Source organism: Ranitomeya imitator, chromosome 5 (genome assembly GCF_032444005.1).
Source record: "Ranitomeya imitator isolate aRanImi1 chromosome 5, aRanImi1.pri, whole genome shotgun sequence".
Classification (NCBI taxonomy): domain Eukaryota; kingdom Metazoa; phylum Chordata; class Amphibia; order Anura; family Dendrobatidae; genus Ranitomeya; species Ranitomeya imitator.
The window spans coordinates 100,845,736-101,089,528 of NC_091286.1; the positions used below are offsets into that span (position 1 = coordinate 100,845,736).

Sequence of the window (243,793 nt, forward strand, 5' to 3'; positions counted from 1 at the left end):
GGCGACAGCATGGAAGACGTGGTGAAAGCCTTAGTACAGTCCACTGCCGTACAGCAGCAGGCCACTGCTGCACAGCACGAAGCTAATCGCTTGATGGCCGCACAGCTGAAGGAGTTACTGGACATGACGGTTGCAGACCGCCAACTTCTCCAACAGGTGGCGCAGCGCCTGGTGAGCATGCCTGACGCTGACCCGGAAGCAGAGTCCAGAAGGATCCATGTGAGTCGATACTGGCAAAAGCTGACTGCAGAAGATGACGTCGAGGCATACCTGACAACGTTTGAGCGGACGGCATTGAGAGAGAAGTGGCCGAAGGCACGATGGGCCGATTTGATTGCCCCGTTTCTCTCCGGCGAGGCCCAAAAAGCTTACCATGATTTGGACCCGGAGGTCGCTCAGGACTTTGAGAAGCTGAAAGCTGAGATCCTAGCCCGGCTGGGTGAGACAACGGCTGTCCGTGCACAGAGGGTACATCAGTGGACATACCAGCAAGATAAACCGGCGCGGTCTCAGATGTTCAACCTGATCTACTTGACAAAGAAATGGCTGCAACAAGTGGTACTGACAATACCCGAAATAATCCAGCGAGTTGTCCTGGACAAGTACCTGAGAGTACTACCCCCAGCGCTGAAAAGGTGGGTAAGCCAAGGAAATCCCACGACAGCGGATCAACTTGTGGAGTTGGTCGAGCGTTATTCAGTGGCAGAAGGACTTCCCGACGACACCGCCAACCCCCGGTCTGTGCCTCCTCCTCGTGGAACTGGTAAGACTGTTCCAGGGACCACGGGTGAAGGAAAATCGCTTAAAACTGTGGGGGAGGAGTCCGGGACTGCTCGCAATCCGAGACCAAGAGTATTGGACGGTGGTCTCAGTAGGGGACCTGTTAGGTGTTTCCGCTGCCATGAGAAGGGTCATGTTTCTGCGAACTGTCCTGTTACCGCTGAACCCATGCAGTGCGACGTTATAGACTCTAGAAAACGCATGTCTTTGGTTACACAGCTAGTGAGTGTGAATGCGGGTCAAAATGATTCAGTGAAACACCTGTGTGAATTATCTGTTGATGGGAAAAATGTTGTGGCATTACTAGACTCTGGAAGTGTGGTGACTCTGGTGAAAGCTAGTCTGGTGGCACTTCCGTCTGGTCCGTCTGACAAGTTTTCTGTGACGTGTGTGCATGGTGACACCCGCTCGTACTTAACAGCGGTCATATGGATTTCTACTCCCTATGGGTCAGTGCAGCACAAAGTGGGACTCGTCCCCGCATTGTTACAGGATGTAATCCTGGGCAGGGATTTTCCCTATTTCTGGCAGTTGTGGGAGAATCAGTTGCTCCTTCACGGTAGCTGTACCCGTGAATCTTCTCCCATGCCATCTGGAGGTCCCGAGTCCCTAGAGGAGACCCCACAGGAAGATGTTGCTGGGGAGATTGGTGAATCTAACCTTCAGTACCCCTTCTCCGTCATGGCGGGGGAAACAGAGGAAACTGAGGAACCTCAGCGAGCGGCGGAGGCAGACAGCCATCCGGCACCCTGCCTGCCAGATTTGGGAGTCCAGGTGGATGACTTCCACAGCGAGCAAATGAAAGATCCTACCCTAACTCCGGCTAGGAAAAATGTAAAAATGATAGATGGGGTACCCGTAGAACCTGACAGTAGGCTAGCGTACCCGTATATGGTTCTTGAAAATGATTTGCTCTACCAGGTAGAAAAAAAAGGGGAAGACACAGTGCAACGGTTAGTGGTACCCAAACCTTATCGGCGGAAGGTACTGGATTTGGCCCACGCACATATAATGGGGGGACATCTGGGGGTACAGAAAACCACAGAAAGGATATTGCATTGTTTTGTGTGGCCTGGAATACATTGTGATGTGCGTAACTATTGTGAGTCCTGTCCAGAGTGCCAAATCGCGGCCCCTAAATCTCAGTTCCGTAGCCCTTTGGTACCCCTTCCTATCATCGGGGTCCCTTTTGAGAGAATTGGGATGGATTTGGTTGGGCCCCTTCCCCGATCCGCACGTGGGCACCAACATATCCTCGTCATCATGGACTATGCCACTCGTTACCCGGAAGCCGTCCCTTTGCGTAACACAGCTACCAAGACGATCGCCAAGGAATTGGTACAAGTGTTTAGTCGGGTGGGAATTCCAAAACAGATACTCACCGACCAGGGGACTCCCTTTATGTCGAGGGTAATGAAGGAGCTCTGCAGGCTCTTACAAATAGACCCGTTGCGTACGTCTGTCTATCACCCTCAAACAGATGGCCTGGTTGAGCGCTTCAACAAAACCTTAAAACAGATGCTCCGGAAGGTGATAGACAAAGATGGGAAGAACTGGGATTACTTGTTACCCTATTTGCTGTTTGCCATTAGGGAAGTTCCCCAGTCTTCCACAGGGTTTTTGCCTTTTGAACAGTTGTACGCCCATCGTCCCCGGGGACTGCTGGACGTCGCAAAAGAAACCTGGGAAGGTCAAGTCACTCCCTTTAAAACGGTGATTGACCATGTAACACAAATGCAGTATCGTATTGCCGCTGTCATGCCCATTGTTAGGGACCATATGTTACAGGCCCAGAGAGCCCAGAGGCAAAGTTATGATAGAGGCGCTAAGGTCCGTACATTTGCACCCGGCGATAGGGTGTTGGTCCTAATCCCTACGGTGGATAGTAAATTCCTGACGAAATGGCAGGGCCCATTTGAGGTCCGAGAAAGAGTTGGTGAAGTGAACTATAAAGTGTACCAGCCGGGTAAGAGAAAACCGGAACAGATTTATCATGTGAATCTGATAAAATCCTGGAAAGACCGCTCTGCCCTAACGGCGGATCTGCCCCGTCCGGTTTGTTCACCTACTGTACCAGAGGTGCAGGTTGCTGAGACTCTCTCAGAACGACAAAAATCTGAGGTTAAGCAATTTTTGTTACAGAACCGACAGTTTTTCTCCGAAAAACCTGGCCGGACTAAGTTGGTGAAACATGAGATTGTCACAGAGCCTGGCGTCACTGTTCATGTGAAGCCCTACCGGATTCCGGAAGCCCGCCGTGAAGCCGTCTCCTGGGAAGTGATGGCAATGTTGGACTTAGGAGTGATTGAGGAGTCACACAGCGCCTGGTCCAGTCCAATTGTGTTGATACCTAAACCGGATGGCTCCATCCGGTTTTGTAATGACTTTAGGAAACTGAATGCAGTTTCTAAATTTGATGCGTACCCTATGCCCCGGGTCGATGAGTTGATCGACCGGCTTGGTAAAGCCCGATACATTACGACCCTGGATTTAACAAAGGGGTACTGGCAGATTCCTCTGGCCGAGGCGGCCAGAGAGAAGACGGCCTTTGCTACACCGGAAGGTCTGTTCCAGTATGTTTATATGCCGTTTGGACTTCACGGAGCTCCCGCAACGTTCCAGAGATTGATGGATCGAGTCTTGAGGCCTCACAGACAGTACGCTTCTGCCTACCTGGATGACATCGTAATTTACAGCATGGACTGGGAAACTCATCTCCAGAAGGTACAAGCGGTGATTGATGACCTGCGAGATGCAGGTTTAATGGCAAACCCCAAGAAATGCCACATCGGGCTTGAAGAAGCCCGATACTTGGGCTACGTGATTGGCCGAGGAGTGGTTAAACCCCAGATCGACAAAATACAGGCAATTCAGGGCTGGCCACAACCAGTGAACAAGAAACAAGTGCAGGCTTTCCTGGGGATTGCCAGCTATTATCGCCGGTTCATACCCAATTTTGCAGCCATGGCTACTCCCTTGACGGATCTTACCAAGGGGAAGGGTTCCGTCATGGTAAAATGGACCACAGCTGCTGAAGAGGCCTTCCACAGCCTGAAACGGGCTTTGTGCTCTCAGCCCGTACTAGTGACTCCTGATTTCAGCAGCGAGTTTGTGGTACAAACTGATGCCTCTGATACTGGTGTCGGAGCTGTACTTTCCCAGGTGAGGGACGGAGTCGAACACCCGGTCCTCTACCTCAGTCGGAAACTGAATGTACATGAGCAGAGGTATGCGGTGGTTGAAAAAGAGTGCCTAGCCATTAAGTGGGCTCTCGACTCCCTCAAGTATTACCTAGCCGGTAGGAAGTTTAGGCTGGTCACAGACCATGCCCCTCTCAAGTGGATGCACCTCCACAAAGACCGTAATAGTCGGGTAACCCGGTGGTTCCTTGCCCTGCAGGCTTACTCTTTTATGGTGGAGCACCGACCTGGGGTGCAGATGGGGAACGCCGATGCCCTATCCCGAGTGCACTGTTTCAAAAGTGTTCTTGCTCGACCGGAGTGGTCTGAGCAAGGGGGGGGATATGTAAGACTCATGCTGGTGTGGTAGTTGGAGGCAGATATATATCGCCCAGGTGTTTGTCCTATGTGAATTAGGCCACTCAGTATCTTCAGGGTGCCAATGGGTTAATGATTGCAGGAATAAAAGATGACCAGCTGGGTGTTTCCAGTGTCTGCCTGGGGCACACAGATTGCCTGCCTGTGTGGGACAAACGTGAGTGAAGAGCTCTGCTCAAGATCTGTGTGATGTTAGCTGGGTGGGAGAAGCCCCCCCAGTTGTTGAGATAGCAACGTATTTGTTTAGTTAGTGCCGGACAGGCTAGGATTTATTTTTATGTTTTGTTTTTTGCGTTGCTTTCACGTTAATAAATCTGACCTGAGGTCAGCCTGCTCAGAAACCTGCTATACGCCTCAGATTCAATGCACAAACCACGTGTCCTTTGACCCCAGCAAAGGCGATCCCAGAGTGTTTTGTCACATTGGTTATAACTCTGGAACACTTTAACGGATCCTGCTTATTTTGAGAATGTTTTTTCATTACATATTGTACTTCATGTTAGTGGTAAAATTTATTCAATATGACTTGCATTTATTTATGAAAAAAATGGAAATATGGCAAACATTTTGAACATTTTGCAATTTTCCAAATTTGAATTTTTATGCCCTTAAATAAGAGAGTCATGTCACATAAAATACTTAATAAATAACATTTCCTATATGTCTACATTACATCAGCACAATTTTGGAAGCAAAACTTTTTTTGTTAGGAAGTTATAAAGGTTAAAAGTTGACCAGCGATTTCTCATTTTTCCAACAAAATTTACAAAACCATTTTTTTAGGGACCACCTCACATTTGAAGCGACTTTGAGGGGTCAATATAACAGAAAATACCCAAAAGTGACACCTTTCTAAAAACTGCACCCCTCAAGGTGTTCAAATCACATTCAAGAAGTTTATTAACCCTTCAGGTGCTTCACGAGAACTAAAGCAATACAGATGGAAAAAATGAACATTTTACTTTTTTCTCAAAAAAATTGACATTGGAACCAATTTTTTTATTTTCACAAGGGTATCAGGAGAAAATGAGCCACATAAATTTTGTGCAATTTCTCCTGAGCATGCTGATACCCCTTATATGGGGAAAAGCCACTGTTTGGGTGCATGGCAGGGCTCAGAAGGGAGGGAGCACCATTTGACTTTTTGAACACATAATTGGCTGGAATCAATGTTGGCACCATGTCATGTTTGGAGACCCCCTGATGTACCTAAACAGTGGAAATTCTCCAATTCTAACTCCAACATACCCCTAACCCTAATCCCAACCCTAACCATAACCCTTACCACAAACCTAACCCCATCACACCGTTAACCCTAATCTCAACCCTAACCATAACCCTAACCGCAAACCTAACCCCAACACACGCCTAACCCTAACCGCAAACCTAACTCCAACACACCCCTAACCCTAATCCCAACCCTAACCATAATTCCAACCATAAAAACAACCCTAACCATAACCCTAGTCCTAACCCTAATCCTAACTTTACCCCACCTCACTTTAGTCCAACTCACTTTAGTATAACTCACTTTAGACCAACTCTAACCCTATTGGAAAAATGGAAATAAATATATATTTTTTATTTCATTATTTTTACCTAACTAAGGGGTGCGATAAAAGGGTTTTTTATTTACTATTTTTTTAAATATGTAAATGAACAAATAGGAAACATTTCCTATTGTTGCCGGGTGCCGGCAGCCCTCAGAGGGTGCACTGCGCAAGACCCTGGTAATGTTGAGTACCCGGGGTGATGAAGGACCTCTCACCTCACCTTCTAAAACCCCATAAAGAAAGCCGTCAACTCCAAATAAAAACCATAAGTCAATTTCTTTAGAAATTAAAGGCCACAGCAAGCCATTTTATTTAACATAATACAAAATACATTACAATAAACATTAACATTTTTAAGACTAGGAGGAGTCCTTGGAGCTCCCAGGAATCTGGTGATTAAACACTGCACAGCGTGAACGCACATCAAACCAGAATTACTCCCAGCCGCTACCACACTGGCTCAGGAGCACCAAAAACCCAGCTGGTTCACTGTTCACGCTAAAAATTCAAGGGGAACCGACCACCTGCCGGAACCCCCTTCCCCAATTCACCAGATCCAACAAACGAGTTGAATTCCAAAGACAGAGGAGCCATAATCCAATGGATCCCCCAGCCCAATTTCCACCAACTCCAAAGACTCCACCCAGCCACCACCATGAGGATCTTTGAATACCTCAAAGTCCCGAGATCCCACCACAATGGAAAGCTATGACCTTCTCCACACCCTCTTGCAAACCAAGAGCCCAGAAATCCATGCCGACCCCATTTAAGTGAACACCATCGGCCAACCAAAAAACACCATCACCCTTCTCTAACTCAAAATGCCGAACAGCAACCCCACCGTTCCTAACCACAAAAGCCACCACCGCCCTGTTAACTTTTATCCTGGCCTTGTCAAGTTTTTCCAACGACCACATATTCCTCCAACGTTTCCACGGCACAATATCCGACCAGACCACAGATAACCCGGGATACAAAAGCCACAAACGTAACAAGTCCTGCTTTATATCCCTGATCAGTTCCCTAAAAGGACGCACTCCCAGATCGTTACCCCCAACATGTAGCACCAAAATATCAGGCGCCCTACCCAAAATGACAGCATTATGTACAGTGGGGCAAAAAAGTATTTAGTCAGTCAGCAATAGTGCAAGTTCCACCACTTAAAAAGATGAGAGGCGTCTGTAATTTACATCATAGGTAGACCTCAACTATGGGAGACAAACTGAGAATAAAAATCCAGAAAATCACATTGTCTGTTTTTTTATCATTTTATTTGCATATTATGGTGGAAAATAAGTATTTGGTCAGAAACAAAATTTCATCTCAATACTTTGTAATATATCCTTTGTTGGCAATGACAGAGGTCAAACGTTTTCTGTAAGTCTTCACAAGGTTGCCACACACTGTTGTTGGTATGTTGACCCATTCCTCCATGCAGATCTCCTCTAGAGCAGTGATGTTTTTGGCTTTTCGATTGGCAACACGGACTTTCAACTCCCTCCAAAGGTTTTCTATAGGGTTGAGATCTGGAGACTGGCTAGGCCACTCCTTGAAATGCTTCTTACGAAACCACTCCTTCGTTGCCCTGGCGGTGTGCTTTGGATCATTGTCATGTTGAAAGACACAGCCACGTTTCATCTTCAATGCCCTTGCTGATGGAAGGAGGTTTGCACTCAAAATCTCACGATACATGGCCCCATTCATTCTTTCATGTACCCGGATCAGTCGTCCTGGCCCCTTTGCAGAGAAACAGCCCCAAAGCATGATGTTTCCACCACCATGCTTTACAGTAGGTATGGTGTTTGATGCATGCAACTCAGTATTCTTTTTCCTCCAAACATGACAAGTTGTGTTTCTACCAAACAGTTCCAGTTTGGTTTCATCAGACCATAGGACATTCTCCCAAAACTCCTCTGGATCATCCAAATGCTCTCTAGCAAACTTCAGACGGGCCGGACATGTACTGGCTTAAGCAGTGGGACACGTCTGGCACTGCAGGATCTGAGTCCATGGTGGCGTGGTGTGTTACTTATGGTAGGCCTTGTTACATTGGTCCCAGCTCTCTGCAGTTCATTCACTAGGTCCCCCCGCGTGGTTCTGGGATTTTTGCTCACCGTTCTTGTGATCATTCTGACCCCACGGGGTGGGATTTTGCGTGGAGCCCCAGATCGAGGGAGATTATCAGTGGTCTTGTATGTCTTCCATTTTCTAATTATTGCTCCCACTGTTGATTTCTTCACTCCAAGCTGGTTGGCTATTGCAGATTCAGTCTTCCCAGCCTGGTGCAGGGCTACAATTTTGTTTCTGGTGTCCTTTGACAGCTCTTTGGTCTTCACCATAGTGGAGTTTGGAGTCAGACTGTTTGAGGGTGTGCACAGGTGTTTTTTTATACTGATAACAAGTTTAAACAGGTGCCATTACTACAGGTAATGAGTGGAGGAAAGAGGAGACTCTTAAAGAAGAAGTTACAGGTCTGTGAGAGCCAGAAATCTTGATTGTTTGTTTCTGACCAAATACTTATTTTCCTCCGGTCAAATCCCAGCTGTCTACCCTCCGACCGTACATCCGCTCGCAGTGCTCCCCAGTGTACATAGGAATGGCTGAAAATCCACACCAAAAGCGGCAAAGGACCTGCAAAATACAAACACAAGTCACTCACAAAACAGCCTTGTCAATTTTTTTTTTTTTTAAACAGGTTGACAATGCCAAGGCTCAACCAACCACCTCCTATGTCCTCACATAACTGCGATACCTATCAGATCTCCATATCCAAATACGCTTGATGGAGTCAACCCCCAAACCACCAGCAGCCGCCGCGGTCGCCGCCCCAATCCGAAACGAGTGAGGAGCAAAAGGCTCCTCATCCAAACCCAAAACTCTAAGTGCCTTCCTGAAAACCATATTAAACTGATATCTGGAAAGGAAGGAACCATCCTCGTGGCAGAGCAGAGGACCTAACCTACGAGGCATAAGTTCCCAAAAACGCACCAAACAATCAACCGGACAAATTCCCGACCCGGCGACCGCACCCAACACAATCCTCTTACCCCGCCCTTCAGGGTCCGTCTTAGAACGGCGTAAGCAAAACTCCACCTGCCCCCCAGACAACAACACATCCTGCGCCAGAATGCCCCCCATCAGTTCCCCGATTCTCATCTCCACAAAAAATGCAAGCGAAAAAGCCAACCTGAAAAGACGACATTCAAAATCGGACCCGCAACATGAAAACAACACCTCCCCCAAAGTTTCCAGCAAGGAAAAGGACACCGGACGCCTTGAATCCAATCGACCCTTCCCTCTACGAAAACCCTTAACCGCCTGTCTCACTAAAAAGGCCTTGGACAAATCCTGCTGCCCCCGCAATTTAAAGCCGAAAGCCAGCGCAGCCAAAGTGTGAGACACTTTCGCACAAGACCAACCCTCGGAAGCCCCACGACTTAACCAAGATAACAAAGCCCCTATCTGCTCGTCTGTGCCACCAACACCAGGGCAAGCCGCCAATTCCCCCTCCCAAGACGCCCAAACCGCCTGATAGGCCTCCCACGTTTTTGGAGCCAACGACGACTTGATCAATTCTTCTGCGTATCTGATGCCACAAGTTCCGCAGGGCATTCCAAACCGATGGCCTCTGCTTCCAGAGCCAACGAACAAAAACGCTTGAACTGAAATCGAGAAAGAGAGTCGGCAATGGAGTTACGAATACCAGGCACATGAGATGCCATTACATGAGAGTTAAGGGCCAAACACAATAACACCAACTGACGAAGCACCCGAACCACAGGCGGTGATGATGCCGTGAGACCGTTTACTGCGCAAACCACCCCCATGTTATCACAGTTGAAACGAACACGTCTGTTATGAAATTCCTGTTGCCACAAATGAGCTGACACCAAAATAGGAAAAAGTTCCAACAACGCGATATTTCGAACCAGACCCGACGCAACCCACTCTACTGGCCAGGGCGCCGCACACCAGTGCCCTCTGAAATACGCTCCAAAGCCAACACCACCAGCTGCATCTGTAAACAACTCTAACGAATCGTTATCCACAACTTCATCCATTAGCAAAGAACGACAGTTATATGTCTCCAAAAACGTACTCCACACTGCCAAATCCCATGAACACCAGCCGTTGCCCCCGCCAGTTTCCTGGAAAACACTCTCCCCATGGGCATAACCCAACATGCAAAATTAAGCTTACCAAGCAAAGATTGAAGATCCCGCAACGTCACATTCTTCAAATGCTGCATCCGTGACAAGTCCCTGCACAGCCCCTCAATCTTATCAACAGGCAATCTGAACTCCCACCTAACTGTGTCTATAGCAATGCCCAAAAAACTCAAACACGTACTCGGGCCTTCCATCTTCCCGGGAGCCAGGGGAACACCAAAGCGATCAGCCACCCACTCCACAGCCTTCAATAGCCTCCAACACCGATCCAACCCCGCTGGGCTGATACACAAAAAATCATCCAGATAGTGAATAACCGAATCGCAATCCGAAACATCCTTCACTACCCATTCCAGAAAAGAACTAAACGTTTCAAACAATGCGCACGATATGGAACAACCCATGGGCAAACATCTATCCACAAAGAAACCCCTATCCCGGAAACAACCCAAAAGCTTAAGACTATCTGGATGAACCGGCAATAACCTAAACGTTGCCTCAATGTCCGTTTTTGCCAACAGGGCACCTTTCCCGGACCTACGAACCCATGCAATCGCCTCATCAAACGACGCATATACCACCGAACAAAGCTCCGGCGCAATACCATCATTAACGGACAACCCACGAGGGTACGACAGGTGGTGAATCAAACGGAATTTTCCACCTCCTTCTTGGGAACTACCCCCAAAGGAGAAACAACCAAATCCTTAAACGGAGGAGACCCAAAGGGGCCGGACATTCGACCCAAAGCCACCTCCTTATGCAACTTCTCTGAAACCATAGCCTTGTAAGCTACCGCGGACCACAAATTTTTAAGAGCCCGCGGGACCTCAAACGGAGGAGAAGGGATAACAAAACCATCCTGAAAACCTTGAAACAGCAGCTCTGCAGCCTCCCTAGCAGGATATCTACTTAGATAAGTGGCCATCCTTGCCAGATTCACCGGAGTCTCCCCCATGGGTATTACCGGCCCCTAACTTTGACTTAGCTTTCTTAAAGCATTTTGAGTCTCCGTGACTGGAAGCACTGCAGTGGGAACAAAGATGTTTGAATTTACAGTTGACCCCGAACTTACACTGACCATCGTTGTACTGCCAACATAAACCCGATTTGTTCCCCCCTGATTGACCCAATTGTCCTGCCGAACTGGACTGACTATTGTGACCGGAACTTCCGGACGCCCCTGGAAAGGAGTGACCAAACTTATACTGTGCTATAACCCGCAGCCACAGCCCAATGTCCTTTTGGTCCCATATCAGAGCCGGGCGGATGGCTTTTCTCTGCCGAAATTGCTCGTCATATCTTAGCCAGGCCTGCCCTCCATATACTCTATGAGCCTCCCCAATAGAATCCATGTAGCAGAAAAGGCCCGAACAATTTTCTGGCGCTCTCTCCTCAATCACACTTGCTAATAAAGCAAAGGCCTGAAGCCAGTTAATGAAAGTCTGCGGTATCAACCGCCACCTACGCTTCTCTTCCTCCTCTTTTTTGCTGTCTTCCTTCTTCCCCTTGTCCAAATTAAATTTTTCCAGAGGGAGAAGCGAAAAAATTTCCACATATTCATCTTTTAAAATTTTTTCCTTAACCTCTTTTTTAAGATGTGCCCCCAGTGGGCCTTCAAAATAGACGTAGACCTCCCCATGAGCCCTATCATCCAAATTAATCCTACACTCTTTTTCCTCCTCAGTCTGCACCGAGACAGAGACAGGTACCACGCTCGGCACCACCACCTCCCTTAAGCCAACCGCCCCTACATGTGGACCTACCCACGCCGCCAAATGCCGCTGCTCCTCCATTCCCCTCTCAAGCCGCAATAGCAGATCCCTGACATTTGCTAGCACCGCACCAACACCGATCCTATCAACCCCCCCGGACCCCCGCTGCACCCACAGGAAACAAATCTCCCTGCCACCCCCCACCAGCAGGAGAAGAAGAGAGTTGTGAAGACAGTAATGACAAAGACGCATACTCACCAGGCTGCGAGGGAGCTGTGATCCCTCCAGCCAGAATGCCGGGCTCCTGACGCCACTGTCCAGATGGATCCATGCCCTGACTGTCTGTGGAAGCCTGCTGCTGGGACCCAGGGCTTGTAGTCGAGCGAAACCCATGCAACTCCGCATCGCTCGTGGCTAAAGATGGACCATGTTGGTGACTCTGGGAGGGCTGTCGCGCCTGAGATCTTGCTGCAGCGACGACTAGGCCCCCATCATTCAGGGGACCCCTGAAACGTGGCCGCATCCACCCGCACAGGTGAGCACCCTGCAGTAGCAAAAAGAGCAGGCCCCGCACTAGACTGACCGGGACCGCCCGGCCCTGATAGCGCCACGCTGGAACCGCCCGGCCCTGATCGCGCCACGCTGCTTCAACCACTGGAAGATGCTGCAGAGGCAGGCCGCGCGGCAGGAACATCACCGCCGCGGCCCCCCGAACTAGGAATGGTAGATGGATGCCTGGCGCGCGCTGGCTCCACCCCACGAGCACTACGGAGTGAAGGCCTAGCAGCCGCCGCCGAACCCCGCCGGGCTATAGGATTCCTCCCAGGCCGGGGCCTGCGGGCAGCGTAACTCACCGGCGCCCGGCCTGGAGGGTCCGTGGAGGGGCTCCTGCGCCTACGGGGGGCTCTGGGAGCTGAATCAGGAGACAAGCGCTCCGGCAGCCCAGTCCGCCTGGACCACCGCACCGGCGATGCCGCAGCCGCTGGCACCGAGGCCGTGCTCCCGCCGATAATAGCTGCCACCTGCTGCTCCAACCAGCCCTGGGGCTGCAACGCCGCTGCAGCCCGCAAGCTCTCTAGAACTCTATCCACGGCCGCCATTGTGTATCCACACACGCTGTCTAGAGAGCGGGAAGTGATTAGGCCACTCCCATCCCCCTCTCCAAACTTGTTTCTCTTTGAAAAGCCAACCTCCTCGCCTCCTCCACCCAAACCCCTCCCTCCATACCATCGTCATGCTGGCCTCCACTTACGACGCTGGGGGGAGGGGCGTCTCAGCTCCGGCCGGTACTTGCGTCTGCCATTTTCTCCCAGAAGAAGATGCTGGCAGCCCGTGGGACTTCACGGGGGTCTGCAGGGACAACGGAGGTTCCGGGGGGTCCTATTTCTCTTTCCTCTGATGTGTGATCACATCAGAGGAGAGAGAAATTAAATGAAAAATCTGACTTTTTTTTGTGGTCACCATTAATAACGGCATTAGCAACACTGTTTTTGGTAAAAACTGACCCGAATCATGTTCTCTGGGATCTCAGCTACCCCCGGTAGCCAAGACCCCAGAGAAATTCCGACTCTGTGAGGCGTTATACACTTATTCCTCAGCGCCGTTAAAAAGCGACACTGTGGTTTAAGTACCCTTTTCTGCTGCCGTTAAAAGGTGTCATTAAGGGGTTAAACACCACTTTTCTCTCTCCTGTTAACGTTTGTTTAATCCCTTAGTGACCAAGCCACTTTGTAGGTTAATGACCAGGCCTCATTTTTTAAATCTGACCACTGTCTTTTTATGAGGTAATAACTTTGGAACGCTTCAACGGATTCCACTAATTCTGAGAATGTTTTTTTCATGACATATTGTACATATTGAAAGTGGAAAAATTTCTTCCATATGACTTGCGATTATTTGTGAAAAAAAATGGAAACTGGCAAAAATTATGAAAATTTTGCAATTTTCAAACTGTGAATTCTTATGCCCTTAAATCAGAGATATGTCACACAAAATAGTTAATAAATAACATTTCCCACATGTCTACTTTACATCAGCACAATTTTTGAAACAAAATTTTTTTTCTTAGGAAGTTATAAGGATTAAAATTTGACCAGCGATTTCTCATTTTTCTAACAAAATTTACAAAACCTTTTTTTTAGGGACCACATCCCATTTGAAATTACTTTAATGGGTCTATATGACAGAAAATACCTAAAATTGATACCATTCTAAAATCTGCACCCTTCAAGCTGTTCAAAACCACATTCAAGAAGTTTATTAACCCTTCAGATGCTTCACAGGAACTGTTGTAATGTGAATGTAAAAAATTAACATTTTACTTTTTCCCACAAAAATGTTACATTAGCCACAAATTTTGTATTTTCAGAATTCCTGAATATGCCGATACCCCATATGTGGTAGAAAACTACTATTTGAGGTCTAGCCACAGATTTTTAATGATGTTCAGATCAGGGGCCATTATAAAACCTTCAGCTTGCGCCTTTTGAGGTAGTCTGTTGTGGATTTTGAAGTGCTAGAAGCCATTCCTCTTTTCAACTTCAGCTTTTCGAACTGAGATAAGGACAACTTGAAGAAGCTTTGCTCTCATCTTTCATACTTATCCTGTTTTGTGGGCCTCCACCAATTTTATTTTCAGAGTGCTGGGCAGCTCCTTAGAAGAACCCATGGCTGCTGTTTTTTGGCACAAGGTTAGAGAAGGCTGGGTTTTTATAAAACTGGGAAATTTGCATCAACTGGCCTTTCCTAACAATGATAGTGAACAAGCCACAACCCTAACAGGCTAATTATGGTCTGAAACCTTGGTCAAAGTTATCTGGGCACACAAATCTCCAAGGGTGCAAAAATTTTGCATTTGCCTTGGCCCACTGACCCAATTGCAATATATATACAGTGTATATATATATATATATATATATATATATATATTTTCATCTTCAACTTGCTTAACTGTTCACAATAACAGTAATTTTGACCCGGGATGCCCAAACTTTTACATGCCACTGTACATGCGTGTGTGCAGTGTGTGTGTATAACATGCAGTGTTTGTGTCACATACTATGTATAAATCATTTATAAATCTCAGCTGCACATATAAGAGATCATTAGGTGTAAACATGTCGGCAATCACTTAACAAACAAGCAAAATGCTGCTCACTCATCAGGGGAATGGATTGCTTATGGCGGAAAAAAAATCTTTATTCTCAGAGGCACATTGGCTGGTGTAACCTGCAGATGTGCCGCTGATAACAAAAGTTGAGCACATTTTTGAAAATTCGGTTCTGATTACGATTGGCAGGGAATATTGATTTACAATATTCGCCGAACACAGCCAAACGTCATTGGAGTCAATGGGAGTAGAAATGAGCGAATATGTTCGAAACGATCTTCAAACATAAATTCAACACAAATAGGTTACCAATAAGGCATGAATATGGCAAATTCAGATTCGGTGATCATTTCCGAACAAATTCTCTCATCTCTACTGATAACATGAAACTGTATGTGGACAGAATGGTCTACTAGTGATCGTTCTGGGTCCATCATTTCTCTTCAACCTGTGTAAAGAGGCCAGTAAACAAGTGCCAAATGACTTCAATATTGTCGATTGTACTCGTTTAACAATCTAAACTCAACACACTAGATGCATCCTAAATGAAAGAGTGTGATGGTGCAATATGTTAGCATGAAACTTTTTCCTAGGGCTCCACTTTGTTTAAAACGGCTCTGGAATCAGTGGCCTAATGAAGGCCCCTGTCACTACCATCTTGGTATTCCTGTGAAGCCAAGGCTCATCTCAGCAAACAAATCAAGCTTTTATACAGCACCATAAACAGAAAACTAGTTATATGTCTTAAAAAATGACAACACAAACTAAATTTTTATTTTAAAGTTTGGAAATGATTTAAGTCACAAAAATAATTAAAAAAAACCTCTTATCATATTGACCTGGAAAATCATTTTTACTGCACAATGAGTGCTGTAAAAATGAATGCCAAATAAAACAATGACTCTATTGGATTGAGGTTTTTTTCACCTTTTCACTGTGCTTGGAAGTTTTTTCGCACGTTTCAGTACCTTATATGGTAAAGTGAAAGATGTTTTCAAAAACTACAAATCGTCCTGAAAAAAAAAACGCTCATGTGACTATGTTGACGAAACAATAAAAAAAGTTAAAGCTCTTAGAAAAAGAAAAGGGAAAGATTAAGACATAAATATGATGATTGGCTCCATCCTTATATGTTTAAATATAGATAATAGGATGTGTTAACTGAAGAACCAGAGGTCGTTATGGAAATGAGACCGCTAAAGTCAAACCACCATAGGCTATCTACAAAGTTTGCAACTAATTGTCAGGTCAGCTATTACATTTCATGAACTTTAGTTAAGAAATAACATTTGATTTCTGAGTAGGACCTGTAAACTCCGTGAATATTGGTTGTAATGCTTGAGGGCTTACAATGAATAGTTAGTGTGAATGCTTTTGCCTCGAGGCTAAAGGTTCTATTCAATGCAAAGATCAGCTTAATTCTACATCTGACTTAATAACTGGTAAGTTACTCGTCAAGAATGTAATCATCTGGGAAGCTATCCTGCTTATGTGGACACGCTAGGAGCATCTATTCTGTATAGACAAATGTAACTATCAAAATATAAAAATATAGCTAATAGAGTAACGTGTAAAAATGGACCGCACAAAATAATAAAAAAATGGTGTGTCATATATATGATGTACAAATGCTAACCATTACAGTATTTGACAATGTAGCTATCAAACAAGTTTTCACTAATGTTTATTTAATAATTGCAATTTTATCAAGCTAATTAATAATATAGTGGAGTCACAAAGTCAGAAATCAGCATTATCCAGAATATATTGTTTTTAACCCATTTTTACCTCCACCTTGATAGTTTTTGTTGCTTTTGGCATGCATGTACATTAGCTGTTAAAGGGGTAGACCGGTACTTTATTTTGATGGCCTATCCTTAGGATAGGTCCACAATTTCAAATCAGTGGTAGTGCGAAACCTAGTACTCTCCCCTATCAGCTGCTCTTGGTGCCGGCGGTAGCCAGAAGTGATCAGTTTCCTGCTGACTTCAACTCAAAAATATTTCATGGATCCGTACATTTCTCAACCAAGAATCTGAAAAACTCTATTCCATGCCCTCATCATCTTCCGCCTTGACTACTGCAACCTCCTGCTCTGTGGCCTCCCCACTAATGCTCTCGCAGCCCTCCAATCCTTTCTAAACTCTGCTGCCTGATTAATCCACCTGCCCCCCCCCCCCCCCGCTATTCCCCAGCCTCTCCCCTCTGTCAATCCCTGCACTGGCACCCCATGACCCAAAGACTCCAGTTCAAAACCCTAATCATAACATACAAAGCCATCCACAGCCTGTGTCCTCCATATATCTGTGACCTCGTCTCCCGGTACTTACCTGCACGCAACCACCGCTCCTCACAAGATCTCCTTCTCTACTCCCCTCTTACCTCCCATATCAGACTCTCGCCTACCATTGAAACCATCAAAAAGAACCTGAAGACCTACCTCTTCTGACCAGCCTACAACCTGCAGTAACCAACAATCCACCAAACCGCTACACGACCAGCACTACCCTCACTTACTCACCCATACCTTGTAGATTGTGAGCCCTCGCGGGCAGGGTCTTCTCTCCTCCTGTACCAGTCGTGACTTGTATTGTTTAAGATTATTGTACTTGTTTTACTATATATACCCTTTCTCACATGTAAAGTGCCATGGAATAAATGGCGCTATAATATTTAATAGTAATAATAATAGTTTCAGAGTGGAACAACACAGCTCTATGAACTGTGCAGTGGCTGAAGCAGGGTGCTGCAGATCCACTCCGATTCAAATGTAAAAGTGTGGATGTCCAGTTCCCGACCACTGACACTATACAGTTGAGAGAGTTGTGTAGTTGGGCTCAGCAATTGATAACATCAGGCATCGAGAACAGCAGATCAACGAGGGTGCTGCTGGGTGTCCAGTCACACCAATGTGGTTTTGATTACCTATCCTTAGGATAAACCATCAATATAAAGAACCCGAAATTGTCTGATCGCTTATATTACAGTGAAGATTTTAGTCTTCTATGAAACTCAGCATGTGGCTGAACCTCAAAAGAGTACCAATATGGCGGTGACAGTGGCCTTTAGCAGGTTCCCAGCTGCTATAACAGCTCATTTATGCTCTGTGATTTTGTTACAAGGTGTTGATGGGAGCCATTGTAGGTGAGTACTCACTCCACTTAGACGGTATTTAAATGGTTAACTAAAGCGATTGGAGCTCAGTTTCAGCTGCTGTTGTTGGACATAGTTGCCAGCTATATACTGTAGTATAGTAGTGAGCTTTTACTGCATGTGGAGAAAGTTCAGCTTCTGAGACCTCTCTATACCGGCACCTCAGCAATAATTACCCTACATGTCATTCTGCAATAAGGGATTAAATTCAATTAAAAGCCATAGACAACATGCCTCCTACAAGTTGTTATTGAATGAGCCAAAGGCACTGATAGCACTATATACAACATGGATTCTTATAAGTGCCAGTGTACATAACATATCGCCCAGCCATGCAATAGAGGCCCTTATAGTGCTAAAGCTTACCAATCAGAAGAGTCCTTCCAGGTCATCCATTTGAACCTCATATTAATGTTTCTCAAACTCAAAATATCAGCGCTAATAGAATATAAAACAAATGATTAATATCGCTCTTAAAACGGTCCATATAAACAAAAGGAAGAGGAAAGCATGTATAGTATCCTAACAGGAACTGCAGGGTCACATGACTGGAAATTACATGGGCACTGATTGAGTTACTAGCAAAAAGGACCTGCACAATGCACGAGAAAACATCGCGGCAGGAGCTTCCGAGGTTATGTGACTGGAAAGTCAGCATAAAGTAAATGCAACAGGAACAGAATAGCCAGTCTCAGGAGCACAGAAGGAGAACCCAGACACCAGTTAGGAGTTAGGGTAAAACCACAATGCGTTTCCACAACGGGTTTCAGCAGCGTGCCGTTGAAACGAGTTGTGGTTTTACCCTAACTGGTGTCTGGGTTCTCCTTCTGCATTCTCTTTCTGAGTCCTTTAAAATCTGCCTTTCTGAAATCTAACCTTGAAGTCTGAGTCTTCACAGGTCTTCCTCCTCTAGTTATCCAAAATTCTTAAATAGCATGGTCACTACCTCCTAGGGTCTCAGCCACTCTTACCTCCTCAACTATTTCCTCCCTGTTTATAAGGATTAGATTCAAGGTAGCAGATCCTCTTGTTTTCTCCTCTACCTTTTGGAAGATAAAGTCGTCAGCAAGAGAGGATAAGAATTTGCTTGACCTGTTAGTTTTGCCTGAGAGAGATTCCCCACAAATGTCTGGATAGTTGAAATCTCCCATGACCACAATGTCATATTTTTTGGAGAACTTGGCCATTTGATGCATAAAGAGTTCATCCATATCTTCAGCTTGCACAGGCGGCCTGTAGTAAATGCCTACAAAGGTGTCCTTTCCGTTGTTCTCTCCTTGTATTCTTACCCAAACAGTTTCCACAGAACTCCCAGTCTCTGAAGCTTCAATCTCTGTGCAGATATACACTTTTCTAACATAAAATGCGACACCTCCTCCTCGTTTTTCAAGTCTGCTTCTTGCAAATAAGTTGTATCCTTCTAGCCTTGTATTTCAATCATGTGTATCGTCCCATCAAGTTTAAGTGATTCCAGTGACATCATATTTTTTCTCCTGTGTTGTTATTATTATTATTATTATTATTATTTATTTATTTACAGGTGGCCATGTGGTCATTACAGACTGTAAGCTTATTTGAAGAGGTGGGTTTTCAGGTTTCTTTTGAAGGATCCAAATGTGGTGGATAACCAGACGTGTTGGGGCACAGAATTCCAGAGGATGGGGGATATTCGGGAGAAGTCTTGGAGGCGATTGGGTGAGGATGTTAGTAGTTCCAATTATCCTTGTTTGTTGCCCATGCTTTGTGCATTTGTATAGAAACATTTTAGCTTGTGATTGGTTTCACTTCCTCCAATATTTTTATTATTTAATTTTTTTTGCCTTTGTTCTTCCTTTCTACTTCTAATAGCAGAGTTCGCAGTAGTATTTGTCAGGTGTAAGGCTTTTTCTGGCCTTTTGCGTCACTTCCCACATTGTCCTAGTTTAAAGCTCTCCTAATGAGTGTAGCAAGGCGACTTCCAAATACATGTTTTCCATTACACTTGGATGTCATCCAAGTGTAATGCGATGTACGGGCACAGAGACAATCGAGTAGTTGGATAAATTAAGTTCTTCATCTTCTCCACACCTGTGCTATGATTCTTTCATGCGAGAGAATCGCATCATACTCAGATGAAAGTCGGATCTGACAGAGTTGAAGCCGAGAGTCATTTTCAGAATCGATCCGATTCTCTCACAGAAGAGAATCTACGTTAGTGTGAGTGTACCTTTAACCCCTTAAACCCCAAAGGTGGTTTGCATGTTAATGACCGGGCCAATTTTTACAATTCAGACCACTGTCCCTTTATGAGGTTATAACTCTAGAACGCTTCAACAGATCCTGATAATTCTGACATAGTTTTCTCATGACATATTGTACTTCATGATAGTGGTAAAATTTCTATGATATTACCTGTGTTTATTTATGGAAAAAACGGAAATTTGGTGAAAATTCTGCATTGCAAAAAAACAGTTCTGCCCTTGCAAGTGACGTCACATGAAAGGGTGTTTCTTCAGAGACATCAGACAGACCACACATCCCAGGATGGAGAACATTATACTAGGAAGAGGCCCAGGATGGGGCACAATGTTATAGCATGAGGCCTGGGATGGGGGCATTATTATAGGAAGGGTCTAGGATGAGGAACATTATTACTGGAAGGAACCAGAATGGGAGAATATTACTGGAAGTATGGGAGGACCATTATTACAGGGAGGCATCAAGGATGGGGGACGTTATTAAATAAAGTGCCCAGGACGTGGACATTATTACATGATGGGGAATATTACATTAGGAAACTAGGAAAGGGCCCAGGATGGGGGACATTATACTAGGAAGGGGCTCATGATGAGGGTCATTGTTTTATCTTGGGGCCCAGGATGGGAGGTATTATTACTGAAAGGGCCCTTAACAGGGGACATTATTACTGAAAGGGGCCAGAATGGGAAAATTATTGCTGGATGGGGAACATTATTCCTGGAAGTAGCCAAGGATGGCGGATGTTACTACAGGAACGGGACAAGTAGGGGCCAAGGTCCAAAATTTGTACCAGGGCCCATCGAACTCTATTTACGCCACTGGACATGAACACTTGGCCACATTTCTAGTCACAGCACCTTAAGCAACAGGTACACAAGAAGGTCTATTGAACCTTTGTCAAATATTCCAGTCCTAGAACTGGAAGAGTGAGGGAGAGAGAGTGATGTGAAGAGCTGAAAAATATTTTGACACTATATGGGCAACAGAAATCAATGAATGTTTAGGATGAGAATACTCATTTAAGAAGACATTTGATTTCATACTATGTGTGTTGAGCTGTTCTGTAAGAGGGTTTTTTTCTCTATTTATTTTTGCTTTGTATTGTTTTTATTCTCATGGCGCAGATGATGCAGCAAGTGTCACCCAGACTGGATGCATTTTTAATACCCTTTCATGGGATATTGAGCTTCTTATTTGGAAACATTGTCAGCTTTCTGGACTTCAGTCAGATTACATGTCCAGTGAAGCTTGCAAACAGCAGACATTTCATTTAAATGACAGATTTTATTTACTTTGGATAACCTTGCCTGACTTGAAAACTGCAGCAACTTCAGATGTGACAAATCCAAGAAAGTCTAAGTACAACTCCAATATAATTTAATTTTGCAGAATCTCTTTATTACTATATTATGCATTAGACTTGAGTAAAAAAAAAATCACAGGACGCTGGAACAGAAGCCATGTCAATAGTCTATAACTGCCGGAACAGAGCCCTGGAAACTTCCTTTAAACTTCCAGCATCCCTAACTCCTCTTCCGATCATTAGCCCGCCACAATGTCATCATTATACAGGGTGGGCCATTTCTATGGATACACCTAAATAAAATGGGAATGGTTGGTGATATCAACTTTCTGTTTGTGGCACATTAGTAAATGGGAGGGGGGAAAACTTTTCAAGATATATAGTGACCATGGTGGCCATTTTGAAGTCGGCCATTTTGGATCCAACTTTATTTTTTTCAGTGGGAAGAGGGTCATGTGACACATCAAACTTATTGAGAATTTCACAAGAAAAACAATGGTGTGCTTGGTTTTAATGTAACTTTATTCTTTCATGAGTTATTTACAAGTTTATGACCACTTATAAAATGTGTTCAAAGTGCTGCACATTGAGTTGGATTGTCAATGCAACCCTCATCCCACTCTTGACACACTGATAGCAACACTGCAGAAGAAATGCTAGCACAGGCTTCCAGTATCCTTTGTTTCAGATGCCGCACATCTCGCATTTTCACAGCATAGACAATTGCCTTAAGGTACCTTCACACTAAACGATATCGCTAGCGATCCGTGACGTTGCAGCATCCTCGCTAGCGATATCGTTCAGTTTGACATGCAGCAGCGATCAGAATCCTGCTGTGATGTCGTTGGTCGGGGCTAGAAGGCCAGAACTTTCTTTGGTCGCTGGCTCTCCCGCTGACATCGCTGAATCGGTGTGTGTGACACCGATTCAGCGATGTCTTCGCTGGTAACCAGGGTAAACATGGGGTTACTAAGCGCAGGGCCGCGCTTAGTAACCCGATGTTTACCCTGGATAGCATCCTAAAAGTAAAAAAAAACAAACGCTTCATACTTACCTTCTGCTGCCTGTCCTCGGCGCTGTGCTTTCCTGCACTCACTGTGAGCACAGCAGCCGGAAAGCAGAGCGGTGACGTCACCGCTCTGCTCTCCGGCCGCTGTGCTCACAGCCAGTACAGAGAAGCAGAGCGCCGGGGACAGACAGCAGAAGGTAAGTATGAAGCGTTTTTTTTTTTTTACTTTTAGGATGGTATCCAGGGTAAACATCGGGTTACTAAGCGCAGCCCTGCGCTTAGTAACCCGATGTTTACCCTGGTTACCAGCATCATTGGTCGCTGGAGAGCTGTCTGTGTGACAGCTCTCCAGCGACCAAACAGCGACGCTGCAGCGATCCGGATCGTTGTCTGGATCGCTGCAGCGTCGTTTAGTGTGAAGGTACCTTTACAATACGAGATGTGCAGAATCTGAAGCAACGGATACTGGAAGCCTGTGCTAGCATTTCTTCTGCAGTGTTGCTATCAGTGTGTCAAGAGTGGGACAAAAGCTGCGGAGCCAGCGAAACGCGCGTCGAGGTATCAGTGTGACCGCTATCCTCTGCTGACATGGCCGCAGGTACTGGATTCACTCTATCATAATATGCCTTTCTGGTGGCTATTTACCTTCATTTATATGGACTTGGCCCATTTAGATAATTTGCTATCATGCTAACTTCATTTATACTTACCTTTATTTATATGGGCCAACAATCCATTTAGTTATTATATTGGCATGCTTCATCAGGTCGTTGTAGTATAAGCGGCTATATAAGTCCACCAATTATAGACTACTATGATATAATACTTTTTTCATCTATGTGGATTCACGGTATTAGGATAGGTCACTCTCTGTCTTTTGTCTTTGTTGCTCATTTTTAGCTGTGTCCATGTGCAGCAGTGGGTTTGCCACTGCTGCTTACTATATTTACAGATATTTGTATTTAATATAGTTATAATCTATGTATTGATATATATGGAATATCCCTGTTTAATGTACTAATAAAGAGTTATATTTTTTTATATAATTTGGATCGTGTTGTGACTTCACTATCTCAGTTGGTTACATATTGTGTTATGTGAAGAGGATCAGAGTTAGTTGTTATAGAGGAATCTTTTTGGTGGACTGTCCCCACCCACTCCAACCCATTTTCATGCCGACCACCACCGGGGGTCAGCTTTGCTTCTGCCTTTTCTTGACACTGGTATTGTCGATGTTTACGGTGGGATCCCACCCATAACCTTAAACCACCAGTACCAAATTAAATACCCAATAACCTCCTCAACCACCAGTCCCAAAATTAAAACAATGACACCATAATTTTGGATAGTTTTGGCCACAGCAGCCTTTATTTATATAACATATAAATATTAACAATAATAAATATAAAACACTGCGAGGCTCCTTGAACCTCCCAAAATCTGGAGATTAACAAAACATACACGGTAGATATAATAAACAGACCACAAATTACTCCCAGCCATTACCCCACTTGCTCGGGAGCACCATAACCCCAAGGAGTTCCATCGTCCACTAAAACTCTGGGGATCTGACAATCCATTGCCGCTATTCCCCCCCGAAATCACCAGACCATAACCATATTGTATTATTAATTGAGGAATCCATAACCCCATGGACCCCCCAGATCAATTTAGCACCAACTTCAAGGACCCTCCCAACCACCACAATGAAGGCCTTTGACCACCTGAGACTCCCTGCGATTAAAAGCAATGGCCCTTTTGATTCCTTACTGCAAACCAAGCACCCAAAGATCAGTGCCTACATCATTTAAATGCACACCATCCGCCAACCAAAATAAATGTCCCCTTTCTCCAAAGTGATGAACCGCACAGCCCCCATTTCTACAAACAAAACTGGACACTGCCCTGTTAACTTTTATTCTGGTCTTATTAAGCATTTCAACAGACCTCGAAATACACCAACATTTCCGCGGAACAATTTCTGACCAAACTGTGGTCATCCCTGCAAATGACACCCATAACTGAAGCAAGTCATGCTTATTGTCCTTCACTAATTCCCTAAAAGGGCGAACCCCCAGATCATTACCCCCAACATGCAAGACCAAAATATCAGGGGGCCTATAAAGCTGAGCGCTGCTATGCACCTCCTGCAAAACCCCGTTCCAACCCATCCCCCTGAAACCAAGCCACCTGATCACATCCGTGTTCCTGGAAAAACCAAGCTGTCTACCCTCATGTCTCACATCTGCACACAGCGCTCCCCAAAGGACGTACGAATTCCCAGGATCCAAATCAACAAAGAATTGGAACCTACAACAAAAACACAGATGTTTTACAACAACATCCCATTACAATAATCATTCAACAAAAAATCAACCTTAGTCATGTAATTCTACCCCCACTCCTTGAGTTCTGATGTAACTCCAACAGCACCTGGAATCCCACCTTCCAATCCACTGCACTACCTCTGGATCCAGTCCACACACTGCTGCTTCCGTCGCCGCCCCAATCCGAAAAGAATGAGATGAAAAACGGGAAGCATCCAGACCCAATATAACCAAACCCTTCCTAAACAGTGAAATAAGTTGGTACTTTGACAGAAAGGAACCATCTGCATGACAGCAATGACCCCTCCGGACATGACTGAAAGCCATTAAAAACTGCAAGCGGCACACCGAACACATCATGGATTCCGGCATCACTCCTAGCAATACCTGCTTAACTTTCCCCTTCGTGATCTGTTTTCGACCGCATAATCCAGAATTCCAACCCCTTTGTTGTTGCCACCATATTCTTAACTAGAAGCCCTCCCCCTCTTCTTTTACTGGGAGACACAATTTCCCCCACCCTTAACCCCTTTACCCCCAAGGGTGGTTTGCACGTTAATGACCAGGCCAATTTTTACAATTCTGACCACTGTCCCTTTATGAGGTTATAACTCTGGAACGCTTCAACGGATCCCAGTGAATCTGACATTGTTTTCTCGTGACATATTGTACTTCATGACAATGGTAAAAATTCTTTGATAGTACCTGTGTTTATTTGTGAAAAAAACGGAAATTTGGCGAAAATTATGAAAATTTCGCAATTTTCCAACTTTGAATTTTTATGCAATTAAATCACATCTTGTACAATTTGTCCTGAGTACGCTGATACCCCATATGTGGGGGTAAACCACTGTTTGGGCGGATGGGAGAGCTCAGAAAGGAAGGAGCGCCGTTTGACTTTTCAATGCAAAATTGACAGGAATTGAGATGAGACGCCATGTTGCGTTTGCAGAGCCCCTAATGTACCTAAATAGTAGAAACCCCTCACAAGTGACACCATTTTGGAAAGTAGACCACCTAAAGAACTTATCTAGATGTGTGGTGAGCGCTTTGACCCACCAAGGGCTTCACAGAAGTTTATAATGGAGAGCCGTAAAAATAATACAAAAAATTTTTCCCCACAAAAATTATTTTTTAGCCCCCAGTTTTGTATTTTCCCGAGGGTAACAGGAGAAATTGGACCCCAAAATTTGTTGTCCAATTTGTCCTGAGTGCGCTGATACCCCATATGTGGGGGGAAACCACTGTTTGGGCGCATGGGAGGGCTCGGAAGGGAAGGAGTGCCATTTGAATGCAGACTTAGATGGAATGGTCTGCAGGTGTCACATTATGTTTGCAGAGCCCCTAATGTACCTAAACAGTAGAAACCCCCACAAGTGACACCATTTTGGAAAGTAGACCCCCTAAGGAACTTATCTAGATATGTGGTGAGCGCTTTGACCCACCAAGGGCTTCACAGAAGTTTATAATGGAGAGCCGTAAAAATAAAACAAAATATTTTTCCCACAAAAATTATTTTTTAGCCCCCAGTTTTGTATTTTCCCGAGGGTAACAGGAGAAATTGGACCCCAAAATTTGTTGTCCAATTTGTCCTGAGTGCGCTTATACCCCATATGTGGGGGGGAACCACTGATTGGGTGCATGGGAGGGCTCGGAAGGGAAGGAGCTCCATTTGGAATGCAGACTTAGATGGAATGGTCTGCAGGTGTCACATTGCATTTGCAGAGCCCCTAATGTACCTAAACAGTAGAAACCCCCCACAAGTGACACCATTTTGGAAACTAGACCCCCTAAGGAACTCATCTAGATGTGTTGTGAGAGCATTGAACCCCCAAGTGTTTCACTACAGTTTGTAACGCAGAGCCGTGAAAATTAAAAAAAAAAATCTTTCCCCCAAAAATTATTTTTTAGCCCCCAGTTTTGTATTTTCCCGAGGGTAAGAGGAGAAATTCGACCCCAAAAGTTGTTGTCCAATTTGTCCTGAGTACGCTGATACCCCATATGTTGGGGGGAACCACCGTTTGGGCGCATGGGAGGGCTCGGAAGGGAAGGAGTGCCATTTGGAATGCAGACTTAGATGGAATGGTCTGCAGGCGTCACATTGCGTTTGCAGAACCCCTAATGTACCTAAACAGTAGAAACCCCCCACAAGTGACCCCATATTGGAAACTAGACCCCCCAGGGAACTTATCTAGATGTGTTGTGAGAACTTTGAACCCCCAAGTGTTTCACTACAGTTTATAACGCAGAGCCGTAAAAATAAAAAATCTTTTTTTTCCCACAAAAATTATTTTTTAGCCCCCAGTTTTGTATTTTCCCAAGGGTAACAGGAGAAATTGGACCCCAACAGTTGTTGTCCTATTTGTCCTGAGTACGCTGATACCCGATATGTTGGGGTAAACCCCTGTTTGGGCACACGGGCGAGCTCGGAAGGGAAGAAGCACTGTTTTACTTTTTCAACGCAGAGTTGGCTGGAATTGAGATCGGATGCCATGTCGCTTTTGGAGAGCCCCTGATGTGCCTAAACAGTGGAAACCCCACAATTATAACTGAAACCCTAATCCAAACACTCCCCTAACCCTAATTCCAACGGTAACCCTAACCACACCTCTAACCCTGCCACACCCCTAACCCTAATCCCAACCCTATTCCCAACTGTAAATGTAATCTAAACCCTAACTGTAACTTTAGCCCCAACCCAAACTGTAGCCCTAACCCTAGCCCTAACCCTAGCCCTAACCCTAGCCCTAACCCTAACCCTAGCCCTAACCCTAGCCCTAACCCTAGCCCTTACCCTAGCCCTAACCCTAACCCTAGCCCTAACCCTAGCCCTAACCCTAACCCTAGCCCTAACCCTAGCCCTAACCCTAACCCTAGCCCTAACCTTAGCCCTAACCTTAGCCCTAACCCTAGCCCTAACCCTAGCCCTAACGGGAAAATGGAAATAAATACATTTTTTTAATTTTTCCCTAACTAAGGGGGTGATGAAGGGGGGTTTGATTTACTTTTATAGTGGGTTTTTTAGCGGATTTTTATGATTGGCAGCCGTCACACACTGAAAGACGCTTTTTATTGCAAAAAATATTTTTTGCGTTACCACATTTTGAGAGCTATAATTTTTCCATATTTTGGTCCACAGAGTCATGTGAGGTCTTGTTTTTTGCAGGACGAGTTGACGTTTTTATTGGTAACATTTTCGGGCACGTGACATTTTTTGATCGCTTTTTATTCCGATTTTTGTGAGGCAGAATGACCAAAAACCAGCTATTCATGAATTTCTTTTGGGGGAGGCGTTTATACCGTTCCGCGTTTGGTAAAATTGATAAAGCAGTTTTATTCTTCGGGTCAGTACGATTACAGCGACACCTCATTTATATAATTTTTTTATGTTTTGGCGCTTTTATACGATAAAAACTATTTTATAGAAAAAATAATTATTTTGGCATTCTCAGGACTATAACTTTTTAATTTTTTTGCTGATGATGCTGTATGGCAGCTCGTTTTTTGCGGGACTAGATGACGCTTTTATCGGTACCATGGTTATTTATATCTGTCCTTTTGATCGCGTGTTATTCCACTTTTTGCTCGGCGGTATGATAATAAAGCGTTGTTTTTTGCCTCGTTTCTTTTTTTTTTTTCTTACGGTGTTTACTGAAGGGGTTAACTAGTGGGCCAGTTTTATAGGTCGGGCCGTTACGGACGCGGCGATACTAAATATATGTACTTTTATTGTTTTTTTTTATTTATTTAGATAAAGAAATGTATTTATGGGAATAATATTTTTTTTTTTTTCATTATTTAGGAATATTTATTTTTTTTTACACATTTGGAAAACATTTTTTTTAACTTTTTTACTTTGTGCCAGGGAAGGACATCACAGATCGATGATCTGACAGTTTGCACAGCACTCTGTCAGATCACCGATCTGATAGCAGTGCAGGCTGCTTCACAGTGCCTGCTCTGAGCAGGCTCTGTGAAGCCACCTCCCTCCCTGCAGGACCCGGATCCGCGGCCATCTTGGATCAGGGTGTGGAGCAGGCAGGGAGGGAGGTAAGACCCTCACAGCAACGCGATCACATCGCGCTGCTGCGGGGGGCTCAGGGAAGCCCGCAGGGAGCCCCCTCCCTGCGCGATGCTTCCCTGCACCGCCGGCACATCGCGATCATCTTTGATCGCGGTGTGCCAGGGGTTAATGTGCCGGGGGCGGTCCGTGACCGCTCCTGGCACATAGTGCCGGATGTCAGCTGCGATAGGCAGCTGACACCCGGCCGCGATCAGCCGCGCTCCCCCCGTGAGCGCCGCCGATCGCGCTGGACGTACTATCCCGTCCGTGGTCATAGGGGCCCACCCCACTTCGACGGGATAGTACGTCCGATGTCAGAAAGGGGTTAATGCTCCAAAGAAAGCAAGCAAAATGGCTAAAGGGAAAAGACAAGCCTCAAAATCTGAACTGCAGATATCGCCCAAACCCCCCCAAACTTTTCAAGCACGCTAAAAGAAACTGGACGCCTATTATCCCCTCGACTATGTCCTCTCCTAAACCCTTTTAATGCCAGTTTCACCTAAAACACTTTTGCCACATCCCTCTGACCCCGTAACTTGAAACCAAGCCAGAGCCGTGCTAATCCGCAAGACCTTCGCTGATGACCAACTTTCTGCAGCCCCTTGACCAAATCACAGCAGCAAAGCTCATACCTGATCTTAAGCATTACTCCGACCATCACATGATGCCATATAGTATTTAATCACTGCACTCGTACAAATTGAGTAATTTTGCTTCAATTGAAAAATTTAATATAGGAGGCAGGTGAACTGACAGGCAAATTAACGTTTCGGCCAGTTAATGACGTTGATCACAATGCCGCCCTTGGAAAAATTTCTCTAGGTTAGAACACGAAATGTCAATATGCATGGTTGGAGTAAGAGTGAATAGACAAAATCTTCCGTAAGTGGTAAAGTTGTGCAGACACGAATGTGTCTTGGGAACAGCTGGATAGCGTTGCAGCAGAAGCCGACACCAATGGCTATTTAGCGAATGATGGCATACCTCGCACTCTGACACACATGTACCAGCATCTCCCACTCGTCCACCAACTCTGGCTCCTGCAGCTGCATCTCTCATACGTTCATGGGTATCACTGCACCTGTGTCCACAACTGCGCTATCGCCATCGGATTCGGCTCCCTAACCTACATTACAGCACCGACTTGTTTTGTCTGAATTTGTTTTCATTATAAACATAAGGATGAATGACCTCGAGGAGATCAAAACATCCAACACCACGGAGACACCATCACGTGTTTCTCAACGCAGTGATCCAGAACACTGCTCCCATCCCTTATGGGAAATATGCAAATGCATGTAGAAAAGCCGCGGAGACACCATCACGTGTTTCTCAACACAAGCAATAAATAGCCAGGTCTTTCACCGGGAAGGAACAACCACGGGAAGGGCAGCATCCAAAAAGGAAAACCACCTATGCCAAAACATGGTATCCATCCACAGACAGCTGTTTCGGGGTATTTGCCCCTCATCAGTGTGGAGTAGGAAATTGGCTATTAGGAGCAGTGCCTAGTAAAAGGACTATAAACATAAGGATGAATGACTTCTGGAAGATCAAAACATCCAAAACCGCGGAGACACCATCACGTGTTTCTCAATGCAGTGATCCAGAACACTGCTCCCATCCCACTGGATCTGACTGAACGCTGAACCCCTGACCTGAAACTACAGACCCCACTACCTGACTACCTCCATCACTGGAGACATCAACATTGGAGGAAATGGACAAGACATAGAATAAAACGCACCAAGCTGCGAGGGAGCTGTGATTCCCCCAGCAAGAATTCCATCAGCTGCGCTGATTCTGCCCAATGGACGGACCCTCAGGTGACTGAGGTCCGAATCCTGAGGATCCCATGGATGTCGATGTCATGGCCCCGGGAGGCTGCACAGTGCTGGAAGGGACCGATCCATAGAACCCACTTGGACCAGCAGGCTGCAGCAGACAGGATGATCCCCCAGCCACCAACCCACTGCTCGATACACCCACCAGAAACTGAGGCTGCGCGGCAGATGATGGGGGTCCTGATGCTGCAGAGGGCACTCCAGGGGTTAATAACAGGTTCAATAGCCCTGACTGCAGGGGAATATCACCCTCCGGTTGGATGTCCTGGCACATCCTGTTGTCAGAGAAGGAGGAAGAAGTGGGCCGCCTGACTGGATGTCATATGGTCTGATGAAACCAAAGAACTGTTTGGTAGAAACAAAACTTGTCATGTTTGGAGGAGACAGAATGCTGTTTTGCATCCAAAGAACTCCATAACTACTGTGAAGCATGGGGATGGCAGCATCATGCTTTGGGGCTGTTTCTCTGCAAGGGTCACACGGCGACTGATCCGTGTACATGAAAGAATGAATGGGGCCATGTAATGTCATATTTTTAGTGCAAACCTCCTTCCATTAGCAAGGGCATTGAAGATGAAACATGGATGGGTCTTTCAGCAGGCTAATGATCCCAAGCACACCGCCAGGGCAACAAAGCAGTGGCTATTTAGGAAGCATATGAAGGTCCTGGAGTGGCCTAGCCAGTCTCCAGATCTCAACCCCATAGAAAACCTTTGGAGGGAGTTGAAAGTCTGTGTTGCCCAGTGACAGGCCAAAACATCACTGCTCTAGAGGACATATGCATGGAGGAATGGGCCAATATACCACAAAAGTGTGTGCCAACCTTGTGAAGACTTACAGAAAACGTTTGACCTCTGTCATTGCCAACAACGGATATACAGGGTCGGCCATTTATATGGATACATTAAATAAAAAGGGAATGGTTGGTGATATCAACTTCCTGTTTATGGCACATTAGTATATGGGAGGGGGAAAACTTTTCAAGATGGGTGGTGATCATGGTGGCCATTTTGGATCCAATTTATTATTTAAATGGGAAGAGGGTCATGTGACACATCAAACTTACTGAGAATTTCACCAGAAAATCAATGGTGTGCTTGGTTTTAACGTAACTTTATTCCTTCATGAGTTATTTTCAAGTTTCTCTTTGCTTACAGCCATTGACATGTCACAGAGGTTAACACAAATGCGGAGCAGATAGAAATTGTGTTGATGTCTGGTGAACGCAGTACCCAGATCATTGCAGCAGATTTGAATGCAAGACACCCTATGAGATCACCCATCTATCATGCTACAATTAGCACACTGCTTGCCAAATTTCGTGAAATAGGTTCAGTGTTGGATTTGCCAAAATGTGGACACAGGAAAACTGTCAATAATGAAGAAACATCAGTGGCTGTCCTAGCATCATTCAGCAAGAGCCCACAGCGTAGTACTCGCTGCATGTCACTGGAGAGTGGCATCAGTCGAACATCCCTTCGGCGGATATTAACTACTCACAAATGTCACCCTTACAAAATCCAGCTGCTGCAGCATCTCAACGAGGATGACCCAGATCGACGTACTGAATTTGCACAATGGGAAAAACAAAAATTGGAACAGGACCCTCAGTTTACACAGAACATTATGTTCAGTGATGAGGCAAACTTTTTTGTGAATGGTGAAGTTAACAAACAAAACCACGGCTATTGGTCTGACACTAACCCACAGTGGATAGATCCCTCCAAGACTGTTAGGACACAAAAACCTGTGCTAGCATTTCTTCTGCAGTGTTGCTATCAGTGTGTCAAGAGTAGGAGAAGAGGGTTGCATTGACAATCCAACACAAAGGGCAGCATTTGAACACATTTTATAAGTGGTCATAAACTTGTAAATAACTTATGAAAGAATAAAGTTACGTTAAAACCAAGCACACTATTGTTTTTCTTGTGAAATTCTCAATAAGTTTTATGTTTTTCCCATTGGAAAAAATATAGTTGGATGCAAAATGGCCGACTTCAAAATGGCCGCCATGGTCACCACCCATCTTGAAAAGTTTTCCCCTCCCATATACTAATGTGCCACAAACAGGAAGTTGATATCATAAACCATTCCCATTTTATTTAGGTGAATCCATATAACTGGCCCAACCTGTATAACAAAATATTGAGATTAACTTTTGTTAATGACCAAACACTTATTTTCACCATAATTTGAAAAATAAATCTTGCCAAATCAGACAAGGGGATTTTCTGGATTTGTTTTCTCAATTTTGACTCTCGTAGTTGTGGTCTATCTATGATGTCAATTACAGGCCTCTCTCATCTTTTTAAGTGGTAGAACTTGCACAATTGGTGGCTGACTAAATATTTTTTTCCCTACTGTATATTAGTAATGTTAATGGAGAGAAGAAAATTTACCTTCATTCTATACTATTAAAACTGCATGTCAGATCTATTTTCAGTGCTCCAGACCCAGACCGTACCAGACACCTTTGCTTACTGTATTCTTTCTCCAAATATGACCTGAAGAAAAGATCGGTACTCTGCAGAAAAACGTCACATACGGCTGGCAAATTTTATTCAGCAATGAATCCAAGGTGCCCATCGTTCATCGCTATTCTTTCTTTTTGAAGGCGAGTTTATATTACCCGGCATTCTTGTTTCGAGGAAACCCCTCATTTAACCGTTGAGACATAACTGGCTGATAGATTGGAGATAAGGGGGGTTTTCACTACGAATAGTATAACTCAGCATTATACCTTGTACAGGGTTTAAGATCATCTGTGAAATAGAATTAACTAAGAAGCTCTTACAAGTTATAGGATCCAATGTCTTACATCAAGGTTGAGCTGTTCTGTTTGAGGGTGGTGAATAAATCTTTTTGTTAATACTTACCGGTAGCTGAAAAAAGAAGCATTTGCGTTTGTGATGAAAGAGATTTTGTTAATATTACATTACGGATTGTTCAAGGTCAGATCTAAGCAGATAAAAAGGCCAATTTTCCCATTGGTTGGATAAAGTAAATGCAGATAAGAAAAAAACTGCACCAATATTGTATTATACCAAAAATCTATTCTGATAACTGAAATATTTGCAAATTGATTATATTTGTATTAGTGGATAATCGTATTAATAAAATTTTACATAAAATTAAGAGAACTAATCCAGTAAAGGTGCATACAGAGTGTTAAAGAATTGGAACACTCACCCGATCCTTTTGATACTTTATTCCATGGTTAGGATAACATCAAAGCATCATTAAAGTGCAATGTGCAAGTGGCAGGGGAGTTTTGCAGGTGAAAAAGCCTGACTGACAATGGTCGTTTTGAGCTTTCTTACCGCTTCTACGGGTCCATGCTGCTCAGGGGTGTTACAACACTCCCTTTTAACAAGGATTAGGCAGTGGATAACCTTAATAGTGCTAATGATATACATCATAGAATACAAAAAGAAATAAATGAAATAGACTTCTAATGAAAGTTTGAAGATTCTGACTTAAAGATAGATGTGCCGTTCTTCCCTTCCTTTCATTAGTTATTATGCCATAGTATAATGGTCCTGAGCAGGACACGTCAACCATTGGCTATCTCTCCTATAGATTCCTAAATATTTATGGGTTGTCATATATTCTTATTGGCTGGCCTGTACAACAGCACAAATTACTCCTGCTTCCTGTATACATCAGATCTGAGCAGTAGGAATGAACTACTGTGCATTTGTGAGTATGGAACATATTTGGTGGACATTCTGATTTGGTGAATGTTCAAATAAAAACAGCATGAAGAATCGTACGAGAACGTTACTATCTAAATATAGAAGTGGGTTTTTTTTAATTATTCTAATCGAAAATTTGGACAAGTTTAATTCAAAACAAGTACCAAAACTTGCTATTTTTTCTGCATTTTCTACAACATTCTCATCACTTTAAAAAAAAAAAAAAGGATGGTCTCATTGAAAGGGACGTAGTGTAGCGCTGGAGTAGATTTGCTTTTCTGCCACATAGACAGGCAAAAGATGCAACAACTATATTAACAGGCTTATGTCTTGTATTTTACTCCAGTGCTCTTTCCTTAAAAGTGTTGTTCCAAATTTGGAAGCTATTCCAGGATAAGGGATGTTTCCAATCCCTGCGTCCAACCTCTGTGTTCCTCACCGATCCTAAGAACTGGAGATGGTGAACAGAGCGATGGTGAATCATTTACACCTCCATTCCCGCTATCTTCCGATGATCCTGAAAGCAGGTTGCGGGATGCAGTGACAGACAGAAGGCAGAGCAAGAGTTAACAACTTTACTTTAATAGAGGGATACTCCACACAGGGAGGCAAACAGTTAAATGGGGAAATAAACAGTTAAATGGTAGAATGGCAAAAGGATATGCAGTGTTGAAGAACAGTGGATTCAGTAACGGCAGTTCGTTTAAGTTAACTTATCCTGTCAGTCGTTTCTCAGGCCGTGGGTGTTGCTGAACGGACGATGGCGCCAACAATGGCTGGCATGATGCTGGTCTGATGAGGTCCTGGGGGAAATGATGATTCGGCTTCTGGCAGCAGCGGTTGGTCTCCAGTACCTTCCGCTGAGCCCCTAGTCCATGAATTGATGTAGCCGAGATTGGGCAGGCCACAGCGCTATCCGGGTCCAACATAGCCAGGCAAATGCATATTGGCATGTCCGAGCGCTAACGTCTGTCCCGCACCCGGTTTCTCTTAGGTTGCGCGTGCGCTGTACTCTCGGGCTCGCAGTGTATATCACCTCGTTTTCTAGTCACCATTGGGCACACTGCATGTCTCTCTCTCCTGTCTCCGCTAATGGCAGCGGGGGTAAGTGGACGCAGAGCGGTGCTCCAGGGATGATACACTCTTCTCTCCCTGCCTGTTCCCGCCAAAACTAACTGCTTCCGCATGCGCTGTGGCTGTTGCAGCTTAGCCACACACCCAACTTCTGGGTGCAAATGTTTGTCCGGTCCCTTATACTATGCTTTCCGCCGGACAACAGAGGAGACAGCCCCCACAGTTCCGGACCTGACACAGAACAGGTACCCACGATCCAGTCTTCCTCCTTACACTCCCATAGAGGATTAATACAGCAGATGAGTGCATGATTGATCACTTCTCCATTTACATGAGGCCTCATAGAAGCCAAGTTATGTGGATCCATGGGGTTCCCATCAGTCAGACTCCAGTGATTGGAAAGTTAGCCCCAATCCCATGGATAGTGGATAATGTCCAAACTTGATGCAACCCCTTAAGACTGAAGTAGGACACACCTGAATTGAAAGTAAATAATGAAAATAGTGTATATTGCTATACTTTGCTGACCTGGGAGCTCAGAGGATACAGAGGTAAGGTTTAATGGGTAGATCTATGGACTAGACGAAGGTAACGGGGTTCTGTGTTAACATGACAGTTGTTTTCTGGATGTTTTACCATGTATTTATTATGTCATACATACTGTACATTCTTCAATTATAAAGAAATGTTAACCTTTATATTCAATTCTGCATTAAAAGCATTGTGAGCACAAGGGCATGGCTTATGTGTTAATATTGTACTTTACTAAAGCTTTTTAGATGAAAATAAATAGTCAAACCGGAAAGAGAGCAAATAAAGGATCACTAGGAACAAATAATAAGTCATCTGCGAGGTACACGGAAAAATGCATAGCTGGGCTCTACATATTCTCTCGCCAAGTCACCTCCTAGGCAACATGAGATTTTCATTCGAGCTGATTTTCTGATTAAAATCTCTTTTCATTTTGCTTGTCCAGATCATAATGCTAACTAATTCCCTTTGGCATAGAAGCTAAACAATAGTTATGCAATAAGCCAGCACTTTCTGCAATGGGACGGTATAAAATAATATGAGCAGACAAAAAAAATTGTATCTTGTATTAATCGTATGGAGATTTCAGCTTTTCCTGCCAGAATTTTACGATTTGCAGGTTTACCCCTTGTTTAGACAAGTTATATGATTTACATAAGCTCGATGTATCTTGTCCTTTAAAACACTAGAACTACTGGAGGGGTCATTTTGACCCTTTTGCTATTTCTTTTTCCTATAATTTCTAAAATTTTAACAAATGAATTCTGAGCTTTTGTGACTTTTATTTATTCATGGTAGTGTATATTTTAGGACACAAAAATGAATTGAAACTTTTTCAGGGGCCCAGATTTTACAATTCATACCTAGAAGTACTGAAGGGGTCAATTTGACCCCATACATAAAAGTAGTAGTAGGCAAGTCTCCTAATAGCAAATACATATGAGAATACTCTGATGAAGAATGGTGACATCACTCTTACAGTTTACAAAGGTAAGCCAAATAAGAATGTCATTTTGCTCAGTAGTCTTCACCCAGATGTAGCAGTTGGAAACGACAAGAAAAAAAAATGGAAACGGTACAATTTTACAATAAAACAAAGGTTGGAGTGGACACAGTAGACCAGATGGCTCGAAAGTACCGTACACCACAAAATCTGGAAACCGCCGATGGCCTGTTCCGGTGTTTTGTAATGTACTTGATTTAGCAGCTACTGTATAAACGCAACTATACTCTATAAAACAGCAACTGGGAGTAAAATTAGCAAACGGGAGATCATTCTTCAGCTTTATGCTATGACCATGTAAAAGGAAAATGCATGCTGTACTTGATCTTAACACTGTTCCTACTAAGTTAAAATAAATGTTCTTTAATTTGTTGGCAACAAAAAAGTTATTTTTACTCCAGAGTCAGTACTTTTGAATGGGGGTCAAAATGACCCCTAATGGTAGTTATAGGTATTATGAAACCTGCGGTAGTTCTAGTGAATGTGTATGCAGTCCATAAAGATAACCCCTTTTCCATTAGCTCACCCCTTTCCATTAGATGACCATCACTGCTTACTGTTGGGAAAGAGCCTGATGAAGGCATTAAAACTGCCCCTTCTGTATAATGTCTTGGGCATTTCTTAGAGCAACATCTATATATATAATTGTCTAAGGTCCATTTCCGTCTGTTTGTAACGGAAATCCCGCGTCGCTGATTGGTCGCGCCCAGCCGGCCGCGACCAATCAGCGGCAGGCTTTACTATTGATGCTGCCTATGCACCATCTATAGTAAAAAGATATGTTAAAAATAATTTTAAAATCATGCTATTCTCACCTTCCGGCAGCCCCCGAAGCCTTCCCCATCCTCGCAATGCTCTTGGCAGCTCCGTTCCCTGTAATGCTTTGCGAAATGACCCCAGATGACGTAGGATCACGCGAGACAGCTACGTCATCACTGGTTATTGCCGCAAAGCATCACTGAGAACGGACCTGGCGAGAGCATCGCTAACTCCTGGGCTGGATCCGGGGGCAGCCGGAAGGTGAGTATATAACATGGCTACCACCGTGCCAAATATACCCCACGGCAGAAATTGTTATTTAATTCTGGCACTCAGACTAATAAGGGTGAAATTCAAACTAGATTTATTTCAACCTTTAACTGTCATTGGGGTACCATGCGCCAAATTGTGGCCAAACACTGGCCTGTTCTTCAAACTGACCCCATTTTAAAGGAGGAGATTTCAACTAAACCTCTTATTACAGCAAGAAGGAGCAAAAATTTAAAGGATCAATTAGTGAGAAGCCACTATGTGGCTCCACATAAGAGCTTCTTCGGTAACTCAAAACAAAGATGGGGTTGTTTCCCGTGTGGGAACTGTATGGCATGCAATCTATCCAACATTATAAGGGCTAAAACTTTTAACAACGCTGCTGGGACTCATGAATATAATATTGTTCACTATATATCCTGCACCACCTCATATGTTGTATACCTTGCACAGTGCCCGTGTTCTAAAACCTATATTGGTCTGACATCTAGGGAGCTGCGTGTTAGGGTGAGAGAGCATGTGAGGGATATCTCAGCTGCTAAGATGGTAGACGATACATCGACATTGAAAACACTACCTAAACATTTTTTATCGCACCATAACTCTGACCCCCGAGGCCTCAAAGTTAGGGGCATTGACAGGATTTACGGGGGTATAAGAGGGGGTGATTTAAAGCAGCTGTTAGCACAATCTGAGACTAGGTGGATTGTTGAACTCGGCACTATGTTCCCTGGGGGGCTGAATGAGAAACTAAGTTTTGCTCCATTTTTATAATTATCTGCTTTTTAATTTCTTTGTTGTTATGTCTCTTTATTCATAATTTCTTTTCCTTGTATGTTTTTATTTTTTAGCAATAATGATGGAAAATTGCCTAATTAATGCCTTGGTCAGAGGCTCTTATCATCCCACAATCCTATGACATCTTACTTGGCCTTATGTCTCTCAGTGGAATAATCTGCAGGCAATACCATTAATTTCTACAGCCCGGAAATATTATGGACTTTGACTGGGAAGCGGGGAGAGATTGGAGGAGAATATACCTGAGAACTCATTTGTATTATTATGTGATGACATTTCTATATTGATGTTCTCCTTTTTGGGTCTCTCTTTGTTTCTCTATCTTTTATATAATAATATGTATTGGATGTAATTTCTTTAATTGATAAGATATATATATACATATAAATAACTTTTGTTATTACATTTTCTGGTGCTGGAGCTTGCCTACTTCTGTTGACATGTTATGCCACTTACCATTGGGGTTTGGGGTGAAAGCGCTGGCCTCATTTCGCTGCAGTCCTTGTAATAGCAAAATCTGTCCGCAACAAGATGGCGACGCGCATGCGCACTGCGCCCGGGACCCACCATTTTGTTGAAGGCCTCTGTATTGTCGGTATTGCGGATATGATGTCATGGAGGAGTTCCTCCCCGCATGCCGACAATGAGTGCCGGAAACTGATGCACCTGGAGCCCGGGGGTGGCGGTGCCATACGCGATGCAGGATTGGCAGTGGTGTTAAGTATTGGGCTTTATATAAACCGGGTATATGGGAGACATGACATGCACATTTTCGTTTCCCCTTGATAAAGCACATACGCGAAACGCGCGTCGGGGTGTTCTCTGAGGCTGAGGACAGGCAGACCTTATGGGTATGTGTCGGTTTTTGTATTAACCCTTTATGCACTAGCACTTTCTGTACAGGATGGGTTACTCTTCATGTATATTACCATTAAGTCATTATACTATGTTATTTATACCCACTCTATCCCAGAGCCTTGTTTTCCTCACCCTCTGTTTCTGTGCATTTTACTCGGGTATTTGATATCCTTCCTCTTACTGTTTACTGGTCTAAATTACGCTTTTTTAGCATTTTGTATACTTAATAAAGTTTGTTATCCTTTTATACTGCCCTCTGAGTGGTGTGTTTTGATACTTGGTATCTTTTTGGGTGAATGTTAGCTTTTCACACCCCGCCTATGTCTCCTGTGGGATTTCCTTCTTTGGTGGAGGAACCCTTTTGATGAGCATTATTATGTTTATGGATATTTTTGTTTATTTAACTGTTGTTGTGTTTTTCACAGCTGTTGATCCTAAACATATGGATTATAGAGCCCGTGATCAGACGTGGCTCCATAAATTAAATGAGGTATTTAAGGATGACCCGAGTTTGGTTTTAAATGGCAGAGATACGCAGGAGCAAACAGCTTCTCTCAAAGATCTCCTTCACAGACGCACTAAGGTGTGGTGGAACCGTGCGTTCTTGGAACGCTATATGTCCAAAAATCTGATTCCACGTGGTCTGCGGGTGCAGATATTCCCATCTTTTGTGGTTAATGACGAGGTATTAAAAGATAAATGGGAAAAAGTTGCTGATGGCTGCTCTAGAGGCTTTATGGAAATTCTCATGCAGATTGATGATGCTAAACTAAAGGAGATTGAAAAAGATATTGAAGAGGTCCAAAATGATCTAAAAAAAGAATTATCAGGGGCTGCATTGGACGAATTCAATAAAGATCTTGAATTATGCTTTCAAAAATGGGAGAAAGAAATCGTGAATGCAAAATCCTGTAAATTTCAGCGTGATAATTTGGACTTTCAGAATAAGACTGTATACAGATGGAGGAGAACTAGGAACATTGGAAGACCGAATAGGTCAAGATCGGGGTCAATGTCATCCTTTACATCTATAGATGAACCACGACCCGGTGTCAGTGCTCCATCTGCTGAGAGCTTCCCTGCGTCATCCAATACTAGAAATCCCAGGAGGAACAACAAATTCAATAAGGGAAAAACTACCCCTCCACAGCATTATAATAAGAAAACCCGCAGTGCCCGTTATAATTTGGAGGTAATCAATCTTTTTTCCCACACCCTGTCCCAAGCACAACAGGAGGTCTTGAGTTTTGGTTTATCCTTCTCCCCCACTAATAATTTTCATCTCTTCACAGCAATAAAAGATCTCCACCTATTTTGCCGCAAGCTTGTCCTGAGGAGGCTACACCATCGGCCAAGTGGGGATGTCGGCGTCTGCGGTGACACTGAGCAGGAGGCTTGGAGGTATTAGAGGGTCTACTAAATGAGCAGGAATGTGACAATGCGGTTGGGTTTCTTGGTAATGTTGTGCCAAGATCTAGGACCTTTCCCCCTTTGTCCTTCTGTCCACAAATTGATATTTTTGCACGTCTGGTGACTGAGGACTTTAAAAAGATACCAACGAAAATAAGGCGGGATAATCTTAGCCCTAATCACAGACGTGCGATAAAACAACTTAAATCATTAGATGATGTGGTTATCAAATCGGCGGACAAGGGGGGAAATGTCATGATCTGGCCAACAGACAAATATGAAAAGGAGGCGTTTAGACAACTAAAAGATAAAAAATTATTATTCTTTGCTCCCTCAAAACCCTTTAACTGCATTCTCGCACCTGCTTGATACCATTCTGATCCAGGCATGGGAAAAAGGGCTTATCCCTAAAAAAATCCTGGATGGTTTAATGACAAAATTCCCTAAGGTCCCCACCTTCTACCTCCTTCCTAAAATTCATAAGGACCCTATCGATCCACCAGGGCATCCCATAGTCTCTGGCATGGGAGGGCTATGCGACCCTGTGTGTAAATTTATTAACTATTACCTGAAACCCTTGGTCGAAACGTTGCCCTCCTATGTCAGGGACTCTGCGGACGTCCTGGTGAGGGTTGATGGCCTTTGTCTGGATTCAGATATGCTCCTTGTCACCGCGGACGTCGAATCCCTTTACACGTGTATTGACCATCATCATGGTCTCATGGCCGTACGGTATTTCCTGGAGATGAGCAGTCTGGGCGGACCCTTTGTTGATCTTCTGTTGGATTTATTGCAATTTGTTTTGTACCATAATTTCTTTACTTTCAGGTACCGGTTTTACCTGCAGAAACGTGGCACTGCCATGGGGGCAGCGTGTGCGCCCGCCTACGCTAACCTCTTTCTCGGTTATTGGGAGAGGGAGGTTTTCCGTGGGGAGGGGGCATGCGCCGCCGACCATGTGCAGTGCTGGTTTCGTTACATTGATGACCTTTTGATTATCTGGCAGGGCCCGGTCCCTGAGCTTGAGAAATTCATGTCAACCTTGAACAACTATGAGTATAATATCAGACTCTCATATAAATGGCATAAGCGTAAGATTGATTTCTTAGATATTGCTCTATCAGTTGACGACCTGGGGTCCGTCCACACTGACATCTTCAGGAAAGATACCTCTGTTAATTCTTTTCTCCATGCCTCCTCGGGACATACCTATTCGACAATTAAAGCTATCCCCATCGGTCAGTTTCTTAGAGCTAAACGAACCTGCTCCACAGTGGAGAAGTTTGAAGAGCAGGCCAAAGACTTGAAACATCGCTTTCTAGAAAGAGGATATAGTCATAAAAATATCAAACATGGCTACCACCATGCCAAATATACCCCACGGCAGAAATTGTTATTTAATTCTGGCACTCAGACTAATAAGGGTGAAATTCAAACTAGATTTATTTCAACCTTTAACTGTCATTGGGGTACCATGCGCCAGATTCTGGCCAAACACTGGCCTGTTCTTCAAACTGACCCCATTTTAAAGGAGGAGATTTCAACTAAACCTCTTATTACAGCAAGAAGGAGCAAAAATTTAAAGGATCAATTAGTGAGAAGCCTCTATGTGGCTCCACATAAGAGCTTCTTCGGTAACTCAAAACAAAGATGGGGTTGTTTCCCGTGTGGGAACTGTATGGCATGCAATCTATCCAACATTATAAGGGCTAAAACTTTTAACAACGCTGCTGGGACTCATGAATATAATATTGTTCACTATATATCCTGCACCACCTCATATGTTGTATACCTTGCACAGTGCCCGTGTTCTAAAACCTATATTGGTCTGACATCTAGGGAGCTGCGTGTTAGGGTGAGAGAGCATGTGAGGGATATCTCAGCTGCTAAGATGGTAGAAGATACATCGACATTGAAAACACTACCTAAACATTTTTTATCGCACCATAACTCTGACCCCCGAGGCCTCAAAGTTAGGGGCATTGACAGGATTTACGGGGGTATAAGAGGGGGTGATTTAAAGCAGCTGTTAGCACAATCTGAGACTAGGTGGATTGTTGAACTCGGCACTATGTTCCCTCGGGGGCTGAATGAGAAACTAAGTTTTGCTCCATTTTTATAATTCTCTGCTTTTTAATTTCTTTGTTGTTATGTCTCTTTATTCATAATTTCTTTTCCTTGTATGTTTTTATTTTTTAGCAATAATGATGGAAAATTGCCTAATTAATGCCTTGGTCAGAGGCTCTTATCATCCCACAATCCTATGACATCTTACTTGGCCTTATGTCTCTCAGTGGAATAATCTGCAGGCAATACCATTAATTTCTACAGCCCGGAAATATTATGGACTTTGACTGGGAAGCGGGGAGAGATTGGAGGAGAATATACCTGAGAACTCATTTGTATTATTATGTGATGACATTTCTATATTGATGTTCTCCTTTTTGGGTCTCTCTTTGTTTCTCTATCTTTTATATAATAATATGTATTGGATGTAATTTCTTTAATTGATGAGATATATATATACATATAAATAACTTTTGTTATTACATTTTCCGGTGCTGGAGCTTGCCTACTTCTGTTGACATGTTATGCCACTTACCATTGGGGTTTGGGGTGAAAGCGCTGGCCTCATTTCGCTGCAGTCCTTGTAATAGCAAAATCTGTCCGCAATAAGATGGCGACGCGCATGCGCACTGCGCCCGGGACCCACCATTTTGTTGAAGGCCTCTGTATTGTCGGTATTGCGGATATGATGTCATGGAGGAGTTCCTCCCCGCATGCTGACAATGAGTGCCGGAAACTGATGCACCTGGAGCCCGGGGGTGGCGGTGCCATACGCGATGCAGGATTGCCGGTGGTGTTAAGTATTGGGCTTTATACAGGGCCGGCTCCAGGTTTTTGAGGGCCCCGGGCGAAAGAGTCTCAGTGGGCCCCCCCCCCCTTTTAACACATACCACGATTCATGATGCACAGATACAGCAGAGAAATATAGCACAACCACGTAACATATAAAACAGCCCACGTAGTATGTAACACAGCCCACGTAGCATATAACACAGACCACGTAGTATATAACAGCCACGTACAGTGGTGTAACTACAAAGTTCTGGACCCCGGTGCAAATTTTCAAATGGGCCCCCCCCCCCCCCATGCCAAAATATTTTCCACCCAAATTCACATTTTCCCTGAGATTTTTGCCATGTATGCCAAATGACAAACAGCTCTGCTACATCTATAACTTCATGCGATATCAAGATGACTTTGGTCAGTTAATAAATGATAGTAACCTTGGCTGTGTCTGTATCTCACTGGGGTATAAAGAAAAAACTCATACATATGAGATTTCCAATGCACAGACTTGTACTAAAAGGACATACTCAGCTCTGCTATGTCAGCCATAGTTTGAGGTTTCCAATAAGCAGACTTGTACTAAGGACAAACTCAGCTCTGCTGTCTGTAATATAGATGATATACAATGCACAGACTTGTACTAAAGGACAAACTCAGCTCTGCTATGTCAGTAAGACATGATTATTTCCAATTGCCGTCTTGCACCAAAGGACTAGCTGAGCTCTTCTACATGGCCAGGCTAATACTCACATGTAGGGCTGCAGCTGGGTCCCATCTGTTGCTGCACCCCTCGGTGAAGCCGCCAGCAGCAGCCCACACATGGGCACTAGAGCTGGGAGCAGAAGCCGCTCTGGAGGAGATGGAGCCGCCATTCCTACTTCTCCCAGGGTTGCAGATTTTTGGGGGAAAGGGTTTGCAGTCAGCTCAAAGCCACATTATCTGCCACAGGTCAGGGCAGTGTCAGACATTGGGGTCTCTGCCTTCATTGTAGGCTGGGAAGTTACAAGTTCGCACTCTGAGCCCCTGCAGCTACTTCTATTTATTGCATTAGCTCCACAGAATTAGGGGGGTGTTAATTTTTTTTTAGAGAGCCTTCCCTGAAGGTGGTGGTGTGGATTTTGGAGATGGACAAGTTCTCCAGCTTCTCATTCCAATAAGCCCAGTAGACACCCCCTCCTTCCTGTTCCCTCCACCAGGAGCCTGTGAGCAGGCAGGGTGGGATTCTCCTCACAGGTCGCCTCCCTCTGGTCAAATTACTAAGGTTCTCTCTGGACTGTTTCATTTAGGGAAACGGAATGTCCCTGAAAGGAGGCTTGTGTCTGACATCTGACTCGTCCTGCCCCCCTACACAGACTGTACTGGCTTCTTGCCCCTCTGTCTCTGTCCTCTGTGGTGATTGCCAACTTACCAGCTGAATACAGGTGGACACAGCAGTGAAGGATGTGCAGAGTTCTACCTGATATGATGCTGCAGCGTCTCATTTCCGGTCCTGTGCATTGTGGGGGTGTACTAGTCGGCTCCGGAGCATGCGCACTGCACATTCTGAAGCTGGTGAGTACACCCAATACTCCCCCACAATGCACAGGACCGGAAATGACACGGACGCAGGAGTCGGCTGCTTCTTTGATGGACTGAGCGGGCCCCGTCGCAGCTGCGACCTGAGTAATTACGCCCCTGAGTGTAGTATAGTACCGTACAGTTAATACCTTAAATGGGCCCCCCGTCTCGCCAGGGCCCCGGCATTTGCTCGGGTGCGCCGGGTGCTGACGCCGGCCCTGGCTTTATATAAACCGGGTATATGGGAGACATGACATGCACATTTTCGTTTCCCCTTGATAAAGCACATACGCGAAACGCGCGTCGGGGCGTTCTCTGAGGCTGAGGACAGGCAGACCTTATGGGTATGTGTCGGTTTTTGTATTAACCCTTTATGCACTAGCACTTTCTGTACAGGATGGGTTACTCTTCATGTATATTACCATTAAGTCATTATACTATGTTATTTATACCCACTCTATCCCAGAGCCTTGTTTTCCTCACCCTCTGTTTCTGTGCATTTTACTCGGGTATTTGATATCCTTCCTCTTACTGTTTACTGGTCTAAATTACGCTTTTTTAGCATTTTGTATACTTAATAAAGTTTGTTATCCTTTTATACTGCCCTCTGAGTGGTGTGTTTTGATACTTGGTATCTTTTTGGGTGAATGTTAGCTTTTCACACCCCGCCTATGTCTCCTGTGGGATTTCCTTCTTTGGTGGAGGAACCATTTTGATGAGCATTATTATGTTTATGGATATTTTTGTTTATATAGCTGGGCTCTACATATTCTCTCGCCAAGTCACCTCCTAGGCAACATGAGATTTTCATTCGAGCTGATTTTCTGATTAAAATCTCTTTTCATTTTGCTTGTGCAGATCATAATGCTGACTAATTCCCTTTGGCATAGAAGCTAAACAATAGTTATGCAATAAGCCAGCACTTTCTGCAATGGGACGGTATAAAATAATATGAGCAGACAAAAAAAATTGTATCTTGTATTAATCGTATGGAGATTTCAGCTTTTCCTGCCAGAATTTTACGATTTGCAGGTTTACCCCCTGTTTAGACAAGTTATATGATTTACATAAGCTCGATGTATCTTGTCCTTTAAAACACTAGAACTACTGGAGGGGTCATTTTGACCCTTTTGCTATTTCTTTTTCCTATAATTTCTAAAATTTTAACAAATGAATTCTGAGCTTTTGTGACTTTTATTTATTCATGGTAGTGTATATTTTAGGACACAAAAATGAATTGAAACTTTTTCAGGGGCCCAGATTTTACAATTCATACCTAGAAGTACTGAAGGGGTCAATTTGACCCCATACATAAAAGTAGTAGTAGTCAAGTCTCCTAATAGCAAATACATATGAGAATACTCTGATGAAGAATGGTGACATCACTCTTACAGTTTACCAAGGTAAGCCAAATAAGAATGTCATTTTGCTCAGTAGTCTTCACCCAGATGTAGCAGTTGGAAACGACAAGAAAAAAAAATGGAAACGGTACAATTTTACAATAAAACAAAGGTTGGAGTGGACACAGTAGACCAGATGGCTCGAAAGTACCGTACACCACAAAATCTGGAAACCGCCGATGGCCTGTTCCGGTGTTTTGTAATGTACTTGATTTAGCAGCTACTGTATAAACGCAACTATACTCTATAAAACAGCAACTGGGAGTAAAATTAGCAAACGGGAGATCATTCTTCAGCTTTATGCTATGACCATGTAAAAGGAAAATGCATGCTGTACTTGATCTTAACACTGTTCCTACTAAGTTAAAATAAATGTTCTTTAATTTGTTGGCAACAAAAAAGTTATTTTTACTCCAGAGTCAGTACTTTTGAATGGGGGTCAAAATGACCCCTAATGGTAGTTATAGGTATTATGAAACCTGCGGTAGTTCTAGTGAATGTGTATGCAGTCCATAAAGATAACCCCTTTTCCATTAGCTCACCCCTTTCCATTAGATGACCATCACTGCTTACTGTTGGGAAAGAGCCTGATGAAGGCATTAAAACTGCCCCTTCTGTATAATGTCTTGGGCATTTCTTAGAGCAACATCTATATATATAATTGTCTAAGGTCCATTTCCGTCTGTTTGTAACGGAAATCCCGCGTCGCTGATTGGTCGCGCCCGGCCGGCCGCGACGAATCAACGGCAGGCTTTACTATTGATGCTGCCTATGCACCATCAAAAGTAAAAAGATATGTTAAAAATAATTTTAAAATCATGCTATTCTCACCTTCCGGCAGCCCCCGAAGCCTTCCCCATCCTCGCAATGCTCTTGGCAGCTCCGTTCCCTGTAATGCTTTGCGAAATGACCCCAGATGACGTAGGATCACGCGAGACAGCTACGTCATCACTTGTTATTGCCGCAAAGCATCACTGAGAACGGACCTGGCGAGAGCATCGCTAACTCCTGGGCTGGATCCGGGGGCAGCCGGAAGGTGAGTATATAACTATTTTTTATTTTAATTATTTTAACAGGGATATGGTGCCCACACTGCTATATACTACGTGGGCTGTGCTATATACTATGTGGGCTGTGTTACATACTCCGTGGCTGTGATATATACTATGTGGCTGCAATATACTACGTGGCTGTGCTATATACTATGTAGGCTGTGCCTGTGCTATATACTACATGGCTGTGCTATATACTACATGGACTGAACTATATACCACGTGGATTGTGCTATATACTATGTGCACTGTGCTATATACTACGTGGGCTGTGTTATATACTATGTGGACTGTACTATATACTACGTTTATTGTGCTATATACTACGTGGCTGTGTTATATACTACGTGGACTTTATTATATACTACGTTGACTGTACTATATACTACGTGGATTGTGCTATATACTACGTGGACTGTGCTATATGCTATGTGGGCTGTGTTAGATGCTACATGTCTGTGCTATATGCTATGTGGGCTGTGTTATATGCCATGTGGCTGTGCTATATACTACGTGGGGTGTTATATTCTATGTGGCTGTGCTATATGCTATGTGGCTGTGCTATATGCTATGTGGCTGTGCTATATACTACGTGGGCTGTTATATGCTACGTGGGCTGTTATATGCTACGTGGCTGTGCTATATGCCATGTGGCTGTGCTATATACTATGTGGCTGCGCTATATACTACGTGGCTGTGTTATATACTATGTGGGCTGTTATATGCTACGTGGCTGCGCTATATGCTATGTGGCTGTGTTATATACTACGTGGCTGTGATATGCTACGTGGCTGTGCTATATGCTACATGGGCTATGCTATATGCTACGAAGGCTGTTATATGCTACGTTTTACATTTCCTGAACAAGTTCTGTCATACATATTCTAGAATACCCGATGCGTTAGAATCGGGCCACCATCTAGTCATTCATAAATAGCAAGTTTTACAATAACTGTCAGACTATAAACTGTTTGCCTGCAGCCTGAGCCTATGGCGGCAGGAGAAAGACTATAAAAAAGCTCTGTGTGGGCAGGGCTGCACTAACTTCTAGGCTACTGTGTCAGCCAATCACAGCACTCCATTAGTGAAATATGCAAATTAGCTGGGCTTTCTATAACAGGAGGGTGTTCAGCAAGGATGGCTCATTATATTAGCAGGGGCTGTTCAATTCTCTTGTGATGATTAGAAAAAAGTCTCTCTAATATCAAAGATTCTAATTTTATGAACTATGAACACAACCAAGGTACAGTAATATCTTGGAGGTAATAGGTAGTCTGCACAATAAAAAAAATTATGCAAAAAAATTTTAATCGCCTTGGATCCACCACATGCATCTACAGAATGAAGGTTAATGGACTTGTGCCAATAATCCTTTATGAATCAAATGTTTTTCTTCTCCCCAAGTACTGATCTAATCTGTGTTAGGTCACTGTATTGCACATTAATTCCGTACCTTTGTTTTTTCAATCCTATATTTCTTTCACGAGTAATCTCTTTTTCATTTTTTATTGTTTAACATTAACAATACACAATATAGCAACAGGCCTTAACTGCATATCACAAGCACTACAATAGTGACTTTATGCTCATCATTGAGAAAATCACTGTACTAAAACCAACTTTCCCACCATACGGTGAGCATATAGTAGTAAATACCAGTCCTAAAGGGGTCAGTGTTGACCATATGCATATATACTGTACAGGTAAATCTATTGACTTCCAGGTGACGTTTCTAATTGGAATTATTCACTTTACTTTTTCTTCTCCATTCAGCCCAAACCACTTTGACAACTTCTTCCATCCATCATTTGTCTTTCTAAAATTTAACACACATTAGTTTTTGAATAATCCTTTTTACAGAACCCTGCCCAGTTTTCCACTCCTCTATACAATCCACTGGGTCCTTTATGGTTTGTGATTAAAATACCATTCTTAATGAATTGAGACCATATTGCTATATCCATGCATAATGTCCTAGCCAGTAATAATATTCTCCCGATACCCCGCATAGTAATAGTACCCATTTTGTGTCCTTCTTAGTGCCTTCAAATAGTAATAGTGTCCTCTTTCGGCTTTCCCAATATAACAATGCCCCTAATCAGGAGTGTACATAGAAATCAGGGGGCCCTATAGAAGAAGGCCCAAAAGGAAAAAAGGTAATATTCGGTACGGTCATAGAAAAGCATAGCACACAACTTTGCAGCCCTTAGAAAGTAATTTTGCCCCTAACGATGACTCTTACTGTTCCCACATGCTATGTTACTTAATGGGTCCGCAGGGTGGCTCAGTGGTTAGCACTGTCACCAAGGACAACATCTCTAAGTAGTTTGTATGATCACTTTCTGTGGGTTTTCCACTTAGTTTTATGGTTTCTTCACACACTCCAAAGACATACTGTAGGAAATTTAGATGGTGAGCCGTGATGGAGACAGCGCTTATGATGTCTGTAAAGTGCTGCAAAATTTGATGACTCTACATAAGCATAATAATAATGGGGCCATGAAAGATAGGTATGATGCCAACAAATGGTACCCTCCAAACACACAGTATGATGGCACTCCAATTAGTATGATGACCCTCACAAAATACTCATTGATTTAAAAAAAAATACTCGTGTCTTCCTATTCCCCTACTGCTCTGGTCTCTGCAGTGCGTGGTCTGCAGTGCTCATCAATGTAATGACGTCATCGCACCCGCTGCACTGAGATGTCAGACGCGCAGAGAGAATGATGGAGGGGAGAGCGTCAGCATCCCAAGATGTGGACACAGTTGTTAGCTGGGCACGTGGTCTGCCGCTATTAGCTTTACACCACTGCCACCAATGTGCTTTCATATCGTAATAATAATACGTTTATACACTCTCAGTACATCATGGGGAGCACGTAGCAGTTTTTCCCACGCACCAAGCAACAACCCAAGCCGCCCCCATTTACCATTTCTTTCTACTCTGGCAAGAGGAGATGTCAGAGGACTGCTGGCATGACATTCAGCAACTGCCAGGGACTGCAAGGTGTAGATCCAAATCCAGAACATTTTGGGACTGGAGATGAGCAGATCGATTCATATACGGTAATTCAGGTCCAGCTTCCAGGTCAGTGGAACCTGGCTGCTAAACGGGAGGCCCATCAATCTTTTACCTTCCTGTGTCCCAGACATGGCTTTTGATTAGCCAGTGCTGGCGGGACGTCATCTGGGCATCCTGCTCATCTCTAGTTGGGACCTGTGGATTTATTTTTTGCTCATTCATTGACAGTCATAGCAGCAGGAACTGTTCATTTTTATGTAAGCTCCACTACATGAAATCTAGCTTTTTTTGTATCTGTAAAGCAATGTTCACACATTGCAAAAACACTGTGCCTTTTGCTTTCTGCAGGATCCGCACCAAACTACACAATTACAATCTTCTCTGATTATTGTATTTTTGCTCCATTTTTTATGCCTTTTCTCTCTAATTTGATGCATGCTCGGTGCAAATGTGAAGCCGCAATTTTAATGTGTTTTTTATAATGCAGAAAACCTGTTTTTTACACGTGTTTCTTTAGGCTCCACAAAGAAGCCGCTAGAGAAAACATGCACCAAAATGGCAAAAATCAGCAGTGGCTTTAGGTGCACCGAGAGCGGATTTTTCATAAAATCACCACTTTGCTTGGACAATTAAACAGCAGAATTTCTGGAAGAAAAAGCAGCAGAAACAAAAAGCAACATTTACGCTACATCTGAACAAGGCCTAAATGTCCAAGCAAACTGGATGCGATTTCGTAAAACTCCACCCTCGGGGCTTCTGCAGCGCCCCAGGGTCCTGGTCGTTGCTGTAATATCGTTCTCCTCTAGGGGGGAGTGGTGTTACGTTTGGAGGCAATAAAGGAGATCTTTTTACCAGGTAACACCAACACACAACACATTTCACACTCCAGTCCACCAGGGGGAGCTATGCTCCTATTTATTAGGGCACTCTTCACAATTAGGTAAAACTGGTGGTCTGGATAGGAAGTTAGACAGATGCTGGCTGGGCTTCACCCAGTTAGTTGCTATCTGAGCTTCGCTCAGGTAGTTGGTCCCTGACATGGGTGGGATCCTGTCAGAGGTCTAGACAGAAGGCCACATAGCTGCGCCTGCCCCACGTGCTGCAGCTTCCAGAAAGAGACACGAACAGCGAACTGTATTGTAGAGAGCGAGAAGAAGTCATAGCAAAAGGAGAGGAAACCAGAAGGAGTTCTGCCCTACACAGGCTGCCTCCTTCTGAGGCGCAGGATCCCGGTAGCCAGAACACCGAGGGAGCAACAGTCCTTTATGCCTTGCTCCAGAGACCGTCAGGACAGCTAATTTCATGTTACTGATCCGCCCTATACCCAGGAGGCAAGGTGGCACCCACAAGAGGCTGGGGCATGATAGAGTCCCTGTAAAAAGCCTCACACCACTGGTCATACGGGTTTGTCCTATCCATCCGGGGGACAGAAAGAGACACAATATCTAGAACACCAACAACAGTTGTGAGGGCCATATGAGAGGCTTAGCAGTAAGGTACTACAACACCCAGGCGCTAGAGGAAGGCTACTGATTTCCACCTGGATAAGGGGACTCTAGATTTGCCTCCGAACTGTCCGGACTCTGCCCGCCCTGTGATCTGGTGCTCTGGATTGTGGATGCTGAAGCCTTCAGTAAAAAGGTAAAGAGACTGCAACCTTGTGTCCTCGTTCTTCACTGCGCCTTTCAGCATCCACCATCTTACACACTGCGAAGCCCTGGGGACACACTTCACCTTCACTTCAGCTGCCATAACATCACCCCAGCGGACCCCTAAGCAGCATCGGTCACCCTGACCGAATACCACAGGTGGCGTCACAAACATATCCCTTTAAAGACCTTTCACCCTTTTATAATGGACGTTCCACGGGCCACGGACCGGGTCAGCCCCCGTGACATCCCCCTGAGAACCGAAGGACCCGGTACCGAGTACCCCACTGCCCGCGGGGGCGATCCACATCTAACAACGCTGCTGAACTGTGCAGTTTTGGTGATTTTTTTTTTCTCTTTAGGCTTCTATGTAGCTAAAAAAAACATAAAAATGTGGAGTAGTTGCATTTAATTTCAGAATAAAAGCTTTTATTAAAAAAGCTTTAGAAACGCGGCTTCACATCTGCAGGAAAAACACATAAAATATGGGTGAAAATGCATAAAAGAAATGTAGCAAACACGCAATATTCACAAAAGATTGTTATTGTGTCTTGTGGTGGTGACACCTGCACAAAACATGCAGAAAAAAACAGTACAAATAAGGCTGAATTTACACTATGTTTGAACATGGCCTCGGCAATACATTGAATTACATTTTTTTAATAGAGAAAAAATCAATTACACCATATTTTTACTCCATTTACCGATCACATTAAATAGTCTTATTGCTGTGTTGTGTTGGTCATAGTGTTTAGAGGGGCCCAAACATGTCCATGTTATTTGCTGTGTTTGCTGTTATTTATGTAATATAGTATATTAATTGTTGTGCAAATATTAGCAGGTATAATTTCTAAAATTGTGTTCAGAATTAGTTTAAGAGAGCATGTAATTATTAATTAGTGGTATTATACAAGCCTGTGAGAATAAGTTCTTACTGTTTTAGATCACATAATTGTGTAGGGTTTTGGACTTTGAGTGAACGTCCATACAGATTGGTCCGATGTTGGACCTCAAAGCACGGACTTGGCGGCAGGTCTCCCGACCAGAGCATGACAGCTTCATGTTATTCTTGTATGGACGGCTAGATGAGCCCTTATATTGTAACGCATGTGCACATCATATGTATAGCCACCAGGTGGAAGCATTAGGGCTCATACTCACCTGCGAGAAACTCGGATGAGTCTCGCATTTCAATGCCCGGCACTGCACCCGGCACTTAGGAGCGAAGCGTGCGGCCGCATGACAATACAGTGCCGGGCATTGACGTGCGAGACTCATCCGAGTTTCTCGCAGGTGAGTATGAGCCCTTACTGGCATGGCAGAGTGTTGCTGTGTTGGGATCACTGTGAGCGACTATATTCGTGGGCCCTGTGACTGATACTTTATTGGGGGCACTCAGGTTCTTCACCTGTCTACTTTTTCTGAAACCACTTGCCACACTAATATACCCACAAGCGTCAGAAGAAAAGAGGCTGAGAGGAGAACGCCCCTGGCCACTGTGTGCACACAGTCGCACATATGTCAGACAGTGCTCACTCTAAAAAGCATGCAAAGTCAATCAGAAGTGGAAGAAGGGCCCCAATAGGCAAGTGAGGAGTCACAATGGCACACCAAATTTTTGGCCAGGCCAATGGTCCACCAAAGCCTCTCATTTACATATATTCTATGTAGGAGATCGGAGCACAGGAAATTAAACGCTGCAATGCTGTGCGCCTTCCAGGCCTGACCAAAACCCTACGGAACTGATACAAAGGAGAGAAGTTGCAGGAGGGACAGAATTAGCCAGTGCTCTGAGTCAGATGACAGAGACAAAGCCAGCCTTGGATACAAAAGGCCAGTGCACCAAAACAAGATTGTTTTTGGCGCCAAGCAAAGTGACAGTGATTCCTGCTCCAGTTCCTGCAGCCAAGACAGTTGGCTGCACCTGTGTGTACCAGCAAGGCCCAGATTCAGATGACGACAGAAAGCACCGAAGACAAGAGCTATGCCAGTCAAGGTCCAGACTTGACCCATCAATGGTCAAGCACTGAAGACCCAGACGACAACTGTCAAGGCCCCCAACCCAGGCAATGCCAGTCAACAGCCGAGGACCATATCTATTGATATGGACCAATAAGACACTTGTCGGCAGTCAAGTACCTAAGAAACTCTGAAGATACCTGACCCTGGGCCAGTGATCTGAGGAGAAGTGGAACATGGGCCGTCACTTTCAGCAGAGACTTAGAGTACTGGGCATGGGCAGAGGGAGGGCTACAGGCCAGATGGGGTCCAGCTGATGCTAGAGCTCCCCAGAGAAAGCTGATAGACTTTGTAAGGAAAACGTGCAGCTAGGGAGACAGAGCAGCGGCTCATGTCAGGGTCCAAAAAGTCACAGATGTTCTTAGAGACTGTTCCTGCCAAGGTCAGCATTTGTCCCCCTCATAACTAGATCTAGATTGGACTGTAGATCCCGAGTTTATCCTGATATTCCCCATTGTACATTTACCAATATATTCCTGTTCATATAATTGTTTTATACTAGATAAGAAATGTGGATTAAATCCGCACTGCCGTAATAAAGAGGTTCCAGTTGATAGTAGAATTAAAAAGGTGGTATATTCAACGCGTTTCAAGGCTCCGACGGCCCCTTCTTCAGGAAACCACATACAACGTACAGAGACAATGTGCTTACAATGTTTAACTATATGCCGGGTTTTAAAAAACGGCACCAAACAATCAAATGATGTATAATGTCAAATTTCATAGGAGACAGACAGTTAACAAATCTTTATCAGCAAAGAAATTATCATATAATAGGGTTTATCATATATGTTAACCCCTTTCTGACCTCGGACGGGATAGTACGTCCGAGGTCAGAACCCCCGCTTTAATGCGGGCTCCGGCGGTGAGCCCACATCAAAGTCAGGACATGTCAGCTGTTTTGAATATGCCCGCAATAGCGACGGGTGGAATCACGACCCACCCGCTGCTATTAGCTAGTTAAATGCCGCTGTCAAACGCAGACAGCGGCATTTAACCGGCGCTTCCGGCCATCGGGCCGGAAATGAGCGCATCTCTGACCCCCGTCACATGATTGGGGGTCAATGATGCTTCTGCATAGTAACCTTAGAGGTCGGCGCTCATAGCAAGCCTGCATTTCAGCTACCGTACATAGCAGCGATCTGATGATCGCTGCTATGTAGCTGAGCCGATCGAGTTGTGCCAGCCTCTAGCATCCCATGGAGGCTATTGAAGCATGGCAAAAGTTTTTAAAAAAATAAACAAAAAATGTGAAAAAAATTAAAAAAAGTATAAAAGTTTAAAGCACCCCCCTTTCGCCCCATTCAAAATAAAACAATAGAAAAAAAATCAAACCTACACATATTTGGCATCGCCGCGTTCAGAATCGCCCGATCTATCAATAAAAAAAGCCTTAACCTGATCGCTAAACAGCGTACCGAGAAAAAAAATTGAAATGCCAGAATTACGTTTCTTTGGTCACCGCGACATTACATTAAAATGCAATAACGGGCGATCAAAAGCGTTGCATGGGGCACATTTTCTATGGAGCATATTATGGGGCCATAATCAAACTTTATGCAGCATTATATAGGGCACATTTTCTATGAAGCATCTTATGGGGCCATAATGAACCTTTATGCAGCATTATGTGGGGCACATATTCTGTGGAGCATCTTATGGGGTGATAATCAACCTTTACACAGCATTATATGGGGCACATATTCTATGGAGCATCTTATGAGGCCACAATCAAACTTTATGCAGCATTATATTGGGCACATTTTCTATGGAGCATCTTATGGGGCCACAATCAAACTTTATGTAGCATTGTATGGGACATAATATTATAGGGAGCATCTTATGGGGCCATTATTAGCCTTTATGCAGCATTATAGGGGGCAAATGTTTCTATGGAGCATCTTATGGGGCCATAATCAACCTTTATGCAGAATTGTATGGGGCAAATGTTTCTATGGAGCATGATATAGGGGCATATTTTTGTATGAAGCATCTTATGGGGCCCCTCATAAACTTTATGAAGCATTATATGGGGCATATTTTATTATGGAGCATCTTATGGGGCCCATCATGAACTTTATGGAACATTATATATCGGAAAACCACTGAAATCTACAGAGATATATCCAAAGGGCAAAATGCCACATTGATAGACTACTGATAAATATCTCAGGACACTCCAAATTACTATAAATCCTACACACGACCAAAAACAGGAGTAAATGTCCTACTAAATTTAGTCAAATATAAATATTTTATTAATACATCCAAAATCAACAAAATATATAGAACAGACATGAAAGGTAAAAACAACAACTCATGAGGGGAAAGAACAACACAACTGAAGTAACAGACCAGGTAAATGAGCATACCTAACGGGAATGTCGTCCATATTCAAAAACACCCCTTGCCAAAAATACAAGTCTCACAAAATAGGGCTGGGCACTTGTGAAAATACCATAACCTCCATATGCAAATGTAAAGAGCTAATCGCCAGTCCTCTATGGAACCTGGTGGAGAAGAGATATTAAGTGGACCCCTTAGCAGGATGCTACAACTTACCCATTGTAATGTCTGTCAGTGTGCGCTCCACAGCAGCCCCATCTGGGGCGTATTTTGTATGGAGAATCTTATTGGGCCCATCATGAACTTTATGGAGCATTATATGGGGCTCCTGATTCAATATGGATATTCAAAAACACTTAACCTACTGATGTCTCAACTGATTTTACTTTTATTGGTATCTATTTTTATTTTTTAAATTTACCAGTAGCTGCTGCATTTCCCACCCTAGGCTTTAACTCGAGTCATTAAGTTTTCCCAGCTTTTTGTGGCAAAATTAGGAGTCTCGGCTTATACTCGAGTATATACGGTACTTACAAATGTGCCCAATATCACGGTAATAAGCCACACAGAATATTAGTCTTAATATCATACTAAAGATAAATCAATTACCGTAATCAGGTCCAAAGGGAAAATTATTTCTTTAAAAGCCGTTGTGCAATATCGGGTATGTATAGAAATTAATGCATTATTGTGCCTTTCAATAGTTGAGGATTAATGATGAGCTAATATACTCGTTACTTGAGATTTCCCGAGCAGGCTCGGGGGTCCTCCAAGTATTTTTTAGTGCTCTGAGTTTTAGTTTTTAGAGCCGCAGCTGAATGATTTACATCTGTTAGCCAGCATAAGTACATTGTGGGGATTTCCTAGCAACCAGGCAACCCCCACATGTACTTATGCTGGCTAACAGATGTAAATCATTCAGCTGCGGTGATGAAAACTAAAACTCAGAGCACTAAAAAATACTTGGAGGACCCCCGAGCCTGCTCGGGAAATCTCGAGTAACGAGTATATTCACTCATCATCACTAGGGTTGAGCGAAACGGATCGTTCATTTTCAAAAGTCGCCGACTTTTGGCAAAGTCGGGTTTCATGAAACCCGACCCGATCCCTGTGTGGGGTCGGCCATGCGGTACGCGACTTTCGCGCCAAAGTCGCGTTTCGTATGACGCGCTTGGCGCCATTTTTTTCAGCCAATGAAGGGGCGTGGGCAGAGTGATGATGATGAGAGAGAGAGAGAGAGAGAGAGAGAGAGAGGAAAAAAAAAAAAAAATCCCATTGGCTTTGCATTGGGTTTCGTGTTTCGGTCGATCCTCGACTTTTCGCCATAATCGGCCGAATTCACTCAACTCGACTTTTGAGATAGTCGGGTTTCGCGAAACCCGGCTCGACCCTAAAAAAGTCAAGGTCGCTCAACCCTAATCATCACTATTGAGGATCCGAAACTACATTTCACACCTATAATGACTTAGAATTATTTTTTTAAAAACAAGATCCTTCAATCTAAAGACAAAAATCAAAGGGAGCATTTCTGTCTGCAGACACGGAGAAAGGAGACCGAGACATCACCCAGAGGAGGAGCCCTAGGAGCAGCACAAGTTTGTATCTAGGGGAGACAAAGAGTGTCGTGGAGAAAATATTTCCCCAACGTGTGTACTTAGCCTTAATGTTCTTATTAAAGATAAATATATTGATATGTAAAAAATATATATGTAGATCTATTAATATCTAATATATAAAGCTGAATGTGTGTGTGTATGTATGTGTGTATGTCCGGGATTGGCATCTGCACCGTCGCAACTACAGCCACAAAATTTTGCACAGTCACACGTCTGGACCCCGAGAGCGTCATAGGCTATGTTGTGAGGTGAAATTTTAACCCTGCGCATTCCAGTTCACCAAATAATTTTGCCCCTATCTACATAATGGGGAAAAAGTGAAAGGAAAAGTGTTGGAGGCAAATTGACAGCTGCCAGATGCGAACAAGGGGGACTTAAAGAGTGAGAGTGATGGCGCCAAAGAGTATATACCGTACAGCAGCTAAGGTGGGGCCCTGACATGGGATACTCGCCACACACGGGGATATGAACACACACACAAAATGCACCACACACTACCACGTGCTTGAACACATATACCACCCTCAACACGCATTTCACCACACATACAACAACCTCGCTACATACAGTAAAAGTCGAAACACAAAAGTTGCCACTCAAAACTCGCCATGCGCAAAATTCGCTACATGCAAAGCTCGCCACATGCAAAACTAGACTCACGCAAAACTCGCTACACGTGCAAAACTCACCTCATGGAAAACTTGCCACACGCAAAACTTGCACATGTGGAAAAATTGCCACATGCACAAAAGTTGCAACACATGCAAAAGTTGCCTCACACAAACCTTGCACATACTCAAAACGCACCACACATAAAACTCGCCAAGCGCAAAACTCGCCATTCGCAAAACTTGCTGCACACAACTTGCTACACTAACCTGTCACATGCAACTCGACTTATGAACTGGTGATTCAGAAACAAAATGGACCTGGTGGTTAAGAGCACACAAAGTGACCTGATAGTTACTAATAACATAGGACGTGCTCTGAGACGTGGGAACTCTGCTGACCGCAATCCCTAATCCTATCACACCACACTAGAGGTAGCCGTGGAGCGCTCCTGACCAGACCTAGGCGCCTCGGGCACAGCCTGAGAAACTAGCTAGCCCTGAAGACAGAAAAATAAGCCTACCTTGCCTCAGAGAAATTCCCCAAAGGAAAAGGCAGCCCCCCACACATAATGACTGTGAGTAAAGATGAAAATACAAACACAGAGATGAAATAGGTTTTAGCAAAGTGAGGCCCGACTTACTGAATAGACCGAGGATAGTAAAGATAGCTTTGCGGTCAGCACAAAAACCTACAAACAACCACGCAGAGGGCGCAAAAAGACCCTCCGTACCGACTAACGGCACGGAGGTGCTCCCTCTGCGTCCCAGAGATCCAGCAAGCAAGAAAAACCAATATAGCAAGCTGGACAGAAAAAATAGCAACAAAAGTAACACAAGCAGAACTTAGCTTATGCAGGGCAGACAGGCCACAAGACGATCCAGGAGAGAGCAAGACCAATACTGGAACATTGACTGGAGGCCAGGAACAAAGAACTAGGTGGAGTTAAATAGAGCAGCACCTAACGACTTAACCTCGTCACCTGAGGAAGGAAACTCAGAAGCCGCAGCCCCACTCACCTCCACCAGAGGAAGCTCATAGACAGAACCAGCCGAAGTACCACTCATGACCACAGGAGGGAGCCTGACCACAGAATTCACAACACTCGACACACAAAAAGTTGCTACACGCACGTCGCTACACAAAAGTCATCTCACAAAAGTCGCTACATGCATGTCGCCACACGCAACTCAACACACACAACTTGACACATGAAACTCGCCCTAAAACACACACAAGTCTGGTATTATCCTTCAAAAATAAAAATCTGATTAATAAGCAGACAAACTACAAGAGCAACAAATGTACCATATAGGAAATACGGCAGCTGTCAGTCACATGACCTGTCTATTATGTGTATATGTGAGCTAATATATACTGCCAGGGGGAGGGCTTTCTGTTGGCTGCCAATTTAGCTTACAAATACTGAGGTAAAAATACTGACCAAATAACGTGTGAACGAGGTCTAATACAGGAGAAGATGACACACAGGTATATACTATATACAGAAGGAGATGACACACACATATATACTATATACAGGAGGAGATGACATACAGGTATATACTATATACAGGGGAGATGACACACAGGTATATAGTATATACTATATACAGGAGCAGATGACACACAGGTATATACAGGAGGAGATGACATACAGGTATATACTATATATATAGGAGATGACAAACATGTATATACTATATACAGGAGGAGATGACATACAGGTATATACTATATACACGAGGAGATGACACACAGGTATATCTATATACAGGAGGAAATGACATACAGGTATATACTATATAAAAGAGGAGATGACACATAGGTATACACAGGTGGAAATGACATACAGCAGGTATATACCCGGGGAAGCTCACAACGCGAAATGCGCGTTGGGGCTATCTAGCTGACGCCTCCAGAGGGAGATCACATCATGGGTAAGCATTATTAGCGGCAGCATTATCTGCTTTAATGGCACTTTATGGGTTAGTGCATTGTTAGTGGGGGCAGCAGCGGCTTGATGGAGTCATACAGATGTACCCTTTTTTGCTATTGAGCTAATGGTTGATATAGTATCTTGTACTCCAGTATATCTCTGCCCCACTAAGTGGAGCACTTGCTTCACGTGCCACACTGTTTTTGCACCTTTACGCAATTATGTATGTGTCTCCTTGTGGACGTGTCTTTTAGTCATCTACCGTACCCTCATCACCAGTATTAATTGTCATTTTACTATTTTTGGAGTTATGTCAATAAAATTTGTACGTTTTATAATGAAACGGTTTATGTTTTATTATCAATGGGGCAGCATGCTCTCAGTTGATTCCTAGGACCTTAGGTATATACTATATATTGGAGGAGATGACATACAGGTATATACTATATACAGAAGAGATGACATATAGGTATATACTATATACAGGAGGAGATGACACATAGGTATATACAATATACAGAAGGAGATGACATACAGCAGGTATATTCTATATACAGGAGTACAGGAGGAGATGACATACAGGTTTATACTATATACAGGAGATGACATACAGGTGTATGCTATATATAAGGGAGATGACAAACATTTTTATACTGAGGGGAAAATGGGAGGTGTGAGGTCAAAATGAGAGGTGTGAGTTGAAAATGAAAAGGTGTGAGTGCAAAATGAGAGGAGTGAGGTAAAATAGTGGAGTGATCGGAAAATGACAAGTGTTAGAGGGGAATGAGAGGAGTGAGGGGGAAAATAAGAGGCGTGAGGGGAAAAATGAGAGAAGTGAGGTGCTATAATTAACCACGGATATTTACTATGCCCAGGCAACGCAGGGATCTTCAGCTAGTAGGTATATAAAATATAAATGTATAAAAAATATTCATAGTTATCACAAAGAGACCGCCCAGTTTGAAATAAGAAGATCTAAAAATATAGGTATAGAAAATATATATGAATATACATAATTAACAAAAACATTTTTACAAAGGGACTGAATAGTTCAGATAAAAACTTCAGTGATTTAATTCAGACCTTGCGGTTTTAGACTTCCGAGTTTCTATATCCAGTTACCTCTTTTCTATTTAATTTTGTGGTTCTGTTAGGCCGGGTTCACATTGCGTTAAACAGCAGCCCATTCAACATACGCTAAATGGGCTGCTGTCAACGCAAGTGCCAGTATATGCAGAGCGCTAGCGCAGATAGAGCATCTGCTAGCTCTATCTGCGCTAGCAGTGACGGACCCGGAAACGCTGCAGCCCACATCTCGGGGTCCGTCACTCAATGACGACACATGGCTAGCGCACGCCCATTGTGGGCGTGCGCTAGCGATGCGTCCGACATTGCATTCAATGGCGGCGTTACCGGACTACGTTACACCGCGTTATGCCGCGGTGTAACGTAGTCAGTCTAACGGGCACCATGAACGCAATGTGAACCCAGCCTTAGGAACATTTACTGATCAATAGAACTGATTTTTAAAGAATTAAAGCTCTTATTATGTACGAGGGTATAGTGTCTGGATAATCCATGAGTGAGGAGGTCTTTCTTAATATTGTGTCGATGTGAGTTTAATCGTAGATGAAGTGGTTGAGTAATTCTTCCAACATACTCTTTACCACACGGCAATTCAATAACATAAATCACCTATTCAGAGTTGCAGTTCAGAAAATAAGGGATCATGAATTTTTCTTTAGTGGAAAATGAAGTAATGCTGTCTGCTCTATGGTTTATGTTTTGGCAGCATAGACAGTTTCTTGAACCGCATTTATAAATCCCTTTGATTAAATCAATAACATGGTTATCAGTTGGATTAGTGCAGGGCTTCAAACGACTGGAGGCTATTATTTTTGCCATTGTTTTGCCATTCTGTGTGTACCAGTAACAGGTCCAGTCCTAGTATGGTTGCTATAGGTGCTAAGTCCCATACAATAATTTATAGCCATTTAAACTGCATTATGGGGGTGGGAGACTCCCTTTAAGTCAGCACTAATGCCTCCTGTAAGTGGGTTTTCCCACTTTCAAAAAACATGGCCCCTAATTTTTTCATACTTATAAAATAACAAATACAGCAGCTACTCACCTTGCCTTGATCGAGCTCCAACTCTGTCACTGCTCCGGTCTCTATGTATTGGCTGTAGTAGTGACGTCATGACTATATCACCGCTGCAGTCAATCATTGAGATCGTAGGCTTGTGCCGTCTATATCACCAGAGTATATATAAATGTATTTGGGGCCATATTTTGATACTGGAAACCACCTTTAAGGAAACATTTTTTATTATTCAGACATTTTCATTCAATAGAATCTTTTATTAAAAACCCAGGAGATTGTAATCATACAGAGTCATCTTATCCTTCGATAACCCGTAAAGCAGGTATAGATAAAAGGTTGATATTTCTAAGGAAGAAGTAGCTGTCGAGATCTTTGATATATCACAATCAAATGAATGCAGTGAAATGTCAAGATCTCAAATTAGGCTCTCCGACATTTCATTGCATACAGACTATTATCTCTTCTCAGCACAAAATACATCTGGGACAGGGTTTAATCATATTCATGTATTCAACAGATAATCTGTAATTAATTTTTTCATTTTAGATAATTTCTGATCAGGATGTAGAGTAATAAAAAAAATCTTGCTGGAAAGAAATTTGGTATAAAAGTAAATTGTATACTTAATAAGGGAAAATATTATAAAAAGTGTGAATAGCAGACTTAAAGGGCCACTGTCACCCCCCCTCCAGCCGTTATAAACTAAAAGAGCCACCTTGTGCAGCAGTAATGCTGCATTCTAACAAGGTGGCTCTTTTAGTTTTGTGTCCAGGTATTACTAAAATAAAGCGCTTTGAAACTTTGCAAAAATACCTATTTTTGTCCAGGGAGGCGGGTCCTCAATCCCCAGCTTGAACGGTACTCTGCCGTCACTCACATCTTCAGGGGCTCTCGGCGCTGCCCCCTCCGCGCTGTTTTCTCTTCAAATCCGGCGCCTGCGCTGTGTAAATCTTTGTGGGGCAGGCGCAGTAAGCTCTGGCGGTCTGACGTCCCAGCCAGGCTTGCAGACTGCGCCTGTGCTGGCAGTGCGGCCACCCACCTCGGTAATCCCTGCCCCGCACTGTGTTATGCATTATGCACAGTGTGGGGCTAGGATTCCTGGGCATGCGCACTGCGTGTGTCAGACTGTCACCCAGGTCCCCCGCCTTACAGCCTCTGTCTATTCAGCTGATCGTGCCTCCTCCTCCTCATAGCAATCGCCGGGACGATCAGCTGAATAGACAGAGGCTGTGAGGCGGGGGACCTGGGTGACAGTCTGACACACGCAGTGCGCATGCCCAGGAATCCTAGCCCCGCACTGTGCGTAATGCATAACACAGTGCGGGGCAGGGATTACCGAGGTGGGTGGCCACACTGCCAGCAAAGGCGCAGTCTCCAAGCCTGGCTGGGACGTCAGACCGCCAGAGCTTACTGCACCTGCCCCACAAAGATTTACACAGCGCAGGCGCCGGATTTGAAGAGAAAACAGCGCGGAGGAGGCGGCGCCGAAATCCCCTGAAGATGTGAGTGACGGCAGAGTACCGTTCAAGCTGGGGATTGAGGACCCGCCTCCCTGGACAAAGAGAGGTATTTTTGCAAAGTTTCAAAGGGCTTTATTTTAGTAATACCTGAACACAAAACTAAAAGAGCCACCTTGTTAGAATGCAGCATTACTGCTGCACAAGGTGGCTCTTTTAGTTTATAACGGCTGGAGGGGGTGACAGTGGCCCTTTAAAGGGTTTATCCACTTTCTGTGGTACAATTTTATTTTTAGTTAAATGCATATATTTGGGGCTAGAAATATTTTTTGCTGCTGGGTTTCATTAAAAAACGTTGCACCATTTGGCATTTACAGGCTCTTTGCCTCTGCACATTCAACTTTGATGTGGTCTCTGGTCATACATCAGCTGAGAGGAGGTCAGAAAAAGACATAAAAACATTATACATTCCCTATTAGATCATCATAGAGGTTTGACTAACAGATTCTCTGTTCACTCATTCTGGAGCCAGCAATAGACAGTGCAACACACATAGACTATAGAAGGCAAACATTGCAAAATGTTTAATGAAATTAAATTCGTAAAAAAAATTTTAGCCACAATGTACATGTATTTCCTTATAAAAGATGCTCCTCAGAGGTGTACATCTTCTTTAAACACATTTTTAATGATAGTTTGTCAAGATAACCCAGTTAGTAGTTAACATAGACAGGTAAGAAAGAGCACATTTGTTCTGCAACTTTTTGCCATAGTTGCCAAACAGGAAATTTTTACAACATAATTCAGGAATGGTGAATTGTTGAGCAAGTAGAAGCCAACCTCAAAAGAAAATATTTTTTTTCACCCCCGTACCATAGTGACAACACAGAATATATGAAACTAGCCAACATGACAATATTCATTAGATGAAACTGACTCTCAGAGACTAATGATACTGTTGTACCATGTGAGTTCGTCAGAAGTATCTCTCCCTGTATTCACATGATGACGCTAATAAAACCCACTCAAAATTCTGACGTTTATTGTCAGATCCATTACATGCAATTTTTTTCTCCAAAACAAGTTGATCATTCTGTTAATAGAGATGAGCAGATATTTTGAAATTAGAATTTGGCGATTTTGCAGAATTTTTCCCCAAAAATTTGTTTTGCAGTGAATAAATTAGAGCATATCTCAATACTAGAAAGTTTGCAATTGGTCAGAAAATACATGTATCAAAGGGAAGGGAGAAAGAAACCCGGCTGACCATAAGAGCTGACGCTCTACAGTCTACAGAGAGAAAGAGGACCCCAATGAAAATAAGATCTCACACTCTACATGAGAGAGAGAAAAAGAGGACCACACTGACCATATGAGCTTATACTCTATAGAAAAGAAAAAGAGAGAGGACCACGCTGGCCATAAGAGCTTATACTTTATAGAAAAGAAAAAGAGAGAGGACCACGCTGACCATAAGAGCTTATACTCTATAGAAAAAGAGAGAGGACCACGCTGGCCATAAGAGCTTATACTTTATAGAAAGACGACTCTGTTGACCATAAGAACTTACACTCTATAGGAGAGAGAGGACTCTGCTGACCATAAGCGCTTACACTCTATAGAATAGAGAAAGAGAGAGGACCACGCTGACCATTAGAGCTTATACTCTATAGGAGAGAGAGGACCATGCTGTAAATAAGAGCTTATACTTTATAGGAAAAAGAGGACTGCGCTGACCATAAAAGCTTATACTCTATAGGAGAGAGAGGACCCCACTGACCATACAGCTCACACTCTATAGAAAAGAGAGAGATGACCACGCTGACCATAAGAGCTTTCTCTTTACAGGCGATAAAGGACCCCACTGATCATAAGAGCTTGCTCTCTATAGGAGAGAGGTAGATAGGGAGGATCCCACTGACATAAAAGCTTACATTCTACAGGAGAGAGACAGTAAGTGAGGACTCTGTTGACCTGTTACTGGTGACCCCTTGTATTTGCCCGGAAATAAGATATGACGGAGAGGAGTGAGTGAGAACCCAGCTGACCATAAGATAATTATACTCTACAGACGAGAGGGACTCACCCAGTGTCTCTGAAGATGGAAACGACTCTGTCTTATAAATTGTGCTCCTCTGGAAACCGTTAATCTGTGATGTCCCAGGTACTGGTCACCACTGTACAATGTATGATAATCTGTAAGATGTCATAGCTGCTGGTGAATATGGGGAGGTCTGTGCAGCAATGCAAAATAACCTTAGTCTGCTCTCTTATACTTCACTATTGTGGAAAATGGTGGCAGGCAAGGGTTTTTTTGCAAACCGTGACTTGAATCTCAAAATGTTCCAGTTCACATTAAATCATGGATTTCAGGAAATTCGACTCAGACTCAATTCAATATGGTTCAATCCGCTCAACTCCACCTGTAACAAATTAGACATTGCTGTAATATCTAGTTTCTAAACTCTTCAATTACACAGCAGGAGGTTCTAGATTCTTGGTCAGGATGGCCAAGGAAGAAGATATAACATATGTGTAACTCTGGTGGTTTTGGACCCACTGTGCAATGGGCCCAAGTTTACCCTGGAGGGGCGTGACTAAGTTTTCTACCAGATCTTCACTAGAGCTTCTGATAGTGAGGATAGGTTGGGCCACCAATAGACACCAGGCACCACTCCAGGGCAGTGTTATGAAAGGTAATTCAGTACCACAATGGACATAGAGGTCAGCGCACATACAGTGACCTGGCAATAACCCAAAAAACAAGAACGAGCTCTGAGACGTGGGAACTCTGTTGACCGCAATCCCTAATCCTCTCCAACCACACTAAAGGCAGCCGTGGATTGCGCCTAACGCTGCCTATGCAACTCGGCATGGCCTGAGAAACTAGCTAGCCTGAAGATAGAAAATAAGACTACCTTGCCTCAGAGAAATACCCCAAAGGAAAAGGCAGCCCCCACATATAATGACTGTGAGTTAAGATGAAAAGACAAACGTAGAGATGAAATAGATTTAGCAAAGTGAGGCCCAACTTACTGAACAGACCGAGGATAGGAAAGGTAACTTTGCGGTCAACACAAAACCCTACAAAAACCACGCAAAGGGGGCAAAAAGACCCTCCGTACCGAACTAACGGCACGGAGGTACACCCTCTGCGTCCCAGAGCTTCCAGCAAGCAGAAAAAAACAAATTGACAAGCTGGAGAGAAAAAAACAGCAAACAAATAGCAAAGAGGAACTAGCTATGCAGAGCAGCAGGCCACAGGAACGATCCAGGAGGAAACAGGTCCAATACTAGAACATTGACTGGAAGCCAGGATCAAAGCACTAGGTGGAGTTAAATAGAGAAGCACCTAACGACTTCACCACATCACCTGAGGAAGGAAACTCAGAAGCCGCAGTACCACTTTCCTCCACCAATGGAAGCTCACAGAGAGAACCAGCCGAAGTACCACTTGTGACCACAGGAGGGAGCTCTGCCACAGAATTCACAACAGGGCAGTTCCTGGGACTGCAGCAGCTGACCATTGGGTCACAGCAGGTATATGAGGTACAGAGGGGAAGACAGAAACATAGTCAGACAGTCGGAGGTTGGGGCAGGCAGCACAGGTTCAGGATAAGTAGGTCAGGATCAGAGAGAACAGACAGGACAAGAAGAGAAGCCGGGTCAGTAACAGGAGGGATAACAACAAAATACCTTGACAGGAACTATACTAAATGCAAACAGTAACTGGAACCTAAGCTCAGACAAAGATGTGGAGCAGAGTACTGCCTGATATAGCTGCTGATAGATGATTGGCTGGAGAATCCAAACCCTGCAGGACACAGCAGGGTTAAATTGCTGCCTGATCTGGCTGTGCCCTCCTATAGCCATGTGGAAACAGCACACAGATGCAGCAATGGGAGTGCTGTAAGAGACAAACTCAGTGAGTCGGCCTGACACCAGGAGAAGCAGCGTGGTGACCACACTGAGGAGACATGCGAGTTACCGTTGTGACAATATGGATTTCAATAGTAGAAGAATACATGTCTATCAGGCGCTGGCAGCTTGTCTTAACACAATGTGTAAATCACGATTCTTTTCTTGCAACATACAGAATTAGAACATTACAAAATTAGAATATCATCAATAAGTTAACTTATTTCTGTACTTCAATACAAAAAGTGAAACTCATATATTATATACAGTCATTACAGAGTGATCTATTTCAAGTGTTTAATCCTGTTAATGTTGATGATTATGGCTTACAGCCAAAGAAAACCCAAAAGTCATTATCTCAGTAAATTAGAATACTTTATAACACCAGCTTGAAAAATTATTTTAAAATCCAAAATGTTGGCCTACTGAAATGTATATTCAGTAAATGCACCCAACACTTTGTCGGGCATCCTTTGGCATCAATTCCTGCAGCAATGTGGAGTGGCATGGAAGCGATCAGCCTGAGGCACTGCTGAGGTGTTATGGAAGCCCAGGTTGCTTTCATAGCAGCCTTCAGCTCGTCTGCATTTTTGAGTCAGGCGTCTCTTATCTTCCTATTTACAATACCGGTTAAGCTCATGCGAGTTTGCTGGCCAATCAAGCACAGTGATACTGTTAATTATAAACCAGGTATCGGTACTTTTGGCAGTGTGGTTAGGTGCCAGGTCCTGCTGGAGAATGAAATTTCGATCTTCAAAAAGCTTGTAGGCAGAGGGAAGCATGAAGTGCTCTAAAATTTCATGGTAGACGTCTGCGCTGACTTTGGTCTTGATAAAACACAGTGGACCTACACCAGCAGATGATATAGCTCCTCAAACCATCACTGATTGTGGAAACTGTGGGGTATTGTAAAGACGAAGATGAGAGATACCACACCCATCAATGCAGAGGAGCTGAAGGCTGCTATCAAAGCAACCTGGGCTTCGATAACACCTCAGCTGTGCCTCGGGCTGATCGACCTCCTTGCTACACTGCATTGATTCAGTAATTGATGCAAAAGAAACCCCCATCAAGTATTGAGTGCATTTACTGAACATATATTTCAATAGGCCAACATTTTGGATTTTAAAATAATTTTTCAAGCTGGGGTTATAAAATATTCTAATTTACTGAGATAATGACTTGGTTTTCATTGGCTGTAAGCCATAATCATCAACATTAACAGAAATAAACACTTGAAATAGATCACTCTATTTGTAATGACTGTATATAATATATGAGTTTCACTTTTTGTATTGAAGAACTGAAATAAATTAACTTTTTGATGATATTCTAATTTTGGGAGATGCACCTGTAATTGTTAGTTGCAAAAGTAAAATAAAAGAATTCAAGAAACTATACAGTATTAACAGTGTTAAAACAAGCGCATTTCAAATCTGAACCAAAGTCTTCATCAGTTAAAAAATACATGGGTATAGTGAATCTCAACTGGCGTTTACAAAGGAAAAAGCAGGAAAACCACAGGACAAAGGTTCAGTGAGCCAGCTACAGAGGTCGAAAAATGCACACTGATAGGGTATTTCAGGTGGAGTTCTAATGTGGCCTACACTAGAGGTGCTAGCTTGATTGTCGCTAATCTGTTCCATTAGATGTGATAATTTTTGTGGCCAATTGATGCCACTGCGGAACTGTCTATTGGCTCTATTGACTATAATAATTTCCATGGCCACTGGATGTCACTGTGGGGCTCTATAAATGTTATTGGCTGCAATGTGTTTTCTATAACACTAATTATTACATGACTAATAGTAAAAAACATGAGAAAAAACAGAAATGGTTCTTGACATGATATTTATTTTACTCGCTTATATATCACCATTAACACCATTAATTTGCAGAGCGCTTTAAAGACGTCATCATCACTGTCCACACTTGTTACAGCTGTTGACCCCAGGACCTCAGCAATGCAAAGCAAGTGTTATCATGTGTTATAAAGATGTGGAAAATTTGGGGATATTTTCTGCTCTGACGATTATTGAAGACATCAGTTCTAAAGAATTTATTAGTGATGGGCGAGCACTAAAATGCTCGGGTGCTCATTGCTCTGGTCGAGCAGATTGGAATACTCGGGTACTCGGCCAGAGCAGCGAGCCCAATGTAAGTCTATGGGAGACCTGAATATTTTTACCATGATCCCCCCGGGGGTCCTTTTAAGGTCTAAAAATGTCTGGAAATGATGGAAACACTGCTCAAATGACACATGAACATAATGGGGATCGCCCTGGAATCATTCCTGACTCCTAGTTCACAGCCTTAAAGGGAACCTGTCACCCCGTTTTTTGAGATTGAGATATAAATACTTTTAAATAGGGCCTGCGCTGTGCGTTACTATAGTGTATGTAGTGTACCCTGATTCCCCACCTATGCTGAGAAATACATTACCAAAGTCGCCGTTTTCGCCTGTCAATCAGGCTGGTCAGGTCGGGTGGGCGTGTTCACAGCGCTGTTTCTTCCTCAGCTTTACGTTGGTGGCAAACTCGGCTTTGGGAAAATGGCCGCCGCGATCTCTTGTGCGCACGCGCGGCATCCCGCGGCCATTTTCCTGAAGCCCCGTGCAGCAGAGCACTACATCTGCGCACGCGCGGCCCCAGGAAGATGGCCGCCCCCACCGATCACAGGGGGTGATAGCGCAGATCGCGCGCTCCTTGTTCACGTGCCCACAGTGGATTAGTCACCTCAACGTGCGGACACCACTACGCCACCAACGTAAAGCTGAGGAAGAAACAGCGCTGTGAACACGCCCACCCGACCTGACCAGCCTGATTGACAGGCGAAAACGGCGACTTTGGTAATGTATTGCGCAGCGTAGGTGGGGAATCAGGGTACACTACATACACTATAGTAACGCACAGCGCAGGCCCTATTTAACAGTATTTATATCTCAATCTCAAAAAACGGGGTGACAGGTTCCCTTTAATCATTTTTTTCCAAGATTCATGCCATTTTTTCCCGATGCTACAAAAAACACATGAAAACGAAACCAAAACGGGTTTTGCTTGGAAATATGTCAAGGCACATCCTTTGCAGGTTAATGACTTGCCTGTAAGGCCAAATAATTAATCCCAGACCGAAAATTTCCTCTCCCACTTAGGCTTAGTTCAGACCCTGCGTTTTTGAAGCCTTTTTCAACTTTAACATTGCTTTCAACCACTACAAATGCATTCACTAGGAAATGTCATTGTAACATTTAACACCCATAGCTGGCCATGTGGTGTGTGACACATAAACAGACCCATCTTGTTTCATTTATGAAGGAGGGACTCTTAAAGTCACAGAGCCTACTTTTACTGGTGCATCAGGCGGCATTAATCTTTTTAAAGGGCCATTATGAAACAGTGGGTCTTCTAAGCTGTTGTAGCCTGTGCTGTCACGACGCACCACAATACCCCTGTCATAAGATGTCCAGGGGTGACTCCTGAAAAAGTGTTGCATTGCATTCAAGGCCTGCCCTGCTACCAATTCATATGCACCCCAATAAGCCTTTGAACCCACATACTGGGTGGGCCCAGGAAAATCCACTTCACAATATGTATTTTGTGCTCCATACTCCTTTGTTTTATACATTGGCGGCAAGGCCAGCCCTGCTGCATAGTCAGTCATATGCACCCCATTAGGCCTTTGAACCCACATACTGGATGGGCCCATGAAACTCCATTTCACAATATGCATTTTGTACTCCCGTACTCCTTGGTTTTACACATTGGCGGCAAGGCCAGTCCTACTGCATAGTCAGTCATATGCATCCCACTAGGCCTTGGAGCCCACATACTGGCTGAACCCAGGAAAATCCACTTCACAATATGCATTTTGTGCTCCATACTCCTTTGTTTTATACATTGGCGGCAAGGCTAGCCCTGCTTTATACTCAAGTCATATGCACCCCATTAGGCCTTGGAACCCACATACTGGATGGGCCCAGGAAAATCCACTTCACAATATGCATTTTGCACTCCCGTACTCCTTGGTTTTACACATTGGCGGCAAGGCCAGCCCTGCTGCATAGTCAGTCATATGCACCCCATTAGGCCTTGGAACCCACATGCTGGATGTGCCCATGAAAATCCACTTCACAATATGCATTTTGTACTCCCGTTCTCCTTGGTTTTACACATTGGCGGCAAGGCCAGCCCTGCTGCATAGTCAGTCATATGCACCCCATTAGGCCTTGGAACCCACATACTGGATGGGCCCAGGAAAATTCACTTGTATTTTTTAATGTTACGATGCTTCCCTCTTTGCACAATTATTTACAGGAGAATTTTGCAATTTTATTTGACATGTTTTTAACACAAAGGTTCAGATCTAGTGGCAGGTACAGAGCAGATTGCAGGAGACAGAGTTAAGGAGTCGCCCCAATGTAAAGTCATGCCCAATTCCCCAATGTGTTGTCCTTTTTTAAAAAAGTAAAAGAGTGTCATCACAGCCCCCTTGGCCAAAATGCACCATACAGAGCACATTCACCCTGGTGATCTAGTGGCAGGTACAGGACAGATTGCAGGAGACTGCGTTAAGAAGTAGGCCCAATGTAATGTCATGCCCAATTCCCAAATGTGCTGTCCTTTTTTAAAAAAATGAAAGAGTGCCATCACAGCACCCTTGGCCAAAATGCAACGTACAGACTACGTTCACCCTGGTGATATAGTGGTTCTGGATGAAGAGGATGAGGTTTAGGAGGAGGATAAGAACAAACAGACCAAATCTGGAAGCATATACCCATGTGTGGTTGTGAAGAGGTGCATGAGAATACACCTCCCCAAAAGAGAGAATGTATTTGAGGTTATGTTTTGCTGTTTTCACTTGGTGGTGTACAGAAGTCAATCCCACTCTAGGCCTTGTTCATTTTTATAAGAGCCTGTCAGCATTTTCAGTTGACAGGCGGATGCGCTTATCTGTTATAATTCCTCCAGTGGCACTAAAAACCCTCTCTGACAGAACACTAGCAGCAGGGCAGGCCAGGACCTCCAAGGCGTAGAGAGCCAGTTCATGCCACATGTCCAGCTTGGATACCCAATAATTAAAAAGCACAGAGGAATCACGGAGGATGTTTGGGAAGATGGTGAGGGAGTACCTTGCAGATCATACAAACATTGCACTTCGTGTGACAGCACCCCTTGCCTCTGTGCCACCACGATGGGAAGGTCTGAGAAAACTGTCCCAGAACTTGGCCATTGTTCCCCTGCCTGACCTGGATTATACTTCTGTCTCTCTCTCTCGCTTGGACTCACCTTGTTTTTACTTTCACCTTGCCCACGGCCTCGTCCTCTGGATGCACCATCAGCATCACATCCACTTCCCCGTCCCTTGCCCCTTGCCTTGCCCATTTTAAATGGACTACTGCACTATTTCAAATGCTCAACACAAATGTCTTTATTAGTAGCGAAATAATATGTGATCAGTATGCCTGCAAATCTACGATTTTTCAAACCCAAACACCAGGCAGGCCTCAGCCCGACCTAACAAACTGTATTCAATTTTTGATTTTTTTTAAGTTAATTTATGCGAAATAGCGCTGTATAGAATGTGAGTAACACACAGCCAAAAAAGTAAGTACACCGGCCTCAATGCCAAAACTTGGAGCACAGATATATGACGGCTGTAACAGAAATACCACACTGGCAAATCTGTGGCCTTTCAATTTTTTTTTTAGCTAAATAGCGCTGTATAAAATGTGAGTGAGTATCACACAGCTAAAAAATAAGTACACGGCCTCCAATGACCTAACTTGGAGCACAGAGATATATGACGGATGTAACGGAAATACAACACTGGCAAATCTGTGGCCTTTCAATTTTTTGTTAGGCTAAATAGCGCTGTATAGAATGTGGGTATCACAGAGCCAAAAAATAAGTACACCTGCCTCCAATGCCAAAACTTGGAGCAGAGATATATGACTGCTGTAACAGAAATACCACACTGGCAAATCTGTGGCCTTTCAATTTGTTTTTAGGCACAATAGTGCTGTATAGAATTTGACTATCAGACAGCCAAAAAAAAACAAAGGCCTCCTGTGACCAAACTTGGAGCACGCAGATATATGAGGCCTTTTTCAGTGAATTTAAAACGCAAAAAAAGGGGCACAAGGGTAACACACACAACTATGCTACGTATGCCTGACAAACTATATTTTTTACACAGGCCTCAGTCTGACAGAACAGACTGTATATTTTTTTTGGGGGGGGGGATTTTTTTGGGGAAAAAAAGGTATATAGACAGTAAATAAGCTGCAGCAGGCAGTTATGGAGCTTTGGGAAGGATGCAGTGGGACCAATGGACGCACATACAGTGCCTACAGGCCTTGCACTGATGTGGATTTGCTGTGCCCTGCCTACCTAAAATATCGGGACCCACGAATTAGCCCTAAAAAGGACTGTTGGTTTCTCAGGAGTTGTGGATGTAAGAGTTGCAAACCTACACTACCTCTAAAAAACACGATTCTGACCCTATTTCAGCACCAGCTCTCCATACTCTCGCTGAAACAGGAACAGAATTCGGTGAGCAGGGCGGCCCCTGGTCTCTTATACTCAGGATCAGGGTCAGACTGGGGCACCGGGACACCGGACAGTCCTCTGGTGGGCCCCGCCCCCAGCTCCTGCCTCCTTCATTTGTGCCTGCCCGGCCCCTGCATCATGCTCATAGTGTAAACCCAGCCGGCACCGCAGCAGCTGGCAGACTGCACAGGTGATGGGAAGTGCAGGTGCAGCTCCTTCACATCACCTGCTGCCGCTGCCATTCCTCTGCCAGGAGAGCTGTGTGTGCAGAGTGCGGACCCTCAATACAGCCAGCAGTCAGAGGAACAGCTGACTGTGAGGCTGAGAGCAGACACCACACAACAGCTGACCGGCCTCAGTCACCTGTTTCCTGTGCTCCACGGCTCTGCTCCTCTTCAAAAATGCCCTGGGCAGCATTGTAAACGCTGATTGGCTGCAATTCAGCCAATCAGTGTTAGTTTTCTTTGTGTGAGCTCACAGCACAGCTCAGGCAAGGAGCTGTGCTGTGATTGGTCAGCAGTAGAGTTGAGCGACCTTGACCTTTTTAGAGTCGAGCCGGGTTTCGCGAAACCCGACTATCTCAAAAGTCGGGTCGAGTGAAATCGGCCGATTATGACGTAAAGTCGGGAATTGACCGAAACACGAAACCCAATGCAAGTCAATGGGGCAGCATAGTCGGCAGTGAGTGGGGGCCAGGAAAACACCTAGAGTGCCCATTTTAATGTCAAAACCATCCATTCTTCTTAATGAAGCTTGTCAAGCGTAATTTACCTTATAATAATTGGAAGGCATTTGAAATTGGGGTTCATTTGGCTAAAGTTGTGGTGGGTAGGGCTGGTTCAAGTAATTAGTGGGCCCAGGAAATCTGGACCACGTCACGGCAGTGGAGCAGGGAGAGGAAAGTATTTCAACTTTGCAAGTGCTGTGAACCTGAGCAAGCAGGGGGGGCCCACTCGTTGGCATTGGCACTGGCACAGGGCCCCTCAAAGTACAGCGGTGTGTTTGCACGGCGGGGGCGCCTCCCACCGGCAGCAACACTTTTGCGTACTATGAGAGGCCCTGTGCCAGTGACGTCGCCAACTAGTATTCCTCCCCCCACCTGATGAAGGAACCTGCACTTTCATCTGCACCTTCCTGTTTGTCCCCGTGTAAGGTGGTATGGTATGCGGGAAGGGGGACCTGACTTTCAGCAGAGTCACAATCTTGCAGTGTAGCATGCACGGGAAATGTTGCGTTATGGGTCAATGTACCAGCAGACTCATCTATCACTGGCTGGGCAATGGGCAGGATGAGGAGGAAACACAGATATAGGCCCAAAGAATAAAGTGGGCTAAATGCAGTTCAAAATTGGTAACACAGGACTAATCAGGGGGCATTGCAGTGGAGGACAACTGGAATGAGAGGCTGACACAGAGAGTAGGCCCAAATCAGTAAGTAGTCGAAATGCAGTTCAAAATTGGCAACAGTAGTAAACAGGCGGCACAGCTTTGTTCAGTGGAGGAGAACAGCAAGGAGTGGCAGACACCGATAGTAGGCCCCAACCCAACTAGTAGGCCAAATGCAGTCTAACATTAACAACTACTTAACGAGCGCCTGAAAACGGAATTTCAGGACAGGAAACCAGGAGAACAGCAAGGAGCGGCAGACACCGATAGTAGGCCCCAAACCAACTAGTACGCCAAATGCAGTTGTTCCGTTTAACCACAATTTAATGAGAGCCTGAAGATAGAAGTTCAGGAAAGGCAACCTGGAGAACACCTTGGAGTGGAACACACCATCTCTCTACACCCCATACCCAATTTGTAGGTCTAATGCAGCGTAGTTTCCAACAACTACTAAACAAGAGCATGATGATCGAAGCATTGGCGAGGAAACCTGGGGAACACCTTGGAGTGGAACACACCATCTCTCTACACCCCATACCCAATTTGTAGGCCTAATGCAGCGTAGTTTCCAACAACTACTAAACGAGAGCATGATGATCGAAGCATTGGCGAGGAAACCTGGGGAACACCTTGGAGTGGAACACACCATATCTCTACAGTGGAACACACCATCTCTCTACACCCCATACCCAATTTGTAGGCCTAATGCAGCGTAGTTTCCAACAACTACTAAACGAGAGCCGGAAGATCGAAGCTCAGGAAAGGCAACCTGGAGAACACCTTGGAGTGGAACACACCATCTCTCTACACCCCATACCCAATTTGTAGGCCCAATGCAGCGTAGTTTCCAACAACTACTAAACGAGAGCATGATGATCGAAGCATTGGCGAGGAAACCTGGGGAACACCTTGGAGTGGAACACACCATCTCTCTACAGTGGAACACACCATCTCTCTACACCCCATACCCAATTTGTAGGCCCAATGCAGCGTAGTTTCCAACAACTACTAAACGAGAGCATGATGATCGAAGCATTGGCGAGGAAACCTGGGGAACACCTTGGAGTGGAACACACCATCTCTCTACACCCCATACCCAATTTGTAGGCCTAATGCAGCGTAGTTTCCAACAACTACTAAACGAGAGCCGGAAGATCGAAGCTCAGGAAAGGCAACCTGGAGAACACCTTGGAGTGGATCACACCATCTCTCTACACCCCATACCCAATTTGTAGGCCTAATGCAGCGTAGTTTCCAACAACTACTAAACGAGAGCCGGAAGATCGAAGCTCAGGAAAGGCAACCTGGGGAACACCTTGGAGTGGAACACACCATCTCTCTACACCCCATACCCAATTTGTAGGCCCAATGCAGCGTAGTTTCCAACAACTACTAAACGAGAGCATGATGATCGAAGCATTGGCGAGGAAACCTGGGGAACACCTTGGAGTGGAACACACCATCTCTCTACACCCCATACCCAATATGTAGGCCTAGTGCAGCGTAGTTTCCAACAACTACTAAACGAGAGCATGATGATCGAAGCATTGGCGAGGAAACCTGGGAACACCTTGGAGTGGAACACACCATCTCTCTACAGTGGAACACACCATCTCTCTACACCCCATACCCAATTTGTAGGCCTAATGCAGCGTAGTTTCCAACAACTACTAAACGAGAGCATGATGATCGAAGCATTGGCGAGGAAACCTGGGGAACACCTTGGAGTGGAACACACCATCTCTCTACAGTGGAACACACCATCTCTCTACACCCCATACCCAATTTGTAGGCCTAATGCAGCATAGTTTCCAACAACTACTAAACGAGAGCCGAAAGATCGAAGCTCAGGAAAGGCAACCTGGAGAACACCTTGGAGTGGAACACACCATCTCTCTACACCCCATACCCAATTTGTAGGCCTAATGCAGCGTAGTTTCCAACAACTACTAAACGAGAGCATGATGATCGAAGCATTGGCGAGGAAACCTGGGGAACACCTTGGAGTGGAACACACCATATCTCTACAGTGGAACACACCATCTCTCTACACCCCATACCCAATTTGTAGGCCTAATGCAGCGTAGTTTCCAACAACTACTAAACGAGAGCCGGAAGATCGAAGCTCAGGAAAGGCAACCTGGAGAACACCTTGGAGTGGAACACACCATCTCTCTACACCCCATACCCAATTTGTAGGCCCAATGCAGCGTAGTTTCCAACAACTACTAAACGAGAGCATGATGATCGAAGCATTGGCGAGGAAACCTGGGGAACACCTTGGAGTGGAACACACCATCTCTCTACAGTGGAACACACCATCTCTCTACACCCCATACCCAATTTGTAGGCCCAATGCAGCGTAGTTTCCAACAACTACTAAACGAGAGCATGATGATCGAAGCATTGGCGAGGAAACCTGGGGAACACCTTGGAGTGGAACACACCATCTCTCTACACCCCATACCCAATTTGTAGGCCTAATGCAGCGTAGTTTCCAACAACTACTAAACGAGAGCCGGAAGATCGAAGCTCAGGAAAGGCAACCTGGAGAACACCTTGGAGTGGAACACACCATCTCTCTACACCCCATACCCAATTTGTAGGCCCAATGCAGCGTAGTTTCCAACAACTACTAAACGAGAGCATGATGATCGAAGCATTGGCGAGGAAACCTGGGGAACACCTTGGAGTGGAACACACCATCTCTCTACAGTGGAACACACCATCTCTCTACACCCCATACCCAATTTGTAGGCCCAATGCAGCGTAGTTTCCAACAACTACTAAACGAGAGCATGATGATCGAAGCATTGGCGAGGAAACCTGGGGAACACCTTGGAGTGGAACACACCATCTCTCTACACCCCATACCCAATTTGTAGGCCTAATGCAGCGTAGTTTCCAACAACTACTAAACGAGAGCCGGAAGATCGAAGCTCAGGAAAGGCAACCTGGAGAACACCTTGGAGTGGATCACACCATCTCTCTACACCCCATACCCAATTTGTAGGCCTAATGCAGCGTAGTTTCCAACAACTACTAAACGAGAGCCGGAAGATCGAAGCTCAGGAAAGGCAACCTGGGGAACACCTTGGAGTGGAACACACCATCTCTCTACACCCCATACCCAATTTGTAGGCCCAATGCAGCGTAGTTTCCAACAACTACTAAACGAGAGCATGATGATCGAAGCATTGGCGAGGAAACCTGGGGAACACCTTGGAGTGGAACACACCATCTCTCTACACCCCATACCCAATATGTAGGCCTAGTGCAGCGTAGTTTCCAACAACTACTAAACGAGAGCATGATGATCGAAGCATTGGCGAGGAAACCTGGGAACACCTTGGAGTGGAACACACCATCTCTCTACAGTGGAACACACCATCTCTCTACACCCCATACCCAATTTGTAGGCCTAATGCAGCGTAGTTTCCAACAACTACTAAACGAGAGCATGATGATCGAAGCATTGGCGAGGAAACCTGGGGAACACCTTGGAGTGGAACACACCATCTCTCTACAGTGGAACACACCATCTCTCTACACCCCATACCCAATTTGTAGGCCTAATGCAGCGTAGTTTCCAACAACTACTAAACGAGAGCATGATGATCGAAGCATTGGCGAGGAAACCTGGGGAACACCTTGGAGTGGAACACACCATCTCTCTACAGTGGAACACACCATCTCTCTACACCCCATACCCAATTTGTAGGCCTAATGCAGCGTAGTTTCCAACAACTACTAAACGAGAGCCGGAAGATCGAAGCTCAGGAAAGGCAACCTGGGGAACACCTTGGAGTGGAACACACCATCTCTCTACACCCCATACCCAATTTGTAGGCCCAATGCAGCGTAATTTCCAACAACTACTAAACGAGAGCATGATGATCGAAGCATTGGCGAGGAAACCTGGGGAACACCTTGGAGTAGAACACACAATCTCTCTACACCCCATCTCTCTACACCCCATACCCAATTTGTAGGCCTAATGCAGCGTAGTTTCCAACAACTACTAAACGAGAGCATGATGATCGAAGCATTGGCGAGGAAACCTGGGGAACACCTTGGAGTGGAACACACCATCTCTCTACAGTGGAACACACCATCTCTCTACACCCCATACTCAATTTGTAGGCCCAATGCAGCGTAGTTTCCAACAACTACTAAACGAGAGCATGATGATCGAAGCATTGGCGAGGAAACCTGGGGAACACCTTGGAGTGGAACACACCATCTCTCTACACCCCATACCCAATTTGTAGGCCTAATGCAGCGTAGTTTCCAACAACTACTAAACGAGAGCCGGAAGATCGAAGCTCAGGAAAGGCAACCTGGAGAACACCTTGGAGTGGATCACACCATCTCTCTACACCCCATACCCAATTTGTAGGCCTAATGCAGCGTAGTTTCCAACAACTACTAAACGAGAGCCGGAAGATCAAAGCTCAGGAAAGGCAACCTGGGGAACACCTTGGAGTGGAACACACCATCTCTCTACACCCCATACCCAATTTGTAGGCCCAATGCAGCATAGTTTCCAACAACTACTAAACGAGAGCATGATGATCGAAGCATTGGCGAGGAAACCTGGGGAACACCTTGGAGTAGAACACACCATCTCTCTACACCCCATACCCAATTTGTAGGCCTAATGCAGTGTAGTTTCCAACAACTACTAAACGAGAGCATGATGATCGAAGCATTGGCGAGGAAACCTGGGGAACACCTTGGAGTGGAACACACCATCTCTCTACAGTGGAACACACCATCTCTCTACACCCCATACCCAATTTGTAGGCCCAATGCAGCGTAGTTTCCAACAACTACTAAACGAGAGCATGATGATCGAAGCATTGGCGAGGAAACCTGGGGAACACCTTGGAGTGGAACACACCATCTCTCTACACCCCATACCCAATTTGTAGGCCTAATGCAGCGTAGTTTCCAACAACTACTAAACGAGAGCCGGAAGATCGAAGCTCAGGAAAGGCAACCTGGAGAACACCTTGGAGTGGATCACACCATCTCTCTACACCCCATACCCAATTTGTAGGCCTAATGCAGCGTAGTTTCCAACAACTACTAAATGAGAGCCGGAAGATCGAAGCTCAGGAAAGGCAACCTGGGGAACACCTTGGAGTGGAACACACCATCTCTCTACACCCCATACCCAATTTGTACGCCCAATGCAGCGTAGTTTCCAACAACTACTAAACGAGAGCATGATGATCGAAGCATTGGCGAGGAAACCTGGGGAACACCTTGGAGTGGAACACACCATCTCTCTACACCCCATACCCAATTTGTAGGCCTAATGCAGCGTAGTTTCCAACAACTACTAAACGAGAGCATGATGATCGAAGCATTGGCGAGGAAACCTGGGGAACACCTTGGAGTGGAACACACCATCTCTCTACAGTGGAACACACCATCTCTCTACACCCCATACCCAATTTGTAGGCCTAATGCAGCGTAGTTTGCAACAACTACTAAATGAGAGCCGGAAGAGCGAAGCTCAGGAAAGGCAACCTGGAGAACACCTTGGAGTGGAACACACCATCTCTCTACACCCCATACCCAATTTGTAGGCCTAATGCAGCGTAGTTTCCAACAACTACTAAACGAGAGCCGGAAGATCGAAGCTCAGGAAAGGCAACCTGGGGAACACCTTGGAGTGTAACAAACCCTCTCTCTACACCACGGAAGGGCTGATTCTTTGGAAGGAAGGCTGTCGGAAAGAAGCAGGGCGCGTCCGAGGGTGATTATATTCTTATTAGGTATATACTCACCCTCGGACGCGCCCTGCTTCTTTATTTGTAATGAATGTTTATTTGCAATGTGGTTTTGACTTACTCTATTTTTTTGGTAAATAATGATTTTATTATTTTCATTGTTTTGCATCTTCTTGGCAATAATATAAAGAAGACGCGACAGGACAACACTCGGTGGATGCCATATCTGTGTTTAAAATTGAAAAAACCTTTCAGTTAGCTACTTGCAGGAGAAAGTTATTGTAGCTGGTGGCCATTTTTAGTACTGTACCAGATTTTTGTTGTATGTGTTTGTTTTTAATGTTAAAATGTCTGCATTTGATATATCTCCAGTATTTTCTTTTTTATAAGCAAAATACTTATTTTTATATTTTCTGATGTTGGTTCCAGGGGTACACGGGCAGCAGTGGTGTGGTCAGTGGAGGACTAGTGGAAGGAGTGACCGCAGACAGGCATCGAAGGCCTAAAATAATAACACATGGCTGTAGGCAATTTTAAATTGGTTCCAGGGGTACACGGGCAGCAGTGGTGTGGTCAGTGGAGGCCTAGTGGAAGGAGTGACCGCAGACAGGCATCGAAGGCCTAAAATAATAACACATGGCTGTAGGCAATTTTAAATTGGTTCCAGGGGTACACGGGCAGCAGTGGTGTGGTCAGTGGAGGCCGAGTGGAAGGAGTGACCGCAGACAGGCATCGAAGGCCTAAAATAATAACACATGGCTGTAGGCAATTTTAAATTGGTTCCAGGGGTACACGGGCAGCAGTGGTGTGGTCAGTGGAGGCCTAGTGGAAGGAGTGACCGCAGACAGGCATCGAAGGCCTAAAATAATAACACATGGCTGTAGGCAATTTTAAATTGGTTCCAGGGGTACACGGGCAGCAGTGGTGTGGTCAGTGGAGGCCTAGTGGAAGGAGTGACCGCAGACAGGCATCGAAGGTCTAAAATAATAACACATGGCTGTAGGCAATTTTAAATTGGTTCCAGGGGTACACGGGCAGCAGTGGTGTGGTCAGTGGAGGCCTAGTGGAAGGAGTGACCGCAGACAGGCATCGAAGGCCTAAAATAATAACACATGGCTGTAGGCAATTTTAAATTGGTTCCAGGGGTACACGGGCAGCAGTGGTGTGGTCAGTGGAGGCCTAGTGGAAGGAGTGACCGCAGACAGGCATCGAAGGTCTAAAATAATAACACATGGCTGTAGGCAATTTTAAATTGGTTCCAGGGGTACACGGGCAGCAGTGGTGTGGTCAGTGGAGGCTTAGTGGAAGGAGTGACCGCAGACAGGCATCGAAGGCCTAAAATAATAACACAGGGCTGTAGGCAATTTTAAATTGGTTCCAGGGGTACACGGGCAGCAGTGGTGTGGTCAGTGGAGGCCTAGTGGAAGGAGTGACCGCAGACAGGCATCGAAGGCCTAAAATAATAACACATGGCTGTAGGCAATTTTAAATTGGTTCCAGGGGTACACGGGCAGCAGTGGTGTGGTCAGTGGAGGCCTAGTGGAAGGAGTGACCGCAGACAGGCATCGAAGGCCTAAAATAATAACACATGGCTGTAGGCAATTTTAAATTGGTTCCAGGGGTACACGGGCAGCAGTGGTGTGGTCAGTGGAGGCCTAGTGGAAGGAGTGACCGCAGACAGGCATCGAAGGCCTAAAATAATAACACATGGCTGTAGGCAATTTTAAATTGGTTCCAGGGGTACACGGGCAGCAGTGGTGTGGTCAGTGGAGGCCTAGTGGAAGGAGTGACCGCAGACAGGCATCGAAGGCCTAAAATAATAACACATGGCTGTAGGCAAATTTAAATTGGTTCCAGGGGTACACGGGCAGCAGTGGTGTGGTCAGTGGAGGCCTAGTGGAAGGAGTGACCGCAGACAGGCATCGAAGGCCTAAAATAATAACACATGGCTGTAGGCAATTTTAAATTGGTTTCAGGGGTACACGGGCAGCAGTGGTGTGGTCAGTGGAGGCCTAGTGGAAGGAGTGACCGCAGACAGGCATCGAAGGCCTAAAATAATAACACATGGCTGTAGGCAATTTTAAATTGGTTCCAGGGGTACACGGGCAGCAGTGGTGTGGTCAGTGGAGGCCTAGTGGAAGGAGTGACCGCAGACAGGCATCGAAGGCCTAAAATAATAACACATGGCTGTAGGCAATTTTAAATTGGTTCCAGGGGTACACGGGCAGCAGTGGTGTGGTCAGTGGAGGCCTAGTGGAAGGAGTGACCGCAGACAGGCATCGAAGGCCTAAAATAATAACACATGGCTGTAGGCAATTTTAAATTGGTTCCAGGGGTACACGGGCAGCAGTGGTGTGGTCAGTGGAGGCCTAGTGGAAGGAGTGACCGCAGACAGGCATCGAAGGCCTAAAATAATAACACATGGCTGTAGGCAATTTTAAATTGGTTCCAGGGGTACACGGGCAGCAGTGGTGTGGTCAGTGGAGGCCTAGTGGAAGGAGTGACCGCAGACAGGCATCGAAGGCCTAAAATAATAACACATGGCTGTAGGCAATTTTAAATTGGTTCCAGGGGTACACGGGCAGCAGTGGTGTAGTCAGTTGAGGCCTAGTGGAAGGAGTGACCGCAGACAGGCATCGAAGGCCTAAAATAATAACACATGGCTGTAGGCAATTTTAAATTGGTTCCAGGGGTACACGGGCAGCAGTGGTGTGGTCAGTGGAGGCCTAGTGGAAGGAGTGACCGCAGACAGGCATCGAAGGCCTAAAATAATAACACATGGCTGTAGGCAATTTTAAATTGGTTCCAGGGGTACACGGGCAGCAGTGGTGTGGTCAGTGGAGGCCTAGTGGAAGGAGTGACCACAGACAGGCATCGAAGGCCTAACATAACAAAAATGTCAATACAATGGTATTGTCAGTGGCAGGCATTGAAGGATGTCAGCGCATAGACTAAACATTGGTGGAGCTGTGAGATAATTTTGCAAGTGGTAGAGCACTGTTTGAGCTGGGGGGGGGAACTGTCTTGTGGCCGGCGGTACAGGCCCAGGGCCCCTCATATTACAACGGTGTGTCTGACGTTGGGTGCGCACCACCACCGCCAGAGACACTTTATTGTACTAGGAGGGACCCAGTGGCAGTGCCGTCGACCAAAAGTGGGCTCACCCACCTCTTCAGACAAACTGCACTGTCACGGGTGCTGTCGCCAAGTGTCGATACCACGGCCCCGTGTGGGGAGTTTGGCCATTTAGTGAGGTGTAAACATGTCGTATGCTGGACAATCAGGTGCAGAAAATTACGAGATTGGAAAAGGCATTCAGAATAGTCCACAGGCAAGACCTTTTCATAGGAAAGCTAGGTGTCAGCCGGGCAAGGTGGGGCAAAAGATTTCGAAATCCAGTTGTGGTTCATTTTAATGAAGGTTAGATCATCTACATTTTGGGTAGCCAGACGAGTCCTTTTTTCTGTTAGTATTGAACCTGCAGCACTGAATACTCTTTCTGATAGGACACTAGCTGCCGGGCAAGCAAGCTCCTGCAATGCATATTCTGCCAATTCTGGCCAGGTGTCTAATTTTGATGCCCAGTAATCAAATGGGAATGACGGTTGAGGGAGCACATCGATAAGGGATGAAAAATAGTTTGTAACCATACTGGACAAATGTTGTCTCCTGTCACTTTGAATTGATGCTGCAGTACCTGTCCTGTCTGCGGTCATAGCAAAATCACTCCACAACCTGGTCAGAAAACCCCTCTGGCCAACGCCACTTCTGATTTCTGCCCCTCTAACTCCTCTGGTCTGCTGGCCCCTGCAGCTCGAGTGAGAACGATCACGGGCGCTGTGTGCAGGGAATGCCAGAAGCAAACGGTCAACAAGAGTTGATTGTTTGGTTGCTAATATTAGTTCCAAGTTCTCATGTGGCATTATATTTTGCAATTTGCCTTTATAGCGAGGATCAAGGAGGCAGGCCAACCAGTAATCGTCATCATTCATCATTTTAGTTATGCGTGTGTCCCTTTTGAGGATACGTAAGGCATAATCCGCCATGTGGGCCAAAGTTCCAGTTCTCAAATCTGCGGTTGTGCTTCGTTGAGGGGCAGTTTCAGGCAAATCCACGTCACTTGTGTCCCTCAAAAAACCAGAACCCGGCCTTGCCGCGCCACCAATTTCCAGTGGCCCCGGAAAAGCTTCCTCATTAAAAATATAATCATCCCCATCATCCTCCTCGTCCTCCTCCTCCTCTTCGCCCGCTACCTCGTCCTGTACACTGCCCTGGCCAGACAATGGCTGACTGTCATTAAGGCTTTCCTCTTCCTCAGCTGCAGACGCCTGATCCTTTATGTGCGTCAAACTTTGCATCAGCAGACGCATTAGGGGGATGCTCATGCTTATTATGGCGTTGTCTGCACTAACCAGCCGTGTGCATTCCTCAAAACACTGAAGGACTTGACACATGTCTTGAATCTTCGACCCACTGCACACCTGACAACTCCATGTCTGCCATCCTACTGCCTGCCCGTGTATGTGTATCCTCCCACAAAAACATAACAGCTCGCCTCTGTTCACACAGTCTCTGAAGCATGTGCAGTGTTGAGTTCCACCTTGTTGCAACGTCTATGATTAGGCGATGCTGGGGAAGGTTCAAAGAACGCTGATAGGTCTGCATACGGCTGGAGTGTACGGGCGAACGGCGGATATGTGAGCAAAGTCCACGCACTTTGAGGAGCAGGTCGGATAACCCCGGATAACTTTTCAGGAAGCACTGCACCACCAGGTTTAAGGTGTGAGCCAGGCAAGGAATGTGTTTCAGTTGGGAAAGGGAGATGGCAGCCATGAAATTCCTTCCGTTATCACTCACTACCTTGCCTGCCTCAAGATCTACAGTGCCCAGCCACGACTGCGTTTCTTTCTGCAAGAACTGGGACAGAACTTCCGCGGTGTGTCTGTTGTCGCCCAAACACTTCATAGCCAATACAGCCTGCTGACGTTTGCCAGTAGCTGCCCCATAATGGGAGACCTGGTGTGCAACAGTGGCAGCTGCGGATGGAGTGGTTGTGCGACTGCGGTCTGTGGACGAGCTCTCGCTTCTGCAGGAGGACGAAGAGGAGGAGGAGGGGGTGCGAACGGCTACAGCCAATTGTTTCCTAGACCGTGGGCTAGGCAGAACTGTCCCAAACTTGCTGTTCCCTGTGGACCCTGCATCCACCACATTTACCCAGTGTGCCGTGATGGACACGTAACGTCCCTGGCCATGCCTACTGGTCCATGCATCTGTTGTCAGGTGCACCTTTGTGCTCACAGATTGCCTGAGTGCATAGACGATGCGCTCTTTAACATGCTGGTGGAGGGCTGGGATGGCTTTTCTGGAAAAAAAGTGTCGACTGGGTAGCTCGTAGCGTGGTACAGCGTAGTCCATCAGGGCTTTGAAAGCTTCGCTTTCAACTAACCGGTAGGGCATCATCTCTAACGAGATTAGTCTAGCTATGTGGGCGTTCAAACCCTGTGTACGCGGATGCGAGGCTAAGTACTTCCTTTTTCTAACCATAGTCTCATGTAGGGTGAGCTGGACTGGAGAGCTGGAGATCGTGGAACTAGCGGGGGTGCCGGTGGACATGGCAGACTGAGAGACGGTGGGAGATGGTATTGTTGCCGCCGGTGCCCTAGATGCAGTGTTTCCTACTACGAAACTGGTGATTCCCTGACCCTGACTGCTTTGGCCTGGCAAAGAAACCTGCACAGATACTGCAGGTGGTGCGGAAAATGGTGGCCCTACACTGCCGGAAGGGATGTTGCGTTGCTGACTAGCTTCATTGGCCGAGGGTGCTACAACCTTAAGGGACGTTTGGTAGTTAGTCCAGGCTTGCAAATGCATGGTGGTTAAATGTCTATGCATGCAACTTGTACTGAGACTTTTCAGATTCTGTCCTCTGCTTAAGGTAGTTGAACATTTTTGACAGATGACTTTGCGCTGATCAATTGGATGTTGTTTAAAAAAATGCCAGACTGCACTCTTTCTAGCATCGGATACCTTTTCAGGCATTGCAGACTGAGCTTTAACCGGATGGCCACGCTGTCCTCCAACAGGTTTTGGCTTTGCCACGCGTTTTGGGCAAGATACGGGCCCGGCAGATGGAACCTGTTGCGATGTTGATGCCTGCTGCGGCCCCTCCTCCTCCGCTTCAGAACTGCTGCCGCCTGCACCCTGTTCCCCCAATGGCTGCCAATCGGGGTCAAGAACTGGGTCATCTATTACATCTTCTTGTAGCTCGTGTGCAACTTCGTCTGTGTCACCGTGTCGGTCGGTGGTATAGCGTTCGTGATGGGGCAACATAGTCTCATCAGGGTCTGATTCTTGATCAGCACCCTGCGAGGGCAATGTTGTGGTCTGAGTCAAAGGACCAGCATAGTAGTCTGGCTGTGGCTGTGCATCAGTGCACTCCATGTCAGATTCAACTTGTAATGGGCATGGACTGTTAACTGCTTCACTTTCTAAGCCAGGGACGGTATGTGTAAAGAGCTCCATGGAGTAACCCGTTGTGTCGCCTGCTGCATTCTTCTCTGTTGTTGTTTTTGCTGAAGAGGACAAGGAAGCGACTTGTCCCTGACCGTGAACATCCACTAACGACGCGCTGCTTTGACATTTACCAGTTTCACGAGAGTTGGCAAAAGAGCTAGAGGCTGAGTCAGCAAGATAAGCCAAAACTTGCTCTTGCTGCTCCGGCTTTAAAAGCGGTTTTCCTACTCCCAGAAAAGGGAGCGTTTGAGGTCTTGTGTAGCCTGACGACGAACCTGGCTCCACAGCTCCAGACTTAGGTGCAATATTTTTTTTCCCACGACCAGCTGATGCTCCACCACTACCACTACCCTCATTACCAGCTGACAATGAACGCCCCCGGCCACGACCTCTTCCACCATACTTCCTCATTGTTTTACAAACGTAAACAAACTAACGGTATTTCTTGCTGTCACACAAATTACACGGTGAGCTATAACTTCAGTATGATTTAGCTACCCCTTTACAGGTGAGTGAGACCACAACGAAAATCAGGCACAATGTTACACACTCTGTTGTTGGTGGCAACAAATGAGAGAGATGCCACACACGCAGGACTGTCACTGAAGCACAAATGTAAATATTAATCTCCCACTGATTTGATTTTTTTTTTTTCTTTAAGGGAGACTTTAGGAAAAAAAAAATAATAGAATAAAATGATTTTTTCAGGAAGAATTTAGAAACCAAATAAAATAAAATGATTTTTTCAGGGAGAATTTAGAAAACAAATAAAACAAAAAAAGGCTTTCTATGGCCCACTGAGTGAGAGATGACGCACACAGGAGTCAGGAGTGGCACACAAGCCCAGAGGCCAATATTTATCTCCCACTGATTGATGTAGTGATTTTTTCAGGTAGATTTTGGAACCCAAATCAAGCTAAAAAAATAATAGGCTTTCTATGGCCCACAATTGGAGAGAGAGAGAGAGATGGCACACCCAGGAGTCAAGACTGGCACACAAGCAGAAAGGGCAATATTAATCTCCCACTGATTTGTTTTTGTTTTTTGTTTTTCAGGGAGACTTTAGGAAAAAAAAAATAGAATAAAATGATTTTTTCAGGAAGAATTTAGAAACCAAATAAAATAAAATGATTTTTTCAGGGAGAATTTAGAAAACAAATAAAACAAAAAAAAGGCTTTCTATGGCCCACTGAGTGAGAGATGACGCACACAGGAGTCAGGAGTGGCACACAATCCCAGAGGCCAATATTTATCTCCCACTGATTGATGTAGTGATTTTTTCAGGTAGATTTTGGAACCCAAATCAAGCTAAAAAAATAATAGGCTTTCTATGGCCCACAATTGGAGAGAGAGAGAGAGAGATGGCACACCCAGGAGTCAAGACTGGCACACAAGCAGAAAGGGCAATATTAATCTCCCACTGATTTTTTTTTTTTTTTTTTTTCAGGGAGACTTTAGGAAAAAAAAATAATAGAATAAAATGATTTTTTCAGGAAGAATTTAGAAACCAAATAAAATAAAATGATTTTTTCAGGGAGAATTTAGAAAACAAATAAAACAAAAAAAGGCTTTCTATGGCCCACTGAGTGAGAGATGACGCACACAGGAGTCAGGAGTGGCACACAAGCCCAGAGGCCAATATTTATCTCCCACTGATTGATGTAGTGATTTTTTCAGGTAGATTTTGGAACCCAAATCAAGCTAAAAAAATAATAGGCTTTCTATGGCCCACAATTGGAGAGAGAGAGAGAGATGGCACACCCAGGAGTCAAGACTGGCACACAAGCAGAAAGGGCAATATTAATCTCCCACTGATTTGTTTTTTTTGTTTTTTTTTTCAGGGAGACTTTAGGAAAAAAAAAAATAGAATAAAATGATTTTTTCAGGAAGAATTTAGAAACCAAATAAAATAAAATGATTTTTTCAGGGAGAATTTAGAAAACAAATAAAACAAAAAAAGGCTTTCTATGGCCCACTGAGTGAGAGATGACGCACACAGGAGTCAGGAGTGGCACACAAGCCCAGAGGCCAATATTTATCTCCCACTGATTGATGTAGTGATTTTTTCAGGTAGATTTTGGAACCCAAATCAAGCTAAAAAAATAATAGGCTTTCTATGGCCCACAATTGGAGAGAGAGAGAGAGATGGCACACCCAGGAGTCAAGACTGGCACACAAGCAGAAAGGGCAATATTAATCTCCCACTGATTTGTTGTTTTTTTTTTTTTTTTTTCAGGGAGACTTTAGGAAAAAAAAAATAGAATAAAATGATTTTTTCAGGAAGAATTTAGAAACCAAATAAAATAAAATGATTTTTTCAGGGAGAATTTAGAAAACAAATAAAACAAAAAAAGGCTTTCTATGGCCCACTGAGTGAGAGATGACGCACACAGGAGTCAGGAGTGGCACACAAGCCCAGAGGCCAATATTTATCTCCCACTGATTGATGTAGTGATTTTTTCAGGTAGATTTTGGAACCCAAATCAAGCTAAAAAAGTAATAGGCTTTCTATGGCCCACAATTGGAGAGAGAGAGAGAGATGGCACACCCAGGAGTCAAGACTGGCACACAAGCAGAAAGGGCAATATTAATCTCCCACTGATTTGTTGTTTTTTGTTTGTTTTTCAGGGAGACTTTAGGAAAAAAAAAAATAGAATAAAATGATTTTTTCAGGAAGAATTTAGAAACCAAATAAAATAAAATGATTTTTTCAGGGAGAATTTAGAAAACAAATAAAACAAAAAAAGGCTTTCTATGGCCCACTGAGTGAGAGATGACGCACACAGGAGTCAGGAGTGGCACACAAGCCCAGAGGCCAATATTTATCTCCCACCTTTTTTTTTTGTTCCAGGGAAAATTTATAAACCCAATAAAAAAAGAATAAATAGGCTTTCTATGGCCCACTATCTGAGAGACAGAGAGAGATGGCACGCTTAGGACTGGCACACAAGCCCAAAGGCCAATATTAATCTCCCTTTTTTTTTTAAGGGAAAATTTATAAAACCAAAAAAAAAAAAATAAATAGGCTTTCTATGGCCCACTATTTGTGAGAGAGATGGCACGCTCAGGACTGGCACACAAGCCCAGAGGCCAATATTAATCTCCCACTTTTTTTTTTTTTTTCCAGGGAAAATTTATAAACCCAATAAAAAAATAAATAAATAGGCTTTCTATGGCCCACTATCTGAGAGAGAGAGATGGCACGCTTAGGACTGGCACACAAGCCCAAAGGCCAATATTAATCTCCCACTGATTGATTTATTGATTTTTTCAGGTAGAATTTAGAACCCAAATAAAGCAAAAAAAAAAAAAATGGGCTTTCTATGGCCCACTGAGTGAGTGATGATGCACACAGGAGTCAGGAGTGGCACACAAGCCCTGAGGCCAATATTTTTCTCCCACTGATTGATGTAGTGATTTTTTCAGGTAGATTTTAGAACCAAAATCAAGCAAAAAAATAAATAGGCTTTCTATGGCCCACTATCTGAGAGAGAGAGATGGCACGCTTAGGACTGGCACACAAGCCCAAAGGCCAATATTAATCTCCCACTGATTGATTTATTGATTTTTTCAGGTAGAATTTAGAACCCAAATAAAGCAAAAAAAAAAAAATGGGCTTTCTATGGCCCACTGAGTGAGTGATGATGCACACAGGAGTCAGGAGTGGCACACAAGCCCTGAGGCCAATATTTTTCTCCCACTGATTGATGTAGTGATTTTTTCAGGTAGATTTTAGAACCAAAATCAAGCAAAAAAATAAATAGGCTTTCTATGGCCCACTGAGTGAGAGATGGCACACACAGGAGTCAAGAGTGGCACACAAGCCCTGAGGCCAATATTTTTCTCCCACTGATTGATGTAGTGATTTTTTCAGGTAGATTTTATAACCCAAATCAAGCAAAAAAATAAATAGGCTTTCTATGGCCCACTGAGTGAGAGATGGCACACACAGGGATGGCACTCTAGCAGAAATGTCAATCTTAATCTCCCACAAAAAAAAAAAAAAAAACAGGGAGTGTCCTTCAATTACTATCTCCCTGCAGTAATCTCAGCCAGGTATGGCAGGCAGCAATAAGGAGTGGACTGATGCACAAATTAAATAAAAAGTGTGTACAAACCAAAAAGATAGCTGTGCAGAAAGGAAGGAACAAGAGGATTTGTGCTTTGAAAAAAGCAGTTGGTTTGCACAGCGGCGTACACACAGCAATGCAGCTATCAGGGAGCCTTCTAGGGCAGCCCAATGAGCTACAGCGCTGAGGGGGGAAAAAAAAAAATGTAGCTTCCACTGTCCCTGCACACCGAAGGTGGTGTTGGACAGTGGAAATCGCTACAGCACAAGCGGTTTGGTGGTTAATGGACCCTGCCTAACGCTATCCCTGCTTCTGACGAAGCGGCAGCAACCTCTCCCTAAGCTCAGATCAGCAGCAGTAACATGGCGGTCGGCGGGAACGCCCCTTTATAGCCCCTGTGACGCCGCAGACAGCAAGCCAATCACTGCAATGCCCTTCTCTAAGATGGTGGGGACCAGGACCTATGTCATCACGCTGCCCACACTCTGCGTTCACCTTCATTGGCTGAGAAATGGCGCTTTTCGCGTCATTGAAACGCGACTTTGGCGCGAAAGTCGCGTACCGCATGGCCGACCCCGCACAGGGGTAGGATCGGGTTTCATGAAACCCGACTTTGCCAAAAGTCGGCGACTTTTGAAAATGAACGACCCGTTTCGCTCAACCCTAGTCAGCAGTCCTACCCAAGCAGCAGTGGAGCAGATGGAGTCTGATGGCTGCAGTCAGTGTGACTGTAAGTACATAACTATATGATGCCGGCACCTGAGTAGATCTCCGGCCACAGAGGCAGTTAGGGAGGGGGCCCCATGCATCCTATAGGTGACACAGGGGAGGGGGCCCACAGTGATATTCTAATTTTCTTGTGGGCCCCCTCCCCTACCTCTATTTTAGGCTATGTGCACACGTATTCTGGGTCCACTCTGGATTTTTCTGCAGCGGATTTGATAAATCCGCAGTGGAAAACCGCTGCGGATTCACCGCGGTTTTTCTGCATTTTCCACTGCGGTTTTACAACTGCGGTTTTCCGTAAGGGCAGTTGTAAAACCGCTGCGGAAAACGCAGAAAGAAGTGACATGCTGCGGAATGTAAACCGCTGCGTTTCTACGCGTTTTTTTCCACAGCATGGGCACAGCGTTTTCTGTTTCCCATAGGTTTACATGGTACTGTAAACGCATGGGAAACTGCTGCGGATCCGCAGCTGCGGAAATACTGCGGATCCGCAGCAAAATCTGCATCGTCTTACTGTGGCTTCCCTTTCACTCTCTGAGCAGGCCCACAGGAAAATAGAGGTGAAACAGTGGGGGAGGAGGATATTGGGTGACACAGTGGGGGAGGGGGCCCATAGGAAATTAGAGGTGAAACAGTGGGGGAGGGGGCCCATAGGATACTGGGTGACACAGTGGTGAAGGGGGTCCTCAGGTGATTAACACCCTTATGACATCTACCTTACATGTATGGCGCGTGTTAAATGCCAGTGTCAATCTCTGACTGCAGCATATAACACATGCCAGCATGCGTGCGTATCATTCTCTCACCCATTGGTGCCCATGAGGTGATCGTGGGTCGCCGATGGGTTTTAATGACAGCCAGGGGTCTTCTTTCTGTAGCCGAGCTTTAAAGGAGACCATAATTTCTTCTATATGCAGGGATGCTGTGCCATCACTGTATATAATAGCACATGTGATCGGATGATCGCATCTTCATGTCCTCGAAGGCTATGTGCACACGTTGCGGATTAGGCTTAGGAATATATGGTACGTATTCAGCCTCTCCTGGCAGAAAACGCACCTGCGGATCTGTTGCATTTTTTTGTGCAATTCCGCAGCGTTTTTTGTGCGTTTTTGCTGCGGTTTTCTTGTGGATTTGCTGCGCTTTTTACCCCTGCGGTTTTCTATAATGGAATGGGTACAAAAACGCTGCAGTTTCACAAAAAAGAGGTGACATGCTACTTCTTTTAAACCGCAGCGTTTCCGCAGCAGATTTTCCACAAAGTGTGCACAGCATTTTTTTTCTCATTGATTTACATTGTACTGTAAATCAATTGCGGATCTGCAGCGTTTCTGCACCGCAAAAAATGCTGCGGATCCGCAGAGAATCCGCAACGTGTGCACATAGCCTAAGGGGGCTAACTGTACCAGTGAAAGGTAAAAAGAAAATAAAAAAATTCCTAAAAGTTCAAATCACCCTTTTTATCCCATTGAAAATAAATATATTTTAAAAATAAAAAACAACAAATATTTGGTATTGCTGGATTCAGAAAATTCCGATCGATAAAACTATAAAAAACAATTAACTTGATCAGAAAACACAGTAAAAAGAAACAAATGCCAAATGTCCTTTTTTCTGTTCACCACAATTCCACAAAAAAAGCTATAACAAATGATGAAAACATCACATCTATCCCAAAATCGTACTAACAAAAACAATGTCTCGCCCCCCAACAGAAAACTTCCCTGTGTGTAATAAAATACGCAGCAGTCGCCGTCTTCTGCCGCTGTGTCGTTGCTTGTGTCTTCATTGCAGTAGAATATGGCTACCGGTAAGTATTTTACTACACACACTGGACCTACATTACTGCTCTCCTGTGTGGTGTAGTATATAGAGGATCTGTCAGCTCTCCCGTGTGGTGTAGTATATAGAGGATCTGTTAGCTCTCCTGTGTGGTGTAGTATATAGAGGATCTGTCTGCTCTCCTGTGTGGTGTAGTATATAGAGGATCTGACAGCTCTCGTGTGGTGTAGTATATAGAGGATCTGTTAGCTCTCCCGTGTGGTGTAGTATATAGAGGATCGGTCAGCTCTCCCGTGTGGTGTAGTATATAGAGGACCTGTCAGTTCTCGTGTGGTGTAGTATATAGAGGATCTGTTAGCTCTCCTGTGTGGTGTAGTATATAGAGGATCTGTCAGCTCTCCTGTGTGGTGTAGTATATAGAGGATCTGTCAGCTCTCCCGTGTGGTGTAGTATATAGAGGATCTGTCAGCTCTCCCGTGTGGTGTAGTATATAGAGGATCTGTCAGCTCTCCTGTGTGGTGTAGTATATAGAGGATCTGTCAGGTCTCCTGTGTGGTGTAGTATATAGAGGATCTGTCAGCTCTCCTGTGTGGTGTAGTATATAGAGGATCTGTCAGCTCTCCTGTGTGGTGTAGTATACAGAGGATCTGTCAACTCTCCTGTGTGGTGTAATATATAGAGGATCTGTCAGCTCTCCTGTGTAGTGTAGTATATAGAGGATCTGTCAGCTCTCCTGTGTGGTGTAGTATATAGAGGATCTGTCAGGTCTCCTGTGTGGTGTAGTATATAGAGGATCTGTCAGCTCTCCTGTGTGGTGTAGTATATAGAGGATCTGTTAGCTCTCCTGTGTGGTGTAGTATATAGAGGATCTGTCAGCTCTCCCGTGTGGTGTACTATATAGAGGATCTGTCAGGTCTCCCGTGTGGTGTAGTATATAGAGGATCTGTCAGCTCTCATGTGTGGTGTAGTATATAGAGGATCTGTCAGCTCTCCTGTGTGGTGTAGTATATAGAGGATCTGTCAGCTCTCCTGTGTAGTGTAGTATATAGAGGATCTGTTAGCTCTCCTGTGTGGTGTAGTATATAGAGGATCTGTTAGCTCTCCTGTGTGGTGTAGTATATAGAGGATTTGTCAGCTCTCCCGTGTGGTGTGGTATATAGAGGATCTGTCAGCTCTCCTGTGTGGTGTAGTATATAGAGGATTTGTCAGCTCTCCTGTGTGGTGTAGTATATAGAATATCTGTCGGCTCTCCTCTGTGGTGTAGTATATAGAGGATCTGTCAGCTCTCCTGTGTGGTGCAGTATATAGAATATCTGTCGGCTCTCCTCTGTGGTGTAGTATATAGAGGATCTGTCAACTCTCCCGTGTGGTGTAGTATATAGAGGATCTGTCAGCTCTCCCGTGTGGTGTAGTATATAGAGGATCTGTCAGCTCTCCCGTGTGGTGTAGTATATAGAGGACCTGTCAGTTCTCGTGTGGTGTAGTATATAGAGGATCTGTTAGCTCTCCTGTGTGGTGTAGTATATAGAGGATCTGTCAGCTCTCCTGTGTGGTGTAGTATATAGAGGATCTGTCAGCTCTCCCGTGTGGTGTAGTATATAGAGGATCTGTCAGCTCTCCTGTGTAGTGTAGTATATAGAGGATCTGTTAGCTCTCCTGTGTGGTGTAGTATATAGAGGATCTGTTAGCTCTCCCGTGTGGTGTAGTATATAGAGGATTTGTCAGCTCTCCCGTGTGGTGTGGTATATAGAGGATCTGTCAGCTCTCCTGTGTGGTGTAGTATATAGAGGATCTGTCAGCTCTATTGTGTGGTGTAGTATATGGAGGATCTGTCGGCTCTCCTGTGTGGTGTAGTATATAGAATATCTGTCGGCTCTCCTCTGTGGTGTAGTATATAGAGGATCTGTCAACTCTCCCGTGTGGTGTAGTATATAGAGGATCTGTCAGTTCTCCCGTGTGGTGTAGTATATAGAGGATCTGTTAGCTCTCCTGTGTAGTGTAGTATATAGAGGATCTGTTAGCTCTCCTGTGTGGTGTAGTATATAGAGGATCTGTTAGCTCTCCTGTGTGGTGTAGTATATAGAGGATTTGTCAGCTCTCCTGTGTGGTGTAGTATATAGAGGATCTGTCAGCTCTCCCGTGTGGTGTACTATATAGAGGATCTGTCAGGTCTCCCGTGTGGTGTAGTATATAGAGGATCTGTCAGCTCTCCTGTGTGGTGTAGTATATAGAGGATCTGTCAGCTCTCCTGTGTGGTGTAGTATATAGAATATCTGTCGGCTCTCCTCTGTGGTGTAGTATATAGAGGATCTGTCAACTCTCCCGTGTGGTGTAGTATATAGAGGATCTGTCAGCTCTCCCGTGTGGTGTAGTATATAGAGGATCTGTCAGCTCTCCCGTGTGGTGTAGTATATAGAGGACCTGTCAGTTCTCGTGTGGTGTAGTATATAGAGGATCTGTTAGCTCTCCTGTGTGGTGTAGTATATAGAGGATCTGTCAGCTCTCCTGTGTGGTGTAGTATATAGAGGATCTGTCAGCTCTCCCGTGTGGTGTAGTATGTAGAGGATCTGTCAGCTCTCCTGTGTAGTGTAGTATATAGAGGATCTGTTAGCTCTCCTGTGTGGTGTAGTATATAGAGGATCTGTTAGCTCTCCTGTGTGGTGTAGTATATAGAGGATTTGTCAGCTCTCCCGTGTGGTGTGGTATATAGAGGATCTGTCAGCTCTCCTGTGTGGTGTAGTATATAGAGGATCTGTCAGCTCTCCTGTGTGGTGTAGTATATAGAATATCTGTCGGCTCTCCTCTGTGGTGTAGTATATAGAGGATCTGTCAGCTCTCCTGTGTGGTGTAGTATATAGAATATCTGTCGGCTCTCCTCTGTGGTGTAGTATATAGAGGATCTGTCAACTCTCCCGTGTGGTGTAGTATATAGAGGATCTGTCAGCTCTCCCGTGTGGTGTAGTATATAGAGGATCTGTCAGCTCTCCCGTGTGGTGTAGTATATAGAGGACCTGTCAGTTCTCGTGTGGTGTAGTATATAGAGGATCTGTCAGCTCTCCTGTGTAGTGTAGTATATAGAGGATCTGTTAGCTCTCCTGTGTGGTGTAGTATATAGAGGATCTGTTAGCTCTCCTGTGTGGTGTAGTATATAGAGGATTTGTCAGCTCTCCCGTGTGGTGTGGTATATAGAGGATCTGTCAGCTCTCCTGTGTGGTGTAGTGTATAGAGGATCCGTCAGCTCTCCCGTGTGGTGTAGTATATAGAGGATCTGTCAGTTCTCCCGTGTGGTGTAGTAAATAGAGGATCTGACAGCTCTCGTGTGGTGTAGTATATAGAGGATCTGTCAGCTCTCCCGTGTGGTGTAGTATATAGAGGATCTGTCAGCTCTCCTGTGTGGTGTAGTATATAGAGGATCTGTCAGCTCTCCTGTGTGGTGTGGTACATAGGATCTATCCTGGGTGGTATTTTTAAACTGCATGGTGGGCCCCAAGAATGATTTTTCTCTGGTGGGCCCAAGGTACTCCAGTCCGACGCTGCTCAGGATGATGCTGTGCGGCCCAGCCAATCACTGCATGACCACAACAAAGATGGCTGCGGCATTTCATGGCCTGGCAGACAATCCCTGCACCGTGATTGGGTCTCTAAAGTCCGCCCAAACTGCTGGGTGGAGACTACAGTTACCGCCGAATAATCCTGGAAATGCTCGCTGCTCGCCGAGTACCCCAAGTACCCCGATACTCAGGCAAGTAACGAATAATGGCGAGCACGTTCGCTCATCACTAGAATTTATTAAATATGCGTTTTTTATTCAACATATGCACTTCATCCTCAGAGGACTTTTTAAAGAGTTAGTTTCAAATAAAGGCGCCAAACCAATATATAACAGTATGTGTTGTGTCAAAGTTCACTAGGTCAGCATGTGATTAGTTCAATTAACTCTAGTGAAACTAACTCATTTGATGAACCGCATATCTGAAAGTCCTTGTGCAAAGTGTGTATATAATATAAAATTGTATACTACAAATGTATGTAAAACATGTAAAAGAGTACACTAATCCATTTGTTTGTTTCAATAAAATTGTTCATATCCCATTTATGTGCTTTAACACCAAGGTGGACTCAAACTCAAACCAAGAGGTCAGACGCCCCCATTACTACCCCATTTATCAAAAATAAAAACGCATACAAAAAAATACTCTATCTGAAAAACTGTGGTGCCCCAGGGTCCTGGTCATCACAGTAGCATTGCTTTCCTCACGGGGAGAGTGATGTTACGTTTGGAAGCGATGAAGGATATCTTTTATCAGGTAACCACCATACATACAACATGTCCACACTCCAGGCCACAAGGGAGAGCTTTTGATCCTATTTACTAGGTGACTCCCCAATATATATATTGTGGTTTGGGGGGAAAGGCAAGTCAGTTTTCAGGAGACTGTCAGAGAGACAGAAGGGAGCAGACCGACCTAGAGGGTCAGAAGGTCTGAAGTGGCTGTGTAGTCTGAAGCACTACATCTCCTGGAAGGAGACATACAGAAAGCCAAACATTGTTCAGTGAGCGTGCAGGAGAGTGAAGCACAGGAGAGTAACATCAGGGGAGACCAGCTAAGAGCAGGCTGCCTCCTTCGGAAGCGCAGATAACCAGTAGCCGGACCACCGAGGTTGTAAGGACTCTACGACTTACATTAGAGACTGGCAGGACAGCTGAACTGTAAGTTACCTGTCTGCCTTAATACCCAGGATGCACGGTGACACCTATAGAGCCCGGGGCATGCTAGAGTCCAAGTAAAAAGGCTCAAGTCACCAGTCATACGGGTTGTGTCCTATCCTATATGGAATACAGAGAGAAGAACTGTGAGGACCTTATGTGAAGCCATAGGCAGTAAGGGACTACAACACCACCGCACTAGAGGAAGGCTTTTAACTCCACATGGTAAATGGGACTCTGGATTCGCTTCCAAGCCAGCTGGACCCTGCCTGCCCTGTGATCTGGTACCCTGGACAGTGGCTGCCTGAAGTCTTCAGTAAACCAGGTAAAGAGACTGCAAAACTGTGCCCTCGTTCTTTACTGCGCCATTCACCATCTTCTATCTACACACCGGGAGCCCTGGGGAAACACTACACCTGTGGGAAGTTATACCATCTAGCTGCCATTACATCACCCCAGAGGACCCCTTAAAGCAGCATCGGTCCCCACTGACCGAATACCACAGGTGGCATCACGAAATCCCTTTAAAGACTTTCCCCTTTTACATGGGTGCCCAGAGCCATGGATCGCTACCGTGACATCTTCCTGTGAACACCGGACCCGGTACCGGGTACCCCACGGCCCTGGGAGGGCGACTCAAAAACACTACCCACACTTTCCCTGGTTCACCAGTTTATTAAAAAAAACATGCAGATTCACCATAGTCCAGGAACTCAGCCGTAGTCCACATAATCCGATGTAGTCCACCAATGGAAACCTGAAAAACATAAAAAGAGAGAAAAAAAGCAAGCCAAAATCCCTCATTCACCACTTTATTACAAAAAATGTCCCCACGCAGGTCTGACATAGTCCCAGCGTTCCCCGAATCCAGCCCCCGTGACTGCGAACAGCAGTTTGTAATGTTACTGCTGCTCACAGTAGATGGGTACTGACGTTATCGATTATCACAGCCATCATCTGCCGGAAAAGATGCAGACTTGACTTGAAAGCCAGCATCAAAGTAAGGAACCTGACATATGACGTAACTCTAAGTCATATGCCAGGAAGGGATTAAAAAGACCAGGTGCTTTAGGTCAAATCAAATTTATATGTTTACATTACCTTCTTTAAGAAAAAAAAATGTTTTAAAAATATTTTGGTTACCATTTTGTAGAACCGCTATTATTTTTTATTTTCCCATCGATGGAGATGTGTGAGGGCTTATTTTTTTGTGGTAGGTTTACAGATATTTTATAGACTTTTTGGATATTTTATTTAAAATTTTTGGGGAGAGGCAACGTGGCTGAAAAAGGCAACGTTTTTTGTTTTGTTTTTTTCCACAATGTTCACCAAACAGGATAAATTACTTTATACTTTGAGAGATTGAACTTTTACAGATGTGGCAATGCCAAAAAAGCTTATCTTCTTTATTTTGGAAAAGAAAAAAGGGGCAATTTAAAAATTTAAATCTTTACATTTTTTTTATACTGTAGTTTTCATAGAGGACTTGAACCTGTGATCAGTTGATCACAATAGTCATAATAGTAAAATTAGCATCCCATTATGTTAGACACGGGGGCTTTCACATGTCTACCATGGTGTCATAACAACACCATCACCAATCCCCAATTAAATTAGGGTGGAAGGAAGGTGAGGTGACTTTAACCACTTAAATGCCATAGTTAAAACGGAAAGTATGGTAACTTGAAGAAAATTAGCTTTATTCATCCTGTGAGCCACTGGCTTTTAGTTACAGAGCCGTGCATGAAGCTGCTACAGTCACCACTTAGTAGGGAGTGGTGACTGTAAGCACACCCTGACATATTGACTGACAGCCACCTGTGCAGCGCATCAGTGCGGAGACAGTTTTCAGTTAATGTGCGAAGGTGTGCCTGTAGCCGGCACTCACTGTGTGCTGAGTAGTGACTTATGCCGTGCCAACACACCTCTAGGACTGAAAGCAAGAAGCTGCAGTGAGGAACAAGGTTTATTTCTTCCCAGTAGCCGGGTTTTCAGTGCTCTGGCTGGGCAGCTTTTTAACACTATTAATCTGCAGATTGACACCATATCTGCAGGTTAATAGCATTTCAGGACATAGCAGGTTCTCCTTAATTTCAAAATTCGGAATTTGAGGGGTAATCTGCAGCTATCAGAGTTAGATCTAATAGGTGTAGTTAGAGGCATCTCGCATGTTGGGAAGGAGTTAAGATTTCTCCTAGTTTCCCCAAAGCCCAGAATTATCTGTTAGCTGCCAGGTGATGAAATATGATGCATTTGCTTTACACTCCTTCAATGATGCTTGGCTTTGCATATTGTAATCTCAAGATTATCTATGGCTGTTTGATAGAAAAACCCATTAAATTCCAGATAAATAGCACCTGCAACAACATTGCCTTACGCGAAAGTTTAGAACTTAAAATCGAGAAAAGCAGCTAAGCACTTAAGAAATATTCTCTGGACTTCGTAACTTTGCAGTCCCTGTTTGTGAGATTGGTACTAGATATTGGCAGATCGATATGCGGAACTCCGGTTTATTGGCCAATTCGGTAATCTGTGGCAGCTGAATGGGAGGCTTGCATGACTCCTACCTTCCAGTATCACCAGCATTGCTTTTGATTAACTGGGACTGGCCCAGCATTATCATTGCAGTGCTGTACAAAGATGACATCGCACCAGCTCAGCTCATCAAAACCCATGCTGAGGAACTCCAAAGTTAAGAGATCTAAGTCGCTCTTCCAGGGGCATGAGACTACTGAACTGACTAATTGATTAGATTCGCCCTTCTTACCCTTATAGAGTTGTCCAAGTTAGACAATTCCATTTTATTCAAAGATTCACACCCTCCCCCCTCCCCCCCAGTAAGGCTGCCGTCACACCATCAGTATTTGGTCTGTATTTTACCTCAGTATTTATAAGCCAAAACCAGGAGTGGGTGAAAAGTGCAGAAGTGGTGACGTGTTTCTATTATACTTTTCCTCTAATTGTTCCTCTCCTGATTTTGGCTTCCAAATACTGATGTAGAATATTGACCAAATACTGAACATGTGAACATGGCCTAAGCTAATCACAGGGTTTAACACTGCGGAGGCCACCAGCAATGACCTGTAACCTATAGGAAAACCAACTGGAAGTGTCCAATTCCTCTAAAGCAACAGCACAGTAAAACTGAAAGAAATATACAGCATAAATTTAAATTTTTGGGGTTATTCCAAAATGTTTGACCTCTTTAAGAAAAAATATTAATATTTATATGTGAAGATTGCATGACTGCTTGCATTTTGTTGAAGTGGATGTAGCTGAAAAGGTCAAATTGACCTAAAGATTGTCATAATTTAGCCCCAAAAATAGAATATGATGTAAATTGTATTTTTTTATATCTTAGATATCAGAATGTGTAGCTAACCAAATAATTTGTGTCATATACTGCTGTACAAATCCATATGTTACTTTGATTGAAGCATTGACATTATTTCTGTGTAATAGGCATTATCTTTTGTTCATCCTTTGATGCCTGGAATCATACAGTACATAATAATTACTTATTTTCACTGTTATTGAACTGCTAAAAGCTATGAAATCCCACGACGCCTCCCACACTGTGACAAGGTGAATGAGAACGCTGACTAAATCTTTAGCCTGTTAAGACACGGGTCCAAAATTCTGGAAGAGTAATGTTGCCCTCTGCAGGACTCAGGAGCGTGGACTGGCTGCATTCATGACGTTATCTTTCACAGTTCTGCTAACATATACTGTAAGTTCTCCAACTACATGATACTGAGTAGCTATGGATGTAAATAATTCTTATTTGTTTCAGGACATTTTTTTGTTGCTTTATTCTCCAGCTGAAGCAAGTTACAAACAAGCCCTCACTTAACTGACTTTATTAACTGCTTTTTCAGCAGAGATATAATTTGTTCATAGTATGATAGTACTAGCCGACCACTACGTGGTATTTTGTTGGAAACTGTACAGTACTGTAAGGGCTTGTTCACACACTGCGTTTTTTTTTTCCACATATGTTTTTTTTTCAGGCTACGTTCCTGCAATGAGCTTTTGGTAAGTTTTTGATGTTGAAGATTTTCAAGATCATTTCTTCACCAATTAAGTAAAATACGGTATATTACTTTCGTCTTTTCATTGCTTTTGTGAGTGCATTTTTTTAGATGCGTTTTTACCGCTGCATTTTTTTGTCAGGATAAAAAGCAGATTGCTCTATTAACCCCTTCCCGACCCATGACGCCACGTAGGCGTCATGAAAGTCGGTGCCATTCCGACCCATGACGCCTATGTGGCGTCATGGAAAGATCGCGTCCCTGCAGGCCGGGTGAAAGGGTTAACTCCCATTTCACCCGATCTGCAGGGACAGGGGGAGTGGTAGTTTAGCCCAGGGGGGGTGGCTTCACCCCCTCGTGGCTACGATCGCTCTGATTGGCTGTTGAAAGTGAAACTGCCAATCAGAGCGATTTGTAATATTTCACCTATTATAACGGGTGAAATATTACAATCCAGCCATGGCCGATGCTGAAATATCATCGGCCATGGCTGGAAATACTAATGTGCCCCCACCCCACCCCACCGATCGCCCCCCCAGCCCCCCGATCTGGCCGGTACACTGCTCCAGCTCCCCTCCGTCCAGTGCTCCGCTCCCCCCGTGCTCTTGTCCGCTCCCCCCGTGCTCCAATCACCCCCCCCCGTGCTCCGATCACCCCCCCTGCACTCCGATCCACCCCCCCGGTGCTCCGTTCCACCCCCTCGTGCTCCGTTCCAGCCCCCCCGTGCTCCGTTCCACGCCCCCCGTTCTCCGTTCCACCCCTCCCGCGCTCCGATTCCCCCCCCGTGCTCCGATCCCCCCCCTGTGGTCCCCCCCACCCCATCATACTTACCGATCCAGCCGGGGTCCCGTCCGTCTTCTCCCTGGGTGCCGCCATCTTCCAAAATGGCGGGCGCATACGCAGTGCGCCCGCCGAATCTGCCGGCCGGCAGATTCGTTCCAAAGTGCATTTTGATCACTGAGATAGATTATATCTCAGTGATCAAAATAAAAAAAATAATAAATGACCCCCCCCCCCTTTGTCACCCCCATAGGTAGGGACAATAAAAAAATAAAGAATTTTTTTTTTTTCCACTAATGTTAGAATAGCGTTAGGGTTAGGGGTAGGGTTAGGGGTAGGGTTAGGGCTAGGGTTAGGGCTAGGGGTAGGGTTAGGGGTAGGGTTAGGGGTAGGGTTATTGTTAGGGCTAGGGTTAGGGCTAGGGGTAGGGTTAGGGTTAGGGGTAGGGTTAGGGCTAGGGTTAGGGCTAGGGTTAGGGTTTCGGTATGTGCACACGTATTCTGTTCCTCTGCGGATTTTTCCGCTGCGGATTTGATAAATCCGCAGTGCTAAACCGCTGCGGATTTATGGCGGATTTACCGTGTTTTTTTCTGCGCATTTCACTGCGGTTTTACAACTGCGATTTTCTATTGGAGCAGTTGTAAAACCGCTGCGGAATCCGCACAAAGAAGTGACATGCTGCGGAATGTAAACCGCTGCGTTTCCGTGCAGTTTTTCCGCAGCATGTGTACAGCGATTTTTGTTTCCCGTAGGTTTACATTGAACTGTAAACTCATGGGAAACTGCTGCGTTTTCCGCAGCGTGTGCACATACCTTTAGAATTAGGCTATGTGCACACTGTGCGGATTTGGCTGCGGATTGGCCGCTGCGGATTCGCAGCAGTGTTCCATCAGGTTTACAGTACCATGTAAACATATGAAAAACCAAATCCGCTGTGCCCATGGTGCGGAAAATACCGCGCGGAAACGCTGCGCTGTATTTTCCGCAGCATGTCAATTCTTTGTGCGGATTCCGCAGCGTTTTACACCTGTTCCTCAATAGGTGAAATCCGCACAAAAAACACTGGAAATCCGCGGAAAATCCGCAGGTAAAAGGCAGTGCCTTTTACCCGTGGATTTTTCAAAAATGGTGCGGAAATATCTCACACGAATCCGCAACGTGGGCACATAGCCTTAGGGTTAGGGTTGGAATTAGGGTTGTGGTTAGGGGTGTGTTGTGGTTAGGGTTAGGGGTGTGTTGGGGTTAGGGTTGTGATTAGGGGTGTGTTGCAGTTAGGGTTGTGATTAGGGTTATGGCTACAGTTGGGATTAGAGTTAGGGGTGTGTTGGGGTTAGTGTTGGAGGTAGAATTGAGGGGTTACCACTGTTTAGGCGCATCAGGGGTCTCCAAACGCAACATGGCGCCACCATTGATTCCAGCCAATCTCGTATTCAAAAAGTCAAATGGTGCTCCCAAACTTCCGAGCCCTGACGTGTGCCCAAACAGTGGTTTACCCCCACATATGGGGTACCAGCATACTCAGGACAAACTGCGCAACAATTACTGGGGTCCAATTTCTCCTGTTACCCTTGTGAATCTAAAAAAATGCTTGCTAAAACATAATTTTTGAGGAAAGAAAAATGATTTTTTATTTTCACGGCTCTGCGTTGTAAACGTCTGTGAAGCACTTGGGGGTTCAAAGTGCTCACCACATATCTAGATAAGTTCCTTGGGGGGTCTAGTTTCTAAAATGGGGTCACTTGTGGGGGTTTCTACTGTTCAGGCACACCAGGGGCTCTGCAAACGCAACGTGATACCCGCAGACCATTCCATCAAAGTCTGCATTTCAAAAGTCACTACTTCCCTTCTGAGCCCCGACGTGTGCCCAAACAGTGGTTTACCCCCACTCATGGGGTATCAGCGTACTCAGGAGAAACTGGACAACAACTTTTGGGGTCCAATTTCTCCTGTAACCCTTAGGAAAATAAAAAATTCTGGGCTAAATAATTATTTTTGAGGAAAGAAAACGTATTTATTATTTTCACGGCTTTGCATTATAAACTTCTATGAAGCACTTGGGGGTTCAAAGTGCTCACCACACATCTAGATAAGTTCCTTTCGGGGTCTAGTTTCCAAAATGGGGTCACTTGTGGGGGGTTTCTACTGTTTAGGCACATCAGGGGCTCTGCAAACGCAACGTGACGCCCGCAGAGCATTCCATCAAAGTCTGCATTTCAAAACGTCACTACTTCACTTCCGAGCCTCGGCATGTGCCCAAACAGTGGTTTACCCCCACATATGGGGTATCAGCGTACTCAGGAGAAACTGGACAACAACTTTTGGGGTCCAATTTCTTCTGTAACCCTTGGGAAAATAAAAAATTCTGGGCTAAATAATTATTTTTGAGGAAAGAAAACGTATTTATTATTTTCACGGCTCTGCATTATAAACTTCTATGAAGCACTTGGGGGTTCAAAGTGCTCACCACACATCTAGATAAGTTCCTTTGGGGGTCTAGTTTCCAAAATGGGGTCACTTCTGGGGGGTTTCTACTGTTAAGCCACATCAGGGGCTCTGCAAACGCAACGTGACGCCCACAGAGCATTCCATCAAAGTCTGCATTTCAAAATGTCACTACTTCACTTCCGAGCCCCGGCATGTGCCCAGTGATTTACCCCCACATATGGGGTATCAGCGTACTCAGGAGAAACTGGACAACAACTTTTGGGGTCAAATTTCTCCTGTTACCCTTGGGAAAATAAAAAATTGCAGGCTAAAAGATCATTTTTGAGAAAATATTTTTTTTTTTTTTATTTTCATGGCTCTGCGCTATAAACTTCTGTGAAGCACTTGGGGGTTCAAAGTCCTCACCACACATCTAGATTAGTTCCTTTGGGGGTCTAGTTTCCAAAATGGTGTAATTTCTGGGGGATCTCCAATGTTTAAGCACACAGGGGCTCTCCAAACGTGACATGGTGTCCGCTAATGATTGGAGCTAATTTTCCATTTAAAAAGCCAAATGGCGTGCCATCCCTTCCGAGCCCTGCCGTGCGCCCAAACAGTGGTTTACCCCCACATATGGGGTATCAGCGTACTCAGGACAAACTGGACAACAATATTTGGGGTCCAATTTCTCCCATTATCCTTGGCAAAATAGGAAATTCCAGGCTAAAAAATCATTTTTGAGGAAAGAAAAATTATTTTTTATTTTCATGGCTCTGCGTTATAAACTTCTGTGAAGCACCTGGGGGTTTAAAGTGCTCCATATGCATCTAGATAAGTTCCTTGGGGGGTCTAGTTTCCAAAATGGGGTCACTTGTGGGGGAGCTCCAATGTTTAGGCACACAGGGGCTCTCCAAACGCGACATGGTGTCCGCTAACAATTGGAGCTAATTTTCCATTCAAAAAGTCAAATGGCGCGCCTTCCCTTCCGAGCCCTGCCGTGTGCCCAAACAGTGGTTTACCCCCACATATGAGGTATTGGCGTACTCGGGAGAAATTGCCCAACAAATTTTATGATCCATTTTATCCTACTGCCCATGTGAAAATGAAAAAATTGAGGCGAAAAGAATTTTTTTGTGAAAAAAAAGTACTTTTTCATTTTTACAGATCAATTTGTGAAGCACCTGAGGGTTTAAAGTGCTCACTAGGCATCTAAATAAGTTCCTTGGGGGGGTCTAGTTTCCAAAATGGGGTCACTTGTGGGGGAGCGCCAATGTTTAGGCACACAGGAGCTATCCAAACGCGACATGGTGTCCGCTAACGATGGAAATAATTTTTCATTCAAAAAGTCAAATGGCGCTCCTTCCCTTCCGAGCCTTACCATGTGCCCAAACAGTGGTTTACCCCCACATGTGAGGTATTGGTGTACTCAGGAGAAATTGCCCAACACATTTTAGGATCCATTTTATCCTGTTGCCCATGTGAAAATGAAAAAATTGAGGCTAAAAGAATTTTTTTGTGAAAAAAAAGTACTATTTCATTTTTACGGATCAATTTGTGAAGCACCTGGGGGTTCAAAGTGCTCACTATGCATCTAGATAAGTTCCTTGGGGCGTCTAGTTTCCAAAATGGGGTCACTTGTGGGGGAGCTCCAATTTTTAGGCACATGGGGGCTCTCCAAACGTGACATGGTGTCTGCTAAAGAGTGGAGCCAATTTTTGATTCAAAAAGTCAAATGGCGCTCCTTCCCTTCCAAGCCCTGCCGTGCGCCCAAACAGTGGTTTACCCCCACATATGAGGTATCAGCGTACTCAGGACAAATTGGACAACAACTTTCGTGGTTCAGTTTCTCCTTTTACCATTGGGAAAATAAAAAAATTGTTGCTAAAAGATCATTTTTGTGACTAAAAAGTTAAATGTTCATTTTTTCCTTCCATGTTGCTTCTGCTGCTGTGAAGCACCTGAAGGGTTAATAAACTTCTTGAATGTGGTTTTGAGTACCTTGAGGGGTGCAGTTTTTAGAATGGTGTCACTTTTGGGTATTTTCAGCCATATAGACCCCTCAAACTGACTTCAAATGTGAGGTGGTCCCTAAAAAAAATGGTTTTGTAAATTTCGTTGTAAAAATGACAAATCGCTGGTCAAATTTTAACCCTTATAACTTCCTAACAAAAAAAAATTTTGTTTCCAAAATTGTGCTGATGTAAAGTAAACATGTGGGAAATGTTATTTATTAACTATTTTGTGTCACATATCTCTCTGGTTTAACAGAATAAAAATTCAAAATGTGAAAATTGCGAAATTTTCAAAATTTTCGCCAAATTTCCGTTTTTATCACAAATAAACGCAGAATTTATTGACCTAAATTTACCACTAACATGAAGCCCAATATGTCACGAAAAAACAATCTCAGAACCGCTAGGATCCGTTGAAGCGTTCCTGAGTTATTACCTCATAAAGGGACACTGGTCAGAATTGCAAAAAACGGCAAGGTCTTTAAGGTCAAAATAGGCTGGGTCATGAAGGGGTTAAGATATATTACAAAGTTTCTTATTTGCATACTATTAATATATACACACGTGGTCAAAATTGTTGGTACCCCTCGCTTAATGATAGAAGAACCCACAATAGTCACAGAAATGACTTGATTCTGACAAAGTAATAATAAATAGAAAATCTATGAAAATGAACAAATGAAAGTCAGACATTGCTTTTCAACCATGCTTCCACAGAATAAAAAAAAATAAAACTCATGAAATAGGCCTGAACAGAAATGATGGTACCCCTGAAAATAATGTGACAAAAAAGGGACATCTTGATCATGGTTTGTCCGCTAACTAGCATCACAGGTGTCTACAATCTTGTAATCAGTGAGTGGGCCTGTATATAGGGCTACAGATACTCATTGTGCTGTTTGGTGACATGGTGTGTATCACACTCAAGATGGACCAGAGGAAGTGAAGGAAAGAGTTGACTCAGGAGACTAGAAAGAAAATTATAGACAAACATGTTAAAAGGTAAAAGTTATAAGACCATCTCCAAGCAGCTTGATGTTCCTGAGACTACACTTGCACATATCATTCTGAAATTTAAGATCCATGGGACTGTAGCCAACCTCCCTGGAAGTGGACACAGGAGGAAAATTGATGATAAATCAAAGAGACGAATAATATGAATGGTAACAAAAGAGCCCAGAAAAAGTTCTAAACAGATTAAAGGTGAACTTCAAGCTCAAGGAACATCAGTGTCAGATCGCACTATCCGTCGTTGTATAAGCCAAAGTGGACTTCATTGGAAACGACCAAGGAGGACATCATTGTTGAAAAAAAATCATAAAAAAGCCAGACTGGAATTTGCCAGACTACATATTGACAAGCCTCAAATCTTCTGGGAGAATGTCCTATGGACAAATGAGACAAAAATTGGAACTTTTTGGCAAGGCACATCAGCTCTATGTTTACAAATGGAAAATGAAGCATATCAAAAAAAGAGCACTGTCCCTACTGTGAAACATGGAGGAGGCTCTCATGTTCTGGGGCTGCTTTGCCGCATCTGGCACAGGGTGTCTAGAATCTGTACAGGGTACAATGATATCTCAAGACTATCAAGGGATTCTAGAGAGAAATGTACTGCCCAGTGTCCTAAAGCTTGGTCTCAGTCGCAGGCCATGATTCTTGCAACAGGATAATGACCCAAAACACACAACTAAAAACACCCAAGAATGGCTAAGAGGAAAAAATTGGACTATTCTGAAGTGGCCTTCTATGAGCCCTGACCTAAATCCTATTGAGCATCTTTGGAAAGAGCTGAAACATGCCGCCTGGAAAAGGCAACATTCAAACACAAGACAACTGGGGCAGTTTGCTCTTGAGGAGTCGGCCAAAATACCTGTCGAGAGGTGCAGAAGTCTTATTGACAGTTAAAGGAATCGTTTGATTGCAGTGATTGCCTCAAAAGGTTGTGCAGCAAAATATTAAGTTAAGGGTACCATCATTTCTGTCCAGGCCTATTTCATGAGTTTTATTTTTTCTTTTACTTCTGTGGAAGCATGGTTGAAAAGCAATGTCTGACTTTCATTAGTTCATTTTCATAGATTTTTTATGTATTATTACTTTTGTCAGATTCAAGTTATTTCTGTGACCATTGTGGGTTTTTCTGTCATTAAATGAGGGGTACCAACAATTTTGACCACGTGTTTTTGTGCTCTGTGTATTGCATTATTGCATACTATTTCTTACATCTAATCTATCCCTATAGAAAATCTTTGATTGTAGATGTGCACCTCTATCACAAAGCAGTTGGAGACCTTTGCAAGCAGACTGTTCTCAGCAGTTAAATATTCATTTGATAACTCAATTACTAGTGTCGGCATTAAAGCCCAGCAGGCATTTCATTAACAATTTAATATAAGGGTCATTAGATCCAGCAAAGACTCGCTTTGACCTATGATAGATCTGTATTACAATTCTAAATTGGAAATTACAGTTTGTGCCAGTTTTCATTTCTTGAGTGGCTAGAAATAGTGAAGGATCTTTGGCTAGGCTGATACACCAGAACTATACAGAGAAATATTTGATTCCCATAAATCAGAAATAGGATAGTATAAAAAAAATAAATTACTTTTTTAACAAGTAGGAGGCCAAACTTGCAACTCTAGAGGTTAAAAAGAGCTAGTTCAGAATTTTAAGTGTTATAATCTAAGCGTGCACTGCCTAAAGAGCTATTCAAGAAAGCAGCCATTGATTGCAGCCACAAAAATTATCTTAACACCTTACTGACATGTTGCGTTCGACGCAGTTCGGCCCAGTGTCAAAACGACTTAACAGAAGAACTACACAGCTCTCCGCAGCTCTGCCCAATGCTAGTGTGAAACCAGCCTTAGAGGGTTAACGATCTGTGAAAAAAAACCTTAGGTTACGGTAACACTATCAGTATTTGGTCACTATTTCACATCAGTATTTGCTAGCCAAAACCAGAAGTGGGTCAAAAATACAGACTTGGTGACGTGTTTCTATCATAGCTTTCCCCTCTGTTTGTTCCACTTCTGATTTTTGCTTACAAATACTGATTCAAAAAACTGACAACATACTGATAATGTGACTGTAGCCAAATACTTTTTCGATAGTAAATTTGTGAATCGTAAAAAAAGCTGTAATACTTTAAGGTCCGAGGTTGAACCCAATCAATTATAGTCTGTACCTTTCCAGGATCCATCTTAAACCCTCAAGCACATACAATGAACCCCAAAAACTATATTTCTTAAAGAGAGAAAGTACACTTTTCTAATTTAGCAAATAATTTTCCCTGAGTTTTTGTAAAACTTAACAAACATGCTCATGGTATGAATTCAGGTCAGATGAAAAAACTAGAATGTCCTCAAGGTATGCCACAAAAAACCTTCCACTAATATCAGACAAAATATCATTCATGAAATCTGGAATAACAGCAGGAACATGATCCAGCGGGTCAGGCAGCAGAAGGTCAGAACTCAGGACAACAAAATCAGGCAAACACTTACCAGGAAGCACAAACTACATCTGTCAGGGATCAAAGGCAGACAGCTCAGTTAAAGGGAACCTGTGACCCCCAAAATCGAAGATGAGCTAAGCCCATTCTGTAATGCTTTAGATAAGCCCCCCGATGTATCCTGAAAGACGAGAAAAAGAGTTTAGATTATACTCACCTGGGGGGGGCGGTCCGGTCCGATGGGCGACGCGGTCCGGCTCGGGGCCTCCCATCTTCTTACGATGACGTCCTCTTCTTGTATTCACCCTGTGGCTCCAGGCAAGTGTACTTTGTCTGCCCTGTTGAGGGCAGAACAAAGTACTGCAGTGCACAGGTGCCGGGCCTCTCTGACCTTTCCCGGCACCTGCACACTGCAGTACTTTTCTCTGCCCTCAACAGGGCAGACAAAGTGCGCCGGAGCTACGGCGTGAAGACAAAAAGAGGACATCATCGTAAGAAGATAGGAGGCCCCGGACCGGACAACGGCGCCCATCGGACCAGACAGCACCGGCCCTGGGTGAGTATAATATAATCTATTTTTCTCATCTTTCAGGATACATCGGGGGCTTATCTACAGCATTACAGAATGCTGTAGATAAGCCCCTGATGCCGGTGGCCGCAGCTCATTTTTGGGTGACAGGTTCCCTTTAAGTAGCTGGGTAACCTCCATAACAGAGAACACCTGAAGAAAGTCACCTCCAAGTCACAGATTGGACAGTTGAGCTGTCAATCAAAGTACCGACAGCCATGGGTGTACATAGAAATCATGAGGCCCCGTTAGCATAAGTTCTAATTGGGCCTCCCCCCAAAATATAATAATAATTGTGGGAGTCACAGAAGAGCAGATCACACAACTTTCCAGACTTTACATAGTAATTTTCTTCCTGCTGAAGTACTAGATTGCTCTTTCATCGCCCCCATACAGTATGATACCAACAAAAGTGCTCTCCAAACACAGTATTATACTCCCATGGTGAATTGCCCCACATTAGTCTCCACATGCACAATATAATGACCATACTGTACCCCTACTCAACTCCAAAGGCAATGTCAGGTAACCCCAACAAAGTATGATCCCGCAACTGTGACCTCTATACAGCCCTCCATGGAGTATTATGGGCCTACATACAGTATAATGGCCCTATACCTCTCCACACTGTATAATGGCCCGCACTAGCCCTCCAAATAGTATAATAGCCCCCACACAGTATGATGGACCTCACACAAACCTTCACACCTGCTTGCATACATACTGATGGCCCCACATATAGCCCTCCAAATATTATAATTGACCCACATACCCCTCCATAAAGTATAATGGGCCTCACATAGTCCTCCATATAGTATAATGCACCCCCATAATCCTCCATATACTATAATGCACCCCCATGCCCCTCAATACAATATATTCTACCGCCATGGTCCTCCATACAAAATAATGCACCCTCCATTGTCCTCCATACCATGTAAGGTTCCCTATGGTCCTCAATACAATATAATACACTCCTATGGTCCTCCATACAATATAATACACCCCCTTTGGTCTTCCATACTATATAATGCACTCCCCATGGTGCTCCATACTATATAATGCTATCCCCATCATTCTCAATACTATATAATACACCCTTCAAGGTCCGCCATACTATATAATACTCTCCCCATGGTCCCTCATACTATATAATGCACCCTCCGATTATATAGTATGGCTCACCATACTATATAATGCATCCCCATGGACATCCATACTATATAATGATCTCCCCATGGCTCTTCATGTTATATAATGCACTCAACATGGTCCTCCATACTATATAATGCACTCCTCATGGTCCTCAATATTATGTAATGCACTCCAATGGTCCGCCACACTATATAATGTTCTCCCCATGGTCCTCCATACTATATAATATACCCCCATTATAAAGTATGACTCACCATATTATATAATACACCCCCCATGATCATTGATACTATATAATGCATCCCCATGGTCCTCCATACTATATAATGCACCCCAATGGTCCTCCATAATATATAATGCACCCCCATAGTCCTCCATACTATATAATGCATGCCCTATCATCCTCCATACTATGTAATGCTCTCCCCATGGTCCTCTACACTATATAATGCTCTTCCCATGGCTCTTCATACTATATAATGCACTCCCCATGGTCCTCCATACTATATAATGAAACCCTCATTATATAGTATATCTCACCATACTATATAATGCACACCCCATGATCATCCATACTATATAATACACCCCAATGGTCCTCCATACAATATAAAACACTGCTTATGGTACTCCATACAATAGAATGCACCCCCCATGGTCCTCTACACTATATAATGCTCTTCCCATGGCTCTCCATACTGTATAATGCACTCCCCATGGTCCTGCATACTATATAATGCTCCCCCTATGGTCCTGTACACTATTTAATGCTCTTCCCATGGGTCTCCATACTGTATAATGCACTCCCCATGGTCCTGAATACTATATCATGCACTGCACATAGTCCATTATACTATATAATGCACCTGGAGCGCCCCCAAGGGCTAGGGGGTACTCGGTACTGGGTTCTTCGGTTCTCAGGGGGATGTCACGGTGGCTGACCCGGTCCGAGGCCCTAGGGACGTCCGTATTAAAAGGGAAAGGTCTTTAAAGGGGAAATGTTCGTGATGCCACCTGTGGTATTCGGTAAGAGTGACCGACGCTGCTTTAAGGGGTCCGCTGGGGTGATGTTATGGCAGCTAGATGGTATACCTTCCCACAGGTGAAGTATGTCCCCAGGGCTTCCCAGTGTGTAGATGGTGGATGGTGTGAGGTGCAGTGAAGAACGAGGACACAAGGTTGCAGTCTCTTTACCTTTACTGAAGGCTTCAGCATCCACAGCCCAGAGCACCAGATCACAGGGCAGGCAGAGTCTGGCCGGTTTGGAGGCAAATCAAGAGTCCCGTTGTCCAGGTAGAAATCAGTAGCCTTCCTCTAGCGCTGTGGTGTTGTAGTACCTTACTGCTAAGCCTCTCATAAATTCCTCACAGATGTTGTAGATGTTATGTCTCTCTCTGTCCTCCAGATGGCTAGGACAAACCCGTATGACCGGTGGCTTGAGGTGTTTTACAGGGACTCTATCATGCCCCAGCCTCTAAGCGGTGCCACCTTGCCTCCTGGGTGTGGGGACGGATCAGTAACGTGAAATTAGCTGTCCTGCCAGTCTCTGGAGCAAGGCATAAAGGACTGTTGCTCCCTCGGTGTTTCGGCTAGCGGGATCCTGCACCTCAGAAGGAGGCAGCCTGGGTAGGGCAGAACTCCTCCTAGTATCCACTCCTTTGCTATGACTTCTTCACCCTCTCTACAATACAATTCTCTTTTCGTGTCTCTTTCTTAGAAGCTGCCGCACTTAGGGCAGGCACAGCTCGGTGTCATTCTGTCTCGATCTCAGACAGGCTCCCACCCCTGTCAGGGACCAACTACCTGAGCAAAGCTCAGCCAGCAACTGCCTAACTTCCTTGCCAGGCAACCAGTTTTACCTAAGTGTGAAGAGTGCCCTAATAAATAGGAGCATAGCTCCCCCTGGTGGCCTGGAGTGCGAAATGTGTTGCATGTTTATGATACCTGGATTCGGTTGTCCTTCTTTGCCTCCAAACATAACATCACTCCCCCCTAGATGAGAATGATATTACTGCAACAAGCAGGACCCTGGGGCACTGCACACCCCCATGGTCCTCCATACTATATAATGCATTCCCAAAGTCCTACAAACTATATAATGCACCCCCATGGTCCTCCATAATATATAATGCACTCCCCATGGTCCTCCAGTTTACATAATGCACCCCCATGGTCCTCAATACTATATATTGCACCCCCCATGGTCCTCAAAACTATATAATGCTCTCTCCATGGTCCTCCAAACTATGTAATGCGCTGCCCATGGTCCTCCATACTATATAATGCACTCCCCAAGGTCCTATAAAATATATAATGCACCCCCATGGTCCTCAATACATTATAATGTTCTTCCCATGGTCCTCCATACTATATATTGCACTCCCCAAGGTCCTCTATACTATATAATGCACTCCCCAAGGTCCTCCATAATATATAATCCACCCCCACCAGTATAAGGCCACCAGTCACTTATTTAAAATAAATAAATAATTTTAAAAAATATATAATATGCACCCCTCCTAGTTTCAACAGATGCTCCAGTCTCCTGAGTGCATCTTGTGAAGTGCCGCACATGTCAGTACAGCGGGTGCACTGTAATTACGGTACTTCATCGCACCCGCTGCACTGAGATGTCAGACGCCGAGGAAGAGTGATGGGGTGGAAGCGTCAGCTGGAGGAGGACCTGGTGCGGGTGCTTACAGGATGAGTGCGAGTTCTGATGGGCAGATGGGGATCTGGTGAGGGCTCTGACACTGAGCCCCCCAGCTCACGGGACCCATTGCATTCGCGTGGCCTGCTCACTGAGTGGATGAATCGTGATAACACCCTAATGGTTTAACTACAATAGGAAACTTATTGTGCTCTTAGGAGCCTCTGTAGTAAACATTGATATGAACATCCTGATTAATAATAATAGTTTTATTTATAGATCACCAACATATTCCACAGCAGTTTACAATTAATTTACTACTTCTAACGCCATTTTAGAAATTAACCAAAGGCCTTCTGATTCTCATTAGGGAACTGATAGCCACAGAATACAAAGTGGTTTACACAAATGTTGTGATATTTTTTATCTGTATGTCTTACATTCCTTAACATTATAACACCAAGAAGGAAAAGTCATTGAACCATAGAAGTCACAGGATTAATAGACTTGTTAATGAGGTGTGAATGATGAATAAATGGCAATTAAATTGAGTTGTTTAAAAAAAAAAAAATTCAGTGTCACGTGCTGAAATGTATTCACTTGTACACATTGGCATGCTTTCAATAAGATTATTAATGGGAACATGTCAACAGATTTTTAATACCTCATCTAAAAACAACATGATGAAGGGGCAGAGACTCCGATTCCAGCAATGTATCACTTTTTTACTGGTTATCGCAGATGTGATAAAATCATAGTTTTCTCCAATGTAGGTTTAGAAGAGCTATAAATGCTGAGCCCTGTATAACCCTGCCCACACCACTGCTTTTCAGCTTTCTGTGTACACTGTACATTGATATTAAGCTGGTAATCAGTGGTAGGGGCAGAGTTACGCAGAGCAGGAGGAATAGCCTTTAGACACCTAGTTCTGTAGTAATTATCTCCTGATGATAATACACTGATATTATTGAAACCACAGCACATAGCCGAGTAAGAGACCCATTGCTGGAATCAGACTCTCAATCCTTACATCATGCGGATCTCATATTACATTGAAAAAAACTGCTGACATATTCCCTTTAATGATTGTCTGAGGAATGTTAAGCCACGGTGAATGCACTTGTACATGCAAAATCATCAAGATCCACTACTGGCAACTACTTTTGTAATTGTCGAGCAATGCCATCCGAGATGCGCTTGATGGGAAACAAGTCCGGAGACACTGCAGGCCTTTACAGCACCTGTAGACACATATGTTGCTCAAAGTTGCTCAAAGTAGCAAACATAACATATGACCTAGCATTATGTGGCACCCCAGGAGTCCGGTTGCCACAGTGGAATTGCCTCCCTCACAGGGGGTGATGTCATGCCTGAACGAGGTAACACCAGCATCCAACACTTTTCCTTACTCCAGAACAGAAGGGGGAGCCCTAACACCCTGTTTCAGGGGAGCTTCCCTATAAGTTCTGGCCTGGGGGCGGAGTTAGATAATCTGAATCTGAGTCCGAGAGGAGAGAAGTCGAGGAGAACCTGGGGAATGGAGCTGTAACCAAGCTCACCCCAGAGCTGGGCACTAGAAACCGGACACCAGAGTCCGTGGTTGCGCGGGTGTCTGAGGTCCCGGCAGCTAAATCCGGGGGGCAGGAGACTGGAGGTCTCCTCACCTCGCCCATCTAACACCCAGCGGCACAGCAGCGCTCCAGAGCCCGGAGCCGCCATGAAGGAGTGACAGCTGTAATAGGCTCAAGCAGCCTGCCATGCAGGTAATGTTTGATTCTAACTGTCAGACAGTGAGAGGAACTTGAGCAGAGCTTAAAGCAGCAAGGACCTGACAGGACAGCGCAGTAGGAAGACCTATGAACTCACCTGGCTAGGTGGATCCTAAATTACTTCCAGGCTGCCTGGATCTCCATTACCATCTGTTACCCATGCCCCGGACTGCATCATCAGCCATTGAGTAAAGGTAAAGAAAACTACAGCCCTTTTGTCCTCCAGTCATTTCTCGCACCCTCAGTCCTGCACCCCAACGTCCATGATCCCTTACAACAGTACCGGTAGCCCTGGGCGCCGCTACAACTGTGGGGAGCAGAACCATCCCAGCTGTGTCACCATCAGCCCCAGCGGTCCCCTTAAGCAGCGTCGGCCATCCATTGCCGAACACCACATGTGTCATCACAAACTAACTCCCTATGGACTTTAATTCCCCTTCATTTCACAGCTCCACTCCCCAGGTTCTGCTCGACTTCTCTCCTCTCCTCTCTAGACTAGACTCCCTAACTCCGCCTCCAGGCCAGAACTTATAGGGAAGCTCCCTTGAAACCAGGTGTTAGAGCTCCCCCTTCTAGTCTGGAGTCAGAAAGGTGTTGGATGCTGGTATTACTTGGTAAGGGGACCCCTCCTTGCTTCCATGCATGACATCACCCCTTGTAAGGGAGGCAATGTCACTGTGGGAACCGTACTCCTGGGGTGCCACATATCAATGGAAATATAGGGGACTTCCACGTTACTAGTAGCACAAAGGCTCTGCAAAAGCAAAATGGCTCCTTGCCCCTCAAAAGAAATTCAGCAAATTCTCTGCTCCTAAATCCTAATTCCCCCCTCCCTTCTGAGCCCCAGTGTGCCTAAACAACATTTAGGGTAAGTTCACACAGGGCGTTTTTGCTGCTTTTTTTCTGCTTTTTTTTCTTGGCAGGAAAGAAGTAGCGTCAACAACGCAGGTTTAGGTGCGTATTTGGTGCGTTTTTTGCTGTGTTTTTTTGCTGTGTTTTTTTTCTCTTAGGAGGATTAAGGGATTTTTCACAAAACCTGAAAACGTAAAAAAATCTTACACCCGGCCCATGCTAATGTCCTTGAATTTTCAGCAGCAAATAATGATACCTGCGTTTTTTCAACACCCATTCATATCAATGGGTGAAAAACGCTGAAAAAAACGCAGCAAAAACGCTGAAAGAATTGGCATGTTATATATCCAAAAATCACAGCAAAGCACAAAATACTGATCACACAAAAAACCAATGTGTGTGCATGAGATTTCTAAAATCTCATAGGCTTTGCTGGTACTGTAAAAAGCAGCTGAAAATTAACATTAAAAAAACACAGTAAAAACGCCCTGTGTGAACTTACCCTTAGAGCCCACATGTTTGGCATTTCTGTAGTGATGAGAGCCCACCTAACTTACAGGTGTGTGTCTGCAGAAGCATAATGTACTGGTCACTACAACTTCCTGGGGACAATGGAGGGAGGATTCAGCTCTTCTAGCACTTAGGGGGATATATGTATGTGGAGTCCACAAACTATTCTAGGAAAATTTGCGATCCAGGAAGCAAATAGAGCTCCGTCCCTCCCAAGTCTCACCATGTGGCTCAGCAGTACGCTACAGCCACATATGGGGTATTACACAATCAGCAAAAATTGTTGGACCCATTTTGGTGCCATTTTCATCCATTTTCCCATGTGAACATTTCAAATCTGGGGCAAAGTTTTGGTGGTAAAAATGTAATTATTTTTTCTTCAGTGCTCAATTATATAAAATTCTATGTGACGCACCATCGACCAGTAGAAACGCAAACTATGCGCGAAATGTTCGTTGTCCGTCCTGGCTCTTTTTTTTAAATCACTGCACCTGCCGCCATGTTGCTAGCAGTGTTAAGGTGTCTTTGCACTGGAGATAAAGCTTTCTATTTGGTGCTTCAAGACTACATCACAATTGTTATCATACACTGATGCACAACACTGATGACTCCGTCACCATTTTTTCACGTACGTGTTTAAACACGGAGGTGCGAATGAGGCCTTTGGCTGCGTTCACACATCACAACCACGTTGCTTTTTATTTTTCAGTTGTTAGTTTTTCACATAATTATTCTATCCATGTTTATCAGACATGGAACACGCACCATTTTAGAGTCTATGCGTATAGGCAATCACTCCGTAAAGAAAAAAAAAAAAGAATAGTGACATATTTTTTGTAAATATAGATCAAAATCACCCAATCAGATCAATGCATCTGTGATGAAAAAAAAAAACGGACAGCACACGGAAGCCATCAATGTGTTATCTGAGAGCTGTCTCTTATTACTAATAATGAGCACAATACTCTTGGAATTATTTTTTTTTGCATACTAGAGAAATGGACGGCACATCGATGCTAAAAATGGATAAGAAGACCAGAAATGGGTGAAAATCGGACCCAGCACGATTGAAAACGATCTTTTTTTTTTCCGTGTATAAAAAAATAAAGAAGTCTCAGCAAATAGCAGCCTCTAGAGGTCACGAGTGGGATTAACAAAATAACCGTTTCTGGCAAAAAGAAATAAAAAATAAAAAAAGGAAAATAGATTGAAGATAAAAAAAAAATCAAATAAAGAGACTCTGCTACCAGACAGCTCTTCATTACATGATAAATGTACAATTTTTACGCACCATATAAAAGTGGCAATTCCCCATAAGTCAGTGCAGTAGGGGTCTGATAGCCATCAACCTCATCTAGCCAGGAAGTGGTTAGCACATACTTGTTCTTTCTATAGGAGGCAGTGAAGTCATTACTGAATAGTCATTTCCAAATCACATAGTTAGGGATGAGTAAAATGCAATAATAAGATACAAAAATCAATTTATACTTTATTTCAAGTTTAGACCAAAATGTTATAGTTCCTTTTTATAAGCCTGGCCTAATTGCCTAATTGTGTAAATGAGGGCTTATTGGTGTCTGTGGAGCTGCAGTGGGCTGAGTGGGTAACAGGAAGACTGCAGTGCGAACCATTAGTAACCAGTAAGTTTCCACACACAAACTCCTCTTCCTGTGATAGCTGCGGACAGAAAACAGCACTTTTCTCATCATCTGCTGCTCTGTGAACTACAGGACAACATGGCAGCTCCCTGGAGCTTTGTACTCCTATTTCTAGCAGCCAGTGCTTCATCTGGGGCGCTCAGTGGTGAGTATACAGCGTATATCCCGTTATATCTTATATAGGACCTCAAGGCGGATTAATTACTGATTGGTTACATAAAAGCTTCATGTTGTTTGTGAAGGTTTTTATTGTTTTCTGTTCCTTTACTTGCCGTGACTCACTGTAGTTTTTTTTTTAATTATTGATCATTTTAGAACGGAGTATTTTATCATTGTAGAATATCCAACAGCTATACCATGATAAGGCTACGTTCCCACAATCAGTATTTGATGAGTTTTTTTTACATTGCAGATTTTCTGTGCCTTTTAGGTAAATTTAAGTTTCTTGCAATTTTTTTTACGTTGTATTTTTGACGCTGCAGTTATTGTTTCTTTCTGGTATGTTATGTTTTTACATAAAACTGCTTTGTTTTCGATACTTCATGATATTTTACAAAACTTCATTGATAGTTACTGTATGCTCTGGTTACGTGCGTTTTTGATGACTTTCCACCATACAAATAGCACTAAAACGTGTGTTTTTTGTTTTTGTTTTTTTTTTTTTTTGCTTGCGGATTTTCCACATCTAATGCAAGTCTATCTGCGCAGACAACTTCGTGAGAATCTGATGTGTTGAGGATTTCAAACCCGCAGGTCAGGTTACTCTGAGTAACTAAAAGCACAGTGGTCAGGAGAAGTTTATGAATCCTATCTACTTTGCGGGAACGTTTTTTGCTCAGCAAAAATATCAGCATCAGAAACTTACCAAAAACGCAGTGTTGGAATTTAACCTAAAGCCTCGTGCACACATTTTACCTCAGGATTTGTAAGCCAAAGCCAGGAGTGGGTGAAAAATGAAGAAATGGTGACGTGTTCCTATAAGGCTGGGATCACGCAATTGTATATTCTCTCATGCGAGATTACCGGGCCGATTTGCTAATGACACTTGGTTCAAACTCTGTCAGAGCTTAAACTGAGAGTCATCTTACTGCGACACGATTCTCTCACATGAGAGAATAGCAGCAGACTGTGCGGAGAAGACGGGAAACTTAATTTCTCCATTCTGTGTTTGCATATGTTGGAGTGCACTTTGTCGTGAGAGTGCAGTCCGATGTTTCACACGCAATCCATAGACTTGTATGGGTGCGCGTGATCCGATGGTCGGAGGCGACCGCAGTATGAGACGATTGTTTTCTCACTCTGAATCTGTATCAGAAAAAAAATTGCATAACTGCACTGCCCCGTAGTATAAGAATGGGCGGAGTGCTATCTAATAAAACATCGCATAGCACTCGGCTGTGTTATTTGGTTGAGTGAGTGAACCCTTAGGCCATGTTCACACAGTGCGTTTTTTACCGCGGAACCGCGGCGGTTTTGCCGCTGCGGTTCCGCAGCTGTTTTCCATGCAGGGTACAGTACACTGTACCCTATGGAAAACAGGACACACTGTGCACATGGTCCGGAAATTGTAAAAAAAAAAGACGCGCTGAATAGCTCCCGGAAAAAAGAAGGAGCATGTCAATTCTTTTTCCGGAGCCGCAGCGGTTCTGCACCCATAGACCTCCATTGTGAGGTCCAAACCGCAGTAAAACCCGCAGATCAAAAATATATCTGCGGGTTTTACTGCGGTTTGATGTGCAGAACCGCTGCAGCAGGAAGTGCGGGGAGCGGGCGGAAGTGCGTGGGCGGAGTGTGGCTGCCCCCCCCGTGTTCCGATCCCGCCCCCCCGTGCTCCGATGCCCCCCCCCAGTGCTCCGATGCCCCCCCCCAGTGCTCTGATGCCCCCCCCCGTGCCCTAATCTCCCCCCCTTATACTCACCCGGCGTCCCGGTGTCCGTCCGGCCGTCTTCTCCCTGGGCGCCGCCATCTTGCAAAATGGCGGGCGCATGCGCAGTGCGCCCGCCGAATCTGCCGGCCGGCAGATTCGTTCCAAAGTGCATTTTGATCACTGAGATAGGTTATATCTCAGTGATCAAAATAAAAAAATAGTAAATGACACCCCCCCCACTTTGTCACCCCCATAGGTAGGGACAATAAAAAAAATAAAGAATTTTTTTTTTTTTTTTTTCACTAAGGTTAGAATAGGGGTAGGGGTAGGGTTAGGGGTAGGGTTAGGGTTAGGGTTAGGGGTAGGGTTAGGGGTAGGGTTAGGGTTAGGGGTAGGGTTAGGGGTAGGGGTAGGGTTAGGGTATTTTCAGCCATTTTAACCCTAAAAAAATTCCTAGAAAACACACAGACTCTGGCTAGAAAACTGCATCAAAAAAACGCATCAAAAAACGCATCAAAAAACGCATCAAAAACGGACCAAAAAAGGACCAAAAAAAGGACCTGCGTTTTCTGCCAAGAGCTGCAGTTTTTTAAAAAACAGTCAGGAAAAAAAAAGGATGGAAATCCTGAACGTGTGAACATACCCTTATACTTTTCCTCAGATTGTTCCTAGTTTTGTCTTACAAATACTGAGGTAAAAAACTCACCAAATACTGAACGTGTGAACATGGCCTAAGAGAGATTAGTGGAAACATGAGAATTGTGCTATTAGAAGACGAGAATGAATAACTTGAACAAAAAGGCTCTCATTTTAAAGATGTAGCAGAGCTGAAAAAGGTAACTTCTGGAGCCTCATTTAGTCAGAGAATTTTCATGGATGCAAAAAATGATCCGAGTGTCTTCAGTATTTTTCATCTGAGTTTCGTCAGTCTTTAATCTGTTTGTCAGTTTTCACCATCATGTATAAAAAAATAAAAATTAAAAAAAAAAATAGCAAAATTCCTATTCACTACAATTTTAAACATGGACAGCACAGATTGTAGACTGACCGAGATTTTCATGGACACATATGCTCGTATAGGTAATGTGTATATGTGTGACTGCCATCAAAAACTGATATGCTGGCATGATTTTTTATTTTTTTTATTGCGGATATATGAACAACCCAATACATTATTATGGGTTTGAGTTCTATCCAAGAGAAACATGGATAGAAAAAGTACATAAAAAAGTGATGTCTGAATGAGGCCAAACCAGTCATTTTAGGGGGATGTTCATGCAGCGCCCCAGGGTCCTGGTCGTTTCAGTAATATCATACTCCTCTAGGGGGGAGTGATGTTACATTTGGAGGCAATAAAGGAGATCTCTTTACCAGGTACCACAAACATACAACACATTTCATACTCCAGTCCACCAGTGGGAGCTATGCTCCTATTTATTAGCAGCAAAGGATGAACAGTTAACTATTTATATTCAGTGTTCAGATTTCTAGATTACTGAAACAGTTCTGGCGGTAGCACTGCGGGGGCAGTCCTCTTGGATACTTGCCTTGTGCAGGCATGTACTATGGAGGACAGAGAATGAACTTCAATCCAATATTGCAGCCAGCATGCAGCCAGCGGGTAAGGAAAGGGTGAATCAAAAACCCCACCTCCATGGCTGAAGATTGTTCCCTCCAAATTCAGGTGACAGTGGCACTTTAAGACTTCCACGGTTTCTCTTTTCTGCTTTTCTGCCCTGGGGAACCCCTTAAAGTTTGGTCCGGGATTCACCCAGCGGTACACTGTCCGCTCTGCATATAGCTCACCCGGCAGGGTGGTGGGTGTAATTGGGGCCTTCATGAACTGCTCCATTCCCGTGGCCTGGTCCCAAGGCTCAAGACGTTGGAGCCGGTGGGTACTGCGGGGAGGTGGTGCTGTTATGGGGCCTATCAGCAGTTCCTCGGTCACCGTGGCAGGGTCAGCGTCCTTACCTGCCACTGCGGTGTCTTCAGTGCCGGTCGGTTCCACTGGCTGCAGCTGCAGCGGGGCTGGCGTTGGCTCTAGAAGCGGTGCAGGGAGCGGTGTTGGAGGCGGTGCTGGTGGATCCTCTGCAGACGTCGTCCGGTATGTGGCATTGGCGCTCAGCCGCATCTGCAGGAGCTGATCGATTAACTCCTCCACGCCAGCCTGCAGGAAGTCATGGCCAACGGGTGATGCCTGGATGCGGTGTCCCTCCAGGTGGCTGGGGGAGTCTTCGGCTTCTACCCCATGGTCTGGTTCTGGACGGCTGGCCATGACGTCTTCCACGTGGCTTGCTCCTTCCTGGTCCTTTTCCCGCTCTCTTCTCTGGGGGCGGTTTCTTTTTTTTGTCTCCGCCTGCCATTGAGGATAAGGAGGCGGATCTCGGCTGCTGACGGACACATCCTCAAGGTACAGAGATATTTAGACTGAGTGGCCATTATATTTCGCGCTTCTCAGTTCGTTCACGCCCTTGACGGCACGCCCTTCTTCTCCTGCGCTCCTCGTGGCGCTGTAATGGCGGCGGTTTTGGCAGGAATTCTGGCGGTCTTTTGCAATACACAGTCCTTTAGTAAATCACAGTTCAAGCACAATTCTGGCACAGTTCTTAGGCGCACATAACCCGATTTTCAGGCTTAGGTAGATCCTGTTCGTGACGCCAAGTTGGATCGCCCCGTCTAGGGCAGTGGGGTACTCGGTACCAGGTCCTTCAGGTTCTCAAGGGGGATGTCACGGTGGCTGACCCGGTCCTTGGCCCTAGGGACGTCCGTATTAAAAGGGAAAGGTCTTTAAAGGTGAAATGTTTGTGACGCCACCTGTGGTATTCGGTCAGGGTGACAGACGCTGCTTAGGGGTCCACTGGGGTGATGACTGACGGATGGATAGGACAAACCCGTATGACCGGTGGCGTGAGGGTTTTTCCAGGGACTCTATAACGCCCCAGCCTCTCGTGGGTGCCACCTTGCCTCCTGGGTATAGGGCGGGCAGGTAACGTGAAATTAGCAAGGCATAAAGGACTGTTGCTCCATCGGTGTTCCGGCTACCAGATTTCTGCGCCTCAGAAGGAGGCAGCCTTTGCAAGGCAGAACTTCTTCTGGTTTCCTCTCCTTTTGCTATGACTTCTCCTCACGTTTTACAATACAGTTCTGTTTGGGTCTTTTTCTGGAAGCTGCCACACGAGGGGCAGGCTCAGCTCTGTGGCCTTCTGTCTAGACCTCTGACAGGATCCCACACCTGTCAGCGACCAACTAGCTGAGCAAAGCTTAGATAGCAACTGCCTTGAGCGAAGCTGTCAGCGTCTGCCTGACTTTCTACCCAACTAGCACACTCCAATGTGATGCAAAAAGGGGGGTATTTAATATACATACAGTAACCACAAACGTTTCGGTCTGCAATGGACCTTCATCAGTGTGCTAGATGTAGCATGAATGGTATATACAGTGGAACCCCGATAAGAATTAACTGATTCGCATCAAAATGTAAGTTTTACTGGAAAAATTGCACTAAAACCAGTTTTGAATGGTAGGTCAGTCCGGCTAGCGGGAAAGGAAGAGACACGAGAGCCACGCGGTATATGCCGCAAGTGGAGTCCACAAAAGTAACCAGTTTGTGGTTACTGTATGTATATTAAATACCCCCCTTTTTGCATCACATTGGAGTGTGCTAGTTGTAACTATTCCACGTATTAAGATTCTGGGAACCTATATCTATGCACCTCCTCTTTTAGGCTGTGCTGAACATTTTCTATATCATCTAACTTTCTATCCAGACCACCAGTTTTACCTAATTGTGTAGAGTGCCCTAATAAACAGGAGCATAGCTCCCCCTGGTGGACTGGAGTATGAAGTGTGTTGGTGTTATCTGGTAGTGAGATCTCCATATTGTCTCCAAACGTAACATCACTCCCCCCCTAGAGAAGAATGACATTACTGCAACGACCAGGACCCTGGGGCACTGCATGTGCGGCCGCAGATCCAGGAGCAGGGATGGTGACCAGCAGGTACCTGACCGACGACGAAGTGACCCAGGACCATCCCAGGCGATCGGAGACGAACCTGAACTCGCCGCTGCTGGAGCATCCGGAGTTCTTGGATCCGCAGGTGGGGGAGCCGTGCCACCAAGTCCCGGACGCAGAGCCGACAGCAGTGAAGAAATGGAAGTCGGAACTGTGCAGGAAGATCGCACTGGAAGAATCGCGGTCCGGGCAGCAGCAGACTCCAGTGTCCTCATCAGTGGAGTGGACCGGCATCGGTGGAACCACATCAGACGCAGGTACAGAAAACGCCCCTGCCCCACCGACCAATCCTGCTCTAGCAACCGCTCTGATTCAGCTCCAGTGACCGCTCCTCATACAGACTTTGATCAAGCACCGGCCGTCGCTCCAGTTCCAGCGACTCCCTGCACCACTGACGACACCATCCTGCATCTAGCGACCGAGGGAATACCGCTGGATGTAAGCCCTGAGGGGGTGATCTTCCGCTGGGACACCCCGAGAGATGGGTTGAACGGGTCCTATATTGCAATCCTCACCTGGGAGGAGTATAAGCAATGCTTGCAATTCAAACGTCCTTTATTAGAACATGCAGCAAATCATCTTCACGGTTCAAGGGAGGGAGTGAAAGTAGGAGTGCGACAGGCAAGACGACGACGATCGTTTCGCGCTAATACCAAGCGCTTCCACGTGGAAGCGCTTGGTATTAGTGCGAAACGATCGTCGTCGTCTTGCCTGTCGCACTCCTACTTTCACTCCCTCCCTTGAACCGTGAAGATGATTTGCTGCATGTTCTAATAAAGGACTTTGAATTGCCACTGATTGGTGAGTGCTATTGCGTTTTTTCTATTTTTTTATTTACATGGACACTTTGTTTCACGCAAGCACCGCCTTTCACCTGATCGGACTATTTTTTGTTGGGAAACTCTCCACATTGAGTTTATAATCTCTGCAAAGTCGAGCTGTGCCGCTCACTTTTTTTCTTTTTCTGGTCTAAACAATGCTTGCTCTTACACTGGAAAGACCGGAAGGAGAAGGAGCAGAATGGCCAACGTATAAGACACTGACTGATAGGACCAAACACCGTAAACCGCGTCCAGCGATGCGGGGGACAGTAATAGCCTTTCACCCGAAAAGGGGTTGGGGCTTCATTCAGGATCCCAGGATCCTGGACTGCAAACGGAAGTCTTTGTTACCAGCTATAATGTGGAAGCCCATTTCCGGGACGGTCACCCTAACCGAAACTTGTGCAGAGGGGAACACCCGGACCTATACCCAGGGGATGCTGTGACCTACACTCTGCACCGGAATGGAAACAGATGGTGGGCTCGAGATGTCAGAAGATGCGCAGCCCTCATGGCGTCACCTGGGGCCCAGAAAGACAAACCCATCACTGAGACAGCAGCCGCTACCTCTGCTGTAGCAAATGCCCATACTCAAGCTATACAGACCTTCATCGCTGCGCATGACTTAACAATCCATGAAAGACAAACCAATGGTGTTTATCTGGCACCGGGTGTAACCTTGGATCCAACCCTTCCCAGGCTAGAAAGGATTCAGTGCCAAGTGAAACCCTGGAAGCTGTCCGATTAGTCATAGAAAACTGACTGTAAATAGTTCTTGGACTTTCTTTTTGCTGCTCTAAACTCGTCCAGGGTTATTTCTTAAAGGGGTCCCACGTTTAAAGGATCCTCAGTTTGCACAAGTTTCATCATTGCCTTAAGAACATTTGAATCATGGACAGTGAATGATTCATAAATTGTCTTCTAAATAGTTTGCACCTTCTTAAAGGTGCTTCCTACTGGTTTTACAATGAAGGCTTTTACAGAGACTGCCTTCAACAAAGACTGTTACTAATCTTGTTGTAAGAATTACTTTGCTTTTCAGACCTGAAGAAAAACCCGTTGGTGTGGCAGAATTCTGGGTCAGGATACACGTCTTGTAGCCCACCCAAACCCAACGTTGGGGGTTCATAACGGGTCCCTCGCATCGTTCCTGTTGTTATAATGTTATTATTGACTTGTGTATTGATTATTTTGCACTACCTCAGGAAAGACTTGAGTGCGCCCTTAAAGGGAATATTTAAACTGTTGTATTTGAGAGTTAATGTGATAGATAGAATTAAGTTTACATAGTCGATAGTATGTAGCTGATATTATAGAGTTAAAGTTAAATAGTCTAATATGATGTACTCTGAATAAATTGAAGAAAATGCAGTGAGTCCGTAGGGGTTGATAGACTGTTCTGCATTTGAATAAAGTAAGCCCGTGGGGGTTGGTTGAAATTTTGCACTTAGAAGAGAATACCTGTTTTGCACTTAAAGAAGAGTAGTAATAAAGGAAAATGTTGATTTGCACTTTGAGGTTCTACGTTAGTATGCCCTTAGAGGGTACTTGCACTTAATTGATAGTATACCTGTATGGGTAATTGTGTTTCATAGCTAGTTAATAACTGTTTCCTACTTGTATTAAAGTCACGCGCACCATGTAAATATGTTTTTGTTTGCAACGTTCAAGTGTCCCCACCTCCCATAAAGGGAAGCAACAGTTAAATCAATTTATTTTATAGCATTTCTTTATTTCTCTATTGCATGTCTTTTCGCTAATGTATTGATTTCTTTTCCCAGTCCCGGAGTACTGGATTTAACAGGGGGGGAGAGAGTGCAGCACCCCAGGGTCCTGGTCATTGCAGTAATATCATCATCCTCTAGGGGGGAGTGATGTTACGTTTAAAGGCAATAAAGGAGATCTCTTTACCAGGTACCACAAACATACAACACATTTCATACTCCAGTCCACCAGGGGGAGCTTTGCTCCTATTTATTAGGGCACTCTTCACAATTATGTAAAACTGATGGCCTGGAGAGGAAGTTAGGCAGATGCTGGCTGAGCTTTGCTCGGGCAGATGCTGGCTGAGCTTTGCTCGGGCAGATGCTGGCTGAGCTTTGCTCGGGCAGATGCTGGCTGAGCTTTGCTCGGGCAGATGCTGGCTGAGCTTTGCTCGGGCAGATGCTGGCTGAGCTTTGCTCGGGCAGATGCTGGCTGAGCTTTGCTCGGGCAGATGCTGGCTGAGCTTTGCTCGGGCAGATGCTGGCTGAGCTTTGCTCGGGCAGATGCTGGCTGAGCTTTGCTCGGGCAGATGCTGGCTGAGCTTTGCTCGGGCAGATGCTGGCTGAGCTTTGCTCGGGCAGATGCTGGCTGAGCTTTGCTCGGGCAGATGCTGGCTGAGCTTTGCTCGGGCAGATGCTGGCTGAGCTTTGCTCGGGCAGATGCTGGCTGAGCTTTGCTCGGGCAGATGCTGGCTGAGCTTTGCTCGGGCAGATGCTGGCTGAGCTTTGCTCGGGCAGATGCTGGCTGAGCTTTGCTCGGGCAGTTGGTCCCTGACAGGGATGGGATCCTGTCAGAGGCCTAGACAGAAGGTCACGGAGCTGCACCTGCCCCACGTGCGGCAGTTCCTAAGAAAGGACATGACAGAGAACTGTATTGTAGAGAGTGAGAAAGAAGTCATAGAAAAAGGAGAGGAAACCAGGAGTTCCGCCCTGCACAGGCTGCCTCCTTCTGAGGCGCAGGATCCCGGTAGCCGGAACACCGAGGGAGCAACAGTCCTTCATGCCTTGCTCCAGAGACCGGCAGCACAGCTAATTGCAAGTTACTGATCCGCCCTATATCCAGGAGGCAAGGTGGCACACACGAGAGGCCGGGGCATGATAGAGTACATGTAAAAAGCCTCAGGCCACTGGTCCTATGGGTTTGTCCTATCCATCTGGGGGGACAGAGAGAGATAACATCAATAACATCTACAACATCTGTGAGGACCTTATGAGAGGCTTAGCAGTAAGGTACTACAACACCCAGGCACTAGAGGAAGGCTACTGATTTCCACCTGGATAAGGGGACTCTGGATTTGCCTCCAAACCGCCTGCCCTGTGATCTGGTGCTCTAGACTGTGGATGCTGAAGTCTTCAGTAAAGAAACTGCAACCTTGTGTCCACGTTCTTCACTGCGCCTTACGCCATTCACAATCCACCATTCACAATCCACCATCTATACACTGGGAAGCCCTGGGGACATACTTCACCTGTGGGAAGGTATACCATCTAGCTGCCATAACATCACCCCAGCGGACCCCTTAAAGCGGCGTCGGTCATCCTGACCAAATACCACAGGTGGCGTCACGAACATTTCCCCTTTAAAGACCTTTCCCTTTTACAGCGGACCTCTTGAGGGCCACGGACCGGGTCGGCCACCGTGACATCCCCCTTGAAAACCAAAGGACCCGGTACCGAGTACCCCTTGCCCTACACGGGGGCGATCCATTCACATGTTGCGAATTTATTGAAAAACCACAGTGCACTGTAGTATAGTATTCTCTAAATATTATATTTCAACAAATATCATACATATTAACAATAGGCATGGATTTTACAATCTGCCGGATGTCAGTTCTTTGTGCAGAGATCATTCTGTATTTCATCCTTTGCAGATCATGAAAACTACAAGAAAATGCTGCAAAATCTACACTTGAATATAGTACTATAACAAAGTGTGCATTGAGTGAGAGCACTAGTGTTGATGGGATATATAATAAGTGCAAACTCAGAACAGTAATATAAACTTGGAGAAAATTGAGTTAGATGGCGCACAAATAGGAGATATTTGACAAAAAGTAGGATTTATAAAATAAAATATGGAGAAGTTAAAAAGAGCCACAAAGTGCATAAAAACGACATGACCGGGAAAATGCAGGCAGTATTCATCAGGGATCACATTAGTGAATAGCGTCGGATGCGAGATGCTAATGACAGTCGGCTCAAACTAGTCAGTGCTCTGTGCTCCGATCCTCTCTCATCGGAGAATCGGAGAAGGAGAGATTAATCTCTCCAACTTCTCTATTGCCTGTCTTGGCAATATCAAACTGAACTCTGATTACATTCGAGTCCAATATCTTGCATGCCCTCATTGATTTGATTAGGTATTCTTTGTATGAGATACGCTGCCTTTTTTTTTTTTTCCTCCAAATTGGCATGATAAAATATTCGCAGATCTGCTTTGCCTCATTGAATAACACTGGTCAGAGTGCAATGTGACATTTTCTCTACTATATGCCAGTGTGAGTGAGCTTTTAAGCTAGTGTAATCAGAGTGATCCAGTTCTCTTGGATGTGAAGGAAAAAACAATTGTGATCTCCTCCATTCTTTCAGTCTCTGAAAATCGAACCACAATTGGATGTCATCTGGATGCGGCCCAATCACTTATTTATTTTCCACGGACCCATAGACCTGAATGGTCAAATACGATCGGATGGTGCAATTTTTTTTTCCCTCGGACTGACTTGGGGACGAATACTATCCGCCAAGACGATGCATAGCATTCATTCAACTTTTACGGTCATGTGCATGGGCAACTATATTGTAGGTGGTATTGGAGTGCCTGCCAGGGCAGGAGTACTCTGTAACGGGTCTGGTCGCTCTTAAGGGACACTGTCACCTGAATTTGGAGGGAACAATCTTCAGCCATGGAGGCGGGGTTTTTGGGTTTTTGATTCACCCTTTCCTTACCCGCTGGCTGCATGCTGGCTGCAATATTGGATTGAAGTTCATTCTCTGTCCTCCGTAGATCACGCCTGCACAAGGCAATCTTTCCTTGTGCAGGCATGTTGTTGTGGATTCTGTTTTTGGGCTCCCTCTGGTGGTTACAGATGGTACTGGGTGACTTGTGTTTTCTGCAGTCTCTGGTGTCCACCTGTTCTATCAGGATATGGGAGTTTCCTATTTAACCTGGCTTTCTTGTCATTTCCTCGCCGGCTATCAATGTAATCAGCGTGTCTGTTTACCTCTGCTCCCTTCGCCTGTGATCTTCTGGACAAGCTAAGTTTTGATTTTCCGGTTCTATGTTTTGTTTTCATTTTGTCTTAGTCCAGCTTGCAGTTATGTGATCCTTGCTGCTGGTAGCTCTAGTGGGCTGAAATTACTCCTCATGTTCCATGAGTTGGCACATGAGTTCATGTAATTTCAGGATGGTTTTTTGAAGGGTTTTTCGCTGACCGCGCAGTTCACTTTTGTATCCTCTGCTATCTAGCTTTAGCGGGCCTCATTTTTGCTGATTCTGTTTTCATCTCTACGTTTGTGATTTCCTCTCATTTCACCGTTATTACATGTGAGGGGCTGCTATTTCTGTGGGGTGTTTCTCTGGAGGCAAGTGAGGTCTGTATTTCTTCTTATAGGGGAAGTTAGTTCTTCGGCTGGAGCGAGACGTCTAGGATCATCGTAGGCACGTTCCCCGGCTACTGCTAGTTGTGTGGTTAGGTTTAGGAGCGCGGTCAGCTCAGTTTCCATCACCCTAGAGCTTGTTTTGTATTTATGCTTGTCCTTTTGTGATCCCCTGCCATTGGGATCATGACAGTATAGCCGGCCCGAAAGTGGTAATCGTATTGGCTGAAGTAGGAGGAAAAGTAGTCTGAGGAAGTTGCTGCTAAGGTTCAAAATGTACAAAATTTTGTTGTACATGCTCCTATGTCTGAACCTAGAATTCCTATCCCAGAGTTTTTTTCTGGAGATAGATCTAGTTTTCTGAATTTTAGGAGCAATTGCAAGTTGTTTCTTTCTTTGAAATCTCGCTCCTCTGGAGACCCTGCTCAGCAAGTCAAGATTGTTATATCTTTCCTGCGGGGTGACCCTCAGAATTGGGCATTTGCATTGGCACCAGGGGATCCTGCGTTGCTCAGTGTGGATGCGTTTTTTCTGGCATTGGGTTTGCTCTATGAGGAACCTAACCTAGAGATTCAGGCTGAAAAAGCTTTATTGGCTCTCTCTCAGGGGCAAGATGAAGCAGAAATATATTGTCAGAAATTTCGGAAATGGTCGGTGCTTACTCAGTGGAATGAGTGCGCCCTGGCTGCAAGATTCAGAGATGGCCTTTCTGAGGCCATTAAAGATGTTATGGTGGGGTTCCCTGCGCCTACAGGTCTGAATGAGTCTATGACTATGGCTATTCAGATTGATCGGCGTTTACGGGAGCGCAAACCTGTGCACCATTTGGCGGTGTCTTCTGAACAGGCACCTGAGACAATGCAATGTGATAGAATTCAGTCCAGAAGTGAACGGCAAAACTATAGACGGAAAAATGGGTTGTGTTTTTATTGTGGTGATTCAGCTCATGTTATATCAGCATGCTCTAAACGCACAAAAAAGGTTGATAAGTCTGTTGCCATTAGTACTTTACAGTCTAAGTTCATTCTGTCTGTGACTCTGATTTGTTCATTATCAGCCATTTCCGTCGATGCCTATGTGGATTCAGGCGCTGCCCTGAGTCTTATGGATTGGTCATTTGCCAACCGCTGTGGGTTTAGTCTGGAGCCTCTGGAAGTCCCTATTCCTTTGAAAGGAATTGACTCTACACCTTTGGTTATGAACAAACCTCAGTACTGGACACAAGTGACCATGCGTATGACTCCCGTTCATCAGGAGGTGATTCGCTTCCTGGTACTGTATAATTTACATGATGTCTCAGTGCTTGGTCTGCCATGGTTACAAACTCATAACCCAGTCTTGGACTGGAAAACGATGTCTGTGTTAAGCTGGGGATGTCAGGGGGTTCATGATTATGCACCTCCGATTTCTATCGCTTCATCTACTCCTTCTGAGGTTCCTGTATTTTTGTCTGATTATCGGGATGTTTTTGAGGAGCCTAAGCTCAATTCGCTTCCTCCTCACAGGGATTGCGATTGTGCTATAGATTTGATTCCTGGCAGTAAATTTCCTAAAGGACGTTTGTTCAATCTGTCAGTGCCAGAGCATACTGCTATGCGGGATTATGTTAAGGAGTCCTTGGAAAAGGGTCATATCCGTCCATCTTCGTCCCCTTTGGGAGCAGGTTTTTTTTTCGTGGCTAAAAAAGATGGTTCCTTGAGGCCTTGTATAGATTACCGTCTTTTGAATAAGATTACAGTCAAATATCAGTATCCTTTGCCATTGTTGACTGATTTGTTCGCTCGCATTAAGGGGGCTAAATGGTTCACTAAGATTGATCTTCGGGGTGCGTATAATCTTGTGCGGATAAAGCAGGGTGATGAGTGGAAAACCGCATTTAATACGCCTGAGGGCCATTTTGAGTATTTGGTGATGCCTTTTGGACTTTCTAATGCTCCTTGTCTTCCAGTCCTTTATGCACGATATTTTCCGTGAATACCTGGATAAATTTATGATTGTGTATTTGGATGATGTTTTGGTTTTTTCTGATGACTGGGAGTCCCATGTTCAGCAGGTCAGGAAGGTTTTTCAGGTCCTGCGGGCCAATTCTTTGTTTGTAAAAGGTTCAAAGTGTCTCTTTGGAGTCCAGAAGATTTCTTTTTTGGGGTATATTTTTTCCCCTTCTACTATTGAGATGGATCCCGTCAAGGTTCAGGCTATTTGTGACTGGACGCAGCCTACATCTCTTAAGAGTCTACAGAAGTTCTTGGCCTTTGCTAATTTTTATCGTCGTTTCATAACTAATTTTTCTAGTGTTGTTAAGCCTTTGACGGATTTGACTAAGAAGGGTGCTGATGTTGCTGATTGGTCTCCTGCGGCTGTGGAGGCCTTTCAGGAACTTAAGCGCCGGTTTTCTTCTGCTCCTGTGTTGCGTCAGCCAGATGTTTCGCTTCCTTTTCAGGTTGAGGTTGATGCTTCCGAGATTAGAGCGGGGGCGGTTTTGTCGCAGAGAAGCTCCGATTGCTCAGTGATGAAGCCATGTGCGTTCTTTTCTAGAAAGTTTTCGCCCACTGAGCGGAATTATGATGTTGGTAATCGGGAGCTTTTGGCCATGAAGTGGGCATTTGAGGAGTGGCGTCATTGGCTTGAGGGTGCTAGACATCGTGTGGTGGTCTTGACTGATCACAAAAATCTGATTTACCTTGAGTCTGCCAAGCGTCTGAATCCTAGACCGGCTCGTTGGTCACTGTTTTTCTCCCGTTTCGATTTTGTGGTTTCATACCTGCCAGGTTCAAAGAATGTGAAGGCGGATGCTCTTTCTAGGAGTTTTGTGCCTGACTCCCCTGGAAATTCTGAGCCCACTGGTATTCTTAGGGATGGGGTGATTTTGTCGGCTGTCTCCCCAGACTTGCGACGTGCTTTGCAGGAGTTTCAGGCGGATAAACCTGATCGTTGTCCGCCTGAAAGACTGTTTGTTCCGGATAATTGGACCAGTAGAGTCATCTCCGAGGTCCATTCTTCTGCGTTGGCAGGTCATCCTGGAATATTTGGTACTAGAGACTTGGTGGCCAGGTCTTTTTGGTGGCCTTCCTTGTCGAGGGATGTGCGTTCTTTTGTGCAGTCTTGTGAAGTTTGCGCTCGGGCTAAGCCTTGCTGTTCTCGCGCCAGTGGATTGTTGTCACCTTTGCCTATCCCGAAGAGGCCTTGGACGCACATTTCCATGGACATTTTTTGAGAGACAGGAAGATCCGAAATAATGTCCATCATCTAGGTTGTGTGTGACCGCTTTTCTAAGATGGTTCATCTGGTACCCTTACCTAAGTTACCTTCCTCCTCTGAGTTGGTCCCTCTGTTTTTTCAGAACGTGGTTCGTTTGCATGGGATTCCGGAGAACATCGTTTCTGACAGGGGATCCCAGTTTGTGTCTAGATTTTGGCGGACGTTCTGTGCTAAGATGGGCATTGATTTGTCCTTTTCGTCTGCATTCCATCCTCAGACGAATGGCCAGACGGAACAAACTAATCAGACCTTGGAAACTTATTTAAGGTGTTTTGTTTCTGCTGATCAGGATGACTGGGTTACCTTTTTGCCACTTGCCGAATTTGCCCTTAATAATCGGGCTAGTTCTGCTACCTTGGTTTCTCCTTTCTTTTGTAATTCGGGGTTTCATCCTCGTTTTTCCTCTGGTCAGGTGGAGCCTTCTGATTGTCCTGGAGTGGACATGGTGGTGGATAGGTTGCATCAGATTTGGAGTCATGTGGTGGACAATTTGAAGTTGTCCCAGGAGAGGGCTCAGCAGTTTGCTAATCGCCGTCGCCGCGTGGGTCCTCGACTTCGTGTTGGGGACTTGGTGTGGTTGTCTTCTCGTTTTGTTCCTATGAAGGTCTCTTCTCCTAAGTTCAAGCCTCAGTTCATCAGTCCCTATAGGATCTTGGAAATTCTTAACCCTGTGTCGTTTCGTTTGCATCTCCCGGCATCGTTTACTATTCATAATGTGTTCCATCGGTCGTTGTTGCGGAAGTATGAGGTACCTGTTGTTCCTTCACTTGAACCTCCTGCTCCGGTGCTGGTGGAGGGAGAATTGGAGTATGTTGTGGAGAAGATCTTGGATTCTCGTGTTTCCAGACGGAAACTCCAATATTTGGTCAAGTGGAAGGGTTATGGTCAGGAGGATAATTCTTGGGTGGTTGCCTCTGATGTTCATGCTGCTGATTTGGTCCGTGCATTTTATAGGGCTCATCCTGGTCGCCCTGCTGGTTTTCGTGAGGGTTCGGTGACCCCCTCCTCAAGGGGGGGGTACTGTTGTGGATTCTGTTTTTGGGCTCCCTCTGGTGGTTACAGATGGTACTGGGTGACTTGTGTTTTCTGCAGTCTCTGGTGTCCACCTGTTCTATCAGGATATGGGAGTTTCATATTTAACCTGGCTTTCTTGTCATTTCCTCGCCGGCTATCAATGTAATCAGCGTGTCTCTTTACCTCTGCTCCCTTCGCCTGTGATCTTCTGGACAAGCTAAGTTTTGATTTTCCGGTTCTATGTTTTGTTTTCATTTTGTCTTAGTCCAGCTTGCAGTTATGTGATCCTTGCTGCTGGTAGCTCTAGTGGGCTGAAATTACTCCTCATGTTCCATGAGTTGGCACATGAGTTCATGTAATTTCAGGATGGTTTTTTGAAGGGTTTTTCGCTGACCGCGCAGTTCACTTTTGTATCCTCTATCTAGCTTTAGCGGGCCTCATTTTTGCTGATTCTGTTTTCATCTCTACGTTTGTGATTTCCTCTCATTTCACCGTTATTACATGTGGGGGGCTGCTATTTCTGTGGGGTGTTTCTCTGGAGGCAAGTGAGGTCTGTATTTCTTCTTATAGGGGAAGTTAGTTCTTCGGCTGGAGCGAGACGTCTAGGATCATCGTAGGCACGTTCCCCGGCTACTGCTAGTTGTGTGGTTAGGTTTAGGAACGCGGTCAGCTCAGTTTCCATCACCCTAGAGCTTGTTTTGTATTTATGCTTGTCCTTTTGTGAACCCTTGCCATTGGGATCATGACAGCATGTCCTATGGAGGACATAGAATGAACTTCAATCCAATATTGCAGCCAGCGGGTAAGGAAAGGGTGAATCAAAAACCCCGCCTCCATGGCTGAAGATTGTTCCCTCCAAATCCAGGTGACAGTGTCCCTTTAAAGGGGATGTCATAATGGCTGCAACCCGGTCTGTGGCCCTGGGCGCCCAATTAAGGGAAAGTCTTTTAGGGGTTTTATGAATAAAGTCTATTGTTCATAACGCCACCTGTGGTGTTCGGTCAGTTGGGACCGACGCTGCTTAAAGGGGTCCTCTGGGGTGATGGTATGCAGCAAGATGGTGACGCTTCCCACAGGTGAAGCAGGATCCCCAGGGCTTCCCAAGTATATGGCAAGATGGTGTAAGCCGACGAATAAGTAGAGGACACAGAGTTTGCAGTCTTTTACCTGGTTTACTGATGGTAGCAAACCTCAGTCCAGGGTACCAAGTGCAGGGAAGCTGTAGTGCGGCAGGCTTGGAGGCAATAGGAGATCCCTCTCCCGGGTGAGGTCCGTAAGCCTTTCCTACTTGTGCCAGATGGCGAGGTCCCTGCGGCTTGAAGCTTGCTGACAGGGTCCCCTCTCTCCTGTCCTAAGACAGATGTCTGTACGATAGGCAGTTTGAGCCTGTTTATAGGATCTCTTGGATGACCCGGCTCTTAGGGTTACTGCTTCACCTCAGACTTGTTACAGGCAATTGACATATAGTTCTATGCCCTCCCGGTTCTGTCGCATGTCCAGGAGAACAACACGACCTCGGGCTCCCGGTACCCGGCTTCGGCGCTCTGGTTCTTAGGGTGTCCTTCCGCTGTTCCCCTCCTGAGCCCTTTCCTCCACTGTGCTTCTTTCCTCTCGGCTCCTTCACAATTCAACTCTCCTTCTGCTTCTCACTCTTTCCAGGGGTAGCAGCTCCCTCATGGCTGCTCCGCAGCCACGTCTGCTCCAGACGTCCTTCTCTTCTCCTCACTCCTCTACCACTCTCCAAGACTGACTGGCCCCTCCTCCAGACCAGGATACATAAAGTCTAAGGAAGCTCCCCTGCATCCGGGTCCTGAGCTCCCCCTCCTGGTCTAGATTTAGATGTGTTGAATGTAAGTGCCTTACCTGATAGAAAGAATCCCCTTGCCTCCAAGCATGACATCACCCTCCCCGAAGTGAAGGCAGCATCGCTGCAGCAACCGGCTACCTGGGGTGCTGCAGTATAATTATATGTTAGGACATGGGCAGCATGCTGGCTCAGTGGTTAGCACTGCAGCCTTGCAGTACTGGGGACCTGGAATCAAATCCCACCCAGGACAACATCTGCAAGGAGTTTGTATGTTCTCCCCTTGTTTCTACCCTCCTGGTATGGAGTGGTAAGATGAACTTGATTGTGCCAAATGGGACTGCACAGTCTGCCCTTCTAATGGAGGTGTACGTTGGCTTCACCTGTATGAGACTAATCCATCAATATCGCCAGTCTATCCTCCTAAAAAAATGGAATTGCACGACAGACATGCTTATACCAGATCTGATAAAAATATATATTTAAAAACCAGTGTATTTTTTTGGTTGAAGTCAGGAAATGGACTGATGGAGCCATTATACCCATTAATTATTTTGTGATTTAAATCATAAAACTGGTAGATTCAAGTAAAGTTGTCACTTAGTTAAATATCCAGTCAGTATGCTTGGTGTATCAGAGGTGATAGTCATCACTTGGTTTTCTTAATTCTTTTTTTGAACTGTTTACAACTAACAATCTACATGGTTGGATTGTATTAGCATCCATTTAAATGGAACTTGTCAGCAGGATTGTGCTCAATAACCTACAGACAGTGTCAGGTCAGCACCGTTATACTGATTACAATTATACCTTGGTTGATGAAGTCCATTTTGTGGTTGTTTAATCTTTATTTTCAGTTTTGAGTTAATGATATGCTCGTGCTCTGGGGTGGCCTGTGGGGGTCTTCATGTGGTGCTATGATTAACTATTCATTATGGCTTCTGACAGGTCACTGATCCCTCACTGACCTGCCCCCTCTTTTACATAATAAATATACAGTATGTACATACTGAAAAAAAAAAAATTCTTCGGCAGGCGCCAGCCGTGGCACCTGCAGTGCAGTATAATCACATGTGTATTGTGTTATTAATAACTGTGCTTGAGGTTATCCTGATAGTATATAAAGCAAATCAATTTTACAATGGCGCCTACTCAGTAGCAGCTATCGGTGTATATAGAGACTTAAAGACACAAAAGAGCACAGTGAGGTCAAAAATACTCTGTTGTAAAAAGAAAATCACAGTAATAAGCAAGTGCTAGTCAAAAGATGAAAAAACAGGGTATTTAGTTGATACTTTTTTTGCAAAAAAATGTATACTAAGCTGCTCCACTAATCGTCAAGGTATACCCATATAGAGCAGTCCTAAATAATGTATATAATCCCTATCTGATGTATTTAAAAACCTGATCATCTGTATATTACCTGTATAAGCAGGGTTAAGAGAAGGAATATCCATGTGGACATGCTGGATGGAACAGCTTTTGATGCAAATGACCCATAAGGAGTGGTGGACTCCCCAGTCTTGTAGAAACAAGAGAACAATTATAGAACCAGAAACACATGGGCTACTTGCACATTGAACAAGTCTGTAGGAACCTGTTCACACGCCACCAAGAAACTGGAAAACACAAAAGAGCACAGTGAGGTCAAAAATACTCTGTTGTAAAAAAAAAACCCACAGTAATAAGCAAGTGCTAGTCAAAATGGCGCCCGCCGCGCCTGCTCAGTAGCAGCTATCGTATTATATAGAGGTGATCCGATAGCTGCATCATGCTCCGGACATATCAGGACATATGAAATCGGCCTAAGGGGTCACAGGGTGGAGGAAGATAAAGTACTAAATGTTCCTACTGGTTTCTGGAACCCCTTTGGCATTCTGCGATGCTCAATCTACACTTGATAGCATAGAGTTGGGTAGATATTGAGCCATCAATATCATTGACACTAGAAGGGTTTCTTACTGTCCATATCTGGCCTTAGCGGGGACCTTCAATAGAAAAGGTCAACAATAGGGGGTAGAAACCCTAGTCAAGACCTTGTTAACCCCTTAGCGACCGCCGATACGCCTTTTAACGGCGGCCGCTAAGGGTACTTAAACCACAGCGCCGTTAATTAACGGCGCTGTGGAAAAAGTGAATAGCGCCCCCCAGAGTCGGATTTTCTTTGGGGTCTCGGCTGCCGGGGGTAGCCGAGACCCCAGAGAACATGATTCGGGGGTTTTTTTTACCCACCCCGCATTTGCGATCGCCGGTAATTAACCGTTTACCGCCGATCGCAAAAAAAAAAAAAAAAAACGCAATCTTTTTAATTTCTCTGTCCTCCGATGTGATCGCACATCAGAGGACAGAGAAAATGGGTCCCAAGTGGCCCCCCAATACTTACCTATCTCCCCCAATGCTCCTCGTGTCTCCCGGTGGGCGCCGCCATCTTCAAAATGGCGGGCGCATGCGCAGTACGGCCGCCGGCCGGCCCCGCGACAATCTTTGGGGTCTCTGCTGCCGGGGGTAGCCGAGACCCCAAAGAGCATGATTGGGGTCGGTTTTACCGACCCCTGTTTTGCGATCGCCGGTAATTAACTGTTTACCGGCAACCGCAAAAAAAAAAAAAGAAAAAAAAAAAAGTAAAGTGTAATTCTCTGTCCTCTGATGTGATCGCACATCAGAGGACAGAGAAATAGGGGGATTCGGGAACCCTAGCATACTCACCTGTGTCCCTGGATCCTCTTGCTGCTCCTCCTGGCCGCCGGCAGAAGAAAATGGCGGGCGCATGCGCAGTGCGCCCGCCATCTGTCTCCATCTGCCGGCCGGCAGGAGAACAGCAGTTGGGGCTAAAATTAGGGTTAGGGGTAGGGCTAGGGTTAGGGCTAGGGTTGGGGCTAAATTTAGGGTTGGGGCTAAATTTAGGGTTAGGGTTGGGGCTAAATTTAGGGTTAGGCTTCTTTCACACTTACGTCGGTACGGGGCCGTCGCAATGCGTCGGCCCGACATACCGACACACGTTGTGAAAATTGTGCACAACGTGGGCAGCAGCTGTAGTTTTTCAATGCATCCGCTGCCCAATCTATGTCCTGGGGAGGAGGGGGCGGAGTTACGGCCACGCATGCGCGGTCAGAAATGGCGGATGCGACGTACAAAAAAACGTTTCATTGAACGTTTTTTTTGTGCCGACGGTCCGCCAAAACACAACTGATCCAGTGCACGACGGACGCGACGTGTGGCCATCCGTCACGATCCGTCGGCAATACAAGTCTATGGGCAAAAAATGCATCCTGCGGGCACATTTGCAGGATCCGTTTCTTGTCCAAAACTACGGATTGCGACGGAATGCCAAACGACGCAAGTGTGAAAGTAGCCTTAGGGCTAGGGTTAGGGTTGGGGCTAAAGTTAGGGCTAGGGTTGGGGCTAAAGTTAGGGTTAGAGTTGGGATTAGGGTTAGGGTTTGGATTAGGGTTGGCATTAGGGTTATGCTTGGGATTAGGTTTAGGATTAGGGTTAAGGTTAGGGTTGTGATTAGGGGTGTATTGGGATTAGGGTTAGGTTTGAGGTTAGGGTTGAGATTAGGATTAGGGGTGTGTTGGATTTAGGGTTTTGATTAGGGTTATGGTTAGGGTTGACATTAGGGTTGTTTTGGGGTAAGGGTTGTGATTATGGTTAGGGTTAGTGATTAGGATTATGGATCAGGTTGGGATTAGGGTTAGGGGTGTGTTGGGGTTAGGGTTGGAGCTAGAATTGGGGGGTTTCCACTGTTTAGGTACATCAGGGGGTCTCCAAACACGACAGCCAATTTTGCGCTCAAAAAGTCAAATGGTGCTCCCTCCCTTCTGAGCTCTGCCGTGCGCCCAAACAGTGGGTTACCCCCACATATGGGGCATTAGCGTACTCGGGATAAATTGGACAACAACTTTTGGGGTCCAATTTCTCTTGTTACCCTTGTGAAAAAAAAAACTTGGGGGCTACAAAATCTTTTTTGTGGAAAAATATATATATATATATATAATTTTTTTTTTTTATGACTCTGCATTATAAACTTCTGTGAAGCACTTGGGCATTCAAAGTTTTCACCACACATCTATATAAGTTCCTTGGGGGGTCTAGTTTCCAAAACGGGGTCACTTGTGGGGGGTTACTACTGTTTAGGTACATCAGGGGCTCTGCAAACGCAACATAACGCCCACAGACCATTCTATCTAAGTCTGCATTCCAAAATGGCGCTCCTTCCCTTCCGAGCTCTGCCGTGCGCCCAAACAGTGGTTTACCCCCACATATGGCGCATCAGCGTACTCGGGATAAATTGGACAACAACTTTTGGGGTCCAATTTATCTTGTTATCCTTGTGAAAATAAAAACTTGGGGGCTAAAATATCTTTTTTGTGGAAAAAAATTTTTTTTTATTTTCACGACTCTGCATTATAAACTTCTGTGAAGCACTTGGGCATTCAAGGTTCTCACCACACATCTAGATATGTTCCTTAAGGGGTCTAGTTTCCAAAATGGGGTCACTTATTGCGGGTTTCCACTGTTTAGGCACATCAGAGGCTCTCCAATCGCGACATGGCGTCCAATCTCAATTCCAGCCAATTCTACATTGAAAAAGTAAAACGGCGCTCCTTCACTTCCAAGCTCTGCGGTGCGCCCAAACAGTGGTTTACCCTCACATATGGGGTATCGACGTATTCAGGAGAAATCGCACAACAAGTTTTGTGGTCTAATTTCTCCTGTTACCCTTGTGAAAATAAGAATTTGTGGGCAAAAAGATCATTTTTGTGTAAACAAAAGCGATTTTTTTTTTTATTTTCACGGCTCTACGTTATAAACTTCTGTGAAGCACTTGGGGGTTCAAAGTGCTCACCACACATCTAGATAAGTTCCTTAAGGGGTCTAGTTTCCAAAATGGTGTCACTTGTGGGGAGTTTCCACTGTTTAGGCACATCAGGGGCTCTCTAAACGTGACATGGCGTCCGATCTCAATTCCAGCCAATTCTGCATTGAAAAAGTCAAACGGCGCTCCTTCACGTCTAAGTTCTGCGGTGCGCCCAAAAAGTGGTTTACCCCCACATATGGGGTATTGGCGTATTCAGGAGAAATTGCATAACAAAATTTATGGTTACATTTCTGTTTTTACACTTGTGAAAATAAAAAAAATGGTTCTGAATTAAGATGTTTGCAAAAAAAAAGTTAAATGTTCATTTTTTCCTTCCACATTGTTTCAGTTCCTGTGAAGCACGTAAAGGGTTAATAAACTTCTTGAATGTGGTTTTGAGAACCTTGAGTGGTGTAGTTTTTAGAATGGTGTCACACTTCATTATTTTCTATCATATAGACCCCTCAAAATGACTTCAAATGTGATGTGGTCCCTAAAAAAAAATGGTGTAAAAATGAGAAATTGCTGGTCATCTTTTAACCCTTAACTCCCTAACAAAAAAAAATTTTGTTTCCAAAATTGTGCTGATGTAAAGTAGACATGTGGGAAATGTTATTTATTAACTATTTTTCGTGACATATCTCTCTGATTTAAGGGCATAAAAATACAAAGTTTGAAAATTGCAAAATTTTAAAAATTTTCGCCATATTTCCATTTTTTTCATAAATAATCGCAAGTAATATCGAAGAAATGTTACCACTAACATGAAGTACAATATGTCACGAAAAAACAATCTCAGAATCAGCGGGATCCGTTGAAGCGTTCCAGAGTTATATCCTCATAAAGTGACAGTGGTCAGAATTGCAAAAATTGGCCTGGTCATTAAGTACCAAATTGGCTCTGTCACTAAGGGGTTAAGATGATGATAGTGAAAAACGGTTGGTGTTTCTACGTGGAAGAAAAATCACTGATGTTTGAATGAGACCTAATGCACTTACTAAGCACACGCTTTTTCCAAATACTTTGCATATTGATGCTCTGCTGTTTTCATCTGTGTATTAAAAAGTACTCGTAGCTTAGAGAGGTACCAGAAATCTTTGCAGTCATCTTTTCTGTTAGATATAGGGTGGTGACCTACAGATAAACCGCCACTGTTTCTCACTTTTCATATCTTTGTAAAAAAAAATCATATTCTACACGTCATAAAATAGATAAAAACCTCAGATTTAATGTTCTTTTCTGTTCTATTTCCTGCCAATCTCTGGTTAGGACAAAAATAAACATCAGAATATGCTACAAATTGTTACAAGATAAAACATAAAAAGCAAATACCCAACAGCTCTATCTTGGTCTCATCTGTCCACAAGACGCTATTCCAAAAGGATTTTGACTTACTCTCATATACTTTGGCAAACTGCAGTCTAGCTTTTTTAAGTCTGTCAGCAGTGCGATCCTCCTGGATCTCCTGTCATAGGGATTCATTTCATTCAGTTGTCTACAGATAGTTCGCGCTGACACTGATGAACTCTAAGCCTGCAGGACAGCTTGAATTTCTTTGGAACTTGATTTGGGTTGCTTATACACCATCCAGGCTATCCTGCAACTTTTCATCAATTTTTCATTGCCGTTCACATCCAGGGACATTAGCTACTGTGCCATAGGTTGTAAATTTTCTTTATTTATGTTGCGCACTGTAGACAAAGGAACATCAAAATCTCTGGAGTTGGACTTGAAACCTTGAGATTGTTGCTATTGTTCAACAATTTTGATTCTCAAGTCCACCGTTCTCTTGTCCTCTTTCTGTTTTCCATGCTTAGTGTGGCGCGCACACGCACACACAATGCAAAGATTTCGTTAACTTCTCCCCCTTTTTTTATCTGATTTCAGGTGTTATTTTCATATTGCCCACACCTGTTACTTGCCACAGGTGAATTTGACCCAGCATCAAGTACTTGAAAAGTGCAAATTTTGTCCAGCCCGTTTTTGGGGTTTTATGTTCGGGGCAAGGTTTCTCCTGCAGAGTGTGACATGCCTGGTCTGGCACACCAGTATTATTATTCTGGTGCTTTGCCCGCCTCTTCCCAGTGGCGATGGCAGGTGGGTTTTATATTTGTGGGGTTGAGGTCACCTTTGTGTTGTCCGGTGATATAAAGCCCATGGGTTACTAATGGAAAAGCGTCTATAAGACTTTTTCTCACTGTGCTCACCGAGGTCACCTCACTTCAGGGGCCCAGCTGGGGACACAGCCACAGTGACCAGCGGAAACCTCGATGATGTCAATGCTAGTCACTAATGCTTCACTTGCAGCAGTTCATTCCTTAGTGTTTCTCAGCCTGGAAGCATCGTCCAGCTTGAAAACTTTTTATTCCCAGACATGGTCACATGATAACCCTGTTGATCTGGTGTAGGAGGAGTCTGAGGACAAGAAAAATAATAAACAGTGAACCGTACGTCTTTTTTGGTGTGGGAAGTGGTTCATGGGAATACACCAGAAAAAAAAGAACATTTGAATTGCTTTTTATGTTCTGCTGCTGTCATCTGGTGGGGTTGAGAAGTCTTGGCCAATCCAGGCCTTGTTCATTTTGAGAACAGTCAGTGTTTTCAGTTGACAGGTGGATGCGCCTATTAGTTTTTATGCTCCTAGCGGCACCAAAAACCCACTGAATCAACTTAAGCAGGGAGGGAGAAGTGACTGTGGCTTGCAAGCTTCAGATTTGCCTCAACTCCATGTAAGATAAAAATAAAGAGGCATTCATACAATGGGAGAAAGGCCCTTTGTGTGAATAAATGGACAAAGGACTTGAGGTGTTCTTTCCCCAAGATGGGTTGGAGACGTTTCTCCCACATGTTTCATAAATTTTCATTGGCCAAGGTCTCCAAGGAGATAAAAAAATGTTTTGAAACCCCTGCTTCAATATATTTGAAGCTTCGTGATTGCCTGATGCCCTGAGCCAGTTTGACACCCCAGGAATCCGGCTGTCACAGTGGTATTGCCTTCTTCATGGGGAGGGTGATGCTATGCCTAGAAGCGAGAAGGATCTCCTTAACAGGTAACACTAACATACAACACTTTTCTGACTCCAGGCCTGAAGGGGGAGCTCTAGACCTGGTTTCAGGATAGCTTCCCTATATATATTCTGGCTGGAAGAGGAGTTAGGGTAGATTGTAGGAGACAGTGAGGGGAGAAGGAGCACAGGAGAAGAGACACAGGAGAAGAGAGAAACTGGAGTGGAGCTGCGCGTGGGCTCCCTCCAGGATTAAGCGCAAGAAACCAGACGTCGGAAGTCTGAGGTTGTGGGGGAACTGTATGCCCCACAGCAGAAACCAGTGGGCAGGAGATTCCAAGTCTCCTGGCCACAATTACACCTGAAGGCACAGGAGCAGATTAGAGCCCGGAATCGCCACGAGAAAGGACACCTGTAAAAAGGCTCGAGTTGCCTGCCATGCGAGTAGTGTCCACCTAAAAGGACAGACTGAGAGAGGACCTTGTATGAAGCCTCAGGCAGCAAGTGCCTGAGAATACAGCGCAGAAAGGAAGGCTTCCAACCCCAACCCCCCCCCAAAAAAAAAACAAGATATCTATTAGATTCCAATCGAACAATTAAAATAATATATTATCACTGCCAAATTTTAATCTTTGTGAATTTACTAGATAGTTTTGTACAAATTAACTGTTATATTTATATGCAAGGGGTAGAATTGCTGTTTAGGACCTGCAGTTCCAGTCAGGTGACTTGGACTGTCCTTGGTATTGGTCCAAGCACAATATATAAGAATCAGTATATGCCTGTTAGGATTATGCATTGACTAAGATCTGACACCATCGAAACGCATCGCATATTCTTCTGTACCTAAGCATTTGCACAATAGCAAGGAATTATGGAATTGAAGGAATTTTAATAAATGAATAAAGAAACATTGTTTTATGGAGCTGGAACGCTTTCTTTCTCTAGTAGCCTTCCACGACAGCCACCAGGAGGTTGTCTCCACACCCTAATGGGGGACAGGGAGCACAAGAGGTTAAAAAACCCCTCCCACCTCCCATTAACCATTGTCTTTCCTGTCCCTCATGGGGCATGGAGAGGTTACTGGTGCGCTGCAGCGGCGGCTCTAGCAGTGTACCTGTTTTCTATTTTTTTTTTTTTTTTGCCGGGCACTAATGGTCGGGCCCCCCGGGGCTTCCTCCTGCGCTGTGCCTCCCGTCTCCTCCGGATTCTGGGACCGCGTTCCCGGTCCTCCTGCGTCCTCTTGCGGGGACAAAGCTGGCCGGTGAGCCCACCCGGAGGCCTCCCTGAGCTTTCCGGCGTCTCCCCCTCCTGCGCACGCTGTTCGGCGACCCGGAAATCAGGTGACTCTTCACTTCCGGGTCGGCGCTCCAGTACAGGAGCGACACAGTCCAGCGCTATGGATCACCGAACGGCGTGCGAGGCACGCTGCATCCTCGCACGCCTGCCTGGGACTGCGGAGGGGAAGGGGCGGCTAATTGCCACGCGCTGGTGCAGGCTTATTTTCTATATAAGCTGCGAAGACGTCTCAGTTAAGCCTGCTGTAAGCATGGATTCGTCTTGCCCTGCAGCTGCAGAGCCCAGCGCTCCTCAAGCCCTAGTAAGTGTGGCAGAGGGGGTCCCATTTAAAGGTAGTTATATACCTTCTTACATCGCTTCCTCTCTCTTTTGAGGGAGTCAAGCCTGGCCCTAAAAGCATTACCAAATGCAAATGTGCTACCTGTAATGTGAAAATGCCACTAGATTGGGAGAAAAAGTTGTGCCAACCTTGTACAGATAAAATCGTCCGAGCGGAACACCGTTCATTGATTGAAATTCGCTCCCTGGTTAGGCAGGAGGTTCAAATCTTTGGCCACACTCGCCCCACCTCCACCGCCACCACCATCCTCACCTGGTCCATCACTCCCCAAAAAGAGGAAAATCCAGGAGTATTCTGAGTCAGAGTCTGAGGGGTCTTATACATCTTCCTCTGTCAAATGGGAAGATGTGTTACCCCATAAATCTGCGGAAATTAGGAAATATCTTTTTTCCTCTGAATATATTGAGGAATTGGTGTCTGCAGTGAGGAACACCATGGGGCTAAAAGAGGAATCAGTTCCTCAGTCTATACAAGACGAACTGTTCGGTATACATACTGAAAAACAACCTGGGTTTCCCGTCCATAAAAGCATAATAGATATGATTAATAATGAATGGGAATTGCCCGAGAAACGGCTAACAACGCCTCCAGATTTTAAACATGGTTTTCCTCTTGATGAGGATTCAATAAAATGGAGCATCCCAAAAATTGATGTCCAGGTGGCTAGAGTGGCTAATAAAACGGCTCTGCCGTTCGAGGATTCTTCCCAGTTAAAGGACCCCTTAGATAGGAAGATTGAGAGCCTTCTCAAAAAATCCTGGGAAACTTCTACCTCAGCCCTAAGATTCAATATTTCATCCACTTGCATGGCCCGCTCTCTCTTCTGCTGGATAGAAGAGCTAGAAAACCACATCTCTCAGGGTACCCCGAGAGAGGAGGTACTGGACTCCTTGCCTATCTTGCACAGAGTAACAGGGTTCCTTGCAGACGCCTCACTGGAATCTATCCGTGTGGCTGCCAGATCCTTGGTCCAGACAAATTCAGCCAGAAGAGCTCTCTGGTTAAAAATGTGGAGCGGAGACGTTACTTCAAAAATAAAACTCTGTTCCATTCCCTTTAAGGGTGACTACGTGTTTGGGCCCTCTTTAGATGACATCTTAGAGAAAGCCACAGACAGAAAGAAAACCCTTCCTGAACAGAGACCTCCCAGGAAGCGTTTTTTTCGAGCCTCTCAGTCCCAGCCCTCCCAGGGTAAAGGGAAAGGAAAAACCGGGAGGTGGAGTTATGCTAAGGGGAAGCCTAAAAACATCCTTATTCCCCAACAAACACAACAAGAAAAGCAATGACTCCGATCCAGTGGGGGGAGGCTTTCGAACTTCCTTCACAGTTGGCAGAATATCTCCAACAGCCCCTGGGTGGTGAGTGTTATCCAACAGGGTCTACTGATAGAGTTCGATGCGCCTCCTCCCAGGATCTTAAGAGTCACCTCCCCGTCATCTCGGGAGACTCAAAAGTTGATGATGGCTGGAATACAGGACTTGCTAGACTCAAAAGCTATTTCCATGGTCCCGGTGAACGAGCAAGGGGAAGGACACTATTCCCGTACCTTCATGATAAAAAAAGCCTTCCGGGCAATCTCGGATTATAATAAATCTAAAAGCTCTCAACAAATACATAACCTACCGCAAGTTCAAGATGGAGTCAGTAAAAACAGCCATCCCTCTAATAGCTCCTCATTCATATATGGCAACAATAGACCTCAAGGATGCCTATTTCCATATTCCAATGCATCCTCGTCACAGGAAATACCTAAGATTTGCGGTCCAATTCAACCAAAAAATCTTACATTTCCAACACAATGTTCTCCCCTTCGGGATCTCCTCAGCCCCAAGGGTGTTTTCCAGAGTCATGGCGGAAGCAGTAGCCCATATCAGGAGCCAAGACATCGCTATAGTACCGTACTTGGATGACCTGTTAATAACTGGTCCTTCCGCCGAAGTTCTCAATCAGAAAATTTCCAAAACTCTGAACATCTTACAGCTTTTGGGTTGGATTCCAAATCTAAAAAAGTCTCAGCTATCACCATCAAAGGTGAGGAAATTCCTCAGAGTCCTCTTGGATTCAGAAGGTCAAAAATCCTTCCTACCAGAGGAACACCGGATAAATCTAATTTCCAAGGTTTCACACTTCAGAAAACAACGTTCTCCGACTCTACGGGCTGCGATGTCTCTTCTGGGGTCGATGACGGCCTGTATACAATCAGTCCAGTGGGCTCAGAGCCACTCAAGAGTACTGCAGGCACACATCTTAGGGAACTGGAACGGGAATCCAAATTCCCTAAACAGAAGAGTTTACACTCCAGGGAAGGTAAAGGCCTCGTTAACCTGGTGGGCGATCCAATCAAACCTGCTGAAAGGAGTAGACTGGGTGCAAGATCCACTGGTTACAGTGACAACAGACGCCAGTCAAAAGGGTTGGGGAGCAGTGGTTTCGCAAATCCCATTCCAGGATCACTGGAATCAGAGAGAAAGCTCCAGTTCCTCCAACTCCAGAGAATTGTTGGCAGTGGAGAGGGCCCTTCTGGCAGCCAGCAGTCTCATTATAGGTCAACATGTCAGAATTTACTCGGGCAATATGACGACTGTTGCGCATCTAAAACACCAGGGAAGTCCGAAGTTCAACCAATTAAGAGCAATATCAAACAGAATATTTTGCTGGGCAGAGAAACCTCTCCTCTCACTTTCAACGATTCACCTCAGGGGGTCAGTGAACATTCATGCAGATCGCCTAAGTCGTCACGACTTGCATCCAGGAGAATGGAGCCTGAAGGCGGACGTTTTCAGAATGTTGACAGATGGGGTCTTCCCGATTATAGACCTTCTAGCGTCCAGCCAGAATGCACAGGTCGAGAACTACTTCTCCCTAAACCCCAAGGACAGGTCTCAGGGAGTAGACGCCTTCGCTCATACTTGGAGGTTCCATCTAGCATACGTGTTCCCTCCAATACCGTTACTTGCGAAGACCCTCCGGAAGATCCGGGACGATCAGGTCCAGAATATCTTAGTAGCTCCAGCATGGCCGAAGAGGAGCTGGTACCACCTCATCAAAGAACTGAAGGTGGACGGTCCAGTCTTTCTTCAAGTATCAGAAGACCTTCTCTGCCAGGGCCCCTTTTATCATCCGGAACCACAAAAGTTCAAACTGGCAGCCTGGTTATTGAAGCCCAGGTACTAAGAGCTAGGGGCCTTTCAGAGTCAGTAATCTCTACTCTACAGAAATCTAGAAAACCTATTACCAATGCCATATATGGCAAAATCTGGAATAGATTCTCCTCGTGGTGTCATCCTCACAAACCTGACCCTTTTCATCCTAATATTTCACAAATATTAGATTTTTTACAAAAAGGATTAGAGTTGGGGCTGAAGCTAAGTACCTTGAAAATTCAAGTGTCAGCCTTGAGCTCCGTCTTCGATCAAGACCTTGCGGGTCATCGTTGGATAAAGAGGTTTATGGTCGCAGCATCAAGACATTGTCCAAGAAAACAAATTTTCGTGCCATCATGGGACTTAAACATAGCCCTAAAGGGTCTCCTCCTTTTGAGCCATTATCTTGTTCCTCGCAACTTCTGTCCTGCAAGACGGCCTTCTTGGTTGCAATTTCTACTGCAAGACGAGTGGGGAAAATACAAGCCCTTTCAGTGAGAGAGCCTTATCTTACCATAAGGGATGACTCCATCGTGTTCCATCCAGATCCATGTTTTCTACCAAAGGTAGTGTCAGAATTTCATCGATCACAGGATGTAGTCCTCCCATCGTTCTGTCACAATCCTTCAAATCCGGAAGAACACAGATTTCATACCTTGGATGTACGGCGTATAGCGTTATACTACTTAGAACATACTAAATCGTTCAGAATTGACAATCTCTTCGTTCATCTATCTGGCCGAAACAAGGGCAAGAAGGTAGCGAAGAGTACCATTGCCAACTGGATAAAGAAGGCCATTACTGAAGCATACCTAGCTCAGAATATTGCAATTCCTGCGGGCCTAAAGGCTCATTCCACCAGATCTACTTCAACAGAGCAGATTTTCAGGGCAGCAACATGGTCTTCCTTGCACACTTTTACCAAACATTATAGATTGGACTTCTGGTCCAACCGGGATCTTGCCTTTGGCCGAAAGGTTCTTCAGGCTGTGATCCCTCCCTAAATTCAGAATTGGTTGGCATTCCTCCTGGTGGCTGTCGTGGAAGGCTACTAGAGAAAATAGAATTATTCTTACCGTTAATTCGGTTTCTAGGAGCCTTCCACGACAGCATTAATTCCCTCCCGATGTTCTTGGATATTTTTCTAAGAACCTAAAGGTAACCGGTGCTATGGGTTCAGTTGTAAGTCACTGGTTAATGGGAGGTGGGAGGGGTTTTTAACCTCTTGTGCTTCCTGTCCCCCATTAGGGTGTGGAGACAACCTCCTGGTGGCTGTCGTGGAAGGCTCCTAGAAACCGAATTAACGGTAAGAATAATTCTATTTTTTGTTGCTGGATTCAGAATCGCTTCCAGGCTGCCCGGATTCCAAAGATCACCTGTACTTGAACTTCACCAGTAAAAGGTAAAGAGACTGCAACCTTGTGTCCTCCAATTCTTTCCTGCACATCACCATGCATCATCCTTACCAACTGCATTGGGAGCCCTGGGGACTAAGCTCTACCTGTGGGGAGCTATACCACCTCTGCTGCAATTCCATCATCCTCAGTGGACCCCTTTAAGCAGCGTCGACCATCCCTGGCCGAGTACCACAGGTGGTGTCACAAACATTACTACATTAGACTTTATTGCCATTTCCATTAACCCCCTTTTACTGGATGCCCAGGGCCATGGACCAGGTCACCGCTGCCATGACAAATCCCTTTAAGAACCGGCCCGGTTCCGATTACCCCACGGTCCTAGCGGCACTCCACTAGCACAGAAGAAACTGAAGCCAAGAGTCGGATGCCTGAAGGTTATTGTTGTGCCTTAAAGGGAACCTGTCACCCCCAAAATCGAAGGTGAGCTAAGCCCACCGGCATCAGGGGCTTATCTGCAGCATTCTGTAATGCTGTAGATAAGCCCCTGATGTATCCTGAAAGATGAGAAAAAGAGGTTAGATTATACTCACGTGGGCGGTCCGATCCGATGGGCGTCGCGGTACGGTCCGGGGCCTCCCATCTTCATAGGATGACGTCCTCTTCTTGTCTTCACACTCCGGCGCAGGTGTACTTTGTAATCATAGTCTCTGCTCCTACAGTATAGTGCTCTCAGATTACATAGCAAAAACCTGCTGACAGATGACCCTTTAAGCAGTAACATAAGAAACCCAAATAAAAGCCAAAGCTTTTCGAAAATGGCTTAAACAGTAAGCAGTGCTCACACGTGCAAAATTGTCTGAGACCTATTGACACATACACAATACTGGAAATGCTGCCTGAAGCAATTATAATCTAAATTGATCTAAAGGGGGTGAATAGTTTAACATTCAATTATTTTGCTGTATTGTAATGCTAATGGTTAAAAGTGTTTTCTCTATTTTATTTAAAAAAAATTTTGTTTTCTTTTTTTTATGTATATTCTAGACTTCCGCCCATCCGCTGTAAACCCTGGATTTCCTAAAAATGCCAGCACTAATGACCCTGAAGTAAAGAAAGCAATGCGGATAACGGTCTATGCCTTTAATAACATGTCCAATGATATCTATCTTTCCAAAGAATTAGAAATCCAAAAAGCCATGATTCAGGTGTGAACTGTGTAATATTACTTGTGTAGATACACACTCTGGCCCTGATTCTTATCGACTGCATTATGCAACATGTAAATTGTCTACATACATATATTTATTTTTTACAGGTTGTGAAGGGAATCAAGTATATGCTAAGTGCAAAGTTAGCAAGAACAGTCTGTAAAAAGAACACGGAATACATTTTGGATGAATGTGACTTTCAAAAAGGGCCTATGAAAAGAGTAAGAAAATTATATATTATGACTTTATATAGTAATCTTTACCGTTTCTGTCATATTATCATTAAAAATAGGCTGATTCTTATCTTGCGCACTTTCTCACAAATGCCAAGGTGCTTTCCACTATTCTGCTATCAACTTGGTGTCAGTTCAGATTTTGACTGGACAGCTCTGTTTTTCTAGATTAGTTACTTCACAGATTAGATTACATTAGATTCACAATCTAAGGATATGTTCACACGAATAATGTACCAAAGTTGCAGAAGCTGCATTACTACGGTACAGCAAATTTTAAATTAAAGTGTTCATAATGTTATAGGGAACGTTTTACTTCTGGCATGCCTCTGAGTTTGGCCATCAGTATACAGCCATACCCCAAAATTTGAGACTAAAAAGAGACCATGAATAAGGCTTACCGCCAAAATGCAAAGGTCTGTTCAGCTTTATCTTGCTGACCGGTCAGCTACCACTCATGGATGTTTTCGATGGTGAAATAAGTCAGTTTTCATACCTTTACCTGAAATGATGTCTCACCTCTGGGTTCCTCCTCCTTTGCATGCATGAAGTTGATGCACTGAAATCGTCGGTGTAGGTCAATCCAGTCCAGAATCATCTCCCAGTGTGGTGAGCTGACTAGCTTTTTCTATTCTTAAAAGTTTTGTTGCTTCAGTTTTATAGTAGCAATTTGCATTAACTCTAGATTATGAAAAGTGATCAGGTGAAGTGCAAAAGATTAAAGTGCCATTATTTGCCGTGTAAATTAATCACAAAAAACCCCAATTCCACTGAATTTCAGCTCTGTCACCATATGGCCTGTTTACTAAATTTCAGTGACATTCTCATAGGCTTAGAAGAAAGTGTTAACGAGGACAAGGCAACTGATATAACTGTGTTATGCTAAACGAATTATAGAAGCAGACTGTTGCTTTAAAAAGAGGCGGGTGCTTAACCTCTTCGCGCCGCAGCCCTTTTTCGTTTTTACGCTTCTGATTTTTACTCCCCTTCTTCCTAGAGCCAAAACTTTTTTTATTTTTCTATCAATATGGCCATGTGAGGGCTTGTTTTTTGTTGGACGAGTTGTACTTTTGAACGACACAATTAGTGTTGAGCGATACCTTCCGATATCGGAAAGTATCGGTATCGGATAGGATCGGCCGATATTCAAAAAATATCGGATATCGCCGATACCGATACCCGATCCCAATGCAAGTCAATGGGACCAAAATATCGGAATTAAAATAAACCCTTTCTTGCCTTGTAGGTTCATTCTACATGAAGGAAAACAACTAAGAATAATGCCGGATGTATTTGGGGAGGTGGCGGAGTCATAGAGGTTTATCCCAATCAAATAGAATAGCATGTTTTTTTTGTTTTTTTTTTTTAAGACGTTCGGAGTGACAAAGATATTGACTATGTAAATTTTTTTTTTTTATTTTGTCAGATATTGATGTTTCACTATTCCACGCCCTTCCCCTTCTTTTTTTTTCTTTTTTTTTTTTCTTTTCCCACACTTTCATCTTCATCATCATCATCAGCATCTTTGACATCAACTTCTTCTTCACCTTATTCATCTTCTTCTTCATCCTTTACCTTTTTTTTTTTTTTTATTACATTCTTCATATTCATTTTATTCAACTATTATTATTCTTCCTATTCTACATATTCTTTTTATTCCACTGTTATTATTCTTCCTATTCTACTTCTTCATCATATTCTCATTTGTGACAGGCATTCCCGTAGTTATCTATAAAAGTTGGAAGATTACACCTTCCGTTCTGCCAGTCACAAAAGTTACATTTGTCCGCGTTCAGTTTGGCCTGCAGCATCAGGCTTTATCCAGGGGCACCACGAGGAGGAACGGACTCACCCCCATACACTGCTTAGTCTTCTTCTGCATATAATTTAGATAATATCTTTTGCTCTGATATTAAGTCTTATGCTTAATGTTCTTCTGCTCTTTGTTCTGCAGCCTCTTGTTCTTCTGATTCTCGGTCTTCCATGTCGTCGTCTCCAGGGTCGTCCTCTCCAGTGTCGTCATCTCCGCCGTCGTCGTCGGGGTGGTCTTCCGGGTCGTCGTCGTCGGGGTGGTCTTCCCGGTCGTCGTCATCGGGGTGGCCTTCCGGGTCGTCGACTTTAGGGTCTTCAACTTGGAAATGTAGCAGAAGGTACAAGAAGGCTGAGAAAATGCCAAGAACCAGCTGATGGAACTGGAACTCGGATGGCTACCCGAAGGTTCAAGAGCCTATGGAACTACCGAGGACCAGCTGACGTTACTGGAACCCGGTTACTAAGCAGGAGGTGCCCGTGCTAAAAAGCACTACCAAGGACCGCCTGACGTTGGCGGAACTCGGATACCCAGAAGGAGGCACCTAAGCCAAAGGCTCTGCCCGGAACCAGCTGACGGTACTGGAACCAGGATGGGGAGCAGAAGGTACAAGAGCAAAAGACACTGCCGAGAACCAGCTGACGGTACTGGAACCCGGATGGGTAGCCGAAGGTCCAAGAGCCAATGGAACTACCGAGGACCAGCTGACGTTACTGGAACCCGGTTACTAAGCAGGAGGTACCCGTGCCCGAAAGCACTACCAAGGACCACCTGACGTTGGTGGAACTTGGATACCCAGAAGGAGGCACCTAAGCCAAAGGCTCTGCCCGGAACCAGCTGATGGTACTGGAACCAGGATGGGGAGCAGAAGGTACAAGAGCAAAAGACACTGCCGAGAACCAGCTGACGGTGCTGGAACCAGGTGGTGGACCTGAAGGTCCACAGGAGAGGAGAGAACAGCTAGGCCGCGAGGCAGCCGCAGTTACCGAACCCCAACAGTCCTACAGGGGGAGCTGGGCCTACTAGCACTACAGAACCAGCCAAAACTACCAGTTCACGCAGCCCACATAGGAAGCTCCTAAACTGGAGGCACCCTGGAGTTGGCTAACCCGACCGCAACACGACGGGGCAAGCATAGGCGTCTCAGCGAGTTTGACACAACCCGGAAACAGCTGACGGTGCTGAAACCAGGTTTGGCACGAGGGAGTACCTGTGACAAAAACACTGCCGAGAACCAGCTGGCGGTGCTGGAACCCAGATGCGTTGCCCCAGTGTGCAAGAGCCAATGGCACGACCGAGGACCAGCTGACGGTGCTGGAAGCCGGTTACTAAGCTGTAGGTGCCCGCGCTTAAAAGCACTACCAAGGACCGCCTGACGTTGGCGGAACTCGGATACCCAGGAGGAGGCACCTAAGCCAAAGGCTCGGCCCGGAACCAGCTGACGGTGCTGGAACCAGGTGGTGGACCCGAAGGCCCACAGGAGAGGAGAGAACAGCTAGGCCGCGAGGCAGCCGCAGTTACCGAACCCCAACAGTCCTACAGGGGGAGCTGGGCCTACTGGCACTACAGAACCAGCCTTGACTACCAGTTCACGCAGCCCACATAGGAAGCTCCTAAACTGGAGGCACCCTGGAGTTGGCTAACCCGACCGCACCACGACGGGGCAAGCATAGGCGTCTCAGTGAGCTTGACACTACCCGGAAACAGCTGACGGTGCTGGAACCAGGTTTGGCACGAGGGAGTACCAGTGACAAAAACACTGCCGAGAACCAGCTGGCGGTGCTGGAACCCAGATGCGTTGCCTATTAAAGATTGTCTTCCTAGAGCCCCAACTAGCGGTGCTGGAGCAAAGGGTAAGCAGGGGGAGCAGAGTGTAGGCCGAAGCCTGCACTGGAGGCAGCTTTGTGTCAGCGTTGCGTTTGCAGGACACTTTGCCGGCTACAAAGTGTGGGAACAGCTGGCGTTGCTGAACCCCACTAACACAATGGCGGGTGTTTTTCTCTGTGCAGCTAGCACTTGCGGGCAAAAACTAGCGATGTTAGAGCCCGTGGTGAAGCAGGAGGAGGAGGAGAGGAGCAGAGTGTAGGCCGAAGCCTAGTTGAACCAATTTCAAAGGAAACCTTTAACCCCCCCCTCAGGTGTTACAAAGTACAAGAGACACACCTTGTGCAGTATTAATGCTGCACAAGTGAAAGGTTGCTCTATTAATTTGTCTACTTGCACACGCTGAATGAAAGACGTACACAATTTAGCCCATTCTACAGTCAAACTGTAGTGGATGCGTGACTTGGCTTTTTAAGGAGACGCAGCACAGGTGTCCCAAATAACGCCTTGGTGCTTGGCGCAGCTTCCTGAGCGTTATTTGCTGTACAGGAGTCTGCACTCTTGTGTTATCCCTTGGCAATGCCCTGTTAGAGCTGCCCGTCTTATGACCTCATTTCATGTTGGCCGGTGCGGTTAACGATGGCCATAAATCCCAGACCCACAGTGCCTTTTCATAAAGTCACACTGCGGTGCTGGAATTCGTGGCCTTGAGCAGTAAATATTTTGGCCGCTCACACACGTCCTTACACCTGCTTCAGACTGGGCGGCCTCTGCTGATCCCTTCTCGCATGCCGCGGCCATGAGGCTGCACAGTCTGAAGAAGGCGGAAGGAGATGAGTTAAGACAGGCGAAGATATGCACTGCTCGTGCCCATCAATCACACCCTCGCAGTCAAAATAAGTAAGACAACGAGGAGCATTGTTTCAGGCAGGGCGGACGCACAGGCGCAACAAGCCAACCAATGATGTCAGAAGACGGGAAGCGCTACCAAGGGGGGTGCTGCGTATCATTAGAAAGGAAAGTCACACCTCAGGGACAGTGGAATGGTCTCAATGAGACACATTTTGTACGTTTTGAGTTCCACGTGGGCAAGGAGAAAAAGTCAGCCACCTTGTACAAATGCAGCATTACTGCTGTACAAGGTGGCTGTTATACATAGAAACACCTGGGGAGGTGGGGCCAGGTTCCCTTTAATTTCAGTTCATGTGCCTGCGTGGCGTTTGCAGGTCACGTTGCCGGCTACACAGCAGGGGAACAGCTGGCGGTGCTGAACCCCACTAACACATTGGCTGGTGTTTTTCTCTGTGCAGCTAGCACTTCCGGGCAGAAACTGGAGGTGTTTGAGCCCAGGGTCAGCAGGAGGAGGAGAGGAGCAGAGTGTAGGCCGAAGCCTGCACTGGTGGCAGCTTTTGGTCGGTTGTGCCAGCGTGGCTTGTGCTGGACACGATGCCGGCTACACAGCAGGGGAACAGCTGGCGGTGCTGAACCCCACTAACACATTGGCTGGTGTTTTTCTCTGTGCAGCTAGCACTTCCAGGCTACAACTGGCGGTGTTATAGCCCAGGGTCAGCAGGAGGAGGAGAGGAGCAGAGTGTAGGCCGAAGCCTAGTTGAACCAATTTCAAAGGTAACCTTTAACCCCCCCTCAGGTGTTGCAAGGTACAAGAGCCACACCTTGAACTGCATTAATGATGCACAAGTTAAAGGTTGCTCTCTTAATTTTGCTCCTTGCACACGCTGAATAAAACACGTACACTATTTAGCCCATTATACTGTCAAACAGTAGTGGAGGCGTGACTTGTCTTTTTAAGGAGACGCAGCACAGGTGTACAAATTTACACCTAGGTGCTGGGCGCAGATTCCTTACTGTTGTTATTTGCAGTACAGGAAACTGCGCTCTTGTGTTATCCCTTGGCAATACCCTGTTAGTGCAGGCCGTCTCATGACCTCATTTCATGTTGGCCGGTGCGGTTAACGATGGCCATAAATCCCAGACCCATAGTGCCTTTTCCTAAAGTCACACTGCGGTGCTGGGATTCGTGGCCTTGTGCAGTAAATATGTTCACCACTCACACATGTCCTTACACCTGCTTCAGACTGGGCGGCCTCAGCTGATCCCTTATCGCATGCCGCGGCCATGAGGCCGCACAGTCAGAAGAAGGCGGAAGGAGGGGAGTGAAGACAGGGGAACATATGCACTGCTCGTGCCCATCAATCACACCCTCGCAGTCAAAATATGAGACAACGAGGGGCGTTGTGTCGGGCAGGGCAGACGCACAGGCACAGCCAGCCAACCAATGATGTCAGAAGACGGGCAGCGCTAACAATGGGGGTGCTGCGTGTCATTAGAAAGGAAAGTCACACCTCAGGGACAGTGGAATGGTCTCAAAGAGACACATTTTGTACGTGTTGAGTTCCACGTGGGCAAGGAGAAAAAGTCAGCCACCTTGTACAAATGCAGCAGTACTTCTGTACAAGGTGGCTGTTATACATAGAAACACCTGGGGGTGGGGGGCAGGCTCCCTTCAATTTAAGTTCATGTGCCTGCGTGGCGTTTGCAGGACACGTTGCCGGCTACACAGCAGGGGAACAGCTGGCGGTGCTGAATCCCACTAACACATTGGCTGGTGTTTTTCTCTGTGCAGCTAGCACTTCCCGGCAGAAACTGGAGGTGTTTGAGCCCAGGGTCAGCAGGAGGAGGAGAGGAGCAGAGTGTAGGCCGAAGCCTGCACTGGTGGCAGCTTTTGGTCAGTTGTGCCAGCGTGGCTTGTGCTGGACACGTTGCCGACTACACAGCAGGGGAACAGCTGGCGGTGCTGAACCCCACTGACACATCACCTAGTGTTTTTTCTGTGTAGACAACACTTCCAGGTGGCAACTGACAGTGTTGAAACCCAGGGAATCAAAGAGGAGCAGAGTGTAGGCCGAAGCCTGCAGTGGAGCAAGTTGAAAGGGAACCTTTAACCCCCCCCCCCCCCCAGGCATTTGTTGCTGAAAGAGCCATCTTGTACAGCAGTAATACTGCACATGGAAAATGGTGGCTCCGAAAATTATGCTCCTTGCAAACGCTGAAGTACACACTCATATAATGTGTCCCCTCACACCGTCAAACCATCCCGGAAGTGGGACTTTCCTTTGTAATGTGACACAGCACAGCCGTCATTCCAACCCCCTTGGTGCCGGGCGCCACCTCCTCAACGTTGTTTGGTTCTGTCACGGAGCCCGCGCTGTAATGTTATCCCTTGGCCATGCACAGTTAGCGGTGCCCGTCTTCTGACATCATGTAGGTGTCAGGCTGGCAGTGCCTGTGCGTCCAAGCTGCCCGAGATCCAACCTTGCAGTGTCATCTAATGTAGTCCCACTGCGGGCCAGGGATCTATGGGCATGCGCAGTGCATATCATCGCCTCTCACTCACCTCCTTCCTGCTTCTTCAGACTGTGCGGCGTCACGGCCGTGGCATGCTATTAGGGATCAGCTGACGCCGCCTAGTCTGAAGAAGCGTGTAGAAGGGGAGTGAGAGGCTAGTATATGCACTGCGCATGGCCATGGATACCAGGCCCACTGTGGGATCACATTAGACGACACTGCGAGGTGTGATTTCGGGCAGCGTGGACGCACAGGCGCAGCCAGGACGACAACAAATGATGTCAGAGGACGGGCAGCGCAAACTGTGCATGGCCAAGGGATAACATAACAGCGCAGGGTCCATGACGGAATCAAACAACGCTAAGGAGGCAGCGCACGGTGCCAAGGGGGTAGCAATGACGGCTGTGCTGCGTCACATTACAAAGGAAAGTCCCACCTCCGGGACGGTTGGACGGTGTGAGGGGACACATTACATGAGTGTGTAGTTCAGCGTTTGCAAGGAGCATAATTTCAAGAGCGACCTTTCCCTTGTGCAGTATTAGTGCTGCACATGGTGGCTCTTTCAGTAACAAACGCCTAGGGGGGGGGGGGGGACAGGTCCCCTTACATTTTAGTTGTGCCAGCGTGGCGGTCGCATGACACGTTGCCGGATACACAGCTGGGGATCAGCTGACGTTAGTGAACCCCAATAACAGAGGAGCGACTGTTGACTGTGCACACAGCACTTCCAGGCACCAACTGGCGGTGTTAGAGCCCAGGGACAGCAGGAGGAGCAGATTGGAGGTATTGCCGCACACACAGCTGGGGATCAGCTGACGTTACTGAACCCCAATAACAGAGGAGCGACTGTTGACTGTGCACACAGCACTTCCAGGCACCAACTGGCGGTGTTAGAGCCCAGGGACAGCAGGAGGAGCAGATTGGAGGTATTGCCGCACACACAGCTGGGGATCAGCTGACGTTACTGAACCCCAATAACAGAGGAGCGACTGTTGACTGTGCACACAGCACTTCCAGGCACCAACTGGCGGTGTTAGAGCCCAGGGACAGCAGGAGGAGCAGAGGAACAGAGTGTAGGCCGAAGCCTGATTGGAGCAAGTTGAAAGGGAACCTTTAACCACCCCCCCAAGACGTTTGTAGCTGAAAGAGCCATCTTGTGCAGCACTAACGATGCAAAAGGAAAAGGTGGTTCTTTTAATTATGCTCCTTGCAAACACCGAAGTAAACACTAAAAATGTGTCCCCTTATACCGTTAAACCGTCCCGGAGGTGCGAATTTCCTTCGTAAAGGGACACAGCACAGCTGTCATTCCTATCCCCTTGGTGCCGTGCGCTGCCTCCTCAGCGTTGTTTTAAGCTGTCACGGAGCCTGCGCTGTTCTGTTAGCCCTTGGCCATGCCCAGTTAGCGCTGCCTGTCTTCTGACATAATTTGGTGTCAGGCTGTCACTGCCTGTGCGTCCACGCTGCTCCAGATCCCACCTCGCAGTCTCGTCCAACGTAATCCCACTGCGGGCCTTGGAACCATGGACATGCACAGTGCATATCCTCGACTCTCACTCCCCTCCTTCCCTCTTCTTCAGACTGTGCGGTGTCACGGCCGTGGCATGCTATTAGGGATCAGCTGACGGCGCACAGTCTAAAGAAGGCGGAGGGAAATGAGCGAGAGCCCGAGGGGAAGATATGCACTGCGCATGCCCATGGATCCCAGGCCCGCAGTGTGACTCAATCAGAAGACACAGCGAGGCGGGATCTCGGGCAGCGCGGCCGCACAGGCGCAGCCTGCCTGACACCAAATTATGTCAGAAGACAGGCAGCGCAAATAGGGCATGCCCAAGGGATAACAGAACAGCGCAGGCTCCGTGACAGCTTAAAACAACGCTGAGGAGGCAGCGCATGGCACCAAGGGGGTAGGAATGACGGCTGTGCTGCGTCACATTGCGTAGGAAAGTCCCAGCTCCGGGACAGTATAACGGTATCAGTGAACACATTTTATAAGTGTCAAGTTCTGCGTGTGCAAGGAGCTAAAAAAAAAAGAGCTACCTTTTCCTTGTGCAGCATTACTGCTGCACAAGATGGCTCTTTCAGTAACAAACGACGGGGGGGGGGGACAGGTTCCCTTACATTTAGGTTGTTGTGCCAGCGTGGCGGTCGCAGGACACATTGCCGGCTACACAGCTGGGGATCAGCTGACGTTACTGAAACCCAATAACACTGGGTCGTATGTTTTTACTGTGCAGCCTGCACTTCTGAGCCGCAATTGGCGGTGTTGGAGCCCAGGAATAGCAGTTCAGGTGGTAGAAAGATGAACACAGCAGGAGACCTGGATGACACCCAATTACTTAATCAGGCAGAGGAGTGGCAAATTCCTGCGAGATCCAGGCCTGGTTCATTTTCAGGAAAGTAAGCCGGTCAACGTTATCGGAGGATAGTCGCATGCGACGGTCTGTTAGTACACCACCTGCGGCACTAAAGACACGTTCCGATAAGACACTAGCCGCAGGGCAAGCCAGCACCTCCAATGCATACTGGCTTAGCTCTGGCCATGTATCCAGCTTAGAGACCCAAAACTTGAACGGGGAAGAGCCGTCTGGGAGTACAGTAAGAGGGCAAGCCATGTAGTCTGTCACCATCTGACGGAACCGTTGCCTCCTGCTGACTGGAGCCGCCGGTGATGGTGTAGACATTTGGGGCGGGCACACAAGTGTGCTAGAGTTGTGCCATACTGGGCTTGCCTTGGGCAGAGGCACTGCTTCTGCTCCCTCTTTGGGCAGAGCCTCCCCCACTGCCTCGACGCACTGAGCTGCTTTGTAAAGCACTAGCAGCACTCCTCTCAGTTGGACAGGAGAAGATGATGGAATTCACCAGTGTGTCGTGGTACTCCCGCAATTTACGCTCCCGGGTCAACGCAGGGATGAGGTTTTGGACGTTGTCCCGGTAGCGAGGATCGAGGAGGGTGAACACCCAATAATCAGGCATGTTGAGAATGTGGTCGATGCGGCGGTCGTTTCTCAGGCACTGCAGCATGAAATCCACCATGTGCTGCAGAGTGCCAACTGGCCCAGAAACGCTGTCCCCTGCTTGAGACATGATCTCTGCCCGCTCGTCATCACCCCACCCTCGCTGTACACACTGACCACTGGACAATTGTGTCGCTCCCTCCTCTGGACGGAGCTCTTCCTCCTCCATTGACTCCTCCTCATCCTCCTCACAAATTGGCCCCTGCGTACCCCTTTGTGAGGAACCACGTGGCACTGACTCTCCAGAAGCTGATGGAAAAGGTGACTCCTCATCCTCCACCTCTTCCACAACATCATCCCTTAACCCTTGCAAAGTTTGCTGAAGCAGGCAGATAAGGGGGACAGTCATGCTGACTAGTGCATCATCTGCACTTGCCATCCGCGTGGAATAATCAAAAGGACGCAAAACCTGGCAGACGTCCTTCATAGTGGCCTGTCATGATCCCAATGGCAGGGGATCACAAAAGGCCAAGCACACAAAAAACAGAACAAGCTCTAGGGTGATGGAAACTGAGCTGACCGCGATCCTGAACCTAATTCACAACACTAGCAGTAGCCGGGGAACGTGCCTACGATGATTCTAGATGTCTCGCGCCAGCCGAAGGACTAGCTTCCCCTATTAGAAGAAACAAAGACCTCTCTTGCCTCCAGAGAAACACCCCACAGAAATAGCAGCCCCCCACATGTAATGATGGTGAAATGAGAGGAAAGCACATACGTAGTAATGAAAACAGATTCAGCAAAATGAGGCCCGCTAAAACTAGATAGCAGAGGATACAAAAGTGAACTGCGCGGTCGGCGAAAAACCCTACAAAAAACCATCCTGAAATTACCTGAACTCATGTGCCAACTCATGGAACATGAGGAGTAATATCAGCCCACTAGAGCAACCAGCAACAAGGAATCACATAACTGCAAGCTGGACTAAAACAAAAATAAAGCAAAACGTGGAACAGGAAAATCAAAAACTTTCCTTGTCCTGAAGATTACTGAAGCGGAAAGCTGAGGTAACAAGACACACTGATTACATTGATCGCCGGCGAGGAAATGACAAGAAAGCCAGGTTAAATAAGAAACTCCCATATCCTGATAGAACAGGTGGACACCAGAGACCGCAGAGAACACAAGTCACCCAGTACCATCTGTAACCACCAGAGGGAGCCCAAAAACAGAATCCACAACAGTGGCCCACTCTGTGGTTGTGAAGTCTGATCGGCGCTGACTGCGACTTCTTTGCGCCTGATGCAGCTGGTACTCCATAACTGCTTGCTGCTGCTCACACAACCGCTCCAACATATGTAACGTGGAATTCCACCGGGTAGGTAGGTCACATATGATGCGGTGTTCCGGAAGGCGGAATCGGCGCTGCAGAGCAGCAATGCGGGATCTGGCCAAGCTGGAACGCCGCAAGTGAGCACACTCTAGGCGGACCTTGTGCAGCAGGGCATCAAGATCCGGATAGTCCCTCAGAAAACTCTGCACAACCAAATTGAGCACATGTGCCAGACATGGGATGTGAGTGAGGTTGCCAAGGGCCAAAGCTGCCACCAGATTTCGGCCATTGTCACACACTACCATGCCTGGCTGGAGATTCGCTGGCAGTAACCACACATCGCTCTCCTGCTTGATGGCATTCCAGAGCTCCTGCGCTGTGTGGCTTCGATGCCCCAATGAAACTAGTTTCAAGACGGCCTGCTGACGTTTGGCCACGGCTGTGCTCATGTCGGTCATAGGTAAACGTTCACGGGTCCATGTGGAGGTGGACTGTGACGGATCCTGCAGAGAGGAATCTGAGGAACTGGTGTAAGAGGAGGAGTCGATGCGTACAGACTGGATTCCTGCAATCCTTGGAGTGGGCAGGACACGTCCTGCGCCACTCGCACGATCTGTACCTGGCTCAACAACATTAACCCAATGGGCAGTGAGGGAAACATATCGCCCCTGTCCATGCTGACTGGTCCACGCATCGGTGGTGAGGTGGACCTTGCTACTGACGGCGTTCAGTAGCGCATGTTTTATGTTTGCCTCAACATGCCTGTGCAGGGCAGGGACAGCCTGCCTGCTGAAGTAAAAGCGGCTGGGCACCTTGTACTGTGGGACTGCCAATGCCATCAAGTCTCGGAAGCTGTCAGTCTCCACCAGCCTGAACGAGAGCATTTCCAGGGACAACAGTTTGGCAATGCCTGCATTCAGAGCCTGTGCTCGGGGGTGGTTGGCCGAGAATGCCCGCCTTTTCTCCCATGCCTGTACTACCGATGGCTGTAGAGTAGACTGGGAGTGTGAGGATGACTGGGAAGGTGGTGCTGTTGGTGGAATTACACTAGGTCTCTGGACAACAGTGGAGGAAGAGGCAACACGAGATGAAGAGGTGGTAGCTGCCGCTGTTGGTTGGCCTACATCTTCACTGTGTTTCTGTAACTCCACCGCGTGCCTGGTCCGCACATGTTTCCACATATTTGTGGTATTGAGGTTGCTGACACTTTTACCTCTTTTTACTTTCTGATGACACAGCTTGCATTTGACAAAACAAATGTCATCTGCAACTGTGTCAAAAAAGGACCAGGCACTGCAAGTCTTGGGAGCGCCCTTTTTGGCTTTGGAAAGAGACAGGCTCCTAACGGGTGCCAAAGTGGAGGCTACAGGCTCCGCAGTCTTCCCCCTCCCTCTCCCTCTTTGGCCCGTAAGGGGAATCTCTTCCTCAGAGCTGCTCCCACCACCTTCCTGTTCCTCACGCCACGATGGGTCAAGGACCTCATCATCTCCACTACCCTCTGCCACCAACTGCTCCTCCTGGGTAGTCTCGGCAGCACAGTACGCATCAGAAAGCGGCACCTGAGTTTCATCATCAGATGCGTACTGCGCTGTGGTCACCGGAGGCACTGGCCCACCTGCCTCTTCAGAGTCAGAGAGAAAAAGCTGTTGGGCATCACTGCACACTGCCTCTTCTTCCATTTCTCCAATGCTGCTTGGCTGGCCCCCTGTTTCCAAGCCAAGAGATTCAGAGAACAGAAGTAGAGACGGCTCCTGTCCTGGGCTCTCTGACTGCCTGGCCAATTTGGCAGGTGGTGAAGAGACAGATGGCTGCTCTCCAGTGCTCTGTGCCTGAGAGGATGTGGCACTAACTGAAGTCAATGCCGAGGCATTAGCTGCCATCCACCCGACAACGGCTTCAATTTGGTCTTCACGCAGCAGCGGTGCACGGCGCTCTCCGACAAAGCTGCGCATGAAGGACTGTTCCCTGCTGAAACTGAGTGACGAGTCACCGGCGCCCGCAGCAGGCACAGAATCACCACGTCCTCTCCCTGCTCCTCTCCCTGCTCCGCGCCCACGCCCACGTGCCTTACTCCCTGCCCTCTTCATCTTGGTTGACAGATAAAGATAAGCAGAAAAGTACTAAGGCCTTAGCGTGCTTATTCCTGAAATGCTCCTCCTAACAGGTGTAAGAAACACTAATGTTGTAAAGTGTGGACTAAACTTTATTATTTTTCAAATGTGGCCTACACAAGTGTTAAGTTGTGTTTGGTGAACTTTACTTTTTTTTTTGGGCAGATCGGGCTACAGAGCTAGTTTAAATCACACGGAGACCGTGCAGACAGCCGTAAACGGCGCTGCAAGGCCAAAAAACCCTCCTCTAGGTTATCCTATGTAGTGTTTTTCCACTATTTAGCTGGAGACGGGTGGAAAGACACTAATAGGAATTTTTTTTTAAAAATTTTAACCCCTCTGTGACCTTAGACGTACTATCCCGTCGAGGTGCCCTGGGCTTATCTGACCCTGGACGGGATAGTACGTCATAGCCGATCGGCCGCGCTCACGGGGGGAGTGCGGCCGATCGCGGCCGGGTGTCAGCTGCTTATCGCAGCTGACATCCGGCACTATGTGCCAGGAGCGGTCACGGACCGCCCCCGGCACATTAACCCCTGGCACACCGCGATCAAAGATGATCGCGATGTGCCGGCGGTGCAGGGAAGCACCGCGCAGGGAGGGGGCTCCCTGCGGGCTTCCCTGAGCCCCCCGCAGCAACGCGATGTGATCGCATTGCTGCGAGGGTCTCCTCACCTCCCTCCCTGCTCGAGCCCCGGATCCAAGATGGCCGCGGATCCGGGTCCTGCAGGGAGGGAGGTGGCTTCACAGAGCCTGCTCAGAGCAGGCACTGTGAAGGCTGCAGCGCTGCATGTCAGATCAGTGATCTGACAGAGTGCTGTGCAAACTGTCAGATCACTGATCTGTGATGTCCCCCCCCTGGGACAAAGTAAAAAAGTAAAAAAAAAAATTTTTCCAAATGTGTAAAAAAAATAAAAAAAAATATTCCAAAATAATGAAAAAAAAAAAAAAATATTATTCCCATAAATACATTTCTTCATCTAAATAAAAAAAAAAAACCAATAAAAGTACACATATTTAGTATCGCCGCGTCCGTAACGACCCGACCTATAAAACTGTCCCACTAGTTAACCCCTTCAGTAAACACCGTAAGAAAAAAAAAAAAAAACGAGGCAAAAAACAACGCTTTATTATCATACCGCCGAACAAAAAGTGGAATAACACGCGATCAAAAGGACAGATATAAATAACCATGGTACCGCTGAAAGCGTCATATTGTCCCGCAAAAAAAGAGCCACCATACAGCATCATCAGCAAAAAAATAAAAAAGTTATAGTCCTGAGAATAAAGCGATGCAAAAATAATTATTTTTTCTGTAAAATAGTTTTTATCGTATAAAAGCACCAAACCATAAAAAAATGATATAAATGAGGTATCGCTGTAATCGTACTGACCCGAAGAATAAAACTGGTTTATCAATTTTACCAAACGCGGAACGGTATAAACGCCTCCCCCAATAGAAATTCATGAATAGCTGGCTTTTGGTCATTCTTCCTCACAAAAATCGGAATAAAAAGCGATAAAAAAATGTCACGTGCCCAAAAATGTTTTCAATAAAAACGTCAACTCGTCCCGCAAAAAACAAGACCTCGCATGACTCTGTGGACCAAAATATGGAAAAATTATAGCTCTCAAAATGTGGTATTGCAAAAAATATTTTTTGCAATAAAAAGGGTCTTTCAGTGTGTGACGGCTGCCAATCATAAAAATCCGCTAAAAAACTCGCTATAAAAGTAAATCAAACCCCCCTTCATCACCCCCTTAGTTAGGGAAAAATAAAAAAAAATGTATTTATTTCCATTTTCCCGTTAGGGTTAGGGCTAGGGTTAGGGCTAGGGTTAGGGCTAGGGTTAGGGCTAGGGTTAGGGCTAGGGCTAGGGTTAGGGTTAGGGCTAGGGTTAGGGCTAGGGTTAGGGCTAGGGTTAGGGTTAGGGTTAGGGCTAGGGTTAGGGTTGGGGCTACAGTTAGGGTTGGGGCTAAAGTTAGGGTTAGGGTTTAGATTACATTTACAGTTGGGAATAGGGTTGGGATTAGGGTTAGGGGTGTGTCAGGGTTAGAGGTGTGGTTAGGGTTACCGTTGGAATTAGGGTTAGGGGTGTGTTTAGATTAGGGTTTCAGTTATAATTGGGGGGTTTCCACTGTTTCGGCACATCAGGGGCTCTCCAAACACGACATGGCGTCCGATCTCAATTCCAGCCAATTCTGCGTTGAAAAAGTAAAATTGTGCTCCTTCCCTTCCGAGCTCTCCTGTGTGCCCAAACAGGGGTTTACCCCAACATATGGGGTATCAGCGTACTCAGGACAAATTGGACAACAACTTTTGTGGAGCAATTTCTCCTGTTACCCTTGGGAAAATACAAAACTGGGGGCTAAAAAATAATTTTTGTGGGAAAACAAAAAGATTTTTTATTTTCACGGCTCTGCGTTATAAACTGTAGTGAAACACTTGGGGGTTCAAAGTTCTCACAACACATCAAGATGAGTTCCTTAGGGGGTCTACTTTCCAAAATGGTGTCACTTGTGGGGGGTTTCTACTGTTTAGGTACATTAGGGGCTCTGCAAACGCAATGTGACGCCTGCAGACCATTCCATCTAAGTCTGCATTCCAAATGGCGCTCCTTCCCTTCCGAACCCTCCCATGCGCCCAAACGGTGGTTCCCCCCCACATATGGGGTATCAGCGTACTCAGGACAAATTGGACGACAACTTTTGGGGTCCAATTCCTCCTGTTACCCTAGGGAAAATACAAAACTGGGGGCTAAAAAATAATTTTTGTGGGAAAAAAATTTTGTTTTATTTTTATGGCTCTGCATTATAAACTTCTGTGAAGCCCTTGGTGGGTCAAAGTGCTCACCACACATCCAGATAAGTTCCTTAGGGAGTCTACTTTCCAAAATGGTGTCACTTGTGGGGGGTTTCAATGTTTAGGCACGTCAGTGGCTCTTCAAACGCAACATGGCGTCCCAGCTCAATTCCTGTCAATTTTGCATTGAAAAGTCAAATAGCGCTCCTTCCCTTCCGAGCTCTCCCATGCGCCCAAACAGTGGTTTACTGCCACATATGGGGTATCAGCGTACTCAGGACAAATTGGACAACAACTTTTTGGGTCCAATTTCTCCTGTTACCCTTGGTAAAATAAAACAAATTGGAGCTGAAGTAAATTTTTTGTGTAAAAAAGTTAAATGTTCATTTTTATTTAAACATTCCAAAAATTCCTATTAAACACCTGAAGGGTTAATAAACTTCTTGAATGTGGTTTTGAGCACCTTGAGGGGTGCAGTTTTTAGAATGGTGTCACACTTGGGCATTTTCTATCATATAGACCCCTCAAAATGACTTCAAATGAGACGTGGTCCCTAAAAAAAAAATGGTGTTGTAAAAATGAGAAATTGCTGGTCAACTTTTAACCCTTATAACTCCCTAACAAAAAAAAAATTGGTTCCAAAATTATGCTGATGTAAAGGAGACATGTGGGAAATGTTACTTATTAAGTATTTTGTGTGACATATCTCTGTGATTTAATTGCATAAAAATTCAAAGTTTGAAAATTGCGAAATATTCAAAATTTTCGCCAAATTTCCGTTTTTTTCACAAATAAACGCAGGTACTATCAAAGAAATTTTACCACTATCATGAAGTACAATATGTCACGAGAAAACAATGTCAGAATCACCAGGATCCGTTGAAGCGTTTCGGAGTTATAACCTCATAAAGGGACAGTGGTCAGAATTGTAAAAATTGGCCTGGTCATTAACGTGCAAACCACCCTTGGGGGTAAAGGGGTTAAACAGGCTGCACTATTTGAAAAAAAGGAAATTGTTTTTCAAGGTATGAGGCAGTAACGCACCCTGAGCTGAATCCAACCGGCTATAGCTGCACACAGACTACAGGGCGAGCTGGGCTCACACGGAGACCGTGCAGACAGCCGTAAACGGCGCTGCAAGGCCCAAAAACCCCCCTCTAGGTTATCCTATGTAGTGTTTTTCCACAATTTAGCTGGAGACGGGTGGAAAAACACTAATAGGGAATTTGAGAAAAAATGTGCAGCAGGCTGCACTATGAGCAAAAAAGGACAACTGTGTGAGGCAGTGTGAACCCCCCCTGAGCTGAATACAACCGGGTATATGGCTGCACACAGACTACAGAGTGAGCTGCACACACACACACACACACAGAGACCTTGCAGAACGCTGTTAAAACAGCGCTGCAAGGCAAGAGCAAGGTGAACAGTGAAGAACACACAGCGTTTTGCTAAATTAGCCTTTGGAAAGGAAAATAAAGCAATTAGCTAGCTCAACTGGCCCTCAGTTAGAACACAGCGTCCTGTCCCTAACTGAAATCACAGCAGAGTGAGCGCAAAATGGCGGCAGCGTTTTTTATAGTGCAGAGTGACATCATTTCAGCAGCCAATCACAGCCTTGCCAGTACTTACATGCCCACCATGCTAAACAGGATGTGCCCACACTTCCAATCATTCCTCATTGGCTGCTGCGTTCTGTTTGAATTCTGGGAACTTCCGATTCCGGTATCCGATACGCGGGAAGTATCGGAATTCGGTATCGGAATTCCGATACCGCAAATATCGGCCGATACCCGATACTTGCGGTATCGGAATGCTCAACACTAGACACAATTGGTTTTACCAGATCGTGTACTCAAACAGGAAAAAAATTCCAAGTGCGGTGAAATTGCAAAAAAGTGCAATTCTACAACTTTTTGTTGGATTTTTTTTTTATCATGTTCACCAAATGCTAAAACTGTTAATATACACCAAACATGTCTAGGTTTTTTTTTATTTACGTGGTGAAAAAATGTTTGTGTTTGGGGGGGGGGGGGCAGGAAAAAAAAGCATCATTTTCTGAGACCCTTGGCGTCTTCATTTTTCGTGATCTCGGGTTGGGTGAGGGCCTATTTTTGCACACCAAGCTGACGTTTTTAATGATACCATGTTGGTGCAGATACGATCTTTTAATCGCCCATTTTGCAATTTAACGTAATGTTGTGGCGACCACAAAAAACATTGAATTTTGAGTTTGTTTCTCATTACACTGTTAAGCGATTGGATTAATTCTTTTTTTTTTATTTTGATAGATCGGGCAATTCTCAACGAAGCGATACCAAATATGTGTATTTTTTTTTTATTTTGAATAGGGCGAAAGGGTGGGTGATTTGAACTTTTATAATATTTTTTATTTTTAAACTTTTTTTTTTTTTATTTACTTTTGGCATGCTTCAATAGTCTCCATGGGAGACTAGAAGCTGCCATAACCTGATCGGCTCTGCTACACACAGGCGATTATCAGATCGCCTGTATGTAGCAGAATTGCTGACTTGATATGAGCGCCGACCTCCGGGCGGCGTTCATAGTAATCCGGCATTGACAACCATAGACGTCTGCAATAGACCTCTGGTTGTCATGCCGACCCATCGGTGACCCACGATCACATGACTGGCGTCACCAATGGGTGGATTTTTGGCACCATTGTCAGAAGAGCGCGTTAAATGCTTCTGTCAGTTTGACAGCGGCATTTAACAGGTTAGCAGCCACGGGTGGATTGTGATTCCACCCACGGCTGTTTCAGGCACATGTCAGCTGTGTTGAACACCTGACGTGCCAGAAAAGATGAGGCTTACCGCCGAAGCCCACATCAAAGGGGGAGACATGACATGCGCCGTACTACAGTAGTATGGCACATGTCGTGAAGGGGTTAAAATCATTGCTACCTCCATGGAAATGCATGCAGGCATCCATTGTTTAGCATCAAAAGGGCTCCATAGGCAAGTATTGCTGCTTGTAACATTGCCAAGAGATCGACCATATATCAGATCATCAAGAAAGGTTAAAAAGCTATGAAGAAGACTTCAGGGCACCCATGAAAGTCCACAATGTGCCAGAACAATCTCATAAAGGGCATTCAACTATGGGACTGGTTCAAAACCAGGATAAAGCTTACTCAAGAATGGCAGCAGGCAGGTGTCTGCATGCACAGTGAGGCAAGGGCTTTTGAAGGGTGGCCTAGTGTCAAGAAGGGCAGCAAAGAGTCCACTTCTCTAAGAAAAATATCAAGTTCAGTGTAACATTCTGCAGAAAGTATAGGGATTGGGCTGCAGAGGAATTGGATAAAGTTATTTTCTTTTATGAAGGACCCCTTCAGAATTCTGGAAGAATTTTAATATTTGGTGACGAAAAGGTGAATGCTGCCATGATTCCTGTGTAATGCCAACAATAAAGTGTCCTGAGACCACGCATGTATGGGGTTGCTTTTATCCAAAGAGGTCGGCTCACTCACAATTTTGCCTAAGGATGCTGCCATGAATAAAAAATGATAATGGAATACAGAGCAACTTACGGTATCCTAATTTTCCAGGGACAATTTGGTGATGAGCAATGCATTTTCCATCATGATGGAACCGTCACAACACAAAAGTGATAACTAAGTGGCTTGGTGAATAAACATTGACATTTTGAGAAACTGTGTGCAATCCTAAACCACATAAACTTGATGTATTAGTCAATGAATGGTTAAAAACTTCTGAAATGCTTATAATTGTAGTCATAGAAACATCTGACTAATGGATCATAAAAACATTGAAGAAGCAAACTTTGCCTTATATCTTATCACTTATGCACTTTGTGCAACCATGAGCTTTTCATTGCTTTTGGAGGGTTTTTTACTGGTTACTCTTAAAGCAATGCTGACATAAGAATTACTAATCGGTCATTATACAATTTTTGGACTATACGTATAATTAGGTCACTTTCTATTTATTTCAGCATTTATTGAGTACTTTATTGCAGTACAGTTTATCCCCTTCATGACCTTGGGATTTTTCGTTTTTCCGTATTCGTTTTTCGCTCCCCTCCTTCCCAGAGCCATAACTTTTTTATTTTTCCGTCAATTTGGCCATGTGAGGGCTTATTTTTTGCGGGACGAGTTGTACTTTTGAACGACATCATTGGTTTTAGCATGTCGTGTACTAGAAAACGGGAAAAAAATTCCAAGTGCGGTGAAATTGCAAAAAAAGTGCAATCCCACATTGGTTTTTTGTTTGGCTTTTTTGCTAGGTTCACTAAATGCTAAAAATGACCTGCCATTATGATTCTCCAGGTCAGTACGAATTAATAGACACCTAACATGACTAGGTTATTTTTTTATCTAAGTGGTGAAAAAAAATTCCAAACTTTGCTAAAAAAAAAAAAAAAAATTGTGCCATTTTCCGATACTCGTAGCGTCTCCATTTTTCATGATCTGGGGTCGGTTGAGGGCTTATTTTTTGCGTGCCGAGATGTCGTTTTTAATGATAGCATTTTGGTGCAGATACGTTCTTTTGATCGCCCGTTATTGCATTTTAATGCAATGTCGCGGTGACCTAAAAAACGTAATTCTGGCGTTTCGAATTTTTTTCTCGCTACGCCGTTTAGCGATCAGGTTAATACTTTTTTTAATTGATAGATCGGGCGATTCTGAGCGCGGCGATACCAAATATGCGTAGATTTGATATTTTTTTTATTGATTTATTTTGATTGGGGCGAAAGGGGGGTAATTTAAACTTTTATGTTTTTTTTATTTTTTTCACATTTTTTTAAACTTTTTTTTTTAACTTTTGCCATGCTTCAATAGCCTCCATGGGAGGCTAGAAGCAGGCACAACGCGATCGGCTCTGCTACATAGCAGCGATCTGCTGATCGCTGCTATGTAGCAGAAATGGAGGTGTGCTGTGAGCGCCGACCACAGGGTGGCGCTCACAGCCACCGGTCATCAGTAACCATAGAGGTCTCAAGGACCTCTATGGTTACAATATACAAGCATCGCCGACCCCCGATCATGTGACGGGGGTCGGCGATGACGTCATTTCCGGCCGCCCGGCCGGAAGCGGTAGTTAAATGCCGCTGTCTGCGTTTGACAGCGGCATTTAACTAGTTAATAGGTGCGGGCAGATCGCGATTCTGCCCGCGCCTATTACGGGCACATGTCAGCTGTTCAAAACAGCTGACATGTCCCGGCTTTGATGCGGGCTCACCGCGGAGCCCTGCATCAAAGCAGGGGAGCCGGCATCGGACGGTATAGTACGTCCGATGCCGGTAAGGGGTTAAAATTCCCTTGAACATAATAAAATATTGATTATTAAATTTATTGTTGGGATCTCATATATATATATATATATATATATATATATATATATATATATATATATATATATATATATATATATATATATATAATATATACAGTATATATAAAAAACAAATATATATACAGTACAGACCAAAAGTTTGGACACACCTTCTCATTTAAAGATTTTTCTGTATTTTCATGACTATGAAAATTGTAAATTCACACTGAAGGCATCAAAACTATGAATTAACACATGTGGAATTATATACTTAACAAAAAAGTGTGAAACAACTGAAAATATGTCTTATATTCTAGGTTCTTCAAAGTAGCCACCTTTTGCTTTGATGACTGCTTTGCACACTCTTTACCTCTTGAAGCTCATCAAGAGAATGATGTCACCGGAAATGGTCTTCCAACAATCTTGAAGGAGTTCCCTGAGATGCTTAGCACTTGTTGGCCCTTTTGCCTTCACTCTGCGGTCCAGCTCACGCCAAACCATCTCGATTGGGTTCAGGTCTGGTGACTGTGGAGGCCAGGTCATCTGGCGTAGCACCCCATCACTCTCCTTCTTGGTCAAATAGCCCTTACACAGCCTGGAGGTGTGTTTGGGGTCATTGTCCTGTTGAAAAATAAATGATGGTCCAACTAAACGCAAACCGGATGGAATAGCATGCCGCTGCAAGATGCTGTGGTAGCCATGCTGGTTCAGTATGCCTTCAATTTTGAATAAATCCCCAACAGTGTCACCAGCAAAGCACCCCCACACCATCACACCTCCTACTCCATGCTTCACGGTGGGAACCAAGCATGTAGAGTCCATCCGTTCACCTTTTCTGCGTCGCACAAAGACACGGTGGTTGGAACCAAAGATCTCAAATTTGGACTCATCAGACCAAAGCACAGATTTCCACTGGTCTAATGTCCATTCCTTGTGTTCTTTAGCCCAAACAAGTCTCTTCTGCTTGTTGCCTGTCCTTACAGTGGGGCAAAAAAGTATTTAGTCAGTCAGCAATAGTGCAAGTTCCACCACTTAAAAAGATAAGAGGCGTCTGTAATTTACATCATAGGTAGACCTCAACTATGGGAGAAAAACTGAGAAATAAAAATCCAGAAAATCACATTGTCTGTTTTTTTAACAATTTTTTTGCATATTATGGTGGAAAATAAGTATTTGGTCAGAAACAAACAATCAAGATTTCTGGCTCTCACAGACCTGTAACTTCTTCTTTAAGAGTCTCCTCTTTCCTCCACTCATTACCTGTAGTAATGGCACCTGTTTAAACTTGTTATCAGTATAAAAAGACACCTGTGCACACCCTCAAACAGTCGGACTCCAAACTCCACTATGGTGAAGACCAAAGAGCTGTCAAAGGACACCAGAAACAAAATTGTAGCCCTGCACCAGGCTGGGAAGACTGAATCTGCAATAGCCAACCAGCTTGGAGTGAAGAAATCAACAGTGGGAGCAATAATTAGAAAATGGAAGACATACAAGACCACTGATAATCTCCCTCGATCTGGGGCTCCACGCAAAATCCCACCCCGTGGGGTCAGAATGATCACAAGAACGGTGAGCAAAAATCCCAGAACCACGCGGGGGGACCTAGTGAATGAACTGCAGAGAGCTGGGACCAATGTAACAAGGCCTACCATAAGTAACACACTACGCCACCATGGACTCAGATCCTGCAGTGCCAGACGTGTCCCACTGCTTAAGCCAGTACATGTCCGGGCCCGTCTGAAGTTTGCTAGAGAGCATTTGGATGATCCAGAGGAGTTTTGGGAGAATGTCCTATGGTCTGATGAAACCAAACTGGAACTGTTTGGTAGAAACACAACTTGTTGTGTTTGGAGGAAAAAGAATACTGAGTTGCATCCATCAAACACCATACCTACTGTAAAGCATGGTGGTGGAAACATCATGCTTTGGGGCTGTTTCTCTGCAAAGGGGCCAGGACGACTGATCCGGGTACATGAAAGAATGAATGGGGCCATGTATCGTGAGATTTTGAGTGCAAACCTCCTTCCATCAGCAAGGGCATTGAAGATGAAACGTGGCTGGGTCTTTCAACATGACAATGATCCAAAGCACACCACCAGGGCAACGAAGGAGTGGCTTCGTAAGAAGCATTTCAAGGTCCTGGAGTGGCCTAGCCAGTCTCCAGATCTCAACCCTATAGAAAACCTTTGGAGGGAGTTGAAAGTCTGTGTTGCCAAGCGAAAAGCCAAAAACATCACTGCGCTAGAGGAGATCTGCATGGAGGAATGGGCCAACATACCAACAACAGTGTGTGGCAACCTTGTGAAGACTTACAGAAAACGTTTGACCTCTGTCATTGCCAACAAAGGATATATTACAAAGTATTGAGATGAAATTTTGTTTCTGACCAAATACTTATTTTCCACCATAATATGCAAATAAAATGTTAAAAAAACAGACAATGTGATTTTCTGGATTTTTTTTTCTCAGTTTGTCTCCCATAGTTGAGGTCTACCTATGATGTAAATTACAGGCGCCTCTCATCTTTTTAAGTGGTGGAACTTGCACTATTGCTGACTGACTAAATACTTTTTTGCCCCACTGTAGCAGTGGCTTCCTAGCAGCTATTTTACCATGAAGGCCTGCTGCACAAAGTCTCCTCTTAACAGTTGTTGTAGAGATGTGTCTGCTGCTAGAACACTGTGTGGCATTGACCTGGTCTCTAATCTGAGCTGCTGTTAACCTTCGATTTCTGAGGCTGGTGACTTGGATAAACTTATCCTCAGAAGCAGAGGTGACTCTTGGTCTTCCTTTCCTGGGGTGTTCCTTATATGAGCCAGTTTCTTTGTAGCGCTTGATGGTTTTTGCAACTGCACTTGGGGACACTTTCAAAGTTTTCCCAATTTTTCAGACTGACTGACCTTCATTTCTTAAAGTAATGATGGCCACTCGTTTTTCTTTAATTAGCTGCTTTTTTTCTTGCCATAACACAACTTCTATCAGTCTATTCAGTAGGACTATCAGCTGTGTATCCACCAGACTTCTGCTCAACACAACTGATGGTCCCAACACCATTTACAAGGCAAAAAAATCCCACTTATTAAACCTGACAGGGCACACCTGTGAAGTGAAAACTATTCCCGGTGACTACCTCTTGAAGCTCATCGAGAGAATGCCAAGAGTGTGCAAAGCAGTCATCAAAGCAAAAGGTGGCTACTTTGAAGAACCTAGAATACAAGACATATTCTCAGTTGTTTCACACTTTTTTGATAAGTATATAATTCCACATGTGTTAATTCATAGTTTGATGCTTTCAGTGTGAATGCACAATTTTCATAGTCATGAAAATATTGGTATTGCCAAGTTCAGAAACGCCCAGTCTATCAAAATATAAAGCTAATTAATCCGATCGGTAAACGGCATAATGAGAAAAAAAAATCAAAACTCCATAATTGTTTTTTTGGTCACAATCACATTGCAATAACAGGCAATCAAACATTGTATCTACCCCAAATTGGTATAAATAAAAACGTCAGCTTGATGCACAAAAAAATAAGCCTCTACCAAAACCCCCAAAAATGGAGATGCTACAGTCCTCAGAAAATTGCGCTTTTTTTTTTTATTTGGAAACTTTGGATTTTTTTTCACTACTTAATAAAAAAAAGAACCTATACATGTTTAGGTAGTGACCGAAAAATAAAAAGTTATGGCTCTGGGAAGAGGGGGAGTAAAAAATGGAAATGCCAAAACAGAAAAACCCGAAGGTCTTGAATGGGTTGAATGCATGTTTTATCTGAAACATGGCAGAATTTCAGAATAAAACAGCGGCAATAACTGAACCAATGTCTGATTCATGCGGCCCAGGGGTTGTGCATTAGGAACCAACTGTCAGATTCCTCATGTGGCAAAATAACATTGGAATAACATTGGAAGTCTCAGCATCACATTACTTACTGCCATCTCCACATCACCATGTAATGACTCAATGTGGAAATAAAAGCCAATCTATCAATGTAACTTGGATTTCGGGGTTGGACAACTTCTTGAATAGCATGGATCTTTTCAATTGGGATCTAGTTACATGTCTTTGTGAACCTTTTCCCTTTGGTGTTACTGCGTTTTTCCCTAAGGAAACCATTTTTGGAAATGGTTCAAAGGAAAGGGCACATAGAAAGTCACATCATGTGGCCATATTAAAAACCGTTTCAAAGTTATTACATTTACTTTTTAAATGCAGTTATTAGGTCAAATGATAGTCATGTGACCACACGATAAGGATGGAGGCATACCCGTGGGACTATTATTTATAAATATCAGATGAAGAATATATTTGTCCTTTGCACAATAAGCTGACCCCAGGATACCCCTCCAGTTCAAATTTGTAAGTGACACACCCTATGATGTTATATGCCCTGACTTTTTCTGTTTTTCTCTCGTTTAGGTGGTCACATGTTATTCTGAGGTGTGGAAAATCAGCTGGTTGCACTTCGAGAAACTGTCTGTCCTGGAGTGCAGTCCGGATCTCGCAGCACACAGAACACGAGACCACAGCAACTTCCTATAGGGCTGAAGTATCTGCTGAGCACAGATACCATCGAATGGGAGAAATGTAAAAATAAAACTGTAAAGAAATATTGTTGAAAGCGTTCATATCTACACATCAGACACATCCACATCACCAAAAATGTATTTTATGATTCAATGGGTTTAACACTGATACACACCTGCTTTTCTCAAGCAAAGATTTACTGACAATAGCACCCAACATCACCGACTATTCAGTGTATTTGTCTTTATAAGAAAATAAATCTCATCGTGATTAAATATGAAACGTGTTTTGAATGCATACAATATACTTTTTTTTTTTTTCAATTTTAAAGGGGTTGTCTTACCTCAAAGGAAACGGATTCATGTATGAGACACTGGATTTATGATTTCAGCAATATATGTTTGACTCTGAATCGTTGCGGCATTTCAGAAAACATAATTTAAAAGCTGCTGGAGACTAGTCAGAAAGGCAGTTTCCCAGTGGAATGACCCCTCGCTCCGTAGCCAGTTCTATCAAAGGTTATCTGTAAGGATAAAGGATGCTTTTGCTTTGCATGAAGTTCTGGTTTTCCTTGAGGCGTCCATGTCTCTGGCTATCCGGGTGGATCGTTGTCTTCGCCAGAGACACTCCAATTTGCTAAGGGTCTGGGGTCAAGGGAACCTTGGGCTGAGTCGACTGAGAAACTCATGCAGTTGGGTGGGGCAACTTGTTCTATTAGTCTAACTGTAGTTTGGAGTAAAGGGGATTGTCTTTTTACTGTGGTCAAAGGGGTGTTCGTCGTTTTCCTACCACACTGTAAACAACCACCATAAAACTAAGGAGCCCGGATTGTGGGGAGGTTGGCAACACAGGTGTACATACAGTAGATCCGTCGTGGGTACATCACAATTTTTTTTTTTTTTCAAAGGCTGAGATTCATCTGTGCCAAAATAAGGTGGACATTTTCTGCTTTTCTGGAAAGTGGGGTGGGTTTTAACTTGACCAACGCAAAGTTCGTCCAGGGCCTCAAACCACATACACTATCTAGATTTATACCTATAATCGCCAGTGACTTTGCGCTAGTAATGAGCAAATGTGCTTGGATAACATCTTATTCAAGCATGCGAGTGTTATCAGAGCTTCTGGGAGTGCTCATATATTATATTCTAGTGTTTGCATGATTTGCGGTCATTAGACAGCCTCAACACATGTGGGGATTGTGTAACAAACAGGCAATCCCCACATGTGTTCACGCTAATAGCCGCAAATCATGCAGACACTCGAACATAGTATTCGAGCACTCTCGGATGCTTGGATAACACCAGAGCGTGTTCATAAAAAATGTTATCTGAGCACATTCGCTCATCACTACTCCGCACCCTTGAGCTAGGGGGTATTTTACTCAAGTTGTCCAAGGAAAACATCTACAAGTAGGGGCCATGCACTGTGAAAGTATTGACTGTTCTGTGCTAGAGGGTCTGCACTTTCCTGTGGTTCTTAGACTACCTTGGCTTACGCTGCATAACCCTGGGGTAGATTGACAGACTCAGGAGGTGGTAAAGTGGAGCGAGTATTGTCAAGGACGTTGCTTGGGTCCCTGGCTTGCCAGGGTGGATACCCAATCTGTACCTGAATACCTGTCTGACTTTGGGGATGTTTTCAGGGCAGGAGTGCAAATAACCTCCTCTCCATCATCCTTATGATTGCGCCATTAATCTTATTCCTTTGGCTAAGCTGCCAAAGAGCAGACTATATAATATCTTTGGTCCAGAGAGGCAGGCCATGAAGGACTATATCGCAGAAAGTCTGGCAAAGATGGGGGGGTTACTGCCTAGATTTCCTTGAACTCAATCAGATTTCTGTTACCAGATCATTGGATCAAAGTGGTTTTCTAATCTGGATTTCAGGGGGACATATAATCTCATTCATATTAAGGAGGGGTATGGGTGGAAAACAGCCTTCAATACACATGAGCAACACTATGAAAACCTTGTGATGCCATTTGGGTTGACTAATGCTCTTGCAGTCTTCCAGCACTTTGTAAATTACATTTTTAATCACCTGGCAGGTAGATTTGTTGTAATATGTGTTGATGACATATTGATTTATTTGCCTTGCGTCACATCAAGTACATGTCAGGCAGGTCTTACAGATACTCAGAGACAATTATTTGTTAAACCAGGTTGTCTTATTGTTCACTGGTTTTCACATGGATCCAACGAAACTCCAGGCAGTAGCTGGATTGTGATCGACCTGAGGACTTAAAGCGTTAAAGGTTCTTTTTCTTTTTGCCAACTACAACCGTAAGTTCGGTAGTAGCTAAATCTCTGATTGATATGATCAGGAAAGAAACAGACCTTTTCAAATGGAACAGTCCAGCCAGGGAGGCATTTTATACCTTGAAAGTGTTTTGCATCGGCGCCTGTTCTCATACAGCCTGATGTCACTTAGCCATTCATTGTGGAAGTTGACGCGTCTGAAGTGGCGGTGGGGTCTGTATTGCGCAGGGTGCATCTCCTGATAAATGGTGTTCGTGTGCATATTTTCCTAAGAAACTGTAATCCGCCGAGAAAAACCTATGACATTAATAACTCAAAACTCTTGGCAATTGAGTGGGCTTTTGAAGAGTGGCATAATTTTCTGGAAGGGGCAGTTCACCCAGTCATGGTAATCACAGATCATAATCTAGAATCTGCGAAACAACTAGACAGGCAAGATGCTGTTCACCAGATTTAACTTTTTTGTTAGCTATAGACCGGAAATAAGACCATTTTAGGTGGATGCCTTATCTTGTTGTTTTCCTGGGATTGGAAATAATTGTGAATCGGCGCCTATGCTACAAAAATGGGTGATAATTGCATTTACAGTGCCTTGCGAAAGTATTTGGCCCCCTTGAACTTTTCAACCTTTTCCCACATATCATGCTTCAAACATAAAGATACCAAATGTAAATTTTTGGTGAAAAATCTTGTGGAACACAATTGTGAAGTTGAACGAAATTTATTGGTTATTTTAAATTTTTGTGGAAATTCAAAAACTGAAAAGTGGGGCGTGCAATATTATTCGGCCCCTTTAACTTAATACTTTGTTGCGCCAACTTTTACTGTGATTATAGCTGCAAGTCGCTTGGGGTATGTCTCTATCAGTTTTGTACATCGAGAGACTGAAATTCTTGCCCATCCTTCCTTGGCAAACAGCTCGAGCTCAGTGAGGTTTGATAGAGATCGTTTGTGAACAGCAGTTTTCAGCTCTTTCCACAGATTCTCAACTGGATTGAGGTCTGGACTTGGCCATTCTAACACCTGGATACGTTTATTTGTGAACCATTCCATTGTAGATTTTGCTTTATGTTTGGGATCATTGTCTTGTTGGAAGACAAATCTCCATCCCAGTCTCAGGTCTTTTTCAGACTCCAACAGGTTTTCTTCAAGGATGGTCCTGTATTTGGCTACATCCATCTTCCCTGTCCCTGCTGAAGAAAAGCAGGCCCAAACCATGAAGCTGCCACCACGTTTGACAGTGGTAATGGTGTGTTCAGGATGAGCTGTGTTGCCTTTACGCCAAACATATCATTTGGCATGCAAACTTTAAACAACACTTTTTATGGATATCTTTGAGAAATAGCTTTCTTCTTGCCCCTCTTCCATAAAGGCCAGATTTGTGCAGTGTACGACGGATTGTTGTCCTATGGACAGAATGTCCCACCTCAGCTGTAGATCTCTGCAGTTCATCCAGAGTGATCATGGGCATCTTGGCTGCATCTCAGATCAATCTTCTCCTTGTTTGAGATGAAAGTTTAGAGGGACGGCCGGGTCTTGGTAGATTTGCAGTGGTATGATACTCCTTCCACTTCAATATGATCGCTTGCACAGTGCTCCTTGGGATGTTTTAAAGTTTTGGAAATTATTTTGTATCCAAATCCGGCTTTAAACTTCTCCACAACAGTATCACGGACCTGCCTGTTGTGTTCCTTGGTCTTCATGATGCTCTCTGTGCATCAAACAGAACCCTGAGACTATCACAGAGCAGGTGCATATATACGGAGACTTGATTACACACAGGTGGATTATATTTATCGTCATTAGGCATTTAGGACAACATTGGATCATTCAGAGATCCACAATGAACTTCTGGAGTTAGTTTGCTGCACTAAAAGTAAAGGGGCGAATAATATTGCACGCCCCACTTTTCAGTTTTTGAATTTCCACAAAAATTTTAAATAACCAATAAATTTCGTTCAACTTCACAATTGTGTTCCACTTATTGTTGATTCTTCACCAAAAATTTACATTTGGTATCTTTGTTTTAAGCATGATATGTGGGAAAAGGTTGAAAAGTTCAAGGGAGCCGAATACTTTCGCAAGGCACTGTATGCTCTGATGTAGAGAAGAAGGTTTGTAGAAGCTCAGGGGGACACCCCTGCTGCCTGTCCATTAGGTAAACTGTACCTGTAAATCTCCTATCTAAAGTTTTAAATGAACATTATGATTCAGTCTTTGCTTGAATCTGACGAGTGTGCTTGATGCAGGAATACCAAATGGAAAGAAGTGGGAACCCCTGGAGGTATGTCTTCTGAGGAGGCACAAGGTCTCCATGTGCTTCCTGTGGGGCTCTACCACATTGTTCCTTACAATGTCATTGCATTATGCGCCGATACCCAATGACGTAGATATCAAATGTCTGTGTTGCGTCCGTACCTTAATACGCATTCTCATGGATGTTATGGTGATTGGTTGATGTCTCATTTAAATAGACCCTCATTTCCTCTTTTTTATACACGCCCCCAGAAGAAGATCTATATCGAAACGCGTGTAGGGGTATTACACCGGCTTTCTGTGATATACGTGCAGAGGTAATTATGATTTTGGATCAGGGTCACTGATGGTCTTTGTTCATGGTTGTGCATACTATTTGTATTTTACCTCCTGGGTGTCATACACATTAGGGCATGTAGTCACGTTGTGATGGACTTGTCTATGTTTGTTTTAGGCTTTATTGCCATAGGATACGCCTTGGAGGGTTAGCCCTAGTTGCCTATCTTTACATAATTGGACTCATGCATTACTTAGGTGCTATATGGGGGTATGTGACCTGGATTAAGATAAGTCTCCTTTGGTTTTGAAATAAGCCTTATTGGCTAACAGTTACATTTTAGGAGCTTTAGTCTGATATACGTATATATGATACATCGTGGTACAAACTGATCCCTCTATGCACACTAGTAGCCCCTCATGATACCTATATAGAACCATCAGCTATAAGATTAAGGTTAATTAACTATAAAAAGTGTTATCTTGTATAAATATTATACCTTTGATTGCTGTATATCTGCACGTCATGTAAAGTCGGTCATTGGATTGGAGGCACGTCTTTATAATTGGTGAAAGTAATATTTTTTATTCTGTTTGTTAATAATAAATTTCTATTTTTTGAACTTCAGCATTCTGTGACCTGATTTTTACAGTCAATAGGTCTTTTCTTGTAAATGTAAGCAAAGCATATGCGTTATTTTCACAATTCTATGCATTGCACACAATAGGCCACACCAGGAAAGCTGTTTGTAATTTGACCACATCTCCATTTTTGTAAAGAAGCCTAAGAAATTGCAAATAGTGAAAACTTTGAAATTATGGGTAAAGATTGCATTATTTCTAGAAGGAACATAGAAACCGGCTTTTCAGGTTTTGTACATGTTGCTACATAGTGTGTATGTGATGCTTCACTTCTATATGCAATCTCAACAACAAGAGATTTCCCCAAAAACAATTCCATTAAGCTGCGTGATCAGACTATTGGGCTGCATTCACACACAGCAGTCATGCTGCAGCTTTTGTCCTGCGCTACTGCATTCTTATTGTTTTCCCTGCACAATCACTGAATCTTGCAGAGAAACAGCCATTTAAATCAGCAAAACTGCATACAACCATTATGATCAGTCGCACTGTCTTCCAGGTGAAAGCAGTTTCCCTGCAAAATTAAGGGATTGTGTAGTGGAACATTGGAAACACTTCAGTAATAAAAAGCTGCAGCATTACCGCTTAGTGTGAACACAGCCTAAGACAGTCAGCTGGAGGTTATGTTTAGAGAGAATGCATGGACTTTAAGTCTAGTTTTCCTTTATGTTACCTTCTTGGCTGGCTTTACTTTTCTGTGATAAATTGCAGTATAAAGAAAAAAAAATATTCATACCAAATGGAAAGTGAATAGATTCTCTATAGCACAACTTTCCAGATAAATGTAAATTGACAGCTGCCGTCCATAGGAGAACCCCGAGTTGCATGTATCGCACACTATTCCTCTGGATTGCAGCAGGGGCTCAATAGTACAAACTGAAAAAGTGCAACTTAAAAAAAAAAAAAATTTCATGTAGCCCAAGACTATGGCCCCGCCCATGAGGAACCGGATAATACCGTTAGCACCAATTCATAAAGGAATCATACATTATGGGGTCAGTGTAAGCCATTTGTAGAAATACGTTAATTATAGACATATTATATGCTGTCCACTGATATACCGAATGTAACAGAACAAGACTATTTAAAAGAGGTTGTATAGGATTGGAAAAATGTCTGTTTTCTTCGAGAAATAGCACCTCATCTGTCTGTAGGAAGATTGTGGTATCACATATATAGATCAGAGGTGAAAAAAAACCAAGCACAATCCATAGCCAAGTGCGGCACTGGTTCTTTAAAGTGGTCCTGCACCAGGTGAGAAGTGCCTGGTCCCATTTTATTCCCGCTGCTCTCCTGATTATTTTTTTATTTGTTTTTTAGAAATTGTAATATAGCTCCAGAGATATAGGGGCTTTTATTTAGTCCTAATAATTATGGTCATTAAAAGAGAGTGTGGCCAAAGTATAATGATGCAGAGGAGCCTAAAGGCATGCCCCCAGGGAGTCCCGTGTGCCACACCCCCTTGAAAAAGACCAGAATTAGCACTAAATTAAGAGGCCCAGATCTCTGGAACAATATGGCAGAGGTCTAAAAAAATAAAATAAAATAAAACTGGAATGCTCAGGAGGCAACGGGAATAAATTAGGAACAAAAACTCTCCACTTCTGACCTGGTAAACCAGAAACAAACCATGTTTTTCTAATCCTGCACAAGTCCCTTAAAAAATACTTAAGTACAACGTGTTTAAAACTTTATATATGGGAGAAGTTTATGCAAGTACTACTCCGGCATTATGAGCAACTGATCAATACAAAACCGGACACAGAATTTTTTTTTTTTTTTTTAAGAAGACCATTTTATTATTATATGAAAAAATGTACAGACCCATCTTTACCATGAAGATGACGTGAGTGCAGTATTTCTTTTCACCAGTATTTCATTTTGCCTATTTTACACGAATGATCATGAGAAAAATAAAAAATCTATTAATCACCAAAAATGTCCAGAGATTGTTGCAGGGCTATTAGTGCCATAGGTTTTGCACTGGTAAATTAACAGTCTTGTGGAGGAATGCATGGCTACACCGAGTGTGGACCAACATGAAGAAACCCATGAAGCCTGGATTTTTAGATAGCGCACATCAGCCTTCATTCTTTGTCAACTCCTCATAGTCCTTTAGATATGAAATGATATTAAATGGATTCCTCAAAAAAAAAAAAAAACAATCTGGCTGTGGCTTGCTGCATATTTTCCTTGCATCAGTGAGCAAGCATAACCCAGGGCCCCTATTCAAATACACTGCCTGCAACAACAACAAAAAAAAAAAACTTCACATGTATAATCCAAGTCATGAATTCACTACTTAAAAGCACACACCATGGGAGAGAGAACCAAAAACTATCTAAGCCGGGATCACACATGCGAGAAACACGTCCGTGTCTCGCATGTGAAATCCAAGCTCTGGTGCTGGCACTCCAGAGCGGAGCGTGCAGCTCCATGTGTTCCTATGCAACCGCACACTCCGCTCCACAGTGCTGGCGCCAGAGCTTGGATTTCACATGCAAGACACGGACGTGTTTCTCGCATGTGTGATCCCGGCCTAATAGCAAAACTGGCTTAGTTGCTATTAAGGGTGACATATCCACAATGAAACACTTGTGGTTTCGTTGAACTTGCAAAGAATTTTTTTTGCTGGCACTGTATTTGGGCAACCTTGTGACACATAGTTGCTCCCACCTAACAGGAGGTCCAAGGGCAATATTGAGCGGTTTGGACAACAGTGTAATGTGTATGTGTACCCCCCACTCCCGACAGTTTATGCAAACGGAGATAACTATCCGAGGAGTCCGATTTTGGTCTGCCGATCATTTTGTGCTCTAAGAGATAAGCTGCCAGTAGTGGAGTCTGACTGCGGTTCTCTAAGGGTACGTGTCCACGATCAGGATGGCCAGCGCTTTGGACGGTGTGGAAAACTTGCTCCGCCCCCTTCTGGGGATGCGATGATGCCGGATATGTTCATTGCACACATCCGGAATCATCGCACCCCACAAATAGGGCCCTGTGTTTTACCTTGCGGCGGCGCAGCGTCGCCGCAAGGTAAACGGACATGCTGCGATCTAAAAAAAACACGCCGCATGTCCGGAATCGCAGGGCCACCGGATGCATGTTGCCACGCATAGTGGAGACGGGATTTCATAAAAACCCCTCCACTATGCTGTAACATCTGGACGCTGCGACTTAACGCAGCGTCAAACACGCGTTTCCTGAACGTGGAAACATACCCTAATAGGGAAAACAGGAGCTCGCAGAGCAAGTGCTGCGTGTATGCGAGACTAAGGAGAGATAGCTGTCAACTAGTGTATTGGGAGCTTAGATTGCACTTTCAACTTTTGCTCTAAACCTGATGATACACGTGATACCTATTGGCTCAACTATTGTTCAGCCGACAGATATCTCCCCAACTGCCTATATGCATTATCACTCTTGGATCGGCCAAGTATTCGTGTGTTTTCGGTAGAGACATTCCTCTGGTAGCGGCTCAACTCCCTTGAAACCATATTACAACTGCCTGAACTTTCTGTGCCCTGACATGATCTATCAGGGAAGAGTCTGGAGGCCAACCATACACATCAGATGATCAGCCAAAATGGCGGTTTCAGCTCACTTTATCATATGTGAATAAGGACCTTAAAGGACTGTGTCTGGTTTGTGCCATCTTGTCAAGTTCTTGTTCCCATAGACTGAAAAATAAATACATTTATCTAATTTTATTGATCCACCACGAATGGAAAATGAATTGACTTGTTCTACCATTTTGTGTACGCAGAAGTACGTATGTCCATGGCTACATGAAGCCCGATACTGCAGTCATGTCTGACTTTACTCCATCCTCCCCTACTGGCTGTAAAGTGCAGAGGGAACAGGAAAGGGAGTAATGCACTGTAGGACTGAAGGATCAGATTACACCTAAAGTTGTCTGTAACCATGGAGATACATAGGTCTGCATAGGAGATGGAGACACCACATGGTAATTTTGAGTAATTTAAATGTCCTGGAGCAAAACAAGTGGCTAATATGGCACAGCCTTTCACGTGGTGAAACACAGGAACTTGCCGATATCTATGGAACAGAAAATAAATGCTACACTTGATCTGAAATATTCGGGCAGGCAAATTTTGGTAAGGTTGCTTCCATCCATCACGTGCCCATTACCCCACATAACGAACCCACATAAGATCACTCACTGTCCGTGAACAGGTTGTTACATCAGGAGTTATTGCAATGCAAGAAGTTTGCTGCGTGCACAAACCATATAGATTCATGCAATTACCCATGCAATATAAGGAAAGGCAGTAGTTGTATATAAAGACGTCTCCTACTTGGGGGGAAAAAAACAAAAATCACCTCTTTCAGGTTCCTTCGGGGGCTGAAAAAAAAAATGCATTAGAAATTTATTGATACTATAAAAAAAAAAATATATATAGCTCCATCCCAGCTCAGGCTAACACGGAAACAGAATATTCTTATTTCAGGGTTATGCTGACAGCAGCGTCAATCACGACGACAAATACACAAACTACCCAACCTCCCTAGCGACATATACACTATTGGGGCGCGTTCCTGCCCAGAAGAAGTCTTACTGGATACATCCTCTATACAGCAAGGCAAGGTGTTCAGCACAGATTATCCAATAAAATAACAAATACATGGGCAGGTTCAGAACCCAAAATACAGAACGTTACACTGCGATTGTCCAAAACGTATTGCAAAATTAGAGTGTACTTCTAGGATCCAGAGCAGAGGACGGTCCGGGGCAGCCGCCATGATGACAACTGGGTTCTGGAAGGGGCTGATCCTTCAGTCACGTGTAACCGAAACGTCAAACATCTTTAAGATTCAATTTACAGATAAAAGGGGAGCGGAAAGATCCCAAGTACAAGTGTCCATCATGCTCATGGGCTTCGCTTATGTAGGGCGCTACCTCGCCATTAGGATCGTGGAAGCTTCTCTTGTAAGATCCCTTCTCGCCAAGCTCCAGGACGAGGCTATACATGGGGACAAACTTCATCACTGTGTCGTGGCTGAAGAGCTGAAAAAGAGCAAGAAAATTATTTTGATTAAAGGGAATCTGTCACCTCAAATTGGCGGGATACGTAAATACCTTTTTTCCGGTCCGACGAGCGGCGTTTCGTCTTCATTTCTCCACCCCATCCATCCCTGTTGTCCGCAATATGTTTTGCGGTGTTCTGGGACATAGTGCGCCGGCGCATGCGCAGTAATGCTTTTTGGCTTTGCCCGCAGTTGAGCAAAGCATACTGCGTGAGCGAAGACTGCATTGCACACGCGTGAACTATTGATGACAAGTACTCTAATTAATCGAACATATTGCGGACAACAGGGACGGATGGGATGGAGAAATGAAGACAAAACGCCGCCCATCGGACCGGAAAAAAGGCGTGTAACATCATTAAACCCGATTCACGCCAGTTTTTTTTCCCCTCGCTCATAAAAAAAAAAAATAGACAATTTTTCTTCAATGCATGGCATCCCTTTAAAGTCAATGTGCCAGTTTTCACTATCCTCAAGTCAGTGAAAAACGGACGGCATCTGAGTGCGTTTTTTTCATAGACCCGTTCACTTACAATGTGTAGATATACAGTTAGGGCCAGAAATATTTGGACAGTGACACAATTTTCGCGAGTTGGGCTCTGCATGCCACCACATTGGATTTGAAATGAAACTTCTACAACAGAATTCAAGTGCAGATTGTAACGTTTAATTTGAAGGGTTGAACAAAAATATCTGATAGAAAATGTAGGAATTGTACACATTTCTTTACAAACACTCCACATTTTAGGAGGTCAAAAGTAATTGGACAAATAAACATAACCCAAACAAAATATTTTTATTTTCAATATTTTGTTGCAAATCCTTTGGAGGCAATCACTGCCTTAAGTCTGGAACCCATGGACATCACCAAACGCTGGGTTTCCTCCTTCTTAATGCTTTGCCAGGCCTTTACAGCCGCAGCCTTCAGGTCTTGCTTGTTTGTGGGTCTTTCCGTCTTAAGTCTGGATTTGAGCAAGTGAAATGCATGCTCAATTGGGTTTAGATCTGGAGATTGACTTGGCCATTGCAGAATGTTCCACTTTTTGGCACTCATGAACTCCTGGGTAGCTTTGGCTGTATGCTTGGGGTCATTGTCCATCTGTACTATGAAGCGCCGTCCAATCAACTTTGCAGCATTTGGCTGAATCTGGGCTGAAAGTATATCCCGGTACACTTCAGAATTCATCCGGCTACTCTTGTCTGCTCTTATGTCATCAATAAACACAAGTGACCCAGTGCCATTGAAAGCCATGCATGCCCATGCCATCACGTTGCCTCCACCATGTTTTACAGAGGATGTGGTGTGCCTTGGATCATGTGCCGTTCCCTTTCTTCTCCAAACTTTTTTCTTCCCATCATTCTGGTACAGGTTGATCTTTGTCTCATCTGTCCATAGAATACTTTTCCAGAACTGAGCTGGCTTCTTGAGGTGTTTTTCTGCAAATTTAACTCTGGCCTGTCTATTTTTGGTATTGATGAATGGTTTGCATCTAGATGTGAACCCTTTGTATTTACTGTCATGGAGTCTTCTCTTTACTGTTGACTTAGAGACAGATACACCTACTTCACTGAGAGTGTTCTGGACTTCAGTTGATGTTGTGAACGGGTTCTTCTTCACCAAATTAAGTATGCGGCGATCATCCACCACTGTTGTCATCCGTGGACGCCCAGGCCTTTTTGAGTTCCCAAGCTCACCAGTCAATTCCTTTTTTCTCAGAATGTACCCAACTGTTGATTTTGCTACTCCAAGCATGTCTGCTATCTCTCTGATGGATTTTTTCTTTTTTTTCAGCCTCAGGATGTTCTGCTTCACCTCAATTGAGAGTTCCTTTGACCGCATGTTGTCTGCTCACAGCAACAGCTTCCAAATGCAAAACCACACACCTGGCCTTTTAACTACTTCATTGATTACAGGTTAACGAGGGAGACGCCTTCAGAGTTAATTGCAGCCCTTAGAGTCCATTGTCCAATTACTTTTGGTCCCTTGAAAAAGAGGACGCTATGCATTACAGAGCTATGATTCCTAAACCCTTTCGCCGATTTGGATGTGGAAACTATCATATTGCAGCTGGGAGTGTGCACTTTCAGCCCATATTATATATATAATTGTATTTCTGAACATGTTTTTGTAAACAGCTAAAATAACAAAACTTGTGTCACGGTCCAAATATTTCTGGCCCTAACTGTATATTCATATTAAGTAATCTGCACCGCTGCCACAACCTCTGTTTGTCTGCAGCAATGACATGTCCCAGGCACTACAGCCAATCAGCTCATGTTATCCATACAGGCAGCTGCTAACCAGATGTCATCAGTGCTGTTGACATGATGTCAACGCTGCAGGCAAACAGACCAGGGCAAAAAGTGGAGAGACGGCGTTGGACCATTGGAGAGGGAAGTTAATGGTCTGGTTTTGTTTTTTTTCTCTCTTTTTCTAACCTAGTAAATAGTTTTCTGAAAGAGGACAACTCCTTTATTATACAGAATGCAAGATATAATTGCCTCAAAATTTTAGCCCTATAACCCTAAAAAGCACCCTGCCAACTGGGGCATGACCAGTTATATCTCCTAACTCAGGAAGAAGGGTGTAAGTATGGCGAGCTAACGGTCATGCCTACTGTTCCCTTTAATGTACCGCCCTATCAACACATACCTTAAAAATTATTTTCTTAATCCATGGTTTGTCTGCCAAGAAATCCATCATGGAAAATCCAGGGTTAAGTCTTACAGCCGACATGGCCACCCAGTATCCTCCTGAACTACTAAGACGGATATTATCGGGGAATCCAGGCAAGTTGTCCACAAACATGTCTACTCCTCCTTTTGTGAGGCCAGACACGTAATATCTAGAAAGGATAACCAGAATGTACATTCGTAGAAGAAGGAGAAACATAATGACATGCTGATCAAGACGTGTCTACTACTTGGACAGCCCCTTCTCAATTGCTAGATTTCCCTGTGTAAAATAAAAAACAGCCTGTACTCCCCTCCGATGCCGCAGCCGTTCCCGCCAAGCATGCGCCATTCCCACAATGCTGGTATGTCAATCAGTGGCCGCTTCACTCTCACTCCCTTCAGACAAAACTAATACCCGGAAGAAGTGAGAGCTGCCGCCGCTTTATGGCTGCAGGGCTCAGGTATCATAACAGCATCACGGGAGACCAGGCGGCAGCGCTTGCGGGAACGGCGCTGGTACCGGAGGGGAGAACAGGCTGCTTTTATTTTACATGGGGGAATATAGTAATTGAGCAGGAGTTGTCAGAGTTATGGACAACCCCTTAAAGACCGGGTTCAAACAAGTGTATGTAAAATTGTCTGTTATTCATCATCCCGCTACCACCAACCGAAAAAAAAGATGATTTTTCATCAGTATCTCATCTGTTTCTGCAGTTTTTAGATTTGTATGACATCAATAATTTAACATAAAATAAGGCAAATTCAGTTTTCTTTGTTAATAATTGCATGCTGTGATTTTTAATTTTTTTTTATTTTTACACACAGACCATCTGTGTGCGATCAGTGGACGGCACACAAAAATATGCCGAATGAGCGCAAAGACACATTAAAATTAAGCCTCCTGCCGTTACTACCAGATGATGCGTCCCAGGAGGCAACCGATCCACGACCATAAAGCAAGATCCTACGATACGGGCTGGAAATGCCAACTTCCATCAGCCCCCAGAGATATCATCAGACTGCCCAGAGCTTACTGGACCTATTCTGATACTAATGAATAGCTAGTGGGAATTAAATTGTATTGTCCTGTATAGTCATCCATGAGAATTTACAAAGTCAAACAAGTGGATGCCTTTATCAGATCAAGCTCTATCTCAGAGTCCGCTAGTGTATAATGGCAGTGCTAAGGGCGACTTCTGTATAGGACTCTTCACCGAGAGTAATGCAAGAAGCCACGTACCTAGAGACTGCTTGTATACATCTCCCTGCCAGCAGGGGGCACACTACAGGAGCATATGGCAACGCACAGTAAGCACACGGGGTCAATCAAGTAGTTGTCACCTGCCTGTTGCGGATCACTGCGGGCACAGAGTGGTCGGTGACCTCTACTGCCGGCGACTCTACAACATCTGGGGACGTCACTTCGACAGAGCAGCTGCTTCTCTTCCGCTCTGCTAACGTGAGGTGAAATGAAGCAGAAGAATCGTCGGCAGTATCGGTTTGTGATCGCTCTGAGCCGACGTCAGTATTTAGCAACTCCCTGACTGTCATTTCTTGGCCCCATGAGTAAAAAAAAAAAAAAATGCATAAAATTTGCACAGATTAACCCGTTAAAGTCCACTTTTAGGTTGCATTGAGCATCTTAAAGAAGTCTCAAAGTGTTTATTCCATAATCCGTCCTAATTTTGCATATAAAGGTGGGTACATATAGTAAAATATTTGCTGATCAAATGACACGAAAAATGACTCACCGGATGGCACAGAAGTTTGTGCGTGGAGCGGAAGTCGCTCTCTCGGTGTTTATGGAGCCTTGTTCTGTGCCACAGACTTACACTGGGAAAGCAGCACCGCTCCAAGTAGGCGATCGGAGCGGCGCTGAAGAAGACGGCGAACGGCAAGTACAGTAATGCACTCACTACATGATTAAGAGGGATCACGGAACAGACACTTTCATGTGACGGCTTCTTTCATTCTACAAATTCATACAAGACGTAGGAGACAGTGAGCCTTTGTTTTCTTCCAGATTCACCGCTACCTAAAGCTTCCTTGTGGGTAATAATTGGCCCTGGGTGATGCACGGACGAGCGCAGAGAACTCCAGGCCGCCAGCACCTACCTCCTCACACGCGCCATTGTGGTTTCTGCAATCAGCACAAAGTCTTCCGCAGGAGAAAGCTGCACGCCGTTGGCAAATCGCAATCCTCCCATCAAAACCTTCACCTCCTTTGTCAATGTGTCATATTCCAGCAACCTACAAGGAGACACAATGGAAGGATTAAAGGTAATCCCCGTGTGTCATGTGGATGAATGGACAGCGCCTCAGTGTCAGACAACAGCAAACACAATGGAGGATCATCTTCAGCAGTCTTTCCACATTTCCCTACGTCCGTCCTACGCAGGTTGTCACATGCTGAACCCAGGATTACAGGGGACGGAGCTGCGTGTGAGTATACACGGCGTACACCGTATCCTGCCCTTTACTCCTCTCCTCTTACTCAGATCCAGTGTACAATGGTTGGTGCAACTGTATATTTAGCAATGAAACAGGGCTTTACAGACATCATCACTGTCCCCATAGGGAACCTACAGTGCGAGCCACAATAAGCATGGCTTTGTATGTGCACACTAAGTATTTGCAACAGATTTTTCGGCAAGAAAAACGTTGCGTAAAATGTTTTTTTTTTTTTAACACAATTTTTTTTTATTTATTTGAAGGATTGAAAAACACTGTTGAAAGGGCTTGTTCACACACCGTTTCTGTCCACATCTTTTTGCCACACAAAAATAACAGCATTTCTCAGCACCAGCAAAGGGAATGACACTTCCCCGATATCACGGGGAGGCTGCTTCTTTGTGGATTTGAACCATAAAAGAGTTTTGTTCTGTTTTTTTTTTTAATCTGCAGCATGACAATTTGCTCAGCATTTTTTCCCCTAATGACATGACTCATTGGTTGGAAAACAAAAAACACGAGTAAAAATGCATCAAAAACTCACAGATTTTACGCAGAATTTTTGCTGCAGAGAAATGTTCAAATGTGCAAGGAAAAAAAAATAACGGCGTGTGTGAGAGATCAGGAATCTCATTCACTTTACTGACAATGTAAAACTGCGTTTTTTGTCTGCAGTGAAAATGCGCAGGAAAGAAAAATGCAGCGTGTGAACAGGTCCATTGTTCACTAAATAAAATGACTCAAATCCATTAAAGGAGTTCTACCAGCGAAGCCAATAAACTAGTCGCTGCGGCACGTAACCCAGCGGTGCCCTTTTACTTCACCGTCGGTGGCTTTCCTTGCTGCATCCAGGACATGGCCGGACACGGGAAACATCTCTGTAATATAGACTCGCCCACAGGCTATTGTACACACTGGCTTGTGTTTTGCGGGACAAGCTATACTTTATACTGGTACCATGTTTGATCGCTTTATATCCCACTTGTTACTGGAGGAGATGTGACCCAAAAAAAAAAAAAAACCAGTATACTGGTGCCACTTTTGGCCATTTTTTATTATAGTTTTTGGGAAGTCGAAGTGGCCAAGAAGTATCGATTCTGGCTGTTAGGTTTTTTTTGTGTAACCGTGTAGGATAAACAAGAATATTTTATGAATTCAGACTTTCATAGATGTGGCAATACCAAATTCTACATTGTGCAAGGACATCAGGTTGCTCTTAAGGGAATCCGTCAGCAGGTTTTTGTTATGTAATCCGACAGCAGCACAATGTAGGGACAGAAACTCCGATTCCAGAGATGTATCAGTTTATTGGGGGTAGCAGTTGTGATAGAATCAGTTTTCTCTGCTGCAGGTCTAGCAGACCTTAGAATGCTGAGCTGTGTATAATCCCACCCAAACCACAGCTTTCTGTGTACACTGTATAGTGACAGAGCCGCTAATCAGTGCAGGGGGTGTGACTGGACTAGGCGGCACCAGCACCTAGTCCTTAAGTGATAATGTAGTGCTGATAAAACATGGATTTAACTGAAACAGCAAAAACACATCGCTGGAATCAGTCTCTGTCCCAATATTATGCTGCTCTCAGATTACGTAGCAGAAACATGCTAACCGATTCACTTTTAATAAGGAAACTATAAAGAGGTTATGGATCCAGGCACTAGATGCTTTTTATCTATACAAGAAAAGAAGTGCGGAGTAGCTAGAATGTGGGCTGGAGTTACCTCCAGAATGGCCTAGTGAGCGCGTATTATAAAGCTGTCGTAATTAGAAAGGTGGAGCATCATCATAATACTGAAAATGTATTTCTTTTTCGGGAACTCAAGGAGACCAACATGAGCCAGAAAAGAAAAATGACATCCACCAACAATTTTGGGGAAATTTGATATTTTTGACATTCATTTGTTAATAAGGTAACATCTTGTGTATGGAAACCAGAAATACACGTGATACTAGCCGTCCATCGTCCGTGGCCTCCATGACCAGATAAGGGTAGTCCCGTCTCTGCCATTTGCTGCTGGAATCGGTGAAGTATATCTTCCTGCCATCACTGGTCACCGCAAGATCATTGAGAAAGGACATTTTCTTTCCCTGAATTGGCGTGGCAGAAGATACCAGCTGCACCACCGCTCCTACACAAGAAAGGACATTATTAGGACAGTACAATGTGACCCTCACCGGGGCCAACGTTCCCAACGTTACACACCTGTGGTGGGATTCACTTCAAATATCCCCTGGTAAGCATCTGCCACAAAAAGTGTCCCATTAGGGCCGACTCGGATTCCAAGGGGTCTTCCACAGTTTGGCTCATTGTCGCGGGTTCCTGTTAATAAAGGCAGAATGTACAATTAAGGAAGAAGAGAGCAACAAATCCCAAAACAGTTCGAAGAAATGGTAACGGGATCCTTTCAGAAAAGGCAATATCAATTTTTATTATCCTATCTGGAAGCTTCCAATACACACAGCATAAAGTTCCTGGTTTATTAACCAAATGTTCACCAACATTTACCTGTCAGAGGCCAAAAGAGAGACATTCTAGGATCAGCCATGAACATGAAACCCAATACTACTGGAATTCTACATGGATAAAATGCAAAAGCACAACATACCCGAATGTCATCTTCTAGTTCAGAGAACTGGGAAATATTATAGCTAAATAGAAACGGGGAAAAAAAAAAACCTAGTACAAATAATGTAGGCAGAGAAGCAGACTTCTCAATGACACCCCACCAACAATCATAGGTAAATATAGTGTAGTAACCAAAGTGGGAAACATAAGGAAGTACAGTACATGCTCAATCCAGATTGAAAGATTGAGGTATATAACGTCCATCACAAAAAAAAAAAAAAAAAAAAAAAAAAAAAATAAGAAAATGAAGTATAAATCAAATACGTATGAATATCCTGCTTACTGACCCAAATACGTCCCGTCACAAACAAGCTGCGTATCTGCACACTCACTCCAATGTGCGTTTCGCAATTCAATTCTTTAGGGAGTTTAAAGAGCAAAGGTAGAGTGGCTGCTGTCATGGCTCGATTTGGCAATTTGATACGGTGATCTGTTGCTTTGTGATTGGATCTTCTGCCTGTTGAGCTATTGCTTTTTCTTCCCTGTCCCAATGCGGATTGTTCCATTGTCCATATTCTCCCTTCTTGGTTTGCCTTTCTCTGCATTTCCTTGCTGGCTATATTTTCTGGTGGATGTGTACTTAGGAGTTCCAGCTCTTTACCTTAGGGGTTAATTTGCTGGGTAAACTCCAGTTGTATTCTTTCTGCAAGTTGATTTGCTTTCCCTCCCAGCACCTTTTCCTTTTACCACTGTTAGGTTCTTGAGAAGTCTTTCTTGTTCCTTTTAGTTTTGGTACTCGTTAACCTTCACCTCTCCACCTTATTTAAATGTGTCTTAATTTCGCACCTTGGGTTCTGGTATCTCTCCTAACACTTTCCTTTCCCCTTGTAGTATGTTACGGCCTCCCCTCTGGTTCCTCATTAGGTATGAAAAACCCCTCGACAGCCGGTTAGGTAGCCAGGTCCAGAGTGGTGTTTTATAGTCAGAACAGAGACCAGTTGGGTGTAGGTGCGGCGATTCACTTGGAGTTAGTGTGACCACGCTCATAACAGTTGCATTATAAAGCCTAGTAAAAAGACAAATGTCCAAGGACTATAAAAAGATAAAATTACCAATCAAGATATGTACACGCTCACTAATTTAGATGAACTGAAAATTCTCATAACTTCTGGTATACTCTTCCATATGTTTCAATCTCACATATATTTTTTTCCTAACACTTTCCATAATTAGTACACAGCTCAGCATGTTTTATTTTGTACCGATTTATTTTATTTTGCTCATATATTAGGACTCTTGAAATTGCCGTACGGCATTGAAACTTTCATTATAACTGTTATTCACACCAACAATTACATTGGAGATTCCACTGCCCATTTCCAAGATGTCCCGTGCCCGAGGAGTGTGCAGGATAGATCTCGTCCACTCTGATCTCACTGACACCACAACATTGGTAGTTAGGGGCGCAGTTGAGAGCAATATGACAATGATCAGCATGACTGTCATACGGCAGAAAAAAATTCCACCTAATTCTATATTTTTACCTATTTACCGTACTGGTATTTAGAAGACAATCACAATACACGCTCCTACACGCACTGAGAAAGCATGGCGCGCAACGTGAATTGGAGTGATGCTGCGGAGAAGCGGATTGTTTATGTCAACATAAATTTGGATCAGTATGCAACGGCATAATTTATCCTTATTTGATCTGTACAACAGTTTCTTATGCTTTATGATAGAACTATACTTTCTTCAATACTTGTATCTAGATTGAACATGTACTGCTGCATTTTTCCCAGTTTGGCTCCTCCACTACTAGTTATAATATGTCTTATCTGTAAATGCATGGTTTTAATATTTGTGTAATAAAAGATCATAAAACTTCAGTATATTGCGCACTAGCATTTTATGGTCTTAGAATTTAGATAGTATTGGTTTTCTGCACTTTTATATATTTGCATTCTTAGCTGGTAATTCACCCTTATTGGTTGCTTTGTTATATTGGTTTAGAAAGCTAATTGTAGCATTGAAGAGACCTAGCTGAAAGCAGAACAGTGGCAGGGAAGGACCATGACCTCCCAGCACACTCACAATAATAATAATAAATAATAATAATAATAATAATAATAATAATAATAATAATCTGGCAGGGAAGGACAATGACCTCTCGGCACACTCGCCCTTATAAATTAATAATAATAATAATAATAATATCCTGGCAGGGAAGGACTATGACCTCTTGGCACTCTCACCCTTACCCTGGCAGGGAAGGACCATGACCTCTCGATACACTCTCCCTTATAAATTAATAATTATTATTATTAATTTATAAGGGAGAGTGTACCGAGAGGTCATGGTCCTTCCCTGCCAGGGTAAGGGAGAGAGTCCCAAGAGGTCATAGTCCTTCCCTGCCAGGATAATATTAATATTATTATTATTATTATTATCTGGCAGGGAAGGACAATGACCTCTCGGCACACTCACCCTTATAAATTAATAATAATAATATTATCCTGGCAGGGAAGGACTATGACCTTTCTGCATACTCACCCTTACCCTGGCAAGGAAGGACTATGACCTCTTGGCACACTCACCCTTACCGTTGCAGGGAAGGACAGAGACCTTTCTGCATACTCACCCTTACCCTGGCAGGCCAGAACTATGACCTTTCTACATACTCACCTTTACCCTGGCAAGGAAGGACTATGACCTCTTGGCACACTCACCCTTACCGTTGCAGGGAAGGACAATGAACTTTCTGCATACTCACCCCTACCGTGACAGGGAAGGACTATGACCTTTCTACATGCTCACCCTTACCCTGGCAGGGAAGGACAATGACCTATCTGCATACTCACCCTTACCGTGACAGGTAAGGACTATGACCTTTCTACATACTCACCCTTACCCAGTTTTTTATAGGTAATAAATTTTAAAAAATATATACGGTATACAGTCAGGTTTCTGATGGATGACAGGACCACACTATATAGTTACTATAATACGATGCAAAGTAATGCCTAATGGTGATTATGTAGAATCAATTTGTTTTCATGAACTTACAGACATCCTATTGTGCCAAAGGACAATTATGTTCGTTCAAATTGTGCAAATGCATTAACCATTGAGCAATTTCCTTTGACGTGGCCCAGTAATCTATTTAGCATCCTATATCGGTAGTGTATGGGACGTAAATGCAACTGATCTCATCAGAAAGGGGGGAATATCAAGAGTGAGATTTTTATTTTTACTCCTCTCCCTCGCACGAGAACACCGAGACCAGTAATAAGTGTACATGCGAGCCAATATTGGCTGACACCAGGATTACCTGAACATAACAATACTAACAGACAACATTTCCTGAAGCTTCTAATTATACGGATGGGATCATGTAACAAATAGAAAGCAATTGATCAAACTTAAGGATTTTCCCACAATGAGCCTCCGCTGTCAATCACCACGATGCTTTACCCAGCGAGCGGCTGACAGCGCAGATGGATAACCTCCGGGGATGTCTTGTTGAGACCCGTCTGTGATACAAGCTGGGAACACCAAACAGACAGATCCCTCGGAGTATTCCTTCCCTTACCACCTTGTGTCTGACACCAACAAGTCCCCTATATATCTGAAGTGAGGACTGTAGGGAAACGTATAAATGACAAATAGTAGAAAACTCCACCTATACACAGGAAAAAGGTTATGCAAAAAAAATGCAAAGCTATACGGAATTACAGACCCTCCAGCAGAAAGAAACGTGAAGTACAGGGACAGGCAGCAGCAATCCGCAGCAGATTGCAGACTTCCCCCATAGTCCTGCATGTCACTAGAAGTATTATCCTGCAGCTAGGACCTGCCTTAAAGATTTGTCCACTGCTCGTACAACTCCTTGTTATAGGGGTTTAAGTTCATTGTAATCAACATTTTAACGAATAGATCTTTAAATAATAATAATTTTCACAATTGGATGTGTTAAAAAATGTTCCTGTGCTGAGATAATCTTATACATGTGTCCCGCTGTGTACTGTGTAATGGCCGTGTCTGACCGTGCAGGAGCATGGTATGATCATATCACATCTCCTGGGCAGGGAGGAAACAAAAGAATACAGACAGGATAGCAGGGGATCACAGATGATTCTTTCTGTGAGGTAAAACATTTCTTAAAAACAGTCAGAGAAATGTTTTGCCTCACAAAAAGAATCAGCTGTGATCTCTGCTGTAATGTCTGTATCCTCTCTTTCTTCCTCCCCTGCCCAGGAGCTGTGGTATGATCAGACCATGTTCCTGCACGGTCAGACACGGCCATTACACAGTACACAGCAGGGGCACATGTATAAGATTACTAGATGGTGGCCCGATTCTTAACGCATCGGGTATTCTAGAATATGTATGTATATAGCAGCCACATAGTATATAGCACTTCTTGTTATACGAAGATTATCAATTAAAATGTAGTTTGCTCATGGGAAAACCCCTTTAAATACTATATTCTCCAATGTATCATAAAAATAACATTCACCTCCCACTCCGGAAGGTGTCGGTCGCCTGAGGCTTGTGTGACATTGCTGTGCCACGTGAGCACTGCAGACAATGTGACAGGAACATTTTCTATAAAATGCTGTGGATTATGCTACAACTTCATTAATAATGGAAAGTTGAAGGTCACCTCGGTTTCCATATACAACGGACGCTACAGAAAGACTCTGGCAATTCCTGATGCAAAATCTTAATTATTTATTAGAGGAACAAGAATGAGAAATAGACTGAATTGTTCATAGTTTAAGCCGACCCATCAGGTCTACAATACTCTATACAGCTGACCCATCAGATCTATTTACCCTGTATAGCTGACCCATCAGGTCTATAATACTTTCTACAGCTGACCCATCAGGTCTATAACACCTTCTAAAGCTGACCCATCAGGTCTATAATACTCTCTACAGCTGACCCATCAGGTCTATAACACCTTCTAAAGCTGAGCCATCAGGTCTATAACACTCTCTAAAGCTGACCCGTCAGGTGTATAATAGCCTGTAAAGCCGACCCATCAGGTCTATAACACCTTCTAAAGCTGACCCATCAGGTCTATAATACCCTGTAAAGTTGACCCACCATGTCTATAATGCCCTATAAAGCTGACCCATCGGCTCTAATACTCACCACTGGTAGACACTCTTAATTTGATTTTTTATTATGTCATGCTCCCACAGAATAAACACAGTGATTGACAGCTCTTCTTGAGGAGTTTTAAGTCTCTTTTAGATACACCAACAGAAAGCTTTTTTGCCGATTACCGACTTGCGTGGAAATTCAGGACAACGATGATTCTACATGGACAGATTGACCAAATTAATGATTGTTCTGGGTGGATGGAGATTTGGTTGGCCTGTTCAGGCCTGTAGGGCCGCGGTCAAGTTGTTGAAAAGGGGCCCTTATACTAGGAGAGCGGTCACTCATCTCAGCGTCTCCCCATTATCTGAGGTCAGTGACGGAAACACGAGAGTTACATCCTACGTTACGAAACATGCGGATTATATCTCTCACCACAAGGGGGCTTCCCAAGTCTCGCTATGGTGTGGATGGTGTCATCTTCAATCTTCAGGATTTGGCCATCATTAGTGCCAGTAAACAGGACATCTAGAGAAAAGCAGAAATACAACCATAAGGATACGTCACACACGCGGAAGTAAGGCCCGGATATGATAATGGAACATATTAATATTAGTTGGGAGAACCCCTTAGAATGGCTTGTAACAAGTCTTAAAGGGGCCGTCTGGTCTAAAACGATAAATCTGCAGTCACGCTATGTGATTGCACACTGGTGAATCCTCACATTGTGCGCATTACAGGCCGTGAGGATTCTCCGGTGTCAGCGCCAGGTAACGGCCACAACCCGACTACACTGTGTCTGGCTTTGCTCAATACACTTGCATTGAGCTAGGCAGTGTCCATCTAGTAGGATTGTGGCCAGGAGTATGTATATCACGCAGTGCGCGCAATGTGAGGATTCACAAGTCTGCAGTCACATAGAATGACTGCAGACTTGTTGACTTAAGCCGGAAAATGCCGGTGATCAAGTATCCATGGGATAGATGATAACTTGCTGATTGCTGAGCCCCGGCACTTCGCTATCTCCTGCAGTCCCATAGACAATGAGTGGGGCTATGTCATGCATGCTAGACCCCCACTCCATTCAGATATGACTGTCAAGAATTCATGTGATCAGCAACATATTACCCATCTTCCATGACAGAAAAACTTTCCCAAGTAACTGAACTTTCAGATAACTTTTCAGAATAATCTATCGAGTGTGTACATAAGGAGCAAGACTTCTTCTGGCTATTTTATAACTTGTATCCTGCATTTTTTTTTTAGAAAAATTCTCCTATGTACTAGAAGCTTAAGCAGTTGCTCAGTGCACACTCTGATTTATTTCTAATCTCTCCCTTCTCCATAGGCTTTTATGGGCAGCAAGTGTAATTTTATTTCTTACTGCGGACAGATCCGTAGACAGATTTAGTTACATAGTTATTAAGGTTGAAGGAAGACTATATGTCCATCTAGTTCAACCCATAGCCTAACCTAACATGCCCTAACATGTTGATCCAGAGGAAGGCAAAAAAACCCCATGTGCAAAGAGTAAGCTCCACATTGGGGAAAAAAATTCCTTCCCGACTCCACATACGGCAATCAGACTAGTTCCCTGGATCAACGCCCTATCAAGGAATCTAGTGTATATACCCTGTAACATTATACTTTTCCAGAAAGGTATCCAGTCCCCTCTTAAATTTAAGTAATGAATCACTCATTACAACATCACACGGCAGAGAGTTCCATAGTCTCACTGCTCTTACAGTAAAGAATCCGTGTCTGTTATTATGCTTAAACCTTTTTTCCTCCAACCGCAGAGGATGCCCCCCTGTCCCTGTTTCAGGTCTATGATTAAAAAGATCATCAGAAAGGTCTTTGTACTGTCCCCTCATATATTTATACATTAAAATGAGTTCACCCCTTAGTCTTCGTTTTTCCAAACTAAATAGCCCCAAGTGTAATAACCTATCTTGGTATTGCAGACCCCCCAGTCCTCTAATAACCTTGGTCGCTCTTCTCTGCACCCGCTCCAGTTCAGCTATGTCTTTCTTATACACCGGAGACCAGAACTGTGCACAGTATTCTAAGTGTGGTCGAACTAGTGACTTGTATAGAGGTAAAATTATATTCTCCTCATGAGCATCTATGCCTCTTTTAATGCATCCCATTATTTTATTTGCCTTTGTAGCAGCTGCCCGACACTGGCCACTGAATTTAAGTTTGTCATCCACCCATACACCCAGGTCTTTTTCATTGACGGTTTTGCCCAGAGTTTTAGAATTAAGCACATAATTATACATCTTATTACTTCTACCCAAGTGCATGACCTTACATTTATCCCCATTAAAGCTCATTTGCCATTTATCAGCCCAAGCTTCTAGTTTACATAAATCATCCTGTAATATAAAATTGTCCTCCTCTGTATTGATTACCCTGCAGAGTTTAGTGTCATCTGCAAATATTGAAATTCTACTCTGAATGCCCCCTACAAGGTCATTAATAAATATGTTAAAAAGAAGAGGGCCCAATACTGACCCCTGTGGTACCCCACTGCTAACCGCTACCCAGTCCGAGTGTGCTCCATTAATAACCACCCTTTGTTTCCTATCCCTGAGCCAGCTCTCAACCCACTTGCACATATTTTCCCCTATCCCCATTATTCTCATTTTATGTATCAACCTTTTGTGTGGCACCGTATCAAAAGCTTTTGAAAAGTCCATATACACTACATCCACTGGGTTCCCTTGGTCCAATCCGGAACTTACCTCTTCATAGAAACTGATCAAATTAGTCTGACATGAACGGTCCCTAGTAAACCCGTGCTGATACTGGGTCATGAGGTTATTCCTCTTCAGATACTCCAGTATAGCGTCCCTTAGAATGCCCTCCAGGATTTTACCCACAGTAGAGGTTAAGCTTACTGGCCTATAGTTTCCGAGTTCAGTTTTTGTTCCCTTTTTGAATATTGGCACCACATTTGCTACACGCCAGTCCTGTGGTACAGACCCTGTTATTATGGAGTCTTTAAAGATTAAAAATAATGGTCTATCAATGACTGTACTTAATTCCTGCAGTACTCGAGGGTGTATCCCATCCGGGCCCGGAGATTTGTCAATTTTAGTGATTTTTAGACGCCGCCGCACTTCCTGCTGGGTTAAGCAGGTGACATTTAATTGGGAATTTTTATCACTAGACATTTTGTCTGCCATGGGATTTTCTTGTGTAAATACTGATGAAAAAAAGTCATTTAGCATATTGGCTTTTTCCTCATCCTCATCCACCATCTCACCCAGACTATTTTTAAGGGGGCCAACACTATAATTTTTTAGTTTCTTACTATTTATGTAGTTAAAGAATATTTTAGGATTATTTTTACTCTCTCTGGCAAGGAGTCTCTCTGTCTCAATCTTAGCTGCCTTGATTTGCTTTTTACAGAATTTATTTAATTTTCTGTATTTATTTAATGCCTCCTCACTACCTACTTCCTTTAATTCTCTAAATGCTTTCTTTTTGTCCCTTATTGCGCCCCTTACAGCTCTATTTAGCCATATTGGTTTCCTCCTATTTCTAATATGTTTATTCCCATACGGTATATACTGTGCACAGGTCCTATCCAGGATGCTAATAAACGTCTCCCATTTTCTCTGTGTATTTTTGTGTCTCAGGATATCGTCCCAGTTAATTGCACCAAGATCCTCTCTCATCCGTTGGAAATTTGCCCTCCTGAAGTTTAGTGTCCTTGTAACCCCTCTACTACACATCTTTTTAAAGGATACATGAAAACTTATTATTTTGTGATCGCTATTTCCCAAGTAACCCCCAACCCTTATATTTGATATGCGGTCTGGCCTGTTGGTTAATATTAGGTCTAGCAGTGCCCCCCTTCTTGTTGGGTCCTGAACCAGTTGTGAAAGGTAATTGTCTCTCATAATTGTCAAAAACCGATTACCTTTGCTGGAACTGCAGGTTTCTGTTCCCCAATCTATTTCAGGGTAGTTGAAGTCCCCCATAATAATGACTTCTCCTTGAGTCGCAGCTTCATCTATTTGCTTTACGAGGATATTCTCCATTGCTTCCATTATTTTTGGAGATTTATAACAAACCCCTATCAGTAATTTATTATTTTTTCCCCCTCCCTCTGAGTAGTTTTCAATAATGATTGATCAGCGCAGTAGACTAGAAGTGGGGAAAGACACACCTTCTCATTTAAAGATTTTTCTGTATTTTCATGACTATGAAAATTGTAAATTCACACTGAAGGCATCAAAACTATGAATTAACACATGTGGAATTATATACTTAACAGATGACCTGGCCTCCACAGTCACCAGACCTGAACCAAATCGAGATGGTTTGGGGTGAGCTGGACCGCAGAGTGAAGGCAAAAGGGCCAACAAGTGCTAAGCATCTCTGAATATACAAATTTTCATAGTCATGAAAATACAGAAAAATCTTTAAATGAGAAGGTGTGTCCAAACTTTTGGTCCATACTGTACATTATATAGTTTCTTATCTTCACTCTACTGATGATTTATGAAAAAACGAATTCAAGAGCAGTTACTAAATTCCAACATATAGTAGATTTGACTGACTACAGAACCAGAGGGGGGGGGGGGGAGGTGTGTGTGTGTGTGTGTGTGTGTGTGTGTGTGTGTGTGTGTGTGTGTGTGTGTGTGTGTGTGTGTGTGTGTGTGTGTGTGTGTGTGTGTGTGTGTGTGTGTGTGTGTGTTAGTTATTCTTCTTCCCATTGATGTGAAGGGTCCTCTTTATAATGAGGTCCGCTTGGCATCGGTGGTTTCCATCATATAATCACACAGAGCAGATACAAGTAATGTGGTACCTCCGATGTTCGCCAGTGACTCCGGTCCCACTAATTGGCCTTCATACAGTCGCACGGCTTTTCTCAGTTTCACATTTGGCTCCAGTACACCGGTCATCAGAGGCGGCGCTTGAAAGCTGAAATATGGAACACAATGTCAACGTTAGAAGTCTTCTATTAGAATACGGTGACCCATAGATTCCCCGACAGTGATCGGCTCATTTGTTACCCATTTCTGCATTCTCAGATTTTGCCACTAATCCACTGAAAGTCAATTGCTCCTTTCTGACCACAGCACTGAGTGTCCGTCCTTTACCCAAAACCACTATCCAGATCCTGGACACTTAGCATCGCTATGTTACGTGCCTTAGAAACATGAGAGCTGGTTCTCCGACCTCTCCATCATGGGAAGACATCCAGAGCATGACAAGGAATGACTTTCATGGGAGTGTTTTCTAAGCATGCTTTTCTAAGCAGATTTTAGTATCCCCAATAATCTAATCTGTGTTAGGTCGCTATCCTGCAGATTAAATCCATACTTTTGTTTTTTTCAATCCTTTTTTCTATCCTCAAGTATGTGCTTTTTCAATCTCCCTGTACATGAGTCACACGTACAGGAATCTTAATGAATCCGGACTGTCGGACAAGTGGCATACCCCTCCATGTGCGCCACGCCAAAAATGTTACTCCAATCGAGGACTGGAGTAAGATTTGTAGCGCAAGTGGTTGTCACGCCAATGACTTAGCTCCGTCCCCTTTCTTGGGGCTCATCGAAAATGGTAAGAGAACGCCATAAAACGCAAAATTTTTAGCACAGCCTCATGTTGTGCCAAAATGATGCAGATTTTCAAAGCTGTTTATTCTGGCCCAAATTGTGAACAAATTGCTCCAATTTTTATTTCTTTGTTATACAATCCCAAAGACAGCGGCCTGAAACACGTGAGCTGCTGCGTTACCCATTCACTCCTTGTGGAATTATTCCGTAGAAATAAAAATGGAACGATTTAACCACAATTCGATCCTGGTGCTCACTCATCAGAATCATTTTCTGCCTCTGCGGAGCAACAGTCTGATGTCATGTGACCGATATATACGAAATCTCTTGATAAAAGTCACCGATCATTATCTGATGACGTTCAATTTATCGATCTGATAAGATTATAAAAATACAAAAATTTGGCCCCCACAAACGTTGACCGTGTAGGAGAGAAAAACGCAGTAGTCCTTGAGCGCTCCTTGTCTGAAGAACCAGTTTTACAGAAAGTTTATTGCATGCAGTGTGTCGCCAGGCACGGAGTGTAAGAAGTCTGGCAGGAACGTCCACAGCACCGAATGTTCCCCAACTAGTAAGGATTACACCACACTAAGATATTTCATCCTTACAGTGTTCTTTGGAAAGACAGAAGAAGTGTGTGGGCAATACCACCGAGCAGATACTCCGAGGTGACAGAGCCACGATGGGTGTCGTGTGTACGCGTAGCCTGAAATCATTACTTCTGTCGACACCAATAAAGGAAAAAAAAAATTCTACCAATCCCAAAAATTAGTAAGCAGCAAGGTAGATATGGTACCAAATTGATTAAAATTTAGCTTTTAATAATAGTATTTAAAAACCTTATAGACAAGAACAACAGGACAAACAAATTACAAAAACTACAAATGATACTAATATATACACCTAGACTATATGTCTGTTCCTCATAGGTGTATCCAAAACTACTCAAATGCACTTCAGAGTCACCGGACTCATAGACGCTTACAATTTGAGCAATAATAAAGCATTGACCTTTGGCCTCATGCAGCTATTCATCTATATTCTCAACAACCAGCACAGTCTAGGTATAATGAATAGGTATCACATAATACATGATAGCCATAAACATAGAAGGACATATGCTGAGGTATTGGAACAGTCTCACCCAGAGACCGCAGGATGATATTGAACAAGGTTTTTAAATACCATTATTAAAAGCTAAATTTTAATCAATTTGGTACCATATCTACCTTCTGTTGACACCTCCTCCAAAACTCCAAGGTTTTACCTAAGAGAACATGTCATAATCTCTTAAAGGGAACCCGTCACCCCCAAAATCAAAGGTGAGCCAAGCCACCAGCATCAGGGGTTTATCTACAACATTCTGTAATGCTGTAGATAAGGCCCCGATGTATCCTGAAAGATGAGAAAAAGAGGCCATCTGCAATAATCTGCAGAAAACACACTTTTAAAAGGTATCTGTGAGCAGGTTTTTTGCTATATAATCTGAGAGCAGAATGATATAGGGGCAGAGACTGAGTACAGCGATGTGTCACTTATTAGGTTGCTTGTTACTGTTTTAATAAAATCAGTGTTTTATCAGCAGAAGATTAATCTTTAGAGGACTAGTTGTCTAGTGCCATGTAGTCCTAACACTCTGCGTAACTACACCCCCCCTCACCACTGATTGGCAGTTTCTGTGTACATGGTGCAGAAAGTTGCCAATCAGTAGTGTGGGAGGGATAGTATAGAGATTAGCATTCACAAAACTGGTAGATTTGCAGCAGAAAAAAAAAAAAAAAAATGTTGATTTTTATCAAAACTGCAGCAAGCAGCCTAGTAAGTGACACCACTGGAATCAGGATCACTATCCCCAAATCATGCTGAACTCAGATTACATAGCAAAAACCTGTGGTCAAATACACTGGATTTGCCAGTTATCTGATGTCTATGGCATCTCCCAAATCTTCACCTATCATGTGCTGTGAAAAAAAAAAAAAAATGGACATACCAGGGAGTTCTGAATAAGCATGAAGTCTAGAATAATACGTCCCTCTAAAAACAGTGCCACGCCTGTTCACAGGTTGTGTGAAGTATTGCAAGCTAGGACCTTCTGACAGGTTTCCATTAAATGGGTATTCCCATCTCCAGGGACCTATCAATATGTAGCAGGTGCAATATAATAATATTCACAAATACCTCTAATTAGAGATATAGTATAGTTCTGAATAACTATGTAATTTATCCTATGAGCAGGGCATTGCAATAGCTTAGGTATCCATGGTTACGACCACTCACAGTGACAGTTACTTATTTACTTGTTCGTGGTCATAACCATGTATATCTAATCTAAAGCAACGCCATGCACATGGGGGTGTAAACAACATAGCTAATCAGATGAACTATACTATATGTCTAATTGGAGGTACTTGTTAATATTAGTACTATTACACCTAGTACATATTGGAATACAAAACCAAAGCAGTAGAAATCTTAGGGAAGACAGAAGCATTTGAGCAATAATTCTAATTATTTGGCATCAGGTTTTCTGTAGACAAATCTTCGCGGGCAGAGACACCATGGTCAGATCACATGTAGACGTACCTCAGAGACTGGGGCTCTATCGGGCTCTCGAGAAGGCACAGGGCTGCCAAGAACGGTATCAAGAGTGACAGCGCCAGGAAGGTGAATGTGGCACGGAAGACCTTTCCGCTGTACGAGCTGAGGAGGACAGAAGACGGAGTCATCAGAGATTACCACATAGCAGGGGTCAGTGACATAGAATAGTGACACCACCATTAAAAACATCAACCTGATACTGTATATTAATTATAGCTGACTTATCACATTTTTATCAGCGTGATAGGACGGCTGAGGCTGCAGTCACACTAGCAGTATCTGGTCAGTATTTTACCTCAGTAGTAGTGTTGAGCATTCCGATACTTGCGGTATCGGAATTCCGATACCGAGATCCGATACTTTTGTGGTATCGGGTATCGGATCCATAGAGATGTGTAAAATAAAGAATTAAAATAAAAAATATTGATATATTTACCTCTCCGGCGGCCCCTGGACTCAGCGCGGGTAACCGGCAGGCTTCGTTGTTCAAAATCAGCGCTTTTAGGATCTGAGAATCACGTCCCGGCTTCTGATTGGTCGCGGGCCGCCCATGTGACCGCCACGCGACCAATCACAAGCCGCTACGTCTTTGAAAGTCATTACCGCGCTCATTTTTAAAAATGAGCGCGTTAATAGCTTGCGGTGACGTCGCGGCTTGTGATTGGTCGTGTGGCGGTCACATGGGCGGCCCGCGACCAATCAGAAGCCGGGACGTGATTCTCAGGTCCTAAAAGCGCTGATTTTGAACAACGAAGCCTGCCGGTTACCCGCGCTGAGTTCAGGTGCCGCCGGAGAGGTAAATATATCAATATTTTTTATTTTAATTCTTTATTTTACACATCCCTATGGATCCCAGGGCCTGAAGGAGAGTTTCCTCTCCTTCAGACCCTGGGAACCATGAGAATACCTTCCGATACTTGATGTCCCATTGACTTGTATTGGTATCGGATATCGGTATCGGCGATATCCGATATTTTTCGGATATCGGCCGATACTATCCGATACCGATACTTTCAAGTATCGGACGGTATCGCTCAACACTACTCAGTAGCCAAAACCAGGACTGGGTGATAGAAACATATGCACCACTTCTGCATTTATTATACTTTTCCTCTGATTGTTCCACTCCTGGTTTTGGCTTACAAATACTGAGGTAAAATACTAACCAAATACTGCTAGTGTGAAAACAGCCTGACTGACAGGAACTCGATCTCAGAATTTATTGATCACCTCCATAATCATTTCCAGTCCGGTGATAACACGAGGCTGTGGCTGCCGCTCTTCGATCTGCATGACAGCCGCCCACCAGCATACAGTGACACACGGACCCGCCGAGTCCACGAGACGGCTCTCCGGCTACAACCCTGGAGCAATAGGAAGTCTCGTCCCATCCCCCCGCCTTTACCTCAAAATTAATTAATAACATTTTAATGCTGCATTATATAAAATTCAAAGTGATGCCATAACGCATAACATGTCCACAACGCTCCATCTACAATACAAAGTCATGACTCGAGGAAACGGAAAAGAAATCCCACTTGTCTTTAACGAGTTAAAGGGGTTGTTCCCTTTTAGAAAACATTTTCCTGCAGAAACAGTAAAAAAAAAAAAAAAAAACTATTCGCACTTTATTCACCCTCTGAGTCTCAAGTGCTCTCCTGATCTGATTGGCTGCAGCGATGACAAAAGAGCTGCTCATGCCATCTACATTTGCCAAGATGCGAAGTTTAGTGATTGGCTGCAGCGGTAATGTCACATCGGAAGACTACATACAATCACTGGAATATCGCCGTAGACATGGTGCAGGACACTGGGAGGATTAGAAAAGTGCAGTTTGTTTTTTAAGAACGAAATGAGCTGGCTGGTAAATGTTTTCTTAAAGAGAGCAACCCCTTTAAGGATATAACAAGTCATGTCTTTATTCCTGTGGTAGTTGCCAGTAACATGGCTGCGACCCCGTTACCAAGTCCAGTCAGGCTCCTGGTCTATTCTGAGACTTCCTGGCACATAGCGAGGGGAGTTACTGGAGGTAGGGACCATCCCGATCGGGTGCACCGTGTGGCGGTGGATATTACACTTTTTTGACCAATATAGCATTATCTGCAGGGTCTATTCTCATTTTACTTTTATCCTAGGTCCTGCCTAATGCCATAGTACACCCGATGCCCCTAGTGTATACCACCTGGGGAACCCGAGCGGCACGTGAGGGGTGACTGGAGAGTCATCATGTAAGTCACGGCTGGTAGTCAGGTTATTGTATGGCATGTTCTACTTTCACTCAGAATTTAATTGATCCTGGAAAACCCCATAAATAATAAGAGGGATTTTAAAAAAAAATAAAAATATCGCACTCACCACATTACCACCCCGACGCGCGCTGCTCCAGTAAGAACTGGAATGAAGGTGCAGCAACATGCTCAGTATTTAGACTTGTTCTGTTACCTATTTATTGCAAAATTATCTCTTCCCAGAAGAACATTGCTGACAGAATTGTGCACACATTACACCACCGTGTCTGTTGTGTAATAAGTGATGTCATTCCCTCATCCTACAAGGTGCGTTTAAAGGAACACAAGCTATTCACCGCTTTTCACTGATCACATTTTCTGGTATAGGACAATAAAAAAACTAAGGAAAATACAGAGGAATCTTCCAAGTGTCTCAGACACTAAGGCCATGTCCCCCTCTTAAACAGCAGTGACCTCTTACCACCATGATACAATTAAATACTACATCCCTATTGGAAGACAACCTGCTGCAGCAGGAGCCTCCCCCCACTAGTCTGTTTGCAATAAATAAAACATAGCATTAAAGAGCCTCCATCACTTACAAAAGTAAAGTTTTTTTCATCCATCTTGTTGATTTAGTGGTTAACCCTCACAATCTGTATCTGTTCATCTGGTTGATGTTCGTGAGCTGCCCAGATAAGATGACTGACGTATGTTGTGCATTAAAAGGGGCTTTTTTTCTGTATATTGCCATTTTCCATGTGGGTTACCTTTTGGGTCACGTATACCTTTGTGGTTGCAGCTGCTTTTTTGCAGGGTCAGTGAGGGTGAGCCCATGATGAGTAGTGGCACCATACAGCTTTCTAGGGTGCCACCCTCCGCAACAAGGTAGAGAAACCATTAGATGCTAATAAGGACCAATATCCCTATCCACTCATCTGTTGGGACCTATCCCCATTTTTAATACTGGTGTAAATAGCAGGGGGTCTGTGTTTAGAGTGTTTTGTTGCTCTCGGATAAGGTAGGAAAAACCTGCTGACAGATTCCCTTTAAACCTTTCCTCGTCCTCCCGAGAGCAGCCCTGCAATGTCACCAGTGACTTGTCACACACAGATCTTACTCCTGAGAGGGCCGGGTATTACAGCGTTAGTGCAATTATCTCATTACAGCAGGTTCCCTCGCCCGCCCTGCATGTGTCAGCCCTGAATCACGGGCGCCTCTGCTTACAAGCCGAGGAGGAGTTGCAAGCCTCGCACATGTCACACCGTACACACACGGACTGTCATAGAATTCCTACAATAAGAAGCCCCAGTGACGGGAAACAGGAGCAGAATGAATGAATGAATGAATGAATGAATGAATGACGGGTAATCAAAATGTGACCGTGACAACGGGGCAAACACTGGGCAGAGGAGGTTTAATGCTGATAAATGTAGAGTAATGCACCTAGGCCGCAGTAATTATATAGCTGCATATATATTAAATGGGAATATACTCATGATTACAGAACAAGAGAAGGACGGGGGATTCTGGTTACAAGTAAGCTGAGCAGCAGTACTCAATGTCAAGCAGCAGCCGCAAAAGCAAGCAAGATTTTAGGGTGTGTAAAAGATAAAATCCCGCGATCCCAACATATTGTTATCTCTTTATAAATCACTTTTGAGGCCACATCTAGAACATGGGATCCAGTTTTGGGCTCCACATTGTAAAAAGGATATTCAGAAATAAATTAGAGTCACTTCAAAGGCGGCAACTAGATTACTACAAGGGATGGAAGGCCTCTCGTATGATGAGAGGTTGGAAAAGTTTGTTTAGTTTAGAAAAAAAATGTTTCAGGGGAGATCTCATTTACATGTATAAATAAATGCGTGGTCAGAACAAAGGACTGGACCATGCCGAGGACCAGGGGGCACTCACTACAGGAGGAAGAAAGACGATTCCGACAGCTAAATAGGAAAGGCTTCTTCACAGTTAGAGCAGTCAGACTGCGGGATGCCCTCGATACACATAACATTGCGGGTTATAGTTAAATTAGTGACAAGTGTACAATTGGTGGAGAAAGGTTGAACTTGATTGAGCGAGGTCTTTTTTCAACCTATGTAACATTCCCACCATTCCCAACCTCCATAAATTAAAGCAACGCAAGTGGGGGTTACAGATGTTACAGAGTGAGAAAGCACCGGGTATACCGCCACATCTTGTGCACAATGCAGGTGCAATAAAACAAATATTCAAGTTTTTAAACCAGTCTCTGACTCGTATTGGTCAGGATTATTGGACCTATTATTACCCTACATTCTCCCTCTCACATGTAAAGCGCCATGGAGTAAATGGCGCTATAATAATAATCTAATATATAAAGGTGAGTGAGTGAGTGTGTCCGGGATTGGCATCTGAACCGTCGCAGCTACAGCCACAAAATTTTGCAGTCACGTCTGGACCCCGAGAGCGTCATAGGCTATGTTGTGAGGTGAAATTTTAACCCCGCGCTTTCCAATTCACCAAACAATTTTGCCCCCATCTACATAATGGGAAAAAATGAAAGGAAAAGTGTAGGAGGCAAATTGACAGCTGCCAGATGTGAACAAGGGGGACTTAAAGAATGAGAGCGATGGCGCCAAAGACTATATACCGTACAGTTGCTAAGGTGGGGCCCTGACATGGGATACTCGCCACACACGGGGATATGAACACACACAAAATGCGCCACACACTACCACGTGCTTGAACACATATTACCCTCAGCACACATTTCACCACACATACACCAACCTCGCCACATAAAATTCGAAACACAAAAGTCGCCGCTCAAAACTCGCCACACGCAGAACTTGCCAAATGCAAAAACTAGGCTCTTGCAAAACTCGCCACAAGTGCAAAACTCACCTCATGGAAAACTCGCCACATGCAGAACTTGCACACGCGGAAAAATTGCCACATGCACAAAAGTTGCAACACATGCAAAAGTTGCCTCACACAAAACTTGCACATACTCAAAAGGCACCACACATAAAACTCACCACGCGCAAAACTCGCCATGCACAAAGCTTGCTGCACACAATTTGCTACACTAACCTGTCACATGCAACTCGAGACACAAAAAGTTGCTACATGCATGTTGCCACTCAAAACTCATCTCACAAAAGTCGCTACATGCATGTCGCCACACACAACTTGACAAACGAAACTCGCCCTAAAACACACACAAGTCTGGTATTATCCTTCAATAATAAAAATCTGATTAATAAGCAGACAAACTACAACAAATGTACCATATAGGAAATATGGCAGCTGTCAGTCACATGACCTGTCTATTATGTGTATGTGTGAGCTAATATATACTGCCAGGGGGAGGGCTTCCTGTTGGCTGGGGATTTATCAGGCTGCCAATTTATCTTACAAATACTGAGGTAAAAATACTGAGCAAATAACGTGTGAACGAGGTCTAATACAGGAGGAGATGACATACAGATATATACTATATACAGGAGGAGATGACATACAGATATATACTATATACAGGAGAGATGACAGGTATATACTATATACAGGAGGAGATGACATACAGATATTTACTATATACAGGAGAGATGACAGGTATATACTATATACAGGAGGAGATGACATACAGGTATATGCTATATATAGAAGATGACATGCAGGTATATACTATATACAGGAGGAGATGACACAGATATATACTATATACAGGAGATGACACAGGTATATACAGGAGGAGACGACATACAGGTATATACTATATATAGGGGAGATGACAGCAGGTATATACTATATACAGGGGAGATGACATACAGGTATATACAGGAGATGACATACAGATGTATACTATATATAAAGGGAGATGATAAACATGTATATACACTGAGGTGATAATGAGGGGTGTGAGGTGAAAATGAAAAGGTGTGAGTGCAAAATGAGAGGAGTGAGGAAAAATAGTGGAGTGATCAGAAAATGGCAGATGTGAGGTCGAAATGACAAGTGTTAGGGGGGAATGAGAGGAGTGAGGGAGAAAATGAGAGGCATGATGGAAAAATAAGAGAAGTGATGTGCTATAACTAACCACAGATATTTACTATGCCCAGGCAACGCCGGGCTCTTCAGCTAGTAAATAAATATAAGGCGTACGCATACACAAGCAGCGTACGTATGTAGGGGCGACGTACATATACACGGGCGGCGTAGGTATGTAGGGCTGGCATACGTATACACGGGCGGCGTAGGTATGTAGGGGCGGCGTACGTATGTAGGGCTGGCATACGTATACACGGGCGGTGTAGGTATGTAGGGGCGGCATAAGCATGCACGGGCGGCATACGTATACACGGGCGGCATACGTATGCATGGGTGGTGTAGGTATGTAGGGGCGGCGTACGTATGCATGGGCGGCGTACCTATGTGCGTCTCCAGGGTCCTACAGCTGACACTATAGCACTACTTACGGATTAGGGTCTCGGTGCTGGCAGCTCATCTAATATGGACCATCTGTACACCTGATTTCCACGCTATGTAATGACCCCACCCTCAGTACGTCACACACACGCGTGGATCTCACATGCCCAGGACCACCCGCTGCCGCTGGTGCTGCCCACCTGGGGTTGCGCGTCTCTTGGGTGACAGTGTCGTCGGTGATGACCTGCGGTCGGATAGGCCTCCGCTGCCGCAGCCCGTCTCCCTCCTCCATGGTCATCAGCTGCCCATACAGCACAGCGCTCACACCAAGGGCACAGGCGCTGTCAGATAAGAGTAGGCAGTCTGCGGGCGTCAGCCAATGAGCAGCCAGCTGTCACCACCACGGACCAATAGGATTAGACCTCTAGCGATCGCGCATTCGGCCAATAGGAAAACACGAGCTGTAAAGCATTTACCGCGAGAGACAGGGGGTGACCTTTGTGTACCTGACGTGTGTGTGTGTGCGGACTGCGGAGGGAGGGCATGCTGGGGCTTGTGGTGCCTCTATGGACGCCCATATTACCGTACAGTGGCGTGTGTGTATATACTTGCTTGCCCGCGCGTAGCAGCTTCTTTGTCGGACGAATAGTGTTATGAAGAACACCAATTATTTTACCGTGTAATGTACTGAAAAATGGTGGAAAACTCCACAAAACTACAGTGAATTGTAAAATTCCAGTCTGGGCTTCATCTGCGTACTAATTTGGCAGATAAGGGGTCTTCAGGACACCCCCAGCTGCCATGACACTGACGAGCACAGGGCAACCGCATGGGGACTATAGGGAAGGGGTCAGTGGGCGCTATGCAGACACCCCTCACTCCAGGCTCTTAAAAGGGACGTTTTCTTTCAATCCAATTTGGGTCTTGGCTGCATTTTGTTATAAAAAAAACTTCACTATACTCGTCTTCCCTGTTGAGTCTCCGGGCTGATCCTAGTGTCTGGCATTGGTGGTGAGTCTCTGGGCTGATCCTGGTGTCTGGCATTGGTGGTGAGTCTCTGGGCTGATCCTGGTGTCTGGCATTGCTGTTGAGTCTCTGGGCTGATCCTGGTGTCTGGCATTGCTGTTGAGTCTCCGGACTGATCCTGGTGTCTGGCATTGGTGGTGAGTCTCCGGACTGATCCCGGTGTCTGGCATTAGTGGTGAGTCTCTAGGCTGATCCCAGTGTCTGGCATTGGTGGAGAGTCTCCGTGCTGATCCTGGTGTCTGGCATTGGTGGTGAGTCTCTGGGCTGATCCTGGTGTCTGGCATTGCTGTTGAGTCTCCGGGCTGATCCTGGTGTCTGGCATTGGTGGTGAGTCTCCGGACTGATCCCGGTGTCTGGCATTAGTGGTGAGTCTCTAGGCTGATCCCAGTGTCTGGCATTGGTGGAGAGTCTCCGTGCTGATCCTGGTGTCTGGCATTGGTGGTGAGTCTCTGGGCTGATCCTAGTGTCTGGCATTGGTGGTGAGTCTCTGGGCTGATCCCGGTATCTGGCATTAGTGGTGAGTCTCTGGGCTGATCCCGGTATCTGGCATTAGTGGTGAGTCTCTGGGCTGATCCTGGTATCTGGCATTGCTGTTGAGTCTCATGGCTGATCCTGGTGTCTGGCATTGGTGGTGAGTCTCTGGGCTGATCCCGGTGTCTGGCTTTAGTGGTGAGTCTCTGGGCTGATCCCGGTATCTGGCATTGCCGTTGAGTCTCATGGCTGATCCTGGTGTCTGGCATTGGTGGTGAGTCTCCGGACTGATCCTGGTGTCTGGCATTGGTGGTGAGTCTCTGGGCTGATCCCGGTGTCTGGCATTAGTGGTGAGTCTCTGGGCTGATCCCGGTATCTGGCATTGGTGGTGAGTCTCTGGGCTGATCCCGGTGTCTGGCATTGGTGGAGAATCTCTGGGCTGATCCCGGTGTCTGGCATTGGTGATGAGTCTCTGGGCTGATCCCGGTGTCTGGCATTGCTGTTGAATCTCTGGGCTGATCCCGGTGTCTGGCATTAGTGGTGAGTCTCTGGGCTGATCCCGGTATCTGGCATTGCCGTTGAGTCTCATGGCTGATCCTGGTGTCTGGCATTGGCGGAGAGTCTCCGGGCTGATCCTAGTGTCTGGCATTGGTGGTGAGTCTCTGGGCTGATCCCGGTGTCTGGCATTAGTGATGAGTCTCTGGGCTGATCCCGGTATCTGGCATTGCTGTTGAGTCTCTGGGCTGATCCCGGTGTCTGGCATTAGTGGTGAGTCTCTAGGCTGATCCCAGTGTCTGGCATTGGTGGTGAGTCTCATGGCTGATCCTGGTGTCTGGCATTGGCGGAGAGTCTCCGTGCTGATCCTGGTGTCTGGCATTGGTGGTGAGTCTCCGGACTGATCCTGGTGTCTGGCATTGGTGGTGAGTCTCTGGGCTGATCCTGGTGTGTGGCATTGGTGGAGAATCTCTGGGCTGATCCCGGTGTCTGGCATTGGTGGTGAGTCTTTGGGCTGATCCCGGTGTCTGGCATTAGTGGTGAGTCTCTGGGCTGATCCCAGTGTCTGGCATTAGTGGTGAGTCTCTGGGCTGATCCTAGTGTCTGGCATTGGCGGAGATTCTCCGGGCTGATCCTGGTGTCTGGCATTGGTGATGAGTCTCCGGACTGATCCTGGTGTCTGGCATTGGTGGTGAGTCTCTGGGCTGATCCCGGTGTGTGGCATTGGTGGAGAATCTCTGGGCTGATCCCAGTGTCTGGCATTGGTGGTGAGTCTCTGGGCTGATCCCGGTGTCTGGCATTAGTGGTGAGTCTCTGGGCTGATCCCAGTGTCTGGCATTAGTGGTGAGTCTCTGGGCTGATCCTAGTGTCTGGCATTGGCGGAGATTCTCCGGGCTGATCCTGGTGTCTGGCATTGGCGGTGAGTCTCTGGGCTGATCCCGGTGTCTGGCATTAGTGGTGAGTCTCTGGGCTGATCCTGATATCTGGCATTGCTGTTGAGTCTCATGGCTGAACCTGGTGTCTGGCATTGGTGGTGAGTCTCTGGGCTGATCCCGGTGTCTGGCATTAGTGGTGAGTCTCTGGGCTGATCCCGGTATCTGGCATTGCCGTTGAGTCTCATGGCTGATCCTGGTGTCTGGCATTGGTGGTGAGTCTCCGGACTGATCCTGGTGTCTGGCATTGGTGGTGAGTCTCTGGGCTGATCCCGGTGTCTGGCATTAGTGGTGAGTCTCTGGGCTGATCCCGGTATCTGGCATTGGTGGTGAGTCTCTGGGCTGATCCCGGTGTCTGGCATTGGTGGAGAATCTCTGGGCTGATCCCGGTGTCTGGCATTGGTGATGAGTCTCTGGGCTGATCCCGATGTCTGGCATTGCTGTTGAATCTCTGGGCTGATCCCGGTGTCTGGCATTAGTGGCGAGTCTCTGGGCTGATCCCGGTATCTGGCATTGCTGTTGAGTTTCATGGCTGATCCTGGTGTCTGGCATTGGCAGAGAGTCTCTGGGCTGATCCTGGTGTCTGGCATTGGTGGTGAGTCTCCGGACTGATCCTGGTGTCTGGCATTGGTGGTGAGTCTCTGGGCTGATCCTGGTGTCTGGCATTATTAGTGAGTCTCTGTGCTGATCCCAGTGTCTGGCATTGGTGGTGAGTCTCATGGCTGATCCTGGTGTCTGGCATTGGCGGAGAGTCTCCGGGCTGATCCTGGTGTCTGGCATTGGTGGTGAGTCTCCGGACTGATCCTGGTGTCTGGCATTGGTGGTGAGTCTCTGGGCTGATCCCGGTGTCTGGCATTGGTGGAGAATCTCTGGGCTGATCCCGGTGTTTGGCATTGGTGATGAGTCTCTGGCCTGATCCCGGTGTCTGGCATTGCTGTTGAATCTCTGGGCTGATCCCGGTGTCTGGCATTAGTGGTGAGTCTCTGGGCTGATGCCGGTATCTGGCATTGCTGTTGAGTCTCATGGCTGATCCTGGTGTCTGGCATTGGCGGAGAGTCTCCGGGCTGATCCTGGTGTCTGGCATTGGTGGTGAGTCTCCGGACTGATCCTGGTATCGGGCATTGGTGGTGAGTCTCTGGGCTGATCCCGGTGTCTGGCATTAGTGGTGAGTCTCTGGGCTGATCCCGGTATCTGGCATTGTTGTTGAGTCTCTGGGCTGATCCCGGTGTCTGGCATTATTGGTGAGTCTCTGGGCTGATCCCAGTGTCTGGCATTGGTGGTGAGTCTCATGGCTGATCCTGTTGTGAATTCTGTGGCAGAGCTCCCTCCTGTGGTCACAAGTGGTACTTCGGCTGATTCTCTCTGTGAGCTTCTGTTGGTGGAGGGAAGTGGTACTGCGGCTTCTGAGTTTCCTCCCTCAGGTGATCTGGTGAGGTCGTTAGGTGCTTCTCTACTTAACTCCACCTAATGCTTTGATCCTGGCTTCCTGTCAATGTTCCAGTGTTGGACTTGCTTTTCCCTGGATCATTCCTGTGGCCTGCTGCTCTGCATAGCTAAGTTCTTCTTTGCTATTTGTTTGCTATTTTTTCTGTCCAGCTTGTCTAATTTGTTGCTGGAAGCTCTGGGACGCAAAGGGTGTACCTCCGTGCCGTTAGTTTGGTACGGAGGGTCTTTTTGCCCCCTTTGCGTGGTTTTCTTTAGGGTTTTGTGTAGACCGCAAAGTTACCTTTTCTATCCTCGCTCTGTTAAGAAAGTCGGGCCTCACTTTGCTGAATCTATTTCATCTCTACGTTTGTCTTTTCATCTTAACTCACAGTCATTATATGTGGGGGGCTGCCTTTTCCTTTGGGGTATTTCTCTGAGGCAAGGTAGGCTTATTTTCTATCTTCAGGCTAGTTAGTTTCTCAGGCTGTGCCGAGTTGCATAGGCAGAGTTAGGCGCAATCCACGGCTGCCTCTAGTGTTGTTTGGAGAGGATTAGGGATTGCGGTCTGCAGAGTTCCCACGTCTCAGAGCTCGTTCTATGATTTTGGGTTATTGTCAGATCACTGTATGTGCTCTGACCGCTATGTCCATTGTGGTACTGAATTGCCTTTCATAACAGTACAGGAAGCCAAAAGTACTAATGATTCTCAATAGAGGGAAAAAAGAAGTTCTGAGACCATTTTTTTTTCTTTGCACTGTGTTTTGCCTTTTTTTTCCCCTAGACATTTGGGTGGTTCAGTACACAGGTGTAGCGATGGACATTAGAAGTCTGTCTTCATTTGTGGATCAGCTCTCGGCAAGAGTACAAAAGATTCAAGACACAATTGATCAGAAATCTATGTTAGAACCAAGAATTCCTATTCCTGATTTGTTTTTTGGAGATAGAACTAAGTTTCTGAGTTTCAAAAATAATTGTAAATTATTTCTGGCCTTGAAACCTCGCTCCTCTGGTGATCCAGTTCAACAGGTTTTGATTGTTATTTCTTTTTTGCGCGGCGACCCTCAGGACTGGGCATTTTCTCTTGCGCCAGGAGATCCTGCATTGAGTAATATCGATGCGTTTTTCCTGGCGCTCGGATTGCTGTACGATGAACCTAATTCAGTGGATCAGGCAGAGAAAAATTTGCTGGCTCTTTGTCAGGGTCAGGATGAGATAGAGGTATATTGTCAGAAATTTAGAAAGTGGTCCGTGCTCACTCAATGGAATGAATCTGCGCTGGCAGCTATCTTCAGAAAGGGTCTCTCTGAAGCCCTTAAGGATGTCATGGTGGGATTTCCTATGCCTGCTGGTTTGAATGAGTCTATGTCCTTGGCCATTCAGATCGGTCGACGCTTGCGTGAGCGTAAATCTGTGCACCATTTGGCGGTATTACCTGAGCTTAGACCTGAGCCTATGCAGTGCGATAGGACTTTGACCAGAGTTGAACGGCAAGAACACAGACGTCTGAATGGGCTGTGTTTCTACTGTGGTGATTCCACTCATGCTATCTCTGATTGTCCTAAGCGCACTAAGCGGTTCGCTAGGTCTGCCACCATTGGTACGGTACAGTCAAAATTTCTTCTGTCCGTTGCCTTGATCTGTTCTTTGTCATCGTATTCTGTCATGGCATTTGTGGATTCAGGCGCTGCCCTGAATTTGATGGACTTGGAGTTTGCTAAGCATTGTGGGTTTCTCTTAGAGCCCTTGCAGTGTCCTATTCCATTGAGAGGAATTGATGCCACGCCTTTGGCCAAGAATAAGCCTCAATACTGGACCCAGCTGACCATGTGCATGGCTCCTGCACATCAGGAGGTTATTCGCTTTCTGGTGTTGCATAATCTGCATGATGTGGTCGTGTTGGGGTTGCCATGGCTACAAGCCCATAATCCAGTATTAGATTGGAAATCCATGTCGGTGTCCAGCTGAGGTTGTCAGGGGGTACATGGTGATGTTCCATTTCTGTCGATTTCGTCATCCACCCCTTCTGAGGTTCCAGAGTTCTTGTCTGATTGCCGGGAAGTATTTGATGAGCCCAAGTCCGATGCCCTACCTCCGCATAGGGATTGTGATTGTGCTATCAATTTGATTCCTGGTAGTAAATTCCGAAAAGGTCGACTGTTTAATTTATCTGTGCCTGAGCACGCCGCTATGCGCAGTTATGTGAAGGAATCCCTGGAGAAGGGGCATATTCGCCCGTCATTGTCACCATTAGGAGCAGGGTTCTTTTTTGTAGCCAAGAAGGATGGTTCGCTGAGACCTTGTATAGATTACCGCCTTCTAAATAAGATCACGGTTAAATTTCAGTACCCCTTGCCATTGTTATCTGATTTGTTTGCTCGGATTAAGGGGGCTAGTTGGTTCACCAAGATAGATCTTCGTGGTGCGTATAATCTGGTGCGAATCAGGCGAGGAGATGAATGGAAAACTGCATTTAATACGCCCGAGGGTCATTTCGAGTATCTAGTGATGCCATTCGGACTTGCCAATGCTCCATCAGTGTTTCAGTCCTTTATGCATGACATCTTCCGAGAGTACCTGGATAAATTCCTGATTGTGTACTTGGATGACATTTTGATCTTCTCGGATGATTGGGAGTCTCATGTGAAGCAGGTCAGAACAGTTTTTCAGGTCCTGCGTGCTAATTCTTTGTTTGTGAAGGGATCAAAGTGTCTCTTTGGTGTGCAGAAGGTTTCATTTTTGGGGTTCATCTTTTCCCCTTCTACTATTGAGATGGATCCTGTTAAGTTCCAAGCCATCCATGATTGGACTCAGCCGACATCTCTGAAAAGTCTGCAAAAGTTCCTGGGCTTTGCTAATTTTTATCGTCGCTTCATCTGCAATTTTTCTAGTATTGCCAAACCATTGACCGATTTGACCAAAAAGGGTGCTGATTTGGTCAATTGGTCTTCTGCTGCTGTGGAAGCTTTTCAAGAGTTGAAGCGTCGTTTTTCTTCTGCCCCTGTGTTGTGTCAACCATATGTTTCTCTTCCGTTCCAGGTCGAGGTTGATGCTTCTGAGATTGGAGCAGGGGCTGTTTTGTCGCAGAGAGGTTCTGATTGCTCAGTGATGAAACCATGCGCTTTTTTTTCCAGGAAGTTTTCGCCTGCTGAGCGAAATTATGATGTGGGCAACCGAGAGTTGCTGGCCATGAAGTGGGCATTCGAGGAGTGGCGTCATTGGCTTGAAGGAGCTAAGCATCGCGTGGTGGTATTGACTGATCATAAGAACTTGACTTATCTTGAGTCTGCTAAGCGGTTGAATCCTAGACAGGCTCGTTGGTCGCTGTTTTTTGCCCGTTTTGACTTTGTGATTTCGTACCTTCCGGGCTCTAAAAATGTGAAGGCGGATGCTCTGTCTAGGAGTTTTGTGCCCGACTCTCCGGGTTTGTCTGAGCCGGCGGGTATCCTCAAGGAAGGAGTAATTGTGTCTGCCATCTCCCCTGATTTGCGGCGGTTGCTGCAAAAATTTCAGGCTAATAAACCTGATTGTTGTCCAGCGGAGAGACTGTTTGTCCCTGATAGGTGGACCAATAAAGTTATCTCTGAGGTTCATTGTTCGGTGTTGGCTGGTCATCCTGGAATCTTTGGTACCAGAGAGTTAGTGGCTAGATCCTTTTGGTGGCCGTCTCTGTCGCGGGATGTGCGTGCTTTTGTGCAGTCCTGTGGGATTTGTGCTCGGGCTAAGCCCTGCTGCTCTCGTGCCAGTGGGTTGCTTTTGCCCTTGCCGGTCCCGAAGAGGCCTTGGACACATATCTCTATGGATTTTATTTCTGATTTTCCCGTTTCTCAAAAGATGTCAGTCATTTGGGTGGTCTGTGATCGCTTTTCTAAGATGGTCCATCTGGTACCCTTGTCTAAATTGCCTTCCTCCTCTGATTTGGTGCCATTGTTCTTCGAGCATGTGGTTCGTTTACATGGCAATCCAGAGAATATCGTTTCTGACAGAGGTTCCCAGTTTGTTTCAAGGTTTTGGCGAGCCTTTTGTGGTAGGATGGGCATTGACTTGTCTTTTTCCTCGGCTTTCCGTCCTCAGACTAATGACCAGACCGAACGAACCAATCAGACCTTGGAAACATATCTGAGATGCTTTGTTTCTGCCGATCAGGATGACTGGGTGTCCTTTTTGCCTTTGGCTGAGTTCGCCCTTAATAATCGGGCCAGCTCGGCTACCTTGGTTTCGCCATTTTTCTGCAATTCTGGGTTCCATCCTCGTTTCTCTTCAGGACAGGTTGAGTCTTCGGACTGTCCTGGTGTGGATACTGTGGTGGACAGGTTGCAGCAGATTTGGACTCATGTAGTGGACAATTTGACCTTGTCCCAGGAGAAGGCTCAACTTTTCGCTAATCGCAGACGCCGTGTGGGTCCCCGACTTCGTGTTGGGGATCTGGTTTGGTTATCTTCTCATCATATTCCTATGAAGGTTTCCTCTCCTAAGTTTAAACCTCGTTTCATTGGTCCGTATAAGATTTCTGAGGTTCTTAATCCTGTGTCTTTTCGTCTGACCCTTCCAGATTCTTTTTCCATACATAACGTATTCCATAGGCCATTGTTGCGGAGATACGTGGCACCTATGGTTCCATCTGTTGATCCTCCTGCCCCGGTTTTGGTGGAGGGGGAATTGGAGTATATTGTGGAGAAGATTTTGGATTCTCGTGTTTCTAGACGGAAACTCCAGTATCTGGTTAAATGGAAGGGTTATGCTCAGGAAGATAATTCCTGGGTTTTTGCCTCTGATGTCCATGCTCCCGATCTTGTTCGTGCCTTTCATGTGGCTCATCCTAGTCGGCCTGGGGGCTCTGGTGAGGGTTCGGTGACCCCTCCTCAAGGGGGGGGTACTGTTGTGAATTCTGTGGCAGAGCTCCCTCCTGTGGTCACAAGTGGTACTTCGGCTGATTCTCTCTGGGAGCTTCTGTTGGTGGAGGGAAGTGGTACTGCGGCTTCTGAGTTTCCTCCCTCAGGTGATCTGGTGAGGTCGTTAGGTGCTTCTCTACTTAACTCCACCTAATGCTTTGATCCTGGCTTCCTGTCAATGTTCCAGTGTTGGACTTGCTTTTCCCTGGATCATTCCTGTGGCCTGCTGCTCTGCATAGCTAAGTTCTTCTTTGCTATTTGTTTGCTATTTTTTCTGTCCAGCTTGTCTAATTTGTTGCTGGAAGCTCTGGGACGCAAAGGGTGTACCTCCGTGCCGTTAGTTCGGTACGGAGGGTCTCTTTGCCCCCTTTGCGTGGTTTTCTTTAGGGTTTTGTGTAGACCGCAAAGTTACCTTTTCTATCCTCGCTCTGTTAAGAAAGTCGGGCCTCACTTTGCTGAATCTATTTCATCTCTACGTTTGTCTTTTCATCTTAACTCACAGTCATTATATGTGGGGGGCTGCCTTTTCCTTTGGGGTATTTCTCTGAGGCAAGGTAGGCTTATTTTCTATCTTCAGGCTAGTTAGTTTCTCAGGCTGTGCCGAGTTGCATAGGCAGAGTTAGGCGCAATCCACGGCTGCCTCTAGTTTTGTTTGGAGAGGATTAGGGATTGCGGTCTGCAGAGTTCCCACGTCTCAGAACTCGTTCTATGATTTTGGGTTATTGTCAGATCACTGTATGTGCTCTGACCGATATGTCCATTGTGGTACTGAATTGCCTTTCATAACATGATCCTGGTGACTGGCATTGGCGGAGAATCTCCGGGCTGATCCTGGTGTCTGGCATTGGTGGTGAGTCTCCGGACTGATCCTGGTGTCTGGCATTGGTGGTGAGTCTCTGGGCTGATCCCAGTGTCTGGCATTGGTGGTGAGTCTCTGGGCTGATCCCGGTGTCTGGCATTAGTGGTGAGTCTCTGGGCTGATCCTAGTGTCTGGCATTGGCGGAGAGTCTCCAGGCTGATCCTGGTATCTGGCATTAGTGGTGAGTCTCTGGGCTGATCCCGGTATCTGGCATTGCTGTTGAGTCTCATGGCTGATCCTCGTGTCTGGCATTGGTGGTGAGTCTCTGGGCTGATCCCGGTGTCTGGCATTAGTGGTGAGTCTCCGGACTGATCCTGGTGTCTGGCATTGGTGGTGAGTCTCCGGACTGATCCTGGTGTCTGGCATTGGTGGTGGGTCTCTGGGCTGATCCCGGTGTCTGGCATTAGTGCTGAGTCAATGGGCTGATCCTGTTATCTGGCCTTGCTGTTGAGTCTCTGGGCTGATCCCGGTGTCTGGCATTAGTGGTGAGTCTCTGGGCTGATCCCGGTATCTGGCATTGCTGTTGAGTCTCATGGCTCATCCTGGTGTCTGGCATTGGCGGAGAGTCTCCGGACTGATCCTGGTGTCTGGCATTGGTGGTGAGTCTCCGGACTGATCCTGGTGTCTGGCATTGGTGGTGAGTCTCTGGGCTCATCTTGGTGTCTGGCATTAGTGATGAGTCTCTGGGCTGATCCCGGTATCTGGCATTGCTGTTGAGTCTCTGGGCTGATCCCGGTGTCTGGCATAAGTGGTGAGTCTCTAGGCTGATCCCAGTGTCTGGCATTGGTGGTGAGTCTCATGGCTGATCCTGGTGTCTGGCATTGACGGAGAATCTCCGGGCTTATCTTGGTGTCTGGCATTGGTGGTGAGTCTTCGGACTGATCCTGGTGTCTGGCAATGGTGGTGAGTCTGTGGGCTGATCCCGGTGTCTGGCATTAGTGCTGAATCTCTGGGCTGATCCCGGTGTCTGGCATTAGTGATGAGTCTCTGGGCTGATCCCGGTATCTAGCATTGCTGTTGAGTCTCATGGCTGATCCTGGTGTCTGGCATTGGCTGAGAGTCTCCGGGCTGATCCTGGTGTCTGGCATTGGTGGTGAGTCTCTGGGCTGATCCCGGTGTCTGGCATTAGTGGTGAGTCTCTTGGCTGATCCTGGTGTCTGGCATTGGCGGAGAGTCTCCAGGCTGATCCTGGTGTCTGGCATTGGTGGTGAGTCTCCGGACTGATCCTGGTGTCTGGCATTGGTGGTGAGTCTCTGGGCTGATCCCGGTGTGTGGCATTGGTGGAGAATCTGTGGGCTGATCCCAGTGTCTGGCATTGGTGGTGAGTCTCTGGGCTGATCCCGGTGTCTGGCATTAGTGGTGAGTCTCTGGGCTGATCCCAGTGTCTGGCATTAGTGGTGAGTCTCTGGGCTGATCCTAGTGTCTGGCATTGGCGGAGATTCTCCGGGCTGATCCTGGTGTATGGCATTGGTGGTGAGTCTCTGGGCTGATCCCGGTGTCTGGCATTAGTGGTGAGTCTCTGGGCTCATCCTGGTATCTGGCATTGCTGTTGAGTCTCATGGCTGATCCTGGTGTCTGGCATTGGTGGTGAGTCTCTGGGCTGATCCCGGTGTCTGGCATTAGTGGTGAGTCTCTGGGCTCATCCTGGTATCTGGCATTGCTGTTGAGTCTCATGGCTGATCCTGGTGTCTGGCATTGGTGGAGAGTCTCCGGGCTGATCCTGGTGTCTGGCATTGGTGGTGAGTCTCCGGACTGATCCTGGTGTCTGGCATTGGTGGTGAGTCTCTGGGCTGATCCCGGTGTCTGGCATTGGTGGTGAGTCTCTGGGCTGATCCCAGGGTCTGGCATTGGTGGAGAATCTCTGGGCTGATCCCGATGTCTGGCATTGGTGATGAGTCTCTGGGCTGATCCCGGTGTCTGGCATTGCTGTTGAATCTCTGGGCTGATCCCGGTGTCTGGCATTAGTGGCGAGTCTCTGGGCTGATCCCGGTATCTGGCATTGCTGTTGAGTCTCATGGCTGATCCTGGTGTCTGGCATTGGCAGAGAGTCTCCGGGCTGATCCTGGTGTCTGGCATTGGTGGTGAGTCTCCGGACTGATCCTGGTGTCTGGCATTGGTGGTGAGTCTCTGGGCTGATCCCGGTGTCTGGCATTGGTGGAGAATCTCTGGGCTGATCCCAGTGTTTGGCATTGGTGGTGAGTCTCTTGGCTGATCCTGGTGTCTGGCATTGGTGGTGAGTTTCCGGACTGATCCTGGTGTCTGGCATTGGTGGTGAGTCTCTGGGCTGATCCCGGTGTCTGGCATTATTAGTGAGTCTCTGGGCTGATCCCAGTGTCTGGCATTGGTGGTGAGTCTCATGGCTGATCCTGGTGTCTGGCATTGGCGGAGAGTCTCCGGGCTCATCCTGGTGTCTGGCATTGGTGGTGAGTCTCCGGACTGATCCTGGTGTCTGGCATTGGTGGTGAGTCTCTGGGCTGATCCCAGTGTCTGGCATTGGTGGTGAGTCTCTGGGCTGATCCCGGTGTCTGGCATTAGTGGTGAGTCTCTGGGCTGATCCCGGTGTCTGGCATTGGTGGTGAGTCTCTGGGCTGATCCTAGTGTCTGGCATTGGCGGAGAGTGTCCGGGCTGATCCTGGTATCTGGCATTAGTGGTGAGTCTCCGGGCTGATCCCGGTATCTGGCATTGCTTTTGAGTCATGGCTGATCCTGGTGTCTGGCATTGGCGGAGAGTCTCCGGCTGATCCTGGTGTCTGGCATTGGTGGTGAGTCTCTGGGCTGATCCCGGTGTCTGGCATTAGTGGTGAGTCTCATGGCTGATCCTGGTATCTGGCATTGCTGTTGAGTCTTTGGGCTGATCCCGGTGTCTGGCATTAGTGGTGAGTCTCTGGGCTGATCCCGGTATTTGGCATTGCCGTTGAGTCTCCGGACTGATCCTGGTGTCTGGCATTGGTGGTGAGTCTCCGGACTGATTCTAGTGTCTGTTATTGGTGGTGAGTCTCTGGGCTGATCCCGGTGTCTGGCATTAGTGGTGAGTCAATGGGCTGATCTTGGTATCTGGCATTGCTGTTAGTCTCTGGGCTGATCCCGGTGTCTGGCATTAGTGGTGAGTCTCTGGGCTGATCCCGGTATCTGGCATTGCTGTTGAGTCTCATGGCTGATGCTGGTGTCTGGCATTGGCGGAGAGTCTCCGGGCTGATTTTGGTGTCTGGCATTGGTGGTGAGTCTCCGGACTGATCCTGGTGTCTGGCATTGGTGGTGAGTCTCCGGACTGATCCTGGTGTCTGGCATTGGTGGTGAGTCTCTGGGCTGATCCCAGTGTCTGGCATTGGTGGTGAGTCTCTGGGCTGATCCCGGTGTCTGGCATTAGTGGTGAGTCTCTGGGCTGATCCCGGTGTCTGGCATTGGTGGTGAGTCTCTGGGCTGATCCTAGTGTCTGGCATTGGCGGAGAGTGTCCGGGCTGATCCTGGTATCTGGCATTAGTGGTGAGTCTCCGGGCTGATCCCGGTATCTGGCATTGCTTTTGAGTCATGGCTGATCCTGGTGTCTGGCATTGGCGGAGAGTCTCCGGCTGATCCTGGTGTCTGGCATTGGTGGTGAGTCTCTGGGCTGATCCCGGTGTCTGGCATTAGTGGTGAGTCTCATGGCTGATCCTGGTATCTGGCATTGCTGTTGAGTCTTTGGGCTGATCCCGGTGTCTGGCATTAGTGATGAGTCTCTGGGCTGATCCCGGTATTTGGCATTGCCGTTGAGTCTCCGGACTGATCCTGGTGTCTGACATTGGTGGTGAGTCTCCGGACTGATTCTAGTGTCTGTTATTGGTGGTGAGTCTCTGGGCTGATCCCGGTGTCTGGCATTAGTGGTGAGTCAATGGGCTGATCTTGGTATCTGGCATTGCTGTTAGTCTCATGGCTGATGCTGGTGTCTGGCATTGGCGGAGAGTCTCCGGGCTGATACTGGTGTCTGGCATTGGTGGTGAGTCTCCGGACTGATCCTGGTGTCTGGCATTAGTGGTGAGTCAATGGGCTGATCTTGGTATCTGGCATTGCTGTTAGTCTCTTGGCTGATCCCGGTGTCTGGCATTAGTGATGAGTCTCTGAGCTGATCCCGGTATCTGGCATTGCTGTTGAGTCTCTGGGCTGATCCCGGTGTCTGGCATTAGTGGTGAGTCTCTAGGCTGATCCCAGTGTCTGGCATTGGTGGTGAATCTCATGGCTGATCCTGGTGTCTGGCATTGGCGGAGAGTCTCCGGGCTGATCTTGGTGTCTGGCATTGGTGGTGAGTCTCCGGACTGACCCTGGTGTCTGGCAATGGTTGTGAGTCTCTGGGCTGATCCCGGTGTCTGGCATTAGTGGTGAGTCTCTGGGCTGATCCCGGTGTCTGGCATTAGTGATGAGTGTCTAGGCTGATCCCGGTGTCTGGCATTGCTGTTGAGTCTCTGGGCTGATCCCGGTGTCTGGCATTAGTGGTGAGTCTCTGGGCTGATCCCCGTTTCTGGCATTGCTGTTGAGTCTCATGGCTGATCCCGGTGTCTGGCATTGGTGGAGAATCTCTGGGCTGATCCCAGTGTCTGGCATTGGTGGTGAGTCTCTGGGCTGATCCCGGTGTCTGGCATTAGTGGTGAGTCTCTGGGCTGATCCCAGTGTCTGGCATTAGTGGTGAGTCTCTGGGCTGATCCTAGTGTCTGGCATTGGCGGAGATTCTCCGGGCTGATCCTGGTGTCTGGCATTAGTGGTGAGTCTCTGGGCTGATCCCGGTGTCTGGCATTAGTGGTGAGTGTCTGGGCTGATCCTGGTATCTGGCATTGCTGTTGAGTCTCATGGCTGATCCTGGTGTCTGGCATTGGTGGTGAGTCTCTGGGCTGATCCCGGTGTCTGGCATTAGTGGTGAGTCTCATGGCTGATCCTGGTGTCTGGCATTGGTGGAGAGTCTCCGGGCTGATCCTAGTGTCTGGCATTGGTGGTGAGTCTCTGGGCTGATCCCGGTGTCTGGCATTAGTGGTGAGTCTCTAGGCTGATCCCAGTGTCTGGCATTGGTGGTGAATCTCATGGCTGATCCTGGTGTCTGGCATTGGCGGAGAGTCTCCGGGCTGATCTTGGTGTCTGCATTGGTGGTGAGTCTCCGGACTGACCCTGGTGTCTGGCAATGGTTGTGAGTCTCTGGGCTGATCCCGGTGTCTGGCATTAGTGGTGAGTCTCTGGGCTGATCCCGGTGTCTGGCATTAGTGATGAGTGTCTAGGCTGATCCCGGTGTCTGGCATTGCTGTTGAGTCTCTGGGCTGATCCCGGTGTCTGGCATTAGTGGTGAGTCTCTGGGCTGATCCCCGTTTCTGGCATTGCTGTTGAGTCTCATGGCTGATCCCGGTGTCTGGCATTGGTGGAGAATCTCTGGGCTGATCCCAGTGTCTGGCATTGGTGGTGAGTCTCTGGGCTGATCCCGGTGTCTGGCATTAGTGGTGAGTCTCTGGGCTGATCCCAGTGTCTGGCATTAGTGGTGAGTCTCTGGGCTGATCCTAGTGTCTGGCATTGGCGGAGATTCTCCGGGCTGATCCTGGTGTCTGGCATTAGTGGTGAGTCTCTGGGCTGATCCCGGTGTCTGGCATTAGTGGTGAGTGTCTGGGCTGATCCTGGTATCTGGCATTGCTGTTGAGTCTCATGGCTGATCCTGGTGTCTGGCATTGGTGGTGAGTCTCTGGGCTGATCCCGGTGTCTGGCATTAGTGGTGAGTCTCATGGCTGATCCTGGTGTCTGGCATTGGTGGAGAGTCTCCGGGCTGATCCTAGTGTCTGGCATTGGTGGTGAGTCTCCGGACTGATCCTGGTGTCTGGCATTGGTGGTGAGTCTCTGGGCTGATCCCGGTCTCTGGCATTAGTGGTGATTCTCTAGGCTGATCCCGGTATCTGGCATTGGTGGTGAGTCTCTGGGCTGATCCCGGTGTCTGGCATTGGTGGAGAATCTCTGGGCTGGTCCCGGTGTCTGGCATTGGTGATGAGCCTCTGGGCTGATCCCGGTGTCTGGCATTGCTGTTGAATCTCTGGGCTGATCCCGGTGTCTGGCATTAGTGGTGATTCTCTAGGCTGATCCCGGTATCTGGCATTGGTGTTGAGTCTCATGGCTGATCCTGGTGTCTGGCATTGGCAGAGAGTCTCCGGGCTGATCCTGGTGTCTGGCATTGGTGGTGAGTCTCCGGACTGATCCTGGTGTCTGGCATTGGTGGTGAGTCTCTGGGCTTATCCCGGTGTCTGGCATTGGTGGAGAATCTCTGGGCTGATCCCAGTGTTTGGCATTGGTGGTGAGTCTCTTGGCTGATCCTGGTGTCTGGCATTGGTGGTGAGTCTCCGGACTGATCCTGGTGTCTGGCATTGGTGGTGAGTCTCTGGGCTGATCCCGGTGTCTGGCATTATTAGTGAGTCTCTGGGCTGATCCCAGTGTCTGGCATTGGTGGTGAGTCTCATGGCTGATCCTGGTGTCTGGCATTGGCAGAGAGTCTCCGGGCTGATCCTGGTGTCTGGCATTGGTGGTGAGTCTCCGGACTGATCCTGGTGTCTGGCATTGGTGGTGAGTCTCTGGGCTGATCCCAGTGTCTGGCATTGGTGGTGAGTCTCTGGGCTGATCCCTGTGTCTGGCATTAGTGGTGAGTCTCTGGGCTGATCCCGGTGTCTGGCATTGGTGGTGAGTCTCTGGGCTGATCCTAGTGGCTGGCATTGGCGGAGAGTGTCCGAGCTGATCCTGGTATCTGGCATTAGTGGTGAGTCTCTGGGCTGATCCCGGTATCTGGCATTGCTTTTGAGTCATGGCTGATCCTGGTGTCTGGCATTGGCGGAGATTCTCCGGCTGATCCTGGTGTCTGGCATTGGTGGTGAGTCTCTGGGCTGATCCCGATGTCTGGCATTAGTGGTGAGTCTCTGGGCTGATCCTGGTATCTGGCATTGCTGTTGAGTCTTTGGGCTGATCCCGGTGTCTGGCATTAGGGGTGAGTCTCTGGGCTGATCCCGGTATCTGGCATTGCCGTTGAGTCTCATGGCTGATCCTGGTGTCTGGCATTGGCAGAGAGTCTCCGGGATGATCCTGGTGTCTGACATTGGTGGTGAGTCTCCGGACTGATTCTAGTGTCTGGCATTGGTGGTGAGTCTCTGGGCTGATCCCCGTGTCTGGCATTAGTGGTGAGTCAATGGGCTGATCTTGGTATCTGGCATTGCTGTTAGTCTCTGGGCTGATCCCGGTGTCTGGCATTAGTGGTGAGTCTCTGGGCTGATCCCGGTATCTGGCATTGCTGTTGAGTCTCATGGCTGATGCTGGTGTCTGGCATTGGCGGAGAGTCTCCGGGCTGATTCTGGTGTCTGGCATTGGTGGTGAGTCTCCGGACTGATCCTGGTGTCTGGCATTAGTGGTGAGTCTCATGGCTGATCCTGGTATCTGGCATTGCTGTTGAGTCTTTGGGCTGATCCCGGTGTCTGGCATTAGTGGTGAGTCTCTGGGCTGATCCCGGTATTTGGCATTGCCGTTGAGTCTCCGGACTGATCCTGGTGTCTGGCATTGGTGGTGAGTCTCCGGACTGATTCTAGTGTCTGGCATTGGTGGTGAGTCTCTGGGCTGATCCCGGTGTCTGGCATTAGTGGTGAGTCAATGGGCTGATCTTGGTATCTGGCATTGCTGTTAGTCTCTGGGCTGATCCCGGTGTCTGGCATTAGTGGTGAGTCTCTGGGCTGATCCCGATATCTGGCATTGGTGGTGAGTCTCATGGCTGATGCTGGTGTCTGGCATTGGCGGAGAGTCTCCGGGCTGATCCTGGTGTCTGGCGTTGGTGGTGAGTCTCTGGGCTGATCCCGGTGTCTGGCATTAGTGGTGAGTCTCATGGCTGATCCTGGTATCTGGCATTGCTGTTGAGTCTTTGGGCTGATCCCGGTGTCTGGCATTAGTGGTGAGTCTCTGGGCTGATCCCGGTATTTGGCATTGCCGTTGAGTCTCCGGACTGATCCTGGTGTCTGGCATTGGTGGTGAGTCTCCGGACTGATTCTAGTGTCTGTTATTGGTGGTGAGTCTCTGGGCTGATCCCGGTGTCTGGCATTAGTGGTGAGTCAATGGGCTGATCTTGGTATCTGGCATTGCTGTTAGTCTCTGGGCTGATCCCGGTGTCTGGCATTAGTGGTGAGTCTCTGGGCTGATCCCGGTATCTGGCATTGCTGTTGAGTCTCATGGCTGATGCTGGTGTCTGGCATTGGCGGAGAGTCTCCGGGCTGATTCTGGTGTCTGACATTGGTGGTGAGTCTCCGGACTGATCCTGGTGTCTGGCATTAGTGGTGAGTCAATGGGCTGATCTTGGTATCTGGCATTGCTGTTAGTCTCTGGGCTGATCCCGGTGTCTGGCATTAGTGATGAGTCTCTGAACTGATCCCGGTATCTGGCATTGCTGTTGAGTCTCTGGGCTGATCCCGGTGTCTGGCATTAGTGGTGAGTCTCTAGGCTGATCCCAGTGTCTGGCATTGGTGGTGAATCTCATGGCTGATCCTGGTGTCTGGCATTGGCGGAGAGTCTCCGGGCTGATCTTGGTGTCTGGCATTGGTGGTGAGTCTCCGGACTGATCCTGGTGTCTGGCAATGGTTGTGAGTCTCTGGGCTGATCCCGGTGTCTGGCATTAGTGGTGAGTCTCTGGGCTGATCCCCGTTTCTGGCATTGCTGTTGAGTCTCATGGCTGATCCCGGTGTCTGGCATTGGTGGTGAGTCTCTGGGCTGATCCCGGTATCTGGCATTGCTGTTGAGTCTCATGGCTGATCCTGGTGTCTGGCATTGGCTGAGAGTCTCCGGGCTGATCCTGGTGTCTGGCATTGGTGGTGAGTCTCCGGACTGATCCTGGTGTCTGGCATTGGTGGTGAGTCTCTGGGCTGATCCCGGTGTCTGGCATTGGTGGAGAATCTCTGGGCTGATCCCAGTTTCTGGCATTGGTGGTGAGTCTCTGGGCTGATCCCAGTGTCTGGCATTGGTGGTGAGTCTCTGGGCTGATCCTAGTGTCTGGCATTGGCGGAGAGTCTCCGGGCTGATCCTGGTATCTGGCATTAGTGGTGAGTCTCTGGGCTGATCCCGGTATCTGGCATTGCTGTTGAGTCTCATGGCTGATCCTGTTGTCTGGCATTGGTGGAGAGTCTCCGGGCTGATCCTGGTGTCTGGCATTGGTGGTGAGTCTCCGGACTGATCCTGGTGTCTGGCATTGGTGGTGAGTCTCTGGGCTGATCCCGGTGTCTGGCATTAGTGGTGAGTCAATGGGCTGATCCTGGTATCTGGCATTGCTGTTGAGTCTCTGGGCTGATCCCGGTGTCTGGCATTAGTGGTGAGTCTCTGGGCTGATCCCGGTATCTGGCATTGCTGTTGAGTCTCATGGCTGATCCTGTTGTCTGGCATTGGCGGAGAATCTCCGGGCTGATCCTGGTGTCTGGCATTGGTGGTGAGTCTCCGGACTGATCCTGGTGTCTGGCATTGGTGGTGAGTCTCTGGGCTGATCCCGGTGTTTGGCATTAGTGATGAGTCTCTGGCCTGATCCCGGTGTCTTTCATTAGTGGTGAGTCTCTAAGCTGATCCCAGTGTCTGGCATTGGCGGAGAGTCTCCGGGCTGATCCTGGTGTCTGGCATTGGTGGTGAGTCTCCGGACTGATCCTGGTGTTTGCCATTGGTGGTGAGTCTCTTGGCTGATCCCGGTGTCTGGCATTGGTGGAGAATCTCTGGGCTGATCCCGGTGTCTGGCATTGGTGGTGAGTCTTTGGGCTGATCCCAGTGTCTGGCATTGGTGGTGAGTCTCTGGGCTGATCCCGGTGTCTGGCATTGGTGGTGAGTCTCTGGGCTGATCCCGGTGTCTGGCATTGGTGGTGAGTCTCTGGGCTGATCCCGGTGTCTGGCATTGGTGGTGAGTCTCTGGGCTGATCCCGGTGTCTGGCATTGGCGGTGAGTCTCTGGGCTGATCCCAGTGTCTGGCATTGGCGGAGAGTCCCTCAGCTGATCCCGTTGCCTGGCATTGGTGGTGAGTCTCTTAGCTGATTCTGGTGTCTGGCATTGGCGGAGAGTCTCTGGGCTGATCCCGGTGTCTGGCATTGGTGGTGAGTCTCTGGGCTGATCTCGGTGTCTGGCATTTGTGGTAAGTCTTGTGGCTGATCCCAGTGTCTGGCATTGGTGGTGAGTCTTATGGCTGATCCCAGTGTCTGGCATTGGTGGTGAATCTCCGGACTGATCCTGGTGTCTGGCATTGGTGGTGAGTCTCTGGGCTGATCTCGGTGTCTGGCATTGGCAGTGAGTCTCCGGGCTGATCCTAGTGTCTGGCATTGGTGGTAAGTCTTGTGGCTGATCCCGGTGTCTGGCATGTAGTGGTGAGTTTCCAGGCTGATCCCGGTGTCTGGCATTTAGTGGTGAGTCTCCAGGCTGATCCCGGTGTCTGGCATTGGTGGTGAGTCTCTGGGCTGATCCCGGTATCTGGAATTTGTGGTAAGTCTTATGGCTGTTCCCGGTGTCTGGCATTGGCGGAGAGTCTCAGGGCTGATCCCAGTGTGTGGCATTGCTGTTGAGTCTCAGGGCTGATCCTGGTGTCTTACATTGGTGGTGAGTCTCATGGCTCATCCCGGTGTCTGGCATTGGCGGAGAGTCTTTGGGCTGATCCTGGTGTCTGGCATTGGCGGAGAGTCTCTGGGCTGATCCCGGTGTCTGGCATTGGTGGTAAGTCTCTGGGCTGATCCTGGTGTCTGGCATTGGTGGTAAGTCTTGTGGCTGATCCTGGTGTCTGGTATTAGTGGTGAGTCTTGTGGCTGATCCCGGTGTCTGGCATTGGTGGTGAGTCTCTGGGCTGATCCTGGAATCTGGCATTGGTGGTGAGTCTCTGGGCTGATCCTGGTGTCTGGCATTGGCGGAGAGTCTCTGGGCTGATCCCGGTGTCTGGCATTGGTTGTGAGTCTCCGGGCTGATCCTGGTGTCTGGCATTGGTGAGTCTCTGGGCTGATCTCGGTGTCTGGCATTGGTGGTAAGTCTTGTGGCTGATCCCGGTGTCTGGCATTTAGTGGTGAGTTTCCAGTCTGATCCCGGTGTCTGGCATTTAATGGTGAGTCTCCAGGCTGATCCCGGTGTCTGGCATTGGTGGTGAGTCTCTGGGCTGATCCCGGTGTCTGGCATTGGTGGTAAGTCTTGTGGCTGATCCCGGTGTCTGGCATTGGCGGAGAGTCTCAGGGCTGATCCTACTGTGTGGCATTGCTGTTGAGTTTCCAGTCTGATCCCGGTATCTGGCATTTAATGGTGAGTCTCCAGGCTGATCCCGGTGTCTGGCATTGGTGGTGAGTCTCAGGGCTGATCCTGGTGTCTGGCATTGGTGGTAAGTCTTGTAGCTGATCCCGGTGTCTGACATTGGTGGTGAGTCTCATGGCTGATCCCGGTGTCTGGCATTGGCGAAGAGTCTTTGGGCTGATCCTGGTGTCTGGCATTGGCGGAGAGTCTCTGGGCTGATCCCGGTGTCTGGCATTGGTGGTAAGTCTCTGGGCTGATCCTGGTGTCTGGCATTGGTGGTAAGTCTTGTGGCTGATCCTGGTGTCTGGTATTAGTGGTGAGTCTTTTGGCTGATCCTGGTTTCTGGCATTGGTGGTAAGTCTTGTGGCTGATCCCGGTATCTGGCATTGGTGGTGAGTCTCTGGGCTGATCCTGGTGTCTGGCATTGGCGGAGAGTCTCTGGGCTAATCCCTGTGTCTGGCATTGGTGGTGAGTGTCCGGGCTGATCCTGCTGTTTGGCATTCGCGGTGAGTCTCTGGGCTGATCGCAGTGTCTGGCATTGGTGGTGAGTCTCAGGGCTGATCCCAGTGTCTGGCATTTCTGTTGAGTCTCAGGGCTGATCCTGGTGTCTGGCATTGGTGGTAAGTCTTGTAGCTGATCCCGGTGTCTGACATTGGTGGTGAGTCTCATGGCTGATCCCGGTGTCTGGCATTGGCGGAGAGTATTTGGGCTTATCCTGGTGTCTGGCATTGGCGGAGAGTCTCTGGGCTAATCCCGGTGTCTGGCATTGGTGGTAAGTCTCTCGGCTGATCCTGGTGTCTGGCATTGGTGGTAAGTCTTGTGGCTGATCCTGGTGTCTGGTATTAGTGGTGAGTCTTTTGGCTGATCCTGGTGTCTGGCATTGGTGGTAAGTCGTGTGGCTGATCCCGGTGTCTGTCATTGGTGGTGAGTCTCTGGGCTGATCCTGGTATCCGGCATTGGCGGAGAGTCTCTGAGCTGATCCCTGTGTCTGGCACTGGTGGTGAGTCTCTGGGCTGATCCTGCTGTTTGGCATTCGCGGTGAGTCTCTGGGCTGCTCGCAGTGTCTGGCATTGGTGGTTAGTCTCTGGGCTGATCCCGGAGTCTGGCATTGGTGGTGAGTCTCTGGGCTGATCCTGGTATCTGGCATTGGTGGTGAGTCTTTGGGCTGATCCTGGTGTCTGGCATTGGTGGAGAGTCTCTGGGCTGATCCCGGTGTCTGGCATTGGTTGTGAGTCTCCGGGCTGATCCTGGTGTCTGGCATTGGCAGTGAGTCTCCTGGCTGATCCTAGTGTCTGGCATTGGTGGTAAGTTTTGTGGCTGATCCCGGTGTCTGGCATTTAGTGGTAAGTCTCCGGGCTGATCCTGGTGTCTGGCATTGGTGGTAAGTTTTGTGGCTGATCCCAGTGTCTGGCATTGGTGGTGAGTCTCTGGGCTTATCCTGGTGTCTGGCATTGGCAGAGAGTCTCCAGGCTGATCCTGGTGTCTGGCATTGGTGGTGAGTCTCTGGGCTAATCTCGGTGTCTGGCGTTGGCAGTGAGTCTCTGGGCTGATCATCGTGTCTGGCATTGGTGGTGAGTCTCCGGGCTGATCCTGGTGTCTGGCATTGGTGGTAAGTCTTGTGGCTGATCCCGGTGTCTGGCATTGGTGGTAAGTCTTGTGGCTGATCCCGGTGTCTGGCATTGGTGGTGAGTCTCTGGGCTGATCCCGTTTTCTGGCATTGGCGGAGAGTCTCTGGGCTGATCCCAGTGTCTGGTATTGGCTGTGAGTCTCTGGGCTTATTCCGGTGTCTGGTATAGAGGTTAATGACAGTTACATCGGGCACCACCACTTACCCCAATTTTCTAGTTGCTAATGCCAGCCCTTTGTGCACCTTATAGGAAAGTGAGAAGAGCAATGAAATCCATGCACAGTCGCAAAGTTTTACTCGATTCTAATTTCTCCCATCATGTGACCTTTCATCTTTATGATTGTGAAACATGGCCTTTCATAAGTGTCCCCAAATGTAATACAACAGAACATGAAGTGGCCATAAAAATAGTGTAAGTCACTAAGTGCCCCCTCTTGGAGCCTTCATACAAGCGATATACAATAGTGCCTTGCACATTACCCCACCTTAAATACTGTAAGTAGTTCCATATAGATAATGAAACCCCAAAGTAAATAACTCTATAATGATAGCGCCTTCCAATGAATAGTTTCAATAGTATGTGTCTCCCAAAGCACCAGCCCTATATACCCTCCTTGGCATTGAAATTGCAAAACTAAGAAGGAAAAGTGGTGGTTAGTTTTTTTTGATTGATGAGTCACTTTTCACTGCCAAGCCATGACAAAGGCGTAGTCAGGTAACTTTACAAGTTAGAATACCAGTAGGAAAGCTGATCAAAGCCCAAGGGGTTAAAAAGACGGATGGTTAGAATGAGGTCCAAGGTCAGGCAAGGAAAAATCAACAAATAGAACGCAAGGCACGGAGAGACAAACTACACAGTAGCTGAGTACATCTGGCACAGGTCTGGGAGTACAGTTAAGAATCCTGGCAATCACCTGGGATAATGAACACCTGTAGACAGCCAGTCTTAGATTGAACGGCTGAGCTGTCAATCAACACACTGACTGTGAAGCACG

At 45.4% G+C, this 243,793-nt stretch overlaps 2 protein-coding genes across 2 annotated transcripts; one reads left to right on the forward strand and one right to left on the reverse strand.

Moving 5' to 3' along the window:
- Positions 1 to 122,045: 122,045 nt before the first annotated feature.
- On the forward strand, positions 122,046 to 182,004 carry CST7 (cystatin F). Its single transcript, XM_069768973.1, has 4 exons — positions 122,046 to 122,240; positions 155,286 to 155,446; positions 155,557 to 155,670; positions 181,622 to 182,004. The coding sequence occupies exons 1-4, from the start codon at positions 122,174 to 122,176 to the stop codon at positions 181,742 to 181,744; spliced, it is 465 nt and encodes a 154-aa protein (XP_069625074.1). The 5' UTR covers positions 122,046 to 122,173; the 3' UTR covers positions 181,745 to 182,004.
- Positions 182,005 to 188,928: 6,924 nt separating this feature from the next.
- Positions 188,929 to 220,173, reverse strand: APMAP (adipocyte plasma membrane associated protein). The gene is made up of 9 exons (XM_069768974.1): positions 220,025 to 220,173; positions 213,172 to 213,288; positions 209,835 to 209,950; positions 205,448 to 205,540; positions 199,541 to 199,657; positions 199,292 to 199,466; positions 197,002 to 197,136; positions 194,864 to 195,056; positions 188,929 to 192,190 (listed from the first exon to the last, which is right to left on the reverse strand). Exons 1-9 carry the CDS (start codon positions 220,120 to 220,122, stop codon positions 191,981 to 191,983), a joined length of 1,254 nt encoding a protein of 417 aa, XP_069625075.1. The 5' UTR covers positions 220,123 to 220,173; the 3' UTR covers positions 188,929 to 191,980.
- Between the last annotated feature and the right edge of the window lie 23,620 nt (positions 220,174 to 243,793).

What these genes read in the sequence shown, in the direction of transcription:
- CST7 (XM_069768973.1), top strand. Translation starts at nt 122,174, where the DNA reads ATGGCAGCTCCCTGGAGCTTTGTACTCCTATTTCTAGCAGCCAGTGCT. An exon ending in TCCAAAAAGCCATGATTCAG is followed by an intron (nt 155,447 to 155,556) that starts GTGTGAACTGTG and finishes TATTTTTTACAG; the next exon opens with GTTGTGAAGGGAATCAAGTA. An exon ending in AAAAAGGGCCTATGAAAAGA is followed by an intron (nt 155,671 to 181,621) that starts GTAAGAAAATTA and finishes TCTCTCGTTTAG; the next exon opens with GTGGTCACATGTTATTCTGA.
- APMAP (XM_069768974.1), bottom strand. Translation starts at nt 220,122, where the DNA reads ATGACCATGGAGGAGGGAGACGGGCTGCGGCAGCGGAGGCCTATCCGA. An exon ending in CAAGAGACGCGCAACCCCAG is followed by an intron (nt 213,289 to 220,024) that starts GTGGGCAGCACC and finishes TGTCCTCCTCAG; the next exon opens with CTCGTACAGCGGAAAGGTCT. An exon ending in GTCACTGGCGAACATCGGAG is followed by an intron (nt 205,541 to 209,834) that starts GTACCACATTAC and finishes GCTTTTCTCTAG; the next exon opens with ATGTCCTGTTTACTGGCACT.